General features: G+C 42.7%; 3 protein-coding genes across 21 annotated transcripts; 2 read left to right on the forward strand and 1 right to left on the reverse strand.

The window, feature by feature from the left end:
* The first annotated feature begins 9452 nt into the window (after positions 1–9452).
* UNC80 (unc-80 homolog, NALCN channel complex subunit) lies at positions 9453–129653 on the forward strand. 14 transcript variants are annotated; one of them, XM_057412233.1, is made up of 65 exons: positions 9459–9780; positions 11086–11134; positions 16085–16241; positions 17141–17439; positions 19806–19929; positions 21689–21762; positions 22194–22333; positions 26873–27134; positions 32004–32138; positions 32777–32999; positions 34384–34524; positions 35353–35621; positions 36254–36604; positions 37400–37546; positions 39441–39588; positions 40914–41062; positions 42839–43005; positions 43705–43806; positions 45084–45298; positions 45823–45929; positions 46430–46589; positions 51190–51362; positions 56771–56983; positions 61060–61231; positions 63741–63874; positions 66992–67157; positions 70647–70850; positions 72346–72446; positions 75277–75474; positions 76920–77027; positions 77745–77883; positions 79406–79587; positions 79957–80088; positions 80614–80800; positions 81818–81949; positions 82450–82593; positions 84082–84182; positions 85581–85667; positions 86454–86637; positions 87645–87739; positions 88533–88622; positions 89025–89126; positions 92175–92355; positions 93155–93423; positions 95469–95603; positions 96104–96242; positions 97863–97959; positions 98643–98813; positions 99018–99110; positions 100953–100988; positions 101308–101526; positions 104587–104787; positions 106745–106868; positions 109143–109268; positions 111094–111217; positions 111932–112138; positions 113622–113806; positions 114695–114860; positions 115676–115855; positions 117858–117996; positions 120035–120091; positions 126110–126191; positions 126800–126911; positions 128078–128292; positions 128939–129653. In XM_057412233.1, exons 1-65 carry the CDS (start codon positions 9689–9691, stop codon positions 129206–129208), a joined length of 10083 nt encoding a protein of 3360 aa, XP_057268216.1. In that variant the 5' UTR covers positions 9459–9688; the 3' UTR covers positions 129209–129653. The 14 variants fall into 14 exon arrangements, with proteins under 14 accessions (XP_057268229.1, XP_057268230.1, XP_057268216.1 ...); XM_057412234.1 differs by having other exon boundaries at positions 81821–81949; XM_057412239.1 differs by having other exon boundaries at positions 46430–46529.
* Positions 129654–132496: 2843 nt separating this feature from the next.
* On the forward strand, positions 132497–134687 carry RPE (ribulose-5-phosphate-3-epimerase). The gene is made up of 6 exons (XM_057412305.1): positions 132497–132656; positions 132774–132853; positions 132931–133070; positions 133359–133493; positions 133654–133740; positions 134133–134687. Exons 1-6 carry the CDS (start codon positions 132517–132519, stop codon positions 134253–134255), a joined length of 705 nt encoding a protein of 234 aa, XP_057268288.1. The 5' UTR covers positions 132497–132516; the 3' UTR covers positions 134256–134687.
* A 3354-nt stretch (positions 134688–138041) lies between these two features.
* Positions 138042–199414, reverse strand: KANSL1L (KAT8 regulatory NSL complex subunit 1 like). Of its 6 annotated transcripts, XR_008972518.1 has the most exons (16): positions 199236–199413; positions 195328–196445; positions 179742–179883; positions 173658–173855; positions 171066–171187; positions 166360–166561; positions 155768–155903; positions 152640–152750; positions 152312–152449; positions 149976–150100; positions 148423–148547; positions 147479–147533; positions 142003–142115; positions 140431–140611; positions 139550–139852; positions 138042–139458 (listed from the first exon to the last, which is right to left on the reverse strand). XR_008972518.1 is itself a non-coding variant. In XM_057412290.1 (15 exons), exons 1-15 carry the CDS (start codon positions 199311–199313, stop codon positions 139604–139606), a joined length of 3090 nt encoding a protein of 1029 aa, XP_057268273.1. In that variant the 5' UTR covers positions 199314–199414; the 3' UTR covers positions 138042–139603. The 6 variants fall into 6 exon arrangements, 5 of the variants coding, with proteins under 5 accessions (XP_057268273.1, XP_057268272.1, XP_057268275.1 ...); XM_057412290.1 differs by having other exon boundaries at positions 138042–139852; positions 179742–179880; positions 199236–199414; XM_057412289.1 differs by having other exon boundaries at positions 138042–139852.
* Between the last annotated feature and the right edge of the window lie 2509 nt (positions 199415–201923).

The following is a 201923-nucleotide window of genomic DNA, read 5'->3' on the forward strand; positions in this document are numbered from 1 at the left end:
CATCTCTAAAAATTTTACTGATGATGAACTCCTAACAGCCCCACACATGACACTGCTGCTCTGCAAAAAGCTTTTTCACACTGTAAAGTACCTAATACTGCTTGTAAGTCAGTTGTTTTATACAAAGGACAGGGAGTTTAGAACCATGTTAAGTGCATCTGGATTTCTGCCTTGTATTTGTTATACTTTTGGTTAGAGTAATATTACAACTTTCATGGAAACGGTGTTGAGGTACATTAAAAGCCTCTTCCCCTTTTTCCTGGAAAAAAACAAGAAAGACGGAAAGGAAAAACAACAGCATAGCACATTGCTCTGATCATACTGTCAATTACTATAAATTAACTTTGAGTGGGGGGGGTTTTATGCCTTTGGCCAATGTGGGAGAGAAACTACAGTACTATTGAACCTCAGCTTCCCTGAACACTAGCTAGTGAGAACAGTGTTAACGAGGGAGTCAAGGGTTTTATTACCCTTTAATATGGACAAATTCTAGAAAATGAAGCTTAGTTTATCCACCTATGAGTCCAAAGTTAGAGTGGTGTAACACTCCAAGTCATTTATTTCATGCATTAAAATGAGCTTTCTTGTCTTGATTTCAGCAAAGATCTTTGTAATCATAATCATACTACTTCCATAGACAGAATGCTAGAACACCGCGGAGTCTGATGAAAAGAAATCAAGAGTTTTGTGCTGTTAAATAAATAAAACCCTGATGTTACATGACTGTAGATGTTCACCAAAATGCTTATACTAATCTTCTCAAGAAGAGTGTTGGTTTTTAAAACAACAGTTTGTAAATACGTAATGCCCAGTAAAGAAGATAGGGCCAGCTTCCTGGAACCCGTATCCGTTGTTTCTTTTCCACAGGCATGTTGAGCCAGCAGGTATGCTGGGTGCTTAAGACCCAACCCTGTAACAAAGCAGAGATAATCCAGATAAAAGGAATGGTGAAATCTTGTTTGGATAGATAGGGGAGAGCCCCAAATTAATAATGCATCAAGTTGTAGAGACAAAAGTGCTTCTGCCCCATCTGCAGAGTTCTGTTTCTATGTAACCACAAGCAGAAAGAAGTCAAAATTGAGCAAAACTCTGTCCAGCAACTGTTAAGGAAAAAACTGATACTGATGAGGGACATTGTATGCCCACAAGGGCTATGTATATTTTCACTGTATGGCAGTAAATGGTATTAGCCATTCAACACGCTGCTAAGGTACATTAGTAACCTCATTGTGACTGCTTACAGATCTAAGTTTGCCTATATGCACGACCCAAAGGGAGTCGAAAGGCAGCCTGTGTGGACTACCACACATGAGCAGAAGTTTTTTCCATGCTGGACCAAATACCGTTTGAAACCCAAGTACAAATATGCCTTCAAAGGCAAATGCCTTGAAGAGTAGATCATGTTTGCTATGAAAATCAGTGCAGGTAGATTCCTAGCCTAGGTATCTGTTGAGTTCACTGATTGCTAAAGCAATTCCCTCTGCAACTCCAGCAGTTCCCACTGCAGGAAGGTAAACTAGTTTCACACTTGGAAAAGTCAAGCACATAAAAGCCACTTCAACTTTAGCAAAGAGAAAAAGCCAACAAATAATCATGCTGTATGCTGGGATGTCAAGGAATACAGTCTGCTGTTACAAACCTGTGTTTTTCTCTGATAATTCTAGAGCCTGTTACCATAAGAGGCATTTCTTGAATGGCTGGTGGTAGGTAGTTCATGTTTTTCAATCCGATTTGCAATTGTATTTGTTGCTGTATAGTGATTGTTTTGCAAAATAAAATCGCTTGTCATCTAAATGCTTGTGTTGGTTTCCAATGTTTGCAGTGCAGCTCCTCCTGCATTCAACCACTGTGCGCTGCTGCCCTGCATGGAAACAAGTTATGGTGCACCCCCTGCCATTGTGGTCAGCCTTACCAGGAGAGTCAGAGAGGATTAAGTCCCTTTTCCTCAGTTAATCTCTTACTTCTTGCCAAAGGAATCAGTTTTTACAGCTAGTGCTCTTTCCTGAGGGTGTATTTCCCTGCTTTATGTGAACACAGGATCCTGCCCTGCGGTCCTGCGGTGAGGTTCAGCATTATCCTGCAGCGACCCATTTAGCCCTCCAGGCAGAAAGACCCACCAATACGCCGGCATCCCCTCCCTTGCCACGGTGTTCCCTTCAGCGCAGGGGTGTGTGAGGGCGTCGCCAATGGCCGGAGCCATACCTCTGTCCAAGCTAGGTGTGGGTGTGTCCCGGTTCTGGATCACGGTTCCACCACTTCTCCCGCCTGGCTTAGCGGCCGGCCGGTCAGCCTCTCTCCGCTGTCAGGCAGCAACCTTTGCCCATGAGGGGCGGTGGGGCTGGTATTTTAGGGCTGAGAGCCCCATTCCCTGGTGCGGCCCTCGTCGGGAAAATGGCGGCCGCCGCCTCACCTCACGGCCGGTGGGGGGCGCGGGCTCCCGCGGGGCCGCTAGCGGTCGCCAGGCGGCCGTTGGGTTTGGCGCCATGCGGGGTTGGCGCTCGCGCTCCCGCTCCACCGTCTCCTCACAGCTCGGGGTGCGGCCTCGGCGCCATGAGGGGCTCGGCGCGGCTGTGTTGGGGGTGCTGCGGCTGAGCGGGCTGCGTTAGCCCTCCCGGCCCAACGGCAAGCTGCGCTTTCCGTGTGGTGCTGCAATATTCATAAATAAATGCAGTCAGAGCACCTGGAGGAATAATGAAGTGCTGTTAATTATCCATTAGAAGCACCCTCCTAAGGGTGCTTAGGCACAAGGCAGAACTAATGTATCATCTGCTAAAAGGATTGAGAGGTTTGGGAGCAATAAGGGTGAATCCTGATTTAAGTATTTACAGCTAGAGCAACGGTTGAGGGCAGCAGGTAAGAACCTGTTTCCTCTTTTCCAGGTGAAGGAAGAAGAGCCAATATAGTTACGATTGTTGTGTCTTACTAGCAGCATGTGGTAGATACATTTTATAGCTTGCTAGCAGGCTGTGATGGTGGAGCACTGAGGTGAGTACAAGCTGTGAATAAAATCTTAGTTACAGTGTTGATGAGAGTGCGGGAAGCACAGGAATCCTGCTGCAATGTTTGCTGGGTGTAGAGAGGGTCTGTCCTTCTGCCTGTCGTGGTTCATGGAGTATTCCTTGCATTGTACAGGAATGTGGTAGAAGAGGCAGGTGGGTAGTTAAAAGCGTGGATCAGATCAGAGTTGCAGGCAGAAGGCCTTTCGTCTGGTGCTGTGTGGCCAAGCCGAAGTCCCAGTTGCTGCTTCAAAGAATAAAGGCTCTCTGATGGTGGGGCTCCCAAACGTGGCTTGTATGAGCACCCTTGGAAGGAGAAGTATGTGGTTGGAGGCAGTTCTCAGCTCTGTTCTGAGCAGTGGAGAGAACACGTTTGGTAACTTGGTGGAAGAAGAGATTCCCACTTTGTTCTCCAGGAAGAAGGGAAAAGGTGCTTGGGTGAGGTGGGGTTTGGGGGGAGATTTGTTGTGTTTATCCTTTTCTCAAAAGGAAGTAAAAGGTTTGCAGCTGATAACCAAAGCAGTCACATCCCAGGGCTTGGAGAGCCCTCATCCAAGGGCTGGTATGATAACTTGGCAATGAAAGCTGGATTTCATCCCCCCCCCCCCCCCCCCAAGTCTTGCTCAGAGACTCCCTGTGTTATCCTGTAGGATTTTGTTACATCTCTCGTTGCCTTACCTAGTTGGAGCTTAACCTGATATGTACTTAAATGCAATTAGATGGCTCTATGAATATGATTAGTTGCTTGAATGTTATGCAAAGGCAGTAACTCTGTAGTGCCTGCAGATCCTCCTCTGTTTTGAAATAGGATTCTCAGATGTGAGAGTACTATGCCACTCCTACTGATTCCAGCTGAATGTGGCCTAGGCATTAAATATATGATTGTCCTTACGGAATCTGATCCAGCTGGACTATAGTCTGCTCCCTCCCAAATTCATGTAACAACAGCAGCAAGCCTGGTAGTTTTAGGGGTTCATTTATCCTTGTTTCTGAACACATTGCTAGCAGGGCTGGCAGGAAGAGTGTTGAATGAGACATCTGAAGAACCTTAGTTGAAGTGTTTTTGTGATGAGTTTAAAAGCCCTTAAAGAAAAAAACAAAGCTTTCCTTCGTTTCTTTAATTTTTACAAAACAGCTAGGAAGGAGAGAATCAGACCCTTGTTTTGGACTCCCCTAAACTTCTCCCTTGTGTAGCTCATGATAGGGGATGTATACAGTTCCCAGGCTGAAACAGCAGCCTTTGATCTGTTCTTTATACTGATGTGAATAACAAAGTATGCAATACTGCTAATGAAGCAGCCCTCTGACCTCACTCTCTGTTAAGGCTCTGTGTTCTAGTGTAGTTATTTAACAAGGTCCAAAGACTTCCTAGGAAGAGAAATGGATAAATGAAGGAATAACTTTTGCTTCTACCTGACAGACCCATACAAGAAAGGGTAAAATGAGTGGTATCCATCAGTGCTGACTTTCTGTGACTGGTTGTCCCAAGAAAGGGTCTTCAGCATGGGTCCTTAAAGCCAAGCTTAACAGAACACTAAGCTCCCAGGGGTGTGCCAAACAATTGTCTTTGTTCTCTGCTCTGGGCTGTACATTTAGGAGCTGTTTACAGCCTTGCTCTTGGAAAGGCTGCTACACAACAGAATGCCTCAAGATACTCCTGAGAGTTTGGATTCTGGGTTTGTGTCTACAAAAAAAAAGTAACAGATAAATTAAAGGTATGAATGCTTAATACTCTGTGTGGCAGGGATTGAGGCTGGGGACTTGGAAAATGTCATGAAAACAAGTGCAAGACAGTGAGGTTCCCTGCTCTGGGCCCTCCTGTGTGGAGTGAGGGCTTCATGGCCAGGTTCTGCTCAGTGTTCTCACTCTGTGGCATGTTGCCAGCTTTGACTGTTTCTGGATGAAGACTGAATCCTACCATGATGGTTGTGTAAACACAACTGTGTGATGAAAAAAGTGATCAAGCAGAATCATGTGATTTGGGGGATGTCAGACTGATGCTGCCTGTAGTAAGAGAAGAAATGGAAAATTAGTGTCATGGGCATCCTTTGTGCCCAGGCAGTTGGGAAGGCTGGGAATTGCCGGAGTACAGCAGAGCTAATGACACCATCTCCACATGTTCCTCCTACTTCCTGACAGTGACAGCTTGCACTAGTCTTGGTCTTTGTGTAGGCAGACAGACCTGTGTTTCTGTGGCAGTGTAACCTAGTGAACAGAGCGCAGCGTGTTTTTGGGACAGCTTGCTGTTATCCTGCTATAATGATCTCCCCTAAGAGTTTGCTTGCTTCCTGTCTGTGCTGTAACAGAAAGCGGGGGACTGATTTGGTGGATTTTATCTTTGCAGCACCCACTGCAGTGTTACTGTCCTGGGTTTCAGCAGTAGCAGTCATTTTTCTCCTTAGTAGCTGGTGCTACTAAGGGCCAAGGACTTTCTGAGTCTCATGCTCTGCCAGGGAGGAGCATAAGCTGGGAGGAAGCAGAGACAGGACACCTGACCCTAACTAACCAAAGGGATATTCCATAACACAGCACATCATGCCCAGTATTTAGGTACAGTCAGATGCTGACTGCATATCTGAAAGCCTCCACTGCAAGCCCAGTTCAGTATGGAGATAGTAAAATCTTCCAGGCTGTAAAGTTCCTTCTTCTCTTACATGTGTAGTTTCCAGTTTCCAAACTGTTTCACTTACATAGGTACAGACCATTTCAACTTTGCGTACCCTTTGGGGAGGGATGTCTGTGGAGTCTCAAAAACAAGACAAGAACAAAATTGGTCTCTAGACACCATCAAACTAATATAAACCACTTGTGCTGCCCCCTGGGTTTAGTGCTGGTCACAGCCTGGCTGGAGTGGAGAATCTGCACCTCTGGGACTGTAGTTCTTTAGGGCAATGACAGCTGTTGATAATCTTTTCTTTGCTCTCTCATTTGCTTTGAATCAGAGGTTCTTCAAACCTCTGTAACTTCAAACCTCTGTACAATTAGAGGGATTAAGGTGTCTTTTACAGCTGCATGTTGCTGGAGAGCAATATTCTGAACTCAAAATTAGACTGCATATATCTTGCTAACTGAGCTTATGCTTTATTTAGTAATTCCATAACACATTAGAGGAGTGGAGAAAACAATTATTTAAAATTATCATTCCTACTGCATTGTTGCTGTCAAGAGGCATCCTGGCAGGAACAGAGAGTTTGACTAGAAATGCACTTTGCAGGTATGTGTTTTGATTAGTACAAAGCAGTAGCTATGCAGTTCCCTTTTAGTGTCTGTTGGGCTGAGTTCTGCTTGCTAAAGGCTATGTGACACGGGAAGATGCCGGCTATGCACAAAGAAAAGGTAAGGAAAATAGTGCTGTACTTCCAAGCTATGTCTTCCTCTTAAAGAGTCCTTCAAGGATGTAGCAAAAAGCCAGGTAGTGATACTAGTATATTGTCCTGCTTTCTGAGTTACAGTTAATGCTGATAGGTGTGGAGCTAGAAAGCAGTTGCCTCGTATGCCCTACTCCTGCTCCTCTTTGAGCTGAAGAGAGGATGTTTGGATTCCCCTTTGGAGGCTCAGTGAAGTCCTGCTAGAGCTTCCAAAGTCTGCTCTTCAGGACTGCCTGTGGGCAGCAATAATGTTTACATGGGTAAGTTTGAAACCGGTGACTGCCCTTGTTTTCCAACTAAACTTGGGGTTTGTGGAGCATTGTGTTCTTGTTTTCATCCTTGGCTGTTTTGGCCTAAACAGCTCCATTGGACTAACCACACCAAGTGCCTCTGGTGTCCCTGTAAATCAGGAGAATTTGTAGGAGCTTTTGGCTACAGTCTGTGAGCAGCCTGCAGTGCTGTTTTGCTCTGGCATTTCCTGTTGTGTAGCAGAGCATGGGAATGATAAGATTATGTTTATAGCAGCAAACAGGAAGCTATTGTAAGCGACTCACTCTTGTATGTAGGAATAAGGAGAGAGACATGTATTAAAAAAAAGTAGCAAACAAACCCCACATGTGAACTGTGCTTACCACTTACCAAGAGGATGCAAGTGTGTGTCGTGGTTTAAGCCCAGCCAGTAACTCAGAATCACACAGCCGCTCGCTCAGTCCCCCGCTTCTTCCTCCCCCTGCTCCCAGAGGGATGGGGAGGAGAACTGAAAGAATGCAGCTTCCACAGGTTGAGATAAGAGCGGTCCAGTAACTAAAGTATAACACAAAACCACTACTGCTGCCACCAATAATAACAACAATGGTAAGGGAAATAACAAGGGAAGAGGATACAACCACTCACCACCCGCCGACCGATACCCAGCCTGACCCGAGCAGCAATCTAGCCTTTCTGGGTAACTGCCCCCAGTTTATATACTGGGCATGACGTGCTGTGGTATGGAATGCCTCTTTGGCTAGTTTGGGTCAGGTGTCCTGTTTCTGCTTCCTCCCAGCTTCCCCTCCTCCGTGGCAGAGCATGAGACTCAAAAAGTCCTTGGTCAGAGTAAACATTACTTAGTAACAACTAAAAACATTGGTGTTATCAGTGTTGTTCCCAGGCTGAGAGTCAAAAACACAGCACTGTGCCAGCCACCCAGAAGGAGAAAAATGACTGCTACTGCTGAACCGAGGACATTCCATGACACGTTAAAGGACTGGAAAAAAGAATTACTTAAAAATAAGTTTATCACTCCTACTGTGTTTTCTTTCAGTTCTGACTGTCAGTAGGCAAGCTGGCAGGAATTAAAACTCAAATTTGCTTTCCTAACAAGAAGACTTTGTATACAAAGTCCTGAATCCATTGAAGGGATGTGAAGTTGGGAAACGTCTTCAATACATAACATGCTTTTAGAAGTAATTTGTTTTACCCATCTTCTCTCTGTAGTTAGTTCTCATAAGATTATTTCTTTTCCTGTCTGAACTCATTTAACTGAAGGAAAGAAAATAGTAATTTAAAACTTTCCTGTCTGAGCAAGCTCATTCTGTGAGTAAAAAGGCCTTACTTTTGTGCCCCAGTAGAAAGTGACTGACAGCAAAAATCCCAACCAGCCAAACATGACAAACAAACCCAACCAGTTTAGCATTTCAGCACTTGGGCAGATTAGTGATCTTAATTATTTAAATTTTTTGTTTGTAAACATACTGTTTAGGTTTTGCTTAACAGATAAACTTCTGATTTAGTACTCGTTTTGCGCAAGAGGGGGATGTAGACCACGTAGGGTACTGTTCCCTATAAGTGGAGATCCAGACCAGCCTAAAGCACTGCAACAAAGAGCTGGGTTGGGCACCAGGAAAAACTTTATCCTATTGGGAATACATGCAGATTATCGAAGTAGTGGCACTGGGTTTTCAGCAAACCTGTTTGTCAAAGTACCCACAATGAAGGAAATAGGTGGTGTTGATCAGTTCAGCAGCTGCTCCAGGAAGGAATTACCTCGGTCAGTCTTTTAAGTGCCTAATATTAAGTAGGAAGATTCAAAGACGGGAAGAAATACGGTATTGCCTTGTTGGAGCATCTCTCTCTGAACTTGCAATTTTTTATATAAGCAATGGGATACCACTTTTCTTGTGTGTGAAATATTAACTGATAAGGGTCTTTTGTTATATTCTATTAATTATTTGTAGTAATATACTATCTTCCGATAGGTAGGAGAGCTACTCTTAACAGTAGTTAGACTACTCTAAGTGGGAAGTATTTACAGCAAACCTGACTCAAACATATCTTTATATTAGTCAAATCAGTCTGGTGTCTAGTTAGAAACACAAGTAAATCTGCTTTGTGGGTCACCATCCTCTTCACCACTATTTGTCTCAACTCTTGCTGTGTAAGAAAAGCCCGAGGAATTTTCCAAATTTCCCCTGCTCCTGCCACCAATCTTTGCCTTCAGTTACTGGCTTCCTTTCTCTCCCCACTCTTGAGATAAACGATTATCTCTCCGCTTAACAGCCTTGCCCCATGCTGCATCAGAGGCTCTGAGGGCTCTTGACGTTGTAGATCCCCAAGCAAGGGAAACTGGCCTTCTAAACGACTAATGAACTCCCCACTCCCACCCCCACCCCCCCACCTTTTTCAGCCCTCTCGATTCTGCCCCTCTGCGCTGTGGGGAAGCTTGACCAGGCTCCACACGATTTACAGGAGCAGTGCATTTGAACTTCTCCCTGCCGCAAGCGGGCGGCGAGGGAGGTAAAGAGGAAGAGAGGTAGTAGCTCTCCTGACCCGCCCGTTTCTCGGCTGCTTTGCATCTTCCTGTCGCTGCGGGTTGGCGTGGCCTCGAAACTTTCCCGCGGTGAGCGCCGTGCCCGAGGGAGGGAAGAGGCAGAAGGAGCGCTGCTGCTCCGGTGCCGGGGGGAGCAGTCCCGCGTCCCTCCCCATGAGCTGAAGTTTTGCGGAAGGCCCGGGCCGGGGTGGTGCCGCCGCCCCCCGCCCGCCCTCCCCCGTCACCGCTTGCCGGCGCGGCGCTCCGAGCTGGAGCTGTCCACAGAGGGAGGTGCTGAAGGCAGGGAGGAAGCAGAGGGACGCGGACATCTTCGCTCCCCTAATTTCCTCCCTGCCTTCTGCAGCCATTTTGCACCAGCAAAGCTGAAGGGAGGTGTAAGAGGGGAGGGAGCGGGTGGGCTGCGGAGGATGAAGGGAAGAGGGTAAAGAGTTTCGGAGAACGAAGAGGCAGCTATGGGAGATCCCGACTGGTACGTCTGCTAAGATTGGCTCACAGCAGCAGTTATCACCAGCACCATGGTGAAAAGGAAAAGCTCAGAGGGCCAGGAGCAGGAGAGCGGCCGTGGCATCCCTCTACCCATCCAGACCTTCCTCTGGAGGCAAACCAGGTGAGAGCAGCAAGCTCTGGGTACTTGGGATATAGCTGCAACAGGGCAGTGGAAGGGGGGGGGGGGGGCGGGCCAGCTGCTGCCCAGTGGCAGGGAGGAAGCAGTTATTGCAGCTGCAACATGAAGGCATGAAATAAGCTGTTCTCTTTGCACTCAGTATATAGAGAGATCTGTGTGTATCAGGGATGGGGGAAGGACTGAAGGCAGCTTAACCTAGTGGCAGTCCCAGGCAGCTTCTTGATATGACTTTGAAACATCCGTGTGTATGTGTGTCTATGCACTTCTCCCCTCCTCACTGTCCCCTGTACTCTCTTTTCCTGTTCTCTCCCTCCCCACACTTGAGGACTTCTGGAGCTCTGGTACCAGAAGCAGCATCCCTCAGTGCTGCACCAGACTTGCAGCTTTGCTTGTATCTTTATTTGCTTATATCTTTATTTGCAGCCATCCTGGAACTGTAATCTATGCTTTGAGAGGTCAGCATGCAAACAGATACGTCAGAGTCTCACCTTATTTCATGGGGTTGGAAAGTAATGATGTGTGAGAGGCAGGCTGAATGTATGGCTGGGGCTGTATGTTCCCTGTGAATCCTGTGTGTCTCCTGTCTTAACAGAATTCTAAACTGAAAACATTGTGGGAGCTGAGGGGGAGGTTGGAAGGTTTGAAGGTTGTGGCTCTAATTTAAGGCCTCAGTCACAAAATCCTTTTATTCCACCTTTTGTGTCCTAAAAAAAAAACCCAACCAAAACCCCCAAGATAATGTTGTAATAAGGTGGCCTGATTATTTGTTTTTTTAAATATTTAACTCTGATCCCATTCTGGAGGGGAGTGATAGCAGAGTTTGGGTGTTCTCTACCTCTAGGGTACAGGCCTGCGTTTCGTCATAAGCTTTCCACATCAGTAACTGTGGAGGAAAATACATAATACTAAACTGGCAAATGGAGCTCTTGCTTAAAGCAGAGGCAAGGAGAAGTTCAGCAATATTTAATGCATTTTAAATGGGATATGTTGAAAATTTTACACTGGGGTGAAATGGATGAAAACTGCTGGGGGAAGATTTTATTCATGGGGAGCAGGACTTCTCTTGAGGGTGGATTAACTGCCTCTTGGGTGGGTACTTTTGCCTTCTAGAAAAGGTAACAGCGCTTTGTCAGATGTCATCAACAGGTATCTGAACATTATTATGGCCTTACGGCTTCCTTTACATTAAATTTCTCAGCCTTTTGCTAATCTGACATGAGAAAAATAACGAAGCAAAATCTGCACTCAAAGTATTGGATCTCTAATGCTTTTTTTCCTTTCCTTCAGTGCATTTTTAAGACCTAAGCTGGGGAAACAATATGAAGCATCCTGTGTGGTATGTACATGTTTCTCTTTTTCAACTCTTATGAGTAACTAACTTTTCATGCAACTTGATCTGACCATGGTGGCTGATCAGAAGCTTCTCGGCTTACACCAGAAGTGGATTTAGTCTATTCAACTTAATTTTGAACTTTTAATCACATGAAGGATTTGAAGTTGTTTCCCATCTAGAGAATTTGGATATCATGTGCATCTTGAGACACATAAAAAAAAAAATTGATTTGGATATTATTAACTGAACTAATTAGTAATTAAATAAAGTAAATAATGGTATGGGCAGATTGAGCTATGACTATCTGGGTCTAAACTTGCAGTTCGTCATGTGTGTATGTGCTTTCAGATTAGATTGACGTAATTTCAGTTTGCAATCACTGGAGTTCTTTCAGACTTAAAGTATTGAAAATCTGAACATTACTGACAGGCTTTAAACAATACTTTTACCATTGTGCAAGATGAAAATACCTCCTCTGCTGAAGGGAGTTTTGCTGGAAAACAGAGGGAGCATGTCTTAGCAGTGTAATTAAAGAGGGGTTATTATGCAGATACTATTAACTCTTATTTCTAACTGTATTTCAAATGAAACTTAAATCTACTTGTCTAAATGGAGGAGAAAAGGAAGGCATGCAGCAAGTTAAAGTAAGATGGGTGTCTAGGGAATTTTAAAGTTCCTTGAACTGTTGGTGATCTTTGGATTACTTAAAGTACATTAAGCAGTTGCAGCCAAACTTGACAGAGTGGAAAAACTTAGTCTGGACATGTATCTTAGTAGTTTAAGTACTTAGGTCTCTCTGCAGCAATTTTATGACTTCCTCCTCACAAGATATTAACCTGGTGAAGCTCTGGTTGCTACTGACTAATTTTCTTCTAAGAAATCCATAAATCTTTCAGGGTTCTTGCTAGATGCCAAATACTGGTATACAGGGCTGCTGGCTTACTGTGTTGGTGAGTAAAATGAATTGCAGTTCTGGCAGATGGAGCAAAAGGCATTATCACTGGTTTTTACCATTTTATATCAGGTTTATAACTCGTGCAGAAGATGGATTTTTTTGCCTTATAAACTTTACCAGGAGCCTCAGCAGTGTGCAGGAGCCATGCCTCGAAGCACCCACTACCTGAGGCTGTGGCCTGTCTGTGAGCTAATGTCTGTCTCTGTTGGGTAGAAGGACACAGCTTCCTTCTCTCTCTGTTCCTCATGAGGTACCTATCTGTATGTTGACTGTCTTGTGCTTCATGCTGTTCTGTTGGCATCAGGTCGTCTTCTGTGTTCCGCAGGCTGATTCTAAAGCACCTTTCTTTTGTGCGCATGTATCAGAATTTACTAAGTGTAAAAACAAAACAAAAAGCCCAAACAAAGCAAAAAGCTACCAACCAACCAACCAACAGCAACCAAACAACAAAAAAAAAACCCTGAACTGCAAGACAGCATAAATCGCATGCTTCAGACAAGAGAAAGGGGGCTCTGGAAAAATGCATTTAATGAAGGACAAATCCATTTCCATCCCTGAGATGAAGGAGAACTTGATTCTCCTCTAATCCTTAACATAATCATTAAATTATGGTAGAAGGCTTTCAAAGGTGGGGCATAGTTTTGAGCAATTGATGAAATACAGCCTGAGCTGCTGCATCTGTCATCTTCTTTTACTTATCAGTTTCCTGTCCATGACAATGCACTGGAGTGCATTGGAGTGTTTGCCCACATCAAAATGCCTTCTGTAGTATCCAGTGGGGTAGTAGAGTGCAGCGTGCATGGGTGAGACAGGGTTTCTGGAACTTGACAGGTAGTTGGCTTGTCTTCTGAAACATCAAGCTCATTATCTAACACCGCTGTGTTGACTAGTGTGCCTAAAAATACTGTGCATCTGATGTATGAGCTGTCTTTTTTAAATTCTCCAGCCAGAATTGTTCTAGGCATGTCTATAGGCTGTTAACTGTCTGACAATGCATATGACACAATATTGTGCAGCATTCTATTATTATTCTTGGCTCTAAACTTGCTGCAGTAGAAGTTGCTGCATATTGTGCATTGAGGAAGCAGATGCTGGAGGCCTAGATTCAATGAGAACAGCGTCTGGTCTGCAAGAGCAGATTTCATTGCTGCTTAGAGCTTTGCTTTATGACATAATACTTGAGGGAAAATCTGGCCCTGAAAATCTGAACAATTGCACTGACTTCAACTGGACTATGAAAAATAACCTTTAATCTGGAGATAAATACCCTCTCCCCACCCTGCATTGTCTTACACTGTCTAAATGGTCTTATCCCTCAGTATGGACTCAATGTTCTTCCTTCTCCCATTCTGAAGTTGTTCTGCCCTGAAACCTGACATTGCTAATGTGTGTAAAACCTGTAAATGACCCCACGGGAATGAAAACAGTCCTGTATCAAGCCAAGGCTTTTTTTTTTTTTTTGTGAGGATAAATGGACTCAAGGATATGTTTTAAATTCTTTTACTCTGGATTGCACTGGACATGGAAGAATCCAAATGTTTCTGGGAGCATCCTATAAATTCAGAGTTTACCTCTTTTCTGTTTTTTTTCTTTTTTTACTTGTTTTTTGCAAATGTAGTAATATGTTTTGTTGTTATGAATGATCAAAGGATAGATATGGAACAGATCTTAAAAATGTGCCACCATTATTTTATCTAGCCAATGGATGTGGTTGCAGAAAATTGATTTTTTTTCTGAACATGGGAATTTTCTGTAAATAAAGTGCTTGGCATCTGTGTTTCATTGCTTTTCACTGTTAGCGCTATTACTATGTTTAGTGAACAATGAAGCCTTACCACCGCTGTGCTATGAACCCCTAGATTAATGTTTTAGATCTTTCCAGGAACTCTTCCCTACGCAAAGGACCTTCCTCAGACTAAATACTTCCTACCTGCATTTCAAGTTCTTTCCAGTCTGAAGTGACTTTAGCAATGGTCTCTGCTTTCCACCGTGATGCAGCCTGAACTTTGGAAGAACAGGGTAATAAAGTTCCCTCTAAGGACAGAAGTCTGGTTCAGAAAGTACTAATAGTTTCTCTGTGTCTCTGCCAGGGCCCTGCTGTACATACAGCAGGCTAAGTACTGGGCCCTGCTCTAGGGTTGTTTCTCTGGAGGGTGCCTTCAGCTCATCTGGCAATCCTGAGAGCCATCCCTTCGTGTTCCCCCTATTCCTGGACTGATAAGAAGAATGGCAGGAGACTATTTCCTTCTATAGACAATGTGGTCCCCAGCAGATTGCTGTAAAGAGTGATTTGAAGCATCCTTTCCCTGGTAGATATATTATGCAATCCTAGTGTTAAGAAATACACATTGCTGCCAGCCTAATCCATGACACATTATTTTTGACTAATCCTCAGGAAGCCAGTGATTTTGTCCATGTGTTGCAGCTAATGCCCTCCAATTTTAGTAGCCATTGCACCTTAAAGGGAGTCTGTTGAGTTTGCTGACTAGAACCTGGGGGTTTTAGTAGGTGGACAGTGTGACTCTATACACATGTTAATGGTTGTTGGCAGCTTTGATGTTTATTGCCAGTATTTCCTCAGGTTCAGTTTGTGTTGCTAAATAGCTTAGTCTGCTATAAGCACACGAAATTCTGGTTACCCCCCAAATACATTTGGATAAATCATACAGTCCATCTCACCACCTCTTTGTCTATGCCTGGTGCTATTGGGGAGCTTCTGTCTTGGGTGGTAAGTACAGATAGATATGTGTTTCTCCTCCTCCATGCTGGCCAGATTGGAGCTGTTATGGGAATGCTGAAAAACCATAATAGTGCAGCACTATGCCTGCATTAGGGCATCCTGCCCTTGATAGAGGAGCTCATGTCTGCCCGCAGTAGCAAATGTGGCCATCACCTGAAACAAGTGTGCTGAGCTGCTGGGGTATGTAGAAGAGTGCATGTTAGCACTGGTTAGTATGCCATGCCTGGGAGTGACTGGTCAGATAGGAGAGCGGGGTCATGGCTGCTGCCCTGTCTGCTTTTCTTCTTTATAATGAAGTCTATTCTTAGTAACACCCCACCCCAGTTTCACAGGAAAAATCAGTATGATGGTGTGAAGGATAAGCTTTATGAATCTGGAGTGAGGGCATTTTAAGCATCCATTAGGTAGAGAATGCCAACAGTTACTTGTTTGCCCAGAGCTTGATAAAATTGGTTTAACAGCTTGTGAGCAAATAGGTAGCCAGGAGGCTAAGCTGGTATATGGCAGGGATGTGCATTGTCAGTAACGTATTTCTTCTCTTTAGGAACTTCACTGAAGGAATATAACTGCTTTTGTGACCTATAATGAGATCTTTGTGTCTGAACAGAGGAACAACTTACCAAAACAGTTGGAGCAACTAGCAATAAGAAACTTCCTTAGGGATTTCAAAGGCAGATAGTCTTATTTTGTGTTGCTTGAGGTGGAAGTAATGAACTTGCTGCAGCCATCAGCTCTTTTAAGTGTTCACAAAACCATTACGTCATGGCTCGACAAAAAATTTTGTACATCGATTATTTTTTGTGGCAGGGTGTGAAAACATTTCCTAAGGCCTATATACCTTTAATGGATTGCCTTTTATGTTACACTAAACTGAAAGAGCGTCTGTGTGTGAAAAGAATCTCCAGGTCTCAGCTCCACAGATATAGGCTTCATTAGCTCCTGTGACTTTCAACAGGGTTACTGCATGCCAGATTAATGCCCAGCACAACTGTTAGTATTCCTTGATGTCAACATTTACTAATATACACGATGTTTGCTTTAATTCTGTTTTTATTACAGAAAGTATTTTGAGTGGCCCATTAATTTAGCCAAGTATGTCCATATGCCTGGTGAACTCTAGCTACAGTGTGTCTTTCAGGAAAGTATTACAAGCTGTGCTTACAGATCACAGGTTTTGAAAAGAGAGCATTCTATGTACTAGAAGGTATGTGCAGAAATAGATACACAGTGTCTTTTTCTTCTTTGTTCTTACTTTTAGTCTTTTGAAAGAGTTTTAGTAGAGAACAAGCTGCATGGCCTTTCTCCAGCTCTCTCTGAAGCCATCCAGAGCATTTCTCGCTGGGAACTCGTCCAAGCTGCGCTCCCGCATGTGCTGCACTGCACCGCCACATTGCTCTCCAACCGAAACAAGCTAGGTTAGTGCTCATGTGAGTCTGGTTTTACATTCCTGAAGTTATCAGTCAAAATATGACACAGTGAGGCTCAGGGTACCAACCTGTTCTAAATCCTAGAATCCCACTTAGTTCATTCTGTGGATTGCCCTTTCTTCATCTGTTTGTCTTTATAGCAGGGTAACCTGTGATAGCTTCCCCAGTAAAGCTTATGGTCTGATGAGCTGAAGAGTCAAAGCAGTTCAATAATAATTTGCTAGTTTCAGAGATAGTAGAACTAGCTTTAGCAAAAAACTGATTTACCCAGCAGGCATGGCCTTCTTGAGGGAATAGATGCTGCTTCCAAGTCATGCTGCAGTGGCCAGTTGCACCACGTACTTATTATATTTTCAGTTCTTTTTTATTTTTTTCTCTAATACTCTTTTTATTCATACCAATGCATGTGATTCTCAGCAGATAATTCAATTGGATAATAAGAATAGGGCTTACTTCGTTAGTCTTTCACTGATTTCAGCAGTGACTGCAGCAGGAATTTGCTTCATGAGACATGCCAGTAGGGAACATTAACAGAACACAGCTTGAGCACCTTGCAGTGCTTGCTTGCATTTCATCTTACTCATTAGAGTCAAACAGACAAGACTGTCGAGGTTGCATCTTTTAGAACCACTCTATGTCCACACATTCAGCTTTGCGACTGACATTTCATTGACTGAAGTGCAAATGCTGTGAAGTAAATGGAGACTTGTGAATTAGGAGGTTTCAGACATAGAGAAACACTATGCTGATACTTGTAATGATAGTATTCTAATTTTCCAGTGCTCATCAGGAAGTTGGATGGCCACTTTCCTTTGCAGTTCTGAAAGTCTCAGCAGTACCATTAGTGGAAACCCTGTGAGATAATGTGATGCATTTTTCCCATTCAGGACATCAGGATAAGCTTGGAGTAGCTGAAACAAAGCTTCTACACACTCTTCACTGGATGCTGCTGGAGGCCCCTCAGGACTGCAGCAATGACAGATTTGGAGGAGACAGAGGTTCTAGCTGGGGAGGGAGCAGTAGCGCCTTTATCCACCAGGCTGAAAATCAAGGATCACCAGGACATCCCCGGCCCAGCACCACGAATGATGAGGAGGAAAATAACAGAAGGAAGTTCTTCCAGAACTCCATGGCCACAGTGGAGCTTTTTGTGTTCCTCTTTGCTCCCCTTGTTCACAGGATTAAAGTGAGTGGAACACTGATGGGGTACATGTGCAGAGACAGATCTCAGCCAGAAAAGAATGATTTTGCCTTTGAGATTGTTATTTAATTCAGGCTCCACACTGGGAGACCACTAGAAATGTTTTAATAAGCTGGCCGAATACCACTGCTATCAGGAATACTTCCAGTGACATGAACAATCACTGCAGCATCAGGCAGACACAAAGGCAATAAATCTGAAGTGAGCCATTTTAATCCTTCTGGAATGACAAAGATCTGTGACCCTTGTGAAGTCTTTGGGATGCTGGAACTTGCAGAAAAGATTGTGAGCTTTAACTCTCTCCTGTGGTTCTCAGCCACTGGTTAGAAGGGCTTTGCTAGTTTTTCAGGGATTCCACCATGGGGCTGCCACTGTGATTTATTATTGTCATTACTAATCATCTTTATGCTAACTACCAGGAATGCATGATATTGGTACAAGCATGGCAGTGGCAAAAGCTATTGAGCATTCCCTTGCTCTGAAGCTGGAAGTAGGCTGCAGGCTTCCTGTCTGCTGAGGTCCCTCTGTTGGTTTTGGGCTGAGTGCATTGGGCTTTGCAGAGGGGTGTGATGAGGAGCATGCTCAGGCTCCTGCCTCTTGTCTTCAGTCTCTCTGGAGGGCTGCCTTTACATTTCCAGCTGGGCCTCAGAATAGAAACTGGCTCTGGAGAGTAGGTGCTTGGAAAAGGTCTGTAAAGTCATAAAGTGATGGAGGCTGTTAACTCTTTGAATCCTGCCTTGTGTGCTGCAACAGTTGAATTAGAAAGTACAGGAAATAAAAGGTAATCTTGGTTAAGGCAGGTGAAAGCAGGTCTGGAGAGCTAGGTGGTTTTTTTTTCTGCTTCTGCTGTTAAGTTCCTGTACAGTACTGCTCAATCCATTTAGCCCAAATTTTTCATACTTGTTTACTAGTTCACATTTTTTCTGTAAGCTGCAGGGCCATGACAGGAAGAAATGCTGAATTCTTCCCATTGCTACACATACAAATGTGGGCTGCCCTTTGAATAAATTAAATAAAACTGGAAGTAGACCCCAGCTGTTAGAGATCAGGTTTCCATTTTTTTAATATTAATCCTTCTGGGATGTAGTTTCCCGTTTAGAAGGTGGGATTAATAACAATATTTCCTGCTTACCTTGAAAATCTCTGAGATCTCTGAGATGCTGTAGTGATGAACATTGAAAAGCTCATGAAAATATTCCTATTTCTGTCACAAAAGCAGAGCTCAAAAATGATGAGGTAAATGAGGCATGTGACTGACTCACTAAGTCAGCGTTGTCCCCTCTGTGTTTCACAAAGGTAGAGGTCTCGGGGAAAGAATACTGGTCTGATCAGACAACCAAAGTAATGCGTGGACTCAAGGAAGATGATACGTATTTGCAGAGGCCAACCTAGATGATGGAATTCCTGACTTCTGAAAGGATCTTGAGTATTTAGCACTGAGCTTTTAAATGAGGCTTTTGGAGGCTGAAGGGGATGCATGTAATCCTTTAACTTAACAACTGTGTTGGCATGACACCAAAAGCTAGCAGTGCAAAGTAAAAATGCAGCTCGTTACTGCTACTACTTCCAAAAGCTTTGCAATGTGCTCCATAGTAAAAATAGTAATTAAAACCAGGCCTAGTTTATAACAAGGCTTGTGAGCTCATAAGGATAAGACAACACTGATGAAAAGTGGGGAATATTAAGGCTGGATGGAGAGCTACAAGCAGGAACCTTCAGCTTTTCATTTAGCTCTGAGACATGTGGAGCTATGTCAACAGGAAATGATGGTGCAGCTTGCAGCTGCAATTAGCCTGCCAGAACTGCTATTACCATGTTTGTTTGCTTTGTGGGGATAGCTGGACTATACCAACAGCAGTGTCTCCTAATGTAGATCTGTCCTTAGATCAAGTAAGTGCATACCTTGATCCCCCTAAGATTTACTTGTATACTAATTTACATGATTTCAGCTACTTATATACATGAAACAATGATAGCATAAGTGTAAGTAGTACCAATATCTCATGTATATACACACATATATATACACATAGCTCAGGTACTAGCAGTGCAAATAATAATGACATTATTGTATAGTGCTATTTCAGAGTAATTTGTACTCAAAAATGATGGAAAATTTGTAATCAAACTCAATTTCTAAGTAATGTTTTAATATTAGTATTCTTATTCTTTTGGGGCAAGAAGTTCAAGTGTCAGAGTGTAAATCCTAACGTCGAGATTGAATACTGTGGCTGTATATGGTCGGAAGGGGTGCTAAGACCTGTGCATCAGAGATACGACAGTCCTTTTAGACTGGAAACAAGATTCTTTCATGTGAGCTTGTGTGATACAACTTCTGTTTGTCTTCCTAGGAGTCAGACCTGACGTTTCGCTTGGCTAGTGGCCTTGTTATTTGGCAGCCTATGTGGGAACACAGGCAGCCTGAAGTTTCTGCCTTCAATGCCCTTGTAAAACCAATCAGGAACATTGTTACAGGTGGGTGACTTTGCTGTGGTAATGTGGCTCCTGAGGGCTGAGAAGCCTTTCCTTTGCCTGATGATGCCTTATGTTCTGTGACCATCCTATTTGAAGGAGTATGGTGATCCTGCAGGAAGTAGTCAAACTTTTGAGAGTAAAGTTGTTCCTCCTCAGAGTTAACTGACATTTGCATAAGAATTAAGTAGGAAATGAGAGAGAAATCACAAATAGGAAATGAGAAACTCTTCAGTAGAGTTATCATTTCCTGACAGCCTCATATCTCTGTTTCACCATATCTTCCTTAGTTGCTAAGAAGGGCAAAGGCAGTATCTATTTGCAGCCTGACACCTGTGGGGAAGGCCTTCCCAGGCTGGCCCTGGACAAAAATTAGCAGTGAAGAGTGCACAGTTGGCAGTGTAGGTTCTCCTCTTATCTAGAGTGTGAATTTCAGCATTTTATGAAATTAAACAAGGTAGTTTCAAGAAGCTCCAAAGAAGGCTTAGGTTGTGAATTCTTTTTTGCATACTAGAAGGGGTTGCTTTTTCTTCGTAATTCAGCCATAATGAGACTAGGGTTGCGTGCTTAGGCTTCCAAGCCTTTGTGTCTGGCCTAGTTCTAAAAAACCCTTTTTGCTTTTAAGTTTTTGACCATAGTTTTGCATAGTTCCTACAAGGTAGTGAATTGAAATTGAAACGCAGTGGATTGCTAGGCTTATTGCTGTAGCATTACTTGCTTGTTCTCAAAAGCATGGAGCTGGAATTTTCACAGTAGTTCGCCAAATCAGATTTTTCTGGTGGCAAGTCGTTTTGGATGTCATATTTTGTTCTGAAAGCTTTGTAGGTCTCTGGGACAGTCCAGAATTGAAAAAGAATCAAGTCTTTCAGATGATTTAAGCCCATCTTTGGTATCTAGCTGTTCCTCCTTTTGCTTCAATTTCTGGAATTCAAAAAATAAGATTTCAGCCCTGGAAAGTTTTGTCTGTTGTTTTTTTTTTCCATAGGTCTGGAGCATGGTCAGTAAATCCCTAAAGAATAATTTCAGGTGTAAAGTGAAACAAAAATACTCTTATGTTTTGAAAATGTTTTCAGCAGAACAAAAATAGAAATTGGAACGAGGTTCTTTATATCAATGAAGATTTTGTTGTCTCAAATTGGGTCAAAAAAGTTTCATTTACTTAAATTTTCCTTCAACGAATTAAAAAATTCTACTAAAGAAGATTCAAATTGTTTTGTTTAGAGTCAGTCTGATACTGAGTCACATCTGAACAGCTTGAGATGTGACAGGATTTCAAGGATTGTTATCCTGGCCTTTGTGATGCCCTTGTTCTGCTGGAGTATCGCTGATTAAACTTTCTGCATGTCATTCGTGTGTCTCCTGTGGTGAAGGCATTTGTCAAATTGGAAATCACGATACGTTCTGAGAGATGTAACCTAGAAAAGGAGTGTAATGTCTGTAAAAATAACAGGAGGAAGAGCTCCAAAATAAAAGGCTCTAGTATGCATAGGAAAACACTGTTGCCAAATGGATTTAGGATAAAAATTTATATTCAAATTTAATTAAAAGAAAAAAATCAGCAGATAAGATGGTGACAACAAAACTGAAAGGATTGTGCAAAAATTAAACCAGTTCTTTATATGGCTGTAGCTAATGCCTAGGAAGTCAGGAGCAGAAAGGTGCTGCTTTGGGTTTGTTTTTGTTTTCTGGTTTATCCTTCAAGTGGTATGTTTTAATATTAGAGGTGATTCCTGAAATGTCCTCCTTTGCTGCCTTTTCTCAGCTAAAAGAAGTTCTCCTACCAACAATCAGAGTGTGACCTGTGAATCCCCTAATCTGGACAGTGGACATACCGAGGTAAGTTTTATGCTAAGGTTAGACAAGCTTGAATAAGGAGCTGAGGGAGGGGGGAAATTAATATTGAAACAGCACTTGGAGTTGCCATTCGAAAGTATTGCATCTCCAGAAGTTAACCGTTCTTCACAGTTCTTCTGAATGCTCCCCACCCTGTCTGCAGTGCAAGCAATGGGTATGGGGTATACATCTCAGGATCTCCTTGGCCTTATTTTGTCTTATGTGTTTTCTTGGGCAAGAGCCCTGTCTTACCCTGTGCCTGTACAATGCCTAGTACTGAGAAGCCCCAGGCTTGCTCAGTCTCTCCCTGGTATTACCATGGTACTATGGTATAAATAATAGTCATGTCCAAGTACAAATTGCAGTAAGAAAACTAATATGGAAGAGATAAATATATTTATATACCTATTTCCTTTTATTAAAACTATCCAAAGGGACTACAGGTGGTCTGTGAGACAACCCAGCCAGATTCTGTACCTCCAAAGGCCACTTTTTCAGCATGTCATCGTGGAAATTCCTTGGATGGAAGCATATCCTCCCAAACCTCTCAGGAGAGAGGTACTGCACATCCCAGGTATGAATCCCTTTAGCAGAAAGTTAGGCTGGTGTGACTCAATGGTGGAGATCACAAAAGTCCTTTGTCTTGAATCTGCTGTTGTCCATACACAACAAGGGTGCTGGGTGTTTATCTCAATTCAACAAGTCTCAGTTCTGGGTGATGAACAAGGTGGTGACACATGATACTCAATGTCACATTCATTGGAGAAATCTCTAGCTGGTCAGTTGGAACAGTTTCTTTGATATTTTCTAGTATGTTAGCTTCTTTTAATCAAAGACACTAAGAGATAAGGTGCAGGTTCAACTCTCCATTGGAGCCTGGATTCAGAATCGGGCAACTGGTATGATTTCTGGCTTCCTTCTGGTCAAGTTTCCTTTAGCAAAAGATTTTTGCAAGCCTTTCTCCATTGCTCTTATTATGCCTTCTTTGCATCCTGCTGCTTAGCTTCCTTTAGTATGCTGGCCCAAAGGAACAGACCAATGAAGAAGTGTAGCCACACATACTTCCTCCCAGCTTGCCCTGCAGAGCTCAGGCCATGCTTTTCCAGCATGGCGCTGATAAATTAACATCTTTTAATCTAGATTTGTGCACAGAAAGACAGAACCAGATTTTCGGTAGTGCCATAAAGTAAGTGAAGCTGATGAGTGTTTTCAGGGGGTGGAGAGGGAGGGAACCCTAGCTATATTTTTAGGTCCTTATGGATTTAGGAGTGTCATTTAAACCCCTCCTGAAAATTTTGGTCCAGTTGTTTATCTCTTTGGGGAAATGTCATATCCAAAGCACTGCAGTGTTTTATGAAATTGCTTCATTGCCGTGACAGAAGAAATGTGGGATGGAGTGGGTTTCTGGATATAGTCTAGGAAGGGCTCTGATTTCTCAAAAAGAGCTTTGGTGCACCCTTTCACTTTAAGACTCTGATCCCATCAGGAGGCTTCCCTAAGGATTTTTTATCAAGGCTGCTGTTAGTTCTGGGTCTTTATTTAATTTGTGTTAATGTGAGCTAGTAAAACTGAAGTTGGGGACAGAACTGTCTTTCTATGTGTGAACACTACTGCTCAGAGTGCACAGCCATAAAAAAAAAATAAGCAGCCTTGTAAGAAGACAGAATCAGGTGATCAATTTGTCAGGCTAGTTCTGGTGGTTGCCATGGGGATGAAGCTTCAGACAGGCTTTGAAGAGAGCATCATTATGCCTCCTCATTTGCAGGACTCATTGATCAGTTAAAACTGTACAGGGAGCTTTGGTTGCCAGGCAACAGACAACTGGGGAACAAATGTTGTTTACTCTGCTTACCAACAGCCGCAGTATTCCTTTGTCCTTGGCCCCGGTTGAAGGAAGGCTGCCTTTCCACTCTCCCTGCAGTCACAGGCTGATCATATGAGCACTACATTTCCTTCTAAATGAAGTACAGAGTTTAATTTCTGGTTCCTCAGACACTTCCTGAGCAAATGGCTTCTTCCTCTGATCCTGGCTGATTATCCCTGCTCCACTTCTCCATTTACAGATGATACAGTTTAACACTGAGGCAAATAAAGCCACAACCCTTTATCCAGCTGCTGCTTTGAACACACTGTCTGGGAAATAGACTTTACAGGAAGGACTTCTGAGATAAGTATTTCATAAGGAGAACATGCCTTGCTCCAACCTGTGTGGTGCCTCAGGTTTGCCTGTGCTGCATACAGGGGAGCGTGAAAGGCTGTTTAGATTCAGAACTGATCTGTGTCCTCTAAAGAGACCGAGAGCAATGCATCTTCCTCTACAGTTGCCTGAGGTGGTAGCCTTTATTTCCTTTACTGAGATCCTTTGAGTACCCCAGCTGTCCTTATATTTTTTTACAGACCTCATCTATGTGACGCAATCTTGACTGTTACAAAACCAGTCTTCACATTAGGTTTATGGGGAAAACTTTATAGCATATATCTCTCTATCATGGTTTTCTCCTTCCTAATTCAGCTTTTCAGGGTTTTGTAACAGCTCATCTTAAAGTCATCAAACTTGTAACATTTTTGCCTTGAATACACTGGGGGAAGAAGCTTTGAATCTATAGATTGCAGATAGTGACATATGCTGACACAGACGGGCAGGTCTGCAGTCGCCAAGTGCCTTCAATATTGGCCTGTGTGGCTGGCAGCAAATCAGCTCCTGCAGGCTGGAGTTCTAGATGCATGCATTGCTTCAAGCACAGCCTTGCCACCTGCCCCCTTTTTCCAAGCATGTAATATGGAGCCGGGTTCATGTGATTCCAAATGGTGTCAAAGTTCATAGGCACTTGTTTATCCTTTGTCAGTTCTGTATCTGCTTTGGATGCACAGGACAGCTTTGTGGCACTGGGCAGTGATGCAGCAAAGCACTTAAGCATGCCTTTCACTTTAGGCACTTAGAGATTCCACTGGTCAGTATTGCTGCTTGTACCCCAATGCTCTGCTGGACTGTGGCCTTGGATGCCTCCGTTCAGAATGTGAAATGGGGGTGTCCTGCCAATGCTGTTTGCATGTTGTGTAGCAGAGTTGAGAGTAAAAATGGCTTTTAAAAAAACAGAAATACCTGATGTTCTTGTGATGATTCTGAAATGCCTGAGAATACAAATCATAGAAGTGCTGTTCATTTTTATAGAATCAAAAAATCACAGCAGTACTCAGCTCAGTGTGTTTCTAACACATTGAGTGGAAACATCTAAAATGGGTACTTTGGCAGGCAAAAAAAAAAAATAGACAAATCTCCAGAGTTCCTGCCCCACCCCCAGCATTTCACACCTTTTGCCATGTGATTCTCATTCCCTCCAACTCTCACTGCTACATTTCTGACAGATTGTCTTTTAACAGCTAGTGACTGTGCAGAGGGTAGGTCAGGCCAGTTGTACTCTGCTGACTGGGAGAGAAATGGTATCAAAAATAAGTAGTAAAAAAGTTGGGGCATTTCAGTGCAGTAAGATTGGCTTTGGAGACAGGCATGATTTTGATCAGAGCCTTGGACAACATGGTCTAGGGTGAGGTATCTCTGCCCATGACAGGGGTTGGAACTAGATGATTTTAAGGTCCTTTCCAACCCAAACTATTCTATGATTCCTTTAAAAATCTGAAATCCCTGGAGTCTCATTTCTGAGGCTTACTACAGATAGATATCTTGCTTTTGCATGCACTAACTTCTGCAATACTTAGGAAATTCCATACTAAAACCCATCAGGAAATGATACCACCTGAAAGGCAGAAAAATTATAATGAAGGCTTGAAAATGTTCCTGCACACCCTGGCAAAGAGTGTCTGTAACAGTTTACTTGTATAAGAATAAATTTAATTAGCTTAAAGGGTTAAGTAATTTAGCTGCCCTGCCTGCTCCTTCTTAAGTAAGGCCTGACTTATACAAATGTAAATCATTCCTAAACATATATTACTAGTATCTGAACAGTAGAAGCTCAAGGGTTGTTTGTTTCCAGCTGAACAAATTACTCAGCCCAAGTGCTGAAGGCGTGCCTTTACACCACAGTTTAATAAAGCAAACCTGTTCAAGAAAACACTTAAGAAAGCATGTACTTGTGTCCTCTAGGGAGCTGAAAGCTAAATATCCACTTATGTGTCTTCAGTAATGCTTTCCTCAGTTGGGGCCTTAGTCCCAAAGGGTCAGTATCAAATATCCCTGCAAGCTCAAGCAGGCACAGCTGTGTGCACATCCTAGTGATTTCTGCAGGGATTGGCTTACGGCTCTTGATGGGTGCTTAAATTTTAGGCCTTTTAGTTGAGCTCTTGGGTCTTTAAGGGTGGACCAGTTTGAGTGCTAGGACAGAACTGGTTCCCAGCTATCCAAGAAAACTTTGTGATATCAAGCATGATCCCTTAAAGAAGAGCTGAACATTGTCGTGGTTTAAACCCAGTCAGCCATGAATCACGCAGTCGCTCTCTCACTCCCCCCTCTTTCCTTCCCCCTCTCCCAGAGGGATGGGGAGGAGAATCTAAAAGAATGCAACTCCCACAGATTGAGATAAGAACAGTTTAGTAACTAAGTTATAACACAAATCACTACTGCTACCACCAATAATAATAATGATAAAGGAAATAACAAGGGAAGAGAATACAACATCTCACCACCCACCAACCGATAACATCCCCCCCCCCCTCCCCTCCCCTCCCCCAGCCCAACTGAGCACCGACCAATACGTAGTGCAACCCTGCAGTGCCCTAGCCCTTCCAGGTAACTCTCAATTACATCCTGGGCATGATGTGCTGTGGTATGGAATACTTCTTTGGTCAGTTTGAGTCAGGTGTCCTGTCTCTGCTTCCTCCCGGCTTTCCCTCCTCCCTGGCAGAGCATGAGACTCAAAAAGTCCTTGGTCAGTCTAAACATTTGAGCAGTAACTAAAAACATCAGTGTTATCAGCACTGTTCCCAGGCCGAAAGTCAAAACCACAGTACTACACCAGCTACTAAAGAAGGAGAAAAATGACGGCTACTGCTGAGCCCAGGACAACATACAAACCTGACAGATCATTATTGAGTGGTTCTTTATTCAGAAAGCTGAGGAACCTGATGACTAACATTCTACTCCTACTCTTTGGAACAGGGTGTCCTTGGTGATCCCCCCATGCCAGAAGTCTCGCTATGCCACATACTTCGATGTAGCAGTGCTGCGCTGCCTGCTGCAGCCACATTGGTCCGAGGAGGGCACACAGTGGTCACTAATGTACTACCTGCAGAGGCTGAGGCATATGCTACAGGAAAAGCCAGAGAAACCACCTGAGCCAGAGGTCACTCCCTTACCAAGACCTCGCAGCAGCTCCATGGTGGCTGCTCCACCCTCTCTGGTGAATACCCACAAAACTCAGGTAAGCAGTTACCATCAGTAAGAAAATAGGAACTGTGGTGGTGCTGGGAAGTGATGGCTGGATAACTAGTGAAAAACACAACTTTGGTGTTTGTGAAACTGTAACTAGTGAAAAACACAACTTTGGTGTTTGTGAAACTGCCCAGAGGTCAGATATGTGCATCAGTTCAGAAGGAAACCCTGAGAACAATGAGATGTTTGGAGGCAGAATGTGATGCAGAGAGTCAGAGCTGGTGCCTGCTGAAAGTTCAAGGGTTGATTTAGGATAATTAATCTCAGGTGAACTGTGATAACATTAGTTTTTAATGTGAGAATATACTAATGTAGTTGTAAGAGGAAACCAGATTGCCTGTATGTTATGCTGTAATGCTCAGAACTCATTGAGCTTTGGTGTAACCCCTTGAAAGAGAGAAAAGGAATCACAGTTGGTAGAGCACTGAACACTCCAGGGTTAAAATACTGGAGTAGACTTTGCAAGCAGTGGCAGTGAGCAAAACCCCTCCTCATTGTTATGTCTTTTCCTGCTGTTCTTGCTGCATAACTTTTAGTTCTGTATTTGCCAACAAAACCTCTGTAGACAAACTGTCCTAATAGGTGTCAAGACTTGCTCTCTGTTCTGTTGGAAAAGGAACCCCAGGCTCCTGACCTTGGTACAGTAAAGATCTTCATGTTAGAGCTTAAATGTTTTTGGTTTGTGTAGCTCCCTTGTGTATTCCAGAGATAAAAAGGGGATGCTGCTGCAGTTTCATTTAATCTCCTTGTTGATTTGTGCTACTTTTAGGTTGTGCACTTTTCTCCTGTCATGTGGTCTTTTAACAGCAAATTCTGATTTAGTGAGTTGATGGAACTGCCTAACGGAATTTAATAGAGATGCTATTTTTGCAGTTCAATTTTATGCCATACCTCAAGTAAAAGGCTGTACCTTCTGTTAGTATTGCTGTCAAATGTCTGTCTTGAGTCAGAACTCTCAGAATTTTTGGTGTTTTTTTCTTAAAATCCTTGCTTTCAATATTGTAGAGCTCTGGCAGTTTTTGAGATGTCATTTTGTAAGGGAGAAGGGTAAAATATCTGTTCTGCATAGCCCAGATGCTTGTAAACCAGAAGACAAGCATAAGCAGTGTAAATATTAGTACTGTTATTTTTAAATCTTAGGGTTTTATAGGCATTCTTATGATTTTTATGGAGGGCTGGTGGTAACTTGTGGTTTTAAGGGCTTAGCAGCAGCAGTATTGTTTAAACTGTGTTATACTTTAGTGTCATTTCTATAAAATGGTGCCCATTTCATCCCTGTAAAAGCTTGACAAACCTCCATGGATTCCAGGTGATATGAAATACTCTTCAGTCTTAATCTACATTTGCATGGAGATTTTATAGGGTTGCTGTGCATGTACAGAAAAGTCTTCCTTAATATCATCTCCTGGAGGGAGAATTGGAAGATATTGCTCCTTATGTGATTCGCTGTTTCCATACATCTACTGTCCTTTTACCCTTGCTCAGAAGAACCCAAATTCAGTTACTGGTGCAGCAGTGCAGTGGTTCTGAGCACAGTGGCAGAATGAATGGGATTGTTTTCCATAGGCACTGTTTGCAGTAGTTCTGGTTCTTTATATACTGTGAAAGGCTTCCCTCCTTTTACACACTTGGCTATTTCTTGCTTCTCCAGGCTGTTTCTCTTGCAAAAGGCTCCTTTACTTGGTTGCTGTTCGCTAACATTCTTCTGTTAAAGCCATTTGGCAATTCCACTGGGTACTTTGTAGCTGTTAACTTGAAGACTCTCTCCAGGGCATTCTTCCCACCAGGGCTAGGTTTGATTGCTTTTGGTAACCTCTGTGTCAGTCCTGTGTATTTTTACTGTACTTCATCAAATTGGAATTCTATTTAAAAGGGTTTCCATTTTGTTATGCAGAGCAGCTGTGATGGAGGAGTTGAAATGCTCTTCCACGTAGCTAAAATCTCAGCTCATGCCCTGCTGCTTTATAAATCTGAGGACTGAAAGCTGTGCAATGCATAGAGACACCGAGGCTGTCTTTCATCCCAGCCAGCTGTAGGGACTTGACTGCTGTTGTCAAATTCAGAGTCTTGTCACTCAAGGTTCTTTGCTTGTCAGAAGCAGGAATGCCACCTCCAGCTGGTTAAGATTTGTAATTTCTTTCTATCTATCTAACAATATACTTAAAGCCTGCTTTTTCTGTCTAGATCTTAAATTCCTAACATAGTCATCATTTCTGCTCAAAGATTGATCAATGACTTTTCAGAAATACCAGCACTCTCTGTTTCAGCAGGCTAGATTTAAAGTAGCAGGCAAAAGACAAAACCAGCTGCCTGCAAATCACATCAGGGGCCAGTAGATTTTTCTGGTAAATGAACATTCTTTTTATTGTTCTGCAGTTTATCAGCATTGCTTCCTGCATCTCCCTAAGCCTCAGCAAAACTCTCACATTTCTTCCTGGTTTCTGTGTGGCTGAAATCACATTTCAAATATGGGCTAAAGCAGCTGAGATTGAGAGAACTTGAGTATTGCCTAGTAAACTAGCAGCAAAGAATGCCAGCACTCCTTGTTGCATAGGAAAAGGAGTACTGGATGGAGTGTGAATGAAATAAATACTAGCTTCCTCTAGAATGTGACTTTAGTCTAAACATATTTCAGACCTGGCAGCATATGCTAAAGAAAGTCTGCATTGCACCTGTACACAGTGAATTCAGTATAAGGAATTCAGAATAAGTATATAGGAAGTGAAACCTTCAGAGGCTCACAAACCTCTGCACTAACATTGCAGGGGCAAAGAGCCAAAGCTTAAATTAAGCATAAGACCAATGCAGATGTAATGCTTGCTGCAATGCTAATATCAAGCCAAAAGTCTCAAGTGTAATAGCTTGAGAGTTGAGAGATATACTAATGAGCTGGTAGCCATACAGTCATGCAGAAGGAAGGCAAACCAAAACAGAAACAAGAAAACCTAGAGCAGCAGCCCCCAAACTGTTGTATTTTCATACCCATCTTACGCATACCATAATTGCCACATAGTCCCCTGCACAGAATAGCCACATCAGCCTTCAACAGGCATCCTAGCTTGATTCATTACAATACATCACAGACTACACTGTAGATTTAAGGTGATTCTGTAATTTGCTCTTCTAGTATTTGCTTGATACCTACCCTAAGCAGATTTCAGAACTGAGACTGGGTCTTCCTGTGTGTTTGTATGGCTTCTAATCCAGTAGCCCCTGATCCTTACTCTGTCCTTTTGGGGACGGTAAGCACCTCATAAAACACTGATTTAGAAATTAATGGACAAAGATAAAGAATCTGAAATAAATCCATTTGATGAGCTCTCTGGCTGTCTTCAGCCAGAAAAGGCCCGAGAGCTCTAAAAGCTAAGAACTAAGCCATATGGAGTACTTGCTGGCCTCACTGTTGAGAGCACCTATGGTTGAATCCTGATTTGCTGTCTATAGAATTTATATATGACTCCTCCCCTGAATCTTTAGTGATATATGAAAATGGTTTAAAAGCATATCATGACTGAAAACAATGGTGAAGAGGAATCTTTCTGTTGTGTGTCTTCTTTATTCTTGTGTTGATAAAATTAATAGGAAGGATTCAAATGTAGGCTTTGATTAGTCTGAAAAGTCTCTGAAGAATGTGTGGTCCCCAGTAGCCCAATACTGCAAACACCATAACTGGTGCTTAAGACTTCAGCTGCAAAGACTGTCATTCGCTTTTGCTGGACCTTCATATGCATAAAACTGCAGACTTGTGTGCTGCAGAGCTGGCTGGCTCTGCAGGACGCAGTATGGCTAGGCAGAATCTAAACCTCCTATACCATAGAAGTCGCTTCATCTGTTGTTAGCATATGGCTATCACTGGATTGAAAGCAAAGAGGTATTTTAACATGACCGAGTTGTTTAGCCGAACATTTCTGATGGGGGAGCAAGGAAAAGGAGCATCTCCATTGGAAACAAGCTGGTATTTAGGCAGAAGAAAATTACCCTGAGGGAGTTTGGTCAGGTCAGCTGCACAACCATCTCAATGAAGAGTGGAATCAAATCTTTAATGAGAACAGATGGCCAGGAGCTGAGCTTATTCCACCTTTTGTAGCAAAGCCTTTCTTTACAGTAGGCAGCTATAAGGCGTTTTCCTCAGTGCAGAAGGGGAGTGCCCTCTACTGAAACCAGAGTAAATTAGTCTCAAGGTTTTAACTGCCGTGGGACATTCGCTGCTGTAGCTGGGGAGGCTTTCACGAGTATGATAAGAACTATGAGGGACAGACTTTGGGGCACTGTTATTACAAGTGAAGGATGTTACTGATGTGAAATTATTAGGTTTCTGTAGTGAGTAAATAGATTTTTTTACAAATCCAGTCTACTGAAGTAAGTGCTACTTACTGCACTTCAGGTCCAAAATACATGCTTAAAGGAATATGTTATTTAGGGGGTATTCTCTTAGATCTTAAATAAAGTGTTTCAAAAAGGGTAGCCATTGTGATCCTCATAAATGTAAGCCAAGGCTTCAAGAATATCATTAGCTGTGCAGAGTCATACCTGGGATCAGAATCAGAGTAGAACACAGTCTTCCATGCCACTAGACCATGCTGGCAGCAACACCTGAGGCCTTCTGTGGCAGCACAACATGCTGTACTTTATTAATGTGGTTACAGAAATGTTACTCAAGGTCAATAATTCCAGGAGCTTCTAAATTTGGTTTGCTCATTTGTTTTTCGTTAAATGTGTCCATAGTGTCTTGTGTAATGAATTGAAGGTTCTTTTCCTTTACAGTGCTCCTGTGAAAGCTCTTGGAAGTAGCCTTGTTTTTAAAGCTGGTTATCCTCTATTTCTCCTTGTGCTGACTGTCTTCTTTTGGGAGCTGCAGGATCTTACAATGAAATGCAATGAGGAAGAAAAGTCACTAAGCACAGAGGCATTTTCCAAGGTTTCAATGACCAATTTGCGCAGGCCAGCAGTTCCAGATCTCTCCACAGATCTGGGGATGAACATCTTCAAAAAGGTGAGTAGAAGAAAATTGTACTTCAGTATACCTATGATTCAGCACCTCAGTGACCCGCTAAGTAGCAGCTGAAGGTCTGCTTGGACTATGTATTTATGCCGTATGTGAGATTGACATCTCTTTTCATTGGAAGTGATTCTGTGTGTTATTACATAGCTTTTTAGGTGCAAATTCCAAACACAGTACTGAAATCTGTATTTAAATAACTGTCCTGCAGAAACGCATGAGGGGAGGGGACTCAAACACTGCTGATTTTTAAGTGCTGGTGCTCACTATAGTTCCGGCTGATTCAGTGAGTTCTTCCAGTGTTTTTACTTCATGAAGCTGTGAGTTTGCAACCATCCAGGATACTTAGCAGAGTTTTGTGGATTCTATGAATCCAGGTCATGGTCTGAGGATGTCATAAAATTATACAAGGGCATCCATCCCAGTGTAGGGAAAGACTGAGTTCCTTTAAATGCTCACATGGTTCCAGAGTGCAGATAGCAGCCATCAGGGTTAGATGTCCCAGATAAAAAGTTTAGAGTGGAAGGCTATACTTGGGCCACACATCTGTGTTATCCTTTTCTCTCAAATGGTAGCTTGCCATGCCTCAAAGCCTCTACCTGCTCTCATGTCTTCTCCTCTTCTTCCTGCAGTTCAAGAGCCGCAAAGAGGACAGGGAGCGTGAGCGCAAAGGGTCAATTCCTTTCCACCACACAGGGAAGAAGCGGCAGCGAAGGATGGGGGTACCCTTCCTCCTCCACGAGGATCATTTGGATGTCTCACCCACTCGCAGCACTTTCTCCTTTGGCAGTTTCTCTGGAATCGGAGAGGACCGGCGTGGCATTGAGAGAGGAGGATGGCAAACCACCATATTAGGTAAGAAGTTGTTATCTCTACCTCAGGTTCTGTCATTCCTATCCTGAGCATTCAGAGAACACCAGAGGCTTGCTTTTTCTTCTTCCATCCTATTGCTGTCTTTTGTGTTCTGTTACATACCTGTCTGTAGAAGTGACAACTCTGCTGGCAGCAGATCTGGAAGGACTTCCATTTTAGTTCACTTTCCCTCTGAAAACTATCATCCGTACTGGAATAATAGTTATTGTAGCAACCTGTAGTGATACCTGTACCACTTGAATACACTTCCTGAGTGGTAGCAAGTGTTGCGCAACTGCAGCTTAAAATAGATTCAAGGAATGGTTGCATCCTCTTCTTTTAAAGAGAAATCTCTGGAGAGGCAGCAATATGGTCATTAGGAGTATGGCAAAAAGATATTCAGTCTTCCTGAAGTGAATGTTGGTTACAATATAAGTAAGGGTATTGGCTCAGATAGTGAGGATTGCAATTTTTGATACTGCAAAGGTACTATGTTTAAATATAAATACTGGCTCCCTCAAGCTTCCGGGTTTTCTGAACAGTGCTTAGGCTTTGTTTCTGTTTCACAAACTTACTCCTAATGTCATAGATTTTCATCCTAGCACCCTTTCTTGGAGACGATAGGCAGCAAAATGATTGCCTAAGGCCATGCCAGGCAATCTCATTTTCACTGGCTTAGATGGCATCATTTTGGTAAGGTTTCCATTGTAAGCATCTTTGGGACACCAGACAATGAGCTTAGCCAAGTGAAGCCTTAAAGATTTGTACGTATTTGTGTGTATCCCTAGAGATTTGTACAAGCATAAAAAATCTAGTATCCAAATCCTCCTTTCTGTATGTTCAGTAGCTCAAGAAATCTGTTAAATTTTGATCTCAGGGGTTCCAGATTTTTGTCCTGGCTTAACTTACAGTTCCTTCTTTCTGGTATCTCAGTGAGATTGTGTATTTCAGATTCAATTGTCCACAGATCCTGCCTACTTCAGATAGTCCCCCTCTTTCAGGTTCTTTTGATTTGTAATTTATTATTTTCTTTTGCTTTAATACTCCCCATCCTAATACACCTGTTTCTTTTGGATAAGAAGAAGCCAAATTCCTATAACCAGCCCCAAAGGGTGGAGTCTTTCAGTGCTGACAAATCTTACTTTACTCCTGGTGAGTGACAGTGTAGGTGTTGGCTAAAATCAGTGTGCTGAGGGGAAGAGCTTTGCAAAGAATTTGTACATTCAGTCTTCATGTCAGTGAGCCCCACTATAATGTTTGGTTCTGCTTCACAGGGTCCTGGAAGGCCTTCACTTCTGTGGACTCCAGTCCCTCAGTTTCGGACCTCACCTATCTCCAAGCACCTGAGATGAGTAAACTAATTATCCGTTTCTTGCCTTCACCTTAGGAAAGTTTACCAGACGGGGGAGCTCTGACACAGCAACGGAAATGGAGAGCCTGAGCGCCAGGCATTCCCACTCCCATCACACATTGGTCTCTGATCTGCCAGACCACTCGAACAGCCATGGAGAGAATACAGTCAAAGAAGGTACATTTAACATACCAGGAAAAAACCGTTTCACTAAAATATCACTCTAAGAAGCTGAGGAAGAGTTACTTCTTCCTTTTCTGAGTATATGACTAAGTGTTATTTCCTTCCCCCGCCCCCTGCATCTCTTGAGAAGGTTTTTTGTTCTGTGTAGGAAAACGTTCCAAACCTTTCAGATTGATCTGGTTCAGTTTGTAAAATAAAACTTGGCAGCCATCAGCAGAGAGGAGGCACAGTTTGGTTTTTTATCACCTTACCACAACAGCACACAAGTTTGGCAGAAACTTGGTATTGCTTGGTATTCCTAGGAAATCTTCTGGGATTTAATACCCCTTTGCAGGCCACAGCTGCTGGACTGTGCTGCGAATCACAGGTTCTTTCTTATTCCTCCTGGTTCGTGGCTTTGAAGCCAGGATAGAAGTCTGGATTTGAAATTTAGTTGAAGTCACCCTGGGGCTTATCTGTCTTGGAGGCCTCTGCAGAAATAGCAATGCCAGTGTGATCATGATGGGAGACAGGATGCATGATACAGAGGATTCCCTATGCTCTCTCCGCCTTGTTGAACACAGTGAATTAAGGGATAGTGGGCAGTGACAACAAGATTCTGCACTTGGATCACAATAACCCCATGCAATGCTCCAAGCTTGGGGAAGAGCGGCTGGAAAGTGTTGGAGGCGTTGGTAGCCAGCTGTTTTGAATAGGCCAGCAGTGCACCCACGTGGCCAAGAAGGCAAATAGCATCCTGGCATGTAAACAAGCACAGCCCCAGTTATCCATTCCACTATCCTAGAGATGGAAATTTACAGGTTGCCATTTTCCTCCTTGCAGTGCGGTCCCAGATCTCCACCATCACTGTGGCAACCTTCAACACTACCTTGGCCTCATTCAATGTGGGCTATGCTGATTTCTTCAGTGAGCACATGAGGAAGCTTTGCAACCAGGTGCCCATCCCTGAGATGCCCCATGAGCCGCTTGCATGTGCCAACCTCCCCCGGAGCCTGACAGACTCCTGCATCAATTACAGTTGCTTGGAGGATACGGATCACATTGATGGAACCAACAACTTTGTCCACAAGAACGGCATGCTGGATCTCTCGGTAATTGGCAAGGAATGAGGAAAGCCAGGTCCCTCTTCTGTCAATGTAGCTGTACCATTGAGATCAGGGGTTTGATGGGCTTTTCCTCCACCTCTTTATATGACTTCTCTCAGCAGTACATAAAGGTCAGTCAGATACATTTGTGCATATCATAAAAGTCTCCTCTGAGATACTGCAACTCCTGTTACTCCTTGCAAGGAGCGCATGTGCATGTGGAATGCACACATCAAATCAAGTGATATTATGAAATGGCTATGTTCCTGGTGCATGCACCAAGTTCCCTACAAACCAGTATAAAACTGAATAGCACCTTTCTTCTAATGGCACCTTAAAACTCACCTTTTCTGCTTTCCCCTTAATGACTTGACAGCTCCTGGTGCACTGAAGCAGTGTTCTCAGGCTCACAGATGCCATCTCTTGGTTTCCTTTCCTGCCTGACTGTGCCCAGCCTGTGGTTTCTTGTCTTACACCTAGATTGTAAGCTTGAGGGGTTGAGGGTTATACGTAATTCATTCTGAGTTTGTACTGTGCCTGCTATAACAAGTCTCTGCTCTGCCTAGGATTTCCAGACACTAAATAGCACTAGGAGAGAAAATAAGTCAGACTTTAAATATGATGTTTGAATCTCCCAGGTGGTCCTGAAAGCTGTTTACTTGGTCCTGAACCATGATATCAGTTCCCGGGTTTGCGATGTGGCACTGAACATTGTGGAGTGCTTACTTCAGCTTGGTGTGGTGCCCTGTGTAGAGAAGGTTCGGAGGAAGAGTGAGAACAAAGAAAATGAGGTGCCTGAAAAGAGACCAAGTGAAGGATCCTTCCAGCTCAAAGGAGCTGCTTCTGGTGGTTCAGCTTGTGGATTTGGAGCTCCCATAGTTAGTGGAGATGGAGATAGAGGTGATGGAAGTGGTGGAGGCGGTGGAGGTGGAAGCGATGGAGGTGGTGGAGGAGGGCCATATGAAAAGAATGACAAAAACCAGGAAAAGGTTTGTCTTGCTTCCCTTTATATAATTCCCAAATGTACTGTAGGGTCTGTTAAGATGGAGTATGTGTGTGTATGCAACTGCTCTTCTGGTTTCCCTCCTTAGTTTTGCTTTTGCACCACAATGACTAATTAATTTGTTTTACTCTGGTGCTCAGTTGGGGCTCCCCAGAAGAAACCTGTTTGGATATTCACGCACTATAACTGCAGCGAAGCAGCTGCCGAAAGCACAGTTTATGAGCCTTGCATGGACCTTTTCAGTATCTTGTCAGAGGGCCTGAAACCCTCAACCACAATGATTTTTTGGGGAGATTATTATTAATAACTTTTAAGGAAAACTAGAATCCAATGTGTGAGCAGTTTCTTTTCTTTGATGGCCATAAATCATGAATTTTTCATTGTTGCTGTGAGAACTGGCCAAGAGATGCTGTTGCTGACCTCCAAAGTCATCATTCATAGTGGCATAATACCTAAGACATTTTAAAAAGATGCTCGTTTTTCTGCTCAAGAAAGCCATCTCTGCTTTTTCAGGCAGAATTTTTTGAAGTAAGTGCTGAGTGGTATTCATAGCAGTTTGCACAGGGCTTTGCATTCAAAGCATGGCTTTTTGAGGGGAGATGAAAGGGAGGGGGCTGGTCCTTAAGCTTGAAAAATAATTGCAGTAAACATTTCAAGAGTAACAACTCAGTAATGGAGTGTCTGAGAGGAGAAATGGACAGCAGGATGTCAAAAGTAAAGTACTAGGAAGATACTAGTGGTTGTGCCCTGGTTTCACAGTCTTTCTCTCTGTGACCTTCAGGATGAAGGGCCATCTGTCAGCACCCATAGGCTGGCACTCACAATGCTCATCAAAATTGTGAAGTCCCTGGGTTGTGCCTATGGTTGTGGAGAAGGACACCGGGGGCTCTCGGGAGATCGCCTGAGACACCAGGTATTCCGGGAGAATGTAAGAGAATTACAGCTCATTTTAGTGTCTCCCCTGTACTTTTGACATCAGCTGCTGAGACTGCTGTCTGCCCCTCTGTAGCTTTCTCTGTATTGACAGTAGATGTACTGGTCTTTGCCGCAGCTGACAGACTATGTTGCAGCCCAGCCGTAGCAGATTTGCAGCTGTTGATGTTAACTTCTAGCCCCTGGGGCTTTCTAAGAGCGCACCTGAGGCCCAGGGTGCTTCTCACCTCTCCAATGAATGGGTTGTCTGGGAAGGGGCAAATGGGAGCAAATCCCCTGTGTGAGCTGGTATAAGTGTATTTTCACATTGGCAGTACCCCAACAGAGTATGCTGTTTATAAGAGGTGCAGCTATCGTGGGTTGCATGTCTGAATCTAGAAGTCTAAAGTGTTGTTATGCCCACTTTTCTCAATGGTGATTATGACTGGTTGCTGCTGGGCTGCTCCATCAGCTCCTAATAATTGGAGTGCACTGTGCTTGCAGGCATGCTATTGTGCTGCAAGGGATTAGAAGACCCATGGCCTGTTTAGGGGCAGGGTGGATGGTCACTTTTGCTTCCTTAGATTTTTGATTCTGCTCAAGTTGAAGCAGTAAAAAGTGCCCAGGATGCAGCCCAGACATCTGACTTCATCTAGAAGTTTGAGTCCCTGAGATCAGCACAATGACTTGTCAAATGGGAGCCTTTCAAAGGCTTTTTCCAGTACATGCCTCCTCCTTGCTTTCTGTGTTTGCAGCAGGGAGCATTTTTGACGATTAATGAGAATTTACAGTGGTGTAGGTGGGAAGGAACCAAGTGCGTCTCCATGGCTTTGTTTAGCCTGAGCCATGCCGACAGAGCTATAATTTGGTTCTGGGATCTGAGCTAGGTGGCTCAGAGTTGGATTGGCTGCCTCTGCGTTCATGCAGCATTCTTCTCTTAACTGGACTCCTGGGTACTGGGGAGACTGCAGCAGTAGTGTTAGTTCTGGACACAATGGGACAGATGAGGGTAAGAGAGTCCCAGTGGTAACAGTAAAAAGGTTCTGCACAGAGCACTGATTGAACACATAGCATATTCATCAGAACGATGGCTTTTATGTTGTGTTGGAGCTGAGCCAGCCAAACATTTAGGCCTATGCATAACATTAAGCATAAATGAGTAGGTCTCTTGGAGCCAAAGTTCTTACCAGACTTACTGAATTGAGGTCTTTATCGGAAGAGATTTTCCTCCACATCTAAGTCTGCTGCATCTTCTGTGCATTTGTCTGGCCAAACTGCTTTGCATGCACCATTTGTCTTGACTGCATGGGCAATCACATGTCTGAGTTTACTGGAAATTTAAGCCCCTATTGCAGGTAGCAGAGAGTTCAAGTTTCCCATAAAGCTGATATTTCAAATTCTCTAAGTCCAGCATGCATGGGGTCCCAGTAGGATGGATGCCTGTGATAAGAAGTTGGCTTCTAATTAACAGCTTTTAAATAAAAGGCTAATTTTTTTGCATGATATAAATTGGTCACTGAGTATAGGTGCATCAAATAGGTCAGATCTGAGCCAGAGACTGAAAATGCCTGAAGCTAAGAACCTGTTTCACCAAGGCAGTGTGACTGAGACAGGACAGTCCTATTTCATTCATATTCAGTGAGGTTTTACCCTGGAGTTGGAGAGAGGAGGATAGGCCTTGAGACATGGCTGGCGGTGACTTCACCACTCCCTCCAAACAGTGGTACCCATACTGGTACACCGCCTCTTGTTGGCTTCAGAGACAAACCTGCCCTCTGTTACAGGGCTCAAACTTTCCAGCTTCTAGGGGAGTTACTTTAGACAGCACAGCAGAGCACTGCCTAAGCAAGAGTTTTGCTCCTCTTAGCAAAACTCAAACATGTACTTTGATGTGATGGATATCATTGCAGGCTCAAAACTGCCTCACAAAGCTGTACAAACTGGATAAGATGCAGTTCCGGCAGACCATGAGGGACTATGTGAACAGGGATTCCCTCAATAATGTGGTGGATTTCCTGCATGCTTTACTGGGATTCTGCATGGAGCCAGTCACTGACAGTAAGTACAGCTGGTATCAAAAACTCTCACTTGAATATTCCTAAACTGTACCATCAGAAAGAAGCCATCCCTTTTTCTTTTCCTTTCAAGAGAAAAAGGTGAATAACTATCCTCAGAATATGGGGTATACCCTGCCAGAGTGGGTCAGAGGAGTTGGATCTCTTCTGATTTGATCACTCAGTGATCTCATATCATCCAATGCACCTGAAATTGAAGGCCTCTCTTTTGATTCATCCTATCTGTTCTTCATGGCTTTTCAGTGGGAATATTTTCTTTCATTCAACTGGGCCTCCTGCAGGAGGGTTTCTGCTTCATGACATGGCCAGGCACCAGCTGCAATGGCCTGTTTAATTCAGGGTTTATTCTGACTGGAGGTATAATTGAGCATTAAAACCTTTGGTGCCTCAGGTGAGATGGTAAATAGCAAGAACAGATTGAATAAACAAGAACATGAGCACACAGATGCACATGCCTGCAGTTACAAGTGCGTGTGCATGTGTTTCTATATATATGTATATATGTTTTTATTTTTAGCTAGGAAAAAATATTCCAGGTGCTATTAGAATGACCAAACTTTTATTTTTTTTAGTTAACTGTTGTTTAGTTAACAATGACTGTTTGCAGAGTAGGAATAGCTCCTCTGAAGCACTTAGCAAGTCTGACCTGACTACTAATCTACCTCTGATCCAAGGCATTTCAAAGAAAGCATCAAAAATATTATATAAGAGGCTTTTGTGAAGATTTCCGAGGTCATTTCCCCAAGTATTCATGAAGTATTGACAGGCTCATGCTTTGAAGCATGGCAGCTCATGCAGCTTTTGAAAGGCTTTTCTCTCACCTAGTCAAACCAGGATGGTTCTTATTGTAAATGTGTAATTCTTTTTAGACTCTTTCTGAGAGCTTGGTCACCTTGTGCCTCTTGCAAAAACAGCATTCCTGTAGTGCAGAAGACTTTCTTTTCATGGGTGTTGTCACTTAGCAGCTTAATCAAACATCTCTTGTCCTTTAGAAGAGCAAATAGCAAAGCTGGAGGTATTGTTCAAATTTTATGTCTTACTCTGTGCATTCTATAAATGAGACGTGTATAAAAGAAAGCCAGAATGGTCCTGATCATTTCAGTCCTTTTTCATACTCCAGTTTCTGGAAGATTTCATTTTTTCTCATTTATTTTAACCTTCCCTTCTGTTTGGCGTGGGATTGTGAGAACTGAGCATGATATTAGGTGGGTACTTGCCCACGTATATGAATCCCTTTATGTGTGTTTTTAAGCCATCTCTTTTAAACCATTTCTAACAATGGGGCTTGCTTGTACTTGAATTTCACAGACAAAGCTGGATTTGGGAATAACTTCACCACAGCGGACAACAAGTCTACAGCTCAGAGTGTTGAAGGTATTATCGTGAGTGCCATGTTCAAGTCATTGATCACTCGCTGTGCGTCCACTACACATGAACTGCACAGCCCAGAAAACCTGGTAAGCACTTGATTTTGTGTTAACAAAGTTACTTTTCACTTGAGTGTCTACAGTAGGGCTTTACAATGAAGAATTAGTTCAGTTTAGCCAAATCCCTTGAGTGTAGCAAGCTATGGAGTCACAGTTGAAACATGATATAAATGTGATGCCCTTCTTATATTCCTGCCTTTGAACTTGGGGGTTTAGCCAGGATGAAAGCTGTACCCTCTGAATTGCATTTGTCTCTCTGTTCAAGCAGCTTCTGTGTTGGGTTTCTTTCTGTTTCCAAAGGGACTAGTAGCATAGTCTGGAGCAAGGGATTAATGAACAAGACCACAGCCAGCATAAATCAACTTTTAGCAAAGTTAAAGCCAGTTTATGTGGTTAAAGACACGCCTGTGGCAGAGTATGTGGGTTACTGAACAGCTGTTTGGTACATCTGCCCAAGGTTTAGACAAACATTCAGTTTACCAGATATCTGCAGGAAAGTAAGGTGCTGCTGCTTGCTGCTTGCTGCCTATGTGCTGTCTTCCCGGAGCAATCTAGTAGATAGTATGAGCTTCTTTCCAAATGGTGCAGAATCTAGCAGCTAATTTCAAAACACCTCCTTATTATCAGAAATTAGGATTCCTTATGGAAGCAACCAAGAAGCACTCTTGAGGTGCTCTGTAGAGGCACTGAAGCCCAGCTAAAGGGACAGCTCCATAAAGGAAAGGGAGAGGAAGAAGGAAAACAGTAATATTTTAAACCAGCAGGATAGTTTATCTATGTCCAAGTCTTCTTTTCCTGCAGATATTCCTCCTTTGGAATGTTTCTTGGCAGAGATGTGGTGGGACACAGAAAAACGTGTTGTTACTGGATCTAGATTTGTAAATTTTCCTTACAAATTGTATGTCTTTCTGGACCCTGTTTTAGTTAGTGTGTACCTTTAAGAATAGCATCATCATTTGTGCCTGTATAGAGAATACAGTACACAGAGTATATGTGAGGATTTCCTGTTGTGTCACTCTTTAAAGTCAGTCTTGTGTTACATATCTTATGAAAAAGAGCCTTAATCAGTATATAGATCCAATTACATGTTTGCTTGGGGTGGGGGGGTGTTGTTGAAAGCTGACTGTGCAGTTCTAACTGGGAGTTTTTGCAATAACCCAAGATCTTTGAGGAAAGTTTACAGATTAAAAATCAGGACCTGTAAAATTTTTCCTTGCTTCTCCTTGCCCTCTCATGGAGAGGTGATTCGTCACATCACAGATGTGCATGAATGTTCAGAACTAAAACCAGCCTTGAGTGTATGAGTAGGCTGGGGAATGAGTGAGTCATTCCTCTTTTTTCCCATGATGTAAAGCTCTAAAATAATCAAGAAAAATCCCAAGACACCCACTGGTTTTGAAACTAAACATGCAATTTTTTGCACTCTACTGCCCTTTCCCTCCTAACTTTTTCATGTCTTTTAAGATTTTTTGGGCTAGATGAATGGAATAAACTAGGCTTTAAGTCATCTTTGCAGCTTCCTTATCTTGCAGGTGTTTTAGTCTCTGATATCGCTACATCTGCTTACATGCCCCTTACAGAGCATGTTCCCTAGCAGTAATGCTCCTCTTTGTCTGCTTCTTCTGAGTGCACTAAATGGAGTTTCCAGCTTTTGATCTCAGCCAGAAAACACAAACCCTGTGGATGGAGGGTATATCACACAACAGCCGGAGGCAGTAACGCTGAAGTACCTTAGAAATGACTGATACTGCTTCTTCACAAGCTGCAGACTGAATTCTTTCATTTCCATGATGTCTTGCTACTCAGGGGTTGTACTGTGACATCCGACAGCTGGTCCAGTTTATCAAGGAAGCTCATGGGAATGTATTTCGGAGAGTGGCGCTCAGTGCCCTCTTAGACAGTGCTGAAAAGTTAACACCAGGAAAAAAAACAGAGGAAACAGAACAAGAACCAAAACCTTCTGGGAGCAAAAGGTGGGTGTGTAGGAGGCAGAAGGGAAATGACCTGCATATGGCTGTATGAATACATGCGCTGAACACAAATGTAGAAAGTCCAAGGGCTTGTGTCTTTTATCATGATAGTGTATGTCAGTTCTTGATGTACAGAATTGTACTGTGGCAGCAGTCTCCTTTAAAACTTAATGGACTGAGACAGTAATAGTTTTGCAGCAGAAAGTGAGACCTAACTCTCATACATGAGGCCTAAGAGAATAGTGCAATGGAAACTCTGGAAAAAGGAAAGGTTAAGAAAAGTAAGAAGCATAGTGTCAATCCCAAAGCACTGTGTGGACATCGCTTTTAATGTGTATGACATCCTTAGTGGTTTTTATCTGACGGGTAAACCATGGTATGCAAAACAAGTCCGAGAGTAAATCTAATCCTGCTGTGCTTCTTTAGCAAAAAGAAATTTTCTCTGGTGCTTTGAGCCTTGTCATGTTAAAATATTGAGCAGAAGGATTAACAAAGTTGCAAAACTCCTAAAAGCCTTGGCTTTGCTTCTTAGAAGTGATGACTTCTTCTTGAATAATTATATATAGAGGCAGTAAATTGGTAAAGAGAGGATACAAATCTAAAGCAGCTCAGCAGTGCTGGTTTCCATGTCATACAGCTATGGGATGACCATGAAATGGGCCATCTGTTCACTTTAGCTCATGATTTATATTGTATGTATAGATCCGAGGTAGGAAGTGTCATCATCGACAAAGGCCAGGCATCAGCTGCCCCTGATGAGTGCCGTAGTTACATCTCCAGCCGCCCAATGCAAACACCAGAACAGTAAGTAAATATTGAGTTGTTTCACATGTTATTGCCAGTTGCTTCCTTCTGGGCTTAGTACAAATGGGCAGGACAGCAAGGACTTACCTCTTTGGATAGTACAACAAATGTGTTGAGTGCTCAGGATTTACTGATAAAATCCAGGTAATGCTGATCTTCAATGCTGCCAATTGGACCCACCCTGATTTTGATGAGAACCAGCAGAAAAGATCACCATGCAGTAGATGTGTCAGTATCTCATACTACCATAGCCATCAATAGACTGTTAGTTCCACAGAGATGCTATCACAGCTGTTCTCCATGTTTTTTTGTTACTTCTGGGAGATCATTCTATTACTTTTCAGCTTCCAAATTGTTGCTAAGGTGTCTCCCAAGAGACAGCCCATCCTGACCTATATTGGGCATGTAGTCTCCAAAGATTGGTGCATTTCCCTTATCAGTGCAGGTGATCTACCAGTTTTCTTAATGAGCAAATCAATCTGCTGTTAGGTATTGCAAGTTTGAAGCCTCTGTTATCCAAAGAGTTCAGCCATTTAATACTGAAGTAAATGTAATCAATGTTATAAATGGCCACTGGTCCCTAACAACTTTGTACAAGTCATTTAACTTCTCTGTGCCTCTGAATACGCATCTGTCTTGTTAAAGTGCTTTGAGAAGAACTGTATGAAGACATTGCACAAGGGTACAGAGCTCTATATTCTGTATTCTCCTTCATTAACGGAGCCTGCAAAGTCTCGCTGTTACTGAGACTTCAAGGGTAACCATTTACTGCTCTGCAGAATTGCAGCAAGCTATGCTGCTCTGAGCCCGGCCATAGCCATGGGAGATCTCAAGAGTATAGGAAAATACATTGTCCCCATTCCAGTACCTTAATGAGAGCTGTGACCCCAGCAGGTTCACAAATGGCTGTCATGATGTCCAAAAGCTCTCCAGTGCACCTGTTTGTAGAAAGCACCAGTATAGTCTTATCAGCATGGCTCATGTTGACCTAAAGAAGATGATTTCTGTTTCACATGTAAGAACTAAAAATTGGAATGATCTGTTCAGTGGGCAAGTGCCTCAGGGTAGAGAAGATTGTTATTTTGTGCCTTGAACAATACTGAGCATGTTGTTGAACTTGATTACGTCCCACTGGGAAAAGCATGTTTGGAATTCAAAATTAAACATCTTTATAGAAGAGAGAGGTTAGGAGGGGGCTGTGGGAGGGAGACCTCATTCCCCTGAGCATCCAAACTTCTGTGAAATGCAGTTCACAATCTGCATCCCTTTTCTTCCAGTGATGAACAAATCCAAGGGGCCGTTCTGGGTCGCAAGGACTTCTGGCGAAAGATGTTCAAGTCACAGAGTGCAGCGAGTGATACTAGTAGTCAGTCTGAGCAGGACACATCCGAGTGTACCACTGCTCACTCTGGGACTACGACAGACAGGCGTTCCCGCTCCCGTTCCCGACGAATCTCCCTTCGAAAGAAACTCAAACTCCCCATAGGTAAATGTATGTCTCTTCCTGTTCTATATACATATTGCATGTGCATAGAAACACAGATATACCTGTCTCAAGAAATATTGCAACAAGTTCCTTAGTGTCCAAGTATATTGTATATTCTCCCAAGGGAAGCTGGGAAATGCTGCTTTCCATTTTACAGATGGGGAACTGAGGCAAAGGGAAACATAAGCAATATGCCAAAGGTACCAGATATCTGTGGCAAAACAGAATATAGAATCTTTGTCTCCAAAGTAGTAGGCTAGTACCTTAATCTCACAGGCGTTGTTCTTCTCTGTAGAAGAGAAATATTCCAAATAGAATTTGACAGATAGAGAATATATCCTTTATGAGTTCCGTGAGCTGGCCTTGCATGATAGTTAATACATGTTACATGAAAAGGTTGCCTTCCCCTTTCCTTCTACCTTCCCATACCCTAGCATGGCCACCTTGGAGATATATGCTGCAGTTGCTAATGAATAGATTCTGCTTGGAAGCATTTTCACAGTTGTCCTGAGTGGCTTACTCTGCAACAGGGAACTGGCTGAAGCGCTCCTCCCTCTCTGGCCTGGCTGATGGGGTGGAAGATCTCCTAGATATCAGCTCTGTCGACCGTCTGTCTTTCATCAGGCAGAGTTCCAAGGTAAATGTGTCAGGCTGGATTGCCTTGGAAGGATGGGTTCTGTCTGATTTTATCTGTCCAAGGAAACATTCTACTCATCACAGACATTGCAGCCAGTCAGACTTTGTCATAGAATCTTCCGAGTAGAGTGCCATGGAAATTTTATACTGGACTTTTGTGGCTCACCGTGAAGGTTAGGTTAAACCTGTCCAACACTGTACTTGTCAGTCTGCTTTGGTTCACTGAGAGAAATGCAGGCTCTGTCAACATGCTTAAGGTTTAATTGTTGGTCACACTTCTCCTTCCTTCTTTGTGCTTTTACAGCCTCTTGCGAAAGACCAACCCTTTAAGCAGAAAGCTTAAAAGATGAAGCGTTTCAGCGTACGTAAATCTGTGCAGACTCACTTGCATTTCTATGGTGATCCTCTGTGCTACAGCCCTTCTGTAGTTGCTTTATGGCTAAACAAGACCAAGAGAAAGTGGTATGCTACAACCTCACCTGGCCCTTTGTCTTTGTACAGGTGAAGTTTACCAGCGCAGTGAAGCTGTCAGAAGGTGGGGGGCCAGGAGGTGGCCTGGACAATGGGCGAGATGAAGAGGAGAATTTCTTCAAGCGTCTTGGTAAATGGCGCACCTGCCGAAGACACCCATCCAAGCTTCATCACACAGAAGAAAAAGATGGTTAGAAATCAGGGTTCTCGTCTCCTTTTTTTATTTCCTTTAAACTTTATTTTTTTAAATCTCTTTCTTTCTGTATTTCTCCCCTTTCCCTTTTTTCCTGCTTTTTCCATAGGTTTTGTATCCATTACAGCCTTTTCCAACTTTTTAGTCTTTGTAACTGTTTTCTTTCCCTTCCTTCTTTCATTTGTTTTGATTTAGAAAAAAAAAAATCAAAAAAAAAATCTAGAAAAGTCAATTTTCTTTAAAAAAATCTAATAAATTCTGCAAATGCAACATTTTGGCTTTTAAAATCAGATTGAATTTGATCCATACACTTAAAAAATTAACGCTTGCTTCAAAGCACTTATTCAGTTCCAAATTAGGTGTGTAAATCTTTCATTGCCTAATATAACAATGGGTGTTCCATCAGGTTTTCTGTTTGTTGTTTTTTTTCTCCCTCCTCCCCAGTTTGTGACCATTTGACAGTTCCAGCAAAGACCAGCCCAGAAATGGCAAACCCTGCACAAACCTTGCTATAATTATCTCTTTTCTTCTGTGTTTGCATGTCTAGTGTCTGCATACCATTCGTTAGGGATGCGGTCCCTTTTTCTTAGCGCACAGCATCATAACAACAACACTACTTTGCCTTTCCACAGAAGTATATTTAATTGCAGTTTACTCTCAAAAGCAGGAACGTTTGAAAAGTGCCTTTATGAATAATAGAAGGTCATGATATATTCTGTTTTAAAATGTCATGCAGTGGTTCACATGCTCATGTCCTCAGTTCAGAGCTCCTTCTTGTTGTCAGGGAGACAACCTTGTTATCTTGAAGTTCTGTTGCTTTTTTCTACTTTTTTTGAAGAAAACCCAACCTGACTCCCAAAAACACACAAAAAGGAGTAGATTTTCACCATGGTTTCTGTAGCTTTACATTTGAGTTACATTCTCTGCCATTGTGTTTATTTTCTCACATTACCCTTTGAACACTGCATTGTATGCCTTTTTCACCATCATCCGTCCCAGACCTGCAGTGTAATGCATGTAAGGCATTGTTCAGGCAAGTGATTCTAGCAAAGTAGGAGCATATCTTGTCAGTGTAAACTGGTCGTCATTCTGCCACTGCAGAAACACTGGTGGTGGTTTTCAAATAGGTGATTTGAAGAGGTGAAAAGTATCGTTCCTTTAGAAGGAGAATGGATGAGCCCAGCAGCTTGCTGTAGCTTGGTAGCTGAAGTTGAATATTCCCATGATAGAAAGAACTGCATTATTTTCTTCATCCACTACTGTGAGCTGAAGCAGGTGTGAAGTGCTTCCACCACATTTTCTCCCAGCCTTCACTGGGAACAAACAACTGAGGGACAGTGAGACTTTTATAGGCTGCCACAGCTGTTTCTGTAGCGCTCATGTGAGATGTCCTTCATATTTTCTTGTAGGAATTGTTTTTTTTTTTCATCTTGCTAATGCTGATTTTATGCCACTGTGAGTTTGCTTCTGCCCAGAGTGCCTGTATTCTTGATTTCATGGCACTGATTTGTTCTTGGCCCTGTGAGCATCTTGTTCAGCATGTATGGCACATCTTATGCTTATACAAAACTTAGATGACATTAGTACTGGCTTTTTGAGCTTTGGAAGTGTAGCCCATTCTTCAGTCTTCTGTGAGTAACATCAGAATTTATGTGATTAAAGAAGAGAACTTGAAACATCTTTTATGTGCCAGGGAGAGATTAGACGTACATCACACATGCTTGGTTTTAACATATGCATGAGTTAGGAATACTGTAATAGAAGTGATGCAGTGGGTTAAAGGCAGACCCCTTGCACGTTAGTATGAGAAACAAGCAAATTGTCCAGTGATGCTGATGGGAAGGGTTGGGCCATTGCTTGATCCCTAACTGATGCAAAGAGAGGGCATTTTAAGTTTCTAAGGCAGAGTGTGACAGTTAAGGAAGCTGTATCACTGTGTCCAAAAGGATCGCTGGTTTGCAATGGTGTGGTAAGCCACATACGATTAGCAGAAATACTAGAGTAGTTGTACATGCTTGTGTGTGTACGTACTCACATGTGCAAAGTGCAGTCAGTGTGAGGCCTTTCAGGGTGGGACAGTTCATAACACAGTAGAAATTTCCAGTGCTTATATATCTTTCATAAAGATCAGCAGGTTTTATGTGCTTGTGGACAAGAGAATAAAAGCCTGTTGAAGATGGATGGGCATTGTATTAAATCCCTTGAGTCTAAACATAAAGCATTGTTTTGGAACCTACATAGGATTTAAAATAAAACAGAGGAGAAATAGATTGCAGTAAAAAAAACCTAAATAATTGAACATAGAATAATGTGTTCCGTCATTTATTAATTGTAATCTTCCTTGTGATACATCATCTAGACCACTGGAAATTTTGTGTCGGATATGTATGTAAGCATATGTGTGTGTGTGTATCTGTGTGTGTGTATCTGTGTGTGTGCATATGTATACATATATATACACATATATATGCACATTCATGCATAACAAAATGTTTTGATTAGTGATCTTTTTACCCATACTAAGAACATAGCATACATACAGCAGTGAGTTACAGTGTGGTTACAGAAGACCCTTAATGTTCCTTCAGCCACTTCCTGAAGACATTGGAAGTGACCACAGAAGTTGCCAGGGTGTTCAGGGCACAACAGCACAGGCAAACCTCAGCACATGCTTACTCCAAGGAGTGATCTCGCATTCACACAAGAAGCAACTGTGAGAATGGGAGCTTGGGCATCCAGTGTCCTCCTAGGTTAGGCCGTGTTCTCTGCTCACTGGGTGAGATCTTTCTGCAGGGCTGTCACATTATCATTACACCAAGGAGGACTCCTACTCCTGTGCTTACAGCAAGGCTACTCCAGGATGAACATAGTGGAGGATGATCATCAGCTGTATCTGAAGGTTTCTCTTGCAAAGCTTCAACAAAGTGCAAGCCAGGGACTGCAAAGGGCTGTAGTGACAGGCTGAGCCTTTGCTAGATCTTTATAGTGGAGGCTAGGGACAGGCCTTAGATGTGCCTTTCTGTATCAGAAAGCCAAGTTCCTTTCTTTATCTCATACAGGCACAAGCTTAACAGGGCCCTGAATAGGAAAACATACGTTTGTACCTCAAATAAGTTAGTGTTACAACAGTCAGAGCAGGAATGCTCAGATAGTCTGCTACAGGCTATAAGTAAACAGGAAGATTTGGAAGAAAAGGGTATTTGTGCCTGCTCATTTATGTAAGTGTTCTACCTGTTCTTTCTACTTTATTTGTTTGTTTGTTCTGTTTTGATGAAATATTTCCCAACATAGCAACATTTTGTTTGCTGGAAAACTATGTACAGCTTCATTGGAGAGAGAAAAGCCACAGTTGTTGTAATCTGTTGAACTTTGATATACCTCTGTTTTCCGGGGAAAAATGAAGACCTACATTGTCATTTTCTGTTGTAACTATTGTTTGTGGTACATAAGTTCTTTCCAAGTAATTCTGGGGAATACAATTTCAAAGGGACTTTTAGTTTCAGCCATTCTTACTTCCTGAGGAGGGAGAAGTAACAAAGTTCTGTAGAGCTGACATTTTGCCTCTTGTCTTTCAAATCCATGTTTAAAGCCAATCTTGAATTCCCCATTTGGTGTTCTCTTCTTGTGCTTTTATCCTTCGGTATTCTGTAAACTTTCATACTTTCACATGTGAACAGGGAGAGTATTATGGATAACAACTCCCAGAAGCTGACTAGTCTCGTTTTGACCAGCCTCCTTGCCCTTGAAACTACTTTCCTGATTTCTCTTCTGTGTCTTTCTACCACTCTCTCTGCTCTGGCTACCAGCTACATAATGGTCTTCTGCATTCAGAGGTGTTCATTCCAATCAGCAATGGAATTAGTTTATTTATCATGTGAACTCTATACATGGAGTTTAAAACCATGCTTGAAAGAAGTCCTGGAGTGGGGTGCTAGCTTCATTTTCAAAAGGAATGCTTATCAGTGAGCTTTCCATCCCAAAGAGTGCACGTCAAGGGAGAGAGGCTGGAATGATGATGACACCTAGGAGTTGAGTCCAGTTTCACTTTGGCTGTTCTGGTAATCACAGAAGATGTATGCCTAAGAAAAGGACAGTACTTGGTTTGCACATAGAACATTTCCAGTGTTTGCTGCTCTTTTCTTCAATCCTAATAAATGACGTATAGCTAAATTGATACATGAGGGACAAGATTTATGCATGCTTCCCCTTAAGGTAAACTTAGAGGCAATAGAGAACTAGGAGATTATTCAGGAAGAGCAGTAAGTAAGATGATTTGAAGAGGTGGGGAGGAAGAGCATATTCTGGTTCACCTATTTTGGAGTAGATCCTGGACTTCCACACTGAGTATGGTGGAATGGTTTTGGGCAGACATCACTATGACTAAGACCAGAATTGGGCTTGCTCTAGGCCTGTTTCATGGGAGTCATGAATATTACGAAAATGTCCCTGTTATCTTCAAGATAGTGCATAGGTGAGGAAGGCCTTTAGGCCAAGACTGTACTCATCAGGATTTTTGTTCCACTTTTTTTCTTGGTGAGAGACTGTGTTCCCTTCTCCCTACCCCTCCCGGCATCCCCTCTGTACTCTGCCTCTTTAGGTTGCCATAGCTTTGATGATCACTTGACCTCCAACCAAGAAGGAGGAAAATCCAAGAATGTTGTGAACCTGGGAGCAATCCGCCAAGGCATGAAGCGCTTCCAGTTTCTCCTGAACTGCTGTGAACCAGGCACTATCCCCGATGCCTCCATTTTGGCAGCTGCTCTGGATCTTGTAAGTCATTCATTGGTGTATTTTTATCTGCTGATTGAGAAGCATATGACATGGTGGTCCATTGTCATTCACTAATGCTGCTCATGCCCACACAGAAAGTAGGTAAAGCCTCACAGCAGTGCCAGCTGGTGGTGTTGCTATTAGTTGGAGTTTTAACATCTGTGACTGGAGGAGTATGCAGACAAATTTGATTTATTTTTTATTATATGGCTTCCCCTAACCAGATTATTGCCAATGCAAAGCTTTTATTGTCAAACTTCAAATTTTGCCCACAGCCATTCTGCTTCTGGCCCTAGTGTCAATAATAATGTAAAGAATAAGAATTGAAGACTAGCTAACTACTTGGAGAGGCATAGGAATTCCACTCAGGAATTCTAACAGAGTTATAAATAGCACACTGAATCACCACAGTGGAAAAAATGTCAAATGTCAGAGTGTGCATGCTTTTAAATGTAGATACTGCAAATTTGCAGATCCACATCTCTGAAGTGGCACAATTCAGTCCCTCCTTCCTGGCACGGTCTCTTCTGTCTCCCTCCTTTTCTTTGCAGTTGCTGTTTTTTTATCAGTCCCTTCCATTTCTAAAGCAGTGGCCTTTAGCCTGTGGTTCATGGGCCAGCAGGGCTCTCTGAGGTGCTTATGTGACAAGCACAAGAATGTGACCAATACAGCTATGAAAAGCCAATTATTAGTAGCTTCTCTGCACAGTGCTCTTCTTCCTTCCGTAAGTGTTTGGATGTCTGCAAACTGAAAAAGATTGAAAGCCACTGCTCTCAGAGCATCCATGTGCTCTCTATCCCTTTGTCTTCCCACTTGCCACCTCACCTCTGACTGTTGTGCCATTTGTGCTCATATTCCATTTTTTTCCTTGCTGCTGGGGATGACATGCTCATGGACTCTCCCACTGTGCTAGTGCTATGCCCTGAGCTGTGCTGCCTTGTCTGCTTCCTAGTTGTAGGGATGTTACATCCCTATGTCCACAACTCCTTTATACCTTCTTCTTACCCTTGCATCCTTAAGTTTCAGATTCAAGTAAGTCTGCATTAATACTGGCCCAAAGTCGCTGTTGCCATCAGTCCACATCTAGCTCTACTGTTTGGACTGGTCCCTGTCCATCTTCCAGTAGAGAGGTGATTTCTTCACTAGCTCCCATTCTTCCATTGTTGTCCTTCTGGCTGGGAGCCATGGTAGCAGTGGCTGATAGGAAAGCCTGTCTCATGCTCTCACAGTCAGAAGTGGTTCCTGCCAGTCAGGGTTGCAAGTGTGCTGGGAAGGTTGCTGCAGGGGGAGATAGTCACTCCTGCTGGAGTGCTGCACAAAGACAACTTCATTCTTCAAGCCTGACAGGCTGCCACCCCATCGTGAATTCTAAACAAACACAGGGAATGTAAAGGCACATGGGCAGGAAGGAGCACATTGCTGACAAGTATGTCACTAAGATCCTTCTGGGAATGCACTACTCTGTGTGCTAATAAATCAGATGATAAATCAAGGGGGGGTAATTATGTGCCTATTGCCTGTAAATGTCTTTTAATTTGTCAACCATTTAGGCTACCGACTTACTCAGTGCCCATGTCTGAAGTCAGCTGAAAACTACTGGTCAGAGTGAACCATTTGAAGATGTCTGTTCTGATTTCCAGAGCTGGCTTTTTCAAAGTAGAGTTTGACCCTGTTTCCTTTCTGCTGAATGATGCAGAAGGCTTTGGTATCAGAACTTCTAGAAGGTCTGTAGGCAGAGATGAAAGAAGCCTTGTTCTAATTACAGACTTGGGAGACTGCTCAGCTGGCATTTTGTCTAAAAAGTATTGGAGATCTATGGAATTTAAGAAGTGACATGAACTGCAGGTATCAAAAGATGACAGCTTGTCACCTTGCTTAATGGCAATGTATACTGTTATGGAAAGTTCTCACATTTTGTGTCAGTAGAGCATACCCAACAGAAAACTGCTTTTTTAACTTCTGTTTTCAAGTTTTTGAAGTCACAGTTTGAAGCAGGTTGGATGCAAATTAAAAGCAGCCTAGTTGCTATGGCAACCTTTAAAAAATGAAAGGCAAACAGCTTCACTTTCAGTTCTTTCACAAACTTTTCAAGCCTGCTTTTTTTATGCAGATTATTGAAATTCCATTCATATACCACTTTGAAGAGCTTTGATCAGCCTGGATGTTTATACAGGTTTGCCACAGTGATTTAAAGAAACTAGAACAGTGAAACAAAAGCATCCTGATAGAGGTAGTGATTTGTTTTAAACTGAGTGTTGCCTTAGGCTTAATAACTTTGTAGTTAATGTATTTTCCTGGAAGCAATGTCCATCCTTGACTGAATTTTATACAACTATAATCAATTTATGGCTTTGCAGACATTTGATGATAATAATATGTTGCAGACAGTTTAATCCTTTGGTCACCAGCTTAAATCCAGACTTGGCAAGAGTAAAATCAATTTTCTTTCTTTTAAGAAATATTGGAGTTTGAAAGGCAAGTAATAGGATATTTCAGTCTGTGGTCAAGTTTCTGCAAGGATTCTAATAAACTGCTGTTGTATGAAGATGTTAGATGAAGTATCCTAATTGGACCAGTGTATGATTCCCATGTGGAAATACAAGCTTTCCTTTGGCCAGTTCAGCAATGTGACACCTATCACCATTACATTTCTTCCGTAAGATGTGTGAGCTTATCTGTTCAAACATGTAAATCTCTTACCCTTGTTGAAATGCCATGGTGGCACTGCTTTATGGCAGGATAGAGTTTGAGAGGACCTACTAAATATTGGAACAGCAGAAGCAGAGTCCAAACTGCAAGAATACTTGCCAGCATCTTGACTCCACATCAGCCAGAGTCTTAAGTGACCTCTGGTATTCCCATGTCCCTGTTTCCATAGCAGAAATATTTATCCATAGGAGATCATATGACCTGGAAGGAAATCAAAGATTGCTCCAAACAGGTCTCCAGAGTAGATGGCTGGGAACAGGAACAAAGAGCTGTGTCATGGATTGTACCTCACTATTTTTAGATATAATCATAGAGATTTGAACTAATGTTTTTGAGGCAATTCTCAAGGACACTGGTTAATAACCAGCTAGGTTATTGCTTTTGCTGTTGTTAGTACGAATCAGGTTTTCTGTTGGAAAGCTCCAGTGGGACTCCTTGGAATTTGTTAAGAAAATGGTGGATTCTTATTGATGTTAATTTATACAGTACAAGAACACTTTTCAGAAGGCAAAGCGATACAGTAGGTCTGGTGTTTAAAGTGGACTTGTGAATAGTTTCCAAGGCACAGGCAGCCTTGTGAGAGTATTGCTTCTGCGTTAACTGTTGACAGTGACCATGGTAATTTGTGTTCTTTTCAGCTATGCATCACCTGCCTGATTAATTTCTCTCCATTTGTGATGTGTTTCTCTGTGGTGTGAATCCATCCCTGTCCATTCTGTCACATCTTCATCTTTCTCTTGCTGCTGCTTCAGGTTTCTCTGAGCCTCAGGTAAGCAATCCCAGGGAGCTTGTGCCTTCTCCATCATGCAGGAGGTCTTCAGTGATTTTTAATCTGAAACTTCTGTTCCTCCTTTCCCCCCGCCCCATGAGTGCTTCCGTAATGTTTACAACACATCTTTCCAAGATTTCCTATATGCTAAGATATCATGGCTTTACCAGTGATGAATTAAAACAGCAGGAAAACAAAGGTCAGGGCTTCATCTTTTCATGTATGGTTAAGGTTTTACTCCATGAGACTAGAAAGATAAAATCCACTTCTATTCTGTGTTCCATATTTCATGTAAGCAACAAAAGATTTGTAATGATGTTTCCAGATGCTAGAATTTAGTTTTGTTTCTGGTTGTCAGTGAATATCTGTCTTCAGATTTGTGCCTTCCTCATCAGAACACTGGGCCAGCTTTAATGTTTTTATTCAAGAGAATTGCTGAAAGATTGTTGTTTGCTTCCAGTGTTTGAATAAAATAGGAGCAAAAAGGTTTAACAGGGGTATTATGTCAGAAGCAGTTAATGCATATTTTCTTGTTAATGCGGACAAAACATTTTTTATGCTGAATTTTTTAATGTCCTCTAGAAGACTTGACTTTTTCTCAGTTGTTAGTAATTTCTGGCTGTGAGTTTAGCTGCAGCACAGAATTTCTTAAGTCAATTCCCAAGCTTTTGGAACATTGGTCCAAAACATCTTGCTTTCAACTTTTGATTAAAGCACTGATTAGAGGCACTATTTATTAATATTCCATAGGCTATGTTCCGTGGTCTCCGGACTTGCCTGTTATTCATGGACCACAGATAAAGAACCTTCCCTTAAAAGTTGATGCTGATCTGTTTTAATTATATCATTAAAGTTCTCATCATCTAAATGTGTGGAGTATACTTGTGCTCTGTGAAATCCCTGTTAGGGAACCTTTCGAAGTAAATTGTGGACATTATTGTACTTTGAGATACACAAAGTGCTGGTCACAGGGGATTTTGCTTGTGAAAACTGTAGGAAGAGAAGGAGGAAATTGAATGGAAATGAGGAGAACCATTTGCTTTTAGGCACTTTTGATGTCTGTGAAGATGTTATTTGTGCACAGTTGTAGAATGAGTGTAAGCTACCCTTTGGAAATGAATTACAGCACTGTTTTTGAACATCTTTGAGAGTTTCAGAAGTATTCGTTTTTGGTCTAACATGGATCTTGCTGGGTGATTTAATACAAACAAAGAAACACTCAATATCATTTCTCCCATTAAAGAAAAGAGCTCTTCCTGGCTGGGGACAGGAGGATTTTTGTCTGAGAAATAGTCAACCACTTCAAAACACAACTGCCTGATGTTATTTCAGTACAAAATTGTCTGATGCTTGCTAAGGCCATTGAAGTTAAGCCACCAAAATTTCATCAACTTATGCCAGTAATGGACTTCAGTCTCCATATCTGCTTGTTTTAAGTGCAGAATAGTTCTCTTCCTAGTTTCAGAAAGCCTCCATTCATACTTCCACCTCCAAAGATGCACAAGGAGAACTTAACAAGACAAACTGTAGGATTCATGTGGCCGTGCTTCTATCTGCACTTGGAATATTTGCAGCCTCACTAGCAAAGGTGAAAAGAAAACTTGTCTCATTCCTCCAGTAAGAGTGTCAGATGCACACTTCTGCTTTTGGCAGTTACATGATTTCTGAAAGAAAGCATTACAGAGGGCTGCTGGCACAAGGTTTTTACCGAGTTTATAATGTAAACTCTGCACCTCTAGAGGTTGGACTGAGTATAGCTGTTCACTGAGCTTTGGTTTCATTAGCTCAAGAGGTGAGATCTACAGCAGAGATTCTGGTTTTGGGTTTACTCAGTCTATGTGACTCCATGGCAGGCTTGCAAAGCAGTTGATTAAAGTACAAAATCCTCTTAATATGTTTGTATTTAAGGTGATTTTTGAAAACGTTTCAGGAGGCTCCTGTAGTGGCAAGAGCAGCCCTGTTCCTGGAGTGTGCACGCTTCGTTCACCGCTGCAATCGTGGCAACTGGCCCGAGTGGATGAAGGGCCACCATGTGAACATTACTAAGAAAGGTCTGTCCCGTGGACGTTCTCCTATTGTGGGCAACAAAAGGAACCAGAAACTGCAGTGGAATGCAGCTAAGCTCTTCTACCAGTGGGGAGATGTAAGTGTTTTTTTCTCTTTTACTTACGTTAATAACTATACCAAAACGTAAAGGTAACTGGATCTTGTACAGAATTTCACTTTCAGTAAACTGAGGAATCGTAAGTTTCCCTTTCAACTTGCACTTCACAGCCTGCCAGAATCAGTTCTTCTCTTAATGGGAAGAGACTTTGTTAGGAGGTAGAAGTGTCCCCTTCCCCTGGGGATTCCCCTCAGGATCCATTTGGTCCCCTCTCCTAGTTCCAGTACTTATCACATGTGAATGCCTTGGAAGAGTAAGAGCAGGGCGTGTGATACTACTTGTTTTTTTTCAAGCTTCCTAATATTTTTAGCCCAGGGCTGCTTGAGCTGGATGTGGTGCTGTATGTTTAGTAATGGATTTCTCTTTGATGAACTTATTCAGTCTCTTTGCACCCATACCAGCTGTTAGCGCATTCTTTGGCAAGGAATTCTACAGGGCTTTTACATGTCATCTAAAGAACTGTCTTGAGCTTAGCTCCTTCAAGTTTTATTTGATTGCAATTACTTTCCATCCATGAACTAGGCAGTTGCTGTGTCTGGTGCTGTCACTGTCTTTGGAAAACCACTAAGGTGTACCCGCTGAAGGTCTGACACTCACTGCAAACACTTCACAAAACAGTGGGAGAAGTTCCTTTGGCCTCTGCAGTGCCTGTTACATGTGTCTGTCTGGAAGTGAGCTTTGTGCTTCTCGCCTCTTTTCACAAAATGAAAGATTTTTACAGTGAGCATTGTGATTGGGTTAAAAACCAAACAAATGTAAAATCCAAGGCTTGGGGGAATTTGAAAACCACGTATTCCACAGTCTTGGAGTATTTACATAAGCCATGCCAAAAAAGCCTTACTGGTCCATATTCTCCTAAGGTTAAGCCAGTGCATACATCTCAGTGGAGCACACTGTAGTCCCACAGCCCAGGAGAAGAGCATAGTTTGGCTGTGAGCACCCAAGCTAATAAGCTTTGTCTTTTGGCATCTCTCCTCCTTCCATTTCTGAATCTAACTTAGAGAATGCTACCTGAGCACCCCACTCTCTGTTATGTCTCAAACGCAGGTGACTGTAACAGCACAAATACCAAAGATCCTTGAAAAAGTATATAGTGTGAATGCATTTGCTTCTATATCCCATGAAGCCACCACCTTAGCCTAAAACCTTTGGAGATTCCAAGTGGAGAACATAGAATTATGTAGTCCTAGTATTTTTGCATACACTGACAGTCAGGGCTATCCATTGCTGTTTGCAGACTCTTTACTTCTAGACATTTCTCTTTTTCATATTATGACAAAAATGGGAGCAAGCAAGTAAGTAACTATTAGAAGCCAGTTAGATTCTCCCTCAGCTGCCAGTTTTACAAACTGAAACAGTCCATGCTGGAAAAAGTCCAGGAAGGTTTTGTTTTCAAAATGTTAAAGTACCACTGCATGATGCAAGGTCACATGTGATGGAAGGCAACATAGCATCATTCTTTTCACCTGAACTTTAATGGCATCATAAGATTTATCTGGATTCATTCTAGAAGCTAGAAATGGCGTGTGGGTGCCAGCTGCTTAGGAACATCCCAGAAGGGAAAAGCCTTACTTTTACTTTAAGGTGGGAGAAGATTTCTTCTTTTTTCACTGCAAGGTGTCTTGCTGCTCAGTAATATTTCTGTTTCTTCTCACTGGAGGCTAGGATGGCATAGTTACCCACAGCATCACTGGCCCCCAGACAGCCTCATGCTTCAGGATTGCTCTCTTCCTACCACTGCTGAGGTGCAGTTCCTTTATGTACTTTATGTTAATTGCTGGGCAAGGCTGGTCCTCTGGCACTGCTTTTCTTCCCAGGAGCTGTTTCAGATGAAGCTGTCTACAGCCAAACCTGTAGTGCTGGGGCCCTGCAACATGTGCCTCTCAGGCAGCTGCTTTTGTTGGTTCTGACCAGGTTCCAACCAGATAAGCTGAACCATGAGGAGAAACAGCTTTCTGTTGCTGTAATACAGGCACCTGCTTTAGAACATCTCGCTGTTTCTGTGTGTTAACCTGCCCATTTCACTGTGGCACTATCAGCATGAGGGGCTGTGCACTCACATAGCTCCTAAGCAGCTTCATTACCAAGAAGATGAGCTTCCTTGCCCAGCCAGTCTCTGCCTCTATGCTACCAGATGCTTGTCAGCACTAGAGCACACCTTCCTTTCTGCTTGGTGGCAGCAGAGCTGCACTCTGGAAGGAAGATTCTTGGACAAAGAGAAGAGAAAATGAACTGAGGCCTTGTTCTGGTTTGGTTTGGTTTTCTTTTCAGTAAATAGGACTGGAAATTTTTTTTTAATTCTGGATCCTAGCTTGTCTGTCATTGCTCACTTATTGTGATATACAGTGCTATTATCGAAGTTTAGTGAGACTGAGAATGAATGTAAAACCTTTTTTGCCCACCCAGCTCCTTTAATTCAGCCTCCCTAACATCCATCAGAGACTAACAGAGGTAAACCTTTGCCACGTGAGGTACGGTTTCGACTGCCCATGACAGTGATAAGCCTATTGAATCAAGCAATCTCGTTATGCTGTCCTTTGAAATAATACAGTGTTAAATCTATTCTGATCAGGTTAGTCTGTGACTTCCTTTGACTGTTTCTTTTGAGAGACATTTTTGTTTTAAAGTGTGGCATGCTCTCTCCTGGGAAATAACACAATAGGAATTCAGTCCTCATTAGGTAGAAAGCTGTGGGATTATGTATGATTGCTTTAATATTAGGATGGACTACACAGCATTAATGTGATAAATTACTGCTTTGTGGAGAGACATGCAGAACATTTCTTCCTTTAAATGCTTGAAACATGAAAGGGCAAAAGAAATTGAGAGGTGTGGAGTTCTTATTTAGCAATATGCAGGCTCACAGGCAGCTGAGTTTGGCAGTTATTTGGATCAGCTTGCAGACCACACCGATACCACCTTATTCTCTTTGTGTAGCAAAGTCTACCATCTTCATTGTTGCTGGATTTCACAGGAACTGCTTAGTAGCGAGGAAGAACAGTTGTAATAAGTGACTTTTCATGTATTACTGTGTCACTTTAGCAGAGACAGGAAAATTATATAGTGCTGGCATGTCCATCAGTTCTGACTTGTAGAATATCCAGAAATGCTCTTCAGTATCTTTCTCTGAAGCTGTCCCAAAATCAAGAAGACCAAATGGCAAGTGCTGATAAAAGCTCTGTAATTAAACACGTTTCCTATCTCACATAGTTTTACGTGCTTGTCTGTGTTCTCTTCACCTACCTGTAGCAAAGAAAATCAAGCAAATCCTTAAGAGCTCTGAAGTGTCTTGGCAGGAAAGCATTCTTCTTGCTAACACACCCTTATCTGTAGCTTTGCTGACAGTACCATGAGGGCTGTTTACATGCTGATAATGATGCTGGCAATCAGCCATGAATAAATGATCAATGCCTTTCTGGAGAACGTAACAGTATCCAGTGGGAATCTGTCTTCTTTACGTGGATCCCCTCTACACCATTACCCATACACCTTCCCAGCTCTCATAAGCGTATTTTCTGCTCATTTTTGGGAAGTGCATCAGGAAATCTTTCCTTTAAAGACAGAAGCAGGCTTTCCCACAGTAGTTTTGTGGAACAAACAGGGACTTTCCTAAGTCAGAGGGTAGTTTCTTAAACAGAAGTCATGCATTCCCAGTGGAAAAACTTAGCAGGAATCTGGAACACATATTTCAAGGGGAGAAAGAAAAGTGGGAGAAATTCATACAAAATAATGACCTGATCTCCTCCTGCCTGTTATGTGCTGGTTTAGGTTGGAGTTTCTTGGGAGTTAACCAAAGCTGCAAAAATTTTTTATCCTGAAATTTGACACTATTTGGAAAACAAAAAGGGGGGGGGGGGGAATAAATTATGGGTTTGGTAGCAATTAATCTATTATCATCACCTTCTCTGCTGTGCTTCACAGACAATGAAACTTAAGCCAGGGCATTCTGTTCTGGCTGGAACGTCTCCACAGCCTGCTTTGGGCTGAGTCCTTGACCTCCAGGGCTGGGCTGAAATTCTCACCAGTTTGTGCTTTCTGTTTCTCCCTGTCTGCAGGCAATCGGTGTCCGCCTCAACGAGTTGTGCCATGCGGAGAGCGAGAGCCCTGCCAACCTGCTGGGCCTCATTTATGATGAGGAGACCAAGAGGCGCCTGAGAAAGGAGGATGAGGAAGAAGACTTTTTAGATGACAGTAAGGAGACTCCCTTTACTACAAGAACCCCCCCTTGTAAGAACCTCTGCTTTAGGAGCACTTAATTTCTCTTCTCTTTTCATCCTCTTGCCACCCAGCTATATTTCCCAGTCTCTCACCTTCACCCCAGCTTCCTTCCCTGTTCTTTCCGTGCCTGGAAGTACAACATGACAAATGGGGAGCAGCACTGAAAGACTTTGAAGGAAAGGAGGCAGGGGGGAAGGAAGCCAAGCAGTGAGTTGCAATTCCTGTATAATGGCAACTGCAATTATAAGCAGAGTAATAATTTGTTTCTTGAGTCTTGCTGTCACCTGAGTGCTAAAAGTGGTTCAGACTCATTCCCAGTTATTTCTGCCAAAATATTTGTGCTAGATTGGCTGGTTTTTTTTTGTTTCTTAACACTGAAGAGTCATCTCACCTGATGTGAGTTGGCACAGCCCTGCCAAAGGCTTTTAAATCTTAACTACAGTATATTTTCCTGATACTTAAGCAGAAACATAGCACAGCGGTATAAAAGGTATCATTGAAAATCTGTGTAACAACAAGATGACTAAAACACACACATTTGTGCCTGTGTGTACAGAAGGGTGGGAGGGGGTGACAGATCACTGACTCTGAAAGTCTAGACAAGCATGAAAACTATAATAAACCCTGTGAATCAAAATAAGTTAAAACACATAGTGTTGTAGGTGAAGGTGGTAACAAGCATGCCCTCTCCAGACACCATTTGTATATGCATGTGTGCTGTAACTTACTGCTTCCTGTGTACATATACTGTTCACCATTGAATGTAGCGTGCTAGCACTTTTTCTGTATCTGATGTCTTTTTCTGTGGTTCTGGGTTTTTTCTTATCACTGCATAAAGGCCAACTTTGAAGTAGAGAGGAGTAGGTGGGAGCAGTGCAATGGCATTTTTGGGAAACGATCTCAAGAGAAGGCATTAGCCCTAAGCTAGACCTTCACCGTTGCCGCTGTGTGGTGTGCCAGCACTAGCAGCTTCTTGAGTGTGGGTGTCTGTTCTGGATATGTTATTTGCCCTTTTGGAGATACATCTGAAGCAGGAAGAGGGTGTACTCAAAGTTTTCCCTCTCCTGCACTGTAAATGAACAACTGTGTTCCTGTGACTGACTGATATGGGGCGTTCAAGGGGAGTGGAGTGGAGCTGCTATAAAGGGTGGCCTAAGACAAGCAAATGGACAGAACAGGTTGTGATCTAGAAAGGCATTTAAAAGCTCAAGTATCCTCCTGAAAGCCAATGTCTGAGAATAACTGAATCTGACTGAGGGCAGAGATTTTCAACAACTGCCCTGTATGCTGTAAGGACTAGACTGAGGAGCAGGAAATATGCAGTTGGATATTCTGTTGCACTGTATGTCTCATCTGTATTTGATAGTTCAGATTGTTATAGTCCCTACAAAGTCCATAGTTCATTACTATTAATGCTTACAGAAGAATTAGCATCACAGGATTAACCTGCTTTTATCTGATCCATGCAGTGTCTTCTTACGTGTTTAGTTTGGACTGTTTCTTTGCAAAAAGTAACTAGGTCATACATGGGGGAAAGCAGGTGAAAACAAATCTCTCTGACATGTATGTAGATGAAATATCAGGCATATTAAAAATGGATGTGGTTAGTTGTTGTCACAACCAATTCATTTATTTGCTGTTTTTGCTGTCTGTTATCCTAAATAGGATTTTTCAAATTGATCAAATGCTGAAGAATCCTTCCACTTTTCAAGCTGAGTGTCATTACATGGGTTACAAAGAGTAGGATTTCTGAAGCTGTTTGTTTAGACTCAGTTGAGACAAAACTTCAAGTGTTTCAATAATCCCTCTTCCCTTCCCCATGCTACTTTAGGTTAAGCATTTGAATGCATAATTTGATTAAGCAGTTTGATTTTGGTTGTCCCTTGATTATCCAAATAGCACTTGGATTCTTTGCATAACTAAAGAAGCCTGATTTCAAGGGGGGCTGTCTCTTCCGTTTGTAAGGGTAGTAATTAAGAATAGGCACAGTACCTCTTTACCAGCTAGTCATAACTATGTAGTTTGAGAATTTTTCCTGTATTTGAAAGCGACTGTTTTCTAGAACTGCTCAAGATTTCAGTGAACGCAAAACTGTAAAGGGGAAGAAGGATATCTACTTCTTAACTGCCATTAACTTTGAGACCTATACAAAATGCTTTAAGATTACATTAGTTTAGTAGGTACTACACCCTAATATACTATCATATATGCTATAGTATATATGATGTATGTATGTATACTGTAGTATATATGTCGTGTACTATAATACACTACAGTGTTGCTTCAATAGAATAGAATATATACTTTGTTACATTATAGTCTGTTAGCACTGTTGCAGAGCCTGGTAAATACACGGATTGATACTTGTTTGATTGTGTTCCTTTTACTGTAGGAAATGTCAGAAAAGTCTCCTTTTCAGTGCAGCTTGCATTGTGCACCATATGTGAAAATGTCCATCACCTTTTGGTTCCAGATTATGTATAATCTCCTCGCTCACCATAGAAATATTTTTTCCTAGGCACTGTGAATCCTACCAAATGTTGTTGCCCTTTTGCACTGAAAATGGCAGCCTGTCAGCTTCTTCTGGAGATAACTACTTTCCTTCGAGAGACCTTTCCCTACATGCCCAGGCCACGTACCGAGCCTCTTGTGGTAAGTGGACAACACACACTGAAGAGGGAGCCATGCCCACAGAAGTCACTGGTCTCTGGCTTCTGTCTGAGGAGAGGTGGGGCGGGGTAGTAACTCAAGTGGATCACTGACACAGGAAGAAAGGTGTCATTGTTTGGTGGATAGAAGATGGGCAAGGCACATCAAATGGGTTGATTAAGCTGTGGAAGCACAACATGTACCAGAAGTTCAAGAAAGTTTTAAACCAGAGAAGAGGGCAGCGGATTGAGAAACTGAGTGTGGGGACCTGAGAGGTGTGGGAGATGGGCTGCAAGGAGGTGACAGTGCTACCTAGCTGATTAGGAGGGATAGTTGACAGAGAACTGAACAGGGCAGCTAGGACAAAGGAAGAGGATGGTTTACAGAGAATTGGATGGAGAGTAAAGGTTGCAGATCTTTGGTTAGACAACCGAATTGAAGGGGAAGTAAGGAAAGAGACAAGTCAAAGACCCAAGGAAAGAAATAAACTTCCATGAGACGGAGCGAGGCATAGGCAAACCTTGGCATGAATAGTAAGCTAAATGACTGACGAGGGGAGAGCTAATTTTGTAAACCCATGAAACCTGATTTCCAGTGGTTCATTCTTGTGTGGATTTTCATACAACTGATAATGCTGTTTAACCTTACCTTCAGCCTATTGTTTCACAAAATGCACAGGCACTCAGGTATCTTTTGTCAAATTGGGTTGAAGGTGACCATCACCTTTAGAGGTGGTTAGCATGGAATGAGATGAGGAATGAGCACACACGCAATTTCATCTTTTAAGCCTAATTTATTTAGGAAACCAGGATAAAACTTAAAAAGAACGAATGAGAAGGTAAGTTTCCAAAAGCCCATGAAGGATTTAGCCCTATTATTCTGTTTTTTCTTAATCACAGCCTTAGATCAAATTTTGCTGATGACAGTTGTGCTTGACAGGCTGATTTGGCTGAGCATTATTGTAATTAGGTTCTGAAATTAATTTCAAAGGCTGTAGATGACCTATGATGAAGTGACTCAGCCCCCAGGTGTGCAAGAAGGCCAATTTTAAAACATGGGGATAAATTCAGCTGAAGTCTTCCTAAACACTTTGTTGATATTTTTACCATGTCATAAATGACTGCATCCAAAAGCAGGATAATACCAGGGTTTGGAATTTAGCTCAGTAAAGTAGTTAGACTTGAAACTCAGAATATGTTGAGTAATGAAGATAAACAGAAATTTGTGCTCTTTTGACAGACAGAAATGCAAATGATAAATAGCTTTTCAGACTTACATATGAGAGAGGAGAAGGAATCATTCTGTTATGCACAGGCAGAAGAAACCTTAAGGTCAGACACATTATGCAAGAGCCTGTTAGAGAAAATGGCCACAGAGTGCTTCTTTTACCTTTGTGCTGGGGGGGGGGGGGGGGGGGGGGGGGCGGGGAATAGAACTGACACTCTTGGTTAAAATGTTAAGTCTCTGTATTTATGGAGTGATGCTTCCTTTCTAAGAGAATCAAGTACATAACGATCCACAGATCTACAATTCCAGCAGAGGAAATCTCACTCACATTGGTGTTTGTAGGCATACCTGTTCCGTAGGTATGAGCACAGATTTCGCAGCCTAGAAAAAATGAAGCATTTGCAATGAACTAGTTTTGGTGGACCAGTTTAACTACCCAAGTCCATCCAGACTTGCCAGGCTGAGGATATAAGCACCCGTACCTATGTGTGAGTGAGGCAGGCAGTCCTTACTGAAGTTTCAAACAAAGCCTTTTACTGAAGCTGGTGGAGTAGATACAAGCTCACTTTGCACATGTCTGGGAGTGATGAATACATTCTTGGAGCCTGCTGCTGCCACGGTAGAGTCAGGGAACTGGAACTTGTCATTTGCTCTGGGTGAAAGTCATTCATTTTAGCTTAGCAGTTGCTGAAGATAGATAGGCTGTGTGCATTGTCATTTAATTTGAGGGGGCAGAATATCCAGTGTTAGCATGTTGACAGACAGCTGGAGGAGTAATGTGTTCAGGCACTCCAGGTAGAGGAACTCTGGCCTTGCCCTAGGAATATACCTATACTGCTATCATGGCTTAGTGTATGCATGCTGATTTGTGAAGATGCTGTAATTCAGACAGACTTAATCACAGATTTTTATCCTGAAATGCTTTAGCCTTTGTTTCATATCCTAAGCTCTGTCAGATGATGTTATCGTTCACGTTCACCAACAATTTACTCACAGCAAGGAGCTTTGTGTCATCTTAGATTTCACCTAGTTACATTTTGGGTGCATAGATCTCAAAGCTGATGATATCCCCAGTCAGAAGGTACAAATGATGTTCTTAAAGAGCCCACCATTTTGACTGTGTTTGCCAGTGTGGGAATTCACAGTCCTTCTTTCGCCTTTTCTAGCTATGGTTAGAGAAAGAGGATGAATGTCCATAGCCTGTGGAATTTTAGGACTTCTGCTTTTTTTTGGCCCAAATTAGTAACCAGTAGCTGGCACAAGTGGTGCCATTTCTCTTAATAAAAGGGAATGATGGTGCAAACTAGCTGCTCCCTGGTGCAGTGTTTTTTATTTTCCAGAATTTAAGTGCAGCCAACATTTTTATTACTCTCTGTTTTGTGCTGTGTCCTTTCCGCCTGATCTGCACACAGAAAGCTTGCTCTGGGCCATGCTTTCATGGCTGTCACACTGTCAGCTGCCTTTCTCACCTTTTCTGCCTTTGATGAGTACAGATCAATGAATTCTCTAATCAACCGTGGGTCCTTTTGGAGCAGAGACATAACCATCTACCCAGCATCTTCAGCAACAGCCACCTTTTATTGCCACCTGTCCATTAGGGACTATTTATGTGTTTTTCCCCTCATGAGCTTGCCAACAAGGCACCAATTCACTCAGCAGTGTTAACCTAATAAGCATGTTAACACTTCCTAACTCTTCCATCCTGACAGCCTGGCTCAGGCTGCTGCAAGCCCAATGAGTAACTGGATTAGAAAGTGTCAGAGTAGATGGAGAACTGTGTGATAGAAACAAATTCACATCTGAAGCAGTTCTTTGTGAAGCTACTATGGCTGCAGTGGAAAGCATGAGGGCTCATACTGCCTGCACATCTGTGTGGTCTGCATTCTGCTACAGGATCTGGAGAGCTGCAGGCTGCGTCTGGACCCTGAGATGGATCGGCACAGGTATGAAAGAAAGATCAGCTTTGCTGGGGTTCTGGATGAAAACGAAGATTCGAAGGATTCCCTGCACAGCAGCAGCCACACCCTCAAATCTGAGGCTGGCTTCGAGGAGAAAAAAGGTTTGTCAGCATAATAAGGCTTTTGTACTCTCAGGGCTTGTGAAGTGGCGCTTATTTTGTGTTTCCATTTGCATAGACTGTGTTAAAAGCAGGCAGCCATGGAGTCACGTGGCTTCAAATCATTTCAGAGACGCTTCTGGCCTTCAGGGTTAAATATAACAAATGTGAGAAGCAAAGATGTTAAATTTTATAAAACACTGCTATGACTGATGCCAGCTGAGGGCATTGCAAGATTGCTAAAAGGGAGGATGCCTTGTTTGAAACTGTCTCTCAGTGCAATGCTGAGAGAAGCATAGCTATTTGATTCACGTTAAAAATAAAGATCAAAAGTGTTCTTGTTCCTCTTTTATTTTGATGACAGTTTTTCTTTTTGGGAAAACCACAGATAGGAGGGATCTTTCTGTGAAAATCTATACCAGTTTTGAAGTCATGGCATCTCACAGAATTAGTCGTTGATCACTTGATCTCTTGAATTCTTTGCTACCACATGAAAAAAACACACATCTCTGTGGCTTTTAATGGCTAGCAGTTTAATGTTACCAACATATTGTATACTGTACAAGCAAACCTCAAGCTCACTGTGTTTGCTAAGAACAGCAGATTGTTTCCATTTTTGAGCCATCTCACGCAAAACTCGCATACTATTTGATGGTACAAGTGTTGCAATACAATATACAGTCATCGTGCGTATTTGGAATTAGAGGCTAAACTGCCAGACAGTTCCTGTAAATGATTTTCCCTCTAAGAAGTTTTCTAGAACTGTTTAAATTCTGTCTCATAATAGCCATATAAAGGTGCAGATGTTTGAATGATAATTCTGATGACTGTTTGAAAAGGATAAATGTTTGATTGCTTGGAAAGGATGGAATATGTGGCTGGTTATCCTCTAGAAACTGTAATGTGCATTAATGATTCAGAGGAGCTTTTATTGACTTCAGGGGGCTTTAGATAAAGTTTGTGCTTTCTTAGCTGTGACTCTGCCACAATTACTGAAGAAGATATTAGGAAACATTAGAGCTGCTTCCAAGGCTTACATGTGTGTCAGGTGGGACAGTTAATCCTGTGAAGACAGCTAGGTATACACCTAAGAAAGGTGAGCTGGATAAATTCATGCTCAACTTCTTTTTCAGTACCCTTGGCACACTGGCAGCTAGGAGAAGCACACAGCCTTGTGATCTGTCTGATAGTCTAAGATCAGCAGGATGATACATCTCTAACTATTTAGATAAGGAAAAGCTTCTTTTCGGGTTGGGCTTTTTTTGAATATACTTACAGCAATTACTTGAAACCACTTTTCAGCATCTCAGGCAGCAGTCCCTTCCACTGGGATGTTACCTGAGTGGGAGCATGCCTATAAGCATGCAGTCCTGCTGGAAAATGCTGGTGGCTGTTCTCTATCCTATTTTTCTCAAGACAATACTGACTTAGATTTTCCTATATGTGTTACTGTGCTACAGGCAAAATGCAGAACTATTTTTGCAAAGTTAGTATTAACTTTCTGCATCCTTGACTCTGTTAAACTACATTTTCCCTGCAGTTTTGGTTGGGGTTTTTTTCTCATTCTCCCTTTTCCCTAAACTGCAATGCAGTATTCCTTTACTAAATCTGCCTCTTTACTACATTTTAGAGATGGGAAATGTGACCATGGTAGGAAGATTGAATCCTAATGTACTAATGGACTCTTGGCAAAAATGGAAACTAAATAAATGCAAGATAATGTTATATTTTAAAATGACAGTAATTAATGTTCTTTTCTCTGGCCACAGCATATTCTTCTGGGGATCCAACTGGGCCAAATATTACAGATGCAGAGGCATCTTTTGTAATCTACACTTTCCTAGATAAGAAAATGTTGTTGTGCAAATGTAACTAGAACTGTGTTGCCTGCTGTGACAGGTTTCTCTGCCTTAACCTATTTGATAAGTACTAATCTGTTTCCTTTCATTTTTTACTGGAGTGTTAAAAACTTCGCTCTCATTGCTCACCCCAGGTGTGGCTTAACAGCTATCCAAAAGCTGCAAGTTTACTGTATAGAATCTGCTCCAGGTAGGTCTGAAATACAGACACTAAAGCTAGGTAGATGCAGGCTCTCAGAGGATCTTATGTACTCTTTGGGTACTAAAATGGAATTCTACAGACCTGATGAAATGCAGTCACAAGCGCTTAAGTGGTTTGGCATTCGGGGGAAAAGAGCCACTGTACTGAGGTTAATCTGAAAAGAATTCAAGCAGTAGTGATTGCTAAGGAACTCAGCATATTCACTTGGAGGGAGATTCTCTGTCAGTCTACAGTGATTTGCCCAGCTGATACATGAGGTCTGAGGAGCAGGTCTCAGAACCTGTCCAGATGTCTTTGTCCAGCCACTGGAAATGGAATTGGGAATTGGGTTCTGAAGGAATTAGGGGCATTCTCAGGAGTAAAGGTGTGTTTGATTTTCCCTGAAGCCAAAATGTAATTTTGTTAAAATATTTTCTTACCCATGATATCCAAAAAGCTGTATCCTGTTCATTCTCAACAACACACCAAAATCGATCACACGTGGCCTTGCCTGATTAGATCTGCAGTAAAATGACTGAGTGTTGCAACATTTGGACTGACATACTGCCATGTACTGCCTTTGAACTAAGAGGAGAATGAAAGTGCAAACGGTTGGTGCTTTGAACATTGAACCATTTCATGTCTGTGCTCATCAAAAATGCAGTGTCAATGGATGTTGTTACTGCCTGAAAGCTGCTGATTTGTCTGAAGGAGAGGATCTACATGCTCCTGTTTCCTCTAAAGCATTCTAATGACGAAGAGTAACATGCAGAGACACGGATTTATGCAAATCTTACTTCAGAGAAGTCTCATGTGCTAACCCCATGAAACAGACTACCCTTCTGCAGTCACGCGTGCTGTATGAGTAAATAATTGATCCTACTGCAGAGCTCAGTGAGGTTTACAGACCCCAGGCCCACAGGAAAATAGGTTTGTCCATGATGCCTTTTTCATGTTTGGGATTCAGCCACCTATCCCTAGCAAGAGGGGATTCTGCACTAATGTAAACCCCAGGGGCTGGCAAAGAAAACTGCAGTTTACAACCATTGGGCAGATCCTGTTTCCTGGCAGGAATTGAATCAAATTTGTGTGAATCGTATGTTTTCCTTGTCCAGGCTTTGGGTTTCTATTAGAGCAGCTGACTCTACTTGCTGGTGGGTGAAAAAGGGCTAATTCCAAATACAGACAAGGCCTGAGGTGACGTACCAGGTCTCCAGGAAATGAAGTGCTGAACACGTTTCTGTAAAGCATCTTTACTGCCCAATTGACAGTGCTGCATTGGCGATGGCTTTGGAGGGAGCCTCTGGCCCCACATTCCTTGGTGGAAGAAAAGACGCTGCAGTATAGGCTGACAGCAAAGGGGAGGGAGGGAAGGGAGGGCCAGGATATCTTTCTTTTTTAAATGGGGAAAAATTAAGGGGAAAAAAGTCCTCTTTTATTCTTTTAATACAGTTCCCATCAGGAAGATCAGGATAGGAGGCTCCCGCTTGCTCCAGATTAAAGGAACCCGCAGTTTCCGGGTGAAGAAGGGGGGTTCCCTTTCCAGCATTCGCCGGGCCGGCAGCCTAAAGAGCACCAAGTTATCACGGCAGGACTCAGAGTCTGAGAATGAGGAGCTGCAGCTGTCCCACAGCAGGGACACTGTCACTGATATAGGTAACTTAGACGAGTGGGTGGAAAGGGAGGGGACAATAGGCAGGACCTAAACTCCTGATGTGATTGCAGCAGAGCTAGAAATGACAGGAGACCCTCACCCCAGCAGGCTAGGGAAAACCTAGAGTCCTCTTCAGGTGACTGCCTGAGCCAGGAACACATTCAAATCCTGGGTACAGCGTTGGCTCCATGCACAGGTTAGCAATTCAGATCTCCGTGTTAGAGCATGAACTCTTGGAATGCTGGTGCCTGCCAGCCAAGCGCATGCTGTCTTTAGGGGAGCACATGCACGTGTGTATATATGCACATACACACCCCCCTAAATCCTATGATACAATGAATACATGAGGTCATATGCATATACTGTCCATACTGACAGGAGATATATATATATATGTACAGACGTGCACTTCATATTCTATGTAGGATATGATGTCATAGGCATGTTTTATGACATGTAATATATATATTCCTATATATAGAACATAACATGTACATGCTACATACTATATTTCTACATATTGGCATATACATATACTTTTGCAGTTTACAGATGCCTTTCTTAATCTTCAAAAGATGGATCACCATATGTCTATCTTATGGAAAGCAAATGAGCATCCTGCCATGAGAAATCTCCATCACAGTTGAACTAAAGGGGCTCCCTCTGCTACAGATGTTAACCAAAACCTATGCTTTAGACACATTTGGAGCTGAAATAACCTCCCAAGCTTAATGGTGATTTTTATGTTCCCCAAAAGATGCTTCAGTAGGTGAACATGGAGAGTGGGATTACCTGTTCTGTAGACTGTGGCAAGTCACAGTTCACTCAAAGAGGAGAAAGAAAGGATTAAGCAGAATTCATCCCCAGCCATCTCTTTAGAGCATTATGTTAGTTTGATAGGAGGCTTATGAGTTATGAAATGGCTAGAGGAAACAGAAGGATCTGTAAAGTTCCCAGAGAAATCACTCACTTGCCTGAGTTCTTTAGAACTAGTGTGCTAGAATCAGGATTTTTTTCCCCTTTTATCCCCATAGCATTAGCAGTTTCCATGGGCAATTGGCAGTGACTTTGCCCATTGGCATTTCCAGTTGGGTGCCACTTCTGGTTGGGTTTTTTGTTGATGTTTTAGCCACAGAGCCCAGTCAATGCAGATCACTAAACCAACCATTTGCAGCATCTGAATGGTGCAAAGAATTTGTTTATGATGTTTTTTGTTTGCCTTCTCCCCTTCCAAAGAAGAAAAAAGTGGGGAGGGAGCAGTGTTTGCTACTGACAAGATGGCCTGTGAGCCAAGCCTAAATGGTTCTTGTAATTGTCAAGCCAGCATGATAAAAGGATTGGGGAGGGGTGTCCAAATGCAGTCTCTCCAGTGTGGCATATTCTGTGTACTCTGGTGTATTCCCACAAAGCTGGCCTGGCTTACAAGTGCTGTCCCTAGTCTTAAAGCACACAGGGAGCAATAAAAACAACCACCTTTTGGGTATTTTTCTTTTGAAGAAGGGAGCCCATGGAGTGCGAGTGAACCTAGCATTGAGCCTGAGGTGCTGAGCAACACAGGCGCGGAGGAGAACTACCATCGGAACATGTCGTGGCTGCATGTGAGTATAAGTCTCCTACAGTGCTCTCAAGGATGCATTTTCAGTAGGAAAACCTTCATGCTGGCAGTGACCAGATCACAGTCTGTGCTTTTTCCATGTAGCACCAAGGATCTCAAAAGAATCTCAAGTGTAAGTGAGCTGCGAACTTTGGAAATGTCTCTTTGTCATTTCTAACATGAACTAAAACCAGAAAGCTTTTGTCTTGCTCCCTCTATTTTGTATATTTAATTTGTATGGCAGAAAGGGACTATTTATCTCTAGTGTGCCAGGACAGCCATGCTACCTCAGCTGAGAAATTCATTAGCTCGGTGTTCTATCTTCAGCATGGCTAGTAGGGGTAGTTCAGGAAGAGTAACAGAATGGGCTGCAGTGTGAGTTGGGCTCCCAGCTTCTGGGGAATGGCATTTTAGAAACTGCTTCAGCTGCAGGTTCTGTCATGAGCATTATGTTTCGTAACTACCAAAAAATTTTTCATAGGGAGTTTTTCTAACCCCTTTTTGAGACAATTTATATACTTTTGTCTCCAGTGACTCTGCGACGGTGAGCTTAATTATGCACCTTTGGGGGGGGGAATACCTACTTTTGGAACATTTTCTTTGGTTCCATTAGATATATTTTATCATGATGTCTAACCCAACAGGGCCTTGTGTAGTTTCTACTGTATCCAATAGATGAGTACAGTGGTGCAAATGCAGGGCCTAAAACATCCATTTTGGTGATCTCTGTACCTGTGATTTAGACATGCCGAAAGTCAATTGGGCAGGTCTACACAGTTCAATCCACTGGTATCCACCTTGACCTCTGTCCTCTCATGACACACTGTAATGGTGCAGTATGGACAGTGTCTTTTGGAGAAGAGTTGAGTTAACTCCCTGTGCACAGGCTGTATCCTGCACATGTGTATGAGGACAGATGCTTTTTTGACTTCTTAGTTGCCTTTGAGAAAGATAGCTGCCAATGATGAGTTGATGCCCCACACTCTCTCCCAGGCACTTCACACAGTCTGCTCTCAGCTGCCTCATTCCTATGGGGTTTGGGCAAGAACAGGTTTAATCCAGTACTGTGATGTGAGAAGAAGTTCTCAATAGTTGTCTCTTGCAAGAGTATGGCAGAGGAGGGAACTCAAATGTCATGTCTTACAAGCTAGTACTTCAGTCCCTGGACTACCCTGCTTCTCTGTCTGTATTCTAACGCTATTGGTAATGATTACACTTCCTTTGGAAATTCCAGTGTACTAAACTGAGTATGTTAGTCATGAGGGTACGTATGAGGCAATGAATTGCTAAAGGATAAAGGCATATCCCTAGCCAGCATCTTAGGATAACTCATGGTGCCTTTGCTCAGTGTGGGAGGATGCATGGGCTCATAAACATGAGGCATAAACTGAAGGGAACTTGAGATGTTTGTCTCACTTTGCATGTGATTAGCCTGCATAGGAGAAAGGAAGGTTTGAAAAATCACCTGTTCCAGTTAATGCCACACAAGTACCGATACAGTGTGAGAACTTTCTGGTTTTGTTTGCTGGAAGGAAGGTGTGGGTGAGTGGGCAATAACACTACTGGGAAAAAAAAACTGCTTTACTTCATATTCACAAGCAAACCACTCAAAAGGATCACTGGTTCCAGTTGCTTCTAGGCAGGCACCAGCATTTCCTTTACTGTCCTTTATGGCAATCCAGTGTGTGATGTCCTTACTTTGTGTCCGAGTACTGAGCTACAAGTTGTAACAGTGGAGCAGAGGAGGGGTAGAGGCTATACAATGCTGATCAGATTTATACCATTTGTGTATTGACACAACACCAGCAACTTGAGTTATTCCTGATTGCATGTTCTGGCCTCATGTTATTTTGAGGTCAGACAGAGACAAGAATCCCACATACACAGCACAGATTTGTTTTAAATTAAGCTCCTGGCTTTTTGAAGCCTAAATATGTGAGGATTGAGAGTGATGTGGCTCCCTTGCTTTAAAAGAGCCAGCACAGACTGTAAGTGGATGGAAAAGGTGGGATAGCGTCTTTCTGGTAGTTCTGGGTATTTCTACACTAGGTCAGGGATGAAGAGGATTCATAAAGGCCAGTTATGACCTACAGTGTGAATGCTTGTGTATTTTAATCACAGTGCTAGAAGTGGCTGGGTTTGTGTACTATACGAAGAACAATGTCCAAAGAGCTACTGGACTGAGCTTTGCTCCTCTGGGAAGAAACCCTCTGACCTACAGCAGAGAGCAGTCACTGCGGTGTAGACTCACCCAAGGCTGTCTTTAATTAAGTAGTTTAGGGACTAATAGCAGTGTTGCTGCAGCAGAGCTCAGAATAGCTAAATGCCCTGATATTTACTGTTTCTTAGACAGGTTTTAGAACTCCCTACTGCCATATGGCAGCACCACCAGAAATAGAACGTGAAGCTAGGCTGGATGAGCCTACCCAAGCACAGGGAAGGAAGTGTATGTAGAGCAACTGGCACAGCTTATTCCTACTTGAAAGCATACTGAGACATTTCCTTTCATGTTCCTTGAAGGAAACTAACCCCTGAACCTGGTGGGTTTGCAGCTTTAATGATGATTGAGTAGTTGACAATTTCCAGTGTAAGCCATCATCTCAGGGTGGTAATACAAGAGCTTTCCTGCAAACTGTTTTCCTCAGCCTTAATCTTGCCACCACCCAGACATACACATTTAACAGCAACTCTATCTCTTTGCTTTGTTAACACTAATGTTTCTTTAGCCATGCCTAGCTAGTTAGCTTGAGTGTTTCCATCACTGGCTGCCTTGTGCAGTTCTCCGTGTATTGCTCTTTTGTGTGGGTAACTATTCTCTTTTTTTTCTTTTCAAGGTTATGATCCTATTATGCAACCAACAAAGTTTCATATGTACCCACATTGACTACTGTCACCCACACTGCTACCTCCATCACAGCCGATCCTGTGCTCGCCTTGTCCGGGCCATCAAACTCCTGTATGGAGACACAGTGGACTCTCTGCGAGAAAACAGCACATTGAACACTGTGGCAAGAGGCAAAAAGCAAAAGGAAGTGAGTAGACGGAAAAAGCAGAATGTTTGGGGTTTGTCTGCACAGGTTGTGACTACCTTCAAGAACTGTGTAATGTGCTCAAACTGTTCTCTCGTAACAAAACCAATACAGCCTTTCTTAAACACAGCTTTGCATTTAGCGTTATGGAAGGAATGTAATCTGTATTGATTGGAAAGAATCTTAGTTGCTGATAATGTCATTTAAAAGCTTATAACCTGTTCTTTTATAGCCTCTAACAGCCACTGTGGAGCTCAGCTCACTGTTTCTTCTCATCTGTTAATAACTCTTGAAGTTCTTGTAAAATCTTGCATAATTTCTTTCTTTTCAGTTTGAACTCTTGGAGCTGTTCCAAGGATTGCGTACATTAGTCTTTAACGTTGCAGTCTCTTCAGCGGCATTTAATGCCAGTTCGGGAGGATAATCGTACAAGATTGTGCCTTTTTAGCCACTTTAGGGGTGCTTTTAACTTCAGTGGAAATAAATCTCTGCTTTCAGTGAAGTGCCCACGCAGGTACCAGCTGAATCATGTCAATAGGTGGTTAATACTTTCATATACCTGATCACAGGAGACAGACTACAGTTATTCTGAACACTTGTAATGGTGGAGTCATTCAACTACTTTGCTGTAACATTGAAAACAAAAGTGTTCATAAAAGTCTTGTGAAGATTTCAGTTGGGTAAAGAGGTCATCATCCCTGTAAGAGGAAAATGAAGAAGTAGGAAACAAGTTCATAATGTTTCTTCATCAACTAGCAGGTTGTTTCCTGTCAAGTTAGAAAATCAAAGGGTATTTGTATGGAACAAAGCACAGAGCAGATGAAACAACAGCTAATGATTCTGCTTTCCTGGAAACTGTAACCGTCCTCTAGCACAGAAAGGTAGTGTATCAGTTATTTAGAAAGAGAGGCACTCATTTCCTCCACAGAAGGTAGACTTGAAATGAGCAGCTGGCTCATGTGTTCATGAAAGGCAGTGGAACACCACCATGCATTACTGCATGTTTTTTCATCTCCAACTTTAAATTGCAAGTTAAAGTGATACACATTTCATCATTCATCAAACCATCAAAGCCTTAGGGAACAGCTAGGAAAAAAGAGGGAAATATAGATCTCTTACTTCTAACCTTCTTAAAGCACTGTTCTCCTGACATACATGGGTATACCACCTGGGAAGATTGCACGCAGCACATTCACATTCCTTATTTGGTTTACTGGCTTCTGCTTTAAGCTTTTATTGGGAAAAACTGTTAGAGAAGAAAATCGAATGAGACATTTTCTCACTGACACCAGGCCTTTTGCCAGCACAGGAGAAGGCACTGAGCTACAGCTCTGCTACTGTATGACTTGTAGTTTATGAAAATCCCTCTTGTCCATAGTGTCTGTCTCCACGTTTTGGGAAATGTAAATGTGAACTCCACTTCTTTCTTTCTTCTTTTTTCCTTTCAGTGCTCAGACAAGTCGTGCTTGAGAACTCCTTCTCTAAAGAAGAGAGTGATTGATATCAACTTGGAAGGGAAGAAGGACTCGGGAATGCTAAAATACATCAGGCACCAGGTAATTACTAGGCCATATGCTAGTTAGGGAGGCTGATACTTAGATGTCAGGTTAGGCTGCAACAAGGAGGGAAATATATAAGGATCTCCAAACCCCTATGAAGAACTGTTCCTGAATATCAATCAGCTTAGCCCTGCATGTTTTCCTCAGACAAGTCATGCTAATTTAAGCTTCTTAAGGTATCCCCATCAAAGAATCCTTTAAACACATAGCTCTATTAAATCACATTCTGCATCTCTGGCTTCCCACAGCAACTCATACGTCAAAACTGGGGATACAAAAATAAGGAAAATATTTCAAAATTCCACAAATGTATTTAAATACAACCTGTCAGTTTACAGCAGTGGTTTTCTTTGTTGTTTCTTGTCCAGTGCTCCTGAAGAAGCAACAGGCTCTTCACAGGCCTGTTCTCTGTGAGATTTTCATGGATCTGTATCACTGTCACCTTGGGAACGTTTGGCTTTGCTTTTGTCCTCTTCTTCAGTGTTTTGGTGACATGAGTAACTACCAAAAGACTCAAGGAACCAGTTTGCAAACACTGCTTTTTCATTGTAGGCTGGAAGAAACTATATTCTATGGAGCATTATCTGAAATGACTGAAATTAGAAGTTACCAGTGCATAATCTGCAGACCAAAACTATTGTAACATTACTGAGTGTTGTTCACTGTGGAGAGTTTGCATAACTCAGCTGTAAGGCATGGCTTGGTTTTTTGCAGGTAATGAGCCTCTCTCCTGCACCTTTGTCACTGCTAATCAAAGCAGCTCCTATCCTCACAGAAGAGATGTATGGCGACATCCAGCCAGCAGCGTGGGAGCTTCTGCTTAGTGTGGATGAGCACATGGCTGGAGCAGCAGGTAGGAGAACAAAACCACTTAGTATGGCTGCCCTGGCTGCACAACTCACAGTAGATCACAAGACTTTGCAAGACAGCTTTGTGGAGGAGTCTGAGTGCCACCAAAGGTTTCTTTGGTGCTGTTTGGAGTACTAGCTGGCTGCTCCTCCAAAGCAGCCTCTGACACACATCTTCCTCCTTCTTCCCTCCCTGAAGGGAGGATTAAAATCCATTTGAGGGTCTGAACTCTGAACTAGCTTTTTAATTAGGAGTTATTTCAGCCCAAGAACAAATTACACTAATCAAGCTCAAAACTTGAAAACTCACGATGTTGCTATTCACGAGCTGGATTAAAAAGCACCCCTATGTTGGTGTACAACAGCACCATCTACTGACCATCTTCCGAGCCAGTATTTCTTTCAGCCCACGCTTTTAAATCAGTCGTACTAAGACTTGACATAGTTTTGAAAAGACCGAAGAGTAGAAAGTTCCATGGGTTGGTGAAACAGGAAGGTCCCTTGCAGGTTTGGAGCAGGACTTTGGAGCAAGAACAGAGCAAGGCAGGACTTAGGCAGTCAAAGAGCAGCCTTGTTTTTATATGGTGGGGCTGCCTCCCATCATCACAGCTCTCCTGCCTAGCATCTTCTGAATAAATGTTGAGGCAAACAGGATGGCAGATGTGCTCTTTCTTCTGTGAAGGGACAGCCACCAAACCTAGACAAATTGTCTCCAGTCTTCTGTGGTGAGTTACCGTTCAAAGAAGCCACAGACCCTCACAGGCACTGAACTCCCACAGCAACACCTTTCCCTCTGCTTTTATTTCCTGCTCAGTGCCCCTCAGACACCCATTTAGACTAATTGGCCTCCATCATCTGGAGTTTGACTATGCCTCTTTATATTCACAATGTTCAATTGAAACAACTGTGGGTCAGCTCAGCTTCTATTGTGCTGTTTCCCATTGTGATCTGGTCCTTTGTCTTGCAATTCATAGCAACTCCGTTTCTAATTGGAGGCAGATTGCAGTCATTGCACGGTGACCATTTAACTAAGAACCTTTCTTTTTGGTTTTATCCATGAAAACAGACATGTGAGACCTCTGCTGGGGCACTGTCTTCTGCTCTGAGGGGAAGGCAGAGGTTCTGTTAAACCAGCCTTTATTCATCATCACATTAATCACTCAGAAGTGGCATCTTTCAAAGCCAAACTCAATTAGTCCTGATACTTCAGGAGTTGCTTTTACTTTTAAACCAGTCATGACTGAGATTTTTAATGGGAAGAGCAAAGCTGTATTTTAGTTTAAAAGCAGGTTTTTCAGAAGCTTTTACAAGCCTCACACATAGCGCTGTGTGGCTCCAGAAGGTGGAATTGCATGTGTTTGGTTTCATGAAGCAGTACAGTTTTCTTTAGGCCTGGTAGACTGCTGATCTCATTTCTGGAATCAAGATTAGGTTTCTTTTGGTGGGGGTTTGTACAGCTGCAGTTTTTCTCTGCCAAATAAACACATTATTAAGGAAAAGAGATGATGAGATGTTCTGTCCCTGCAGCTGCCATGTTCCTGCTGTGTGCTGTGAAAGTGCCAGAGGCCGTTTCTGACATGCTGATGTCCGAATTTCATCACCCAGAGACAGTGCAAAGGCTGAATGCCATCCTCAAATTTCACACGCTCTGGAGGTTTAGGTATCAAGTCTGGCCAAGGATGGAAGAGGGAGCACAGCAGATCTTCAAGGTAGATAGGACACATGAAGCCCGATGTTGCCGTATACAACTTGCCTGGTGGGCTGGATGTGTAATAACAAGTCCCATGAAATCGCCTGAAAATCTGTTTAGAGAAAAAAAGTGCTTGTGTAAATCACACTAGTGGGGGAGGTGATGTGTAGCACTCCTGTATAAAATGGGGAGAGGATAGTGGGGGGGACAGGTCAGGAAAAACATCAGAGAATGAAAGACATGCGTGTCATGGTGTTACAGTGCAGCGAGATACAGAGTTGGGGAAAGTTTGCAGATGTAATCTTGGGTAATCTGGGTACTTGTGATTAGCAGTACTGACATTACTAATAGTCTGCTGTATTAAAATGTCTTTCATGTTTTTGTTTAGATTCCTCCTCCAAGTATAAACTTCACTCTGCCTTCTCCTGTCCTGGGGATGCCATCTGTGCCAATGTTTGACCCACCATGGGTTCCTCAGTGCAGTGGAAGTGTGCAGGATCCTATAAATGAAGATCAGTCGGTAAGCAGACATCACAAGAGTAAGCAGTGTTTTTTCTCTCTAGCAGCATAGGGAAAGTTAGGCTAAAATATGTGGACTAAATTCTTGAGTTTTCTTGTCTTCCTCAGCTGGGAAAAATCTAGTACATGGTTTGTGTAGGGCACACAGAAGTTTCTAAATGGGCATAAGGCTTTGTGTGCTCACATGTCATATCCCTGGGAGAGATGGTAACTCACATCTTAGGAGCACACAGCTGTTCTCTCTCCAAGAGAAGATCAGTTCACTCTAACTGCCTGAGACTGTTCAGTGCATTTTCTGTGCCACTGGTTCATGTGGTGTCTCTTGGGAGAAGTCTGCAGCTAGGCTTATTGTAGACATAGCTCCAAGAGGAGTCTCCTGGTGAATCTCTGGTCAGCTAGCACTAGTCTGGTTTGTATTTAGAAACCGAATTGCTGAATGTCACTGAGGTCTCTGGCAGAAAATGCCAGATGTGTGCATCTCAACTAACACCTTCAGGCTGTACTCCTTCTCTTTTCTTCCTGACAGAAGTCATTTTCAGCCAGAGCTGTGTCACGTTCCCATCAGCGAGCAGAGCACATCCTGAAGAACCTGCAGCAGGAGGAAGAGAAGAAACGCCTGGGCCGGGAAGCCAGTCTCATCACTGCCATCCCCATCACTCAGGAGGCCTGCTATGAGCCAACCTGCACTCCAAGCTCAGAGCAGGAAGAAGAAGGTGTGCTCCAGGGCCAGGAACTGCATTCCAGCAACCTGAGAGCACCTACCACCAACAGAGAGCACTGCTTAGGGGTGTGATGTCCTGGAACATAGATTGTTAGTGTTAAGGAAGTCACAGCCACATCCATTTGTTGGAAAGTCCAAGTCATTGAGAAAAAAAGTCATTAAAAATTAGTGCAAGGAAAACATAAAACCTTGGACATACTGAGTACCCCCTATGTGACCTGAAGTCCCTTACCCCTTATCCCCCCAGCTTCAATGAAACTTGCCAGCATTTAACATCTCAAAGCTCCCGCCATCCTGCAGGATTTAACACAATGAGAAAAGGCAACGCTAGGAATGAAATTTGTCTTTCCTAACTTTAACCTTTTAATAATTACAGGGCAGGAGGAATGTCCCTTTGCCAGTATCTGTCTTAAGACACAGTTTAGGATACGCTGAATTGCCCCTGCAGTTTTTGTCCTTTATGTTGACTAGTAGGGGACCCTAGCTGACCAGCTCAACCTCAGTACCGATCTTTCAGACAGCCTAAGTTACATGACATGTCATGAAAGGCTTAGTCTTTGGGTGAAGATCTTCATTGGTCCAGGCTAACAGAGCACAAAGATGTCATTAAAAACATTCCAGTGTGTTCCATTAGGTGAGTACAGTGATGTTCAAATCTCAGCATAGATTGGGAAATCTGTTAGCAGAAATCCTAATTCTTAGGAAATACTAAACACCAGCAACCATGGTGGTTAACAGGATGTAAATAAAAAGAAGTATAGAGCTGACTTCATTACAGTGTGACGCACCAAAGCACTGAACACTCTTAATGGAACAATGCTCTACTAGTTCCCAAAGCACGTGCAACTTGCATGTCTGACTGCTCTTCATAGATGGTAAATTGTGCCTTTTAAGTGTTACCTCACTTGAATCTTCAGTGTTCCAGTTTGGTTGTAAGTGTTGTCCTTCAGAAAGTTCCCTAAAATCTGTCAGTTGGATCTGGATTGACATTTCCCATTCTCTTTGTCAGTAGAAGAAGTTGCCAACTTGGCCTCCCGCCGTCTGTCTGTGAGTCCCTCCTGCACCTCCAGTACATCTCATAGGAACTATTCTTTCCGGCGTGGCTCTGTCTGGTCAGTGCGGTCAGCAGTCAGTGCCGAAGGTGGGTTGCCTTTACTCTGGAGTGTCCTTTCACTAGAAGCCTTTCCTGTTGACCCAGAAAGCTGGTGGCATTTCCTATTGCTGAATGTATTCTCAAGCTTGAGCCACTTTCTAATAAATTATTGTCCTGCTTTATTTTATTCACCCCTGCTATCATGATGTCTTCTCCTGGTGCTCATGTTTCAGTTAGAGAGGAGTGCCACGGGGAGCACTCTAGCTGCAAAATGGTAATGAGATGTGATTTCATCAAATCCTACAAGAAACTAAATGTAAATTGAAAAAAATGTGTGTTTACAATGAAAATTCTTGATCAAGAAGTTGGCTTGAGGCTCAGTTTCTTCTTAGAGATAGCAGTAAAGCCACTGTGCTTACTCAGTGGTCAGACAGCCTATCATTCTGTTCTGTTTGTATAGCACCTAATGTAAATGTTTATCTAACCTATCTGGATAATACCACAGCTTATTCAGTAACACTCACCTTCTACTGTTCTTCCTGCTCCAGATGAAGAACACACTACAGAGCATACTCCAAACCATCATGTGCCACAGCCACCTCAAGCTGTGTTTCCAGCCTGCATCTGTGCTGCAGTGCTCCCCATTGTCCATTTGATGGAAGATGGAGAAGTCAGAGAGGATGGAGTAGCTGGTACTCACCTAGATTAAACTTCAAGAGATTCTTGCTTAAGGGTGACAAAACCTGCTAGCACTTTGAACACTTACTTTTGCTAGAAGCCATAACTAAAGTGGAAAAGAAGTGTAACACAAACCTTGTATTTGCTCACAGTTCGTGTTTCATAGAAGTATTATGTGCTATATATTGTTGTGAGTATATGTTTGTTAAAAACTTAATGAATAAGCTATTAAATCCTCAGAAGCTATTTGAAAGTAGATTCATGACAGAAATGTGACTCTAGGGTTTTCCCTTCTTCGTAATTTGTGGTTTGGTTTTGAGTTTTTTTTTAATCTTTTGGGGCCTTAAAATAACTCAGTTCAAGAAAGATACTGCAAAGTTGAAAAGGGCCTAGCACAGGACACTAGGATGGTAAGAGGCCTAAACAGGTATTCTGTGAGGAGTGATTGCAGAATCTGGCCTTATTGGTGTGATGGAAAAGGAAACGAAGAGTTGGAGGAACTCTGACTTACAGGTCACAACTTGGGAAGTGTTCAGGTTAGAAATTTGAAAGGAACTTCATAACTAGGAGTATACCACAGTTTCAGTCAGTTCTCCAGACTTGGCTAGTCAAAGGCATGGTCAACATGATCTGGTGTAGATGACAGTCCTGCCCTGTCTGGACTTGGACTAGCGGGGCTTAGACTAAAGACCTCTGGAGGTCTATTCCCACCAACATTTCTTGGATCCCATGACAAACAGAAATCCACCTATACACAGCTTGAACATTCTGATTATGGCCTGTGATGTATTTGTAAAGTAATAATGCAATTTTTCTGTGTTTGTTTCTCTAAAATGTTTATAAGATGGTAGACTGTTGCCCTTCCTTCCTTTCTCATCACTCAGTATGTCAGCTGATTGCACATTTAACTTTCTGTTACATTTTTTGTTCACTTTTGGGTGAATGTAGTCAGCCACCTAAAGAATGTACGTGTCATTTTGTGATCAGGACCTGAGTACTGAAGACAAAATAATGAATAAGTCTCTATTGTTTTTAGTCTTCACAGGATTCCAATTAATTACACTTTGGGGAGTTGTTTGTCAACACAATTCCCTGCTGACTGTCTAATACTGTTCACCAGTACCAGACAGAATCTCTCAATGCATCACTGTGAAATTGAATTTACATGCATGAACAAAAAAGTACATGAATTCATGGATTTTAACAGCCAATTTCGTTCATCTGGAGTTGTGAATCCAAATAGTTATTTCTTTATTATTCCTCTGACTTCAGTGGTGAAGTGCTTCCTGTCATAGCACCAGTAGTTAGGCAAGGTTCAAATATCAGTCCCATCATTGCTTGAGATGACTACGCTGGTGACCAGAAATCTTAGTGCATCAAAGAGGCTCCTTTGTGTTTCAGACAATTGTGGTAGGAAGCTAGGAATGTTTGTGTCTAAGTGTACCAGTTCAAGGCTTTTCCAAGGGAGACAGTGCTCATCTAATTTTCTTTCTCTTCTGCAGTAAGTGCTGTTGCTCAGCAGGTTCTGTGGAACTGCTTAATCGAAGACCCCTCTACAGTTCTGCGTCATTTCCTTGAGAAGCTCACAATCAGCAACCGACAGGTAAACTCCTCCTCTCCCCAGTGGGTGTATGTATTGCTTAGAGCAGGGGACTGTTGTAAGCAGAATCACTTTGTGGGCATCACTAGAGAGGAACATCTGCTATCATAATGTTGATGGAAGTCTTTTAGGCCATATCAGCAGTTGGCTTCAATCTTTGTCCAATAATGTAAATGGGACACAGCTGATTTACCACTACTATGGATCTGACTTGCTCTAAGCCAAGTTTTGAGCAGCTGCTTAATAAGGCACATCACTATCTAACATAGACGATATTGCCTCCACCCGTGCCACTGTGTTGAGCTTTCTCTGGAAGATGGGGAATGGCCTTTTCTCTCCCTGGATTATTAGACTGCTTTTTAGTGCCATGGCTGAGCTTTAAGGAAGAAAGGCATACCAGTTCTGGCTGGATGAAAGGTAGTGAGATCTCCATAACACTTTCTCAAGTGTACACTTGGTGTAAGATATCAATAATATCACTGTCCTCATCTTCCAAGCCACCACCTAAGAACTGACTACAAAGTGAATATTAAACCTTGAGAAAGGCCAGGAAAGGCTGCTTTTCAGTTCCTTGAGTAATCATGTCTCAGTGGCCTCACTATTTCTGAGACTTCTCAGCCATCTCCGCAAAACTTCTATTTAAGTTCAGTTCTGTTTGTTCAATATCTTTGAGAAGGAAACTATACATCATCCAGCCTTAGAGGCCTCTAAGCTATCATAGTCTGCTGTTTTACCATCTCTTCAAGGGCCTACTACAACCATGAGTACAGAATACAGAGAACGGGTGCATTTCCTAGGAAGTTTTAGCAGATGTATCATTGGCATCAGTAGCCTTATACATATTCATGCCTGTAACACTAGCTCAAATTTGTTGTGGGTGAGAGGATGAGGATCATACAAGAAATCTATATTACAGTCTGCCTGTCCTTAGCTGAACGTGAGATTCCTTGCCCTCTACAACCCCTTCCCACCATAAGAAATTAGTCTACATTTAAAGCAGAGTTCATATTCTGCCCGTACCTCCTACCCAGCAGCCACAGCTATTGGGTTGACCTGAACTCGACAGATTTCACAGATCATTGAGACAGTCAGTTGTGATAAGCAACACAGGGATTATCACAGAGAGAAGAGTGCAGAATCAGGATGCTGCAGTCAGTGCAATTTGCAATAAGAGGCATTGGTCTCTCTGAGATAGAAGACATTGACCTGGGTGCTGTGCCCTGGACCTTATTTTGGGAAATATGGGAGCAGACACAAGCATATAGTTCTGCTTCATGCTCTGAGAGACATAGCTGAACAAGGGAGTATTGAAAAATGGGAAGAAACAAAGCCAGAGAGGACAAGAGTGTGAATCCATTCTCTATTTTGTGATAGAAAGAAAAAACATTTGTCTTCTTCCAGGATGAGTTGATGTATATGTTAAGGAAGCTTTTGTTGAACATCGGAGACTTTCCTGCCCAGACATCACATATCCTCTTTAACTACTTGGTGAGTAGCTTCTGGGTCCAAGTGCAGCCCAGAATCTCACCTCTGCTTGCATGTGTCCTAAAAGTTAATCTTAGATTAAAGCAAATCTTAGATTAACTTTTGGTCTGCAAGGAGATAAATGCTCTTAACTTTTCCTATATAGCTCATATCTCTCGGTCATATCCCTAGCTCAGTCCTTCTAGGGAGAGAAAAAGGAACCTTTATTTTTTGTATTAAACCCTTAAGCATAGATATATAAATTGAACTATAGAAAATGAGTTGTAGACCAATAGAAGGATCCCAGTGCCAAAAACCTTTATTTTACTTTATTTTGGTACAGAAGTGCTTTGCTTATGAACAGTCCTATTGGAGCAAATATAGCAGCTTATTTCAAGATTGTGAAAGCTGGTGAAACAGACAATATGTAGGCTAGGCTCCAGGAAGCTATAGATGGCTCTAGGAGCCTTCTGTGTTTGGAGGTGTCTGTGTGGCAGCATTCCAGAGCAGAAGGCAAAGGGAGTCTCTTACAGCAAAGATTATCCCTTTACCTCATCTACAATGGCTTTTAAAGCTGGGCTGGGCTACAGGAGTACTTTTTGCCCACAACCTTTATCCTCTCTAGAAAAAGGAAGAGCAGTACAGGCAGATTGTTCTGTAGTACATAGAAACTTTCAGGATGTAAGGTTAATGAGTTTATCCCTCTGAGTGAAGAAAGGTAGAAGAACAATGTTCTTGTTCTGTGTTTAGACAATGCTCTGCCCAGTTAAAACACTGTGTACAAGCTGATATTCCTCTTACTACCTGCAGGTAGGACTGATCATGTATTTTGTACGCACTCCATGTGAGTGGGGCATGGATGCTATTTCTGCCACACTTACCTTCCTTTGGGAAGTGGTGGGTTATGTAGAAGGACTCTTCTTCAAGGATCTCAAACAAACAATGAAGAAGGAACAATGTGAAGTGAAGCTGCTGGTGACTGCCTCAATGCCAGGTATAAGAAATGAGTCTTTAAATCTCACTCACTCACTTCCAAGTTCATGACACACTCTACCAAAAAGAAGATCCATCAGAGCTGGATCAAAGACCTGCTACAAGTGGCTGCGTATTCAAAGTCAGTTTTTCTTAAGCTGAGAACTCAGTCAGTAAATTCCACCTCTTATTCACTGAGATTCAGGAAGCCACTTTAAGAGCTCTGAAAGAAGCAAACAGAAAGTGAGTTAGAACAGTCTTCGTGACAGTTGAACTGTGAAAGGCTGCCAGGATGATCATTGCAAGACTATACCATTCAGACTCAGCTTGATTTGATGCAACCATAGAATGGTTTGGGTTGGAAGGGACCTTAAGGCTCATCCAGTTCCAGCCCCTACCATGGGCAGGGACACTTTCCACTAGACCTAGTTGCTCCAAGCCCCGTCCAACCTGGCCTTGAGCACTGGCAGGGATGGGGCAGCCACAGCTGCACTGGGCACCCTGGGCCAGTGCCTCACCACCCTCATAGTGAGGAATTTCTTCCTAATATCTAATCTAAATCTATCCTCTTTCAGTTTAAAGCCATCTCCCTGTGTCCAATCACTACCTGTTCTTGTAAAAAGTCCCTCTCCAGCTTTCTTGTAGGCCCCCTTTAGGTATTGGAAGGCTCCAAAAGGTCTCCCCAGAGCCTTCTCTCATTTAAGTCTTGAGAGAGCTCAAGAAGAGCATGCTGTGAGCTTAGGCTATCACAAGTCAGGCAAGAGATATCTTGCTGAAAAACAGATCTGACCTTTAAGTTTTGTTCCTTACTCAGAGTGACAGTTGCTCCTAAAGCCAGCTCATTTTGTAGGAACAGATCAATTTCTCATTAACTGTGAAGTGTGAGACTATGCTGACACTAGAAATGGATTCCAGACAGGACTGGCATTGTTTGTCTGCCCAGGAATGAGTTTTAACTATCACTTTTCCTCCATGGGCAGTCTTTTCAAATTGAGGCCGGAGAGAATATAACTATTTTTCTTCCTGTAGGCACAAAAACCCTTGTTGTGCATGGGCAGAATGAGTGTGACATCCCAACTCAGTTACCAGTCCATGAGGACACACAGTTTGAGGCTCTTCTGAAGGTAGGAGTGAGCTTTTGAACCTGACAAACTGCTTAATAGTACATTTACCTGTTGGCAACAAACAAGATCCCATATTAAAGGACAATAGAAATACCCTGACCTCGCAGACAGCCAAAACCCCACAAATGCAACTACATTTGAAGACAGTGCAGCCTGTTGGGTATTTGCTGTATATTATCCTTTGGATAAATACATACATCATTTAAATGCTTGGTTTTATCAATACTAAAGACAACAGAATGATCAAGATCGGGGTGGAAGTGGTGGTTGAGTAGCCATGATGATCTAGGAGATGTGACATCAGTTCCCCCTTCTGCCAAAGATGGCCTTAACTGAGCCACACAGGGAGCAGATTTGTAAATGCCTTTAGTTCATGCAACTATGGGAAATTTGAATGGGAATCACATCTCAGTGCTTTGAAGGACAGGAACTTCAGTGTTTCTGTACATCACCTATCACTAAAACTTGATAAATACATAGTATGGAAATGAAAGCTCCAATACTCATGTGGCTTATGTGGCCAGACAAATATGTGAGATGTGAAAACATGAAAATAAGTTAGATGAGTCTTCAGGACTGTGATATCAGCATGCCTTGATTATCAAAAACATGTTCATATGCTTTATGATTATAAAAAGATAAGTAAGACTTAATGCCAGAAGAGTGTACCAACCTGAGGCATGGCAGTTTCTGCCTTTATGCATTATTAGCTGGATATTCTTCTTTTGGGTATTGTGGTCTTTGTACAAGACAACTCATAAGTAACAGGATGGTTTTCTTTCTTCCTTTTCAGGAGTGTTTGGAGTTTTTTAACATACCAGAAACTCAGTCTTCTCATTACTTTTTAATGGATAAGCGATGGAATCTTATTCATTACAACAAGGTAAGGCAAAGGTCAGGTCCAGATGATTTTGTTCTTCCTGTTTTGAACACTTTTTAAATATCAGGGTTATCTAAAAGAGAACAAGCAGCCCATAAATAGAGAGAATTCTGTCCTGTGGGCACAATATCTCTGGTGGTTAGTTGTGTATGGTGAAAGATTGGAGTTTGACAGAAGAGGGAAGAAGCAGAAGTGGAGTCCCTTGCTCTCAAGTCAGTATCATCTAGCTGTCTTAGAAAAGAGTAAATTTCCTTTCTGTTCATGTTCTTCCATGATGCCTGACACTGTCTGAAAGCCTGTACCCAAAAGCTTCAGGAGGAGCTAAAGGGTCTTTTATTCAGTTCTATTGAGTGATGCTGTTGTGACTACATTTGTTTAAAACACACTTGTTTCCTTTCCTGGCAGACCTATGTCCGTGATATTTATCCTTTCCGGAGGTCAGTTTCTCCCCAGCTCAACCTGGTGCAGATGCATCCAGAAAAGGGTCAAGAGCTCATTCAGAAGCAGGTATTTTACTGTCATCAGACATCTCTGCCAAAAAACAAACCCTGTAAATAAACCTTTCTGTTTCTTTAGAGTCCTCTCATGCTGCATAAAGATAGAGAGCTTTGCTGGAGAAGTAGCAACTGGCATGAGATCTGCTCTGGTGCCACTGGACAGGTGTATAGTATTTTAAGAAGAGTCAAAGAATGCAATGTGAATTCCCTCCCACTTTCTCCAGACAGCTTCTTTTAGATGGGTCATTTTGTGTTCTATACTTAGCCAGAAAAGCTCCAGTTGCCTCAGCTTCAGAAGTTGCTTATTCCTCTCTTTAATGAGACCTCTGTCTGTAGAGCAGGAATTCTCTCTTCTACCTTCCTCTATGTCGTCTCACTGTAGAGAATGTTACCTGCCTCTCTTCCTTGTCCTGCTCTCAGGTGCTAGTCTTTTACCATAGGTGCTTCCAGAGGCACAGCAGTAGCAATTTTTTATCAGTGGAATAACTGCCCTCAGAAGAGCACCGTCCTCCCTATCTTCCAGCCTCATGACCTGATAATCTGTCTGATCTTAATGTTCTACAGCTCCCAGGAGCTCTACCTTAGGGACTAAACCCTAAGCGGCAGGGCAGTGCCATTAATGTGCTGCAAACCCCTACAAGTATCAATTCTTTTGACAGTAAGACAATGGTATCGAGCTCACTCTACCTTTAGAAGCTCCATGTTCTGTTTTCCACAAAAGTAAAGTTGTCTCTATAGCACAGAGTTGTGTATTTAGGGAAAAGTTGCTCCAGCTGTGTCTGGAAAGGATGATAACAAGCAGGAAATAAAATAAAGGGGATGAGAGGAGGGATGTGGTTAAACAGAATGAGTTTGGCATTAACAATTTTATTATTCCAGCTAAAACTCAGCAACTGCAGTTATGTCCCTAACACGTGAGTGCAGGGGCAGGAAATTATAGAATCATAGAATAGTTAGGGTTGAAAAGGACCTTAAGGTTGTCTAGTTCTGACCCCCCTGCCATGGGCAAGGACACCTCACACTAAACCATCTCACCCAAGGCTCTGTCCAGCCTGGCCTTGAACACCACCAGGGATGGAGCATTCACAGCTTCCCTGGGCAGCCCATTCCAGTGCCTCACCACCCTCACAGTAAAGAACTTCTTCCTTATATCCAATCTAAACTTCCCCTCTTTAAGTTTTAACCTGTCACCCCTTGTCCTGTCGCTGCAGTCCCTAATGAAGAGTCCCTCCCCAGCATCCTTATAGGCCCCTTTCAGATACTGGAAGGCTGCTAATCCGTCTCCATGCAGCCTTCTCTTCTCCAGGCTGAACAGCCCCAACTTTCTCAGCCTGTCTTCATACGGGAGGTGCTCCAGTCCCCTGATCATCCTCGTGGCCCTTCTCTGGACTTGTTCCAACAGTTCCATGTCCTTTTTATGTTGAGGACACCAGAACTGCACACAATACTCCAGGTGAGGTCTCACAAGAGCAGAGTAGAGGGGCAGGATCACCTCCTTCGACCTGCTGGTCACGCTCCTTTTGATGCAGCCCAGGATACGGTTGGCTTTCTGGGCTGCGAGCACACACTGCCAGCTCATGTTCATTTTCTCATCAGCCAACACTCCCAAGTCCTTCTTCTCAGGGCTGCTCTGAATCTCTTCTCTGCCCAACCTGTAGCTGTGCCTGGGATTGCTCCGACTCATTTATTATCAGGCATGATTTAAAAAAGCACCTATTTTAGCTGCAAGTCCTCTTAAGAAGCTCTATAATGGAGAATATAGTTAATATCCCATGTGTGTACAGTACAGAATAGGGAACCATTTCATGTACTGCATCTGTTAGTAGAAACTCTATAAAAGTCTGAAATTACTTGGGATTATTTTGGTTGCTTCTCTAACAGAAATCATCCTCACTCTGGTTCTAGGAGATATGTCCCTGATATCAAATAAATGAGTTTGATATGCCCTACATGACCCAAAACTATTAAAATGACCTGTCCAGTTTTTTCAGGGCATTACTGTCATTCTACATTTTTCTATTTGTAGTACTTAAAGGCTGAAATATTTCTAAGATAAAACTTAAATCAAGCATCTACCAGCCTCTCTGTAGTCATGCAAGAAGTTGCTGGACAACATCCAGCTTGATCAAAGAAAATAGCTCTCTAGAGTCTACCCAGAGAGCAGCAATCCATGGAAAACTTCTTTCTTTACTGTTGATTGATTAAGCACCCAGAGCAAGGTCATATTGACCGCAGGACACAGAAAGCTGAGCTTTGTCACATGTTAAGCCACGCACTTCAAGTTTTGGCTTCATCTCAGTAGCTAAGAATTGTCTTAAAACTGCTCTCAAAGAAAATTGCTTCTGCTACTGAGCATCACCGTGCCTTACGGTTACTTTGAGCATTGAAATGAAATAGCTACCCTGACTAGTCCTACCAGAAGTTCAAAGGAGGCTGGTAAAATGGAACTCGGTTTCCCAGTTGATGTAAACCGGAAGCAATAATCTGAAGCCAGCAGGACTTCGCTCATTTGCAGTAACTCAGAATCTGATCTGCTTTTGTTCTATTGACTACTCTTCTTTTGCAACTACACATACACCTTCTATGGCCAGACGTGAGCAACCTCAACCCAGAGGGTAAATAACAGTTCCAACCTCATGCTGAGTATAGTCCAAAACATTGCAGAGAGCAGCTGCAACTGCATGGCTTTCAGCTGGGAGTTGGTTTGCTTCTGACCATCTTGGGGCTCACATTGGCAAAGCTTACATTAATCTACAAAAAAAACACATGGCACAATTGCAAAATGTTTGACAGCCACTCAGGGTCAAATAGAAATAGAAAGTGTTGTTAAAACCTTTTACAAGCAGGATCCATCTTTGTGGAGCTAGGCTGAAGGACAATGGTCACACAAATTCTAGTGAAAGGGTGTAGCGCTGCCCTTTTTTCAACAGGGTCCTCTGGGCCATGAGTGAAGCGTCTTTCCCATTAGGGAAAGCCATCAAGCTAACCTAGAAAAGTGCATATATGTTGTAAAGAACTTTTTGTTTGGACTGGCTGTGATTTTGTCTCTTTCTCTCAGGTTTTCACCCGCAAGCTAGAAGAGGTGGGGCGGGTGTTGTTCCTCATATCACTGACACAGAAAATCCCTACAGCCCACAAGCAGTCCCATGTATCTATGCTCCAGGAGGACCTCCTCCGCTTGCCTTCATTTCCCCGAAGTGCCATTGATGCTGAGTTCTCACTCTTCAGTGATCCCCAAGGTATGGCCTTTGATAGCTTTCTCTGGTGGTTGGATGGAGCCCAACAGGTTTCTGTGGGGCACTTCATTTGCCTTAGAAACACACAGACCTGTAGCATTACTGAAAGGTGGTAAATGATACATAGCTGTTGGTTTGTTAGCACAACAGCAGAAAGTGTTTTGCTGTCAGAGGTCTCCAGACAAAGCTACTTTCTTTGGATGCACAGGAGAACAAGTTATAATTATGAATTAAAATTATGCATGAGACTACAGCTGCAATATTTTGCCCAGTAACATAACTGCAACTAAAAAAAGATTGCTTAGAGTCCTTTGCTATCTACTTTGAGGAAGCAATGGACTTCCAGTGAAGACTGGGTCAGTTCTGCAGCAGGTATATAGGAACAGCCCACTCATTTAGAAACTTTGCTCTGAAAGTCAAGTAGAGTTTCCAGTCTAACTTGGGGATTAAACAGGCCACTGTTGCAGGATGGTAAGCATCAGCAAGTTCTGTAACAGGCCCTAAAGGCGCTTGCTTTTAGAAGCCTTATTGTAACTGCATCAGTGTCCTGTAATGTGTGGGACATCTGAAGGAGAATTTTCAACCAGTGGGGATGAGATTTAATGAGCTGTGTGATATCATTCTTCATCTTCATGTGTGCTGCTTTCAGTCAAAGTTTGATCAAGCCCTGTGGGCACTTCCAAAAGTACAGGGCAGGTGAAGTAATTTTACAAAGGCAGAATGATGGTCAGGGTTGTGGGGAATGTTGTGAAGCTGGCTGTGATGGACAGAGCTGATTGCTGTTGCCTCTTCTCCGTGGCAGCTGGGAAAGAACTCTTTGGTCTGGACACTCTTCAGAAAAGCTTGTGGATTAAGCTGCTGGAGGAGATGTTCCTTGGCATGCCCAGTGAGTTCCCCTGGGGGGATGAAATCATGCTGTTCTTGAACGTCTTCAACGGTGCCCTGATCCTGCACCCCGAGGACAGTGCCTTGTTGAGGCAGTACGCTGCCACAGTCATCAACACAGCTGTGCACTTTAACCACCTCTTCTCCCTCAGTGGCTACCAGTGGGTTCTCCCCAGCATGTTGCAGGTAAGCCACTTCCATGAGCATTATAAGGGAAGACTTCCGAGTGAACACTTTATTAAAGAACTGTCTCCCTCAGTGTTTTTAACTCTAGGGATGGCTGAAATTTGGGGAATAGTTGAAATATATGGATTTGTTGCTAGCTGAAACTAAATGACATTCACTTCTTTAGGTATGATAATTGTATTTGCATGTATGTTCATTTTAACACAGTTAATAGAGCAGAGTAATTAGGATCAATGATGAATATAATTATCTAAACAAACTCTTCAGTAACTGGAAACTCTGATACCATGTCTTACATGGTTAGATAAGTATGTATTGAATCCAGGTCTGCAGTGCATGGGCTTATTCATTAGAAACAAGGCATTTTGAAATAAAATAATTTAATAGCTTAATTTGAAGTACTTTGAAGACAATTTGAAGACAGTAACCATTCAGCATAGTGAGGAACTCTCCCTTCATTCTCGCTTTTCATATCAAGAGAAATTAGTTTCGCAATTCTTTCCTATCTCTACTCCTTTACCAATTATTGTCAACTACTGAATCAATAAAATGCCACTCTTAGGAGGCAAAAAAAGCAATTCCAAAAGAAAAAAAAACCACAAGTGATCTGCTGGCTTCTTTGTGGTAATCACAAACAAATTCTTGTAGCACCTCTGGGCTTGAACCAGCCATTAATAGCTGAATTCCTGAAGTATCCATGCACATACTCCCCACACGGCTCTTTTTGTTGCAGGTTTTTCCATATGCTCTTAATTATTTCCCTTTCCTCAAGTAAATGGCATATTGCAGGTGGGACAGGCCATGGTGATTGACTGTCCTCATAAGCATGCTGGAGGCTTCTGGTTGTATTAAAGACATAGTAATATCTTCAGTCTGCTAGGCTACTGAGAAGTGAATACATCTCCGTAGAGGTCTAACACTCTAATAGTATCTTAGAAACCTTCAAGAGCCCTGTGCTGTAATGTGCATTTAGCACTAACATAAAATCTCAGCATTTCCTGTTGCCAGCAAATAGCAAGAAACCTACCTGCTGCCCCCCCAAACCTCCCACAGACTTGTACCAGCAGAGAAGTGCAGACAGGCAATTGACACGGACAGAAGGAAGAAGCACAGTGAAGTTGTTCCTAACAATTTATACTGTTTACATAACTGAGAAACAAATCCCACGTCTTTAACAACACATTGGCTGCCTGGTTCAGTGGCCAGCCCTGAAGGAAATACCACTCTAAAAACCTTACAGTATCTTAAGAGTGGGTGGAACTGTCAGTGTGTTGGAGGACAGCCTGGGAGTTCAAATTATCTTGACAAATTGGAGATGCTGTCTGAAAAAAGGGGAAAAAAACCCAGTCCTTATGAATAATCAGCCACATAAATATGGAAGGGAAAGTAGCTGATTCAGTAGCACTTCTGCAGGACAGAATACTAGAGTTGTTATAGGTCTGAAGCTAAACATGACTCAACAGTGTCTTTCCGTTGAAGGATAAAAAAGAAAATAAAGACATTCTGAGGTAACTATACAGATCTGTAGCTTGTGAAAGAAATATGGAATGATTCTGTGAGCAGCACTCGTGACTTGAAGCACTGGCTTTGTCCAGCTGTGGGCACTGCACAAAAATGATCAGTTAACTGAAGATACTGCAGATTGGAATGGGGGTTTAGAAAACATCATGTGAAAAAGGACTGAAAGAGCTGGGATTTCATTGACTGAAAAAAGATGAAGATTGAGGAGCAAAGCACTAACTGGCTTTGAATAAGTGAAGTGCTTCTGGGAAGGAGAGGGAAGGAATCTACCTCTGATACATAGGACAAAACATAATGCACTAAAGCTGTGACAGAGAAGGTTCAAGCATGACAAGCAAAGCTCTCTTCTAAGGATAGTTTGTCTCTGAAATGCATTTCCAGGGAGGGCAGTCAAGTCTCCATCTTTAAAAACATGTTAGGCAAACACACCAGCAATGACAAGGCTGTAGCTGATTTGGTCTGGGGTAGGAGATGAAGAGCCCTCCCACTGGAGTAGCACTTCCATGTCCTTTTCATTTGCTCAGGTATATGCTGACTATGAAAGCAACCCCCAGTTACGCCAAGCGATCGAGTTTGCGTGCCGCCAGTTCTACATTCTGCACCGCAAGCCCTTTATTCTGCAACTGTTTGCAAGTGTGGCCCCTCTCCTGGAGTTCCCTGTGAGTAAAAACCATTCCCTAGTCTCAGCCTGGGGAAGCCCGTGTGTGCGCAGCTAGCCCCCCCCCCGTCAGAGATCACAAAAAGAAAACAGCTCTTACTGAACATGTGCTTGCTGCACTTTATGCTGCAGAGAACCATGTCCTGAGCTTATTTCTGCATGTTTCTGTTCATCAGTTGATTTGAGCAGGATGCTGAGATAACGGGCCACTGGTATCTGGGCTAGTAAATGTGGTCTGACTTTAAATTTCTCTGTATATGTAGGTTATAAAAGGACAATAATGTTTTGTAACTCTTTAAATGCAAATCCTTTCTTAGAATACAGCAATGGGAACTAAAGCTGAATGCTTTAGTTTAGTTTTAGTACATATGAGCGATAAGGCTGAATTGAAGCCATGTAGGCTCTTTGTCAAAAACAGGTTGCCCACACATGCAGATAAAGATTCCTGGGGTGCAAGCAGGCCCTCAGAAAATCAACCACGAATGTCTGTTGTTGAAACAGGATGCTGCAAACAATGGAACCGGCAAAGGAGTGTCAGCTCAGTGCCTATTTGACCTTCTGCAGTCTTTAGAGGGAGATACTCCAGACATTTTGGACATCTTAGAGCTGGTGAAAGCAGAAAAGCCTCTCAGGTCATTAGGTAACAGCAAAGCACCCTTTATTCAGTAACTCTGGTTTGGTTTTTGTTGATTAAATATGCATTTGATGCAGCATGATTTGTTTGGGGCCTTCTTCTTCTCCCAGAATGCAGTTATTTCTGGGTTTTATGCCTTGTGAGGCTTTTAAGGTTAGCTTTTTCCCTACCATCTTTTTGGTATTTTTGGCAGGAGGGGAAGTAATAGTTTATTTTATTCCAAAGCTACTTTTCCTGAGCCTGCTAGTCTGAGACTAGCATTTTAAACTTTATCATGTGTGGGTGAAGAATGAAGATGCCTAATAACTGTATCATGCTGACAAGATCAGTGTAATCCTTTCCTCTGCTCCGTGTGGGCAGGAAAGAAAAGCATCCTCTCCCGTGGGCAGACTCTGACTAGTAAATGATGGATGCCATTCATTCAACACTGCTGAGTTCTAGGGGGAGGTGCTGATTTATCACAAAGCAGAGAGTATATATGGCTGTATGATGTATCCAGCACACTGTGTCTCTTGATAGTTGCACATGCAATTCAGTATTAAAGAATTTGACTGCTTTGTGGTTTGCAGGGAAGTAATTTTTGCTGGGTTTATAAGAATCTTCAACTTCTTTCCCAAATTTGCACTTCCTTTGAATAATGATGAATTGTGAAGCCTTAGAGATAAAAATTTGTTCCATACTGGAATTCTGTGATGCTGCACAATTATATCACAAGTTGTAACATAAAATGGTACAGAACCCAAAGATATTTCTTCCTCTGTGGATTGTAGTGAACATTTATTTAAAATCTGTGGGTTTTCTATGGTGGGTTATTGAAAGGCATCTGAAGATTCCCAAGTGTGTGTTGATGGTGAGGCTGTAGATGAGTATGTTTTGTGCTGCTATTTTCCGTATGAAGAGCAGAATTACCTAACACACCTAACTTCTAAGTTCCATTGTTCAAAGTGATTTACATGCTTTGGGACCTAAAGTTTGACTTGGGCTCCTGCATACCAATGTCACTTCTGAAAATGGGACTATGGTTATATTACAGATATTCTATGGATACTTCAGTTTCTTGGTGCCTGGCACTAATTACCCCCAAAAGCAGTATTTGTAGAATGGGACTTAAATGCTTTTGAAAACTTTTTCTTCAATCACTAGCAAACCAGGCTCACTTTTGTGCTGGCATCCATGTGGCTTCCAGCATAGAAAGGGCTTGATTTTTAGAAGTAAAACAGTCTCCTCCCTTCAGTGGTGTATCAGTGTGATTTTTAGTGCAGTGGAAATATCTAGGAAAAAGCAGAGGGAACATAAAAATTGTCCTTAAGTCATGTGTCCTTGTCATACATGAGTTTAAGATTCTGCTTTTGATGGGTGGTATTTGAAATGGGACTCCTTAAGCTCAGCAATGATCTGACCTACTGAAAAGTGTTTCTTACCTGCTGAATTCTTGGATGGCAGGGTGTAAGTGGGAGTGCAACATAGGGTTCCTTTATATAGACAGATTTTTGTCAAAAATTCCTGTTAGGAATTGTTAACATGAGAAGCAAGCAGCTGTAGAAGGGAAGAGGAAGGAGTGTGCTAGCTCCTTTCATAGTTAATATGTTTGTGTGATAGTCTTCTCATATTGCTTTGCTCCTGCAGACTTCTGCTATGGGAATGAAGATTTGACCTTTTCAATCAGTGAAGCCATCAAGCTCTGTGTGACAGTGGTTGCCTATGCTCCTGAATCATTCAGAAGGTGCTAATCTGTTTTCTTGGTTTGTGCAGACTCAGGAAAGCTGCATATGGCATATGAAAGCAAGGTTGACAAATGGGGGCAGAGGATATAGAAATACATTCTAAGCATGGGAGTTCTCCGTGAGGCCAAGCCTCTGCTGTTGATACCTTCCTTAGGGCTCTGGCTCCAAATCCTGCCAGCCACTGACTGCAGCATTAAGCTGGATGGCAGTTGGAACAGCAACATGTAAGCTATATTTCCAAGTGGGGATTGTGCTGTGTCCTGCAGGTTTTTGTTGTCAGAGAAGCAATGGGGGGGGGGAGACATGGGCAGCTGGAAAGAACAGGAAGATACCAGAGAGAGGGGAGATAAACTGCTAAAGCAAAAAGGTTAGTGTGTAAGAGGGAACCAGAGAAGAAAGGTGTCTTCAGAAAGGAAACTGAATGTCCGCAAATGGATGACATATTCAGAAGATACCCAGAAGTTCAGGTTGTTTTTATTGTTTCGTACATCAGCTGATTTTCCCCCTGAAGTCCATGATCCAAGAGTTTCTTTGTCCTGGGACTGCTTATCTGGTAAGAAGCAATGAAATCACAAGGCTAGTGAGAGATCCAGGGTTCTTCAGGTAGAAAAATAAGCTTATGCCTGATGTGAGTTTCAGGATTGACAAGATAAAACAGACCAAGTATTGGTTATTTTTCCAGCCTCCAGATGCTGATGGTCTTGGAAGCACTGGTTCCCTGTTACTTGCAGAAACTGAAGCGGCAAACCTCTCAAGCAGAGACTGTGACAGCATCTCGTGAGGAGATTGCTGCCATGGCTGCCCTTGCCACCTCTTTGCAAGCCCTCTTGTACAGTGTAGAAGTTCTCACCAGGTAACCCACATGGTTCAAAGGTCTGGGCCTTTGTTTGGTTGTCAGTGTGGGAGAGAGAATGCACAGGAGGTCACCATATGCAGCTTAGCTTGAATAATGGCTGAGTTTTAGACATGGTAAAATTAGTGCCAGATTTCACCAGATCACAGGTAGTGTGCCTGTTAGATTTAATCTTCAGGGTGCTCTTCACCTTTCCTCTGCCAGGCCTATGACAGCCCCACAGATGAGTCGATGTGACCAAGGTCATAAAGGGACCACAACAGCAAACCACACCATGTCAGCTGGTGTGAACACCAGGTAAGTCAGTGGGATTTTCTTTCTTTCTTATTTTTCTGAACAGCTTTTTTCCTTTCTTTTTTTTTTTTTTTTTCCTTAAGGTAACATTTATTGCTCAGCTGTCTCAATACTATGAGAGAAAACAGTCAGATAAAAAAGCACACAGGACTGCATTTCTGACAGTAACCAAAATCCTCAAGACTAGAATTCCTAGTTTAAAAGCAGCTGACTAAATAGAAGAATGGAATATCAAAATGGAGGACACCCATCCTAAATGTCTTTTTCTTTGTTCCCCTTTTTGCACTCTAGAAGTATACTGACAAAGCAACTATGTCCCTCAGTTCTCTGCTTCCTTCTGAGTCCACTGTCAAAGTGACTACTGAGGCACTCAGAGACTGGCACCTCCTCTAGTTGATTTTTTTCTTCCTTTTCCCATCCCTTTTTATTTTTCCTATGTTCTCTTTCTGTCATCTTTACCCCCACATTGGTCTGGGTTGTTTTTTTTTAGGCTGCTGAAAATTAGACAAGGCCACTGGCCAATTTACTCCTAGAACAAGGGCTTACAAAATCTTGTTACAAAATCCACCCACAAGCACTTGGGATTATGAAGGTTTTCTTTGCAGTACTGATTAGTTTTCTGGGCAGCCCTGCCTTCTCTTGGCCAGGCTGTGCCTTACTGTGCTTAAAACCTGAATGTTTGTGCTGACCTGGAAAGGGTCATAGCATAAAAAAAAGGGTCATAACATAGCAAAAGCTGGAATAGCTGTTCTTCCAGGGCAGAGTATTTCCTCCAGATTTCTCTTTTGTCTGTAACAGCTGATAGTAAGTCTGTGCATAGCCAATAGTCCAGTACAATACCATGGCCTGTATAGGACTGTAAACTGGGAACACCCTTCTGGCAAGCCATGCTTTCCAAATTTTTCCCTGTCTTTTTTTTTGTATTGAAGGGAGATAGAAATCACGCGCTGCATGAATCATCAAAGGGCTGCTATAATGAATTATAGGTGTGTAGTGTATACATCTTGGTTGGTAACTCCTGGAATCAATTTGTTATTCCGTAAGATGGATTCACACATGGATGAAACACAGCTTTGACTTTCAATCCCAAGAAGCAGACAAAGCTCTTCATGCTCAAGTCTGAAATGGATATATGCCATTTACTTCCATTGCAGGGTTGCCCAGTCTAAGGAAAATAAGGTGTAATGGAAAGTAATGCCTTATTATTTGGGAGATCAGTTAATGTGTATCTGCTGACAGGCAGTGTAGAGACTCCTGATGCTGTGTGACTCAACCATATTGGTTTACGTTTCCAGATCTTTCTGATTATCAAACATTCAGTCTCTGATCCAAAATATTTTTGCACTGCTCCAGGTTTCCTGTTGTCTTATCATTGCAATAGACATCTGCTACCAACAGCAGGAGCTCATGATGGTAGAATGATCACTGTTCCAGCACTGGATGTGTTAGCCAAGGGGTGCAGGGTTTGTTAATGTTTTCTCAACAAGGAGAAAATGACAATAAATCAAAGAATATTCCTTCCACTAGATGAGCTCTGGCTTCATGAAACAGGCTGAGCACTGGGGTAAAAATCAGTAAGAGGAATTTTTAGGGGAGATTTAAGCCTGAATTTTTCCTTTCATAGCAAGGGAAATAACTATAGGAATCTGTTGTTTGCTGCTAATTGGGAAATAAAGGCTACCCAATGTTGCCTATGTATAGCCACTGTTCCAGTGACACAAGATACAATCCTGCCCATGGTGAGTATATACTTCTGGGCTAGAACAGTGTCACCTTCTTTCAGAAAGGCACAGTTTAGGCACTAAGAAGTTGCTGTTTACAACTGCACTGTTTCTGTTTTCCCAGGTACCCAGAACAGGGAGCCAAACTACATTTTATCAGGTACAGTGAAATCTTCACCCTATCTTCTCTGTGATGAACTGTTCTCCAGCAGTTTCCAGGTTCACCCACTGTTGCTGTGACAGCTACCCCAAGGATGGGTAGCAAAGGATAATCCATATAGAAATTATTTACATTTTTTCACAAGACACTGCAGTTTATCATTTCCCTTTCTTAATTCACTGCAGATGCAATTTTCTCTCTTTCCAATTGCAGTGGAAAGCATCTGTTGCAAAAACAATGTGAAGAGGTTGTTATAGTCTATCCCTGCTGTTCCACTGCATGTAACGCTTCCTACTTTTTCTCGTTTTATACCCTCCAGGGAGAATCTTCACCTGCTGGAGGAGGGCCAGGGTCTTCCCAGAGAGGAGCTGGATGAGCGAATTGCCAGAGAGGAGTTCAGGAGACCCCGGGAGTCATTGCTGAATATCTGCACAGAGTTCTACAAGCACTGTGGTCCAAGGCTGAAGATTCTGCAGAATCTGGCTGGTGAGCCACGAGTGACTTCTCTGGAGCTGCTGGATGTGAAGTCCCACATGAGGTATTCCACAGGCATTCTGGTTTTACTTATTCATTTCAGGGGGATTCCTTTCTTTTTACTCTCTGTTTTTTGTAATAGCAGACAGAATACCTTTTCGGTAGTGTAGTCACATGTTGCTGTCTGAAACGTGCAGAGCTTTGGATATTCCTTAGATTGTACCTGATGCTGCTTGTGTATAAGGAAGGTTTCATACAGTTTCCTCTGGTCTCATTCAGACCCCCATCTCCAGTGGATGAAATAGCTCCATGGAAGCCCATCTGATCTTAAGGTCCTTTCCAACCCAAACCATTCTATGATTGTAAGATTCTATGAGTCTATGATTCTGGCTGTGAATTATTCCTCTCTTGAGTGCTATAGTTTCTTCCTCAGGAATTACCTCATCTAGAAAGTTGAAGGGTGACAGACAGATCTTAGCAATGCCCTGAACCAGCTCTCTTCCTGCCCCTGGACTCTAAAAGCTCTTCTACCTTTTACACACATGCTCTTAAAAAACTGGCAAGGGCCCTTAGCTGGCAGATTCTGTCACAGTTAGAGATCTTTGGATTGAGGCTGTCTCTTTAGAACATAAAATTGTGTTTGACATTAATTTAGGTGTTGTTTAACAAATGCCCCAGGTGCCTCTGGGAGTCAGGAGGTAGCTTTTGTTAGGTTTGTGTGTTTGCATTTGAATTGAATGTTGCTGTTCCCACCCCTCTGGCAAATGTTTAATAACTTAGAGGATAGTTTTACAGAGATGTCTGTTTCCACAAATACATGCCATTCTTATGTAGTGCTTGGCTGCAAACAAAACCTGATGGGCATGGCTGCTTTTGCAGTGTCACCACTACATGTTTTTTCCAAGGGCCACAAACCTCAGAAGTCAGCACCTCTGTTTAGCTGCATTGCAATCTCCATGACTGAGCAATAGAAGCCTGAGATAAGAACTTCAGTTTTATGTTAGAAACAAAGTGAGTTGCTCAGGACAGGTTATGTCCTTGGTTAAACATGTTGGGTTGGGATTTTTCATGATTTCAGTGGGAGGGAGGAACATGCATCTGATGAGCAAACTTTATTTAGTGCAGTAAAGCAAGGGGCTTGCTCCTTTTTCTACTCTAGTTTTATGGATGTAACATACGGATGCTCCAGTGTGCTACCCAGAAGCATTTGTAGTTCAGCAGTTACATGGGAACTTCACTTCTACATATTTTTATATTCTGGAGTAATTTAGTTTAACTGGTCTTACACTATTTCATGTCACTGTCCTAAAAGACGAGTTAACCAACTTAAATCCATATGTATAGAAGGTGTTATTGGTATATTTTCTGTAAAGGTACTTTCTTTTGAGAAGCTTTCTGTGAAGCTGAGTCACAATACATGGAAGAGGCTGGTGAATACTGCATTCTTTTCAAGGGAGAAGGTTTTTCATGGTCAAAGGTTACAGCAGTAAAACTAAGGGATTGATTTGCAGAAGATAATGAGTTGTGTTCTGATTCTGTTGTGGCTTCTGGAAAGTGCTAGAAATTACTGCCTTATTGGGGTTAAAATCTGAATTATCATAGATAGCCTAAAACAAAGCAAACATTGTCTTGATTTTTACAGAAATTAATTTCCTAAATATCACTGAAATGACTGACAGGATTTAACCGCTGTAGGAAAAAGAACCCAGAGTTCTAAGAAGAGAGTAGCTTTACCAGAATGTGATGTGACAGCCATGGTATTGGGAGGCTGACAGATGACATTTCAGAGATTTCAAAAAAACGGATCATGTGCTAGTCACTTCAGAAAGGATTAATCTCACCCAGTTTTAGCCATTTAAAACTTAAATGTTTAGACTGCAGAAGTCCTAAAGATCTTTTTGGACCCAGTGAAAAGGGAGCTGCACATCTACTTAGCTGTTTATCCCGGTATTTCAGGAAGATGAGAATTTCCCAGGTTGCTTATTTCTGCATGAACAGAGCTAGAAGATTAATTGAGGTTGATGTCTCAAGTTGGATGAGATGGACCTTGCACTTTATAACACATAAGAAAGTCTTTATATACCGTTATGTACTGCTGATATGGTATTGCCAGAAGGAAGCAGAATCATATGAAGATTTAAATGTCACAGTGTTTAAGAAAACAGATCTATTCTATAGTAGGACAAAGTAGTTGTAAAAAGTAACAATGAAGAAATACTGCATAAAGAGACACTCAGTAGCACTTTTGGTTAACCTGAGGAGCTTGTCACCCTTGATCCTGCTAAGCAGATTTTAAAGAGAATAGAAATATGTCCCATTAGTTGAAGGCATTACAGAAGAAGCCCCCACAATACGAATAGGATTGCACTGTAATCTTATACTGCAAAGTCTATTGATGTTTCAGGGAGTATAAATGTTTCTATCCCTTTTATTAGTAGATGTAGCGTTATTGTCTTTGTCTGCTGCAAATATTCAAGTCTTTCAGTAGATCTTTGTCAAACTGCAAGTGCAAGTTAAATGTTGCCATGGTATTTCACAGTCAATACAGAAAATGCCATCAGCGAGGCCATCTGGGAGAGTTAGAAGAAGCAACAGCAACACAATCTGTAGAGGTGTTAGGAGAAACAAATCAAAGCTGCAGGGAGTAATGATACAAAGTGCATGTTGTGTAAACCTATGGGACAGCACATTATTTTTAGAATTTAACACCTGAAAACTGCAAAGTGAGACCTCTTAAAGTGCTGGCACTGAAAACAGACATGAAACCAAAACAGATCACTCATTAATTGACATAGAGGTGATGTCAGGTATGTGTTTCACAGGCATTTGCCATGTTGTAATCTTACTAATAGCTCAATTACTTTTATTTTAACTACACAATTCTGTGATTCCTGGTGTTTGCTTGGTGCATTTGATATCAGTGTAACAAATATTCTTTAAACCATTCACGTGTATATAAACAGCTATTTCTTAACAGGCCAGGAACCATGGTATCAAGTCTAAGAGTTTAAAGAGCAGCATTTGACTTTTGCATCTTTTTCATTTTACAAGATCTATCTGTTAGTTCATTGACACATGTGGAGAAGCTGTATTCAGTTTTCCTCCTAACAAATCCTGGTTTTAGATTGGCAGAAATTGCACATTCCCTGCTGAAACTGGCACCTTATGACACGCAGACAATGGAAAGCCGAGGCCTCCGGCGCTACATCATGGAGATGCTGCCCATCACTGACTGGACAGCTGAGGCGGTGAGACCTGCCCTTATCCTCATCTTAAAGAGATTGGATCGTATGTTCAATAAAATTCACAAGATGCCTACTTTGAGGTGAGCAGGTGCAATGGAAACCCTCTGGTGTCCGTTTCTGATGTTGCAAGCCTTGAAGTGTGGGTATGTCATTAACTAAAGCTGTCATGTTGCAGTGAACCTTTACAGCATATCAGCAAACGAACAGATGTTTTTATCTCTGTAAGTGTGCATTTATGTTGACATTTTTGTTGTGTCTTCTGGTAGCAAAGAAATTCATGGAATTAAGAACTACAGAGAGAACTTCCAGAAATCTCAGTTTTCTTCCTCCAAAATAAGTCTTCAGATTTGTACCATCACACTACTCTCTTTATTTTAGCTGTGAGTTGGCAGTCTCAGCTGAGAAGCCAAATTATGTTAGAGAACATCCTAATTTAGGACACAGACACAAAGCTTTAGGTCTCAGCAGTAATCACATGTACCCAGCTAAGATGGAGCAAATAATAGGGAAGTGATCTCTTCTTTCTGGCATCGCTATCTCATTTCTTTGGCTAGCAATCTGCTTTAAGAAACTTCTGCTCTTACAGGGAATTTAGTGGCAGACATTTTTATGCTTCTCCTTCCTGTTTAATTCTTTGCCATGTCTTGCCTGCTTCTTGCTCATTCTTTCTTTTCTTGTTCATACTTCCTTCTGCCTCAAAGGCAGCTTAGGGGTCTTCCTGTTCCTTAACATCTTTCCTTTTTGTGTAAGCTGAATGAATGCTCATAAATTAAAATTCCCTTCATATTCTCTCTGTCTGTGCCTGTACCTATGCCTGGCTGAAATTGCTCTTCTGTACACAAGAGACAGAGACAGTAAAGCCACTGGACCAAAAGCAGCAACTACATTTAAGTGTCATTGGGCCAAGAAGTCTTTTAGAGATGGGGCTGGATGCCAGACCCCAGAAGCCATCCATTGGGGTACTCACATCAGAATCTTATGTGCTACATCCTGTGGGCACCCCACTCCAAACCCAGTGTCTGATGGAAGTAGTATATGTGTAAGAACAAGTACAAGAAGAGACTATTCTGGAGATTTAGGAACAGTGGATGCTGAAAGACAACGTGTAGGTAGGTCTGCATAAGAACTTATATAGTGAACACTTGATCCCCTTGTGTGTTTCTAAGAAGTCCACTGAGGAGCTTGGCTAGGATGTTGTTTAGTCTTGCATTAGCAAGTTATGCAAGCCTTGTCTTTCTGTCCAGTAAATGCACAGTCAGATGGTGGCTTGAGAACTATAACTATACTTAGAGTCAGGCCCTGACTTCACCTGAGATGAAGGGTGTGAATCACTTTAATGTTACCTGAGCTGTGGCTGCTTATGACTAGGAAGGACTCCATTCAGGATCTGTCACAAGCCCTAAAAGCTGTTTTTCTGAAAAGAGCAAAGTATCAGGGAAGCAAGGATCCTGGAATGAAGGACTTTGGTGCTGATAGGGAATGAATCAACCCTCCTGCACAGAGTGAAGAAGGTGAAGATTGTTCTGCTGGACTAGTTTACCTTTAGGGCAGACTGTCTGGAAGTCGCTCTGGCAGAGCATACTAGACTGCAGAGTAACTTACAGAGGGCACTCACAGATGATGGAGTGAGAATATCCACAAGCCACAAGAGCTGGGAGCACAGCACAGCAGACCTTTTCCCCACACAGGCACACCTGAGGCAGCTGTCTGGTGGCTCCTTTTCATTCTCCATCTGTCAGAGGGAAGCATCAGGGAGTGAAACCCAGCTCATCCACCACTGCTGTGTGAGAGGGCTTGTGTTGCTAGCACAGCCCCCTCTGCTTCGTCTCCTGTCTCTCTCCAATGCCCAGTGTGCTCTGTGGCTCTGTGCTTTCCTGAGCTGCGTGGGTAACACCTTTTCTCTGTGCTCATCTCGGACGTGGTCGCTGTCTGAACCGTTTCCTCTGTGGGCGTCACTGTGTGTCGGTCGCCGTGTGTGCGAGCGTCTGGTGGGGGGCAGGAGGCCCGCGGCTAACAGCACCTACTGTTGTATTGCAGGCGCCAGGTTGAGTGGGAGCCTGCCAGCAGTTTGATTGAAGGGGTTTGTTTGACACTTCAGAGGCAGCCTATCATATCCTTCCTGCCTCACCTTAGGTCTCTGATCAATGTGTGTGTCAATCTGGTGAGTAGCTGAGCGGCAACCCCGTGAACCTTTGCTAAACCTCCCCCTGGTGTTGACTTCTCTGGATTGAAGATGACAGATCATTCCCATTCCTGTCATTTTACCTGTCCCCCTTACCCCTCGCAAGGGGACTTCGCAAGTGACACTAGAGAGAGCAAGGTTCATTTTTGAAGTGGTGCATGGGGAGACACAGTGACCAGTAGCAATGGTCAAGCGATTCATCTCCGTTGCTTCCCACGCACCACTTTGAAGATCTACCTTTGCCAGACTGAGCTGAGAGTTGAGGGCTGCAAGTTGGAGAGTGGGGTGGTGGAGACTGCACTCACCTGGTAGAGACGGGGAGTGGGTGGCACTGGGGATACCTACCGTCTCCAGTGGGGAAGAACCCTGGTGGCTCTGTCAGAGGCCATTGGGTGCTGGCTAGTTAGAAGGGTTTTATGGGTGAATTCGCTCCACTGCAATGTCCGTGGCTTGATCTAGTACAGGTTTGCACTGTACAATGTTCAGATCCCACTCTTAGCAGAATTCCTGCTCCTAAGTGTATTGCAGTAGAGACATGATAAATATGGAGTCTGACTGGTCATTCAGTGATAGATTACAGTGTTTCTGCAGCTGTTACACTGGGGGCAAAGTCTCAATTTGATATCAGTATAGCCCCAACCATTTGAACAAATGTGTGCTTTCATTCCACGTGGGAAAAATACAAACAAAGGGGGAAAGGCTTCATTAGCATTTTTATTGTTATTGGACTTTATAACATTTTATCCTTAGAACATAAACAATGTAACTTTTCGTAGCCCCTCTCAGCTCTGAGGGGCTGTAAAAACGATGGTTATCAGCTGAAATGCAGTACCAGTTTTTGCCAGGTTCTTTCCTTCAAGTCTGTTCAGCATTCAGCACTGCAAGGGCAGAAAAGCTCCAACCTGTGAGAATCCATAAGACATCTTCCTTATTTAAGCAGAGGTTAAATTGGCACTTCTCAGCCCTCAGACTACTTAGGGTTGCTGCATAGGGAAGTTGCTACTGATTTAGCTCAAATACAAGCTTAGAATGGACTTGCAGTTTGGCAAGCAGGTGTGGCAGGGTGAATCACGCCAGCAGACTTTCCAAAGGGCCTGCATTAAGCATTAGCCAATGCTCTAAAAATTAGCAGAAAGCTCCACAGTGCTGAAGCACAGTCACCATGCATATTGCATATGTTCAGCTGGCTGGGAACATCAGGGAAAGCTACCAGGAAAAGATTACTCTTATGAGTATTTTGGCTTACGGTGTCAGAACTATGGCCACTGTTGGCTGTGGGAGCATGTCTGACTACATGCTGTATCATGTGTAGACTAGTTCATGAAGCCCAAAATAAGATCGGACAGGAAGGTGGGGAAATGTCTAAATGATAATCCATAGTGATATAAACAAAGGACTCTGCCTCTTTCCCTTCTAAATTGTCCTTTGGTTTTCTGGCATAAAACTAGTTACTGCCTTTTTCCCCAGGCTGAATTTGGGAATACAATAAAAGAGTGTATTCATCTCCACTAAGCTTAGGCGTCTGCCAGGGAATTCTCCCTGTTCCTATCATCTAGATGTTTCTAGTCATGGAGAGAAATAAGCATGTGCAGGCCTGTGATTTAATTCCTCCTGAGGGACACATCCAAAACCAGTTCAAATAATTCTCACCTATAAGTGCTATGTGCTTGTGCTGTTATTTCAAGTTGTTCCAGACAACCAGGTCACATGCAGGTGACTTTGTTTCAGACATCTAAGGTCAGGTAAGATGAATCAGAGTTCTAAAAACAGACTGTGAGAGGAATCTGAACATTGTACAAAACCCGGCTTGGGTCAGACTTAGGACATTATTTCTCAAATAGATCAGCAGGAGAAGGGAAAAAATGTCCAGTTTCAATGCAGACTTTTTGCTTTGATGACATATTTTTATTTGTTACAGTCGTTACATGACATATCCTCCAACTCTAACTGTTCCGCCAGTCCAGTGCTGGTCATTCAGGGCTGGTACTGGGTACATTTATAAATGTACCAGGTTACCTGTGCACTCCTCCCATCCGTGCTGGCTCCTTCTTCTCCCCCTCCCTTTCCCTGCTAGAACTCCGTCTCCTCACTGGCCCCAGCTCACTCAAGGACCACTGAGGGGGCTGGTTCTCCTAGATCCATCCCAACTCAGTGCTCAATGGAAGGCACCTCCATTTCACTGCCATTGGAGGATATGGCATGGATTAAACTGTAAGTAGTCAGCTGTGGTGATGTGCTCTGTTTGTATTGCAGGTGATGGGAGTGGTAGGACCCTCCAGTGTGGCTGACGGATTACCCCTTCTTCATCTCAGCCCTTATCTCTCGCCACCTCTGCCCTTCAGCACAGCTGTTGTCCGGCTTGTAGCATTGCAGATACAGGTGTGTCTGCCCTGGCCTGTGGCCAGGCCTGTTATAGTTTTTGGTTGAGACACCAACTCATCGGTGCTCTGTTTGCTTTCTGCAAAAGCTGGGCAAAATCTGTGGAACACACACCAAAAATGAAAGAGAAGCAGCATGTAAATTCTCCCTTCTTTAGGAAGGCTTGAACTGAGCTCAGAATTCACCTGTTGGGACCAAGTCCACAGCAAGCATCCATCAGCTTAACACTGTGATTGAAGTCCAGGGAGTTCAGCTGATTGATGCTGTTTAAGGCTCTGAAAGCACATTAGAATTCTCTGCAGGATCAAAGGAGTTAGCATAAGCCTCCTGCCACAAGGAGATGGGCCCTGGCTTAGGTCATGTCCATTCAACCCTACCTCTTTTCCATGGGACCATGTGTGCAATTGAGAGTGGAGTTTGTGCTCTTCTGCTCCTACCTGAGTCGGTCACACAGTGTGCCAGCTGAAAAAAGCAGGGCAAGTTGGCTTTTCAGCTGCTAACTCAATAGCATCCTTGTTGTCCAGAATTAAACCCAAAATCAAACATCCCAGACTTTTTAGAGATTTTCATCACTATTCCTTTCTCACAGCAGTGCAGTCTTTCTGCCTCTGTATCCCTTTCCCTCCCATTGGCATGAAATCAGACAGAATGGTGACCAAAGAAGAGACAAATTTCCTAATCTAGCTCCAACTTGCACTTTTTAATATGTATTGGCACATCCAGTTGAATACTTCAGCAGGTATTTCTGAGCAGCAGGGCAGCTTGGGAAGGAGATCTCATAGGGAGCAAAGCACAGTGCTGTCCCTCAGAGCATGAGGCACAAAAGGACATTTTGGTACCAGCCGACACAGAAAGAGGACAGTTTTCTTCCAGCTCTGAGGTAATGTTCTTTAATCAAAAGCAAAAAAAGGGCCACCTTCACCTTCTCTGAAATCTTTTCTCTTTTTTAAAACCACATGCCAAATTAATATATATATATTTAAGTATTGTGTGGTTTTACTTTTATTATCCTCTTCTCCCTGTTCCCTCACACAAGGGCTTTAAATGTAGCAAAAACAAAAACATGTCAGAAAAACACATGAGTAGTCATAATTCCTAACACTTCCAGCAGAAGCACTTCACACCCCATCAGAAAACATCTTCTGGAATTTCTCAACCCAGGTCTGCAAGGTTGAGGGGTTGCAAGGTTCACTTGCATTTCACAGCAAAGTCTGTAGTAACTGGGAAGTTGTAAATGAGCAGAGGTTCTAGTGACAGTCACTTGTACTACCTCCTCTCAAGAAGACGAAAGACCTTTCCATTTAGGCTTGACTATGTGTCAAGAAGTGCATTGTTTTATTTTTCAGTTCATTCTTTGTGATAGGCAGAATGACTGGGCAACACAAAGTGAGGCAGAACAAAAATGTCCATGTTAGGACAGCAGAATATTTAGATTATGCCATTTGTGCAATTTCGTCTGCTCCTCTGTTATATTCCCCATAATCTGAGTCAGATCCTGATGCCATTCACAGCAGTGCTGAGTTCAGGACTTGCACTAGGCTGACTCCTGTGGGATACATCTGATTTTGTTAAAGATACCTATGAGTTAGGAATCTGGGCTTTTTGCATCTTGGCTATGACAAGAGCAGGTGACACCTCTGTTACTCACTGTGAATTCCTTTTACTGCTGATTAAGTGGTCTCAGGGCTTCTGGTTCAATCAGGTCATCAATGCCAGTGTTGTTCTGTGTAAACAGGGTGCCCAGGGGACCGTCATTCCCTGCAGTAACTTGTGTTCGTGATCTGCTGATGAAATCATTTAATCCTTTCTTATTATTACTGCACAGGCTTTGAAAGAAGATTTCCCCCTAAGCCATGTCGTCTCCCCATTCACCAATCAGGAAAGAAGGGAAGGAATGCTTTTAAACCTACTGATTCCATTTGTGCTCACAGTAGGATCTGGAAGCAAAGGTCTGACTAATTTAACAAAAAGAATTTTTCTCCCCCTTTTCTGACAACCGATGTTTGCACTTTCCCTGCCCCCCATTGATTTTTCACTTTTATATTTGAATTTGGCTTGCTGTCGCTGGCAGTGTGTCAGCCCTTCGGGTCTGAGGCTGAAAAGAGCCCGTTGGGAGAAGCTGTTGTTGTTTCTTCTCTTTGTTTCAGCTGTGCCATGGTTCTTGAGTCAGATCTGACACAGATGTGCTCCTTTTGAAACTGGAGTGCAGGGCAAGACGAATCTGTTGTAGCAGAAGCCACAGAGGGGAGCAGAGGTCACAGAAATTGTGTGCCCCTGTGAACCACAGTCTGCCCAATCTGTCTGGCACAAGCCCTGCTCCTTGCTTTCTTCTATAGAGGGTGATCACTGGTAAATCCCTAAATGAAAGCAAAGAGTAAAGGAAGAGGGAAATGTCAAAAGGAGATGAGATCATGAGACCACTGAATGGGACATTCCTTTGTGCTGCATAGCTCTGTGTGTGTGTTTATGTTGATGCTACAATAAACTTTGCCTTTGCTTGCAGGAGGAGAAGCAGCATAACAAGGTGTGGGGGACAGTTTTGTCTTAGGGAACATTTGAGATTGCACCCCATTTTGGAACTGAACAGGGTCTGGATCTTTTGGGCATCTTTGATGGAACGTAGCCTGATCTTTCTCTCTCTTTCCCCTTCCAATGCATCTCAGACAGCCCCTGGCTGGAGCAGCCTGAGGTCCTGCTGCTGCTCCAGACTGTTATCAATATCCTCCTGCCACCTCGCATCATCAGCACTTCCCGCAGCAAGAATTTCATGCTGGAGAGCTCCCCTGCCCATTGCTCCACCCCAGGGGATGCAGGGAAGGACCTGCGGCGGGAAGGGCTCGCAGAGTCCACCAGCCAGGCTGCCTACCTGGGTGAGTGATGGCTTCTGCTGACCACTGAGAAGAGACAGAGATAAAATGGAGCATTCAAGACTGTAGACAGCACCAAAGAAAATCATCTCAGGCAGGAGCTAATTGAGCTCTTTAGAGCTGCTTTAGATCTTGTCCTGAACAAGGAGCCAGGCCAGATCATGAAGCCAGGAGTATCTGTGGAATGTTCAGCAACGTGAGCAGTGTCTGCACTGCAGCTGGAGGAGACTGCAGCACAGGTAGAAGTCACTCAGTTTTCATACTCCCAGAATCTAGCAGTGAAGGCACAGAAGGCAAGTCAGGCTGTCTGTCAGCCCCTAGTGCCACAGCTTCACTGGCCCTTGGCTCACTAGGGAGAAACATGATACAGCCTGCTGGTCCTGCACACTCATGGTCCTTACTGACTGGTCCTGCCTCTGTTCACTGTATGCTGCTGCAACGTAGTACTGTATTTTCTCACCTATGACTCACAGGTGAAGGGAAAGCAAAAATAATCAAACTGGAGATGCAGCAGCACTGCAGGTTGTTGGGGCTAGCTACGTGGGCAGAGTTTTGTCTCAGAGCTCTTTCCTTCAAAGGAGAAGAACTCTTCACAGCTTCTCTGTTTCTGATTATGTGAGGGCATTTATCCAAAGACCTCTATCTAGGTTTTTACTAGCCCATATCTGAGGAATGGGATAGCACTGACGAAAAAATGGCAGTTCACCACTGATTTAGCGCCCCCACCCCAACAAACGTGGATACAGATGTGTGATGGCTGAGATGTTTTGGGAATCCCATCAAGAAAGAAGGAGGAGTTAACCCTCCTCTAGTAATTTCCAGGCCTCCCTGTTTGTTGCAGACCAGGGGAGCATGGAAAGGGGGAGATTCTTTCCTCTCCTGTGAGCTAACTGTTGGTCACTGCCGACTTTAATACAGAGCACTGGTTTGAACTTCATTGCTGTTCGTCCCCATTTCTAATGCTGTGCTCTTGTGAATTATGGCCCTTGGCTTACTGGACCATATTTTCTGTTTAGATTACAGTTTTTCCATGACTCATGCAGCTGCACTGCTAGAAAGGTTCTTTTCATTACCCCATAAATAACCTGGAGGTTATTGTGCTCACAGGGTGACTCTTTGTGTGGATATACTTGGTCAAGATTCTTGAGGTTGTCTGATCAGCCAGGGCTGTTTCACTCCCTGAGCTGCTTTCAAAATACCTGGATTCCAGGGAGATAAAAGAACTCTGCAGGGAGGGATAAGAGAAGCTAGAGCAAAAAAATACAGAGGAACTTAGGTGTGAAGTAGGAAAATCTCTCTGGAAATAGGACTCTTGAGTCCTGATCCTGAGGCTTTCATTGTGGGTGTGCATGTGGATGTGCATGCATGCATGCATGCCTTTGTAGGTCTGTGCCCACTCTGTCCCTTCTATTCCTCCTTCAATGCTTGTAAGGGACACAGATAACATTTCTAACTGCCATTTGCTGGTGTGTGTGTTCCCCTGTAGCCCTGAAGGTGATCCTTGTTTGCTTTGAACGCCAACTGGACAGCCAGTGGTACTGGCTGAGCCTGCAAGTCAAAGAGATGGCGCTGCGGAAGGTGGGAGGGCTGGCCCTGTGGGATTTCCTGGACTTTATCGTACGAACACGGATCCCTATCTTTGTGCTCCTTCGGCCCTTCATCCAGTGCAAGGTAACAGTTGCTTTGGCTCCTGATAGATCACTCCCTGAAGGGAAGATATCCTTTATTCCCCCGCTGAGACCAGAAGAACAGCACTCCTGGAAGAACTGTGTGTTTGTGTAGGGAGTGACTTTTCAGAGTTAGTAAGTCTGAGAACCCTTTGAGACTACATCACAGGGCTTGTACCTCAACAGCATTAAAAAGTAGTCATACAGGAGCTCTGATTCATGGAATACTGCTAGTCTTAGTTCCCAGAATGGGAAACTGTAAGGCTTGACCAAGAGGGTTTGCAGGTGGAATTTGGCAAGCAGAGTCACTCAGAACACTCGGAAATAGTGTGGATACTCTGAACATAGGAGGGGGTTGGCATGGCTAGCAGAAAGCTTCCAGAAATCTTTCTCTGCACAGAGCTGGCCAATACAGCTGACAGCCAGGAGGGACCACTCTGCTTTCCATCTCTTGGATGAAGGTTCTGATAGGGCTTTTGTGGATGGACAGACAGCTGCTAGGCTGAGGCTGTCAGGGCTTAAGTTAATCACAGCTCCTCCCTGCTTACCAGGTAGACTAGCACATGGTACTCCACCTTACTTAGCTTACCATGGCTCACCGCTTGGACAGACTAAATCATCTGAGAGGAAGTAGCTGTCTCATGTCTGAGGGTAGAGCTTAGCATAAGGAAGCCCTCAACCCTGTGTACCAGTGTCAGCGAGGTTTTGATACCTGTTCAGTCAAATGCAAAGTTGTCCCTGAAAGAAAGGTGGAAACATCATAGCTGGAGTCAAAACCTCATGCTTACAAAAGAGCATGGTCTGCTGGATGCAGGCTCATGCTGGTCTGGAGACCAGTCCCAGGTTCCCGGACACCATTTCCCTGCAGTGCTAACGTGTCCCAACTTTGCAGCTGCTGGCCCAGCCGGCTGAGAACCATGAGGAGCTGACTGCCAGGCAGCACATCGCCGACCAGCTGGAGCGACGCTTCATCCCGCGCCCGCTCTGCAAGAGCTCCCTCATCGCCGAGTTCAATAACGAGCTGAAGATCCTCAAGGAAGCGGTGCACAGCGGCTCTGGTAAGGAGGACAGGGCAGAGCAATGGGCCATCAGCCCAATCTGGCCAGTGTGAGGAGGCAGACCTGCCTAGGAGGGGAATAGGGTAATCTACCCACACCCCAGCAGCCTGCCCCTGGATCAAGCCCTATGCCCAGCCCAGCTTTGCCACTGGACAGCCAACAAATCCAGGTTAGTTGTCAAATGCATCTTGTCATGCCTATTAATTGCACTAAGTCCAAGTCCTACTTCCGAGCAGCTGCCTCTCTCTGTGTATCCCTAGCCCACAATGCAGCAAGCCCCTACCTACATCTCTGTATATTCATAGCTGCCTGTGAAGAAACGTTTGTTTGTCAGCAGCAGATCTGTTTCCTCCTTTCTCCCCTTGGTCTCTTTTTGATTCCTCTCTACTGTGAAGTCTAGATCAGGGTCCCGGGGCAAATGGACGCTTACCTCCTGTAATTATCGCCCTTGTTGCCACGAGATGGCAGCCACTGCCTACACATGGCAAGAGATTTTACATGCTTTGTTCTTAAAACAAATTCAAAAGAAAATGCCTCAGCCTTGGTAAAAAAAAATTGCCTTGTTACTAAATGTTGAAGCTAATCTGGAAAACATGGTGCTAAGGTTAAGGGAGAAAACCAGACTGCGTAAGAAAAACAGAGATTTTGGAGAGATGAGGTGAGCCAGGGCAGCTGTGTCTGTTTTATCACATCTGCCAACCCCTGTCCCACCAGTCCAGGCAGAATCCAGTGCCCGCTGTGACAGGAATGCTTGGCTGGCTATTGGTTTCCAGAACCATCACTGACTTGGATTTGGTTTTCCCACTCTTACGCAGCGTACCAAGGGAAGACATCTGTCAGCACTGTGGGCACCTCCACCTCTGCGTACCGCCTGAGCCTGGCCACCATGTCCCGCTCCAACACGGGCACTGGCACAGTGTGGGAGCAGGACAGCGAGCCTTCCCAGCAGGCCTCACAGGACACACTGAGCCGCACGGATGAGGAGGATGAAGAAAGTATGTGGCTATTGATTCAAGCTAAACCCCCAGCATTGAACCATAGAATGGTTTGGGTTAGAAGGGACCTTAAGCATCATCTAGTTCCAACCCCCATTGAAGGTGCTTTCTTGATGCCCCAGAGGATGGCTGGGAGGGAAAGACAGTTGTACCACTGTGAACAAATGGCCCACAGGGGCATGAGGCTAAGAAACTAGTGTGGTTGCTACAGAGTTCCTGGTGTTAAAGCTTGGGTCGTTACATACGTCCTTGTTCCCTCCTGATCCGTGGGTAGGGAAAAGGGAAGGGCACAGGCAGATTTTAGTATATGGGACCTGGGCTGACGGGCAGTCCTTACGTTGCTGACACAAGGCATTTGGCAATCAGTCCTCTCTTTGACCTTCATCATGACAGTAGACAGAGGCTGTGGCTGCTCCGTTGTTAGGATTCTGTTCCTGCAGGATGTGAGTACTTCCTGCTCATCACTTCTGTCCAGACCCTCTGATGTGGAATATGTTGTCCTTGTGCTGCATAGCATCCAGCTGTGGCTTTCTGCAGAGAGGAGTGTCTGTATGCTCCTATCACTTGATTAACAAAGAGGAAATTAAGTCTTAAACCTACTGACAACAAAAGCTTGATCTCCCTTTCAGGCAGCTGGCAGCTCCTGGAGTTGGCAGGCTTTCTGGTGCAGTTTTAGAAGGAATGGGATGGTGAATCTTTTGGAAACTAATTTGCAATGACCTGAATGTTGCTTTGTCATTTCAGCTGAGTTTCATTATATTCTTGGAATTTTGCCTTCTCTCTGCTTCTGAGCTGTCCATCACTGAAAGCCAGGGTAGAAAACTGCTCTTATGTCACCAGGCTTGGGCTTCCCCCTCCTTCTTTAGCAGAGATACTGCCTTCTGGTGCTGCAGCGGTTGGTTGCCTCTATGTCTGGAACACAGGCGCTTCACTTCTGTATTTGAGGACTGCTGACTATTCCCCAAAGACATTAAACAAAAGGAGTGAAAATGGGTGGCACAAAAGAAAGGCCTGTGCAGTTACAGCAGAATTGCCTTTTGGGAAAGCCTGAAACTTTTCAGGCTCAGCCCAACCTTATTTTAGCTGGGTTCATCACTAAGCATTGTACAATCCACCCAGCATTGTACTGCTGATACAATGCTCACGTACTCACTGTAGCAAACTCTGGTTTGAGCCTCAGATCATTATGAGACACTGTGTGGAACAGTGATTGCTATCTTCCTATGTGCTTGCTGCAGTATTACCTCAGCCCTGCCTTGGCTTAATGCTGTCATATTTCAGAATATCAAAATTGAAAAAGGTCAAAAAGAAAAGAGAAAATTACACAAAACTTTCCCTTTATTTCATCTTTTTATTTGCAATTAGAAGTTGTTGTGGCAAGAAACACAACAGTCATTTCTTTCCAGGTGCTTTATACAATCTGAAACAGCACTGAAAATTTCAAGCAGTCCTGATCACAACCCAGCTGGCTCTATAGCTCAGTTATAGTATGATGTAATTGAGTCTATTTATGTAATTTTTGGGTGACATTTCAAAGTGCATGTCCCACAGGGTGTTACAGGGTGTCAGTTCTTCATTTTGCTGTTACATAGTTTCTCTTTTGTAGCAGTGCTTTGCTATATCATAGCAGCAGTTCATTTCACACCGGCAAAATGTCCAGTTACAGCTTTTATGCCATAAAGCACTGTATATTAACAATTTATTAATCACAGGAATTAAGCCCTAGTGGAAGCTGAATTCCTCAAACACATTTTCCTGAGAGCCATATAAGCTGAAATCATACATAAATCCCTGCCCAATGTGTGCTGGGTTCATCATCATGTGTCTTTCTGAACGGTGGCTGTAAATCTAATGGAAGTGTTCAAATTTGCAGGCTTTGGGTGTTGGTAAGTAAATGCTGGGTACACCTTTGGCATCCTGGTATCACTTGACAACTGTAAACATGTAGGTGGGGGTTAGGATGGTTGTTTCCTCTCCTTTCCTGCTTTTTCTCTCTTTCTAGATGACTCCTTGAGCATGCCCAGTGTGGTAAGTGAACAAGAAGCATACCTTATGGGTGCCATTGGGAGGAGGCGGTTCTCCAGCCATCTCTCCAGCGTGTCTGCACCTCAGGCTGAGGTGGGCATGTTACCCAGCCAAAGGTAACAGCATGAGCTTTTCACCTTTCCCATTACATTCACAAGAGCAGAAATGGAGCAGGTATATTATGTGCACATCAGGGATGTGGGATGGCAGAATCAGTGCCAGCACAGTGATGCTAAATTTATTCATCCTGCAGTAGTGTTGGACTAAGGGTGCAGGGTCAGAAATAATGACTTTCCAGGATGAGCTGTGTTGTGTAAGGTCCATAAGAACAAGCTGTCATCCATAGAAACCTTCCTTCTGAACAGTTCCAGAAACCCTCAGCACTGCTGTTTTCCTCTGCCACTGCTGTGGATAGCAGAAAGACAAGACATGATTTGGGGGGTTATGTATTGATCTATGGGACAGTACACAACTTCTGTAGCGAGTGGGGGGGAGTCCTGAGAAGCTGGGAAGTGGAGCAGAAACATCCTGTTTGATTTACTTTGTTTTCTTCCATGGAGAAAAGTCTTTCCTAGAAATGTACCTAGCTTGTCACAAAAACCGAATGTTGAACTCAAAGATGGGATTAAATACTGTTTTAAGCCAGAAATGTACTTGTTGATAGAAATAGCTTTGAATGCCTTATTCCTGGTTAACATGGAGTGGTGAGAAAGAGGCTAGAATTTGGGAAATCTTTAAAAGATGCAAAGAGAAGTTTTGCATTTAAATGTGATTCCCCTTTTCCTTCCCCCCCAAGTAAGCAATGCTTATTGCTTTACTTGTCTGCAGCATAGTTATCCAAGGATATCTGACAGTGGACAGACGAATTTACGTTATTTCCTTTGAACCTTTAAAGAATAAATTCTACGTTATCTCTTGACCAGCCTTGGAAAATCAAACATTGCTCCCTCCCCAGTTTTGCTTGGAATAAAAGAAATAACCTTGATAGATGAAGGAATAGTAACAGCTGTGGTACATAGCAGCAGAGATAGGAGAAGTGATTTACAGCAGAGAAGTTGCACAGATTTTATCTGGGAGTTTTCACAAAAGGGCTTACAGGAACTCATTTGACTTTTGAACTCAATTACTTCAGTCCCTTTGTTTCTTGAAAAATTAACATGCAAGGCTGCATTTTCCTGAATCTTTCACTACCATCTTCAATGCAAAAACTTCCCAAGAGTCACAGCTGACTGACAGCAGTGTTTGCTTTGTGCAATCCCGCGTCATGGTGATGCTGAGGAAAGAAATACTGTAATTACAACAGAGCTTTGCTCTCTGCTTTTTAAGTGCATGGTATGCCAGGACAATTGTTTTTCGTCTTCGTAGGGAAACTACAAGCTCAGTAGGCATAATCAAAGTCCACAGCATCATGCCCTTTTTAGTTATGGATGCTCTCTGAGCTTTCAGCCTGCCTCACAGATGTCAACTAATTAATGTTAAGTAATATTATTACTGCTTTCCTGCTGGTAACCCAGCAGACTGCTTCCTTTCTTTCATGTTTTCCCTATGGACTGAGAAGGCTGTTTCTGCCCGAATGGCTGAGGTGTAGGAAAGCAAAGTGATTGTGTACTGGTTTGTCGGGATCCACACCAGCTGTTTACTTACAGTTTCATTGCACTACGAGACCTTGTTTTCCAGATGTTTATCCTTAGAGTTGTACTAGGAGAGTGGTCTATAGCTCATGGGAGGTAGTTCAGCCCTCCCTCAGGAAGAAGTGGCTCATGGGGCAGGGGGAAGAAAAAACCTTTCTATGAAGCTGCAAGTAAATAGAACCGAAATAAATGAGAATGCTGCAGGAAAATGGCTTTGAAAATAGTTCCCTGCCCTTGTTTCCTGTGGAAACCCATCCTACCAAACTTCTCTGCTCCCCAGTTCTCAGCGGAGATGTAGAAGTCTCCAGGCAGTGTAAACCCCCTCTCAAGACTGCTCCTGTTACCAGATGTTCTCTCAGCTCCTCTGAGTCATAGGTGTGCTGTTGAGCGTGCGATACCAGTTAATGTTACCGTCCTTTTTTGACTTTATTCCATTGCTGTATTTTTCCCTTGAAAACAGACAGTCGCATGCTTTTTTGCATTTTCTTTTCCTAAATTCTTAATCTCCCTGCCCCTCCTGCAGTGAACCTAATGTCCTCGATGACTCCCCGAGCCTGGCCACTGAGGGCAGCCTCTCTAGGTACAGTGTTAACACTACCTGTCTGTCAGTGTGTGTGCTGGGAAACAAGCCGTTTCCAATCTCTGTCTCTTCCCCTCACCTTTTGTTGCTCTCTCCATCTCTGTCTCTTGTGGCTCATTGATATTCAGGCCTGCAAGTCAAAGGTGTAGCAACCCACCTTCAGTTTTCAGTTTTGATTGCCAGTAACTTTGAGGAGGCTAAGGGGTAGTAGAAGGGAAAAGAAAAAGCTGTAGCAAGTGAAGCAGTGGTCTGGCTGGCTAGCCTCAGGGTTTTCCCATTCTTTAGCAATTCCTTGAAAGGCATGAGAAAGATTATCCTCAAGGCATTAGCTGTAGCCTGTTATAGGCATTAGTCTGGAAGCTTATATAAAACAGAGGCATCTGTTTTTCCATTCATCTCACAATGCTGTCACCACAAAAGACTTAATATCAAGCTGTGTTCTTTAACGTCCGCTAATAAAATTAATTATGGTAAGTCCTGTGGAATACAGTTCTCTGTGGATGCTTTACAGTAATACTTGTTAGTTTTACAGTGTTTCCAATTCTCAAATGACACCTTAGAAAGCTTGGAGGTGAACACCATTAATACATATTTAAAATTGCTCTGTCAGGACTGGAGTTCAAGTCTAGCTGCTCCCCATGGCTCATGGACAGGGGAGTTTGTATGCAAACACTGGTAAGGCTGTGCCTTGTCAAAGGGGCCAGGAGTGAGCTTAGAAGGGATGTCTGCACCTTTAACAGCCAGCTCAGTGATGATAATCCCCCTTACTGCCCTGCTGCTGGGCTTGCACCTCACAACCCATCCTCAGGAGGTCAGAGAGCTGTCATTAGTCCCAAGAGCATCTCTGTTTCCTTCCAGAAGAACATGGCCCTTACACTGGCAACTAGGAGGGTAACAAACTATTTCCTTACTTCACCACACCAGCTGAAGAGGTGAATATGTTGAAGGGCATTTGTGTGAATGGTTTCTATTCTGTTAGCTTGGGTTTAGCTATCAGTAGTGACCTTCTGGGGTGGGGAGAGGCTGCTTTGTTTGTTCATTCTTCTTGGCAGACAAATGGAGAGTTTATCATTGGTGGTGTCAGTGAGATCATCCCATAATTCATGGTGTCTTTGTGTGTGTGAATCCTGCTTTGGCAGATCGGTCTCTCATTGGTGCTGCTGTAGGAGTGGTGTTCGGAAAAGACATTGGCTTGTTGGCAGAGGCAGGAATATTGTTGTCTGGCTTTGTGATAAAGTAAAATGGATTGCATGGTCATGCAAGCATGTGTTTGGGCCAAAAGAGGACAGAAGTCATTCAGCTGAGGAAGTTAAGTGCCATTCTTTAAATAGAGCTAAAACCTAACTACAATTGAGGAGGATGACAAAGGAGAAGGTCTGTATCTGAGTTGAAGCCTTAATGATCTGATACCAGGTTAGATCAGTGTTGACTTTGAAATGTTTTGATCTTGTTAAATAGGGGGGTTCACTCCTAATAAAGGTGAGGCTGACTTCAAATGAGAGTTCAAATGAGGTGAGTTCAAACGCAATAGTTTAGTTTGAATCCTGAAATCAGCTGTACAGTGGGTTCCTACTCATTTCTGTCACATACATTTTTGCTCAGGACTAGGACGCTCTCGTCCACCCTGCTCAATGGAACAGAGATTTCCTTAGGCAAAAAGGTGACCAGGGTACCTGGGAATCACATCTATTGAGGTTTATTATTGTTTTCAAGGATACGTATGAAAGCATCTGAAGCAGGGACATCAGGGCTGAAAAGCGTTAGAAGGAGCCTTAGAAGATAGGGAAATACTGCAAACTTTTATGGAAAGGCTCCACTAGAATTCCGTGAGGAAGGAAAAGATGTTTTAGCTGTGTTGTTAAATGTGCAAATTGGATTCCTCCTCTAAAGGACAGAAGTAATAAAGCAGACATTATAGGAGATTATTGTGCTGTGGGGATCATAGGACAGAATTAATGTTATTCAGGAGAATTAATATTAATTATAATCAGGAACACTAGATTTGAATAAAGCAGGCTTGGGTTTTTCTTACAAAATTTTGATTTCAGCTGGAGCACAATGATAACAACTGTTTAGGATTGCCTTCTGAATTCAAAAGCTGATGTTTAGTCATAACTGGCATAAAGAAATAAATCATGTGGACAGTAGACCCTTATGGAAGGTAGGAGTTTTAAATGAAATAAATAGTGACAAACACAGAAAAAGAATAAAGTCTGTTTCCCTTTGTTCTATAGCAATTAGAGCCAGCCATGGAGAAAAGCAGAGAAGACAGGAAGGGGATAGCATATATGTGCTCAGAAGTGAACGGATAGCATGGGGTATATGGGGCTGAGAAGCATATGTGTCCAGCACTGTGATTTGTTGTGGTTACAATCTGAGAGGAGAGGATATTTTCCCAAAGCAGAAAGAAGAATGAGAAGTCATTGTAATGGAAATCTGTTGCACAAACATGTTTCCCTTTAATGTTTGTTGTTATGCTTTAGTTTAATGGTGCCTAATAGGGAAAAACAGTGAATTCATATTGCCAGGGCAAGTGTAGCAGCTCTAACACTGACTGAGTGAGGATGTGTCTGGGAATACAAGAGCTGGAGTCCACCTACATTTTAACCCATACTCCCCTGGCCTTTGTCCACTAACCTGTGTCCTGGGACACAAAGTGTGTGTGTTCTACCATAGTGGTGTGACAAGCATGTACATCTGTTTAACAGACATGTAAACTCCTTGCTCCCTTTGTCTCTATTTTTGGTTTTTCTTGGTTCTTTCTTTTTATGTTTTTTTTTTGCTGCACAGCTTCTTGTAAACCATGAGCATCACTTACCATAATGGCCAACCTGACAAGTTTCTTCTAGCCCCCACTGTGTGATTGCACTGGTTGTCATTTCTTGTAGTGCTGGCAACATGCTTCCACAAAGTTGGGTTGGTTCAATCTTTTGCTCACCTGTCTCTGCCCTAACTATGTAACACTACTGTGAAGGTAAAACCCCTGGCAGGTACTCAGAGAGTGACAGAGCATCTTTTGTGTTGGGCAGGAAAACATTCTGGTTCATTATTCCCAAATGAATCTGGTTTATGTACTGCAGAAAAATCCTTAATGATCACATTGCTACAGGAGGGCTGAAATGGCATTTGATTCAATGTTCCTTGATTGGGTCCCACAGAAAACCAGTAGACTCCTGGTCAGGTCTGGTAAACAAGGAAATACAGAAAATAAGAAAGGGAGGGAGGAATGGAGAGCTCCACAGAGCCAACAGACTGCCTGCCACACTGACTTTCATGGAAACAAGATCAGTAGTGCTGTTCCTTGATGTGAAAAGAAACCCTCACAAATACTCCTGAAGTGAAAGGTTAGATATGAAAATTCAGTCACTCATCTGAAATGGGTGGCCTTTATGATCCTCCCTTTCCTTCCCTTCTCCAAAATTTGGGATAGAAGGCAAAAAGACAGCCACAGCAGGACTATGCTGTGCACAGGCAGCTCTGCAGAGCTTGGCTGCTCTCAGGTCCACCATTTGCCTGCAGCAGATACCTGCAACCAGCTCCTCAGATCATCCCAAAGTACACCAATTTGTGTAATGATTCAGTACTGGAAACAAACATCCACCAGATCACTAAACTCATTTCATTTATGATATGCGCCAGGCTGAAAATCCCAGATTCCAGCAGGAAGATACAAAGTCCAACCTTTCTTTTGCTCATCTATTGTTTGCCTTCAGATTACCCCATGGGAATCATTTTCTTCCTCATGTATAGCCTCCATGCCCTCATGCAGTCCACGTACTTCCTCTATCTAATGACTTTTTAAAAGTGTTCTCATGATGCATGTGAAATGAGTTTGTTTCCAAAACATTGTAGTGGTGAATGAAAACCATTGTAGAGTCTTTCTGCTCCTCACTCATAGAACTAAGAGTTACTGTTCCTTCCTCAGAAATCGCAACAGTATTCTCAAAATCTATTGTAATAGAAAATGTTTTTTCCAAGGCCTTCCCCAGCTAATTCCTACGTAATTCATGGGAACTACTCAAAAAACTTCTTCAGATTCAGAGGAATAAATTTTTTATGGAATCCTAGAAGCAGATTAAGAAAATGGTACAAGCTGTAATTTCAGGTAGCCTGGATCACAAATCTAAACAGTAACATAAGCACACTCTTTTTGCTTTGATAAGGAATGATGTATTGCTTCTGAACCTACCAGTCACATGTGCTGCAGTCATTGTCTGGGTCAAGAACACAGTCCTGCTAAGAGGAAGTAACTTTGAGGACTCTGCTTATTCATAGGCGGACGCTTGCTTGATGTTTAGGATGCTCCGTATGTAAATCATGTCAATACCCTACATAAAAGCTGAAAAATATGCTCCAGGGACTAGTGATCTCATTTGGAAGAGCTGTCTGAGTTAAGAAGGGCTCAGATACATCTTGTTTGTTCTGGCTTTGAGCTTGCTGAAGCTTTTCCAAGCCAGTGCAGCTGTGGTGAGGCTCCTGAGGGCATGCCGAGGATTATTAGGCTGTAATCAGACAGAACAGAAACAGCTTCATGGTCTTGGGACACCTCTCTCCTTGGTGTCGCCCACTGTCTCCCCTGTAGAGCTGATAGAAACACATGCATATGGTTTAGTGCAAAGTCTGGCTTCAGTTTAAATTGATAAGGGAAGAAGGAATAGGTCAGGTAACCTGACTTTGACCCAGAGCAGACCAGGAAGTTCTGTTCCACAAAACCTTCTAAGGGCAATAGCTTCTACCAAAGCGAAGAATGAACTGTCCAGGAGACAGAACTTTTTAAGCCTCTTCATGGACATCCTCCACGTCTTGTCTGGCCGTGTTCTTAGGTTTGTCTTCTTCCTCCACTCCTGTAAGGTCAGGTGATAAATCTTCACTCTGATGGTGGTACTGAGCATCTCAAGGATGATCCAAGGAATACAGCTAGAGAAAAGAACGTTGTTTTCCTTTAGATAAATGCAGGCCAAAGGCAAAATGGGTGGTGACACTGAATCTTCAACAATGCACACCAGATATAGCTGGAAGTTGCTTAACTAGGATGTGTGGCTCAGTGGATTCCAGTCTGTCCCAGAAGAGCAGCTGCCTGATTTAAAAGTCCATCTTAAATGTTAGTTGCTATTGTAACCATATGTCTCTCAGACATAGTTCATTCAGCTAACGTGTTCTGTGACCACTGTCTGCTAAATGACCTATTTGGAACTGTTTTGAGGAATACAGTGCTTTGATATAAATGAAGGAAGGATGGTAATCTGATAGTAAGTAGATGAACTGGTCAGTTGAATGGTAGGATGAGATGGTATGTAGCTGGGTATGTTTTATTGCTAAAGATTCTTTTACTGCAGATTTTCAGATAACTTGTACCAAGACATTAAAACCTAAAAAGCTGTGTTTATACCTATACATATAATTTACATTTACTTGTCTTTTCTGTTTGTTAGCCACAGAAGGACTTAAGGCTGCAAGTGTTGAGTGTGGGGCCTTGTTCGCATAACTCATGCATCCATTATGTGAATGGATCCTTTGTCACTTTGTGTTTGTTTTTTGTTTGTTGACTTAAATTGAAATTAAACCCAGATGACAAAATTGTGCTGAGGCTGTGGAGTCTATTTGGGAGGAAACAAAAAACTGCTTGAAAAAGGAAAAACAAACAAAAAGGCTTTTGAGCTAGGATCCGATATTCTTGCCTTTAATGGCTGTGGCAAAGGATGCAGACGAGTGTTGCTCAGTGGGATGCATCAATCAATGACTGAAAACTGAAATTTGCAGTTATTTATCTTTGGACGCTACCTGTGCGTGGCCACATCCTGAATACCATGACTCCACCTCCCACCATTTCCTAAGCCCCAGAAGCCACAACCCAATAGACACATCCCCCCATTCTTCAAAGGCAGTATTGCTCTTTGAAGTGACTGTGCCATTAGTGGTTGGTTTATTTACAGATTTATTTGAGTCACGATTGCCAGGACACCTGCTAGGTATACACGGTGCTTCTGCACTTGGCCTAATGCTGTCACCATCTCACAGGGTGGCAAGCGTGCAGAGCGAGCCAGGACAGCAGAACCTTCTCCTGCAGCAGCCCCTGGGGCGGAAGAGAGGCCTGCGGCAGGTGAGAACATGGGGAGTGGATAAACTTTTTCTCCTTGAGTAGGTTTGGTTTTCTGTGTCTGTTTTGAAGTGGTTTGTGGCTGTGACATGTCCCTTTTACCTGATCTGTGATACAGTAGTGCAGTCCATTGAGTCAGCAGGAACCACAGCACAAGTCGTAGCTGTGACAAATTCCTAAGAGAGGAGGTGCACTTTGTTTGGAATTCCACAATCTTTTCCCCTGCAAACTGGTTTATTATTATTTTCCTAAATCAAATGATGGTCACACGATCTGCATTGCATTGCATTCAGTATTGAAACTGAAAAGGCACAAAACCAAGTTCGTATGAAGGAGATGTCTGAGCCACGGACACCGTAAAATGTAGTATCTGTCAAAAGCAGAGTGAATGGACCATCTAGAGGAATAAACAGTCATAGAATCAAGGACCAGTCTGGGTTGGAAAGGACCTCAAAGCTAATCCAGTTCCAACCCCCTACCATGGGGAGGGACACCTTCCACTAGAGCAGGTTGCTCCAAGCCCCATCCAATGGCGATGTGTTCCCCTTACAGAGGAGCAGTTGTGTAACATGTGAACATACATCAGCTTAACTCTGTCCTCCATTGTTCAGCTTCGACGACCACTGCTGTCACGTCAGAAAACTCAGACTGAACCTCGCAGCCGTCATGGAGCTCGACTGTCAACCACGCGGCGCAGCATCCAGCCCAAGCCCAAACCTAGCGGTAGGGCAGTGCTGCATACCCACAACTTGATGTCTGAAAGTAGATACCTGTGGTGTTGGTTTAGCTTACAGGAAAAGGTACCATGATGTTAGTAGCCTGTATTAAAGTGAAGTCCCAGAAGTTTCATCCTTTATTGCTGTAAGTGGATATCCTATCAGAAAATCACCCCCTCAAAACACTTGGATGGTTTCTCCAAAGGTTTTCAAGGTGAAACTGCACGTGGATGGTGAATTGCCATGTGTTGCATTGAGAGAATGTTTGAAGTTGCTATTGAGAGTAGCAGAAAGAAGGAAATTTCCTATCATTTATAAGCTCAGCAATGCAGAGCCTTACAGGTTGTACATGGAACCGAATGGAGGACTCTTCTAGTCCCTGCCATACGCTCCCAGGAGTCAGCACTGCCAAGCAGAGCAGGGGGCTGTATTCTGAACTATCTGAGGTGAGCAGTTAACTTTGGAGGAAACAGCTTGAAGAGCATAGGGTGCTTGAGAACTTCCTACGTTTCTAACTCAGCCAGGACTGTGCTGGGGCACTGTTGGAGGTGTCTGAAACAGAAAAATTGATCCAACATAATTAAGAGCCGGAGCAGGGATATCAGTTTTACTTGTAAGTTAGCCTAGCTGCCTTCACTCTGTGCTGTTCTGTTACTCCCAGATAGCAGACTCAGTCTGCAGGAATCGGGGGCAATCAGTTGCCCTCTTCTCCAATTTCCTGCAAAACCCTGGGCAACTCCCTTATATATTCACAACTCAGCTTTCCATGTATAGTTGAGGGCAGAAATGCCTAACTCACATGGGAATTCAGTTCAGTATATTCTTCTGGGATGGAGAGATGTTATGGGTGGCATTTACCTCACCAAGCCATGACAAAGATAGGTAGGGTGACTAGTCCTGAGGTGATCCCTGACTCTTGCTGTGGCTTTAGAGAAAGCCTGGGATAAAAGGCTTTTAGATTACACTCCAATTAGACAGCTTATAAAGATGGAGTGAATCATGCATCTTCTCTTAGCTGTAACAACTCCAGGGATTCTTTCTCCTCTTCTTGTGTTTTCCTTTCCAAACTGCAGCATTTTAATACTCGATTTGTATTTATATTGAATATATATTTACATATATATTTGTATTATATTTAATACTTGGTTTTAATACTCTGCTTTCTACCCTCAGCAGAGCAGAAGCGGTCGGTGACCTTCACTGAGGCGCAGCCTGAGGCACCAGCAGCCTCCCCAGGGACCACACCGGCCCCGGCAGCCCAGCAGCCCGGGTGCAGCCGCAGCAGCCCCCAGGAGCCCAGCAAGCAGGACCCACCAGGCCAGCCTGTGCTCACCTCTTCACCTGCCATCGTTGTAGCTGATCTTCTCCACAGCCAGAGCACGGGCCAGGTAACGTGACTGACACTGCCATAGCCTGCCTGTCCTGCATCCTCCCTTTCCATCTTCCTGTCACACAGAGCAGTCCTTCTGGACCTGCCCACCAGTGCGACTGTTCATCAGCAGGTTTTGACAGCTTGCTCTCTGAGAAATGCATCCTAAAGGAAGGACTTCTTCAAAACCTCAGGGCTCTTTCAGCAAAATCATTGTATTTCAAAAGAAACTGCTTGTCCAATTGCTGTGCGTGTTGGACACCAGTGAGGACAGTACAGGGGCAGTCACAGTCATCCCTTCAAGATGTTAGTGTCATTGATATCATTTTTATACACCAGATATACACACATCTCGTGCGTTTGGGGGTTGTGTCCTTTGCTATGAACAAATTAAAGGCACCCGTCTACACTAAAAAACATGCAGTGAGGCAGTGTTAATGACTGAAATCAGATTAACCTTTCTGATCACTGCCACAGATTTGATTCATCAGCAAAAATACATCATTACAGCAAACTTTTAGGCATTTATAATCTGTACGTGCCTGGCCCTTTATGGTAAAAAGTATTTCTGACTGAGAAAATACTTTATAGAAGTTCCATTGCTTTTTTTCCCTGGCTCCCTCCCACATTCTCTCAGCCTGACCATGGGCTTTCCTCAATTGCAGAGCGAGACACTTCCTGCTGAGAAGGAGAAGGAGAAAGAGGAGGGCTTGGAATCCCGGCCAACAACAGCACAAAGCACTCCACCCACCCAGCTCTCCGACTCCGAGGACTACGCTGGCCTGGAGACCACCAGCTTGCTGCACCACGGGGACACTGTCCTTCACATCAGCGAGGACAACGGCATGGAGAACCCCTTGCTGGCCACTCACTTCAGCTTCACGAATGTGGAGCTTGGGGAGACTGATGTTGACCTGGACGAATCTCATGTCTAACTCCTGGGGAAGTGCAGCAGTGGGAGGAGGAAGGGAAAGCGGCACCTTCTCCTTTGAGTTCCCTGGTAACTAGTAACTAACTAAAACAAGAGCACTTTATTATCCAAAAGCAGAAAATAGCCGTCAGCTGCTTGCTATAGACTGGCAAATTCCTGTTGGTGAAATCTATTTCAGTTCAAGGCAAGGCCACAGGAACAGAGAATTTTTAGCAGATTCTCAGGGTAGGGGTGTCTGGGCAAATACGTGGTCCATAAAACCTTGCCTTGGCAGCCATGCACTGTGAACAGCAAGCTGTTGTACTGTATGAGACAGAAGAGAAGCCTCTCTTGAGATTGTGCCCAAGGTTTATTTTTGTAGTGGTTTTGAGAGGAGGGCTATACAGTGACTGAATTCAAGGCTCTGACACCTTGGTACTGACAGTGAAAACACTGATGAAAAAGTATCAGAGATTGATTTTTGCAAGCCTGGAATCATTGTTTCTAACTTGCAGAGCAATGATAAGCACCATGGAGCAATCAGACCTGTTTTGTTGTTGGTTTTTGGCACTGCAGACTTTAGTTGAGTTTGCTTTTGTCTGCCGGTTTCATTCCACTAAGACTGTGCTACAAAAATATTTGCTCTGTAAAACTAAATAGGGCACATACATAAGAAGGAATGCACGTGCTGTGCGCAGATAAGAGATGGGGGTAAGTGGCCTGCAGATGGTATAAATAGCCCATGCTGTCCTGCTTAAATGTACTGAGTAATTCATCTCCACAGCTTCAAAAACACCCAAGAAACCACATCTGGAATGGGTGGACCTTGCGGTACCTAGCAACTGCTCCATGGATGCTGGCCTATGTACTTAGCTATAGGGGTTTAAAGTAAATATTTATATATGGTATTTTCATGTTCCTATACATAAATATATATATACATTGTAAACAAAAGATGGCTATTGCAGGGCAGAAACTTGATGAAAGAATCTATTTTTGGCATGTTGAGATTGTATTTCAAAAGGTTCCATTTTATGTACGTAACATTCATGGCTGCAAAGTATTAGATATATATCTATGTAATGTTTATACGTAGGTGGAGATCCTCATGGGGGATCAGCTGAAGTCACTGCTGAGTTATGGGCTATGCTGCAGCATCATGGAATTACACTGGAATGTGATTTTAGCCACTAGCTGCTTACAGGCAAACTGCACAACAGCTGCGAAACAAACCATGAAATCATAAGCAATGCCCAAAGTTACCCTGGGCTTTGGGAATCACGTCCTGCCCTTTGCAACTTACGTTAGAAGAGCCCGAGTTTGTAATCATGGCATTATCGTGCTGAGGAAAATGCTTCAGATCATCCTGAGATGAAATGTGCTAACTGCCAGTCTGGTTCCCAAGAGCTTGTAATTTGGACACACACATCATAAACCACCTTTACTAAGGAGACAGAATGATACCCTCCTGTCCATCTCCATACAAAGGACTCTCCATAGAAAGGACATCTCTCTTCTACAGCTCAGCTGTTTAAAATACTGCCATACAAGCCACTGCCTCACTGCTGTAGTGCAGCACGCAGTTGTTACTGGTGTGCGTGGAAACGTAACTACACACCTGACAGCAGGTCTGAGCCTGCTGAAACCCATGGAGCCTTCGGGATGTGCTGCCTTGCCAAATGCTCAGAGGGGCCGGGAGCTGTGCACACCAGCCTGAGGAGGGAACTAATGTACATTACACCGCTGAAGGTAGCAAAAGCCATCCTTCCCCCAGGCTTGGGGGTGTTGAGCATGCTCTGCTCCCTCTGCAATGGGGAGAGACGGAGATTCCCAGCACCTCTTGGGAAGAGCAGGGCTGAAAAGGCACCACTTGTACCACCATATATGCATTTTTGATGGGGCACTAATGCAACCTAACGTGACCATGGTTCTGTCAGAGCGATGGTGAGGTGAAGATGGCAGTGTCCTTAATGACAAACCGCTTTGTATGCTGACCGAAACACACTGTACTGCTTAGCTCCTCAGCACCACCTACATGGAGACTGCTTGGAGCTGCTCCTAGCCTGGAGCTTGCGCCGAGAACAGCTAGATTCCAGATGCTGAGTTTTATTAGTGCCAGTGACGCACCAATGGGGGAAAACAGCTTCACCTTCAGATCCCAGGTAGGCTGGATGCTGGCAGTCGTGCAGGGAGGAGTGTTTCAGGCACAACACATAGGGAACGCGTGGTGCATTTGATAGTGACCTTTGCTGCTGAAACTGAGAGGGAAGCATCTTCCCTAATGAAACCTCACCATGGTTACTCCACTCTAACCATAACAAAGTAACTGTGATTTCCTTCATTAATTCAGTCTATGTAATACCTGTTTCCATCCAGGTTTCTCACACTGGTGAATCCATAGTGGTAAGCCATAGCAAGAACTGTAATGCCTCTTTTTAACGTCTACCCTGCTAGAAATCAGCGCAGCTTATCAGTGATGTAATACTCTGTAATTCTGTTTGATTCAGGTGGCTGTGCAGGTGGCTTTGGTTGTGTTGGACGAGTGTTGAGGTGGAACAGTCAGCCTGTTCTCTCTTGTGCTTTACTCCGCTATCGGTTGCACTTACTACTGTACTCATGAGGTGCATACAGTGTACTCGGGCTGGTTTCCTGCTCTGCCCCAGTGTCTTTGTGACAGAACTGGTGTGTTTCTGCTGTCAAGACAAAGGATGCTGCTTAACTAGTGTTAGAGGCCTTAAGCGCATGTCATGTCCAACACTTGTCCGGGCTGCGCGCGTCTCGTCCCTGTGTCGGTCCCCTCGCCTCAGCGTGTGATGCAAACCTTGTTCCGAGGACTAAATACAGAGTGATGGCAAAAGGACAGCGTTCTGCGTTTGAGCCTCTTGCGTTCCTCTGCTTCTGGAGCAGGCTTTCATGTGCTGTTCGAGGCACCGTTTGTTAACGTTCACCCCCCCGGCTCTCACCCGCGCCCCGCTACAAGCAGCCCCAGCCTGGCGCTGAGGGTGCCGCTGCCTGGAGCTGCCTCAGGACTGACAGAAGGCACGTCCTTGGGAACTTAAACCACTGCCCCAAGCTTCCCCCGCCCTAGTTCAAACCCGGGGGAGAGGGGGATGTGTGCCCTCCTAAGCGCCAAAGGCGACTTATTCGGGGAACGAGCCTACGGAACCGGGGGTCTGGAGCCCTTGCGCCCGCCTCCGAGCCCGCGGGGGACCGAGCCCCTCCATCCGCCCGTCCCCCATTGCACCCCCTCCACAACACCCAAGATGGCGGCGGCCAGGGCGGTACCGCGCCTCCTCCCTCCCGTCCCTGTCCCATCAGGCAGCGCGGCGGCGCATGCGCGGGGCGGCAGCGATGGCGTCGGGGTGCCGGGTCGGGCCTTCCATCCTCAACAGCGACCTGGCGGCGCTGGGCGCCGAGTGCAGCCGCATGCTGGACTGCGGGGCCGACTACCTGCACCTCGATGTCATGGACGGGTAACGGCCGGGGCGGGCGGGGAGGGACCGGGGGGGGCGGCCCGGGGGGCGGCCCGGCCCGGCCCGGCCCGGCCCGCGGTAACCGGCGGTGGCGGGTGTTCTCTCTTCGGCCCCAAGACACTTCGTCCCGAACATCACCTTCGGCCACCCCGTCGTGGAGAGCCTGCGCAAGCAGCTGGGCCAGGACCCCTTCTTCGGTAAGGGGCTGCCGGGGGGACACGGGGCTCCCCGCCCGCCTGCCGCCCTGCCTCACGGCTCTGCTCCCCTCCTCCAGACATGCACATGATGGTGGCCAGGCCGGAGCAATGGGTGAAGCCGATGGCTGTGGCGGGCGCCAACCAGTACACCTTCCACCTGGAAGCTACGGACAACCCGGGAGCGTTGATAAAGGACATTCGCGAGAATGGGATGAAGGTGAGGGGAGGTGGGGCTGGAGCAGCACACTGTGCGCAGCACAGCCGACAGCCGCGTTTATGGCGATGAAAGACCCCTCGCTGCAGTTTTGGGTGGTCAGAGAGCGGCTGATGCAGTCCCGACACTGTGCATGAAGCTGGTTTTCAATCAGGAGCCTTGACTTCCAGCATCCTGTGCTTCCCGTGCTTGCGCAGACACATCATTGTTTCCCTAGGAGTCCATTCTGAGCTCAAGCCGGTGCTGCTGTCGTCCTAAGGCGCACTTGGAGTTGTCTCTCCTCTGCTGCAGGTTGGCTTGGCAATCAAGCCTTGCACCACGGTTGAGCACTTGGCACCCTGGGCCAATCAGATAGACATGGCTTTGGTGATGACAGTCGAGCCTGGATTCGGAGGGCAGAAATTCATGGAAGACATGATGCCAAAGGTCAGCTAAGTTTCTCTTCCCTTATTTATTGAGCATAAAGGGCATTAACAGTATGGGGTGTAGTGGGGAAGTGAATAAATTTTAGGTGCGTAGGCAGCTCTAGGTAACTGTAGCAGCCAAGTGTGGATCTCGGGGTCAACCTTTTTGTGCTGTTCCTCAGGTTCAGTGGCTGAGGACTCAGTTTCCCTCACTGGACATTGAAGTGGATGGAGGAGTTGGGCCCGACACCATCCACAAGTGTGCAGAGGTAAGAGGCTGATGCAGGGCAGTGTTCTCAGTCGCTGTGCTAAGAGACTCCCCTTGGGAAGTAAAGCTCAGGAGGAATTGTGGTTTGGCTGTGAGCTGTTTCAGAGGGAACAGCAAAGCAAAGCACACAGGATCAGTGTTTTCCTGTGGTCCTGTCTTGTGCCTTTTTAATAGCAGCTACTGAAGCCTCCCCTGAAGCTGGTTGCTTAGTGCGTGTTTGGGTTAATAGCAATGATGAAGCAATTGCCTGTTTGGGGAAGTTCCCTTTTCTGGACTCGGGTTGTGGTTGTAGGTAGAGGTATGTTACCTGTGTCCCACCTGTTCTACAGCAAGGAAGCTCTTTCAGAAGTGGATCTGTTCAGTGTTACTGAGTGGGTGTTTGATGTCTTTCAGGCAGGTGCAAATATGATCGTATCCGGCAGCGCCATTATGAAGAGTGCAGATCCAAGATCTGTGATCAATCTTCTAAGGAATGTGTGTTCAGAAGCAGCTCAGAAGCGCTGTCTGGATCGATGAGACCCACCCAAGCGGTGTTCCAGCAGGCTCTGTGCAGGCAGGAGATCCCTTGTTTCTCGTGTGAGGGAGGGCTGGATGAACATCCGAACATAGATTATGGAAACGTGCTGCTGCTCAACAGAGGAATCATCCCCTCGCTGCAATGAAGCAAGCAGCAGTGCAAAACATTCTGGCTGTGTTTCAGGGTTGGAAATGCAATGGTTTGAACCTGTCTCATGATTCTGAGGAGGCACAGCCTAGGACACTGACTGGATTCACCTAAACTGCAGTCAGTTATTTGCTTGCTAGAAGAGTGTAGCATCACCACAAGCAGTCTCTCTTGTGGAAGACTAATCAAAACTGCCTTCTGCTGTCTGTATTTGGTATTTGATCTGTGCATTCCTACAAAACTTTTCCACTTCTGCATTAAACACCCCTTCCTTGGTGTGGTAAGTGTCCTTTTAGCTGATTGTCAGAAGGGAGTGGGTTTGGGAATAAGTAAGTTTGGGAAAAATGCAGTTTAAGAGGGCAGAACAAATGCTACCATTGCTAGAAACATTCCTATGTCTTGTTTTACTGCCTAGAAGCGCTCAACTACATTAAGACAAGCATCCTTTGCCAGTCACAGTGTGGGAAATAACGTCCTTGTTTATATTTGAGCTAACCAGTTTAGATAGCTGTGTCTGCAGTCCCTGGCAGTGATTGGATTCCACGGAGGAATGATGCTTTAAAACCCTACAGATGGTGGAAAAAACCCAAACCCTTGTTTCGACCCCCAGGCTCCTGGGTTTGTGTATGTGCCTCAGTAAACAGTTTACGTAGTGACGTACAGTAATGTTATCTACCAAGTGATTTCAGTGTATGTAGGCTGAAACCACTACAGGGAGATGGCTCTACAAAAGGCTTAATGCTTCTCTTAACTATGAAGCCAAATAGTTCTCATACCTTCAAATTGCTTGTACTGACCTCACAGCCTGGCCTGCTTGAGCATGGGAATGGGCAGAGGCCACTAGAGGAATTGCTGAGCAGGTCGTTTTAACCAGACCTGCCTCCCATGGCTCTAATTAGGTCTGCTGCCTCCTTTGATGGTTGGTGGTATTCTGCATGGTGCTTTTTCCCTTTAACTTGTCATTACAGGAGGGTTGCAAACAGTCTGCCTCTGCTGCCCTAGGGGAAGTGGCTCAAGAGCTGCAGGCAGTTGCACTTCCACAAGGCCAAAGTCAAATGTATTGTCCTTGTGGCAGGAGCTAGGGCTAGTTCAAACAGTAGAGAAGTGTCTGAAATGGCTAAACTGCTGCATTTTCCTGTGTGGTCAGTCGTGGTTTAGGTGAACAAATGTCCCATTTGAGAACTAGCAAAAGAAAAATGGAGTCATTGGGACCTACTACACTGAAGACATCTTTTTGAAGAGGTTTGCCAAGAGAAAGCTTGGCTAGGAAAGGTAATAGTCCAAATGGCTGTTCAGTCATTCATACCTCTGGAAGGAACCTGTGTAGTCTAATTCATTGTCCACAGAGAAACAGGCCCGGCTCTGGTATCTAATGTGCAGGGCGAGCAGCCACAAACAGGCCCTGAAAATGACAGTTTAGGGTGTGGAAGTGCTATTTTCATGCTATTGAAAGCAGCAGGACAGCTGTAGTAGCTTGCCTCCTGCAGCTGGCCGTAAACTGGGCTGAAAGGGTAATCAAACCATTTCTGTTTTCTCTAATTCGTTAGGGGGACAGGGGACATCCCAAAGTCCTGCTGGTTAACCAAGGTACTGTGCTTTGGTAATTGATTACTGTGCTTAATTACTGTGCTTTGGTCTGAGCACAGACCCCTGTGGTACGTTTGCTTTCAGGTTGTATCACTGTGTTTTTAATCTGGCGGTTTGCACTTCCACGAGCTCTCAGGTCAGGAGTGCTGTGAGAGGGAGAATTTACACACACACTAAACTTACTCAACTGCTTCTTTCCATCTAAATCCCACCCAGGTGTGTGCAGCAGCTGTTTACACACATAAGGTTCAATCCATTGGTGACTGCAGAGCATCCATGGAAGTACCAGTAATGATAACTTGTTCTTTTAATGCTTAAGACTATTCTGGTTTCTTGCCTCTATACATTAGCAGAAGTAATTACTGTCCTCAGTAATGTGACCCACAGTGGAAGTGCCACAGCTGCAGGACCCAGCCCAGCACTGACATGGAAACCAAGAGCAGCTTGCATGGTATGCACAAGGCCAAATAAACCCCAGGGCCTGTTAGATGTTGCAATACTCTCGTAAGTTTCAGCAACAAGGGGGAGCATGCTCTGACGTTGAGTAATGTGGGCTCAAGTGGTCCAGGGTGATGTGTCTGTACGGGAAAACAGGGTAAAAGAAACTCCAAGATAGCTTAGTAAGGCTGTTCTTGGGCATGTGCTGCTCAGGGTGGTGTAGCATATCCCTGAGCAAGAGAAAACACTGCAGTAGATGCACACAGAACTTAATTTTAATAGGGCTTAGAAGTTTGTGTTTGTACTTACTTTCCGTTAAGGTCCTGGATGCAGAGATGAAACGTTTAAACCCTCCTAGCAGCAGGGAGCAGAATGGAAGTGGCTTTAAAAAATGGCTTCGAAAATGGTAAATGATGTGTAAGGGAAATGGCTTTGTCAAGCTGCAGCACCCGCTTTCATGCGTGGGGGGACCTTGCTGCATGGTTAAGTTGCTGTTTCACAGTCAGCCTTTGTAATACCTTCAGCCCACAATGTTAGGAGCAGTGCTGACAGCCATTTCCATGGCTTAACAGCCACAGCAAATGTGGTTGTTGGTTTAAAAGGGAAAAAAAAAACATCCAGGGGATCCTTACACATTTTATGGCTTCAAACATGAGCATGGCTCTGCTCTCAGCCTGCTCTTGCCACCAGTGGCTTCCTCATGACACCAGCATCCATCCGGAACTGCACTGTCTGGAGATGGGAGTCCAGCTTTGCAGGAATAAGAGCTGCAGCAGTAAAGGAGGATGCCAATTCCAGCTGCACGCAGCACAGGGGAAGGTGAATGGAGGGGGCTGGTCCCGTGAGCAAGTTCAGTTAAGCTTTATAACCTTGTGTCTGTAGTGAACTGAGGCTACTGAAAAATGGGGTGCTCAATGGCTGGAGTAAAGAGGCACAGAGCAGAGAGGGCAGGGCACAGTGTCTGGTCTGCTGCAGCAAGGTGGAAATCATGAGACAGGTGCTGTGGGTGAGGAGCACAACTTAGGGCTTCCCAAACCCCATCATCTCCCTTGCCGTGTGCACAGTGTTCACCTGCCCCATGAAGGGCTGTTGGAGGGAGGCAGATGATGTGAGGAAAGCAGATGGAGCCTGTTCTTGGTCCCTCTTGGTCCTATCCATAAAATGCTGGATTGCATTTCCATTTCCTGAGGCACCTTTAGGACACAGAAGTTAGCAGGGTGGTTTACTGGGTCCTGAACTGCAGAAACTCCTCACAATGGCCCCCAGGGATCAGGCAGAGCAGGAAGTCCTGACCTTAACCACAAAGGTGGATGAGAGCTGGCTTCTTAATGATCAGGCTTCTTAATGAATGGATACAGGCCTGGAAAGACCTGCAAAGCATCTGAGGCACATAACTTTCAGAAAACTTCTCCCAGCAGCAGATGCCCGTGTAGGACAAGAGGGATGGAAAAATCCACCTATGTACTGAGACACCGAAGGGGGGCCTCGGCCTCACAGCCCCAGCGGAGTGCTGCTGCCACTCCAGTGTGTCTGCAAAGCCATTCTGGGCAAAGCGGGTCTCTGTGCCAAGAGGACGCGTCACTGCCAAAAGGCCATCAAATCCAGACTGTATCCAACATATATAGAAATAACTTTTAATTAAGAAACCAACCTTGCATCAAAGATTACCGTATCAGACATTGAGGCAAGATTCAAGTTTAAGACAAACCAGTGTTAAAAAAGTGTTTAAAAAAATAATCAGAATGTGCAATAAACTACAATGTAGCAATAGGTTGTAGTGTTGAAACGTAACTGTTTTCAGATGCCCAGCGTATATTTCTTGTCATTTTGACCGAAAAAAACCCCAAACTGACACTAAAACTGGGTCATCTGTCCGGTGCCCACTCCAGATGTTACACATGGAAGGAGTTTTGCACAACAGCAGAGACTCCTATTAAATTGCCTTCAACTGTCCTACACAGAAGAACTTCCTGTTGATGGATTATACCTACATTCAATGTTTAATCTTTGTTAATACCTCTTGAGATTGCGGATACGTCGCAAGCTACGCTATTTAGATGCAAGTTTAAACAACTTGGCTTTTGTTTCCTCACTGTGAACTGGCTGGGAATCACAATGGGAAGCTTTGGGGTCTTTTTCTTTATTGGTCTTCTATCCTAGATGTCGTGGTTTAAGCCCAGCCAGTAACTCTGAACCCAGGACACAAGACATCAATCATCTTTTCCTTTTCAGCTAGTTACCAAATGTTGGCATACTTACGAGACTCTTCCAAGGCACTGTACAGAAACTGAAACAAGACTTTGTCTTTAACATATTAAAGCAAAATATTATGAGCCTCATTTGCTACTGGAGGACTAAGGAAGTAAGATGATCCAAACCACAATATTCAGAGAGCTGCGTCACTCATTTGACTCGACTGCTCTTTCCTTCTGTTTCTCTATACCTGCCTGACTGAAGCAGAAACCCTACTTTGTGAGTAGCAGATACAGCGGCTATTGAAATGCAGTGGTCTATCCCTATTTCATTGCTTGAGGACACCTATATGAAACATGTCCTGGCACTACTGAGAGCTGAGTACAGGTTTTAAGCTAGATGCAAGGCTTCCAGAATGCCTGCTTTGAAACTGCTGGTTCTCAGCCTACCCTTATCTTACGCACGGGTTACACACATGCACTTTAAGAGAGGCAGATTTCTGCCCTGTGGTCATACCACCCAGGAAAATAATCTGAGGCTCTCTCTTCGCCCCACTGGTTTTTCAAGTAGTTTTTCTGTGTTCAGTTGAAGTTGTTGGTTAAGGTAGACAGCATCGCTTGATGCACCAGAATCCACTAGGGCCAGAAATGCATTTGAAAACAAAACAGAAAAGGATTATTATTAACAATGTGGCAATACGAGAACAGAAAGTGAATGGTGCCAGCAATTTATGTGCGCCCACTCCCGACATTGGGAATATTAGACTTCCAGCTTGAAATAATTACTTTCTCTTGGGGTTCAGGAAGAAGAAAGTGTTGTCTTTGGGATTAATCCTGCCTGTTACAAAGCAAGAAAGAAAATATATTATATGCGGCTAACGTACAGGTTTTGAATTGTGCTGTCATATGCTGAACAAGAGAGATTTTACCTTACACTTTTCTCCACCTTAATTGGCTTTCTTAATGAACCACATTATTCCCCGTCACCTTTGTTTTCTTGTATTGCTGATTCCCAGGCAAGTGTTTTCGCAGTCTTCTGCCTCTTCAGTGGATTGTTTCCTTGGTGGATGGCCATTGTCTGTCAGCCCAATGGGTGTGCAGGAAGTACAGAGAGAGTCGCTGGGCAAAGCTGCACTTGACATTTCAGTCTGGTTCGTTACTTGATCTTGGCACAGTAAAGCTTCTACCTCTTCATCTTTTAGTGGAAAAACTCGAAGTTCCCACAGTCCAGACTGAAAGGAATGGGAAGGGTAGGAGTGAGGGTGGGAAAAGAGGAAAGAGGAGGGGAAAGGGATGTCAGTTGAGCCTGAAATGATTAGCTATGTGCAGAATGATCTGCTATCAAGTAACAAATGAGTGTCTGTCTTTACAATGTTTGCAGTGCTCTTCACACAAAGAATACGACACTGCTAGGCACCAGCTGTCAGGGTAGGCTGGCTTCATATGGTTTTGAACTAGTAACAGAGCTACAATTGAATAGGCACAGTACAGGAGCGGAGGAAGCTCTTTTCCATGATGCCAGACCATCGGGATACCTGACCCTGTCTGGAACCCTGGCCAGCATCTCTGAATAAAGATCCCTGAACTCAGGCCTGCCACATTTGCCTCAAAAACATGTGTGTACATTTTTACCTGAGGCTTCGTTAATAAAGCTCAGCAATCTGGTTTCTTAACAGAAGCGCTGTGTTCATAAACAAGGGTGTCGGCCTCAACTGCTGGTCAGGAACATACATTCAGGTTCTTTGTTTTAGGTTAGAGATAGTGGTCAGTGAAGACCTGACCACAGCTGGAAGCTCTTGGAAGCACCCACCTTTGCTTCCTGGTTCTCCCTGCAGAGTTGTGCAGTCCCTGAACAAACAGAGCTGGAGGCCTCTGAAGTCAAGTTGGGCACAGGCTCAGCAGTGCAGTGCAGTGAGGTGCAGGAGCTGCTGTGCTGGTCCTTCTGCGCCGAATCTTGGCTGTGTCGCCCATCAGCACTTCTGCTGTAAGACCTAGTGCAGGGTAAGAGATGAGAGTCTTCAGAGCTACTCCCTGCCCTCTCACGTGGCCAGGAACAGTTCAGATTATTTTCAGAGCATTCAGTTTCTCCATACCTGCTACTTACATTCTACTCATTTAAATCAAAAGAGCAGATGAAAACATACGCTTCTTGACAACCTTGTTGTCAGAAGCCAAAGCAAAGCATTCTATGTGGAGAAACTAACTGGGGAAAACAGGGCTGCAATGGGCATGCTCCGGCTGCAGAATAGATGGTGGCTGCTCCCACTCCTGCTCCACACGCTTGCCAGAACTGTAACTTTGGATCAGAAAAGTCAGGGAGCTGTGGGCATCACTGGTAGGAGCCTGTGGAATCCAAACTGCACTGTTAGTGGACTGTGCCAGTGTACTCCAGAGGAAACAGCAGGTCTTTGGACTATCTCCAAATCAGTTAAAATAAGATTAAAAATGTTGACCTTGCCCTTAATGCGACTTTGAACTAGACCTAAAATACTGGCACACATCTTGAATGCCAGGTGGAAGCCTGACCTTGCTCACATCAACGGCAGTTTTACTTCTGAATTTGAACAGCACTAAGATTTCACCAAGACGTTTATAGTTTCAAAATTAAGGGTACATACAGAACTTGGATTTTTCAGTACACTTCCTGCATTTTTTATGTTCAAAACTGCTTAAAATAGAATTCCTTAATACTGTTTAGCTCTAATTTTATCCTGCATTAAAAACCCCTCCTTATCTCTACGTATTTACTCATAGTGTCATGGTTCACTTTCAGCCAAGAGTAGACACAATCATACAATAACTAGCAGAAAAACTTATCCCAGCATTTATAGGATGTTTTTTGTCCTGGCAGATTCTGAAGCAATTTATGGGAATCATTTTCCCTGAGCCAAAATGCAGATACAGCTTTACGATGTTTGCTCTTATACACGCTACTTTTTTGCAAGGCTTTTAGGGGTTATATTTAATTCTGCTGAGTTTTGCACCAGACAGCAAGCCTGTGAGAGTTAACCATTTTCACACAATGACTTTTTCAATCCTGGCATAGCCCAGGACCCTTCAGTAATGGGCAGTGTAGTGCACTTTCATCTAAGGTGAGTGAAGAAGGGCTTGTTGGTGGCTAAAGCTGTAACAACTGGCAGTGGTACAAACTAGCAGAGCTGTGTGCTCAGTGGGAGTAGATTTTTATTCACTAATACCAGGTCACTAACATGCCACATTTCTGTATGTATCCATGCTTCAGAACTGCCTTCCTTTCCAGCCACGACACCAGACATACCCAGTACTGTCCCTGATGAAGAATGCCCTCATTTTCCAATGTTTCTGTGACAGCATATCTGAAAGTGTTCAACAGGAACCCTCTGATCAAAGTCAATACACCTGCCTGCTATTCCTCCTGGGCCAGCGGCTCTGCTCCCACATCGACCACCTTGCTCTCTCTCTTTCTTCATACTTGCTGTGGCGTAAGGCAAACACTTCATCTGACAGGTCTTCTGTCTGTAACAAAACACAGGGATAGCTGCTGCCATAAAGATGAACATCACTAGAAAGACAGGCAGCTAATATTATATATAACTCTGCAGAGGTCTGTTCACCAAACAAGAGGAGGTAACACAATCCATGCTTGCAGCAGAAAGGCACATCACAAAATACGTGCATTTAGCTTTATATTCTCACTACAGCTCTGGTATATGGGATGCTGTCACTTTCACTTTATTTCTTTACATCTGTGATTGATCTGAATGGATATAGAAATTATCCCTCCCTCACAACTAACACATTTTTCTCTATGGTGAGAAGCAGAAAATGAAGAGGACAGGTATTCATTTGCAAATCAGGGCAGTATTAAAAGCACACAATAAAGACAAGGAAAAATTCCAGGAGTTTCCAGAGACTGCTTTAGGAGGAGGCTGGGAGGCAGTAGGATCTGTCAAGTGTTCTTTAAGCACAGAGAAACAGGTCTGAGATCACCAAGGACTTCGACAGCTCTGCACCAACAGGAACTCAGCAAACCTGAGGTGCTGCATTCCTGCTACGAAACCAAGCAGAAAATGTTTTCTGCTCTGCAAGGACTATTTCTTAGCAAATGATTTGCATGACCCTGATACAGCTTTAAACAGCCCTAATGTGAGTATTTTCAACTGTTCATAGTCAGACAAAAGCCAGCTTTTTAGGTAAAACTCCTCAGATGAAGCTATCACCTCTGATCTTCCCTTAGAAAGAACCATCTTCGTTTTGCTGTTGGCAGCACATCAAGAAGCTCCTCAGACCCAGCTGGACCAGCAGCACTTTGCTTCCCTTCCCCCTCACTCCCCACATGGCAGAGTGAGCTCTTGGCTGGACCCCTCCAGCACAGCTCAGAGTTACTTCAAAGTGCTCCAAACCATTCAAGATCTTCAAAGTTCACCTAAAAAGCTAAGGTTGGCGAGAGCACAAGAGTGCTGCAGCCATTGGATTTGGTGCCAGCTGCTCCTGACTCACAAAAGCAAAGGAATTCTAGGAAAGAACAATTCCTGGTCATAGGAGCTGTACAGCTGCATTGCCAGATCAGTCCTAAGTAAGACCTGTACCAATAATGGGGGGCTCATGGAAAATAAACTGAATTTCTTCTACAAAGCAAAATTCCCTGTGGTGTTACACAAGTAACATCATGTATCTTCCAACCGAGACTACTGAAATACAGACCCAAATGCTCCTCCCTGCAGTGCCAGACAGCGCCATACAATGCAGGATACACTGTCAGCTGGAAGTACTCCACTCCAAACAACAGCCCATAGGTTTTCTGCAGAGGCCGTTCTTCCTATCAAGTCCTGCAGCACTGCGGTGGTTTATGACTATAATGAGCACAAACCCAAAGCATTACAATGCATTTATGCTGTTCTAAACTATGTGGTAGTGGCACTCAGCTTGCTAGAGAGCACACTTCCTAGACAGCTGGTCATGAACTACAGCACCACAATGCAATCTAATGGGGTCAATGAAAAGGATCCCAAAGACTTCAGAGTGATCTGAATTGGCCATAGGACCTGCCTGTTACAGCTGTAGTTGTCTGGTTCCTCCTCAGCCCAGCACTCAGCAGGAACCTTCATACAAACAGGCCTGCTTTGTTTGCCTACCTCATGACTGCTTTTTGAAGATGTCTCACTGCTTTTATTTATTGATGTTAAACACAGAACACTTTTGTTAGTTGCTGGTTTCCTTTCATGCAAGTCAACAGTCAACTTAATGGGTTTCCTCCTCTCTCTGGAATTCACCAGCTCTGCCACTTGGATGGCATCAGTGTGGGGCTGCATCTCAGTTCTGATGCTGACTTTCCAAGGTCAATGGCATATAGCGTGAAAGTGAGAATTTTACGAACTACAGAAGTGCTATTCCCTCAGGGAAAATTCAGGATTTTTCCTTGTGCTCAGCTTGCCTTTGAAGTGGAAACAAAAGATAATTCTGAAAGAAAAACTCAAGAGTTTGAAAATACTTTTCTTAGCAAATTGCCAGAACTTTTCATGCTGGGAAAACTTCATTTCTAACACGCTTCCGTTCAAAAATCAAAGTCCGCATTCCTCTCCAAGAGAGGAGTTTTGAAACATACAGATATAAGCCTTACTGTTCCTCTGCCATAGCTGGTGATAGCAGATTTAACTACTTATTTAGTAACACTTTAGAGATTTCCTCCACCACCTTTGGGTTCATTTAAAGTTGCTAAAACTGGAGAATTTTTATTTCCCCCCACTAAGGTTGGTTTGAAAAAGGACAAAAGAACTGTCATTCCCCAGTGGATGGAGCTGGCAAGGGACACCGAGAGAAAAGACTATTAGGAAGGCCTGTTTGTGAGGCATGTCTAATGATTTCACTCAAAGAAAAATACTTAAAGCAAACTAGGGTTTGGATCCCCACATCACATCTAGTTAAGGTACAAGACACTGTGCATTAATGTTGAATAGCACCCGGAATGTTTCTGAAAGGTTCTCAAAACAACAAAGTCTGTGTGCTTCCCAGGAAACACTGACTCATAAGCCATGAAACACTTAATGCAAAACTAATTACACACAGAATTCTTCCAAAGGATTTGTCATGACTAAGACAACTACAAACTAAACTGGAACATTACTTTACAACTGTGCCTTGCCAGAGTCTTTAACCTGGACAAAGCAAACTAAAACCAAAATAAACCAGGAAAACCAATGCCACACCCTCCCCTGCCTTAAAGCAACAGCAGATTGCAAACTCATACTTGCAAACAGGAAATTCAATTGCTCTGTTTCCAAAACCTCAGTATTTTTAGGGCAAAAAACAGAGCAGACGTAGGCAGTAGATTAACTTTTGCATTGCCCAGCTGGTAAGTTAAGTTTGCCCTTGTTAGGCAAAATGTCCAGAAACAAAAATCTGGCACCCAAAAAAGGTAAGCTTTTTGTACTCAAAGTGACAGCAAATAGGCCTGAGTTTCAGAAAGTGCTGACTTCTCATCCTTGGAGTTGTGGCTCCTCAGAGGATGACAAATTTGGGACCCCCCATTTTTGTAACTTGTGGAAACTCTGGGTGCAAGTCTATCGTATGGATTACAGGTTGTTGCACTGAAAGCCTTTAAATGAAGAAGAAAGAGAAGGGAAAGAGCAGAAGGGGAGGATACCAAGTGGAAGTACTCCATAACTGCTGGTTGACACAAGAACAACTCCAGAAGTTTTAAATTTAGCCACACAGAGGACAAGCAGAAAAGACACTATTATAGAGTTCCTTCACAGGCTACTATGCAGTAGAAAGCAAAGAAAAAGCTTACTTTATATAAAAGCAGAAAGTACATTTTGCCCTCTCTTGTCCTTCACGGATGATCTACTGAAGCTTGCTTTGATTTCAGTACAAGGAACAATTTCAAGAGTGTCAGAGTGTGAGAGCAGAAAATGCAAGAAGGAAAATGCTGCTGTTTCCTCACGTCTTTTTTCATGCTCAATCAGTAACAAATCTAACTCAGCCTAAAACCCAAACTGAGGAAGTGGAAGAATTATGATTGGGCAAACACCTTTTTCCAGTACTCTAAAAAACATCCAAACCAATTTACACAATCCCAAAAGAAAGGGGGGGAAATTGGCAAAGGATGATTTAGACAAACAGATCTTGAGCATTTTTCTCTTGTCTGACATCTCTCTCATTCCACCCAGCAGCTGGCAGACAATACAGAAACACTGGACCACAGCAGGAGTCAAAGCTGCTTTATTATTAAACTCAAGTTATTTCCTGGCCAAAGGATGAATCATACAGGATCAGCCAGTCATGCCGAATACAATGTACAGGGAGGGCTACTAAACGAGCGATTAGCCCATAAGCTTCATAGACAGACACCCTGAACTCCTTCCAGCAAAATACACTAGAGATATGCGAGGTAAGTCATCTGTATGGGATCTGCAACCTAAATGAGAAACCCACTGAGTCCTCCAAGCAAGCCCCTTGAAGCCCTGAAAGCAAAATCACTAAGTGAAAGTACTGAACAGCAAATTCTCAAGGGACAGCGCACCCTTGCTGCCTCATTAGATACTCTCTAAATGGTTTAATTAGGTATCCTTGCAGGGGAGTTCTCCTCTGCATGTAGTTTGACCTTCTCACTACAAAAGAAGGTCAGACATGTTTCCTGCTAGCAGACATGGCACCGAATCCAAAGGCGGTGGTGGAGATGATGTAAATCTGAGCACTAGAATTTCTTAAGTGCATGAGAAAAGACAGGGACAGAGTAAGTTCTTCTCTTCCTCTTGACCCGAGAGCATGGTGCCAAATCAGTGCAGCTGCAGCAGGGAGGCAGCTGAGAGCACAACGCTCCTGGAAGGAAGAAGCTCTTCCCTCTGAGGGTGCTGAGGTGCTGGCACAGGGTGCCCAGAGAAGCTGTGGCTGCCCCATCCCTGGCAGTGTTCAAGGTCAGGCTGGACACAGGGGCTCGGAGCACCCTGCTCTAGCGGAAGGTGTCCCTGCCCATGGCAGAGGATTGAACTGGATGAGCTTTAAGGTCTCTTCCAACCCAAACCAGTCTGTGATGATGATGAAGGTATGAATACAAGTCTTACAACAGTTGACAGGGGCCTATAGCAGAGACTGGGGGGAGACAGAGATGTCTAAAGCACAGCAAAACTGGCAAGTTTATGGAAAAGGAGACACAAAGGAGGACATAAAACAAGCCTAGGGAGAGACCTGCTGGTACATTTATGCTGGGGTTAGGAAATTCTCAAACCCCTGATTTGAGAAAGGGGAGAAAGGGAGACCCAGCTGCAAAGTCCAGGGACATTCCCTGGAAGAAAGAGGTAGATTAGGTCTGGAGGAAGAAACAGTAGCACTTGATGCACAAACTTAGCTCAAGGGACAAGCAGGAAATGCTAAAAGTTACATTGTTCCTGACGACACCAATAGAAGTTTGCTCCCAGCTGGAAGGTTGCAGGAGAACAAAACTGAGGAAAACACGCTGGGCCCACAGGCAAAATTCTGAATGATCTTCTGAAGAACAACACACCATGGGAACTGCCCATGGAAAAATAAGATGAGAGAGAAGGACAGACATTACAGTACAGGTAGCCCAGAAGAGACCCAGCACCACAGTGCTTAGGAGCAGAGAAGGTGGAGGCCTGAGCAAAAGGGCCCTTAGGGAGCACTGACCATGCTAGCAGCGAGGGACAGAGGAGCCAAACAACCAAGTGAACAATGATTATGAACAGATATACTCCCATTCCTGTCATCTACCATAGGGTCAAGTAGGTTGGGATGAGATATGTTTTCAGTCTGATACTTGCATGAAGTCAGTGACTTTGGAAAATACATACCAATTATCCCAATTCTCTATTATAGCTCATTTAATTAACAACTGCTGATTTAATTAAAATACAGCTTACCTCTTCTTCATCTGTAGGAGAGCTTTCTAAAGGTTGAAATTCAACAACTCTCCAGCTGGAAGTGAGACAAGGAAAGTCAAATTAATTAACCTGAACACCGCTTCATTACTGCAGCAGTAGGGATGACTCCTGTTTCTACACTCTATTGTTAGCTACTCCTCCTTCAAATCAATCCTTTCAAATAAGTTAGTTTCAGACATGGAGAGCTGATAACAGATGCCTCAAATTTAGGTTTTCCTTTCCCAAACCAAAATTTAACCTTTCTTTTTCCAACACAGCCTTTAAGCTACCCACTAGTCTTAATAGGAGTTTTAGCTTCAAAGACAATATAAGAGCAAATACAAATTAGAGAGTTAAAAAATGGAACTGCATTCAGCCATCTGATGCAATTTGCTAGTAAGCCAGCACAGGAGATGAATTACCTTGTTTTAGCAATCAAAATAAAAAGATGTTTCTAGAAGATGTTTCTAAAATTACAGGTTTACACTTTATGGAAAAAAAAAAATAAGCTTATTCTACTGTATCAGGATTGATAAATTTTTCAAATATATGCTGAAACCATTTCTGTTTAATTCACTGAAAATAGTTAACTATGTTCTTATGAACCATAACACACAAAAAAAAGATAACCTCCAAATGACCATTCAGAATATGTCAGCTTTATGGTGCATTTAAGGTCATGAATATGACTGCAGTCATGATATGAACCCATTTCTGTTTTTAGTCAGTCTATGCATCTGCCACCTCCCTGTGTGTATCAGACTATTTCCCTTGTGCTATCAGCTGCCCTGTCTTCCCACAGATGCAGTCACACAAACTGACGTACATGAGATAAAAAAAACAAGCGCATGAAAAGATCATCTTAATACTATAAATTATCTCAGAATCATGTTCTCACTTTTGTTTTAGCATCTTCTTTGCAACTAAGGAGGTCATGAACAAACCTTGGTGTGAGGATTTCTTTGTACTGTAGCTTCTCCAACTTCGATGGTGCCACCAGTGACATCGGAATAACAATGTTGTCTATATCATAGGAGCTCTCGCTTCTCAACCTCCTCCTGGAGTTATGCTGTACAATATAATCAATACCAGTGGAGATTTGTCAGCTCAAATCATAGGAACTGCATGTTAACTGAGAAACATCAGAACTGCACGAGGAGAAAGTCTGTAACTCAAACACCATTTTCTAGAGGCTTAATGACCTCTGCTCCTGCTCCTCCCCTTGATGGAATCTCAATGAATCTTAAAACAATCTCCAGGATTTAATCTTTTGGCATAACTCCTGCTGAAATCAGTGAGCTTCTTTTCCTTGATTTCAGTTACAGTTAATCCGGAATACTTATGAGAACTCTGAAGTTAATGCTGTCTTCTTCATATGGTTCCGTCTACAAAGGTAACCTTCTATAATCTATCTACTAATCCATAACCTAAGTGATTCTTCAGTGTGATACAATTAAGAATTCCCAAAGAATGAAGCTACATTGAGCAGTGAAGAACAGCCTATAGGAAGAGTGATTTTCTCAAAGAAGTACAGAAGACATTTGCACACAAAGACACGTGACAAAGCACATTTCTTTGCTGTGATCACAGCAGGATTCCTGGTGGTAGTCTCTGCCCACCAGTGCACGGACCCTACACGGGTCAAAACCCGAAGTTCCTCAATTACAGGAGAAAATTTAATTTTAAATCATAATACATTCCATATTATAAAATCTCACTTTTTAGCTGGACTTTAAAGGAAGCAGCCTATTCTAAATGCTCTTTGATGGTGGTCTGCTCAAGCAAGGGAAAAAAAGAGGAGTGTGCATTGTCAGAACTATGTGGGGGACACAGATTTAAACCCAGCCCTCCAGGAGCCATCACCAGATTGAAACATGACAACTTACAGACCACCAGTATACCACTATGCTTAGCAGAACCATCGGACTGAAATCCAAGTATTATGATGAAATTGCCAATGAACTCCAATAAAACAAAGTGTATTTCTGCAGGAACTTCACTGAACTAGAGCTCTGCTGCTCCTCAGCAGATTTATATACCCAAGAGTTTGCCTGTAGTTCTGCTCAAAAAGGTTTTAAATAGTGAAGCTGAGAGTTAACAAATTCTGCAACTATATTTGTACCATGAGGCCATTTTATGTAGCTGTACCAAGACAAAAGGGTCATAAGAGCCTTTGTGTAAAATTCAGAACATAAATCACAGTATATTTAATAAAATTTGGAAAAGAAAAAGAGAAAGGCCCAACGGTCATAAACTAAACTTACTCTCTAGTTACATGATCTGCAAAATTCCTTTACAAGAAAGTATCTGTTTTAGGAACACCACATATTTAATCTGGAATAAATCACTTAACATAATCCACTTAGTTCATTGTGAAAACGCTCTGTGCTGTAATTTAACACTAATTTAGATACAAAAGGCACATGGGTTTGGATTATTAATCTGCACAGCTCTCTGTTGATAATTCAGTTAAGACAGTGACACACTTTTGCTTTACCTGTGATGAAGTGCCGGGAGAGGGCTTAGACATCACATTGACATTGGTCGCAGCAGCAAAACTGCTGTGGGATTCAGGTTCTGCTTGTTGAAAGGAGAATGTCTCAAACCTAGTGTTATGTTCTCCTGTCACGAAAAATAGTAATAAAAAAAAGGCATACTGGCTATTGTCTATTAGACTAAGATATTTTTCCATACAGCAATAGTAAAGTCATTTCTAGAAGCCCACAGCTAACCACTTAATTTACCAAATACTAAAAAAAGCCATCTAAATAAACACTTGCTACTTATCCTGTCTTCTTGTTAAACAAAACTCATCCCTTTCCTTCTACAAAGGATTTCTTCTCGTGGAACCAGCTTCATATGGGCAAATCCTGCTGCTTTTTTTCAAGAGCTGCCATAGACTACACACACAGCAAATGCAATCAGACTTCGAGGAACGGTCCCCAGTGTTCCCTAAAGGTGCTTCCCCAGCTGGGGTGCATCTCACTGATGTCCACTGAGCCCCCACTGACAGTTTCTTCCTTGATAAACGATAAAAGAAAACTCACAGCAAGGGTGAAAAACAAAATTGGTTTCTAGATCTCCATGTGTGGTTTCTTCTAGTAGCGGTCCATTGTTCCAGACAAACTAATTCTTGTTTACTCTTACTCACTCCCAGTGTAAAGAGCATTTACGGGGTTCAGAATTTAACCACCCATGTTTTGTTTTCCCTCTACCTTAATTTTCAGTAAGAAAAGAAAACTCAGATTTAATATACTGACTAATAAAAAGAATCAATGAATTCCAGCACGGAAAAAGAGGCAAGGCTGATCCTAAAGATGGCATTGCACAGGCTGGGTCAAGGACATGAACTCTCATCTCCTAGGCAGCTCTGCAGCTCCTGGCACACAGCTTTTATTTTTGGCCTTGTTCATTAGGCTGACCTTCCCCATGGATAATTTCTCCTAGACAGAGCCCAAATTAGGAATAAATATGTAGTACTATACCCGTAGCACTAATAAGATAGAACTGCTGCTGCTACTCACAAATACACCGCATAGCAGTTTCCTGGCACTGGGAAACTGATCCTCCTGATAAAAGATTGCTTTATTTTTTTTTGTTCCATTAACTCAAAGAACTAAATACTATTGGCAGAAGACTAACTGTAACTTCAAAAGGTTTATAGCAAGAAGTTTTCTCTCTTACTAGTGCACTCAAGTAACTCCAATTGTTGATCTCAGCATGTATGACAGTACACTTAGGGAAACGTTAAACACCTAAAGCTGAGACAGTTTTCAATGTGTCCAAAACCACCTTTGACTCTCTCCTGTAACTTTTAATTAGTAGGGGGTTTTTGGTCGGTTGGTTGTGGTTTGGTTTGTTCTTTTAAATAGACAATGATTTTCAGTTAAATCATCTCTATAGTAATTCCCCTATCTCCACCTCTATTGCAAGGTCATGCTAACAGTTTTACCCGGCTATGCACCAGAAGTGCTGTATTCCACAATGTTAACTATCATTTATACCTTTCAATTCTTTCTTAGGGGAACTTCTAAACTTACATAGTTTGTCCTCTTACTCAATGATCTATTTTCTTCAAACTTCTTGGGAGGATTTTGCCAAAAGTTTTCCACATAAATGAATCTGTAATATAATCTGTTAGGTTTTACATTCTAATAGCCTGGAGAGGTAAGGTGGTATTTATCTTTACAATGGTATGCTGAATTTTTTGTCCCCCAAATATCATGTTACCCTACAGAACTTTCAGGGCAATTTCTGTTAATTTACCAAGTGCTTAAGCAGAGATTCAACAGCTTAAAATATAAAGTTCAGGGTGAAAACACTAATTGTAAGTACTGGCTACCCCTAAGTCCTCTTCACAGGCTGGAAGGAAACCAGAACCACAAACGACACTACACAACAAATGAAATATAGCTGACCAAAGATGCCAGGAATAGTAAATGTTTGGTCAGGCACATGATTTGATAGATAACTTTGCAATTCAGTCTGTTTCACTGACTACTATAAAAAACTCTTTCATATTAAAAGCAACAACACCCAGTATTAGAAAAAACACAATTGGACTGTTGAGCAGTTTCCTTCAAGAGTATTCCAAAAGTGAAACACAGAAGGCTGTCTTTTTTTGTAGTATACACTCAAGAAGAAAGTTTACTACACTTTAAAGCAGCAAATTCTTTTCATGGTGTCCTAAGTCCTGTGACAATATCTTGTAACAATATCCTTTTTAGAGACAACTTAAAATTAATTCTCAAAGCTCACTGATAACAAATTCATCTATAGAGCAGAAATCATAAAAGAAGTAGTGCTGCCTTAAGTAATACCATTTTTTCTTACCTACTGCTGTCTCACTGAGATGTCTTTTCTTTCTGCCTTCTGACAGCTCGTCAGATGTTCCTGATACTGACTGAGATTTGGAAGTAGATAAACAGCCATCGCTCCATTGCTTGACAGAAACATTACGCTGATTATGGTCTACAACAGAAAAAGCATGTATCATCTTGAAAATATATTTTCCACTGGTGCTATTTACAAGGAATCTCAATGAACTATTTATAATGGGAAAAAAACACAGGCTTGTGATATAAATCCACCTAAAGCCTTGCCAGTTACCTTCTCTGATAACCTGCTTTGTGGCAAGTTTATAAATTGAACATCTACATACCATTTTCTGGAGATGCTTTAACTTCCCCTCCTGAAGATGAGGTATCAACAGGTTCTCCTTTGATGTTGTCCTTCTTTAATAATGTTTCAAAGTATATGTGAAGAGGAATATCTAATGAAAAAAGAAAAATCCAAATAGAATGGGGTCTGTCTGTCAGAAAGATGGCAACCTCTGTGTCAATAAATTATGCATCATCACTGAAGGTCTAGGAATCAATTTACATCACACAACACTATGTACTATGATCTACGAGGAGTATCACTGCCTTGACTCATGAAGAACAGCAGTGCCCAGTAATTCCGCAAGGACTGATCACTTGGATATATGGCAGCAGTGTCTTCATACTGTCAAAGCTGAAGACTATAGGAAAAGATGTCCTGAAACTGGTGAGACCAAAGGAAAACTCAACAACAATATTCCAAAAAAGCCCAGCCAGACATCTCAAGTAAGTGATTTTTGGATGATTAAAAAGAAAATTTCAGGCAAGGTAATTCTCAGCAGGATACTTATTGCATGAGTGCAATCTCCCATAATTATCTCTGTTGCCTTTTCTACCAGTTATCTAAATACTGTACAAGATAATCTTCGGTAACTGCCTGGAGGTGAGACCACAAGTATCCCTCTTTCTATTAACCCGCAGTGAGGGTTATGCCGGGGTAAAACCAAATTCATTTTAGCTGTGAAGCCACACTGCCATACATGCTGACCAAGGCAGTATGCTTAAGCAGTTCCAAGCTCTCTACCACTAAGAACTCCTAAGGGTTGATGGGACAACTCAAGATCAAGGTAGGATTCAAACTCAGGACTGTTCTTGAACACATCCCAGTGTAAGCACATGCCCTTAGTAGATAAACAGCACTTATTTTGTGGTGTTCAAAATTCAAATAAGAAACAGCAAGGTTGTGTCATGTCTGGAATAAACTATGTCCATACTGCAATTACTCCAGAATTAAGGTCAAACTAAAACTAAATGCCTTTGGAAACTTACTGCTGGGAGCCTAGAGGTAATTTCAAGATACATTCCTTCTTTCCCTCTCTGGCAAAGGCTACAGCAGGGCAATGTAATTCATTTCCTGAGTGAGTTCTAACCCAGACTTAGTCTGCAAAACATCTCAACTGGTAAGGAATTTACCCACTGTTGTAAGGCTTGAAGGCTTAAGAAAAAGAAGTCTATCTGAAAAGCCTTTCCGGAAACAAAATTGCAAGAAAAACAAGAAATTAAGTAGAAATAAATATGTCAACGTAAGAAGCAGTTTTGACAACTATTACATTCAGAATGAGGACTGAGAGCAGGGCCAAAGGGTGGGCATTAAACTGGTTTTATTTACATACAACCTTAGCCTCATGTGCCTTCAGGATGTGCCAGGGAAGAAACTCTCAACATATTCTGCTAACTAAAAAATGACAATTTATTTCAATTTGATATGGATTTAACTAGTTATTTGTTCACAAGACCCCAAGGTTTTTGCTGTGTTTCCTGTTCTACTTCTGAGTAAAACATAAAGAAGGTCTGAAAAGTTTATCAGTCACAACAGTTAAGTAAAGAAACAGAACATTTCTCCTGTTGTTTTTTGTGAGTACAACCAATCCCACTACACTGTATTTACTGGGCTGCCTGCAAATTACGATTCTCCTTTGAAAGGGAAAATTATTTATCCAGAATAATTCTTTCATATAAAAGAAAATGACAAACAGACCAGTGGGCTTCATGAAGAGGTAGAGACAGCAAAGTACACAAAGCATGGAGAGAAGCATAAACCTAGCCTCCCTCCAAAACAAGGACTGCATCTGAGCAGGAGACTAGGTCCAGGACTTTTTTCCTATCTCAACTATTATTAGCAATATCCAGGCTCCTTGAAAACAGAATTAATATTCCTCAAAATGAAAGATGTTCTTGGTATTGGAACGAAGCTAAAAAAACATTTTTCTTCCTCCATCCTGGCAAAGTGACCAACAGTTGCCACAATGCAATCCAAAGTCTTTCAGGTTTTTCCATTATGATTAATCTTTCTTTTAAAAAAAGAAAATGTCAATATTCTTGTTACACTTCCTAGTCTCCCTTAAAGAGCAAGGTAAGAATGAATGCAAGGGGCATAGCCTTATATGACTATCCTTGAACAGACTTCTAACCCCCCTGGCTCCTGTCCAGCTGGGCTGTCAAGAGTCACACAGTTAAGTCACGGAGAATGTGTGTAAATAGAGACTTAAGAGGTGTTTTTCTTTCCTCTCCACAACAGCGTCCTCCTGACTGGGATGTTTGCTGTTGCATTCTTGGAGTAGGTGTTGTTTCGCCTATGTGCTCCTCAAAATAATCTCTTTATCTCACATGGGGGATGTAAATGCTTGTAAACCTGCAAGAATTGCGTCCTCCGCAGGTTTCCATGTTCATGCTTAGGTCTTCTCTACTGGCCAGTGACAAGTTCTCCAAACCCAAGCTTTACTGTAATCCCTGAATTCCTAATACCAGGCTGCAGCATCTACACTGTCATTCTGGGAAGACACTGGGTTTGCTTAAAGACTCAAACACTTCTATGGAGATCCCAGCATCATGTTCAGGATTATTTTGTGGTAAAGACGACCACCAGAACAGCAGAATTCCTGTACTGGTGAGCAACTACCTGGAAATAGTTTTTTCCTAAAATAAAAACCCCAAACAACTAAAAATCCAATAGTATTCATCCCTTCTGCAGCTAACAGCATTAAACATGCTATTTTGAAGCCCCAAGAGCTGTCAAGCTGCACATGCACTAGTTTCAGAGCTGAGTCACAAACATCATCATCCACATTGTTGTTCAAGAAGATTAAAGAATCAGTTGACAGGAACCATAAACTTCAAAGACCACCAAAATGACTATCACAAAAAACTATCAGAAAACCTAAATAAAGCTTTTTGGTTGTAATCACATTACTGGTATGGGAAACGTAGGTGGTTTGTTTTTTAAATGTGAGGATGAACTTAAGATTTTCAGTTAAGATTTTCATTTAGTCTAAAGTCACATATTTTGCCAATATGTGGAAAAAGAACTGTAAGAGAACTGAGTTCTAAAAACCACTGAGAAAATGGTCCATAAACTACAGCTCTCACAAGCACAACCACCCTCTGTATAGTTATGTCTGGTGTTACTTACCTGCAGGGAATGATAAGACTGGATGGAAGGAGGAGTCCAGCTCTTGCACATAATCTAGTATTTTAGATTCTGTGCCGTACTCACTATACGGGAACTGAGTTTTATATGGAAAGGAGACATCTCTAGATGGCAAAGTCTGCAAGGATATACAGAAACAAAGGTTAACTTCTACTTCAATCACTTCCTTCAAATTAGACCAGAAGGAAAACAAAAAAGAAAGAAAAATGTCAGTGAGAGACACTCTTTAATATGGGAATAGCAAAACTATTCCTACAGACTTCAGATACTCTAAATAATGACTTACCTCCACATACAGACTATAGTGCACAATACAAAGAACACAGAAAATTAAATTGCTTCCAATCATTACTTTGATATATCCTATGATAAACAAACATCCCTTAAAATTGCATTCCAGCACAACAGGCATAATATAGATACACAAACAAAACTAACACCAGACTAAATATCTTTCATTCATCCCCTTAGTCTCAGCAAGGTTTTCAGTATGTCTAGACAGTTTGAGTGCATACATTTTTCATGCAAGAAACTATATTAACATTTTGAGCACACTGTGTACTTACACAAGGCAAGGGGGCAAACTCCTAACTTTGTTAGAATGCAGATTATCAGATAAGCAACACAAACAAGAGATACACAGCAATAAATATGGAGAGGGATGCATTGAGGATTGACTAATAGGTAGTAAGAGGAATTACTAGAAAGAGGAGAACTGTAAAGAAAGATAAATTTAGCTGGTAAAATGATGGATTGCACAGAACTGGTAGGTGTGAGGCAGCAGGACACTAGGGAAAAAGGAAGGGTGAAAAATGGGCAGGAATAGCAGCAGAGTGCAGGCAACATACTGAGCTCTGAAAGGACTTTGAATGTGGTACTACAGGGCAGCAGTTAACAGCAGACTTTGCCTCAAAATAAGCTACAAAAGCACTGCAGGGGAATAGTGCTGCTTATGCTACTTTCAGCTTTACTGGATACTAGTAGTAGTAACCTCAAAGATCCTAACAGAGAGGGAGGGACAGCGGCAGTGGGGTACTTCAAGGGTCTCAGCCTAACACTGCGCAAACAATCACACTTATCTCCTGGAACAGGATTTTAATGTAAAAAATGTAAGAATCAATATAGGAGTGGTTGTCTTGATTTTCTTACAACTTTTTATGGAATGAAAGGAAACCATCTAGCAGTTCCATTGGAGGCAAGGTGATGAAACAAACGCTACTTGTATTTTCAATATTCCTGCTTTCCAAATCCAAGAAACCTCTTCAGCTGCTTCCTCCTGCCTGAACTATTCCAGGCTGTATTCCAGCAGTGCCACTCATGTATTAGTGATGCAGTGATTATACCCACCACATAAAATCCCCTTCCACTTACTGAAATCAGTCCTGTCAAGTGGCAGCAGTATTTACAACCCACACTAACTCAGAAAATATTTCATTAAAAAGTTCCCCTTTCCAATTTCTTCCCTTCTTCCAAACTGATAAATTCCCTATGCTGCTATTGTATTGCAGGAACTATTAAGATCAAGTATGCATGTTATGATGCTGGAGCAGAAAAGACCCTGTGATGGTGAGGCTCTTGTATTTCACTTCACAGGAAAACATTCATAGTCCTAAATCCACCTTGATCTCCATGCACAGGTGCATGCATGAGTACTTCCAACTTCATTTGGAAAGAATTCTTTCCTAGCCCAGGACTCCTCTAAATCTATGTTCTTTTATTTTCCTATGACAGACATATGGGAATCTTCATCTGTTAAACTTTAAACATCCATGAAGTGTTGGCAGAACTGGGACCTGTGTTTGGAAACACTAGAGGAATAAATGCTAAAGTGAATTTAATGTTTCCCATTATACGGACCATTAAACTAAAGCTTAAAGGTAGTTGCTCTACCTTCAATGCAATAACGGCTTGCTTTTCAAAATTGCAGAAAACAAAATTTCCTCTTGATATTTTGGTATTAGAAATTAACTATTTAGTGAATCTCCACTATTTAAAATGTAACTGCACTCCATTTGCTGGCATGTGTCTTTTTTACAGGAATGAATCCACATTACAGTAAATGATAAATCTCTCATTCTATAAAAAGATATCCCCAAACACTCATCAGTAAAATTACCTCCAAAATAATATATATAGAACCAACACAAGTGACATCCATCCAGTCTTTAGTCCCTGACCCGCTCTTGCTTTTAGTCCCAAACATATTTAGACACTAGGTTACAGCTACACCTGCTCAAACACATGCATACGTAGTCAAAAAACCTCCACAGTCTCCATCTATTTTGAAGCGATACTAGAAGCCATTTGCCAACATTAGTAAATGCAAAATTCTTTTCCTCATCTTGTCTGTGGTAGAAGTTACAAAACCTTCTGCCTGAATTTGTGTCTTATTTCCTTGATTGCTTTGTCATGAACACCTAAATAATGAAATCTTTCACGAAAGTCAGTTTGTAATTCAAAAGAAAATAAGGACTTCTATAGAAGCAAGAGTAATTTTACTCTAATGCCTGTGAAATTACTTGAAAAGAGCTAAAAATTCTGGCAGTGTCTGTGTCCCTAGCTATGGATCTGGTTTGTATTTCTGATGGAGTAGCTTTCCACTGGAAAATGCTGAATTAGTGAAATCATGAAATTGTCGAGAATGTCAACTTAATCAAGCCTTGGTGAGAACATTTCAGAAGCCCTTCATTCTGGGTGAAAACGTGTTGCTCAGTCAAAAAAGAGCTTCAACCTTATTGAACCAAAACTGAAGAACTGTTTATTGGGAAACTGAACTCTCCTCCCTTCCAATTCAGTGCAGAACAGAGCCTACAACTCAACTGGCTTTTACAGCCATTAATTATTGATGTTGTAACACAACAACAAAAAAATCCTCCAAAACCCAACTGAAAACAGCCCAACACATATATCCATTCAGCCACAGCAATGACGAGTGGTTTCAGGAAAGCCACAGTGTGCAGCTTTTAGAAGACAGGCCTCTACATCAAGCCTGACCACAATGCCAACCCTTCCAAAAGCAAGAAAGATTACAAAACTCATGTTTTTTATCCCTGCAGTACCCGTTGTGCATCTCCTGAAACATTCTTCTTCATTATTGAAATATAAGCCTCATGCCTCCTCAGCTCAAGTAGATATGAAGAATAACATTACATTAAATCACTTCTATCATGGAAAAGAAAATACACTGTATTTTAGAGGAAATCAGAAGTGTGCCAGCCTTAAGTCTTCAATTAAAATAGTAGTTCTCTTTTAAACTTGCTAAGGACTGGTGTCACCAAGAGAACCTTATTTTCTGAAGTATTATGAATTTTAACCTTGGATTTTTTCTCCTCAGTACTGTTTTACTGGGTTACACAGAATACAGTGAGCAATTCCTTTTGATAGTCAAAATAATTCTTGCACTTGCCTGTGATAAATCAATGCATTAGAGAGGGCACAACTGGCTCAAGCCTCTGTTCCAGAAGGGTCAGAAGGCTGAACACTACTGAACACTAAAGGCTGAGTCTGTGAAGCTGCTGTAATTGAGAAGAAACATGTTTCATGCTCCCAGTTAAAAACTCTGAAGTGAATTCTCATTTCATGGCTGCAGCTACTGACCACTGGAACTCCTACTATTTCTGGAAACATGCCCGAGCGTAACAGTGCAGGGAGCCACAGTTTAAGTACCCTGATATGTATGAAGGCAGGAAGCTAATGAAGTTAGCTCAAATACACTCTGCTGAATACCTGTCACGTCTGTTTCCCATTACTCTTATAAGCTGAAAAAGGCAAGAAGAAAGCATTTATTCTCCCTAAACACACACACTCAGAACTCCTCAGCAATATCAAAGAGCTCTCCCCCTCAATATTGAAACTGTTCTTCAGAAAACAAGTAGCCAACTAAACTGCAGAGTTAATGATAGGATCCAAATGAACCACCAGGTGGGTGGCTCATACCTCCTCTTTGAACACCAAACACGCTGCTAAATTGGAATCCTCCAGAAGTGCTATGTACAGCTCAAACCAACAGAGTACCACGTTACCTGCTTGCTTCTGTGCTTCAGCATCTGCCTTAAAGGCAAGCCCACTTCTCCATGGCCTCCCTCTTCTGCACACAAGGATCTGCTCCGCACAGAGCTATGCTCCTCTGGCAGAACATGAAGTTAAATAAAACATCTTATTTCACAAACTAAACATCAGGGGTTCCCTAAGCAGGACTTAGAATGCTTTTGGGAAACATACAATACATGGATAGTGGAAGGTTAATCTGAAAGCCCCTTCTCTCTTACAAACAGGTAGCAAGGGAGAAGGCAGGTGAAGCATCTGAGACACCCCTGTGTGGGAAGGTGCATAGCAGATGGTGCTGATGATACATACTACGTGACAGACTTCCCCTTCCTGATGAAGCTTCTATACATGTCAAATGGACAGGCTTTTCCCATGCACTTCCCTGCAATCTATGTACAGGTCAGGTCCAGCAAAGCAAAGATGCAACCAGATTTGTCTGCCTCTGGTCCCTCTGAAGCTGTGGATAAAGGTAAAGCAGCAGATCCTGTGGCAAAGACCATTTTTTTCCAGGAACAGACCTGAGACTTTTACAAAACACTAATGACAACTTACTCAGCACCCAGCTTGTCTCAAATTCAGACTTTTAGTTGGTTTCATAAAAGGAGTGGTAGCTTCTACTACTGGTTCTGGGAGCACTCACCTCTCACAAATACACATGGAGTCCAGTTTCTTTAATCCTGTTACAAGCCAATTGGAGATGGACTTTCACCTGCTCTGTGGAAAGTGTATGCTAGCCTCACCATTCTGAAAGAAAGACCTTTTGTTCAACCAGCAAATCAACTGAAAAATCAAGGTTAGTGCCTTATCTTTGACCAATTAAACCCAAAGAAGGAAAGATGTGTTAATCCACAGGGATAACTCTTCAAAAATGCCGTACAGGAATTAGGAGTAGATGTGATCAATAAACCACTGCAAAAATAAGATGAAGGTGCAGGACTGTGAAAGGCACACTTCAGGTTCTTCATTCTGGGACAAAAGAATGCTCAGGATGACTGGCTTGCCATAACCTCCAAAGGATGGATTTAGTTCCACTGGCAGTATCACAGTATCACAAAACTAAAGGTACTCTCCCTTCATTCCTTGCCAATAGACAACAGTCCTGTCAGACCTTGAAAAGAGCTGAATCTGTAGGTATATTTCTTTTTTCCCAGGTTTTGTGGATTTTTATCCAATGGAAGACCTTCTTTTTTAATTATCAGTGTTAAAACAGTAGTTTTATCAACTATTGTTTTCACTTACAAACTTGGGAAACCAACTATACAAATTATAAAAGCATGTGTATGTGTATACCCTAAACCCTGAAAATTAACATGACTTGGCGAAAGACCCCTATGTATTTATCAAGTGGCATCTACAAAGCACATCATTGGCCCTAAGCATGCATTGGGAATGCAGCAGGCCATGAAAATCATAGAACTGTATAAGAACTAGACTGAAATAAGAAACTCGAACCCTAGAATTTAAATACTTCTCTCCTGTCTGTTTTGGAGCCTTCTGGAGAAGCACTAAGGTTTTTTATCCTCCCTTTTTGTTTTAAGCCACTAAATGAAAGCAGATACTCTTCTGGTCTCACTTAACTCCTGTTTGAGGCTGAAAAGCCAAAATATGGCAACACTCAGCTGCAAGAGTTGGTGACATTATACCAGCTGTTTGCCTGTATATGTAAAATGTGAGCTTTTGCACCTCAATTCCCAACTTCCACGGTGTTGGCACCTTTGCACATTTCAATTCCAGTTTTCCCCATGTGTCCACACAACCAACTCTTCCTCCAGCATGTGGAGATACAAATACAACAAGAATCTTGAGGTTAAAACACCCTACTGTGCCCTACAACCCTGCAAAGAAATGGATAGGACCAAATGTTATGGTGCTCAGATCTCCCTGCATAAAGTGTTGGTAGATTAGAACACTACCTAGCCTCAATGACATCTCTTGGTGAGGCATGACTTGAAAAGAGAAAAAGGTGAAACTGATGTCGTTATTTTGCCCGTTAAATGAGAAACTAACAAAATGTACTGGCAAAATAAACTCCTTGTTACTGACAAAACCCTGCAGGAAGCCACACAGATAAAACACTAGAAAAGAAAACTTCAGGGCGTATCAGCTAGACAAATACTTCTCTGGGGGGTTCTCACTAGTAACAGCATTTGTCTGCTTTTAAACAAACTTAATAGAACTTTTGGTATCTCACACATAATTCAGTTCCTTCAAGTTTAGGCAAAAAATAGCCAGAGATGGGGATACTACATATTTTCCTTATAGGAAAAGCATTTGCAGAAGCACTCAGGCATCTGAGAGGTTTGCAGTTATAAATGGAACAACCACTGGGAAATGATTCAATTGCTGCTTATGTTTTAAAGTTCTGACACTGACCTGCTACTTACAGACTTTCTTGGCCTTCTTTCTTAGTGTTATCCTATATTAAGGGTGATCAGGTTTTGGAACAGGCTGCCCAGGGAAGTTGTGGAATCACCGTCCCTGGAAGAGTTCACAAACCGTGAAGATGAGACCCTCAGTGACATGGTTTAGTGGTGGCCTTGGCAGTGCTGGGGTAATGGTTGGATTTGATGATCTTGAGGTCTTTTCCAACCCAGTTAATTCTATATGATTTTATAGGAAGAGACAATAACCCAGAGCTTGTTTGACTTGCCAGCTGTGACAATGCAAATGAATGGCAGATCCAGCATTTTGATCCAACATTCTCAGACTTCCAACCCCTGCCTGCAAGCACCTGTCCTCCTACTAGACCACGCCTGCTGTTCACTCCTTTGTGTTATCCTGCTCACAAGTTTTAATATTCATTCAAAAATCACAGTGAGGAAAGGCACCGCTATAATCATGTCCTCTAGACCGAAGCAGACTGTAATCCCAGGGTTTCTTGTGCATGTCAGTTATTCTGAGGGGTTTGTGCACTGCCTTCACAATCAACAAATGGCCTAAGCTCTTCCCAAGCTATTTAGATAACGAAAGAAGAAAGATACAAAACAGATTCCATGGCCAAAAGATGACTCACAGATCATCTGTGGTACTTAAGTCATTCTGAATTAGGGGACAAGCGGATTTGGCCCCAGAGGATGTTTCAAGTTCCTGAGGATACTGGATGGTGACAGATAAACCAAACACCCTGCATCCTGTTTTATTTATCTGCTGTCTAACTATCCTGTAGATCTTCCAGGTATTCTAAAGTTTCATGGAGTTCTATTTTTTTTTTTAGATACTACTGTGTGTAAGCATTATTTTACTAGCAGAGCAGTCCTCTTCAGAAAAGAAATACAGCACAGGACAATGTAGGGCATCTCTCAACAGGCACTGGGAGGCTACTAGGTCACTAAATACTCAAACTTTTGACAGCACTGTAAATGTATGTGGCATGGCAGTAGATAAGAGAAAAAATGTGGCTGCCTTCCCAGTGACCTTATGAACTGACAGATGGGATAGCAGTTAACAGTTTCTTACTTAGCTTTTCCTAACGTGGATGCTGGGGCGTGGAGAGAAGGACGAGCTTCCCAAATGAATCTGAACAGATGTGGAGTACAACACTCTGAATGCCACTCAAAGCACGAAGGGTACAACCAGTCACCCCCAAAATCCCAAATTCCTCAAAGCTCTCCCATCATATCTTAAACTTCCACATATGGGAAGCCTGCACTTTGCTGTGATTCTCTGGACAGAACTCTTTAGTTACTGTTTTACTCAGATTACTCTGCAGAGCAGCATCACCCATCACCACTGCCAGGCACTCACTCATTGGCTGTTTGAACCAGACACCAAGAGGAATCCGATGCAGGAGCTGTGATGTTCAGAAGATTCAAACTTCTCAGGCTTTAGCAAGCTGGTCTTTGTTAACTCCACATCTGCTGCAGGCAGGTGGCAGCAAGTCTGCCCTACCTCTAGATTGTTCTTGGGCCAGTGACCTTAAGGAAATGGGGGTCCTCACAGGCCATGGTACAAGGGGCTGTAAATGTTAATCTTGATGAAACAGTGGAGAAGCACTTGCTAGAGATGCCACACTAACGCTATATTAAAAATCCAACTCTTCTGCATGCTGCTAAGAAGTAACTCCTTTTTCTGTGAAAGGCTAGAGGAAATTTGCTGGGTTACTGTTGGGAATATAAATGCATTTTCAAAGAAAACTAGGTATCAGTCTCAGAGGCCGTTCCTCATTTCGCATCCTTACCCTTAGACATCTGCCTAATGTAGCAGTCAGCCTGAGCTGATTGCTCAGCTTGTAATGGAAGAACACTGGCTATCTCATCAACAGCTGAGTAACCAAGTGTAGCAAGTGCAGCACTAAGAAAGTGACAAGCCCTGTTAGAATAAGAGTTCCTGAACAAAAATATACACTGATGATGGCTCTTAATTCAAAGACTCGATACCCATTTAGGTTTGACTGTCAGAATGTGCTGAAACGTCCAGACCAATTTTATCACTTTATGCCCTAGCAGGATCCCTGCTACTCTGTTTTTAACCAACACTGTGTAAGAGGCTTTGTTCACTACTTTACCTTAATTCTGAAAACTTTAATTGAGTTTGGCACTTGCACAAAGTCTGAAGCTGACAGGTCGATCGCTGCCACCACCTCTTATTTTCTCCAAGCAGAATTTATCTGCAGTGCAATGACACAGTTCTCCATGTTGCCTCTCGGTTAACTTCCCCATGGAAAGGACATTAGAAAGCATAGTGGAAACACAGGTTTTTGTGCCAAGAGCTGCAGTAAGCATAAACAGCAATCCCTACAGCAGTTTTTACCACACGGTCTTTGGGACATCTCTGCACTTTCAGTACAGAGACACTGGAGCTGGTTTAGCATATGCTAACCCAGCACTAGAAATGTCAAGAGCATGGGGCAGACACACAGTTGCACTAGCTCCTGTATTTGAAGCCTTAACTAGTAACTTAAAGGCACTTTTTTATTGCAATCTACAATCAAATGTACATTATAAATTTATCTTTTTAGCCTACGAGTCAAGGTAAACTACTGAGTGTGCAAAGCAGCTCAGCTTTACGGCTGGTTGAAGATAAAAATGTAAGCTCTGCTTTGAACTCCTGCTGCCAGGCTGCAGAAATGAAGTTTCTCTTCACATACTTCTGCTGTTACTCTCTGAACTGCACTGACTCTGGCCCAGCTTTTCAAAAGACAGAGACATAGGCAGTGCTTGCAGAAATACGAGATACTTGAGACTGCAAGATGCAGGCTTCCAGAAGAGCCTATTATTTAGAAGTTGCACCTGGAGTGGAAACCCCTCACGTTTAAGCAGAACGAAAGGTAAGTCCTAAAGTCTCTTGCCAAGGAGCACTCTTCATAGAAGGACTTGTGGTACTGGAGGGACCAGGAAGGGAACAAGGCCCCAAACCTCTTTAACAGGACATGGATTGGACTGAATGGGAAACAAGGGAGTCTGAGTCAGTAACAGTCTCCTTGGTTAATGCAAGAAAGATGAAAAGCCTAAATGCCTTGGAGGTAAGACCTCTCAAACACTAACCCTCCACCCCTATCCCCCACCATCAACCTCTCCAGGCAGACTGCCAGGTCTCTAAGCCCCACTGCCAGGAAGCTGGGAAGTCAGGCTAATAAGAAACTGGACAGGTTTTCAATAAGCTATCTTGCTAAAACTAGGACACTTGTGCAATTTTGCAAAGGATGCTGAATCAGCACACTCACACGGAACAGCCTCGCAGGAGAAATTTCTCCCCAGACCACTGGCACACTTGGTAAATCCTAGGCAGTCAGCTGAGGAGACAGGGAGATTTCTCTCAACATAACCCACTTTGAAAAGGCAAAGCAAAAACTGAGACATTAAAACCGCTTGGGATTAACGCTGCTCTACAGAATGAGTTCATGCCATTTCTGCCCCCAAACTGAACTGCTGCTTAGCTGAACCACAGCTAAACTCATTGTATATCCTTACCAGTGATATGCTATTCATATCAGACATGAACAGATATGCCCTGCACAACAGACAATGTCTGTTTCCCCATTTTAAAATATTAATTCCTTTGTAATGTGGAAAATGTTCAGAGTTTTAAAGCATCCATCAAATGCCATGAAAAAGGCAGTGTAACTAATCAGAAACAGGAAAAACAGAAACAAGATTAAGATATTGCAATTTAATTTCCTAGAAAATAATGTCGCAGCAGCTGTGTAAACTTTCTTGTAGCTAAAATAAATATGCTGAAAACAAGCAGGCAGCTGATTTACACTGTAGCATGTTTCCTCAGCAGACGAGTCTCCCAAGGAAGCTCTCGAGCTGTCCCTTACACTGTACAAAGGCTTTAACAACAGCCATAGAACAAACTGATTTGATAAGCAGGATGCTGAGCCATCTTCATTTGTTATGTTCAACTCATTAACTCTGAGCTTCTGCTGACACATCCAGTACTCCCATCACATACATATATGCTCCTTGAACATAACAAATAACCAGCACAGCATGCATTATTCTTCTGTCATACCAGACAAGACACATGCAGCCCCTAGCAGTTGGATTCTTTGGTTTTGTCTCCCGAATAGCGAGGCAAGGGCTTACCTGATGATTCCAGTGACAGGCACCATGCATTCTGTACAGTTTCCTCTTCTGGAAACCATGAAGTGGCCTTGTCCGGGCAGATGTGCTCCCACTAGCCACAGTGAGAGGTCTTAGCCTTGTCCTGTCTCTTCTTCTCTTCTTGATGTGCTGATGATCAAGCAACCAGCTGCCCGAAGAGGATACCTCTCTGTTGTCTGAAGCTCTGTAATTTCATGATTAATGGAGGGAGGAAATACAAAAAGTTAGATATGCTCCATATGCACAGGCCAAGATTTCATACACTGATCAACATTAGCTATCTAATTCTAAGAGAATTTTAGAAACACTAACATGTTTTAGCACACTGTTTCAGGAAGCCACGCATGTTCTTTGTTTGCTTATTGACTAATTCTGTGTTAGGTCACAAGGGGAAGTTTATCATTCTTGTTCACCTTTTGTCTTGGGGAAACAAATGTCAAAACAAAGCGAAGCCCTCGAGCATATCATGGGTTTTGGTTTTCCAAATTCAAGAACTCTCTAACACTCCTAACATGAGTTATATGTTGCAACTAATATTTCCCTACAAACTTACATTCCATTCAAGACAGCAGTCATGTGAACATAAAGGGGACCTTGAGTCCTGCCCTAATACTTTTAAGATTTTCTAGCTTTGCTCAAGAACTGAAACTTATGTAAAGCTTTACAAACCAGTGCCTATTCAGTGTAGGGGTTGCACCCCATTGTGAAGCATTTGTATCAAAATTAAGAACTCTGCATGCTTAGTTGAATCAACACAAGGCCATTAAACTTCACTTCCAGGGCTGTGCCAATAGAGCTCTCCAACAGAGCTCAAGGCCAGGCTGGGTGAAGCTCTTGAGGAGGAAGGAAACCCCAGCCTGTTTGTCTGTTTTTACTATCTAGAAGCTGGCTAGACCCAGAGAATTTGGAAGAATGCAAGCTCAGCTCCAGTCACAATGTGACACGGTCTACATGAACACATGAAAAGCTTCATTTTAAGTTTAAACCTCGCTCTTCCCTGCATTTCCTCAAGTCTGTCCCTTTCAAATCCCCCTCAGTGTTATAGCATCATCTTTCCACAACCTTACCTACATACACACTTGCTGTACTCACATCCATAGAGTAATACAGTATGCAATCATGAAAGTTATGTGACAACACAGGGCCAAGAGCAGTAGAAAACCTTATGCATCTATGTGTAACACCTTTGGATAACTGTCACCAATCTACTGCCTGCCTCCTCACCAGAACAGGGAACACTGCAAGGCAAAACTCAAAACACCCTCCCATTTGGGTGGGAATGACTCCGTGGGAAGAATGCACTTCACTTTTATAGGTATCCTGATTTTACTTTGTTGCAGCAGCAACATCTGCCCGCAGAGCTGAAGGCCTGCTGCAAATAGCACTCAAGTGTGCATTTATTTTTACAGTACTGAAGACCTTGACTGTAACTGTTAACTGTCTGAGGAGTGCAAGTATAGGAGATATTTTGGCCTTGGTTTGTAGCAGGTCATCTGTCTGCACAAATGATTGTTTTCTCTTATGAACTTTATCTGGCAAGTCACGGTCTTATTAGTAAAGTTATAACACAATGAAACATGAAAATGAATTCATGACAAGGCCATTTATCGATTTTTTTTGACTAGCAGTACTCTTCTAACAGCACATTTTGATTAAGTAGAAGTGCTTGTTATGAAGTGTGATTAAACACCATCCCATGCTGTGCTGGTGTGGTAATAAGGTTTGATGGGTTTGAATTTGAGTTGTCCCTCTGACACACCAGAACAATCTTAATAAGCATCAGAGACACAATGAAAAGAAAGTGCTAATTAAAGGAGGGATGGTGCAAAGTATTTAAAGGAACATATTAGTGAGTGCCAAGAAAAAGCCCCAGATACTGAAGCATGACATTCTTAAAGCTAACACCATTCTTAAAGCTTGGGAAAGAAATACAATGTTTGAAGTCCATGTAAGAGATTTAAAATACTTTCTCTGAATTCTCAAAAGCATTTTCTCTACAAAGTCAGACTGTGCCAAGCCCAACTTCTAGATTTTCCCCATATCTCCCTCTTACAAGAAAGACAACTTGGACACTTAAATTATAACAAAAAAAGCTCTTTAGTTTGGCTCCTCAGCTATTGTGATTCCTGCTCTTGTTCTGGTGGTCTGCCCAGATCTCTGATAATCTCTCTTCAGTCTCTGCCAGCTGCTCTACCCTCCTGTGCCTTACAGTAATGCACAGCTCCCTTTTTAGATGAGGCAGAGATCTCAGCTCTGCAGCCTGAAGCTCCAGTACACAGTACAGTTTTCCTGCCACTTGTGTAAATAGGCTTTCCAGTCAAGGTTTGAGTTCTCCATTTATTTCGATCTTAGTTTGGGTGGTTTTCAAACTGTGATTCTGCAGAAGAGTGAAATGAACCACTGCCAGGTGTAGAATTCATTAATTTGCAGAAACTCTCATTTCAAAACTCATAGGTTGGCCTTTCTTGCTCTGTAGCCTAAGCTAAGGAGCAGAGACCTTACTCATAAATACACACATACACAGCAAGCCATTAGACAGGCACTATTTGTACTGAAATAATAAACTTTTTCATTCCTCTCCCCGCATAAGAAAGTGGTTATCAGTAGCTTAGGGAACTGCTTCTATGAGCATCTACTCTCATACAGTCCATCTTGCTAATCTTGGAATCTAGATTCAATTGAGCAGAGAAAAGCTACATAATAAAAGGAAGCCACTAATTAAATTAGACCTTGACAAATGGCAACTCAAGGTTACCCACAATTAATCAACCAGAAACTGTACATGCACCTCCACTTCCAATGGGAATAAATAGCCCAAGTAACCAACTGCAATCAACCAACCTCAAAGCATCTCATGCTGAGACTTGCCTTAAATACGCACTATTCTATCTTTCACATCAAGAGCCTACAACTAATTTCAAGAATTTACTTAAGTAAAAAATCACTATCATCCTTTTTTTTTGTCTATTCAAAAATAACAAAATCACCTTATTTTCCATTTGATTTTGATTTCTACTTTGTCAAGCACTGAATACAGTCAGAGTGAGCTCTACAAAGAGCAAGGAGAGAAGCAGCCAATAAATGAAGTTACATGCAGTATATAACTTTCTCAATTAATTGCACACAAGACTGCTACAGCAAAATAACCACAGAAAACTGAAACACACTCAAAAACCCAAGAAGCAGGCAGAAGTGAATTTCCCTGCATGAGTCTCATAACTACTCTATATTGTGCTTAATTACTACCTTTAATGAACAGTATTTATTTGCAGACTTCTTTGGGCTTTCCTAAGTCACAAGTAGAAAACAACCAGCCTTGGAGACACTGGCCCATGAACAAACAACTCTGCTGGTCATAAAATGGAAAGAAGACTGATTTTGAACACAGTGCCTGATAAATCAGACATGAAGCGGCTTCAAGTTATAACATTTGACTCCCTGATCATGAAGTCAATGTCACACACTCCCGAAAACATTTCAAAAAGAACCCTTCCTCATCTGTTTTGAGACAGAGTTAGGCTTCTAAGAGCCTAAATGACTCTCTTCTTCCACATGCCCATCTCCATTGGCAGCTCCTATTTCAGGGCTATTTTTATTCCAAAACTCAGAGGAATCTTCCAATTTTCCCCTATATTATCTGTAAACAAGTGATACCTCGGGCACATGACTGCTACGTGACAGGACCCCTTCATCCTGAAATTTAGGGCACAGTCACACAATCGCTTTGGAACAGACGGCAGTTAAGGAAGCTGCCCATCCAAGCTGCTCATTATAATCCCTTTTAGGGAGGCTATGGCAAAGCTGCTGAAACAGACGGCATGGCCAGCTCTTCCTGGAGCTGGGAGCCAGGGAATTATGTTCTGCTGCAGACACTGCCAGAAAGCCCCAGCTCTAGTAGGGAACACTGTCTTCATCCACCTGATCTCAAGATCTGTGAATAACAGCAATCCCTCCATCCTCAAAAATTGCATTACCAGTATCCCAGGAGAAATATCCAGCAAACCTAGGTCTTTCGTAAGACAGAACTATACTCAGTTACCTTAATGCTGGTTTGAGACTAATACTGATTACAGCCTGTACTCTCTTTTAAAACCTTTGAATAAAAAATGGTATTGCTAAGAAGTATGGAGTAGCACTGAGAAACACTTGTCTGCGGTATTAATTTTGAGCTGCTACATCCATCAAGAACAAAAGACCACAACTGGAAAAATGCTATCTCCACATTCCTGAAAAAGTATCTGGCAAATATAAAATTTGGCCTTGCACTGAAGACTGATGTGCTTAAAATTCATGCAGCTACCACAAAACCTGACATACTCTACTAATCTAGTAAAGTCTAAATTCATCACTTTTCCAGAAATAAAGTTGCACTTGTCATGACAGAATCCATTAAGTCTGAAATCATCAGAAACAGTGTGTTACTTACTCTATCCTTTCACTACTTCACGGATATATCCATCTTCCCAATGCTGCATGCTTTTATGCTGTCATTAAGAACAAAACAAAACCCTACTACTTTCAACCTTACCAGCAGGACCTGACTTCTCTCGAAGCTGGCAGTAAGGAGTGCTCTTTTCCTGACTTATTGCTGGAATAATGATCAGTTCCAGCTACATAACTTTAACAAAAGTTATTCTCAAAAAAAAAAACAAGAAAAGAAAAGAAAGAGGTTCCATCCTGTCACTCACCTGAAGGAGATGCCATTGACCAGCTGTCTGTGCCTACAGGCCTTGGATGAAAGAGATGAAGAAGCTGGAGACAGATTGAGTGGAGCAATCAGGCTGCTGATGATTTCACTCAGTTGTGCACTCTGGAAAAGAGTAAAACAACAAATAAAAGGCAGTGAGACTTTTTTCCAGACTCAATAGCTCAAAAGTCCTAGGCTTCTTTTTTGTTGTTTTCCTACTTAGGATTCCAGCTGCACACATCATGGAATGATGATATTTAGTTTCTTGCGAATAATCAACTGTGGCATGCTTTTTTCTTTCACAATTACTATGTTCAACTATACAGCCCCCCCTCCCCAAACACCCCGACAACAGAAAACCAACACAGCCCTGAACAGCAGCCAAGGACATCTGAATATGAAGTACACAAAACACGTAACTGATCTTAGCATTTAACCAAACATTTGTGAAAAGGCAAAAGGAACCAGAAAACCTTACAGCAGATATAACAGTTGCAGCCCAGAGCTGCTAACTCGACATTCAACAAGCATTTCAGTAGGGGAAAAAAAACAGTCTGCTGTCTACTCGTATATTTTGTTGAAAGTAAAACTCTTGTTAAAAGAATCCTCTTCATTCCTCACTGTAGTTCGACAAAGGTGTCTGTATAAAAGGAAGTGTAACTATAGGAGGACTATTGTAACTACAGAATCTTCTATCCTCTAGAACAGCAAGAAGCAGCCCTCACCCTACAGAAAGCCAGACTTTCAGAACTGCCTTATAACTAATGCAGCTAATTTTTAAGATTAAGAGTTATTCCTTATAAAGCAATGAATTGTGGACTGCCTCCAGATTAACATTTCACAATGATTTTTTTTGTTTTAAATGTCAAACCTTACAGGCTATTCTGACAATAAATGTAGCTTTCTCAGAGGAAACTGGTCTGCACACTAACCAGAAATTAAACGTATCTGAAGAGGCACACTTTACTTATAGAAGTTGGTAGGATTTTGATTCAGAACAAAGACTGTTTAAAACAAGAATTGTTAAAGGTTACCCAGTGAGTTTTCTTTACATTTTGAGGGCCTACTATTTATATACAAAGAGGCAGAAAAACTGATTTTCCATTTCATTACAACTACTGTCTTTTCTGTTCATGTTTAAATGATATAGTCAGGTAAGAAAATCGTGTTTTTAAAACACTGCATAGATACGGAAAAGGACTTGAAAAACAGCATAAATAAAAATTGGCAGGCTCAGTCACTTTGTATTCCTTATGATTTGTTTTTTGTTCACAAGTAAGATTACTTATCTTTAACATGGAAATACTTTACCATAGGATTGAAGAATTCTGTGGGAATATCTATAGATGTTCTCCAGCCTATAGCATCACTACTCCTGACACTGAGCAAGAAGAAACTCAGACCTTTAGAGTTCAAGTTAATTTACAGAACTGGGACTCAAAGAGCAAATCATACCCCAAAGCTTTTGTGGCGTAAGGGGAAGAAATCTGATGTAATCTGTGAGATATACTGAATGAACACCTTTACCTCCAAGTAATTTTCAGATCATTAGAGTTCTTGGACCTCTGTAACTACTTGGGAACTAGGAAACACACCAGTATTTACCAAATGTCTTATTGAAAAGTGCATTTAATTCTCCAAGTAATCACTTAAAGAGGGACATTCACCACATGCTAAAAATGCTCCCTGGTCTACCTTGTGCAACTGCCAGCACTGTGCATATAAATGTCCTATATCATTGCTTTCTCACTCCTGTCTGTCATGGGTAAGATCTGCCAAACAGGGGAAGCATTTTAAGAACAGAAAAGTATGACTATCAAATAACAAAAACTGGCACAGAGATTCAGGAACAAGCATCAGTATCTAAAGCTACTTTTACCCCATTTAAGTCTCTGACCAAGAATTCATAGACAGCAACAGAGAAACATACTAATGCACCACACTGGCTTTGCCAGATTTGCTTTAGACTATCTGCATGCTGAAACCAAATTTCCTCTGTCTCCTTCAGCAATGTGATCCTACCACATTATGTACTTTCTAGCAAAAGAAAACCCTGCTGGAGTCTAGATCCTATTTCCTGGAATTAACCTTGGAAATGACTTGTTTTGAACACGGTGACCCACAACTCCACCCAAAGCTATGCCTGTTAAGTACCTGGAATTCCTCAGCTCTTGAGCTGGAGCTTTAAAAGGTAGACCAACAATTACATTCTGTTGGGGCTTTTTGTTTGTTTCAAGTGCAACATACCTCCATCTTCAGCTTTTCTCTTTCATCTCACCAAAGTACTTCCTGAAACAATCTGTGGTAACTCTCCACTGACTCTATACAGAAGAGGCAGGTTTGTGGATAGCTGTTAGAAGTAGTTGTGTGGCCGCTTTGATGGAAACAAAGCGGTAACACAGACACATCAGAAGTAAAAGGTTAATTTGTAAACCTGGAGTACAATGTAGTTATTTAAGCCCTTCAATTCATCAGCACCCACTTTGGGACTGCAAAATATCTTCCTTTTTGGAAGTCATCACCCTGGAACCTGCCCTATTTCTGAAGGAAATTATTTGGCTCCATTGACCATTCAGTTCTCATTTTACTTTACCTGTTTCTCTATGTTTCGTAAGAGCAGGGTAGGACTGCTGGGTGACATTTCAAAGTCATGCTCCGGCAAAGAATCCTGTCTCTCAATGGCAGCTTGCGAATTCCCTGTGGCGTTTAATAAAGCTTCTTGGTCTGTCAATTGTATTTGCTTCTTCAAAATGTCTTTTGGAAATGGGAATTCTTCTAAGATCACCATCCCCTAGACAACAGCAATTGAACACAGTTGGTTGACAACGGATTAACCCTCCTAAATAATTTTAAAGGGGCAATCAAACCAGGCACATCCACCTTAAATCCTTCCAACAACTCTCTGGAACACTTAAACTACTAAACTAAAGATCTTAAATACACTTCATAACTAAAATATAGGAATACTAGGTGTTTTTATTAATGAAAAGCTGCACCATATGTACTACTCCTTAGATCAGCAATCACCCTATGTGCTGTACCACTGCTTCAACAACTGTGCCAAAATTCAAATCTAAAGCTCATACTTACTAGAGCAACAATATTATCATTTGCCTGCTGATTTAAGAAGAGGTTTTTCTGTAAGGAACAGCCATCCTTGGACATGAAGTTAGTTATAGTCTTTGCAGCAAATAAATTCTGCAGAGGCATTTTAAAGTGCTCTATTTTCCGTCTTTCCACCCATGCTCTAAGCAAAACATCAAGGCTGGGAGGGGGTTATATAGCAGAGATGCATACAATACAAACAAGAAGCCTTTTATTTAATTTCATGATATACATCTTTAAGGTGAGCATTTTTAGAGTTTCATAACGACAGGAGCGGCTATCCTAAATATTCTAGCAATCTCATTGCTTTTCACGACAATCTGCACAAATGTGGTAGCAGACATGGTCTATTGTCTAGAATGGCACCACATAAGATAAATACATCTTTACATGGTAGGAAAATAAGAAAGTTTCATAAATGGAACTAGGAAAAGAATGCCCCCATTGTGTTTTCCACATGATAGATTTAGAAAAACAGAAGTGTCAAATACACTCTCAGGTAACATCTTACTTGATTCGTTTTAACACCTTCAAACGCTAAATAAAGAATAAGAAAAAAAAACCTTTGTAACAGTCAAAACCAGTTTCTCAAATAGTCCCTTTATTTGTCATTATCTTAAGCAAATAAATTTAATACTTAGAAACGGCTATTAAGCCTCTGCAGACTTTTTCCAAAGAGAAAAGGAAAGAGCTTACTTGCTTTTACGTACTGTTACTCAGCTATCGAGCAGATATTGAAAGAATGGGACCATTCAATTACACTGCCTCAAATTTTTCTTTCTAGTGAGAATATTCTACTAAAACCAAGGAAGCCTGTCATCATGTGAACACAAGGAACCCCCTCTGTTATTTCTTTAAGCAAGACAGACCTCTCCTAGGTGGTGGCTGTGTAAAATTAAGGATCCCATAGTTTTACCCGCATCTTGATTCTTGCCTCAGCAGCAACTTGCCCTAATGCAATGAAAGCAAGTCTCAAAAAAACTTAAAAGCACAGAAAGGCTTGGGCTGGAAGGGACCTTCAAAGGACTCATCTAAGTCCAACTCCCCCTGCAATGAGCAGGGACATCTTCAACCAGATCAGGTTGCTCAGAAGCACATCCAGCCTGGCCTTGAATGTCTCCAGGGATGGGGCATCCACCACCTCTCTGGGCAACCCGTGCTGGTGGTTCAGCACCCTCATTGTAACAAATTTCTTTCCCACATTGTCGTGGTTTAAACCCAGTCAGGTAATTTGTTCGCTCACTTCCCCCCCTTTCTTGCCCTCCCCCTGCTCTCGGAGGGACGGAGAGGAGAATCAAAAGAATGCAACTCCCACGGGTTGAGATAAGAACAGTTTAGTAACTAAGGTATAACACAAATCACTACTGCTACCACCAATGATAATAATGATAAAGGAAATAACAAGGGAAGAGAATACAACACCTCAGCACCAGCCGACCGATAACTCGCCCCCCCTCAGCCCGACCAAGCACCGACCGATACCTCCTCCAACCCTGCAGTCTACCAGCCCTTCCGGCTAACTCCCAGTTACATCCTGGGCATGACGTGCTGTGGTATGGAATACCTCTTTGGTCAGTTTGGGTCAGGTGTCCTGTCTCTGCTTCCTCCTGGCTTCCCCTCCTCCCTGGCAGAGCATGAGGCTCACAAAGTCCTTGGCCAAACCAAAACATCGCTATCAGCTCTGTTCCTGAGATGAAAGTCAAAACACTGCACTGCACCAGCTACCAAGGAGGAGAAACATGACTGCTACTGCTGAACCCAGGACACACATCCAGCCTGCATCTCCCCTCTTTTAGTTTAAACCCATCACCCCTCATTCTGTTGCAAGAGGCCCTGCTAAAATGTCTCTCCCCATCTTCATAGGCCCTTTTTAAGTTCTGAAAGGCCTCAATAAGGTCTCCCCAGAGTTTTCTCTTCTCCAGGCTGAACAAACCCAGCTCTCTCAGCTTTCCTCATAGCAGATATGTTCCAGCCTTTTGATCATTTTTGTGGCCCTTCTCTGTACTCTCTCCAACAGGTCTGTATCTTTCCTGTGCTGAGGACTCGAGCTGGATGCAGGACTGCAGGAGGGGTCTCACCAGAGCTGAGGGGCAGAATCACCTCCCTTGACCTGCTGGCCACACTCCTTTGGATGCAGCCCAAGATCCAATTGGCTTTGTGGGCTGCAAGCACACACTGTGGGCTCATGTCCAATCTTTCATCCACCAGTACCCTCACCTCCTTCTCCTCAGGGCTACTCTCAATCCCTTCATCCCCCAGTCTGTATTGATACAGGGGGCTGCCCCAACCCAGTCTTTGAAGTGGCGACTAGGAGAAAACATTAAATAGTCCTGTTCTCAATGTCTCTCTAACTTATTCCCCTGTTTGAGTTACAAATTTAAAGCTGAGAACAAGGATAGTCTCTAAAACCAAACGTAGTTGCTCAGAAAGTTGCTTTAGTCCCCAAAAGGGGCACAGAGATTCTGAATTTCCATCAAGTCAACACTAGATTTTTCCACATGCCTTGTTAGTAGCCCATCATCTGTGCTTCTCCATTTACAGAAGATGGAAACAAATCCTGACAGTACCATACTACAATCTGTAGACCAGCAGCAGTTACAAAGTATGCAGTATGTTCAAGCAAATTCAAGAATTGATATACTTTTCAAGTGACACAACAGGAGGAGAAGATAGCTCAACAGCTTTAGACTTTCTAGAAATCAGAATCTTTATAGTTTTTTTAGCAAACGAATCATATGTCATGACCACAGAGAGAGGAAAAATCCCCCTCACAAACATCTAAACCACAGATTCTGAAGTCAGAGAAATAGGAAGACACACAGGAAAAGTGGTGGAGGGAGACCACACACACACACACACACACACACACTTCCAATGGAATTCTTTTTAAGTTGCAGAATCTTGTTGACCAAACATGGAAATGGGAAAGCAGAAAATTAGGAGAAAACTGACACTGTATGAAAAGAGAGAGATGGAATAGGAACAGAAGAAAACTAATACTGACTATATAGGAATTCTAAGTTAAATACGTTCCAACCAGAGTGGGTTTTGGTAATAGACTCCCTCCCTCTGCCCCCATCCCCCACCCCCCAATGGAATTGTTTCGTTTTGCAGATACAGGCTGGATCAATGGGCTGTGGCCAGCGGGATGAGGTTCAACAAGGCAAAGTGCGTTTGGGCCACAACAATCCCATGCAATGCTCCAGGCTTGGGGAAGAGTGACTGGAAACTGCTTATGGGAAAGGAGCTGGGGGTGCTGACTGACAGAGCTGACCATGAGCAGCTTGTGCACCGGCAGCCGAGAAGCCACCAGCATCCTGGCCTGTATCAGCACCAATGTGGCGGCAGGGCCAGGGCAGCGACTGTCCCTCTGTACTCAGCACTGGTGAGGCTGCACCTCGAATCCTGTGTTCAGTTCTTGGCCCCTCACAACAAGAGAGACATTGAGGTGCTGGAGTGGGTCCAGAGAAGGGCAATGGAGCTGGTGCAGTGCCTGGAGCACAAGTGTGATGGGGAACAGCTGAGGGACCTTGGGGGGTTTAGTCTGGGGAAGAGAAGGCTCAGGGGGGACCTTATCGCTCCCTACAACTGCCTGACAGGAGGTTGTAGTGAGGTGGGGTAGGTCTCTTCTCCCAAGTAACAACTGACAGGACAAGAGGAAACAGCCTCAAGCTGCGCCTGGTGAAGTTTAGACTGGATATTAGGAACAATTCCTTCCCCAAAGGCTGCTCAGGCATTGGAAGAGGCTGCCCAGGGCAGTGCTGGAGTCATCGCCACTGGAAGTGTTCCCAAACTGTGTAGATGAGGCCCCCAGTGATATGATTTAGCAGCAGCCTTGGCAGTCCTGTAGTAATGGTTGGACTTGATCTTAAAGGTCTTTTCCAACCTAGTTGGTTCTATGATTCTACATATATTTTTAAATGCAAGGACTCTCAGAGATGCAGACCTGCTACTTCTGTGTGCACAGAGATGGAGAAGACACAACGTGGTAGGCCAGGAAGCTGCCCACAAGTCAACCATCTCACTTCCTATTGCGTTATGGTGTTAGAGGAGTGGTGTTTTATTTGAAGCCATTGTTCACTTGATATGAATAACATTTTTTTTCTACTCAAAACACATGAAAACCACTCTGAAACCATTAGACACAGCACACAAATTCTAATGATATTGTGTCACTACTTTGCAGCCACGAAACGAAAACAAAGAGCTCTTCTGTCAGTCCACGTGTCCTTCCGTAGTAGCTGCTGCTCTGGTGGGCTACAAACGTACACAGAAAAAATACAGCCAAAGAAAATATGCATCTACCTTCACTACAGGACATAATGCCAAAAACTGAATACAACAGCTGGTAAAAAGGGCATGAAGTGTACAAAAAGGAATGTCACTAAAGATCTCCACCAGGAAGATGACTAGGCTCCAAGCCAACATACCACCTAATGCGAAGAAAATGCATGACTAAAGGAATGTTTTTTCTCTCATTTCTCTGTTATTTATCTGTCTTCTGCAGGTCATGAGACCTCTACCACCCTAAAGGCTGATAGCTTTTGTGTGCAGCAGTGTGCATGTACCTGGCATTTAGGACAGCACTAAAGTACAGGTATTCTCACCCTTCACCAGAATACAAAATCTCCTTTCACTTCTGTGGCTATAGAAGCAGAACAGACCCTCAAACAAAGGGTTTTTTAAAGTAAAAACAGACTGGGGATAAGTTCTGAGCAGAAGAGATATGAAAAGAAGGGCTTTGAGCGGGAGAGGGAATAATTTTTCTTTATGTGATCAGAGGGAAATGCTCTGTGGAGTCCTCCCTGTAAGTCTCACATTCAGCCACATAAAGTCTAAAGCATCTTCTGGCTCCTCTCCATCACTGCTTATCTGACCCCAGCATAGATCAGACCATCTACATGAGGCTCTAAATGGAGATCCAAAGAGCTCTTCTCTAAAACCTCTCACTATCACACAACCAGAATTACCACAGGCTTTGGCTTCTTGCATATGAGAATGACCTGAGGAACCCACTGAATTGATACATAGATTATTAATGTTTTAGGAATGCGCCTTTCCCACTGTCTAGCCAGTTCCATTTACAAAAACTAGTACATGAGTTACACACATTGGAATTTTAGTAATAATTAATCCTTGACCTGTTCAAAGGGCTGTACAAACATTAACTAACTAATCCTCAGAATAAACATGCACTGTAAGTAACACAAAAACCCACCCCAAAAGCCCATAACACAAAAAATGAACAACCTGAAAAGGAAATCTTGCCTCTTTTGCAGAGGGAAAAACTAGTGTGATAAATTAATATCTTGTGCTGGGCCCCTGAAAGACACTACCAAGGAAGGTGAGAGTTCCTAACTCCTAGCCCTGTACTGGTACCTCTAGGATGCCATACATTTTAGCTCTTGATGTCTTCTTTCTCATTAACCTTTGCATGTGACTGCCTGCACGGATACAAGAACTCTAGGGCAAAACAAACAACAATAACAACAAGAAACCAAATAAATAAGTATTACACAAAACACTGTCCAAAATTATTTGAAAAGCCCATGTATGAGCTTACAGACAATACCTTGGTGGCACGTATCTGCCTGTGAAGGTCAGTTAGTTGTTGGATTTTGTATTCTAGTTCTGTAATCTGGGCTTGAAGCCATGTCCAGCGGCTGCCAATTCTAGCTCTGTCTGCAAGCCACTTCCATTCAGAAGTATAGCTGCTGTGAAGACAAAATGCTGGTTAGTCCAAAAATAAAGATAACCACATTTGCACAAGAACATTTTTGACAGCTGCTCTGCCTCATGTTGCAAGCATCTCAGTTGCTTTCAGAAGATATCTGATTATACCCATCCAGTTTCACATCAGCTTATTTCTGTAACTACAGAACTTGCCCAAACCAGTACAATCAATGATCACTGGCTCTTCCCAAGCTAAGCCAGTTTACTGTTCTGTATTAGAAAACCCAGAGCTAGAGAAACTATCAGTTAATGTAGATTACAGATTTGTAAAGAATACCAGTAACTCCACCAGCAAGAACCCACATTCTTACACCACACTTCCTCCCACAAGCTTCCATGAATACTGTTTGCTAACAACTGGAATCTAATAAAACACCATCCAGCAATGAGCAGCTAGATATCAAGTCACTGCCCCCAAAACCAACTAAGTAGTTTAGATTTCTTTTATTCAAGCTAGGTTACAAATATAGCTGTGGCAGCATAGCATACTTAGAGGTCACTCTTACTAAGAGGTCACTGCTCTTTACTAAGAGGTGTATTTTGTAACACATAAGATATGCCTCCTGGTACTTGACAGTCATTAGCTTAACTTTATTATGCTAAATTCATCAGCAAATGTTACTCAACCTACACATTAAATAAACGAATGGCATAATGGCACCACTCAACAAGGAATCTTAATATCCAGTAAGTTTAAGCAACAGAGACAACACAAAGCAAAATTTTAACATGCAACTTTGACTATCATTAACTGAGTTTATTTATTTAAAGAAAATGACTGGTGACTTTTTCCCACTAAAGTTGTCAAGTAGTTTGCCACAGCTAACTTCAAAGAACTATGAAACCAAAATCAATCTACTTCTGGAAAAGAAATGTTTTTACTCAAGTTACTGGGATAAACTGCTGGATCTAAATTCTAGGTGACGCTGTGAGTTTTGCACACACAGAATATATAAGCCCCTGTTCCCCAGGCCATGAAGAGTACTGAAGTATCAAAAAAGATGCAAGAAAAAACAGATGCTACTGAACTGGCATAAGAACATCATACACGTGCAGTTGTTTTATGCAGAATTTTGTGTCAACTACCTCAACAACTGAAGAAGGTAACACATCACCCTGCAGAAACTGCTAGACATTTACTGAGTATCACCAAATTTGAGAATCCTAATATTTTCAGGGCAAAGATTATGAAACATAATATAAATCAAAACCTTAAAACTTTCAGTCTACTTTAGCTATCATAAACAGTAAGTGTAGACATAGTCTTCTGTAGGTTACCTCTAAGATACGTAATTTCCCCCTTTTTAAACATAAATACTCTGCCTACATAATTTATAACTAGTTGAAACTCTCTCCTACATAGACAAAATTAAAGTATAAAATTAGATGGAAGTTTAAAATAGCATTTGGATTTAAATAGGACATGTGCAAGCAAATAAAGCAGATTACCATCAAAAAGAAACTGAAAGACCTCTATAAATAGACACCATATTAAATTATTTACATTTTATACATTCTATTAGTGATTCTGTCCTAGGAAAAAAGGCCTATGAAGTCATCTTTTGAATACCCATTTTTCTGACATCCCCTTCTTGTATATACATTATCACCAGCAGCTCATAGTACATAGCCCTGGTTACTTATGCTTTAACCAGGTCTTTTTCCCAAGACCTTCCTGGGATTGACACCTTTTCTATGTTTGTGCTTCTGGAAGTCATAAAATACAGTTTACATGGAAAGGGGGAAGAGAAGGGCAAGGCAGAGTTCTATTAAATAACGTGTTTACAACAAGTGTGGTGGCTCTTAACACTTCAGATTCGTCACAGGACTCTAGGCAAAAAGCTAGTCCTAAGAAAGAGCTGCTTAATGAGGCTGACGGAAATCCCCTAGTAAATCATTTTAACACAAAAAGGTAAGTAGGAATAAAGGGGTTAACTGAGAAAAACCCAACAGTAGTGTTGAGGTCCCTATTTCTAACTCCTTCCTCAAAAGACAAATGAGCAACCAAAACTCAACACCCCACAAACCAAGACACTGCAACAAGAAAGCTCAGGTGAAATCAAATAAATCACACTGATAGAATTATCCCCCAAGCGAGATGCAACGATTTGGGAGTGAGGAGGAAAAGGGAGCAAATGAGAGGAAGAAGCACCCACATAGCCAGGAAACAAAAAGCAGAATGGAAAGGGCTGGAACTGGTCTGATGTCATATATACTGTACGGAATCAGCATGGCACTAAAGGAATCACAAGGGCACTAAGGGAATCAACAATCAACGTGTTTGCAGGGCTTTTTCTTAACCACAGCATTAAATCTTGAATTGATGGCATTCACTGTTAAGCATATTACATATATTTTTGCTTCACTGTAAAACACGCAAGTATTTCAGAAGATTTTAAAGTGTACTATATAATTAAACTAATAGGACTTAATTACACTGTAATAATGATGTCCTTAGGCTCCTCTGTAAGGAAGTTTCCACTGAACCAAGCACAAACATTCTAAGCTCATGCTAAAAGAAGCAACTTCAGCTTCTCCCTCCTGCCAGCCCAGGATACTCCATGCCCAGCGCCTGCACAAGCACTTGTGCAGCTTCATGGCGACATGGAGGAGAGCTGCTAATGCTCCACTAACTTTGGAGGCAGGGTGAGCAAAGCAAGGTTAAGTCGAGATCCTCTTCCCAGTTTTCACACCTTGCAGACAGACAGATACACGCAGTTTTGCACCGCCACATGGGAAGAAGGTGTATGAAACTGAGGGCAAGGTAGCAAGCGTGAGCTCACATTTATAGGACAGGAGGTGAGAGCACTGCTAAATTCTGTTCCTATCTCTGTCACTCATATTTGTTTGATCCTGCGTTATTTACCTGCCATCTTTGCCTCTACTTCTCTATAAACTATTTAGTAACGCTTGTAACCCTTCAGAGGAAGATACAATCACTTCACACTATCCCCACACTCCTAAAGTGAGTTGTCTGCATGCAAAGTAGTATGGTGACCCAAGTGACAAACAATAAACTACTGCAGTTAAAACTATCACAATTAAAAAATAAATAAATAACTTAAAAAGTAGATATCTGTAAATCTGTTGCTGGGATGCTAGAGAGCACAGCACAACATTCACTCACTGAAGAAAGCTGATTCAAGGTGGCACCTTAAAAAAAAATCCAGAGAACAAAAAAAAAAAAAATCCATGAAACAACCAACCACAAAGAGCTACAAAAATAACCAAGCCTGTTACTGAAGGAGGAAGTTAGAGCAGGTGCTAAAGTAGAAGCTCCTGCTCTGGCTCTCTGTTGGGAATTAGACAAGAAAAAAAAACATTTTCTGTCTGTCCTGCTTCCTGTGTGTTCCTTTTGCAAAGCATCTTTACTTAGTTTCTGTGCTTGCAATTCCTAACATCATACATTCTCCATAGGAATTGCAAACTCAATATAAACCACGTTACACACGCAAAGTTTCCCATGTTCAGAACTGTAGCATGGTTATTTCGTTATTGCTCTTATGATGACTCTAAACCTGCGGATGATCTCCTGCATTCATCCAGGACTATTAGAACTGGAAGAGAACAGAGCAACGCAGACTTTCTATGAATGAAACATTACATTAGAAGTTCCCTAGAAAAACACGCTGGAATGGCATTAGAGGCAAAAGCTGTTTCCACATGAGATTCTGGCATGCATTTCCCCTGTTCTGGTTGAACCACAGGAGGTCAATCCTGCACAACTTGCAAGCAAAGAAAGAAAGAAAGAAAGAAAGGAAAAATGCAGAAGAACAAACAAGCCATGACAAGTATGGCCACAAATGTAGACAAACTATGTATCTAGGAAGTAAGTAGACACTTGGGCTGCAGTGTGCTCCCAAAAGTATGGGGAAGAACTCAGCTGGGAAACAGATTTCTTGAAGAGCACTAAATAATATACTTTTACTATTATATATATAATATATATAATACATCTACTACATATATATATACTTCTACTACACTTCTACTATAACATACTACTGCTTGAACTGAAAGAAGCCTTCATCTATGATTTGTGGACAGAATATATGCATGAACCTCTCAGCACTCCCACCTTCCCCAGAAAAGGAAAGAGAACCGAGAACAAGCCTTGCTTTTATAGAGCCAAACCAACATCTCAGAATGCAACAGGACTATGAAAGTATTTCCAGGGCCTCCAATACATTGTAGGTGAGTTTTATGTTTTCCCAATAGCAGAGATCAGCCTGTCCTCCCAAAAAAACCCCAAATGAGGCAACCTGAGTGCAAAGAGGAACTGCTAAGCAAGATAAAAATGCTGTGCTAGACACACACACTGTCGGATTTTATGCTTGGGGGTTTCTTTGTTTGTTTGTTTAAAGAAAAGGAGAAAAGGGTGGAATTTAAACTTCTCAGGCCTGTTTTTTTTCTATAAACAAAACAAGAAGCCTGAAAACTAGTTCATAAATAACGAAGGAGAAACACAGTGGTGTTTAAAATGCACAAAAAAATACAGATCCTGGGATTAATAGTATGTATCTGGGCAGGTTGATTCAAACAGGTATGATGAGCACACGAAAGAGTATTTTAGAGGAGGCAGCTCTGTGCCCAAGGCAAAGTTCTCCACAATTCTCTTACATACTGAGGCCTTCCAGCCTCCTAACTCCCAGTGAGAACAAGTAGCATACCCCTACCACGACACATCTGTAAGGACAATGACAGCAGGCTTCCTACTGAACAGGAAAGGAGCGTGCCTGCAACAGACCCACATCTAAACTCCAAAATGCAGGTTTGCCAACCCAAAACACAGTCTCCTTCCAAAAGGTTTGTATCAAAGAACAGCAGAGTTTTCAAGTTACAACATTCTTAAACACAAGCAAGCCAGAGAACAAGGCACCCACGTAGTGTGGGTGGGAAAAACTTCTCCAATCCCAAACTCCTGCATTAAACATAAGAGCAGCAGTTGTTCCTGTCATCCCCTCACGCTTTCATCTCCGTTCAGTCTCCTAACACAGAGTATTTTGCTCTTTCTTCCAGGTCATGTCCCCTTCAGTTTAATCCACATTGTCCTGGCATCCAGTTTTCAGATGACTTAGTCCTAAAGTGATCCTGACCTCCGCCACCCCTGTTGGTTCATCTCCTCCCACTAGGAACTCCTGGGCTATCAGAAGCCTGTTGCCAATCATGCAACAGTGAAGTACTGGGGAGCAAAAAGCAGCTCATAACCCCCAGACTGGTTACCCTCAGGACAGAGCTGGTCACCTTCCTTGGTGGGAGGCACTGAAAACAACAGCAGAAGTTTGTAGTTTTGATGAAGGACTCAATTCTGGAAACAGAAAAGGAAAAAAAAAAACCAACCAAACCAGGAAGTTCTCCGTATCTTTAAATCCCACCCAGACATCATATGACTCACAATGAAATTCATGAGACTTAATACACTGGAAAAAAAATCATACCCCCTCCCAATTCTCTTGGGAAGCTGAGTTGTACAAAAATACAAACCACTTCATATTCACCATGTGGCACTATCACAAATGCTCAACAGCACAGTCGCATGGGGGTCCCCCAGCACCGAAGCTGCAAAGCTGTGAACTCCCCGAGCTGCCCCTAAACCAGCATCACAGGCAGTTTCTGTTTGACTATACATGGCAACCCTCAAAAAGCAGCTGGCCTAAGTACAATCATTTTCTTGCAAGCCATTAAGGTGAGCAGCAGAGCTTGTGATACCTTTTATCAACACACTGGTGTAATTCAACATGTCAATTTTTCTTCCCTCTGCAGACAGTGGCAGTAAATTAAGAGATTACCTGTGAAAACTAAGAGGTGGTATCATAGAAAACATTTAAACTAGGTGAATCCAAGTATGCAGCCCATGTATTTTAGATAATCTTTAGATTTTATTCATGAGATAAAAATGCCCACTCCCAACAAAAACTTCCATCACTTGTAATGGCTGAACAAACATATCCAACTACAAAATGACCCGTAAATGCTTTCTCAAGAACTTATTCTTTCAGCACTCCTACTTAATGTTTGTTTTCAGAATGAACTAACCTCAGTTGCTGTTGAAGTATTAATTCCCCTGGACCAGTTAATTGTTAAACCCATAATAACCGCACCATTAAAAAACCCCAGTGAGTGTCTTTTATGAACTCAAATCTCTTCTACGCATTCCAGAGTGCAAAAAAGATTAAAACAAAGTGCAACAAATATCATCCTCTGGTATCATATCACATATATGCTACACAACACAATACTGTTCACCATCATCAACCAGCCTTTGCCCAGATCATCCAGGAGTGCTCATCACAGCCTAACTGCACACTGTGTCTCCTTCCTCCCCCCAAAATCAGTTAAGGGAAGTTCTCTGGTATTCAAAATGACACTGCAATCTCTGTGAAGATCTGCAACCAGGTCATTCCTCAGCAGCCTCTTGGGTTGCTATCTGGTGTTTCACAGCAATTTTTACTTGGCAGAGATTTTCCTCTGAAACACTACACAGATTCAGAAAAGATGGGGTTACAGTTCTCCCTATCATCTACAGACATCAGCAACTGCTTATCACAACTATTTCTGGCACTCATGCCTAGTCCCACCATCTCTGACATCCTGTTGCCATTTAATACTTTCAGAATTGCATCCAGTAGCATATGTTGATACTAACACATAATACTAGTCTTACCTTCCCAAACCAAAAACTGCATCCAGCCGAACGTTTCTACTAATCCATCAGGCCTGAGGAATTTATGCAGTAACACCTGAGACTGGTTATCAACCACAGCCCTGATTTTCCCTTGAAGAGAAAAATCATGGTACATGGGAGAAGAGGAAAATTGATACTCAGAAAAAAAAGGCTATAGAAGAAAACTAAAATACCAGAAGGGAAAGTCTCTGCGCTTGGATACCCTAGCAAAGGAGAAGTTCCATAACAATTTCACACTGGAGGTCTATATGCTCCCTCAGCTGCGAAATCCCATCTTCCAAACTGATGGGATGCCACTGCCAGTACTTGCCTGCTACAGGGCTCCTGAAAGAATCACACTGTTACTATGGGTTTTCTATTTGAATCTGGACTGTTACACTTGCACTGAATTGTTAACTCAACGTAAGGCTCAAAAAATAGAAATTAAAAAGTCAGCTTCTGCAAGCAGTTTTGTCTGTTAAAGTGCTCATTTTTTTCCCCAGTAGCTGGTTTCAGGTGCTTTTCATCTTCAATTCTGTTTACATCTTTCTTTAGACCTGTTAACGATAAACAAACTGGTTGGTGGAGGTGGGGTCAGTTAGAGTATTAACTGCCCAAGTAAAAACCTGCACAAGGCAAACAACCAGCACCATTTCCTCTTTTAATACAAAATACACAGCAAAATACATATTTGTCAATGCCTTCTGTTACAAGAATTCAAAAATCATGTTTATGATTTCACTGGCCCCCCCAGCACCCCAGCTTCTTCCACTAAACCTCAGCATGCTGTTAATCAGACCAACATAGAGCAGAAAAGCAGGTAGCGCTAACACACAATGAAAGAAACTTCAGGAACACCAGGGCTGCCTGGAAACAAGCTGCTTTTCTTGCCTTTGCAATGGCACAACATCAATAGACTACCAACAAAACACCAGGAACACAGGCCTAGAAATTCTCTGTGACTATTACACAACTGCCCTTGAAAAAGAAATCAAGAAAGTAGTGCTACGCCTGGATCCCATGCTCAACATAAAATAAGACTGCGCTCACAATATATTCCTTTAAAGATATGTGCAGATGGAATATTATTACAGCATATGAGCAGCATATCAATGCTGTTCAGCTACTGAAGTTGGTCCCAGAATGCGTACATATATTCTCACAAGGAATAGGTAGGTATGGCATGGCTCTGGGGCCCCCAACACAAGGACCTGCTCAAGTGAGTCCAGAGGAGGCCACAAAGATGCTGCAAAGGCTGAAGCAACTCTGCTCTGGAGGAAGGCTGAGAGAGCTGGGCTGGTTCAGCCTGGAGATATGAAGACCTTGTAACAGCCTTCCAATACCTAATGCGGGCCCTCCAAGAAACCTGAAGAGGAACTCTTTACAAAGGAATACAGCGACAGGACAAAGAATGGCTTTAAACTTAGAGAACGAGGTTTAGATTAGGAAGAAGTTGTCCCCTATGAGGGTGCTGAGGTGCTGGCACAGGGTGCCCAGAGAAGCTGTGGCTGCCCCATCCCTGGCAGTGTTCAAGGCCAGGTTGGACACAGAGGCTCGAAGCAACCTGCTCTAGTGGAAGGTGTCCCTGCCCATGGCAGGGGATTGGAACTGGATGAGCTTTAAGGTCCCTTCCAACCCAACCCATTATATGATTTTATGGTATTCATATAATATCTAACTCCAGCTTTTAAATAATTTCATTTTAGCTACATACAGTATCAGATTTTGATGTAAAAATGGATACATTCTTGCGACGTTTTGGATAGACAACTAACAGTTGATCCAGAACTTGCATGCTGGGGCACTGGAGATGATCAACAAGTTTTTGGAAGCATAGCAGGGAAAACTGCTGGGCAGGGACTGAGAGGAGACTCAGAAGAGGCTGCAACTGGTGGGGAAGCCCACAGCAAAGCAATCAGTTGAGAAATGAGAAGCAGGAGCAGCAACAAAAGTACACTGACCTCCACCTCCCACTGCCCCCCACTGAAGTGAACATGCCTTGCTGTTAAGTGATGCAGTCTTCCCACCATATGTAGGGGAATGCTGTAGGCAATGGGCTAACGGGAAAGCTGGAAGGACCCCAGAGTACTCTTCAGGGTAGGCGGACAGTTGGACAGAGCTGGGATGGGTCCTGCTTCAAGCCCTGAGGTCTGGACCCACCACTCCTGGGGGACCCAAAGGAACCTGCTGAGAGGTTGTGCTGAGTGTAAAACCCCTGTTTGGGATAAGCCCCAGCAGCACAGCCCAAGAACTGCCCCAGAGGGACCCTGGCACCTGCCCTCGGGACATGGGACATCAGAAACAGAGTCCTTTGGGCCCCCCCAGTTGCTGTAAGCATGTTGTGATTAAGTAATAGAGGAGTAACCAAACAGTACTTGGCTATTTGCTTTGCGGGGCAGGGATGGAGTTTGTTTTGAGGTTAAACCCTACAGTCTGGTCCACAGGGATAATGGGTGGAGAGTGTAATAAACATAGGTTTGAATCATTGCAGCCTTCTTGGTTTGGATGCTTTGCAGGAGCTTGGGGTGGAGTTTCAGACTTTTACTGCTGCCCAGTCTGCCCCCATGGGCTGCAAGGAAGGGGAGGTTAGAATGCACATCTATTCAAACATGGACCTTCAGGCTTATATTTTTTTCAATACCAGAATCAGTATTTAAAGTTTGATAACTGAAAATTCAATTGATTTAAATTCCACAACAGCAAACTTGTTCTCACCGCCAACAGCAAGGTAAAACGATTGGATGAAAATAAAATAATTTACAACTATTTCAGTTTCAGTAAGAAAGATCTCAGGTCAATATATTTAAGTCTGATATCTAGTTACATTCCTAACCCATATTTAGCAGTATGAATGAAACCCTGTTACAGGAGAGCATTCCTATTTTGGGAAGTCTTTATGCACACTTTTGATTTCATGAGAAAAGGAAAGCATTTAAATGATTTCCTGTATCAGGGGCCCACGTACACTGATTTTCAAAGGCACTGGATATATCCTTTTGAAGTAGCTTCTCCTGGAATCAATGTTATCCATGAAATGAAATCATGCTGCCCTCAGTTTATAAGATGGTATAAAAAATTAGTTTCTTGTTGTTTGTAAACAGATCTTTTAGTTAAAACAGATTTCACAGCTTAGCAAAAGAAAAAGGCTGCCCATAAAATCTTGATTCAGCAGCAGTTGACATCAAGCACCAAACTCTCCTTGTCTACCATTTAATTAAGCATGAGAGGTTATCATGCACACATGTGTCTGATTAAAAGATTTTCTATTGTACTCTACCTTGACGGTGCATGAAACTGTCATTCAGAAGAGTAATGCCAAGTTTTTATTTAACATGCATTCAACATCTAACAGAAAAGCATTGACATTCCTGGCTCTGAGATTACCTTGCAGGTTACAACTTGTCAAACCTTCTACCTTTCATTAAAAGCTTACAGTAGCTGCAAAAATGTTAATATAATTACAGGTTAGAAATCAGGCTCCTCACTCACATGAACACTATTCCGGCATTGTGAAAAGGAAGTCTTGCTCAAAAGCAAGTTGTTACTGCTGTACATGAGATCTCTAAAAAAAAAAACAGTAAATGCATATGGGACCCTAAAGAAGTTGTAAATCCTTCTTATGGAAATCCAACCAAATGAGGTTGAATATATTCTGAAATAATCCATGTATCCTGGAATGAAAACAGAAGGCAATATAAAACTACCTTTTCTTTAATTCCCTGGTAACAATTCTCCTCCCACATCCTAGTGACAGGAGCCAAGAACTGAGAGAATGGAATTCATGAAAAAGCAATATACAAACCATTTCAGAATCCATGTATTATTAGCGCCTATGAAATTATACTCATTCAAAAGCCCTCACATTAATCTTCTATGCAAACATTTCCCAAACTTGTAAACTAAAAAGGTCTTAAAAAACCACGTGGAAACAACTGGGGGTTTGTGCTTAAGAAAAACTGAGACGAGTATTGAGTACCTGGCAGACCCTCTTCCTCCCTTTCCCAAAACAAGAATTCAGTTCTCATACCAGGTATGAAATGAAATTACAGCTTGAAGTGGAAAATTAGGACCTGACCTTGCAAAAACTAACAGCTTTCCCTTATAATGTTGCTCAAAGACATGCAATAAACTCTAGCCCTTAAGCAGTGTCTCCTATAGCAAGGCTTGCAGAACTGCACTGATGTTGCTCATCTGGCCTTTGAGAAAAAATGCCAGGAAAAATGGAAAATAATCTAGAACAAACAGATTAGATCTGGAGAGATTAGTTCCTTCCTGTAGTTCTCTGCATCACTGCTCCCCTCCCCAGCAAGTATATGTACTAAAAGGAGATTTCCCAGCTTCTCTCCAACTGGCAATCTAAGGGGGGTGGGGAGGGGAAAAGATTTACTATCTCTGCACATTCATTATAAAAGTTTCCAGCACAATAAACCCTGTGGGCATGGAAAAACATAACACTGCTTCTTCGTCAGGCTTGAGGTTGCTGAAGGATAATCAGTAAAACATGTCTTTCAAAAAATCAAGAGAAAAAGCAGGAAAATATTTCAGAAGGAAAAAATCCCACCAAATCATCTAAGAGAATCTGTATTCAGACAGGGGATCTGGGGTACAGGACTTTTCATGAGTAGACAGCTACTTATTTTGCAGCAAACATCTATTGTAAGCAGCTTTTCTCTGTAATCCATTAGGTACATGTATTACTATTTGATGGAGTGAGCAGCAGTGCCTTTGGAGAAGCCCAGTGATACATCTTTGATTCTGGAAGATCATACATGTATCTTATGTAGAAGAAAAACTCTACCCTACAACTATAAAGGTTTCCCAAATAACCACTTCAGCATCAGATTTCTTTGTGGCATATAGTAAGCAAGCAGAACTTCTAAACCACACCAGGAACACACAAAAAATACATGGATAAAAAGATGTGGAGTTGGCCTGGAAAGACACAATACATAGCTCCCACAGCAGAGATGTGTTGCTGAAAAAACTCCAAGCTCACATCCTCCCCCATTTAACCTTGCTGGAAATCTTTGACCATTTCTATAGATCATCTTCCATCTTCATTAACCACAAAGATGATCAACAAGTCCCAAGTAAACTCATGTGGTGTAATGTTGGCTATGTTGCATTTGAAGTGGTTACGTTAGTTGGTTATGTTAGTTGTGAATTCCTGAAGGTTACTGTCGGCTTTGCAATGCCCACTTCAGCCCATCCACTCTGGCTGCTAGTTCCTAGCTGGGAGCTAGTGACCAGCACCTAGCATCTGCCTTTGAGAAACCGGAGAGAGGTACTATCATGCTTCTCTCTTATCATATCCCTGTGCAGTGTCCAAGGAATGTCCTGCACCCGAAGACTGTAACAGCAGTAGAATACACTACAAATTACTGATGGAAACTTGGTGCTTTACCTAAGAAACCTTCCACGAAAACTGAGAGGTTAAAAACATGAACGAGCTGAAGCTGGCAGAAAATGACAAAATTCCTGAAAAAGGCCAGCTGGTTTTTCGTATTTCTTTTTAGCAAATACTCAAAGGACCAAATATGTTTTGATTAAGCTCTTGAAATGGGATGAGGCTTTCCAGTTGCTCTAGGAACTAGGGAAGTTCAATAACTGAACTGTCAGCTAGAACAACTGCCTTCACCAGAAGACTTAGGATCTTTCTTCATTTTGGTGTTGAGGCCAACACCAATGCAATGCACAAGGGACAAGCGGTAGTCTCAATATAACAGCTATTTGCAACTAAACAACAAAGGTATTGAAATAGATGGATAGAGACAATCTTACTTGAGACACAAAGCACTGAGATACCGCTCAGAAGAGCTTATGTCAACACCCATTGGACAGAACTCTTTTCAGGATAATGAGAATGAACAGGTTCAAACTACTAAAAATTGCTCCAGGTTTTTTGCTACCATGAAGAATTGGAGCTGGAATAGGCTTCTTCCTCCTGACAGTAAACAGGCTGTTCTCAGGTAAGCACAGTAACAGCAGGTTTCTCCCTGCATTGGATTGACCCCTCCTCCCCCCATAAAAAGGATAAAAAGCAATGCAGGCATAACAGTGACCAGACACCAGTGTGATTACACCCTGAAGTTAAATGCAAACAGTCTCACCTCTGTGCCTGGCAAAATCTTGGAGCAGATTCTCCTGGATGGCATGCTAAGGCACATGAAAAACAACAAGGTGCTTGGTGACAGCCAGCATGGCTTCACTAGGGGGAAATCCTGCCTGACCAATTTGGTGGCCTTCTACGATGGGGCTACAGAAGTGATGGGCAGGGGTAGAGCAGTTGATGTCATCTACCTGGACCTGTGCAAAATGTTCAACACTGTCCCACACGACATCCTTGTCTCTAAATGGGAGAGACATCAATTTGATAGGTGGACCACTCGGTGCATAAAGAACTGGCTGGATGGCTGCACACAAAGCGTTGTGGTCAATGGCTCAGTGTCCGGCTGGTGACCAGTAACGAGCGGTGTCCCTCAGGGATCGGTGTTGGGACCAGTCTTGTTCAACATCTTTGTCCCTGACACAGACTGAGTGCGCCCTCAGCAAGTTTGCCGATGACACCAAGCTGTGTGGTTCGGTTGATATGCTGGAGGGAAGGAATGCCATCCAGAGGGACCTTGACACGCTTGTGAGGTGGGCTGATGCCAACCTCATGAAGTTTAACCATGCCAAGTGCAAGGTCCTACACCTTGGTTGGGCAGAGAAGAGATTCAGAGCAGCACTGCAGAGAAGGACTTGAGGGTGTTGGTCGATGGGAAACTGAACATGAGCTGACTTCAGTGTGCGCTCACAGCCCAGAAAGCTAACCATATCCTGGGCTGCATCAAAAGGAGCGTGACCAGCAGGTCGAAGGAGTCCCACAACAGGGCAGGCATGGAGGGAACAGGGCTTTTCCAGAACACACCCTCAGCTGCCAGCAACAGCAGTTTGGGGATTTCCTGAGCCAAAGGGGGTGCCTTTGTACTTAATAATCCTCTGGGGATTTTTCTCCTCAGTGGAACAAAACAAACTGAACAAGCCCAAAGTGGAAAAGACAACTTAAGGAATTCAAAAGCCACAAGAAGAAATAAAGGTAAAGGACTGGCAGGCAGAGCTAGAAACTCAACTGCCCCTGGCGAGAAGAGAAAAAACAACCTCTCACACAGAACTTCAGTCCAAGTTTTACATTATCTACTACCCTTCAAGAATTATGAGTTTCTCATCAGTTTTTCTTTTTCAGTTCATGTAATCACAAGATAAGAATGCGAGAGGCAGAGATATAACTCAGAAGTTCAAACATTATCAGTGAGAAGAATGCAGATTCTCCTATGCTGGGAAGAGACAAAGGAGAATACTACTTGCACAAACTCAAATATCTAAGGTGATCCCGACTTAGCTGGCAAGTCATCATGCTTTGGTTGCATTCCAGTAATTTACCATTCTGACAATATGTGAAAGAAAAATCAAAACTAGTTTTTACTTCGTTTCCAGGTTTCCAGGCATACATTTAAGGAAATGCAGCATGATTTCATATAACCATGCTATACTGAAGCTTCCCTCATTGAAGCTATGAACACATAACAGGGCACAGCTCTTTTCCAACTTCTTTGATTTCTTCTGAACATAATGCCTTACAAGAAATAGACCAAGATAAGCTTTGAAGTATTTATTTTTCCTCAAACACCAGTGTAGTTCTTAATGCTTTCTAGACACTCACTAACAACAGTTTAAGAAGACATCAGGAAAGACAAAACCAATCCTGACTTCAAGTGCTAGAAATGCAGGTGCAATGTAGCTCCTAGCAAACCGTTGTTTGTATGAAGCTCTATTCCATGTGTCACTGTCCTGACTATCACATCCTAACAGACCTCAAGACATACTCTGTTCTTGTCATCTCCCTTCAGAAGGGGAAAGCAGTTGTCCTTTCACTGCTTTCTAACTCAATCTCTTTGGTCATGAAATTTCAATAGTGTAGCAAGGCAGGGGACGAAAAAAAAAAAAAAAAAAAGAAAAATAGAAGAGGCTGTACCACCATAAGGGAACAATTTTACGATCTACTTCTCTTACCCGTTACTGATTTCCAAAGCTACAATAATTTGTACTGACACAATCCTTGCGAAGTCAAGACAGTATTAGTTCACAAGACCAATTTCCCTCTAGTTCTTCTTGAAAAAAGACACCAGCAACAATAAAAACACCACTCCTACCTTCATTCCCAGTAGCAGAACAACTAACTTCAGGAAGTAAACTAAAACATTTTACAAATCACAATTCAAAGCAGCAAACTTTTTCAATATACAACCCAAAACACTGGATGGCTTGACACCTGCATCAGATGACCATTTTTATTCTTTATCACATAGCAGTGGATTTCAAGATCCTAACATTGACTAATTCTTAATAACTCCAGAATAAAATTAGAATTATTTTCATACTGGCCAAAAAGCACTTTTACAGCACTGCTATTACTACTCAATTTACAGCACCATCCGAGGACTGAATCATTTAGCAGTACTAATGTAATGCAAACTTGTAAGAGTGCACTACAAAATCTAGCTCTACCATCTAGTAAAGTTAACTGTTCCTTAAACGCTGTAATTAGGAGTTCTTACTCTTTGCCTGGCCCCTGAGAAACCTGGCTCACACAGGCAGTCCCGCCGATTTCAGTAGGACTATCTATTGAGGGGTTACACAAGAAGGAACCTGCAGGTCTAGACCCTTGCATCTTGATTTATAAGCACGAAGGACATGAGTCTAGCAGGAATTTAACACTTACGCTTCCCCAGTTGCTCTTACAGTCTGTTCCTCACCATCTTCATCTGAGCTGCTACATGTTGCATCGGAGTCCAGATCCTTCTCCACACGAGACAGCAGGCCTCCAGTGTGAAGTGCAAATCCCCGGATTTCACCTGGTGCAATGTTAACTCCATTCTGGGGGTCCGAACTCGAACTACTCTCCAAAGTAGTTGTGTTGTTTTCTGGCCAACCTTCAGTGCACCTGAGGGAGCTACTGCTCAAAAATCTGGCTGGCTCATGGAAAACCTTCATCCTCTGTAGGTGATGTTTCACAAAGCATTTCAGCTGCTGATCGCAGTGTTTGATAACATGCTTTGCCAGAAGCATTTGTAAACGTTTCTGAGTTCTTTTGGCACGACTGATTTCCATTTGTTGCTTAGTGACACACTGGAGTAAGCGAGCATACACCTCCTCTGGGGTGCACCTCAAAATCCCTTCTGAAGTCCCATGAAGAATTTGGTGTAATAAATCCCCCTTTATTGTTTCAGTGCAGACTTCCAAAGCTCTACCCAAAAAACCATTCTTCTTGTACCATTTCCCATTTAAAAACTGCATTTCTTCTGCATTACTGGACTCAGTTACATTGGACTCTGAAAGTCTCTGTGTTTCTGCCAGATTCGAAGATGTGATCTCTGAAAACATTTGCCCTTTGACCTGTTCCTCAGGTTCTGAATGACTAATCTGCCCAGCTGAGGTGTCAGCACCATTATGCAATGACTTTCCCATCCTGAAGCAGCCCGGTTCTCCCACTTTCGTCTGCTTCCCGGTTTTGTTGTTAAACGCAGAATTTGTACTCATTAACAAGACAGACTGATAGCGCTTGGAGGATGGTGGAGAACCAAAATGCTGCACACTGAGGATATCATTCCTGAGGTTGGGCTCAGCAGTGGGGAACCCCAGGACTGAGCAAGTAATCTGTGCGATGGAGTCCTCTTTTATCTTCTCTTCCACTGCTCTGGAATTTTCCATGCACAAAGCTGTATCAGACTCCATAGCTCTAAAGGACAAAGAAGGTGACAAGTGGATACCATGACCTTTTGTTGCTGCCTCTCTGAGGGCTGGTGTCATTATAGCTACGGTAGGTAGTTTACAGCAAACCTGAAAATAACATGGGCCATGTAAATTTTCTCATTTTCATGACACAGTACAAATACAACAACTGTCAGTTCACTCTTTCAACATTTCAACATTATTAAAAGATTCCATTAAAAAAGGACATTATCTAAAGCACACAGATAGACTATGCTCCCCACCAAGTCAAACAAGAACACTCTTTTGGGTTTTGTCTTTATTCCATTCAGAGGTTGTTCCATGTGCAATGAAAGCCTTTATCTCATGGGAGTAGGTGGTCATGCTTCATTGCATTTCTGATCCTGTCAGTCTGAGAAATAAGACTCACTAAGTTCAAGACAGTCATCTAACCTTGCCCAAAGTGAAAAGCATGACCATAAGCCACATGACTGGAAGGATGTGTTTTAAAACACGTGTGTGAATGTATGTGTATGTATAGGCACACACAGAGGTGAACATCTACACATCCCCACCCCGTAAATCTGCCTGGATTTTATTGTAACCTGCTCTGGAGAGAAGTTACTTGTTGAGTTGCATTTGCTTTTTGTTTGAGTATATTTTTTATACTTAAATGAGTTAACAACAGTATCCCGGCAATGGCAGCTAGGTAGCTACCTAGGACAAGTTCAGCACAGCAGAACACCTACCACATAATGAAACACTCTGAAATAAACTCAGAGGCACTACTGGGAGAAACATATTTAATGTAAATCTATATAAAGCAAGCATTTGATAAATTAATGTATTATATATTCTCAAAAATAACGCTTTAGAAAGCAATCATCAAGGCTAATGCTATAAAAACTAAGAACTGTAAGTTCTAAATGTTTCCTAAAAAATCTTTCCGTGCCTTTGTACCCAGTTCTTTCTTCATCAGGCACTGCCTACATACCAGACACACAATAATATTCTTTTATTTTCTTTACTATTTGAGTAAAGACCAACAGTTTTCCTTTACAAGCCCTTTAGCCTGTGGCTAACCATAGCTTAAGCAAAGGGTTCCCTAACTTTGGGATCAAACCACCAGTGTCACCCTCCACCTCTTGTCAGCAGCTATGCTGTCATACCATGCTATATCTATTTCACAGCCTACACAGCAGGAATCACTGCCTTACACTGTACTTTCAGCATTGTGCAGGAGACAGTTAAATAAACCCAATGAAAGATTTAACTGAACATGGCCCACAGAAGCCTGAAAGATCAGATACTGTCAGATCTTCCTTAAGAAGCTAGAGACAAAGAAAAAAACCATAAGAGAGTAGTAAACAAGAGTGTAGCATAGTAATTCCACAGTAAATTCTCTGTTTAACTAGTGTACTAGTTGGTTCCTAGTTAAAGGAGGGGAGTGAGAGAGAGACTGCTTGATTTACGGCTGAGCTTAAACCTCGACAAATAGCATTTCCATTGCCTGCCTTTCAATGTCTTCAGTTTCTTTGATCTCCACAGCAGTTGCCCAGCTCAGCAATTTTCAACGCCCAGATCCCATAAGGGGTCAACAATTCCAAGATTGCCATGTATGGATCCTAAGAAAAGCAAACTCCCTGTCCAAAGCCTTAGCTTGTTTATAACTACAGGTTTTACACTGAAGGTGCAAACATGAGAGGGAGATGTGGAACACTAAGGAGCTGAGAAATACCAGTCTGGATGCTTTCTCCTTAACCCTCAAATTACAAAGAAAAATAGAGTACCACATGCTCCAGTACTGCCTTAACACTCTCTGTATGGTTTATTCACCTTTCACTACCGCATTGTACTTCAACCATGAGGTTTTCATGCTGTATATTACCTACTCAGCATCACAATGACCAGGTTTGACGGTCCTAATGCTAGTCCTAAACTATACTATTAAAATCCCAAAAGATTTTAACCTTTATCAACAAGCCAGTAACTTCAGACTATAGAGGAGTTCAGAATAAAGTCCTTCCCAGCAGACAGTGATTCAGTAAGAGCCCTGTTACTAGGATAAGACAGGGAAATGCACTGACAAGAGCTGTAGCCCCACTTGCAAAGCTTCTGGTGATTTGGCAACGCTCTCAGCATCTGACTGACTCTTGGTTTTGTGTCATTTCTTGCTAGCAGGCACAGGAATTTTTAAATCTGAAGGAGTATGGATTCAGACATCTATGCCTCCCCCCATCTCAGCATATGGCAATTAACTATAATAAGTCAAAGTGATTTAGAACGGCTAAACCATAAGGGGGAGAGAACTGAAGCCCATGCTTTCTCTGTGGGGTTACTATGAACACAAGGGAGTCCCATGTTAGATCTGTCCCTGGGAATTCCAAGATGCTGTCTCAGAAGAACACTGTCAGTCCGATACACTGAGCAATGAGTTTAGGACTTGTCCAACTTCACCATCTACCTCCCTCAGCCCGAGTGGTTAACAGTCAGAGGTTGCTACTCCTGAGAGCCAGGAAACATCCACACGCAGCAGAGCTGCTGCTCAAGCAAAGAAGGAGTTTGCGGGTATATATTTCATACCTATGTGAATATGAAGGCTATTCAAAAACTGGCACCAAAAAACTTCCAAAACTTCCAGTGTCTTAATTTGATTATATACTCTCCAATACTACAAACCCTTCTAGAACAGCCTCAAATGTCCTCAATTGCAATGCATACTTTTTTTTTTTCAGTTTAGGGGGCAGTTTTTCCCCTCTTTTAGACTTCTTCCCCTCTTACCTGCAAGTACCTTCAAATGGAACCAGAAACTGAAGAGCACCAACAAACCACTACATGTTCCTGACAGATGATGTTGAAATTACAATATATCTAAAACAAATGCTTTTGAAGAGAGAAATCGCTCAATTAGCCCCTTACCCAGCAAGGTGCAAATTTCACACGATGTTTCTGCCCTGAAGACAGTTGTGTGAGAAACTTCAGGTGTGTTCCTCTCATTTCAGTGCCATCAAAAAGACTTTACAAAACCTGGTACTGTCCCAGTCTCCAGTCCTTGGCATTTCTCCCAGAAGTTTACAAACACAGACACAAACAGTCATTGGTAAATAAGCACAACAGAGTATCAGCTGCAAAAACATAAAAATCAAAAATTAAACCCAAATTTTAGTACAAGTCCTTGGCTCAGTGAGAATGGTGCAGTTTTCATTTTGACACGTTTAATTTCATTTTGGCAGAAAGCAGCAAAAATAATTTCACTTCACTTTATTGGAAGTGTGTTTCCAGAGCCAAACCTGTTACCTTCTAGGGACAAAAAAACACCCCAGAAAGTGCAGAGGGAGGGAAGACAAGTACTGCAGCATGGTATTCAGGAAGAGGCTGTATTTTCATTCTGGAAAAAGCTTTTTTGTCCTAGGTAAACCATTTCAAGGATTTTTTCCATTGTGTACTACTTGGGGTTTCAAAACCAGACCAGCTGAAATGCTACTAAACTGGCAACCAGTTTGCTTTTCATCTGCTCAATACACACTCTACTTGAAGGACAAGAAAGAACTGTAAAAGGAAAAGCTGACGTAAAGTAAGTACTGGGGGAGGGAAGAAACAAGTACCACACACACACAGTACAGCAACTGATGTTTAAAGTGACTTTATGCTTATCCTCCCCTAATGCCCTAATTACCTGGCAGGATATAGCTGGGAATTGCAGTTTACCACAGCCAAGAACTTCCTGCTCCCTTCTCTCCCAAAAGCTATCGACTTCCCCAATGACCGCTGCACCTTTCCCTATCCTCTCTCCCCTGCTACTTCTGCTTATTTCTTAGTCCTCACTTGACATTTCCATGTTATACCCTTCTCTCCCAGGCTTACCCCAACAGAATTTGTCTAAATCCTGAAACTAGTGTCTTCATGCTGGTAATGAGCAGCACCCTATTCAAATAAACACACCAAACCCCAACCACAAACCTGTTTGCACACAGGGTGGCATTCCCTTACCAGCTTTTGTTTATAGTCGCTTCACTTCTTGGCTCTTCCCTCCCTTGCATAACATTGTCCCTTTAGTTACACAATGCTGCAGACAATGTTCTGGGGGATTTTTAATGGGGGATGATTGCTGTGTCATTTAGCGGGGTTTTTAATTGTGATCTTCTAGTTTTCAGTGACAATAACACTCCATTTGCATGAGCGTTTGTAAAGCTCCTCCCTACAAACCTTCTCTCCTGAATGGAGCCATCTTTTGTCATCCCAAACACCTGAAACTTTCTTGTTAACAATGAGATTCCTAGAAGCCAGGAAAAGATTTTTACATTCTATATATATAAAACAGTGTGTGTGTGTGTGTATATATATGCTATTTTGCTTTCAAATTCAAGGGCCTACAAATAATGCTTAAAATTAACACAACTGTTTCCAGTTTATTCATAGATGAATAGTGTTTTAGATAAGCAAACTTCCAATGTTTCTTTCTCGCCCAGAAGACATTTCAAAAGCAAAGTGAAGTCCTTGGCAGCAAACAGCATCTGGTGACACACCTCAGATTAAGCTCAGCAAGAACGTTCAAAAATATTGTATTTCAAACTGACAAGAGCTGCCGTCCTGCAGAAGAGCTACATGAGCAAGCTTGATCTGTCTACACCACAACTGACAAAACCTGGTTTCCTACAGCTTTGTGTTGTTTGCCCGCGATCCCTAGCAACTCTTGGACAGCCTCCCTAATACTGGTTAGACAAAAATAAAGCGGTGTTCTGGCAGACAAGCACTACTGAAGCACTGCCCTCACTGCGTGCCAGGACCCAGAGCTGGAGCTGGCTTTGGCCAGCTCTAAGCTGTGCCTGGTGGGAGGGTGGCATCCACCTGGGTAGTACTTCACCTACCTCTCCCAGTTTGCACAAAACTCACAGGACCATATTAACTTCTAAGAATAGAGAGAACAGCTCAACAGCATAAGCTGCACTTTCTCATAGAATAGTCTGCAGCAATGAAGGCAAAAAGAGATGTTGGCCCCACTGGGTATGTCCTGATTAGGAGTATGAAAGAAAAAGGAAAGAAAGGTGCCATCTTTAACACACCAGGGACTAGCCTTTAAGAGAAAGGAAAATCATCTCAGTAGGCAGAGCTTTTGTTTTCAGTTCAAAAGAAGCCCAGTTACTTCCTGACATGTATTTAAACATTTTAGTGTTTTGTTCTATTAATAGATTGGAAAAAAAAACAACAACCCAAACAGGATTATGTGGGGAGTCTCAGCTTTCAGCAGCGCTCACTGTGCAGACAGTACTATACAGATAAAGCTGCAAGCTCCAGTGTTCCACACTCCCCAGAAGATACAAGCACAAATTCCACCTCCTTGAGGAAAAAAACCTGAACTAACAATAAGACACACACACATCCTAAAAGGATCTTTGAAAAGAGAACTCAATTTTAGACAGACCACCCAAACACTTTTACTCATAAAAAACATCAAAAAGGACACACTTCAAGTGGAACTCATTAGTATTCATTTATGATAAAATACATGGCTCATTAAAATCTCTGAACAGGGTTTTTTTTCTTTGTTCATAACTGCTTCTGAACAGAGAGCTGTATTTTATTCCCAAGTTTATTTACTAGGCCATC

The sequence above is a fragment of the Pezoporus wallicus genome, unplaced genomic scaffold (genome assembly GCF_028554395.1).
Source record: "Pezoporus wallicus isolate ANWC-B61680 ecotype Strahan unplaced genomic scaffold, APGP_CSIRO_Pwel_v1 contig_6566, whole genome shotgun sequence".
Lineage (NCBI taxonomy): Eukaryota > Metazoa > Chordata > Aves > Psittaciformes > Psittacidae > Pezoporus > Pezoporus wallicus.

Coding starts and splice junctions, on each gene's coding strand:
- UNC80 (XM_057412233.1), top strand. CDS start 9,689: ATGGTGAAAAGGAAAAGCTCAGAGGGCCAGGAGCAGGAGAGCGGCCGT. Junction 70,851..72,345: donor GGACACTGTCACTGATATAG/GTAACTTAGACG, acceptor TTTCTTTTGAAG/AAGGGAGCCCATGGAGTGCG. Junction 112,139..113,621: donor CAGCCAGGCTGCCTACCTGG/GTGAGTGATGGC, acceptor GTTCCCCTGTAG/CCCTGAAGGTGATCCTTGTT.
- RPE (XM_057412305.1), top strand. CDS start 132,517: ATGCGCGGGGCGGCAGCGATGGCGTCGGGGTGCCGGGTCGGGCCTTCC. Junction 132,657..132,773: donor CACCTCGATGTCATGGACGG/GTAACGGCCGGG, acceptor TTCGGCCCCAAG/ACACTTCGTCCCGAACATCA. Junction 133,071..133,358: donor TTCGCGAGAATGGGATGAAG/GTGAGGGGAGGT, acceptor CCTCTGCTGCAG/GTTGGCTTGGCAATCAAGCC.
- KANSL1L (XM_057412289.1), bottom strand. CDS start 199,313: ATGAGAGGAACACACCTGAAGTTTCTCACACAACTGTCTTCAGGGCAG. Junction 196,446..199,235: donor TGAAATTTGCACCTTGCTGG/GTAAGGGGCTAA, acceptor TGTTATTTTCAG/GTTTGCTGTAAACTACCTAC. Junction 173,856..179,741: donor GGCAGATACGTGCCACCAAG/GTATTGTCTGTA, acceptor GCTGTTGTCTAG/GGGATGGTGATCTTAGAAGA.